Genomic DNA, 288358 nt, shown 5'->3' on the forward strand with positions numbered 1-288358 from the left:
ATTCTTTCTCTCCCTATTGTACCTGTCTTAAAAACAGACTGGTGTAAAATTTTCTGCCCTCTTGCTAGCTAAATGAAGGATTTAGATTCTGAGTTTCTTGGTTGCTTTTTTAAAAATTTTGTATACAAAATAATCCATATAGATGCTGGATTATCGCCTAAGCATTATTCAATCATACCAGCTTGGTACCTCTCCTCCTTATAACGAATTCACTCAGCAAAATTAGCATAAGTATTTACCAGATTAAGCTGACATTTTCCTATATTGCAACATGAAATACATTTATATCCAGCATTTCCCCCACATAGCCTATACCAGTGGAGATACTGACTTCCTCGGCACCTTTTGTAAAACAAGCTACAAGTTCGCTCCTAGTACTATTTATATTTTTACAAGAAAATACATACATAGTCTTTAAGTGAGTTTTCAAGATCTACATGGAGAAATTTAATTCTGCTACATCTTGAAAAAGATACACCAGCAGATTTATGAAGATTCGTGAAGACAGATAAATAGGAAGCAAATATACTCCTGAGGGTCTGAACAATTTTCCTTACCTGATGTATTATGGAAAAATTCAGAATTTACCAGTCTTCCTTCAGTCAGCTACATTTTACACTGACCTGCACTTTGGACTGAAAGGGAAAAAAAAAAGATTAACTGTTGCCAATTAAAAATTTAAAATAATAATCAGAAATCGGACAAACTGAAGGTAAAAATATACAATGGCTAGAATAAAGATAAATATTTATTTAATCAAAGTAGAAGTTGTGTTTGGACTGTAGGAATGTTTCATCCCTCCCTTAAAAAAAAAAAATCAAGAAAGAAAAAAAGCCAGTCTTTGCTGGCTCCTGGAGAGTTCCCATTGTCCAGGGCTATCGAGAGCCCAGAATGGCATTAACTTCACAAAAGACACATTGTGCAGGGGACAAAAAAAAGCCCCTTCTTCTACAATAACTTTTAGCTTTTTTATTTTTAGAAAATGACAAAGGTTTTGCAAGCACTGACTGGTGAAACCTGTAGCAAGCCAGGCTGGACTTGGCTTTATTGATCAACTGTCCCGCATGGAAAAGCAGCCAGGAAAAGTTTGAATGGCAATCCAGATTTGGCTCATAGAGAGGAAACCCCCGATTTTTCTAAATGTATTTTCTTCCCCCCCTCTAAATAAAACAGCATTATTCCCAGAGTGAATTCAGAAGGATTAGATGAGGTAACCTTGCAAAATCCTAAACCGGTTTTCTTTCCCTAGTCTTGACTAAGAAGCTGCAAGCTCTTGAGAGCATTGGAAAATCTCTCAAAATGAAGAATTCCTTTCTAATCAAATAGATCTCCCGATTAATTCTCAAATTCTTTCTAAAATAAATAATCCAGCTAGTCTGGGGCAGAAACATTTTTTTCTAAGAAAAATAAGTTTTAATGTGCGTTCCCTCTCTACCTGATGTTACAGGGTTCACTAATAATGCCTTCAAAAACATAACGTTGTTTTTACATTTGTTTGCAGATCACTTAAAGTGCAAATTGCATTTTTATTCCAGACATTGTAATTTGCAGTGGTACTAGTTCATATTTAGAACTTACATAAATACATACTTGTCATTAAAAAAAAATCTCTTGGCATTAGCAGTGACGCAAAGGCTAGGATTTGAAGGAGGGCAGAAAGAGAGAGGAAGAGAGAAAGAAAGAGAGAGGGAGAGATTGAGACTCTTGTTCTTCCTGCATTTGTTTGCTTGCTTTTTGGAGGTACCGTACACCCGCCTAAGTGATGACTTTGATGTACTGGGAATCGGTACAGTAGCAGGGTCCCTGGCTGCTGTCTTTGATTCCAGGGATCTCCTTTGGGCTCTGGTGGGATGTACTGCTCCTAGTCTTTATCTGAAATTCATCCTCTCATTTCAAGCCCTTTGGCTTCAAGACTCTGCTCCAAACTCTTGGAGGTAGCTATAACATTTTTTTGGCATTAGGGACGGGGTATGTAATTTACCCCCTTTCTCCACCCTAGACCTTTCCTCACTGTTTAAATATATTGGCTTGCTTTCTTATGAATTTAGTCTGAAATTATTTTTCACTGCCTTTATTACATCCCTGCTTTTGATGGCAAAATAGCTTCCTGTGTTTTGAAAACATCTGCTTCCCAGGTTTTACACAAGAAAATTGATTTTACTTTTCTCTTAGGTCCAGAAAGGTAGAAAGTTGGACTTGTTTCCAACTGCAACTTTTCCTTTTCTTGTCTTTTCTTAAGTTACCCCCTTTCAGTTCTGTTTCACTTCCCCCTTTTTATTTCTTCTAATCATCACTCCCTCTCTCCCTCTCCTTCTAAAGAAGCAGAGAAGATAGATTGCATCTTATTTCACAAGACAAAATTAATACATTTTTTCTTGCCTTGTCTATGGTACGTGTTAAAGTTTTTCCCCTGTTTTTTTAAAATTTGTCCTCTGATCTAGGGGGAGGTAATTTTCCTCATTTAAAAATACCTCGGATTTGCAATTTAAAGTGGCCTCTATTCTGAGTCTCTGCTGCTTCCCGGCTCTTTCACTTAAATCTTTGCTTTAAGCTGCCCCACTCCAAGATTGCCCCCCCTTACTCCTCTCTTTTTTGAAGATGCTCTCTTCTATTTCATTTAAACATTGCTGCATTTGCCAAAAAAAAAAAAAAAAGAAAGAAAGAAAAAGAAAGGGAAAGAGAAAAAACAAGAAAGAAAGAAAAGAGAAAAAATTTTTAAAAAGGAAAGAATAGAATCTTAAAAAAAAAATCTTAGCCAGGTTCCTATTGTTGCCTCTCTGCATTTCACTTCTTGGTGTGTATGTGTGTGTGAGTGCGTGTGTGTGTGTCGTGTGTGTGTGTTTTTAATACATGCATAAACTTTTGGTGCCTCTCTCCCTCTTCCTGGGCTCTTCTCCCATCCTCTCTTCCTGCTCTCCTTGCCCTGCTCATCACTTTCCCCTGGTTTTTTTTTTTTTCCTCCCTTCCTCCCCTCTGCCTCCCTCCACCTCCCCCTTTTCTTTTTTGCTGAATCTTATTGATCCAGAAGGTGGCTAATTAGCCCTTCCCGTCGTGCCTGGGTAATGAAGCACATGCGCACTGAATTAATCACAGCCATTTTTTGCAGGAAACTAATTAGCAGAATAAAGATCCAAAGACTTTTTTTTCTTTTCACTCATCAGCTCCCACTTCCAGCGCGTCCCCTCCGACCGCTGCAGCCGCCGCCGCCGCCGCCGCCTCCTCCTCCTCCTCCTCCCGGCCGCAGCCGCCGCCGCCACCGCCTGCTTTGCATCCCAATTACAGCCTAGAGCCGCTGCCGCCGCCGCCGCCGCTTCTCCTCCGTGGCCCCTGCCCGCTCCGGGGGCTGTAAACTCCCCGCCAACCATGCTGCTCGGCGGCAGCGGCGGCGGCGGCTCCGGCTCCCCGGCTGCGGCCGCCTCCCGCCCCGGGCTCCGCCGAGCGCGCTCCAGCCCCGCCGCCGCCGCCGCCGCCGCCGCCAGCAGCGCGTCCTCCGCCGCCGCCGACCCCCGCCAGCCGCCGCTGCTGCCTTGATGGGCTCCGCGGCCCGAGCGCCTCTTTTCGGGATTAAAAGCGCCGCCAGCTCCCGCCGCCGCCGCCGCCGCCAGCAGCGCCGCTGCAGCCGCCGCCGCCGGAGAAGCAACCGCGTAAGTGGCAACTTTTCCCTCTTTTTTTTTTTTTTTTTCCCGCCGCCGCCGCCGCCGCCGCCTGCTCCTCCTCCTCCTCCCGCCGCCGCCGCCGCCGCCCGGACGCGGGGCTCCTCGGGGCGCCCGGGCTGCTTTGCATGGGGCTCGTCCTGCCCCCTCCCGGCTCCCGCGCCCGGCCGCCGCCGCCCGCGCTCCCCGCGCCCGCGCCCTGCTCGCTCGCCGCGTCCCGCTCGCCTTCCCCCTGCGCCAAACTTTCTCTTTCTCTTCTTCCGCCTCCCGCCGCCGCGCCCGGGCCGCCCCCTCCTCCCCGGCTCCCGCGCCGCCGCCGGCGACCCCTGCGAGGGTGGAGGCGCCCGGGGCGAGGGCCGCGCGGCGAGTTCGGAGGCGCCGCGGGGCAGGGCCGGCCGGGGCGCGGGCCGAGGGCGGGAGGGCGGCCGGGGTCCGGGCGCCGAGACAAAGGCGGCGGCCGGCGGGGGCGGGAGGGGGGGTCCGCGGTGCCGAACGCCCCCGCCCCCGCCGGCCGCGGCCCCCAACTTTGCCCCACCCCGAGAGGCGCCGGGGCCCCGGGCTGAGCCGCCGCGCGGGGCGCGCACCCTCCCGGAGCAGGAGCCGCGGCCGCCGCCGCTGCCGCCGCCGCCGCCTTCCGCGCTGGGGCTCCGCTTGCGGGGGACGCGGCGCCGGCCCGGAGCCCCGGGGTCCGAGAGGGGGCGAGGGGACGAGGCGGCCGCCCGACCCTCCACCTGCGCGCTCACCGCCCTGCCCCAGTGGCAGCGCCCCGAGCGCCCAGAGGGGGCTCTGCCCTGGACACTAGGGGCTCCCGGGGGCTCGGGGCTGCGCCGCCGGGCACGGCTGGACCTAGCCTGGCTGGCCTCTCCTTGGACGGCTGCGTTGAGAGACATCGGAGATTCCTTTTTCTCTTCTTTCTCTCTTTTCGTTTTTCTTTCTTTCTTCCCTTTTCTGTTTCCTTTTTTCTTTGCTCACAAGAATCTGGGATTGTTTACTTTCGCTCCCCACTCTCACCCCTTGTCCTGCTCCACTCTTTTCCATGTTTTTTTTTTCCATTAGATGCAAAAACCATGTTCCTGAATTTTATGTTATGCATTTACGTGTAGATCTTTTTGCATATCTCTTGAAGAGTAGGTCTAAGTGTGTTTTATGCAATGTATTTAAATTGTGTGTGGACTAGGTACTCCTAGGCTTCTTGTAGAGCTATTAAACTTTAAAAATACATTTTATTTTGCAAATCTGTTGCTCAGAATTTGACTTTTGCAAAATGTTGTGCAATTCCTTTGACTGTTGCAAATTCTTTGATTAGAAGTGCTTTCAGAAATCACCCACTCTAAACTTTCCCCCCTTGTTGCTTCAAACCAGGGTAAATATGACAATTTTTATTGGTTTCAATTCTTAAAGCTTGACCTAAGGACTAGATGGAAGGAGACTGATTGCCTTTTTTGTGGCCTCCAGTTCTAGGGACTTTTAAAGGGGTTTTTTTTTAAGTACCTTTGAGGAATATGACATACGGTGATCGCTTGGCTGTAATGCAAATTACAGAACATAAATTCACTTCGGAATTAAAAAAAGACTCAAGCCCTTTCAGTGGGGACATTTGAGGATTTATTATGTTTTTTAAAAGATTACTTTTTTCTTCCTACTTTGGGAGAATGGCTAGGTACAGCCCAACTTATTTGGAGGTCTTTGGAAAGAGGCTTGGGAAATGGGAGAGGGGAGAATATTGATCACAATCTGCATAATCAATAGGGCAGCATGCTGCAATCGTGTACCTACATTTACTGTAAATTTCTACAATATCTGTAGCGTGGGTGCTCCAATGTCTCGTTCGGCATCTTAGAGTGGATTTAGAAGCCGTACAAGCAGAATTTGCTGCCCAGCCCTCCAGAAGAATTTAGAGGGAGTCTGCTTGCTAGTGGCTCATTTTAAAATTCCTTCATTTTACTGTACTTTTTCTGGCAAATCTGTTTACATGTGGGGGTTTCAGGTACTGAACCCCCAAAGTGTAGGTATCCTATAGATTGAGGAGAGTGGATAGTATGGGGGGTTTGGGGATATTGAATTACCACTTTGAGGACCCTCTTCTCATCTTATAATGTTAGATATCTTTAACTGGTGCAAGTAATTTAGAGAGATGAATACAAGAGAGTAATACACCAGAGACTGAAGCAGTGTCAAAAGTAAGGCTTGCTGTGTGTGTGTATGTGTGTGTGTGTGTGTGTGTGTGTGTGTGTGTGTGTGTGTGTGTGTGTGTGTGTGTCTGTGTGTGTGTGTGTGAGAGAGAGAGAGAGAGAGATTGAGAGAGAGAATACAGACACTTATCTTCTAGTCAGGCTTGAAAGCTTGGAGGTAGGTGAATCCATATTTGGAGATGATTTTGAAATACTCTAGCAAATGGTGCTCGAACAGGATTTCATGAAAAGTGTACTCGGAGTCAGTTTTGAAAGGATTGCAGTTTGGGGAGAAAAGGTGTGTGTGTAGGAAAACCCACCCTAGGCCTGCAGCCTTCCTGTCCTGATGTCTCTTCTCTTCCCTTCCCCCTCCCCGAGTTTTAGTTTTTAATTACTTAATGCTGAAACACAGGGCTTACATAAATATTTGCAAATGCTCTTTCCTATTGATTTCTCTGAATAAACTGCCCTGCTCAGGTCTAGAGAGGAGGCAATTCAGATCTGTGGACTTTTTAAACATATAAGTCTCTGGAGGAGCGCTTGTGCATGCGTGTATTTATGGGTAGAGTTGTAGACATGAAGATTTTTGGAGGCCAGAGGGAGAGTTCAGGTTCCCAGTAGTGTGACCTAAGAAAGCTAGGCTGGAGCTGGCCCCATGGCCTGGCAGTCCTGACGTGTGTGTGTCTGTGTGTGTGTGTGTGTGTCTACCCCGGGGGAGTCTGAATGCATACACACATACACCCCCCCCTCCAATTAAATATGGAGCATTTTGCTAGGGCTTCGTGACTGTCTTCTCCTCAGGGTCACATTGAGTTTGAATCTGACCCAAGGTGTAGGAATCCTGCAATGGGGAAATAAAAGAATATACAGAATGGGGTCAGGTCAGCTGCTCGGAGGTCAAAACCCCTACAGCTGCTTTGATTTTATTTTTTTTGTGTATATTTTAGGCTCCTCCTGCCATGTTACAAATTGTGCCTCCCCCTCTCAGGTGTTTGCTCTGTAGCTTAAAGGCACCAGAGCCTCTGCCTGCGTAGATGGCTGCTCCCAGCAAGAACAGAAAACCCACAATACCAAATCCAAAACAAAACAAGGGAGGAGGGAGAGAAAAAAAAACCCTATTGAGTTCAGGCAAATAAGGTTGGGTCCCCAGATCCGATTACAAAGCTGCTTTGAATATGCAAGAAAGCACACAAGACCAGTTATTCCAGTTACAACAAACTATTAAAAAAAGAGAGAAAAGAAAAGGCATGTTTAGGTCGTAATTTGTTAGTACAAGGAAAAGAATCCCACACAAAGCTGCCTCCCCCCCCACCCCTCCCTCCACCTCCTTTTGCTGGCTTCACACAGAATTCACTCACCCTTTTCTGATTCGCCTACTATATAGGTTCTTTTATTAAAATCTTTTGGGTTTAGGAAGATCGCTGCAAGCAACACATTTTCTGTATTTTTTTCCCTCCTTTATCTTAGAGGAGAGTTGGCAGGGGTTCTGTGGTTTGCAGTTACACAATATGTTATCATGTTTTTAATCACTAAATCATTGCAGTGGTTATAGATTTACAGTCTTGGGGTATTACAGAGAGGAGCAACGGCAGCTATATATATGCTTTTAAATTACACTAGTGTAAACTGAGTGCAGCAGCTGTGAATATGGTCGGCAGACTCCCACCCCACCATCCCAGGATCTTAGTTCTTTATCCCTCTGTGATTTTTTTTTTCAAATTGTTTGATTTGTTTAAAATAAGCTATATCCCCTCCTGTATTCCTTGTCTCTCTAGCCCCCCACCAACAAAAAAAAATGTTCACTTCAGACCTCTAACCCCAGGTAAGCTAGAATTCAAACTCTTGAAATACAACTTTGGATCAAAGAGCATAATAATAATAGCAATTTACAAAGTAGATTTCTAAGAAATCCTCTTGGTTACTATACTGACCTAAATGGGGCTTGGAGGGCTGATTGCAAATCAGGAGGTGGGGGTGGGCAGAGGGAAGGGAAGGCAGGCTTGCGGTGTGGGCCTGCCTGGAACCTCCAGTGTCCTGTCACCAAGAGCCCACTTTCAGCTTCTGTTTTTCATATTATTATGTAACAGAATCCTTGGCAGCATTAAAAATTCAGTATTACAAGCTGATTGTAATGTTGCCTCATTAGACAGCACTGTCTGGCCTTGTATTAAGTGAAACACAGAGCATGGCTTTTAGATTATAAATACCAATAAATATAAGGATCAGCAGAGGGGAAAAATAGCTGGGGTTTTGGCCCCTTCTGGTTTTATATCCCTTCCCATCTCCTCCCACTCCCTCCCCGAACCCCACCATGGTAACTGTCATCTGTTTTCTGGGGATGCTGATGTGTGGACCCTGGTGACATTTTAGGAGGGCTTTTTATAGAGTTATCTGTGTATACGAAAGGTTTGCAAGTTTGTTTTGTTTTGATCTGCAATAAACAGGTCCTTCACTTTGCTGATGTCATTTCCGTTCATATTTGAGTTGTTTATTGTGCTTCTTCGCAGGGCCCTCTCATCCCTACCCCCACCTCGCCTCCCAGCCAGAGCCTGTGGCTGCCTGAGGAGGGGGTGCGTTCCTAGGCTGCCAGGTCTGGGTTCAAAGGCTGAGGGTTGCATGTCACTGCCTTGTCCTAGGGTTCGCCCACTGGGGAAGATGTTTCCAGCTTTGAATCTGGTTAAACACTCCGTCATCTACTTGCCCTGGTATTTCCATGGCATTCGGTGATTCAGCTCAGCTTCCTTTCTCTAAAGCAGCCCCCACCCCATGCACCTTATCTGTCTTTAATACATCCTTATTGTCCACTTCTCCATGCAAGCCCCCCTTCCCCCAAAAAACAAACAAAAAATACCCCCAAACACCACCAACCTTGTAATGATGACTTTGATTCAGTCGCAAATCTGAAGCTGGCATTAGTGACTTCATGCTGTGGAAAAAAGAAAATGTTTCCAGGCGCTGCCCCATAGCCTCCCCAGTACCAGCTTCTATCCCTATTCAGTGTTTTTTTTTTCTTTCTTTCTTTTGAGTTTAATTTTCTGTTCCTGCCTTTTCGCAGACATAAAGGCAGCTCTGGTGTTACTAAAAATGACCGCAACGTCCAGTGTCTCTTATTTCCATGTGATCTACAATTGGAATACCCCCTCCTCCCAACCCCACCAAAAAAATAGGGTGGGGGAAAGGAGGAGGAAAAACAGACCGCGTAGGCCCCCAAGACTTACGTCTAATAGGATGATAGGTTTTAAGTTTAGAAAAATATTATTGTTTTGTTCTTTTAGGTTGAAAAATAATAGGGAGAGAGGGAAAAGCGGTCATTAGGAAGTTCACTGAGCTGCTTTCCAACTAGGACGGGTGAAAAATGAACCTGCATTGACACATGGCTCCATGTGAGAGCCCCGGTAACCTCTCCCCCCTTCGGTGGCCCTGGCCTTTTGTTCCTGGAGAACGGAGCTAAGGTGCTTTTTCTCCCAGACCAAAGGCAGCAGGCAAGGAGTCCCCTTGTGTGCGCATCGCCTTTAGATGGCCTTCTCATGGTGATTGTCACTGCAGACTCCCCCAGACAATTGCTGCAGGGAGACACAAAAGCAAAAACATTTGTCCTATTTTTTTAACCTCTTTGTTTTAGATTTTTTTTCATCCATTCTTTAAATTTCACAGTTTCTATTTGTCTGCAGAGAGACAAACGGAACAGCATGAAGCACATTTTACCGTAGGCCTCACTGGCGATTGGATCAGCCTCAATAGAAAACCAAATTCTAAAACACTGGCTGACTTGGAGGATATGTGAAATTTCAGCTCTGAGCTCTTAAGTCAGATTAGCAACAGATTTCAGGCAAAAATGCACTGAAATGAAAAGATAAGAAAATGGGATTCTAGATTCATTTGGGGGAAGTGTGAAAAGGGTCATCTTTTGTTTATCTCTTAGTATCCTGCCTTATGAAGTGGCTGCTTGCTAGGAAAGAATTGCAAACACAAATGAAATTCTTCTTTAAAAAAAAAAGTGCTCCTGGTGGTTTTGCCTTGGTATATCAGTTCATTGATTGTTTTAACACATGTGTAGGGGAAACTGTTGTTGCCTACTATGGAATTGACGCTGTGTTGAGAATTTTTTAAAAAACTACCCATTTATATAAAGAGGCCATAACCCCTCCCCTTTTCTTTCCAAGAATGGTGTGCACAAGACTGAGTGCAAAGGGATGTGTCAGTGGGATGGCCTATGAACAGAACAGGAGTGCACCTATTTCCTGGCCCCAAACAAAGCGCCTTTCTTCTGTAATGTATGGACCCTGATTGGGATACTGTCCTTAAGCATGTGTCTGCTCTTTCATTAAAATTCTCAATTTCAAGGTTTAGAAACACAAATGTAAAAATCCCCCTGGGTATAAAAGTCTTGCATGGCAAACACTCTCTGCCCTTTCTGAACTAATGTTTTTATTTTTAAAAAAAGAAAGAGCAAGCTCTTTACCTAATGTTTTAAAGCTGTTTCAAGGCAAGTTATTTTTGCTCTCTTAAAGCTTGGGCTTTGTAACTTAAAATCAATTTGGAAGAGCTCTTCCCAATCATAGCTTTCAAAAAACGGTTACTCATTGGGGTTTCCTACATGTGTCACTGACAGATTTAGGCTCTGAGCTGGGGAGGGTGGGTAAGTAAACTGGATAATATTCCACCCTACACTTTGGGGGTGAATATCTGTGGAATTAGTGTTATAGCAATAGATGGAGGCCTTGAGGTCTGTGTCAGAGAAATGTGAAGCAAAACATCCATGTGTGGGCCTTGGCCCACCAGCCTCCACTGCTTGTGAAGGTGTGAGTGGGCTAGGCTACTCTGGGGAAAGCCTGCACTGCCTCCATACCCAGGAGGGCTAGTCACCCAGTGGGTACCAGGCCCCAAAATATAGCTGCCTGGAAATGAGGGGATGAGTTCAGGACATGGAGTGCACTTAAGCTCCAAATGTTTCCTTATTTATTCAGGGGCTTTGAGTTTGCCCACTTCTGGTTTTTTCTTTGTTAAAGCCTGAAGGTTTATTTGAACACTAATTTTAAAATCAATGTGTATGTATAATTTAGTAAAAATAGCAGGATCTGGAAGAATATACAAATCTGCCAAAACCCAGTTCTGCTGTGAAAATAGAGCCCAGGTTTAGCTAGAAGTCAGAATGCTGACATTCACCGTATGTTAGCTCAGAGATCATATTTACCTTTGCTGAAGCGAAAGGCTAGAGCAGTGGAAGTGAGTGTGTATGTGGGGAGAGAGCCCAGCCAGTTTGGTTTGGTAGGGATCATTGTGATTTACCAGCCAGCAAAGTGCTAGGGGCCTGGCCTCTAGCTTGGAGAGTGGGTAAGGGGCGGAGTAAGGAGAGGTTAGCATTCCCTGGTTCATTTTTAAATATTTATTCTTTTGGCTGTTGCCAATTACGCTTTCCAGATGAGATGAGACTAGTTACGGAGAACTGGAAGTGGGAAGGACTGCCTTTTCTGAGAGTGGGTTTATTTGTCGACAGTGTCCAGGACGGAGGGATGAGAGTGCTGGGTTCTCACTGTGGGGTAGGCCATGTGTTTAAGGGCTAGCAGCTGCCCTCCGAAGAGCCAGGGCCTTTCAGAGCTGGAGGATAGAATTTGCCACATGTATATCTGTTGATTCCACATGTAAGTGCATAAGGTTCAAATCCCCTCTGAAGAGGTATTGTTTTTGTTGATGATAAAAATAAGTTTTGGTAGGGACAGCACCCCAGCTCTGGTATAATCCTTTATATTCGTAATGACACAGAGGACATAGGTTGCCTGCCTGTGGATTACCTGTTAAATCCGTGCGTGTGACAAAGGCAGGCTTGCCCAGACCTCACCGTGTGAGTAGCTGGTGCTGGACTGAGATAAAGGAAAGGGACCCAGGGTCAGTCTCAATTCTGCTTGACAGCCCTCCGCGGTGCAGGAGGCAGCCTGCAGTGTCTGCCGCTTGGGACAGTGGCAGTTTCAGGACAGATCCCCTCAGGGCCTTCTGTCCAGCACCTCTGCATCCTTCCAGATGACTATACTGGTTCTTTGGACTTCCTAGCTTTTGTCTTATTGAAGGTATTTATCTGTCAGCCCACTGGGTTCATGATGTCACCAGATTATGAGGTTGTCCCCTGTTAATAGAAGTGAAGATAAAGGAGCAAAATTAGATTTTCTGGGAGCATAAACCTTTTCTTTTTGTCTTTCATTTATCGCTGGGGCTGTGGGTTGCTTCCAGGTAACACATCAGGGCCTGGAGTCTTCATTTTGCTGAGGGTTTTTACAGAGGCATCTCTGCGTTGTGCGTGCCACGTTACTTGCGTTATTGCTCGCATCATCATCTTCATGTATTATTCATAGTCACTTCTTCAATTAAATTATTAATTGGTTTTCTTTAAGGTAGTCTCAACTTATGTGGCTAACGTGAAAGTGTGTTTTGAGAACACCACCTGTTCTTGGGGCTGAATCAGGCTGTCTGGGGACAGCTCTGCAGTGCTCATACTCCGGTTTGCCAAATCATCCTCCGCTCTGCTTTTTGGCTCTCCACCCCATCCCCCACCCCCGACTCCCCCTCTCCTGCCCCCACTCTCTCATGTGTGACAGAATTTGGCTTGTGCTCTCCTTTGTCCCTAATCGGACATGATTCCCTAGAGGCAGTCTTTTCTCCCAGGGCCCTAGCTGGGAAAAAAAAAAAAAATCTGAGGCTCTTTTCTGGACTGAAATGTAGAGGGGGTTTGTCTGTCCCCAAAAGGTAGGTATTTACGTTAATTTGAACCCAAATTATATTGTGTCAAGTGCTTTATACATGGGAACATGGTAATTTTCAGCCAGGCATCCCCTTTCCTCCTGCACCAGCGTGTGCTTAATGCTAATACGATTCCATACCTACCGCTCTCTGCCTCGTGAGCTTATTATATTTCTAACACTTGCATGGTTCATTATTGTGCAGTCGGAAAGGACTCTCAAGGGTGTAGGGCCAGCCTGGGTGGGTGGCTTTCAGATAGGGTAAAAGCAGGTGCCTTTCAGTACTGAGAGAATTGGGAGTAAATTCGGATTGAGCGTGGATTCTGGCAGGGAGGACAGGGGACTTCCGGTGAGATTTCTATGGTGTTGCCTTTGCGTATCAGAATGGAAAAGGTGAACCTGGGGAGATATAAAAATGTCCAGCAGTTGCTTTGACCAACTACGGTGGCTGCGTTAAATTTGACCCAGCCGTGGAATCTCCCTACGGAGGGCATGATCTATGCCATATCTGAAACGATGTGGCTTTGTAAGGCGAGGCTTGTACAAGAGACTGTAAGCTTAATTGCAAACTGCGACTTCTTTCCTTACTTTTTTCTTCCCTCTTTCTCGCCGTGAAATACTCTATCCTTAAACTCTCAATGGAAAGCAGGGGATGTTTTTATAAGAAGTTTTGCAGCTGAAAAACAGAAGTGCTCAGTAAAGCAGTTAATGGGATGGGTGTGTGTTTCAAATAAATTCCTGTCCACATTGGCTAATGTCCCCATGCTAGAGTGGCCTGGCTGTGACGTGGATGGGGCCCTGAGACCGATGGCTCCGGTTCGGAGGCCCCAGGCTCTTTTCTTGCGGCCGAGGGCGCGTCCCTTTCTTCTCGCCGGCCCTGACTTTTGCTGAGTGAGGGGTCAGCGCCTGGGGAGGACCGGGCTTTGTTCCCGCCGGGCCGGTCCCGGGGCGCGCGGCCCGGCCTGCGCAGAGGCCCGTGCCCGGAGCGCGGCCGAGCGCTGGGGCCTCGCGCGCCCCTGTGTCCCCGTGTCCCCGTGTCCCCGCGGGCGCGGCCACCGCCGAGCACCCGGCCTGCGCCCAGCACGACTGTAGATGTCAGGCTTTGCCCGGGGAGCCGAGCGGCGGCGGGGCTGTGAGTTTCAAATTAACCTTCCGCTTTGTTGCTGTGTAATGTGGATCCCCGAAGGCCCCCCGCCCCGCCCGCCCCCCTTCCCCGGGCGGTGCGCGCTGCGAACTGCGAGTTGAGCTTCATTTACATAAAGCGATTCCGGGCGGCGGGCGGGCGGCCGAGCCCGCGGCGGGCAGGCCGGGCCGGGGACGCGAGCGCCGCGCCCCGTGGGTGAATCCCCGCCGGGCGCCGGGGACCGTCCCTCCCGGGGAGGGGCTACCGCCAGCCCCGGCCACCACCATGAGCCCCCGTCCCCTGTGTGCGGCCCCCCTGCGCCTTGCCAGAGCCACCTCGGAGCCCCGGGGGCGGCGAGAGGGGGGGAGAATGCCGCCTGGGGTGGGTAAGTTCGGGGCTCGGGTGCCGCTGGAATTTCCCGTTGTCGCGCACGCCGCGGCCCCCGGACCTGCGAGAGCCTCCTCCCTCCGGAGGCGTGCGGAGCCTTTGTGTGCCAGGTGAGTGAGCCTCCCTCCCCCCGTCCCGCCCGGTTCGCGCAGCCGGCCTACGGCTGCAGGCAGGTGCTGCGAGTCTTGGCTGAACTTCCCATCCTCTTGGGGCATGTGGGGGAAGGGCAGGCTGGATGCACTTGAACTCCTAGACTTCAGTGGGAACCTACCTGGGGTGAGAACGTCTAAATTCCACTGGGCACAGAGTAAAAGCCTTTCCTCCTTCCCTCCCCTTCCGTTTTTCCTCCCTTCCCTCCCTCCTTCCTTCCTTATTCTGCCTTTGGTTTCTCCCTTGCCTTCTGAATATTTGTAGGGCTAGTGTCACTGAGAAGTTTGGGTTCCTCTGCCTAAAAATGCACCCTTTTCAGCCCAAGAGAAGTCACTGGTCAGTAGGAAACAATGTGAAGAATGCGCTCGCTGTGGAGTAATTAAAGGGAGAATCAGAGTTGGGAACTGGAAGGCACCTTTGGAGATGGACGTGTCCACCCACCCTTTCGTTTTAGTTTGTCGCGCCCTGGAGAAACCAGAGCAGCATTCATTTCCGTGAGGAGGGGCAGTGGAGAGAGAGCTAAGCTAAGCTGTTTGTCCTGTTAAAGGAGGCAGAATACCCAAGTTAGGTCTGTAGCAGAAAGAAAAGAAGGAAAAAAAGCAGTCATTGTAGGCTTACAGAAGGAAAAGAACTTTCTGGAAAATGGTTGTCTCTGCTTTGGACATACCTGTGTTGTAAGGTTGGGAAAACACCTCCAGGGCACAGTGTGTTCCAAGAGTCGCATTGCCTGGCACAGTGGTGCACGGTGTATAAACCATTTTTGATGAAGCCGGCGAGCAGGTGAATCCAGGAGAGCCACCACTTCCCCTACCCTCTATTTGTGGCATTTAATAGGCCTCAAAGACTCTAAAAGCCAGTGACGGATAAGCTTAGAGAGGACAGAGGGCCCCATGTGGGCACAGGGACAGGGCCTCTCCCTCAGGCTGGGGCCTGCTTGGTGGAATGTATTAAGGCAAAGCAAAGAAAACAAACATAAGCTTTGAAGGTAGATAGTGAGAAAGTTCCATGTCATCTCATTTCATCCCATGCTTTGAGATCCTTGGAGACAAGTCACTAAATAAATAGAGTATAATTTAAAGCTCATGCTAGCTGGGGAACTTTGTTTCTTTGCCGTCAAGCAGCAGGTGCGAGTTTGTAGAGCTGGCCTCTGGAGTCCCCTCATTCCTAAATTCAGGAGGTGTCAAACCTTCGTGTTCTTTTAATGGCTGTGGTTTCTGGATAGGTTTCAAGGGGAAACCCTAAAAATCACGAGTTGCAGGAGGCTGGGCTGGAGAGGGAAGCCTGAGTGCTGTGGCAGAGAGCATGTTTGTGAGGAACGTATCCACCTTCCGAGGTAACCTGATCGAGCAAGACTGAGGCTGGAATGTGGGACTGTTCCTTGTTAGCAGGATAGCCACTGGCAGCCTGCGATTCTGAGTCCTTCTAGTTATCCGACCTAAACGTGAAAAGCAATTAGGGAACAGAGGTGGGGTGTGAGAAAAGTCAGGAGTACCTGGTTCTAAGTAATGTAAGGGTTTCAAGAATGGGGGTCAATGGAGAGAGGTACATACCTGGATGCTTGCACACCTGTATTTGTGTTCGTTCTATTTTCCAGAGACCCCACAGGGTGTGTGTGGCTGTGGAGGCCAAGAGAAACTTTTCTTCTTTCTCGTCCTTAAATTACAGGACTAAGGAGATTGTCTGCATTTAGTTTCCAGCATGTTTTCAGAGAGCGTGTAAGTGCCTCTCAGAATGGGCTAGGGTCACACTTGGCTCTTTTATTTAATTACACAAGTGTTATTTAACAACATGGGGCAGATGCAGAAGCAAGCACTTCTACACTTTAGAAACAGTCCTTTTGGAATCACAAGGAGTTAAGTGACTCGGAGACCTTCTGTCTTTATGGCACAGGTCACCTCCCTTTCCCAACGCTCTTTTGAAATGGCTATGCTTCCTACGGGATAGAGCTGCTATTTCCCAGTTCTCCTGAAAACGGTTTTGATGGACAGGGAACTGTTGAGAAACACTGGCTAAGTCTTCCGAAATAAAAAAATCTGAGCTGCCTCCCCAACTACCTGAAACCTTGATTTTGGTTTCTTCCCTTCTGTCTGTTAGTGGCACAAATGAATACTCAGGGAGAGTGAAAAGGACCCAAATAAAACAGTACTGTCTGCAGGCCTCTGTTTGGTTCATCCCACCCTGACAGTGAAGTGCCTGCCTTCTTGCTGCTTTGGGATTGGATTTAACTGTTGTGTAAAGTCTACGCCAATTGGACTGCTCAGTGGCAAGGAGCTAAAGTGAGTGAGATTTCAGTTTTCATCATTATAACTTTAAATGATGATCACTAGACACTCCCAGGACAGGCCTGGCTCACCTTGGGTGACAGGTTGTTAGTTCACTGGAATAAATCTGTGATTGCAGATTATTAGCAAAGTATTACCTGGGGCTGGTGATGATACAGCTTGGTTCCTTCAGTTCAGGTCCCAAGTGGTGCCAGGGAGGGTGTCCTTATTATCACTGGGTGCTTTTGTTCCTTCTGGGCATTGGGGCTTTTAAAAAATATATTTATTTTTTAAAATTTTGCTTCTGTACTGTTAGTCAAGCATCTAGAAATACTGGAGGGCCCAAAGCAGGCCCTTACCTAAGACATTATTTTTATTGCAGAGTTGAAACAGTCTCATGTTAAAAAGTAAATATTTAAGTGACAACATTTTATAGAAGTGTAGGAAATGGCTGCAATTACTAGAAGGGAAAGAAAGTGAGTTGCTGTTACACCCATTTCATAGAGCAGCTAGCTTGCTTCTTAACCCGAAGAGTTTAGTCTCATCTTGAAGTAGTGACTGTGATTCTGGCCTGAAGAAACTTTAAGCCCCATGGATGGTGCACCTTGACACTGTAACCTGCAGAGGCAGAGTAGGTGTTGTAGTTTATGCTTTCATTTGTTGTTAAAATGGTTGCTTGCTCTTAGCCTGGCCTGTGTCCCTAATACAAGGGCCTGTTGGCTGCCTCTAGTTCCCAAGGCTGGTGTAATTAACCAGGATGGGGGCGTTACCATAAAAACACAACAGAAGGCAGATTCCATTAGCGTGAACTTCACAGGGGTGTCCGCATGCCCTAGTATGAGAATTTTGTTGTAATAGTGGTGGTTAGAAGTCACAACGCAACTCAGAACCACCATCCCCTGCTGGGGTTAGAAACTGCAGTCAGGGAAATGGGAGACCCGTTTTAATAGAATCCAGGCAAGGAAAGGCCTTTGCAGGAGCCAGTCTCAGTCACATTTTAAAGGGTGCCTTTTCTGTCCAAAGTACAGTGTCCTGAGTCCTTATGCTACTCAAATTGAGAAACAAACACACAGAAGCTAAGCTTGAGTCAAACTGCCCCGAGGGAGGGACCCGGGCAAAAATCTTGGCTCCTTGGCAAGCCACTTTCAAAATCCAGATTAAGGAGAAAAACTATAAAATCAACAACTGTCAAATTTCTTTTCTACATGACTTGAAGTTGGCTGCCAGATTGTCCCCTCTGAACATGTGCGGAGTGACAATCAAATGGTAGAAGGCTTTCCCCCTGCCCCTGTAATGGTAAATGGCTCCCGTGTGGATGGGAACCCAGAGACTGACAGCAGCATTGGCCTACAGCTGCATAAGCAGTGGGACAGCTCGAATTTTGTTTCTGGTTTTCATTCTTTGGGTAAGGGGACAGGAAGGTAAGGACAAGGCAGTGAGTGGTCTAGCAGTGACGGGCATGTTTCTAGAAGGTTCTTTTCCCAAAGGAGGTGCCTTGTCTCCTTCTTTGTAACTCTTAAAGGTGATTTTTCCTTTGATGTTTTCACTCTTCTTTCACTCTTAATTCCTGGAGTTTCTTGCTTTTGCTAGGATAAGGGTATGAATAAAAAATGGAAAAAGAGACACCGAAAGTTTGCTAAGTGGCAAATTTGGCTCCATTACAGAGTAAGACTTCTGTTTTGTTGGTTTTAACCCCAGACAGGGCCTCTTAGCAAAGTGCCTGGGCTTAATCTGCCTTTTGGGTGAGCCCTTCTTCCTTCCCACGGGCGGGTCACCATGCAGTCTTGTCAACACGGGGATTAATGCCTGAGGGTTTTGATATGCACCCCTCCAGAGAGGACTTAGCTGGCCTCCTGTGTCCTGGTGAGGGTGGGCGGAGGTCTTAGGTGGTTCAGCTGCTCATTCTTTGAATTTTGTGCCACCTCCAAGATTTTTCCATTTTCTTCCTTCCCTGAAGTCAGTGTAAAGGCTTCCACAAAGGGAGGAGCGGGGTGGAAGAACACGTGCCCCCCCATTCCCCAGCCCTGGGCCCTGCTGACTGCCACTGGTTCCACTTGCAGGCTGCTCCCTGTGAAGGTGGGGAGGCACCAGGATCCCTCTCCCCTTCTAGCCTGCTAATCACATAATGGCCTTATAGGCTTCTTAAATGATTATCTTGTCTTTAATTTTAAGTGGGTCTTTTGGGGCAACAGTTCGGACTTTATGGCACGTTTTCAGTCATCTGTAGGAAAACTCTGACCTGGGAAAACTGGCTGCTTTGGATTCTCTGAAAAGGCAGTGGAATTTTCATCTGCTTCTGATTTCACGCACTGTCCTGAAAGTGATTTTGGCCACAGACCTTTGATCTGGGAGTGAGACTTACACGCCTTATATGCTTCTGGAGGCAGGAGTTGGTGACTGCTCAGACCTCCTACTGTGTGTGTGTGTGTGTGTGTGTGTGTGTGTGTGTGTGTGTGTGTGTGTGTGTGTGTGTGTGTGGCAGTGTTAGCTAAACACTTGGGGGTGGTTGGGTGGGGACTTTGAGACCTCCTCAGGCAAGGAGAGCTGCTTAGCTTGGGGGCCTTTGGGCTTGGGCAAAGCAAAAAACCAGGTCCTTTGATGGTTACTTGGTGGTGCCCTATGGACTGGAGGAAAATTCTTCTGAGTCTATTGGTTGAGCTGGAATCTGAATGAGAACTGTTGCTTGTGCGACACCTCAGTTGTAGGCTCTGTATTTTAGTATTAAAAATTCCAGTTCGCAGGCAGCTGTGTGTCTCATCTCTTAAATCTCCTTCGTGAAGAGAGGATGGAGTCAGATTAGCCAAGTGAAGAAAAGACCAAGGGACTTAATTCGATATTTGATTTCAGCCCTGCAAGCCCCCCATCCCCAAAAGTCATATAAGTGCCTGTTCAAATGTGGAAAACTCCCTTCAGTGTATACAAAGCTCTTTTCAAAAGAGTTTTAACTCCTGTAAGTCTATGAAAAGTACATATGTGTAGACATGAACTTACTTGCTTCCCACACTTAGGGTCTCTGAGTGGCCTATTTTGGACAGCATTCCTCGTGCTGACATCTTTGTGCAGTGTGAATATGCTGAGGAACACATGTGCCTTTTTTCTCCTTCTCAGTAGGTTTTCTTTCTTTTTTTCTTTTAACAAATTTTTCTGAACTGCTCAAGAAACAATGCAAACCTCTTCCACCATTTCAGGCTCTGCTTTGTAAAATGCTGTTTGGCTCAGGACCTTGGTTCTTAATGTACATCTGGCTTGTGGGGGAGTGGTTTTTGCTTTCTTTCTAACAGCTAGGTATTTCTCCATGGGACATCTGCATCATGCTAAAGCATCAAGTCAACTTTTGGACACTTTAAGAAGAGATCCAGGGTGGATTCAGTGTCTGTATGAGGAGGTTGATGTCAACCTGCTGAAGCAATTGGTTTTAAATGCCACTTCTCTTCTGCCACGTTCTCAAATGGTGTCACTTTTTTATTCAATACACAATTATGGCTGAAGGGTAGGCATTAAGAAAGACTGACTAGATGAACATGTGCTACTGGGCCTGCCTGGTTTGCTTTTAAAATGTAGTTCCAGGGAAAGAAGGGCAGAAGTGAACATGGTAGGGGCCCCCCTCGTTCTCCAAAGAGGATGTTGAGGCTGGTTTTTCTTCCAACAGGTATAGAATCCAGAGGTAGAGGTGTCTTTAGGGAGAACAAAGCACTTTGACACCTTGTGGGAAGGGACAGTCAGTTTATTTTGTCCTTGCTGGGAAAGCTGTAACAAGTGTCCAGAGTGTGGGGAAGTCGACTGATAGAGGAAGTCCTGGTGCAAACTCCCAAGTGTCTGATTGGAGGGGGGTTGCGGTCTTCCTCATTGGTTGCAGGAATGACATAGTTACAAAATAAAACAGGGTAGGGTCCAGTTTAGGATCAGAGGGCTGGTGATGAATCAGCCCTTGAAATGGGGGTTCTTGTGTTCATACCCAGTTTTGTGGGGGAAGCAGAGATGAATCACAGGAGCTGGTGCTTCAGGAACTGGCTTCTGCGCCCTGCTGCGTCTTAGCCTGTGTCTCTCCCCTGGAATTGCAGGCCTCGGGCCCGCAGCTCCGCTTGGGCCTGTGTGAGTGTAGACCAGTCATTTAACCTCTCTGAGCCTTACTTCTGTCATCTGTAAAGTGGGCATGATACACACCTCACACTTATAGTGGGAATTAAATGCAGTAGAAAATAAGGCTCCACAGCGCTTAACCTGTTGAGTAGCCTCTCTCATGCCAGGTCGCATCCCCATAACCTTTTCTCTTGGGGCTGCCGATGGCCTCTGGTACCCTTTGTTTCCCAGCACCCTGGAAGAAATACACTAAGAGGTCCAGCATTTCTTCGGCTCTTCCTTTATGGGCTGGGAATAAAGCCAACTCTTTTTGACATCCTGCAAATGCGTTCAGGACTGAAAAGGTCTAAAATAGACACAGAGTCCCCATCCTCTCCAGCCCACCCCTCACTGCCCCCCATTCTGCCCCTCCACTCGAGCTGGCAGGCGGCCTTCTAAGTGAGCAGCCCACTCAATGACCCACCTAGAGAGGCCTTCCGGGGCTGGCTTGTATATGCTAATAGGCCTGACTTGTCCTGGCTTGTTTGTAGTGATTTGTGGAGGCATTTATATGCAAATACTAACAACTTGCTGAGTTAATTATCATGTGTCTCTCCCGCGCTCCCCCCCCACCCCCCTCAACTCCTTCCTGCAATGCCTCCCAGCCTGACTCCACGAAAGGGGCTGTTCTCATTCATCCCTGAGCTCTTCCTGTCTTGGCCTCCGCTGTCCCTTCCCTGTCCCCTTCCTGTACCTGCAGGTCTGAGCATAGATAGCTCCTTGCTGCTCTACTGCCCATCACAGGAACCTGTGTGGTCAGAAGTGGGGAACTGGGTACACTGGTGGCTGGCCCAGTTTGAATTCTCCATTAGAGGTGTCACTTGCATGGAGGGGGGAGACTGGCTCACGTTACTCTGAGCTTTAAACCCTGTGTTTTACCTACAAGCTTGAATCACAGAGCTGCCCAGACCTATCAACCCTGGACGTTCAGTCTTCATTCCAGTGAGAAAGTGACTATTGTTTTAACATTACTGTTACTATTTTCATTTGCCCATATTGTTTATCCCATTGCAAGTTGTTACCAGTTGTAAGCCTGCAGAGGGGTTTTGCAGAGGGGTGCCCCGTCTAGCCCCATGCCCCTGGAAAGCTGAGTATTGAAAGTGTGCTTGAGTGAGCCTCACATTTAGTTGTTTCCTGGTTGTGTGTAGACACTGTTGACATTTGGAGTCGAATAATTCTTTGCTGGGGAAGGGGCCATCCTGATTTCTCCTGCCAGATGCTAGTGGCAACCCCCTCACCCCCCTCATGTCAATCAAAAATGTCTCCAGGAATTGCCTAGTGTCTCCAGGGGAGGCAGAATTGCCTGGGATTGAGAACCACTGGGCTAGATTGTGTTTGTTTCTCTGGGATAAAAAGATGGCAGATTCCTACCTCCTCCTCCTCCTCCAAGTTGGACACGTTGAGTAGCCTCTGAGCTTGTGATTTAACCTAGCTGATAACAGATGTTGCCATTTGCTTAATTTTATGGACTTCTAGCTTTTAAAAATTAAGACTCTTTCCTTTTAGGGCATGGTAATGGGCTCATGTACATTTTTATCCTCTAGGGTCTGTCCCGTAGAAATAGAACTCAAGTCCCGTAAGTAGTTGCATGTTTTCAAGCAGTTGTGTTAATAAAAAGTAAAAATAAACAGGTGGAATTAAGTTTAGAATACATTTTGTGCTCCCCACAATATCACCACGACTCTTTGCTTCCACAGCTGGGACTAGGCATGTGTCCAGGGCTCTGGAGCCATATGTGGCCAGTGGCTACCATATTGGACAGCTCAGTAATATCTCGAATCTTTCTGGTCCTTTCCGGCCATGAAATCAAGTCATTTTCTACAGTTACTAAATCTGACAGAGTTTTTTTCTTCTCTCTTAAAAAAAAAAAAAAAGGCTTTGTATTTATACTCTGCAAAGTAGGGCCTTTGCCGCACAGCTGCAGCCGGGCAGTGAGGCCGAGGGTGCAGAGCCTCTAATCTCTGGGGAAGCTCCCCCAGCCTCTATGGGGGAGGCCTCAGGACAGTACTGTGGGCCCAGCCTGGAAGGGAGGGTAAATATTCCGAGGGCTCAGTGTACTCTCACACCGCACAGACTACTGGTTCGGGTTAATTTTGTGTACAAGGTCCCCTTTGTTGGAGAAGGGGGTGAAAGTCCACAGCTGTGACCGGAAACAGGGGAAGGGCCTACTGGGATGACCTTGTTTTGGAAAGTCTAAATGGAACACTAATGGCAGAGATCTAAGACGGGTGATGTATGTGTGTGTTTGACTGGGCCTCAAGATAAGGTGAAGAGTATTTTAAAAGTTACTTTAGCGCAACCTCCCAGATAACCATAGGCCTGGGGCCAGTTAAAATTTATGGCAAGCTGGTAGTCAGGCCTGTGTGTTGGCCTCATTTTATCTTTTGAGCCCAGGCTCTGTAGCTTAACTGGTCGTGCTCTGTTTATTTATTTAATCTTTTTTTTTTGGAGGGCGGCATTGGGGGCTGTTCAGGTTTTCAAGTGAGGGAGCATAGTGGCATTTTATAATGCACCAAGAGCTGGCTGAAATGCTGCTGCTGGGTGCTGTGGGCACTCCATGCTGTCCCTAATAATAACTTACACTGCAGTGTTGCATTGTTAGTTTCCAGCAGCCTGGAGTGTAGGCCCACCCCTCGAACACTGCCACAGGCCTGCCAAAGATGTGCGCTGGGGAGGAGGTGTGGAGCCCTTAATATAGCGCCAAGCCCCAGGTTTCTTTCATCTCTGAGGTCAGCCTTTTCCTGTTACCTCTTCAGTTATTGCAACTGCGTGGCTGGGCTGGCCAGCATCCTTTCCTGCTAAACAGGACTGCGTTAGCCCCTTTTGGATAGCAGGGGAGCACTGGTGTCTTGTCACCCAACGGGGTCCTTTCGTCCTTACCATTCCCTAAATGCTGCCCATCTTAAGAGAGATCCCAAAGTTTACAAAGTTACCATGGATTATTGATGCGTTTCAATAGCTAGTGGTGGTTCTGCTTCTCACCGCCCTGTCCCCAGGAAGAGTCTTCCACCGCAAAATTCTCCCAAGCTTTGTTCTTGGAAAAAGTATGTTCTTGAGCTAGTGGGGACTTTGCGTTTAATAATACATCTTTTTACCGGGTTGCAGCATTTGGCTTGAATCTTGCATGGTTTCTTATTTGCAGTTTGGCAAGGTATAGTTTCGGGGACAGGGAGGCCTTTTCTTGAGGGGCAATAAAGGTCAATTGAGAAGTTCTAACTGTTGGACTTCATCTACAAAAATAAGTTCATTATTGATAGATTGTAGTAGTCTATGGATATCTTTTTTTGAGGCGGGGGGCGGGGCAGATGTGGTCTAAGGGACCTTCAGACTTTTCACTTTACGTATCCCGGAAGCCACTGCCATCTGCCTTAAGAAATTTATTTTTTCATTTTAAATCCTCAAAGACAAAGGGACCTGGAAGCTCAGACCTGTCCTGCCACATTCCTGAGTAATTTGGTTTTGATTAACCCAAGGAGAAAAGTTGGTTTCTCCTAGCGACCGAGGGGATCAAAGCACCAGGAGGGGCAGTTCCCCTAATACCCGCGGTCCCCCCCACCCCCTCTCTCTCACCACTGCCCCCCTCCTCCCTGGCCTTTTCAACCTCCCCCTCTTTAGAAAGCCCAAGCAGGAGTTATTTCCACTTTCTGACTCCCAGAGGAGTGGAAGTGTATCATAGAGCTTTAGATGGACAGACCAGGGAGACATGCCCCCCCCATTCCTTTCTTCCTAAACTCCTTTTCCCCCCACAAAGCTGCGGAGCACATTCCTGTGCTAATCCGGCTGCTGGAGGAATGCAAATGGCTGTAATTGTGTGCCCCAGGACGGGCCTTCCACATCTGTGCAGCTTTTCTTCTTTGAGGGGTGGCTGAAAAGTTCATTTACATGGAGAAATGAGACTGGCTTGTGATCCCTAGTGGCGGGGTGGGTACTTTCTAATAGGAAAGGGGCCGTGTCAGTGTTCTCTGCCCCTGCCCCTTCTTCTCCCCCTTCCCACCTTACAGCCTGTGTGGTGGTGGTGGAGGTAGGGGTTGTGGTGGTAGGGTTACGAGCCTCCTGCTGGGCATATTTTATGGAGAGGGCAGTTAAAAAAGAGAACTCTGCACTTGATAGTAAGAAATAATGCTGGAGTATTAGGCAAGCTGTGTAATAGGTAATCTTTGCATTAAACCACAACAAACTTTTTTTTAAAGTAAACTATTGGTCTCAGAAGTAATTGATGACATTTTGGAAGGGGTGTGCCACTGCGCTGACCTCATCTAGCTTCTGACACCCCACATCTCACCTTCCACCTTTTTTCTTTAACTTACACTTGCAATTTGGCAGTGGGCTATTGGGCTACTGAGAATTTTCAGCCCAATTAGAAGTGTCACTCAGGAGTGGGTACTTCGTAGCTTCAGGGGCATGTTCAAAATAGACAGGAAAATGCTGTCTCAGTCGTACTCAAGACTCCAGGATGAATCTGAAGTTGAAAGACAGGCGAGGTTCTCGAACAGCCCTGTCCAATAGACATACAGTATGAGCCACATGCGTAATATAAAGTTTTCAAGCTGCCACATTAAAAAATTTTTTTAAAAATCAGTGAAATTAAATTTAATAATGTATTTTATTTAGCCCAGTATATCTGTCATGTTGTCATTTTAACATGTGATCAATATTAAAAAAAACATTAATGAGGCATTTTGCATCCTTCTTTTATAAGAATCTTGTGTGTGCTCTATAGTTGCAGCCCACGTCAGTTCAGACTAGCCCCACTTCATTGGCTCATAGCCATAGGGGGCTGGTGGCTGCCTGTCAGGCAGGGCAGGGCTCCCATCAAAGATGCTGCCCCAGGCTCTTCCTAGACATTCACTTGATGGAGCGCGGTCACCCACTGTCTCTTAGGACTAGCGGCTTCCGTTTACAGGGGTTCGGGGCTGCAGGCTGCATCTGCATGCACTTTCTTCAGTAAAATCTGCCTGGATCCCCTGGCATCCTCATGGGGTTATTAGGAGGCTAAATTGTGCTGCTGTGCAAAGGTTTTGTGAACTGCTTTGGTTCCAGCAGTGGCCACAAGATGAGCCAAACCCTTGGGGGAGAGGGTACGTGGCCGGACAGCCCTCATTTGTGTGCATTCTGGGGCATTTTTATTGCAACAGTATTATTGCTTTATATGTCACCCCCTCTTTATTCATGAAATCGCAAACTGGCAGGGCTACAGGGAGCTTCTAGACCCCATCGTTTCTCACCCTGTCCATGGCGGCTTACTAGCTTGTAGCAGTATGGGGTGTAGATCTAGGACCTCAGGTGTGTGGATAACGGGTATACAATCCTCTCTGATGGCACACAGGCTTCTTGGCTGGCCAGCCTGGCCGATGTGCTGTGTGGCGTGGAGGGGCATTTCTTTGGGAGGTCTCAGCACTGCCCAGGTGTTAGACGCAGGAGCCAGTCTCTACCAGAACTCCCTTCTCCTCTTTTCCCGTAGTGTTTATTTACCTTTCTGATTTCTCACATGACCTGAATGCCATGCCATGGAACCCTCTTTCTGTAGTCTAGCGCCAGTGGGCATCACTGGTTGGAGAAGCAGAAAGGGAGGGACGGAGGCCGATAAGGGAAAGTCAGAAATTGCCTTGCATGTGAGGATAAGGGGTCTGATCCAGGCAACAAGTCCCAGCCTAGACTTTTTAAAAAGGCTGTACGTAATTTTCTCTTGTTAACTCATGAAGTGACTTTTTCTCTAAGCTGCAATGACTTAAGCCCTACTAACATTACCACTCTTAAGAGTAAAGAGCCAGGAAGGCCCCCGCCAGCCTCTGCCAGCCGAAAGAGCAGCTGTACACTGTGCCCCATGGAGGATGCGCGCCCTAGCAGAGGCGCGGAGAAGGCCCGGAGTTCTCTCACTATTGATCTTAGCGTCCTTAGTCGATGTGTGTGATAACAACTACTTTGCTTCGCTGTTGCGGCACCCAGGGCGCCCAGCCAGCCCCCACCCACTGGGGGCCTCCTCAGGAGGACAGTGGGGTTTGCGCCCCTGAAGCTGAGAGGCGGGTATGGGGTTGGGGTTTTAGGGAGGGAGGTATCTAATTCCTTCAACAGGCCGGCCTCCTGGGCAAGCAGGAAAAAAAACTGCAAGTGTGAAGTCGAGTGGCCCCCGGCGCCGGCCTCTGCTGGGGACGGGGTAGCGCAGCTGTCTGACCCCTGGTGAAGAGTTCAAATCTGCATTTAAAAGGAGTGCCGGACCCCACCCCCTTCTCCCAGTCAAGTTGAAACCGTTCACATTTTAGAGGCTGTGATCGGGCCTTGTGCTGGGACATCAAACAGCTCCTAGTTCCCTGCTGCCAGGACCCAGTGATGCTGGAAGCCACGAGGGGGAGTGGGGAATCTTCCAAGCTGTAGTTCCTGGGTAGCAGTAGTTGATGAGGACCGGCACCCCCCTCCCTCCCTCCCACCTCCCCCAGGCTCATGGAAGGAGAGGGAAGTTTCTTCCTCAGTCAGACCCAGGGTGTTTAACTCCTTCCCACACACACTGTGGGCAATGCTTTTCCTTTTCCATTGTTCCCCATCTAAGGCCACCGTGGGCCTGGTGGAGGTGCTGGCTGTGGGTTCTGGGGACCCTGGGTGGGGGGTGGGCAAGGTGATGTCTGGTAGTCATGTTTTCCTCGCCATGGAGGCACAGCTCCCCTATCTTGGGCTTGTGATTAAAATGCTTTGCTCTGAAAACGCTTTGGCCAAGTCAGCCAGTATCCCCCACCCCCCGCCCGTGCTCTTCTGTTGTCCTGAGCAAGAGGCATCCTCTGCTTTTCTGGGAACTTTGACAGCCTTGGTGGGCAGAATCAAGATGGGCAAGGAGAGCCCATGCTTGTGGGGGTAGAGTGGGAAGGGGAGCCCGGCCTCCGTCAGTGTTGACAGAGAAGGGACAGCAATACTCTGTGCCTATCCCGCTCTAGCTGCCCTGCACAGAGGGGGGTCTGGCCTCAGCCCTGCCCGGAAACCCAGCCACTAGGGCTCTGATTTGTTTACTTGAACATTAGGTGAATGTAAACAGTTCAACCTCTCTGATTTTATATCCCCAAAGAGTCCGAGTGTGAATGCAAATGGGCATTAGGCCCCTGCAGTTTCCATGACTTTCCCCACCCTCTCCCGTTGCTAACTCTCAGGTCCTTAACCTGCTCGGAGGCAGACGCTGTCCTCTGCGAGCTCCGAGACTCAGGGCTGCCTCCCCTTTTCTTTTGGTTTTGAATTCTGAGATTTAAATAGTGACGTTGGGAGGCCCCCATCTGTAGGATGAGAAGTTTAATAGAACAGAGAGGAAAGATGCTAGTAAGGGGAAGTCTAGTTGTCTTCATCTCTTGTTTGGGGAGGAAGGGAAGTTTTCTATATATGTGTTAGTTGGTCAAATGCACTTAACGAATTTTGACAATTTGGTTAAACAAACTCTATAGCGTACCTTCGTTTAATTGTTTCTGAACCTTTCTTCTTTTTGAAAGGATAATTAGGGCCTTATGCTTTTGGACCCCCCTCCCTGTAAGTGTAGTGTCTAAGGGAAGTGTCCGTGGGGGCAGTGTAATGTGTCTTCTTGCTTTCTCCCTTGCTGGAGTAGGCACGTGCATTTTTGTCTTTTCTTCAGGGGAGCATGGGAACTCAGCCTTGTGGGAACTCACGCCAAGTCACTTTTACCCACGGGGTTCTGGAATGTCCATTCTGTCAGGGAGCTGGCGTTCCCTCGGAATCCCAGTGCCTTCACTCCCTCATCCCCAGCTCCCTCTGCTTCCCCCCAAACCCCCAGTTCCAGTAAGGGGCTCCCTTCTTTGCATCAGAGGGCCATTGTGACCTGCAGAAGGAGGAGCAGAAGGTCCCCCCTCCCCGCCGCCCCGTGCATTTGTGTTCTGGTTCATGCATTCAAGGCCTGGGCGGTTCTGTCCCCTGTGGTGGCTCTGGGTCCAGTCATGCCATCACTGGGACATTTTAATTAGCAGTGCCTTAGTCATTAGTGAGTTATTGTTTTTGTCTGGAAACACTTAAGTACTGTTTACTCGATGTCTCAACGAAATGCAAAACAGCAATTAAACAGAAATTTTTTGTATGAGGCAAAAACCAAAATGGATTGTCAAAAGCAGGCCCGCGGTTCCTCCAAACCAAGTAAAATCACTTTTCCCTCCAGCCTCCTGATAACTGGATTGCTCCAAATCCTGTCTTTCTTCACGACCTGCCCCCTAGAGTTATAGAGTTATCAGGTAGAAATACCGGTCAGCTTCATGTCTTGCTGTGTCCTTCCTTCACTGGGGTGGACATTGGTTTGGTGAAGTGGTAATACTTACTTTTTTCTTCCTTGGCCTTTTTTTTTTTTTTGTCTGCTATCTGGAATATTTCAAAACCCTTTCAAATGAAGATTAATTATTTGTGAAAACTCTTGCACCACCTTGTGTGATGGCCTGTAGAACTTGTGTGCATTTTCTTTACACTTCTTGAGACTCCAGCGCCGTGGTTAATCTGAATGGTTCTTCACTACCTCTTCAGAGTGTTGGGATGCTGGGGTAGATGCCCCTTTTCTTTGGGGAAACCCTTTTTGTATGGACTAGTGGAAGAGAAGCTGAGACTAAGAAAAAACCTGGCTGAGGTGGAAGTGGAGAGGTGCTAGAATGCAGAAAACAAAGGCAGGGCGGGGGGCTGGTGGTGGAGCATGTGAATGGCCCACAGCTTCGACAAGAATCCATAGGAGGGAGTTGGGCCTTGTTGAAACGGAGGCACAAGTGGCTTCCGCTTTGGTGGCGTTCCTGCCCCTCTGAGTCCACGATTTGTGGACAGTGGAATCACATAAGTAGGCAGGGGGCTGTGTAAGGGGATAGGTTCCTCTGAGTTACACCGTGGGGGCCTCCCTAAGAGGCGTATTGGGGGTAAAACTCTTCTTGCACCAAGTCCGTCACTGGGGACCCCTCGGGGCCCGGTTTGTAACTGCTCTGGCTCTTGTCTCATGCTCCCTGTCTCTTCTTTTTTTCTCTCTCTCTCTCTTTTCCCTTCAAACAATATCTTCTGACTTCCAGATTTCTGATAAATTGATAAGAGGCATTGCGTGAGTCAATAGAGCTGTAGACACTTTGCCAATATAACCCTGGCTCTATTGATCTGCCAGTAAATTAAAGTCTTACTTAGAGGCTGCCGATATTTCTAATCTCCTGCCTCACCAATTACATCCTCCCTGCTACCTGGAAAGGAGACTTGAGCCTTCGAACCTCATTTTGTTGTTGCGAGCCTACTGCTCTCCTTCCATGGGGCTGGGGGCAGGTGGGGGGCGCTTGCCTCACTTATCCGGTAGGAAAAGGGGGAGTGTGGAGGGAAATGAACCAGCATAACTCCATGTATGGGGTCTGTTCTCATGCTGCAGATTCATTAATAAAAATTTCTGGATCACGCATTCCATCATGCTCACATACATTTTAGAGCACGTCTGCAGGCCTCACTCTTGGATTTGCTCCAAGCTTGGAGGTAGAGAAAGTAGAGCATGGCTGCTATTGTAGCTTCCCCTGGCATGTTTTATGGCCTTTCACTTTTAAGAAATTGTTGACAGCCTTTTCTGTTGCACGGGGAGACAAATGGGTGCTTGGATCAAAAGCTGGGTTATTAGGGTTTATCACTTTTTAAAAAATGGCCAGGAGTTTGTGAAAAGGAAGAGAGCAGAGGAGGGGTGCCCCAAATAGCAATGGCTGGAGGCACGCCTGGGTGCTCACTGCTTTTCCTGGGTGTTGTTTTGTTGTCGTTTTGTGTTTTCATGGGAGCAGAGGGATGAGGGGGAGAGGATTCATTTCTTTGTCCGTTGTAACTTTTGCCAGTGGTGTCCCTCGGTCACTCCCCCTCTCTGCCCTCTCGCTCACTTGTGTGAAGTCAAGTAACAATAACAACTGCTTGAAGATGTCCTTGCAGGAACAATGGGGCGCACAGAGTTCCCTACCGGGATGCCCACTTTCTGCGATGGCTGGTGGTTTGAGCAGATCATTTGTCCGATAAGCTCCTTTCAAGTCCCATTTATGTGGTTGGCTTTGGGAAGAAATCTCCAGATAAATGCTGTGTTCTCTCTAATACCCCAGAGCAAGAAATCAATGGGAGGGATAATTCCTTCCCTTGTCCAACATACACTTCTCCAGTGTTTCTACCCTGAGCAGCACTCAAGGTATTTCCTAATGAAAAGTCCAGTCCTGGCGTCCTGTCTCTTCCTCAGCGTTCTGAGGAACGAAGCGTTAGGAGGTGCCCGTGTCCCCTTTAGTGGAAAGAACAGCTTGGTCCCTGTGACCTGGGAAAATCTCTGGTCTCCCTCTGCCTTCTCCCACGCCTGACCTCTCAAGCGGGAGAGGTGGTTGGTGAGCCGGGGTCGGGTAATGGGGGAAGCTTGCCAGTGGAGTTCATCAGCTGGCTGCGTTAGGGAGGGCGTGGAAGGGACGCGGGGCCCAGGACTAGGTGGGAGGCACTGAGTGGCATCCCCCTTCTCGGCCAAGGCTGTGCAGAGCTGCCACAGGGCGGCCAAGATGGCAGCCGCCTGAGACGGTGGAGGAAGCGGGCCTCGGGGTTAGCCGGGCCTCCCTGCCCCTGGGCCTGGAGACAGCCTCTCCGCGCTGCCCCTCTGCTCCCTTGGGCTGGGTGAGTGGAGATGTTAGACCAGGAGAAACCCCAGGAGGCTGGGACTGACTTTCCCCTTTGTTTGGATTGCATTGTGTTGTAGGAGGTGTTTAAATCTTGTTCACACCTGTCGAGGCTGAGGCCTGGCTTTGAGAGCAGTTTGTAACAAGACTTCTGTTGTTGCCGAAAAGGTTGTAGCTCACAACAGAGGAACTTTATTGTAGCAACTTGTTAATGTTCAATTAGGCAAAATCTGGGTGCCAGGGGCAATGGAAGGGCATGCTGACTTTTCTCTGGCTGCCTGTGCAGGGATGGGGTGGGAAAAGCAAAAATTTTCTGTGAGCTCCTCCAGGGGCAACAGGCGAGGGTCTTGGTGGAGCTCGGGGGCCCTTCTGAGGTGCTGGAGGTTGGTGAGGGTGAGGGCATGGGTGTGCTGCCTTCAGCCATAACCACCTCCCCTCCCCGTGTTGGCACTGGGTGCCTCTTGGCCCGGTGGGGTGCGGGCTGTGCACAGCTGGTTGGGAGGCTGGAGGGAGGACCCCAGGCCAGCGTGCGACAGCTTCAGCATCGTGCCTCGGAGCCCCGTTACCTTTCGGCATCTGAACCTAACTGGCCACACCTGGGTGTGTCTCTGGCTTCCTCCCTAGCATGATTCTTCTTGAATGACTGTCTGGCACATTGATGGGCAGTGTTTCCCACCTTCTGGTGGACTGAGGTCTCAGGACTGTGGAAAGGAAAAAACAGGAAGCTCATTTCTTTAATAGGAGGTTCAATTTGGACTAAGGTGTTTATATTTTGCCACATGAACGTTGTTGGCTGACAGTTGGCTTTTCACAGTAGAAAGAAGGGGGGACTTGGGGAAACTGGAGCTTCGCTTGAAGCAAAGCAGAAACGAGACTCTCAGAGGGTCCGTGCCCCATCCTACCCCACCCTCCCACCTCCCAGTCAAGGTGCCCTGGGACCTGGCAGTTTGGCAGGAGGTGGAAGGTAGGTGTTCCCTCCCCACTGTCTCAGGGAGTCTTCTGTGCTGGCAGGGCCTGGCTGTAAAATATTGCCCCCCGTGGCAGCCTCACTTCATAGTGTTGAGCGATGAGGAGTGTGGGGCACCCGGCAGTGTATTAAACACTAGTTGAGCACAGGAGGGGCAGTATATCACAGGAGAGAGATAAGCAAAGTTCTCTGATAGTGGATCAATAAAGGTTAGTGACATCATATCTCAAAGTGAGGGAACCTGCTTTCTGCACAGCCATTTATCAGATCACAGCTCCGGAAGGGCATTAACCCCTTTCTGGCCAGATTTCTTTTTACCGAACACAGATAGACCAAAAACTCCTTCGCTGGGGAGGCAATTGTATGGAGGGGGGATGCTCACTCTTCCCAGCACGGTATTTGCATGCTGGGCACGTGCTGGCTTTGGAAATGCCTTCTGCAGCTACATCTCGACCCAGCGGTGGCCTGGGCATGCACCCTGCGTTTATGAGAAGTTTCTTACTTTGAAATTTGTGCACAAGTTCCCGGAAGAAGACAGTGTTACTACTGGAGTCTTAGGACAATGCCAGAGTGTTAGGGGTTGTGCTGCTATACTGCGATCAGACACCTGGGGGCTGGATTACTGTTCAGTGTTTGATGGCCAAGCAGTTTGGGCTAGATTATTGAAATTGCAATAAGCCTGAGAATGATCTGTTGTTTTTTAAATCTTTGCAGCATTTCAGGTATTTTTAAGGCTTGCGGTGCTCTGAGATTGGCAAACTACAGCCCGTAGGCTACATCTGGCCCAATGCCTGTTTTGTATAGTCTGTGAGCTAAGAATGGTTTATCCATTTTTCAGTGGTAGGGGGAAATCAAAAGAGTGATGTTTCATGAAATATGAAGTAATTTCACATGCATGGAAACATGTGAAAATCTTATTTATATCCATTCGTACATAAGGTTTTCTGGGAAAACAGGGACTGTATACATGGCCCACCAAGATGAAAAAATGTACCTGGGTCTTTACTGGAAAAGTTGGCCAACCCCTAATCTAGCTTCCTGTCTCAAGTCTACTGCTAACTAGCTGTGTGACCTTGAGTAAGTCACCTTCCCTGTTTCATTGGTCTCTGTAATCAAATCTCATCCCTTGTCTGTTCAGGGCATTCTGAAAGTCGGATGAAAGATGGGTTTGAAAAACAGCTTGTGTTTGCACAGCATTCATTATTATATTAGAATTAAATGGTTCTAGTATGGAAACCATCTAAGATGGTGAGGGCGTGGGGCCTTTCCTTGTGGAAACCCAGTGCCTGGTGTGGCAGCTCGAGCTTTGGAGAGGTTGTGTGCCTTGTCTCTTTCCTGTGTCTCGTTGGGTGTAGTTTGAGTTTCTTTGTGTGTCTGAAAACTTGAAGGCATGTGTCTTCCCAGAGCGGACATCTTCGGCTCTGCAAGGAACCATCAATTTTCCTCCGTGACTGCTGAGATTTTTATCCTTAAAGAGTTGGATCACTTTTCTTTCCGTCCCACCAGTGATTTATAGATGGAGTGAGCAGGCCTTTTCCTGTAGGTCTCTGGCTGTTTATCTTCTTGGTTGTTCACGATACGCTGGCTGGGGTGTGCACACTGGCCAGGGTGTTTGGGGGCGGAATGCCAGTTCCAGGGCCGGGGTGGGGCAGTCGGGGGAGGAAGAGGCTGGCGGTTCCAGCCCAAAGCTAATGGGCTGAGGTCCAAGTGGAAAGTGTATTTTCATTGAGGAAGTGTAGGTATTAGTGGAGCCTGGATTACTGTGTGATTGCGCTGTCAATACTGTGGCACTGAGTCCGTGAGCGCCCGCACAATACGGGGAAACACTTAGCTCACTGCCGCTGCTTATTGAGAAGCCAATAGCAATTTACTTGCTCACACTTGACATCAAATCCATTCCCAGAGGTGGAGCTCCTGCAAACTCCCACGGAGCTTCCTCCCCTTCTCGGGGCCCTCTCCCACCTTGGGGGTCTGTGCCTGTGCCCAGGGTGGGGGCCAGACTGCCCCCACGTTGGGGGAGGAAGTGGGGCGGGGCAGTAACTGGGGGATGTTCCCTTTTTCTTCTCTGCCTCATCACTCTTGTCCTCGTCTTCTTTCAACAAGTGCTAAATGACCCTCTCTTCATTCCTCCCTGGGGTGTGAGTTTTCTGCATGTGGGAACTTTCTCCTCCTTCCTCCATTAAAAAGTTTGTTCCTTAAAATGGACACAGAAGGATATCCTATGTGGGCGGGAGCTGGCGGGTGGGCGTCTGAAGAGCAGTGAAGGTCAGAATGTGCTGTGCTGGGGAGCACAGCGCCCCCCCGTGGAGCCCCAGATGGGGGAGCGGGGCATCCTGTGCCCACGTTCTGGGGGATGTGGGATGTTGGGGCTGCTGGGTTGGGGCTCCGCTGAACACTGTGTTCGTCTGTGCCTGCTCATGTGGAGTCTATCTGTGGAGCATCTGGCCACTTGATTTACAGCGTTTTCACATGACCAAGTCATGTAGGTGCCTTCAGACCCTGGGTTATTCTCTGAATAATCAGCTTGCAAATCAGGGTGACCCGATTCTGGGAGGCAGAACCTAGCAGGCGTGATTTGGGGGTGACCAGTCCATGGCTCCCGTGGGCTCCTCAGGTCTCACTGAACGCTGCCTCCATTTGAGTTTTGTCTCTGTGTTCCCAGACCTCGGGGCCCAGTCCAAACATTTTTTTAGAGTTTCTTCCATAGGTGTCTGTGCGACCACCACTTGCAGGGTGGATGAAGGGAGAATGAGGCTGGCGTTGAAGTGAAGGCTGGATGGTCTCAAGCCCACTCACCAAGGGCAGTGCCTGTTGCCCGTGGGCGCCAGAGGGAAGGCGGCAGGAGGCGACCTTGACCGGGGGGGTGTCATGAGGCTCCGAGGAGATGGGCCGTCAATTCTCTGGACTCTGCTCCTTCCAGTCTGGAAATTTCTCCCTAGTGGCTGATTGTCCTGCCTCACTCCTTCCTTATCCCTCCTACCCCCAGCCGCCTCCTTCCTCTGCCAGAGACTTGGCTATTTCATATCAAGCAAAGCAGGACCGTGTGGAAGTGAGACTGTGAGGCTCTGACTTTTTTACCTTTGCTCTAGTGATCTTGTTGGACCCAGAATACGAGGCGCACGTGTGAGCGGCAGCCTGCACCTCTGCTGTCGCTGGAGCACCATGCCAGCCAGGGATGGGGCTGTTTAATGATGGTGCTGCTGGAGCTTTGCTGGCGGGACAGCCTTCTCGGGGAAGCTGAAGGGACTCTCAGGAAGTCCTTCTACCCAGCTGGGCAGCGAAAGCAAGCCTGTCCAGAAACAGGGGTGTCACTCAGAGCTCTGCCGCTTTTTGCCACGGTCGAATGTAGATGGGCCCACATTGCCTTTGGGCCAGCACTGTGGGGTGTGTTGGCCCTGGAGGTTCGCCTCCTGGTTTCTCCAGGCTGGGATCAGTGTGGGGGTTTGGCAAGGTGACAAGTGAGCCCCGTGGGCGTGAGGTGGGACTTGAGCTCTGATTCCAGCAGTCTTCGGTGCTTGCTTACCGCTTCCCCAAGCTCCAGTTTTCTCTCACACTAGAGACCCAACTTGAAGGATGCTTGAATGAGGGGTCCTTCTAACGATTATCACGGGAGGGGATCCCGGAGGTGACTGGGCCTGTTTAGAGCAGCAAGAAGTTCTCTTGCTCAGCAAAAATTTGGGGTGGGGAGGGGTCGGTCATGATCTGGCTGCTCCTTGGCTGGTGGTTCGTGTGGACTGAACATCGGGGGGCAGCGCACTTGGGGGGCCGCTGGTCCAGACCAGTGTACAGGTGTGGAGGCCTTGGCTGTGTTCAGGATGGGTTCCAGGCTTCGGCTCATGCAGGTACAGGCTCATACACCTTCTAGAATTAAGCAGAGGACTTCCTGCATTTGTTTTCATCTTCAAGAGACTCCTCAAGGTCTGTGGCTGTTACTTGGACACTTGTGGAAAAGGCTTGTGTTTTAGCAAACTTTGGGGGGTTGTCCTGCTGTGTTTTGTATTGTTTCACCTTAAGTTTCTGGGGTTCAGCCCTCTTGTCTAATCCCTGCTGTCACAGGCCTCATCCAGGGCCTCTGTCCCCTTGTGGCTGACATCCTACAGTTTCCTCTGAAATCCATCCATCCATCCATCCATCCCCTTCTACCTCCAGGCGGCCTCTCTGCCTAAGATGCAAAGTCATGGCCTGTAGGCAAAACCTGCCCTAGAGATGTGTTTTGTTCAGCACATACTAAAATTTAAAATTGGCATATTTCAATGTAAACATTTGGATTGGGACTGTGTCTTGAAAAAATGTGGGGGAATTTGGACTTGAGGGCAAAAGCTGGCTCAAGTAGGATGGTGGGTGCCCCTCTTAGAAGGGGCATGGACTTTAGGTCACAGGGTCGCTGTCACTCCATTACCTATACCTGGCCAGCGCACTCACCTGTGTTACCTGCCTGCCCTCAGTAGGTGTGCGCCCCCTGTGTACGAAACCTATGAAACTCTATTTCAGTTTCCTCAATGGGGCCAAGTTTGCATTCCCCACACCCCGGGGCATCTGGCATGTCTTGAGACACCTGTGGTTGGCACAACTGAGGTGTGAGATGCTAACGACGCCTGGTGGGTGGAGGCTGCGGATGCTGCTAGACTTCCTTCAGTGCCCAGGGCAGCTCTTCCCCCACCGCACAAAAACCTGTCAGGCCCCAAATGTCAATAATACCAAGGTCGAGAGAACCTGCTCTGCTTCCTTCGTCTTCCTCTCCTGCCAGGGGGCCTGCAGTGGCTCCTTGATGCCTAGCATTTTCCACCTGGCTGCAAGGACTTGCAAACCCTGCCACCAGGAGGCCCGGCTCCTCCTGCGGGCCCAGCCACCCCAGTAAGCTCCAGGTATTGGTGGGTATGTTCTCTCTAGTGCTCTTCTTCAGGGCACCAGGCCCCTGAGGACTTCTTGTGTGCCAGGCATGGTTCTCAGCACTGGTGGCATCGCAACAAGGCAAGGGAGACAGGAAAATCCTTGCCTTCATGGGGCTTATGCTCCCCCCCATCCCTGATATACACAATTAGTAAGTGAGGCACAGCATTTTGGCTGGTGCTAAGTGCGGGGAGGAAAAGCCGTGTGCTGTGGGGCAGGTGGCGGGTGGTTTGCAGGTGGAGTGGGTGTGTGAGGCAGGCCTCCTGAGAAGGCAGCTTTGGAGCGAAGGCTGGAGGGAGGGAGGGAGTGACCTGGGCAGTCTGGACAGAGGAGAGACTGCCCGGGAACCCTGTGTGCCACACGCTTGACATGTCCGAGGAGCCGCAGAGGCCGCGTGGTGGTGCGGGTGTGCAGAGGGGAAGGGGCGGATGGCACACGGCTTCAGAGGCTACCAGGAGGGTTGTCCGTCTGATCTGAGGGAGCTGGCTTTGTTGGGGGAATCGGTCTGCGGAGGTGAGGGGCTCTGACGGGTTGGACAGGCACCCTTTGCCAGCTGCACTGGGCCGAGGGCGAAGCAGGGACGCCCGACTGCATGCAGCCTGTGGGCGGGAGGGGCTGTGGCCTGGGCCCTCGCAGTGCAGGGGCCGGAAGTGGTGGGTCAGCTCCTGTGACTGCTGTGGCGCATAGTGTAACCCAGCAGCTTCACTAACTACAGGAATTGCTCTCTCACAGTTCTGCAGGCACACCGTCTGAAGTCTCAGTGCCAGCAGGGCCCTGCCCCCTCTGAAGGCTCTAGGCAAGGATCCTTGCCAGCTCCCTGTGGCTGGCACTCCTTGGCATAAAGCTGGGTGCCTGCTGTCCTGCCTTGGACTTCGTGTGGCCGCCTTGCCTGGGTGCATATGTGTGTCCTCTCCTCTCCTGAGTTCCAGGCATCGGGTCTGGGGCCGGCCCAGGATGACCTCACCTCAACTTAACTGTACCTGCAAAGACCTTATTTCCAAATAAGGTCACATTCTGAGGTTCGGAATGGACATGACATTTAGGGGGCCACTCTTGAACCTTTTGTAAATGGTCACCCTCTGGATGTATTTTGAAGGTAGGGGATGAGGCAAGAGGGAAACAGAGTCAGGGGTGCCTTGAGCAATGGCAAGGATGGGATCCCTGTGACCCCGGCTGAGCTGCCCTCAGTGGCCCCTTCTCTTGCCCCTGAGCCCCAAGCCCCACCTCTTCCACTGTGTGCTTCTGCACTGCTCTGAGCCCCAGTGAGCTGTCATTGAGTAACTGCACGTCTAGTCAGTATCACTATTTAAGCCTCTGAGTTAGCCACTCAAATATTTAACTGTTTAATTCCCAGTAGGAGGGAAGGGTGTCACATCTGTCTGAGGAACATTGTGAAGGAATTTAAGAGGCTTCGATTTTCGAAGCCGTGGAGCCTGTGTTCTGTCAGCTAATCCTCACAGTTGTTCTGTAAGGTATGCAGGGTGGGGACACGTCGTTTTTATAGATGAGAAAAACTAAGGCCAAGAGCCTTAAGAGGATCACCTAGCAGTTGGTTCAGATCTGAAATTTGAACTCCAATGGGCAGGCAGCGCCCCATACAGAAGAGTGTTGGGGGCTAGGGTGGGGTGGATGGTAGGGAGACATCCTCTGCTCACTGACGTCCCCACCCCGTACACCACCGCCGGATGGCACAGAATCCAGGCAGAGGGCGGCCTCAGAGCCACCTGCACACATGTGGGGCATACAGCCTGTGAGGGCCTGTACAGGGACAGAGAGGGCTGTTCTTCCTCCTGACACAAGCAGGCTTTTCCCTAACAGTTTCAAGAGCATGTAGGGAAGAAGGACAAATCGCCACAAGCAAGTTGGCAGGAACTCACCTAAGAACCAGACATTCTGCCATCGATGCTCGTGACTGGCTGGTTGGCCGGTGTGCCACCCTACTGGGAAGAATGTCTACAGGTGCTCCCAAAGGCTCTGCTGACCGAAAAACCAGGGACTGGGTCCTCGTTCTGATACTTGCCAGCAGTGTGACCTTGGCAAAGTTACTTGGACTCTCTGGACCTCGAATTCCTTGTGGGCAAAATAGAACCAATGCTGGTACCCATCTTAAGAGATGTCATCAAGACGACACAGAGTGCAGGTGGAACTTCTACCGCAGTTCCTGGCGTGTGACTGTACAGATGTTCATTGTGCATTTACACTTAGTGCTTTGTAACGTTGCCCCCACTTCAGCTGTATTTGAATAGAACTGAGACAGAAGAGGTCCAATAACTATGCCTGTAACTCCCTGGCCTTACCCCCAAGCCAGTAAATACTGGGATGGAAAAATGTCTGGCACGCGTGGGGCATTGAAGAAATCACTGAGTCAAACTTAACACTAGAGGTCTGAGCTGATCGGTTGCACTTGTCTGCGGTTTTGATAACTATTGCTGAGTCACAGTCAGCAAGCACCACCAGGGTCAGTAGGATGGGTCTGGCTGGGAGCAGCTGGTTTCACAGTGGTTCACCCCGTATGTCCTCCATTTCCCATATTCTGTGTATTTCAGAAGCTGATCCCTATGGTAAGGCCATTTTTGGCCCTTCCAGGTTGTGTTGGGAGGTATTTTTCTTGCATAATTTAAGATGGAGACCTTTTGGGTTGACATTTCTTGCAAGTAGTCAGGACTGTGTCTTTATTTGGTAGCACGATAGCAATGTTAGCCCTTTTGATGGTGTCTCTGGGCAGTCTCCCTTTGGTCTAACCTGAGATTTGGTCTTGATTGTTAAGGACATATTTTTCCAGTGTACAGTGTTCATATGTCATTCATTAAATATATTTTTAAAAAACATAAAATCAAGTGTCCTGGTATCTCTGCAGAGTAACTGGTGTCGGTGCCTTTTATACCAGTGACAGCAGCCTTTCCCACGTCCTGGTGTGTCCTTCCTCTCTCCCTCTCACGTGCTGGGCTCCCAGACCAAGAACGTGAAGGATCCATGTGAGATACTGCAGGCTAAAGTGGGTTTTGTCTTTCAGCAACGATAAGGAATGGTGATAGGCAATTCCCATGGAATGTTCATGGCTCTTTTGAAAGGTTAAAGGGCTCAGTACAGAACCCAAGCAAGCTTGGAACATACATATTTTTTTTAAAAGTGTTTATGCCCTGGCAGGCATGGCAGATGGCTCTCTCATTTTTCTTACCAGTGGACTAAACAAATAAACAGTCCCAGTTCTGGGTAGATAGAAGGAGAGATCTTGAAAAGACTGTAGAAGAGGGGGTGAGGGTGAGTAAGCCTGAGCATGTTACAGGAGATGGGGGTGGTGGGGAGAGACTAGAGAAATCTCTCTAGGAACTGGCTCAAGGTTTGGATGAGAAGTTTCCTCCTGCGAGTAACGATGATTCACACTCTCTGGGTTCATGCCCTTTAGAGCAAGAAGGTCTACATAAGGGAAAATGCCAGTCCAAGGGTTCACGTGCAGGTAGTGTAGAGCGGTCGCCTAGGGGGAACTCTGGTTTGAACAGGGAAGCGTGGCTGGGAGGGCCATGGGGCAGGGTTCCAGGAGAGGCCTCCTGTGCCTTTTTTCTGGGTATAGGAAGGACTAGTGGCTGTTTGCTACTTCAGCTGTTGGCTACTTCCTAAGACGAGCTGGCCACAGGGTCGTTGCCTTGTAGGTATAGCTTTGTAAGGTCAAAAGTGGGTTTAATCCCATATCTGACTGAGACAGGATGAGAAAGTGCCAGACGTATTGCTGTTTGATTCTCACGTCCAAAGGCAGCATTCAGGATGCTGACTTAGTGATGGCAGTGCGATAGAATGCAGCTCCAGGTCTCCTGGTGTGTGTTCTTAGAAAGCGACATCAAAGTGTTTGTGGGACCAGAGACTTTGGCACCAACGCTAGGGCACAAGCAAAGCTGGGTGCTGAGTTCTTTGAGGGTTGGCTTGAGAAGGAGAACCTTTGAATGAGAAGAATTGCAGCTTTTGTGATAAAGTCATGGCAGACAAGGACTGGGGAGATGGTTTGACCACTGAGCTCAACATGGAGAATTTACAGAGCCTTGCTTCAGTCTTCAAGGAAGGGACACGTCAGATTCTTATGTGGAAGAGACTATGACCGCACGTGCCAAGCATGAGCTGATTTAGCTCAGTTTAATTCAAACCTCACTTGAAGAAAATTCTAGCCATTTATTGCCTAAAGTTTATTTTTTTATAAGATCAAAACTCATGGAAATATAGGCTTCTTTCCTGCAAAAAATATCCCACAGTTTTTTAAGACTAAAATAGGGAAATCCTTCCCAGAAAGGAAGGACAGGCGGAGGTCCGCAGCCCTCACGATGGGACAGACCCTTGGATATGAGCAGCTGCCAGGACACGAGCTGTGTGCAGGTGACAGGCGTCCTGGCCCATTCAGCTCACCACTACTCCTATCCCTAGCCCTTAGGCAGTCCCTGCCACACCGTAGCCACTTGGATATTTGCATGCACAGATGTTTAATTCCCTGGACAGACTCCGACTGGGGTGCTAACCTCGCAAGGCTGTTTGTGTGGGGCCATGTTTTCCAGCGCCCTGGAATCAGAGAAGACAGCTGCTAGGTTGTGCTGCAGATCAGAAAGGCTCAGGTCAGTTGTGGAGAAGAGAAAGCAGTGTTCAGATGCCAGGGCAGCGAAGATGGGTGGGGAGCCCAGGGAAGTGCTGTGGAGAACATGTTGGCAAGACTTTGATGGTGTGGTGAGAGCCCATTGGGATGGGAGCTGGAAAATACCAGGAGCACTTCCAGACAGTCCTTTTAAGAATTCCTCTTCCTATGGCTGATGGGGGATATTTTCTGGGACATCTTTCCATACCATCTCCCAAGACCTCCACCCACTCTCCTTAATTTGAGTGTATAGGAAAACCCAAACCATGTCTCAGTATCACAGTTGTTGCCAACCCGGCTGTTGGCATTCCTTTGTCTTTTTTTAAAGGCACATAAAAGCAAAAGGAGTATCGGGCTGCTGCTTCTCCAGGGAGACACAGCTGAACTTGGGTGTAAGGTCCCGAGCAAGCTTACTTGTAGTGGAGGCATTCTACTCAAGACCCACCTTGCTTCCCCCAGGACGTGATCCCACATCCGTAGGAGGCACAGAGAGCATTCTCAGTTCACGTAGAGGTTACAGAGTGGCTGTAAATGGACGTTCGTATAGAAGAGGAGGAAATTACTAGAGTTCAGAGCTCTGGTACAAGGGCTTTAGAGGAAGGCCATAAATTAGTCATAAGCGCTAAAGAAGACGGGGGTTTTATTTGTAGGGCTGGCATGTTTTGAGGGGAGTATCAGAAGAAGCCGAAGAGAAACTGGTCAAGTAGCATAAAGATTTTGAATCTTGGGCAATTAGATGCCAGTTTTGCTAGAATTCACCTCCTCTTGGACTTGGAACATTCAAATGTGTATCTTTGTTAAGCAGGAGGCTGAATGAGAACCTTTTGTAGAAGGTTGGTTATTTTTTTTAAATTTTACTTCACCCTGTTTAAAGTAGCACCTGTACAGGTGTACTGAAATTACATACATATTTAAATCCCAATGAGTAATCCTCATTACCCTGACCCTGAATATCACAACATAATACTTCATGTTAATTAACATAAAGCAAATGAGCTAGACTGCATGAGTGTCAATAAGCTCGTAGAACTGGTAGAGTTGGGTGAACTCAGTTTATAGGTATGGAGTGTTAGATGGATGGAAGGTCTGAACTGGGATTCGAGGAAAGCTGGGAGAGATCAGAGTGGGAAGAATCTTTGCCGGAGGCCGATGTACAGCATAGATGCATTTAACTGCTCTGCACCAGGGCCGCCACCTCTGTCTGGCCCTCTCTGTCTGTGGGATGTTCTTCAGGGCGCCAGGCCTTGCTTTGGTTGACAGTGGCCTGTACCTGTGTGGTTTATAAGACCCAGTCCTGGAAAGCTGGCTCCTGTGGAGGTGTTGGGCAATTTGGGCCGGCTGGCAGCCAGCTTCTGATGTGGTTGGCTGCCTGGCTCACACCTCTCAGGTGCTGGAAAAATGGCAAGATCCCGTGGCCCCAGGCTACCACCGAGGTGGGCAGGATGCCACCACCTTCCAGAGCCTTCCTCCTCTTTGTCTTCAGGAGCCCAGTGGGCACAGGCCCTGGTTTTCCAGTTCTTCAGGCTGGCTGCCTGGCATTGCTGCAGGGCCTCAGGCTGGGCCCACCTGTGGGATCTGTTGGGGGCGGTTGGTTTAGAACAGCTTCTGACATTTGATAAAAGAAACTGTGGATCTGGGGATTCTTTCCTATAGGTCTTTTTAGCCCAATATCTTCCGTTAGATAACATCAAAATGTCATACACCTATATTCTTTGTTTAACCACGGTTTTTCTATTATTCCCATGGCTTGTTGTGGATATTCAGGACTCACAAATGCAGTAGGCTGGTATGGCAGTATTTTTCCATCTGACGCTAAGCCGCCTCACAAGAGTTCCCCCTGTAAGATGCAATCCTTGCTCGTGGCATTAAGGTCCTTTGGCCGCAGCTTCTGGTGATGGGGAAGGAGAGGATTCATCTGGTTCTCAGAGTCTGGAGGGGGAGGTTATGTGGGGCCCGAGGACAGCGACTCACTCTGAAGTTCACATCCCTGCCTCTGTGTGTTCCTTCTGGGCGGACCCCTTTTCTCCAGAAGGGTTGTATGCGTTCCCATTGATGTAACAGATTACCATAAACTTGGTGGCTTAAAACAATATAGAGTGTCTTAGAGTTGTGGAGCCCAGAAGCCGGGAGTCACTTTCACTGGGCTAAGGTCAAGGTGATTGCAGGGCTGGTCCCTTCCGGAGGCTCCGAGGAGAGGATCCGTGTCCTTGCATGTGCCGCATTCCGGAGCCCACACTCATTCCTTGGCCTAGGACGCCTTCCTCGCATCACTCCTCTTGTTAGCAGCATCACACCTAGTTCTGTGTGACTCCAGCTTCTGCATCCTTGTCACAGGGACCCCTGTCATTACATCAGGCCCACCTCGATAATCCAGAATCATCTTTCCTGTATCAAGATTCTTCACCTAATCCCATCTGGAACACACTCACAGGTTTCAGATATTAGGGTGTGGGTAAAGACCTTGAGGGGCTTTATGCAGTCCACCACAGGGGACCGTGGAGGGATCGGTGCATTTGGCAAAGAAGGAAAGCCCCACGTGGCCCTGGAGTGAGGTGGCTGGGGAGGATAACGCTAAACCAGATATCCTCGGGAAAGCGGGAGCAGGTTACCTGTTCCGGCAAAGGATGTTTTCTTGGGAATGAGGGGAAGGCTTTGAGGTGAAATTTGGTATCTTTTCTCCTCCCCAAATGATGTGGTGCTGTTTTGTTAAGTTGTATTGTGGTGAGGTACCAAAACTAGTACCAGAGAGAGAAAGACAGCATTTACAGAATTCCCGAGGAAGAATCCAGGCATTGTAAGAGTGTGAGCAGAGGTTCAGGGGGACCCCAGCAGTGCTTGAGAGGTCAGTCAAAGTACAAACAGGCAGCCTGTGGCCATGGGTGGGATGCCGGCCTCCTCTCTGCACCTCTTGTACGCCTCTTGGTGGGCGCCTCCCCTAGAGGCCAGGTCTGTGGCACATAGTTAGAAATGGTTCCCGTGTGCCTCCCTGGATGTCCGGTTACTGGACTGTGGCTTCTTGGCAGCCTCAGAAGGGAGCATGTTCGTAGAGTGGGGATATGTTTCTAGAAGCCTTGTGGATACATTTTCTACGAGAAGTCATATTGCAAATGTTGCTTCTTTCCTTGACCGTTCCCTGGTAGTTTTAGTTTGAGGAATTGCCCTGTTTGGATTACACCTAGAGTAATTAAATGACATTATAGAGGAATGTGTTGGGTTTTAGGTAAGGACCTTAAAGGCATGATTTTTTGGAACAAGCGTAGGTTTTTGGGTGCCCAAATCATAGACATGTCAGGATCTCAAAACTTGAGATTAAAATGATTTCAATCAGATTCTTCTTTTTTATGTCCAGTTGCCAAGATGAAGAAAACAGCAGTTTCAACCAAATTCCAAGAGGGCTTGTGGGATGGAGGCCAATTGCTGTTGTAGCATGTGGCCACCATCAGGCGCCAGCCACGGGCTTAGGACCCCTGTCATGGTGCCGAGGTGGGCTGAGATGTACCGTGGCTGCGGTGCGGAGTTGAACGGGAGTTTGAGCCTACCCCCCTACTGTTAGTTGTACCTGTTCTGTGAGATGGCATGATGCTGGAGAACTGAGATCATGATCAGTCAGTGGTGGCTGCAAAGTGTAGTTGTGCGGGTGCCTCTAGCCTTAAGTGGCTGTAATGTTTGATTGTAGCTTGAATGTGCTTTGTGCTTGAGCTAATGGCACGCCCCTCTTTAAAGATAGTAATACAGTAGGGATGAAAGAGGCTTCCTCCTTGGGTCTAGGAGGCAGCAGTTGGCTTCTGCTCCTTGATGGAAACTTACCTGGTGGCCCCAGAATTTGCACAAAATATTGAAGGAACACCTTAAAAGGGTGTCTCATCAAATTGAATTGCAGGGCATCTTAATTCTCCTTGCATTATCCCAGCATCATTTTGGGGGTGGGAGGGATTAGTTTAAATCTTAAGAATCCATTGGAGGCCTTGTGACATTAAAATGTTCCGTGTTACCCAGAGAGCAGCGCTTGATTTGAATGCCCCCTTGATCTGAGTAGAGTCCATGTGCCGGGTGGCCCGGCAGTGGAGGGGGATTGGTTTCCGAAGACGGACACGGAGCCTATCAGCCAACTCGAGACTTCTGGCTGCCAGCTCAGATCTTTTACGAGGTGTCTAGAGCCAGCTCCCCTGAGAGGAGACGTCTGAGATGAGGTAACCTGGTTCTGCAGGTCAGCAGGGGAGGTTCTGCCTTGGGGCAGTGTGCCGAGTGCTCTGATAAAGCAGCATTTTCGCTTTAATGCATCTTAAATGTGGATTATACTATTAATTACTGCTGGACACAAAGGGATTAGTGCAGCTGTCCTGCGCTCGCCTCTGCACTTTTACACTTCCCCTTTGCTAGGGAACCGCCAAAGGTCACCAGGTTTTCCTGTCATCCGTCTTTTGTTTCAGCAGCAGCAGTGACTGCTAAAACTCCTGTGTTCAGGAAGGTAGAGGAAGGAATGGGGCACGCACAGTGCAGAGTCTGAACGCGGTTTGGCCCCTAGATAGTCAGTGGAGGTGGGGCTGTTTCCTTGCCATGTTGGGCATTGCTTACCTGGCTCTGAGGGTGTCTGTCTGGATGGCTCTTGCCCAGCCTCTTGTCCTGCAGCCTCTTAGCTATCAGAAGGCCTTGCTAAGCGCTCTTTTCCTGTAGGGCTGGACCTCCGTGGGTGTTGTCAATGGAAGTCTCTCTGTGAGTTTCTCAAGTAAATAAAAAGGATGGCTCTGACTTCCGCTACTGGCTGCCTAGAACGCCAGTGCCAGCGTGGGATTGGGTCGCCAGCAATGAGCTAACACCTCGTATTCTTGAGTTCTGAATTCCTCAGCTTTGGTGCTACCACCTTGTCCTTGCGTACAATGGTATAGATTTGAAGTGATATATTATTACGTTTTATATTTTTCCCCATATTCGGGGTAATGTACTCATCTTTCATCCACATGGAATGAATTTTTTTCCAAACAGTAGAGGCATTAAATAACAACATCTCACTAATAATACTCCCAGGAGTACATAACTTGGTCGGGTTTGCAATTACATGCAGTGTCATCTGTTGTGTGTGCGGCGAGCCTGTGACTTTCTGTTTACTGGCATCCTTCATTACACGGTAACATAATCTATGGATTTTCCCAGTTGTGGGAATTAGAAAGAGGGAAGCAGATTTCTTCAACATAAATTGGAAAACTGATTTCTGGAGTTTGTTTTTTCTTATCTTTTGCAGTTGACATTGCAAAGTTGGTGGGGAGGGTGGGGGTTGACTATGGCATAACACTTAGAATCCCAAGTTAACTGAATGAATTTGGGATCGAAATCCATTTGAAGTTAATAATGGAGAAGTCTACTCCAACCAAAACGCCTGACAAGGGAGCATTGCTACAATGGGAAAGAGTAGAAGAGGACGTGGGTGAAACTGGGAATTCTGCCATCCTTTCAGCGGTATGTTCTTGCATTTCAGGTGTCAGAATGGTAGCTGGTTGAAACTGGATTAAACTTTTTTTGATTATTTCCTTTTCCTTAAGTTCTTAGTTCTTCTGTATTTGGAGGTTGCAGAATTAGAGATCTCTTTTTTTCCTCCTCCTTTCTCCAACCACGGATGTTTATCATCTTGGAGCCAAGTCTTGCTCAATGAAATCGGTCTCCAAAGTTCATCAAGGGAAGTATGGAAATTTACTTGGTGATATACTTAGTATATCTGGGATGGTATTATCGCATGTATTGAGAGATGGCTTGGCTTTTTAAATTAATTTTTAAAGAGGCAATACATGCCCACAATAAAATTTTCAGAAGGTACAGAGGAGCTTTCCTTTTCCCTCTCTTCCTGTGCTCTGTGCCCCAGAATCACTTAGTTCCTCAGAATCACCTGCTGTTAGACCCTTTCTATAAGGCGTATACTTGGGTATGGCTGTCACGGTATTACGTAAGTACTTAAACATGGGTAGTGTTTTCTGCTTCAAAGTTTTTTTCTTTTCCTTTGCAATGGTTTCTTCATGTTCTTTCAGAGATGTTTACGTCCTCTATGGAGTACTTAATATTAAAAACATTAATGAAATCCAGTTACTTGAAAATTAAAAAATATTTTCCTGAATCACGTGGGTTAAAGAGGAGATAAAATTGCTGTTAAAGAGTCATTAGGAAATACTGAGAACTCTCTATATAAATGCATGGGTTATTGCCAAAGTTATAATCAGGGGCACATTCATAGCTTTAAACTGTCTCATTATTAAATAAAGGAAAATGAAAATAAATGAAATTAAGTGTTCCACTCAAGGTTGGAAAGAAGAAAACAGAATTAAGAGATCATTTTTTGGATGCCTAATAATGTACAAGTGATATTAATGAATTAGAAAACAGACAAAAACATTGAAGTGATAAATTTAAGAGCTGTTTATCTGGGTCAAAAAAAATCAAGGAAATAGACCAAAAACCACTGTGTCATATCTAATTAAGAAAAGGAAAAACCCAGACACACAAAACTAAAAATGAGTTGATGTGATGGAAAAAAAAAGAGTAATAAATTATAAGTTATATTTGAAATAATTATTTTTTAATATAAAAATAGAATATGGTAACTTAAAATACAACAACTTTGAAAATCTCAGTTGACATGGCTATTCTAGGAAAGTGACTCATCAGTGTGAAACTAGGGAAGAAACCAAACATGTAAAAAAAATCGTATTTCCAAAAAGGGCTCTGGATGCAAGCGGTTTAATGGATGAGTTCTTTTAAACTTTGGAAGACAAAATAATTGCCTGCTAAATAAACTATTTTGGAGCATAGAAAAAGCAGTAAACCATCGCAGTTAATTTTATAGAGCTAGTACAACTTTGGGAACCAGCATCATTACAAAGATTACACAAAGAGAAGACTGAAGATTGAGCTCAGTCATAAATATAGATGAAAAATGCCAAATAAACAGTTGAAGATTGAATTCAGTATTTTAAAAGAATCATGATCACATAAGGTTTATCCCATAAATGTCAGAAGAGCTAAACATTAGAATGTCTATTCTTCAAATACATCACCTAGGCAGAAAGAAGAAAAAATACATATCAAAAAAAGGCATCTGGTAATTTTCTACTCTTATTCCTAGTTTGTGTAGAATTTTAAAAAACCAGGATGCAAAGAGATTGCATTAATTTGATGGCAAAACAAACAGCCCAATAGCTGGAGCCTTACTGGTGAACCATGAGAGGCAGCATTATGAAATGGGGAATAAAACAAAGATTGCCCGGTGTACCATTTCTTTTTTCTGCCTTATTGAATTGGCCAGAATGTACAAACCAAAGTCAAATAATGGTTAAAAAAATTATTTGCAGGTGTTATTGTCTTCCTACAATACCCAAGACACATTTAAATTGAATTAGGTATAGAGTTCAGTTACAAAGTAAAATTTCAAAAAGTCAGCCTTCTCAAATACTTGGAAAACTGGGTTAGAAAATGCTATAGAGACTACTCAACAGAATGGAATCAAATAGAAATGTGTCAGGTAATGTAGCATTTCAAGTAAGTGCGAGGAGTTAAAATAATAAAAGCTCACTTTTTTCAGTACTTCTAAGTGTCAGGCATTATGCTAAACACTTTCATGTGAATTTATTTAATCCACACACACAAGAACTGTATGAGGTGGCCACTATGAATAGTTCCTTTTACTCATGTTTATAGACTACTTGCCCAAGGTTACCCAGACTTGAGCACTGATCTGATAGACAGCAAAACCAATGATCTCTTTCACTGTGCTTTGCTACCTGTAGTATTTTGCAATATTGCATATTGTGCAGTTATGCAATAAATGGTTGTAAGGTAGATAACCAAGTAGGGGAAAACTTACAGCCATTCCTCATAGAATATATTACCATACATTCCAGATTAGAGAGGTGAAAGTAAAACTGAAGTCACAAAGAGCTAGAAGAAAGTATAGGTTAATGTTAATCTGAATATGGGGCAGGAATGGATATTAGGCCCAGTTCTTATAGTGAAAGAAATCATAGTGGAAATACTGATTTACTACATAAAAAAAAAATTCTGTCTGCTGGGTACTAATCAAGAAATTTAAAGGCATATGACAAACTGGGAAAAGATGTTGACAGTACATGTAATTGATAGAGCTTGTCTTAAATAACCTCAATATATAAAGAGCTCTTAAAATCAATGATAGAAAAAGATAGTAGAAAAGTGAGCAAAGAATATGAATGGGGTATCTACCTACCACTTCAGCATTTTATTAAAAATAATAATAATAGAGAAATGTGGTATCCACATATAAATCAAGTTTAAAAATCAAATCAATAGTCATATTTGAACTGACTGTGTATAGTTCATAATGCATGAACAAAACCGAAAGCTTCTGTGATGACTGCCCTTGCACTGTTCACCATGTAACTTATTCACTATGTAAGAATTTGTACTCCATGTAAGAATTTGTTCATTATGCATCAGAAGATTGGAGACTGACAAAAATTAGGCTTGGGGTGGATTAATGATTGTACATTGAGTATTGACCCTCCTATACAGAAATTTATTGTGGTTAACAACTATTTGATCAATAAATATGAGAGATGCCCTCACAAAAAAAAATATATATATATATATATTTAAACACACTTCCAATTGTAAAATAAATAGGTAACCGGGATGTAATGTATAGCATAAGGAATATAGTCAAAATATTGTAACAACTTGGTATGGTGATACCTGGTACCTAGAATTATCATGTATATAAATGTTGAATCACTGTGTTGTACACCTGAAACTAATGTAATGCAATACTGTTGTCAACTACCCTTCAATAAAAAAATAAAAAAATAAAAAAAAAGAATATGAATGGGCAACTCATATGAAGAATAAATTCACATTGCCTATGTGAAGAGATGAGTGGTAGCCCCTATTTTACCTTATCTAATTACCAGTGAGATTGAGCTTTTTGTGTGTTTTGCAACCAAGATATTATTGTAAAGCAAATACCCAGTTAATGGTGAGAAGGAAGAAAAATTGATGCACCCTTTCTGGGAGTAGTTTGGCCATGTGTGTCAAGAAACTTTAAAATAAGGTTTATTTACATTTGTAGCTTGTCTCACTGCAAGTTGCTGATTCTCCGAACTCTATCCTGCCTTTCCCTTGTTACCATCGCCTGCGTCACCTAATAAAATACTAGATAATTTTAAACTTTATTATCCTTGATTGTCTCCCCTGCTAGAATATAAGCTTCACAAGGGCAGGAATCTTTGTGTTTTCACTGATTTATCTCTAATGTACAGAATCAGGCTAGTGACTCGGCACCTTAATTTATAACCAGAGAAATCATTGGAGTTGTGCAAAAGAAATATGTAAATAAAGATTTCTTTGTAGGCATTTATAATAGTGAAAATGGAAACAATCTAAATCCCTCACAGGGGATTGATTCGAACTGTGGTGCATCCATATGGCAGATTCTTACGTGACTATTTAAAACCTTTGTCTCATGGTTATGGATATGGGAAAACAGTAATGTAAAATTAAATTAAAGGAGGCCGTGCATACCATGGGACTTCAGTTTAATTTTTAAAATATGTGTGAAGGAGAGGCTGAAGGATACATATAATAGAATATTAACTGAGTGGTTTTTTCCAGGGGGTAGAAGTACAAGCTACTTTTAATACTTTGTGTTCTAAACTCTGAATAGTGAATATCTATTGCTTTCATAATAAAAGACACGTATGTCCGAGAGTGAGAATGTACAATCACTTGAATATCACTGGTTTTTGGCTATGTCTGGACGGCTCGGATATTATTCAACCTTACGAATGAGGGCCTAGGTTTTTGTTGTTGTTGTTGTTTTTAAAGCAAAAGTGCCTCAGAAAATGTCCTTAGACTACTTAGTCTTAATTATTTATGAACTTTACTGTAAGTGTCTAGAGTATGTGTTGGTAAAAATATGTATGTCTTAGTCAGTGATGTGCAAGCCTGTGGAATCCTCCTGGAGATCTGAGAACACCTCTGCCAGTTTTAGCTCTCCGGAGGGAAGCATCGCATCATCTTCCTGACGTGTCATAGACCTTAAAAGTAGCTTAAGGCTCTGCCTCAACATAAGCTGAGAATGAGGATTTTCCTTCACAGGTTAACCAAGGGGCAGACTGTCTACCTGTTGCCCCCTGTCCCTGTGTGGAGGGACTTGGGGGCACAGGTGCAGGAGAAAGCTGCCCAGTTAGTGGGTGGACTTACCAAGGCAGGGAATGGCTGCCACGGGACATGAACAGGGTGTGTCAAAGCAGACATCAGAGTGACTGATGGGATTTTCTTGGCCAGCAAATCCGAGGTATGTTCAGCATGTTTGGGCTAAATTTCCAAGATCCCAAAGAGGTTTGTGCCATTTTGGCCAGCATTTGAGTTCTGCCTTTGCTGGGCTGTGACTGTGGGTCTCAGTTTCTTTATCTGTAAAAAGAGAAAGTCAAGCCAGATCATCTCTTTGCCCTACTTTCAGATCTGACATTCTGAAGGAATCCAGTGTCCTTTTATTTTAAGGCACGAGTTTCAGGTTATCTGTGTGTCATCTGTGTTGGTGCAGAGGCCCAGTGAGTATTATAACTTCATGACTTCAGGGACCAAAATGTGAGCTTGATAGCCACACCAGCATGGTGAGGGGAAAGCGGCTATAAAGGATGTGTCTGGCCCAGTAAGAATCTCAGCCCTCCCATTTACTGGCCCAAACCTTCTCTTTCTCCATTTGTAAAGTGGAGGGGCATGTATTAGTTATCTATTGCTGCATAACAAATTATCCCTAAGCTTAGTGTCTTAAAACAGCAAACATTCATTATCTCCTAGTTTCTGCAGGCAAGGAATCTGGGTGTGGCTTCGCAGGGGCCTCTGTCTTGAGGTCTCTCAGGAGGCTGCATGAAGATGTTGGCCAGGGCTGTGTGCTCACCTGATAGCTCTGCTGGGGAAGGTCCTGTGTCTGAGCTCATCATGTTGTTGGCAGGATTCAGTTCCTCCAGGGCTGCTGGATCGAGGGCTTCTGTTCCCCTGTTGGCTGGGGGCTGCCCCCCATTTCTTGACCCGGGGGCCTGTCCTTAGAGTAGCATGCAACCTGGCATTTGGCTTCCACTAGGGAGAGTGCAGGTGACAGAACTATAGTCTCTTTGCAACGTCTTCTCAGAAGTGACCTGTTCTATTTGTAGACTCTTGTTTAGAAGTGAGTCACTGTACACAGCCCACACTGGAGAGGGAGGGGTTACACAAGGGTGTGAGTACCAGGAGGTGGGATCCGAGGGGACTGCCCACCGAGATGGTAAGGATTGAGGCGGGTGATGGTTTTTTGAAGTGTCAGGACCTTCTTAGTTGCTCAGTGTTCGCTCCTGTCCCTGGTTTAAAAACTGCTTTTCTTAAGGACAGTTTGAGGTGTTGCTGAGATTCCAGGAGTGGGCTGGAACGCAGAGGGGGTCTCAGCACTCCTGATGTCCATTCACTGTCCTCTCAGACTTCATGCTTGGAGCGTCTGTTGGCTGTCTGTTAGACCCACGACTCCCCGCCCTGTGTCTGCCGGGTGTGGTATGTCTAGTGTAATTTGAGAGGGAAATGGGTGTTTGACTGAAGAAAACGTCCAGTGTATATTTCTGTGGGTTAGGCAGCTATTCGGGGAAACGCCCAGGAGCTCTCTGGGAGCTTGTGGATTGAAACAGAACAACTTCCCGAAGTTGCCTCCCCACCTTTTTTTTTTGTACCTGAATGGCACCACCTATGAAGTTGAGGAGGTCTGCCTTGTACAGCCTCTGGTTGGGGACACTCCAGTGGATCGAGCTGGGTGCCAGACATTGCCACAACCCTCGGAAATGAGTAAGAAAAAAATCTAAAGCAGAGACCTCCCCCTAGAACAAGCTGAGCTTTGTGCAGAACAGGCTTCAAATATGAAAAGACCATTGTTCCCGGATGGCTTTTTAATTAATGCTCACCACTCACACCCCATCAGCTCGCCAAGAAGAGCCGCCTCCTTCCTTCCTCTCTCATCATCCCCAGCTCCTCCCTCGTCCCGTGGCCTTGGGGGCAGGCTGAGGGTCCCTCCTGGGGGATGGGAGGATGCCAAGAGTAGTGTTGACAGAGAGCGGTTCCCCTCTTTTCTCTTGCCTGGCATACTTTGCTGGGAGCCTCCACCTGTTGGAGATGCGCCCTCCCCATTTCCAGGCTCAGGAGCCAGGCCTGTCCCCTGGGGGCTCCTGGAACAAATCCCGGCCTCAGCCTGTTCAGTCCTTCGTCCCAGGCACTGCACACACCTTCTCTTGCCCAAGCCAGAACAACGAGCCAGAAATGAGCTATTTTCTGCATCTGTCAGTTTCCCTCTGGTTGTACTGCCCTTAGATCTGAGTCTGGATTGATGAGCCTGCAACAGTCCTTAGCTCTCCAGGGTCACTTTCTAGATCATAGCCGATTCTCCTCAGGGTAAGCTGATGCAAATGCAGGGAAAGGGGCTGAGTGGGAACTGCTGCTGGGATGATGTATCTGATGGGCTCAGTGGGACCCCTACCCAGCCTGCCCTGGCACTGGGAGGTGTGCCGTCCCAGACCTGACTTGTATAATGCTCACTATCCCTGAAGAATGGGGGTCCTACCGGGGCTCAGCACTCAAGACAGATGCATCACCTTGCACTGTTGTGTTTGAAGTAACTTTGTGCCCCTCCTGCACAGCGCCTGCAGAGTTTTCTGGCTAGCAGTTGCTGACATCGCCTAAATATGTTATCTTCTGTGGAAAAATCTTTCTTCTGTTTATAGCAATTCCCAAACTTGTAGATTTGTCCTGCATTTCTTTGTGCCTTAGGGTTCCACAGGAGGGACCACAGTCAATTACTCTGTGTACTGTTGTGTACACAGAGTATGGACATCGTGTGTGACCAGGGCAGAAGTATTTCAGCATAATCTTGAATCTGAAATGGAGTCTGTCACGGTTGAGCACGCACCACCCAGGAGACATTGCTGTGGCCATCACATAGTTAACTACACATCATTGTGGAGATGGTGAAATTTCAAGTTACAGGGTTACGAGGATTTTAAATTAAGAAATCCCGAGGGTCTAGTTGAATGGTGGACAAGCCCCGGAGAGAAGATCTGATTGAACAGATAAGTTGTATATGATTTCTTGAAAATCTGTTCACTCCAGACCCAGCCAGCTTAACTTCTTGACATGTCACCCAAATATAATTGTAAATGCCGTGGGAAAGAATCTTGAAGTAGGGGTGAGTTCTGTGAAGTCTGTGAGTGGGAAAAACAAGCATGAATTATTACAGTGAGGCCAGACCCAAGTTAAGTTTAGGTTCTCACCAGCAGCAGAAGCTGATGCTTTTGATCGCTGCCGTTTGGAAGCCACCAGCCACATGTGGCTACTGACCACTTGAAATGTGGCTGGTCTGCGTTGATGTGTGCTATGAGTGGGACACACCTCAAGTGTCCAGGCCTTAGTATGAAAACAAGGGGAAATATCCTAATAGAATTCAAGTGGATTACATTGGAAATATTTTAGCCACATTGGATTAAATAAAGTATATGAACAATTCCATCCGTTGCTTTTTTCCATTTTGTAATGTGGCAATGACTAGGACATTTAAAATTCATTTCGATGAAGGATTTAGAGAAAGGATGGCTACACAAGGGAGACCCCCAGATGTGCTCGCTGTGGTTCTTGGTCAGTGCATGCTGTGGGAAGTCGGGCTTGGTGCCAGGCGGGAGTGCCCTGAATAATGCCACGGGAGACACCCTGTGCGTGCTTTCCGGAGTAAGCTGCTCTAGACAAATTCGCCAGACTGCGTCCCTCTGGCTGTGGTCTGACTGTAAGAGAGGAGACCTTTGCCGGAAGGATGAGTTGCCCCACCTACACGGGGAGGCCTGGGTGTCTTCAGATGCCCTGGGCTGAGGGGCTTTACCGTGGCAAGCCCTCTGGGGAAAGACGATTACTCAAGAGCTCTTGCTCAAACAGACCTCTGGACCCTTTCCATCCAGTCATTCCAGTTACACAGGCCCACGGGCAAGACAGCTCTGTGTAATTCTTCAGTGGTATTAAGTTCTTACCCCACAGTCATCAATGGGAGCAACAGAGCAATTTCGCTCAGAACCTGTTTGTGAAGAAGGTGTGCCTTTTATGTAAAGCAAAGTTAGACTTCTGTGATTTCCCTGCTCAGGTTGGCTTGGGAGAGGCCCTTTCTGAGCAGGACCCGACCAGCTGATCTCGCTCTCCTGCGCAGAGGGCGCTGGGGAGGCTTTCTTGGCAAATGAGTGCCCACCCTCGCTGTTGGCTTTTACCAGCCGAAGGGTCAAAGGTTTACCGTGCCAGTTGTCAGTAGTAACATCTAGAGGGCTAGCAAAACGAGATTGACCGTAAGCGCTGCTTTTACGTTTGTCTTTCTGTGATCCTGCATCCATAGTACTGGTCAAACCAGTCCGTATCTGGCTGATTATTATCAATAAAGTAAACTTCACTCTGCAGCCAGAGACAGTCGCGACCTTCCGGCAGCTTAGGTTTACCGGGTGAAACTGCCATGCTGACTGTGGCTTAAATTTTCATGGAGGGCAGTGCCTCTTAATGCGAGAAGTCCGGGCCATTTTTGCACAGAAGGGAACCCAGACCCCCACTCCTCTTGTAGACTCACAGCCAGTTATGAATCTTATGAGGTTGATCTCTTTTCATAGAGAATTGATGGACACTTGGTAGCATATTGGTACTTGAGAACGAATGGGTATCCACGTGGCTTGTTGATTCCAACCCTTTATCAAGAACAAGAACCTACTTGGAGCTGGTCAGAGGTCTGCACACCCTGGTTTACAGAAGATGGAAGGCCACAGTCCCTGCCATTAGGAAGTCATGTCTAGTTGGACTAGTAATTATCCATGCAAAACTGCCTATGTTTAAGGGCTTAGGAAAAATAGAAGAACCTATGAATAAATATTCACAGTTAAGAGAAAGGTAATGATAGTACAGTACCTCTTGAACAAAATATTGAGAAATTCTGGAGCCTAAGAACTTTGGCGGCCAGAATAATACAAACATTTATTTGCATTTTCCGTTTGCACTGTTCTCGTGTGTGCTCATTTGACCTTTTTAATCTCAGAGGTTGTTTGGCCAGACCAAGACCTTTCCTATGTTCACGGTGAGCTGCAGAAGCCCTGTGAGGTTGTATGATTCACCCAAGGGCAGGCAGCTAGGGAGGGGCCGGACTCAAGGTGGGGTTTGGAATCTGATTCATGTGTTCTTGCTACACGCCACGCTCCCATTTTCTACACACCGTGCCTACAGTGTCTGCAGGAGGTTGGAGAGCTCTGAAGACTGATGGCCTTTGTGTGTTCCATGTTAGGGGGATTTGGGGGTCAGCACTGGGGAGAGAAATATGACAGCTGTAGTTGTGCGTGTGTTTGGAGGGACAAAAAAGGTGTTCATCAGAGAGGTTTGTGCCAGTGGCTTAATTTCCTTTATTTCAGGGCTGGAAGTTATTTAAATTACTTTATAGACTTCCTGCTTCCTTGCAAAAGCTCATTAAGTCCAGGCTGAACTGCTGTGTTGCCCTAATGGACTGCAGCTCCCATTCCGTCCTCTAGGACACCCGGATTGGAGAGCACGTACTGAGAATGGAAGAGTTGGGGCAGCTCGTTTGTGGTACCTCCTCTAATAGACGTCCAGTTACGCCTTGACACTAATGGTCTTCTTCAAAGGTAAAGAATTACCCAGGACTGTGAATCCTAGACTATTTTCTGGACTCATTAATTTCACCATTGTGTGAAGGGGAGGAGGCAGGCACATCCATCTGGCTATAGGAGCGAGGACCTTGCCTGGCTTTCTGGTGCCTAGCTTGCAGCCTTGGACTAGATGTGGTGTGAGAAGCTGACATGCGTGCAGCGAAGGCTGAGGGTTTCCCCGGTGATCGGGAACATGTGGCGATGTGAGTGTGGATTACCTTAACCCTCTCATTTACTTGAAGGGAAGGGATTTCGGAAAGGGGTTCCAGAATTGCACCACAGCTTTTGATCCCTGCCCAAAGGCCACTCTTGTGGATGTGTGTATTTGTCTAGATGGCTTACCTTTAAACTTGCTAAGAAAATAATTTTAGGTGCCCAGGAAACACCCTGCACCTGGAGCATCTATAATTGTTCCATCGGGGGAAGCCTGCCCCTGCGCTCAGGGCTGTTTGTTGCAGAGTGCTAATTAGAAATAATAGTGACAACAAACAGGTGTTAGGAGGGAATATAAACGGTGTCAACATCAAGAAGCTGTCACTGGCTCCCCGTGGGCGTGCGGGCCAGCTGCGATGAAGGGGAGCCAGGCTGCTTGCCTACCACCCACCTGGGAAAGGTAGAGAAGGTAGAAATCAGGTAGACTGATAGATCCAGGCCTTCCTTGACACACTGAACTTTTATTCCTTGGAATTCTGATAAACATCATGTATCTCTTTGGTACTCAGCACATACCCCGTTCCAGCTGGTCCAGAAAAGCCTTGGGGGGAACCCACACCTGGAGCATCATCCCTCACTACTAGGCAGACCAGAATCTTTCTAAAGCTGGAGGGAATACAACAACTTACCCGTAACCTGGGTCAGACTTGCCCATCGAAGACTCGCATGCCAAGTCTTAAATATTCATTTACACCATTAAAGTCCGTAATTTCTTCATAAGGAATTCTGAAATAATAAAGATGACCTGGTTGGCAAAATTCACTTGTATTTTCTGAAAGCTTTTGATAAGGTCCCTCATAAAAGATTAAGCGAGAACAAAACCACAGTGTGGTGTCAAGTCCTTGTGGATTAAGAAATGATTAAGTGATAGGGAACCGAAGGATTCTGGTGGAGACCCACTGCTCCTATCAGGGAGAGGTTAACAGAAGGGTGTCTGAGGAGTCTGTTGTTGGGGGCAGGAGTTACTAAGTGTATTAATTGTTTGGAGAAGGCAATGGAGGGTGAATTAGTGCGATCGGCCGCTGCTGCCCCAGTTTTTGTCACAGATTCAGCCCACAGAGCCTGCCCGGCCTTGAATGCACTGGAGGTGCAGGTGGCGCCGTGGCAGAGGGAATGAAGTTTGAGGAAGCCTAGAGTGTGATTCAGATGGGCAGAAAGTAGTCCATGTGGGAAAGCCCAGCGGCCCCCCAAGCTTGGTGGCCACCTCTCCTGAGGAAAGAGGTTCAGGAGTTATCAAGAGTTAACAGCAGTTCAGTGAAGTGGCTTTTTTAGGACAAAGCAGATAGAAGAAATTGGGTTGGGGTGGGATTGGTATATAAAGGGTTTCCTCAGGGAGGATGAAGCATGCTGTTGGGTGTCTTACTGTCCTGCTGTAGAGGAAAGAGGGACAGTTCTTTAGTCTTTCTGATCATGTTTTCTTTTGTGCAGTTGTATTTATTTTTAAAGTAGTGGAGAGGGCGGTCTGCTGTACAGTGAAATGCTTGCCTCTTTATTTCTCTGTGCGGGCTTTGCACATTACTCTGAAACACGTTACATATGTGTGGAGGCAACTAGTGGAGGCCGCTATAGGACCCCTTTGGATGGGTCTGGCTGAATTACCGAATCATAGCAAACGATCCCACAGCTCCCTTAGAATAGACCAGCTGACCTGGCTTCTTGAATTTTCTGAGTTCAGGGGGTGCATCTAAGCTGTTGCAGGCCAGGGTGAGGGGGACAGTGTTGAGTTGAGCAGGCAGTGGGGGGAGTCCCTGGGGGTAGTGCAGGCTGGCTGGTAGTGGAACTGTCATGGTAAGTCCTGCCTTTTTTGCATTTCTTTTTGCTACAGCTACTTGCTATGTTCCTTCTGTGGCTGGACTGAAGTTTCTTACATGGGGCATTCTGCCTTGAGAGCTCATAGTTTCCTGAATGGGCCTCTCCAGACAAGCCATGGATTTCTTTCTAGCTAGTCTCCTTTATTTACTAATATGCTTTTGTAGCTGGCTGTCCCTTACCCAGGTCCCACTTTAATTAAAACCTGGGAAAGTGCTGGCCTCCCTCAGAAATGTTTCTGAGTCCCTCCTTTTGGCTGTGAGCAGATGCCTCTGTGTGGGTTGGGGTCCCCAGCAGGGCCCCACCACCTCCCTCTGGGAATTTTTGCAGTCCTGGCCCAGCATAGTTAGAAGCTGCAATTACTACTTGGTCGCTAATTACCCAGCCTTACATTAGATCAGTTTACAGAGGGAGCTTGGAGCCTGTCAGCAAAGGTCAGCCTGAGGTCCTCTCTCTAAACAGCCCTCTTGTGATAGCTGTACAAGGAAAAAGACATTAACGCGGGAGGGCTGGGGAGCCAGCCTGGGGGATGGGGGACGACTAAAGGGGCCGTTGATGACTAAAGGGGTTGTGGAGGCTGACCACCCTCTCACAGCCTTTTTCAGAAAGCTGGGAGGAAGGTGAGGCCCTGGGATTGAGAGGCTTTGCTTCAGAAAGGGTGACACAGGTACACAGAGGACACTGGGATGTGCCAGTTGGTGACTTTTAATGGCCAACTCTGTTAGAAAGCTCAGTTCAGCCACAGCCTCTGAGAGGGGAAGCAGAGCCCAAGAGAGTTCACCCAACTTGGGGTGTCCTTTCTGTTACATCTTTTCACCACCTGTACTATATTATTTATTTCAATTTTTCCTAATGGGGGTCCCCCATTATAACCTGCTCTAACATCATCCCTAACAGTGATACCTGAACAATCAAATAAATATTAAATAGATAACAATTCGAGCTTAAAATGTTCACCCATGTATCACCTAGAACCACCTAGCCAGGGGTGTTTGTAGGACACACTCAAAAAATAATGGTGGAAGAGACACTTGACTGAGTGTCTGAGTACTTGTGCGCAAGCCCAGCATTGCTTCTCCTGACATGTGTGATGGTGGGTGAGTGTCCCTGCTTCTCTGAGTCTTAAAAATGAGGATCTGGTGTTTGTTAGATTTCATGCAAATGAAATGAGAATGTTCTCCCTTTTCTCTGCCTGTGCATGTAAATGTGTGCATAAATATCAACAGCTAACACTTATTAAGCATCTACTGTTCCAACTACTTCTCTGTCTCGTTACTCCTTACGACCGTGTGGGGCAGGTGTGATCTCTACACCCATTAAATGTGAGGAACTCGAAGAGGTAGTATATCTGTATATACAGTGGAATATTATTCAGCTATAAAGAAGAGTGAAATCTTGCTATTTGTGACAACATGGATGGACCTAGACAGTATACTCTAAGTGAAAGAAATGAGACAGAGAACGACAAATTCCGTATGATTTCTCTTAATATGTGGAATCTAAAAAATGAAACAGATGAACTAACAAAACAGAAATAGACTCGTAAACACAGAACAGGCTGGTGGTTGCCACAGGGGATGGGGTGGGGGGGATGAGCGAAATAGGTGACGGGGATGAAGAAGAGGGACAAATTTCCAATTATAAAGTAGTCATAGGGATGAAAAGGACAGTATAGGGAATATAGTCAATATCTCCATATGTTAATGATGGTATCTACACTTATGGTAGCATTTAGTAATTGTCAAAGCACTATGTTATATACCTGAAACCAATATAATATCATCTGTCAATTGTATTTCAATTAAAAAAAAAAGAACTTGGAGCTTTTAAATGGCCTCCATGCTGGGATGCCAGGCGGTATCTGCTTGTAGACTGTTCTGTCCTATGCTGTACCATGCAGAGGAGTGTTTTGTTATTGACCCACTTCAGTCCTTCTCTGATAGGGGCCTGTGGGCCACAGTATCAGAAAAAATCATTTATTGTTAGAAGGCCTGGAAAGAGGAGTGTTCAGCTCCTCATGGGTGGATCTCTGACCTTCCTAAGCAGCGGCAGCATGGCTGTAACCACTCGATGCCTGTTGTCTGTCAGGCCTTTCACTGGTTGGGACAGGCCTGGACTTCCCCATAGCTCTCCACCTTCAAATCAAGGCAAGATCGGTATGTGGTGCATGGGGGCCTCGGAGGCAGGGTTATGATGTGTTATGTTGATAAACTTCTCGCAGCCTGAGACATGGGCCTCCGAGCAGTTACAGAACTCCATGTTCTGTCCTGTTGCAGGTACAGTGTGTCCGCCGGTGTCTGACACTGCCAGGACCCCAGGAGGACCCTGGGCCGTCCTCTGAAATGGCCGAGGGACGCCTTAAGTGGAACTGTGTTCCCCATGCTACCGTGGTTAAGGATGTCTGCCCTGCCCCTCTGAAACGGGCATAGATCTCGCATTTTTTAATTTGTATACCAGATGTGCAGAAAGGAAAAGAACCCTGTGTCATTTTGTAAGTTATTAGGAAAGTTTGGCTAGAGGGGGCCCAGTGAATGAGTGACAGGAGCACTTGGCTACATTTGGAGACAGAATCCAAGTCTCTGACTGCTGATTCCTCTTTTCCTAAGCCAGCAGCGGCCCGGGCCTGTGCGTGAAACATGCTTTACAAAACTATTTTACTGAACTTCCACCCCCTGGGTGCTGACTAACACCACTTCTCCTCATCTAGCTTCACATTTGTGTAATTAACATATAACTTGATACCTGGAAATTAATGCTGGATGGAGCTGGAAAGGATTACTCAGTTTTTAGCAATTCAGACTCTTGGCTTATAGAACTCGGTGTGCTGCCGGCTTGTTTTGCTAATGTCCTCGCTTATTTCTTCCTTCTGTCCCGTGAAGATGAGTGATATGATCATACAATATGTTTTTGTCATTTAAACATTAGCCAAAGGGTTGTTGACTTTTTCATGTGAATTGCCTGCTTCTTTGGTATGTGTGTTCTTAGCTTTTTTTCTCCCATCCACTGGTGGAATTTGATGGTACCATAGTTTATTTCACTTCCTGCTGCTTTGTCAAGGTGGTGCCGTCAGTATTAAAAAATGCAGTAAGTAATTATCAGGGAAGAGTAGAGGTGAAAAATTAGGATGATTTTGCAGTTGAAATTTATTTAGAGTGTATGGTGATGGTTGTAAGTTTAGTTGGAGAAATTTATTGTGTTGACATACACCTTAATGTGGTGAGGGTGGATCATAGTTCTTAATGTACCTGCCTATTTAAGATACTAGGGCTGGGTGAACTCGGACCCGGAGTTGAGAATCAGCCTACTTGAAAGCTGATTAGTATATCTTGAAACTACATCTGAATGTCTGCATGCTTTGAAAGAGGACACTTAGAGCCTGCAGATGGGAAACTGCACATGATGTGAACTCAGAGGAAGGGAAGGGATGAATTTCTTAAGCGGCGCTGGTAAATGGCTTCCACGTGCATGCCGACTCTTGACTTTGGATGGCCACAGCTTCCTGGTGCGGTGGTCAAGGAGACCCAGGTCCCATTCCCGGTGAGCATGCTGTCATCAGTCGGCTGGAGGGGACAAGGAGCGTAGCTCAGAGGCTGGCCATTTGTTCCCCGCCATGGATTGTGCTTGTGTGCCTTTCAGGTTTTGAGGACTTGACTTTGGAAAGCTTCTAAATTTGTTCCTAGTGGGTTGATTTATTTTGTTGAGGTCAAATTAGAGCTAATGGCCCTAATGGTTTACAATGCTCCTAAATGGTTCTTAGCACTTAGGCAGGCTTGGCTGGCCATTGTGGGCGGGTTTCCAAGTGTGGACCATATCCTTCTGAGGGTGTATTTTTTTTCTTGAAGCTATTGTTGTGAGTGAGTACAACTTCTGTGTGTCAGTGAGGTTAAAAGGTAACAGCAGAGCTAGTCACACTTAATATCCAACTTTCTCTTGGTAGCAAGTCTTGGGGTGTGTTTGTTAACCTGGGCCCCAGGCATATGGTAAGTGAATAGGGTGCCCAGCCGGGAGTTCAGCAGTTGGTGACTCTGATGCTTTGCATTGTTCATGAAATGCAGTAACAGGGAAGCCTCAGATTTTCTCCGGCTATTCCTGGTTGCCAAGTAGTTCCTGTAAGAGCAGGTAACCAGGTGAAACTAATTTTGGTGCATCCCTTCCAGACATGCTGTGGTATCTGTGAGTTCATGGCAAGGTCTTTGGCAAGGGGATTATACTCTACCTAAAGCTGGCTCCGGTCTCCTGATTTCCGTGTGATTGGGAGTAGGCGGAGCAGATCTGCGAGTCTGCACTGGTCTCCAGAATTAAAACATGCATGTGGATGCACAGACAGGCTCTGTGAACCATGACCTGCTAGGGCCGCTGGACGCAGCAAGAGCGGAGAGAATCTGGAGGGAGGGGGCTTTGCTACCTAAACTGAGGTGGTGGTGCAAGGTAAAGATAGACTTTGGTTAATAATTACTCTATGCTTTCATTGAAAAAAAAAAAGCTACCTCCAAACCATCATTCTTTGGCCCATCAACTCTCCGAGCAGTGCTGCCTAAGTGTCAGTGTGGTTTTGAAGGCCAAGTCCAGTTGCATCCTTGTATGGGTAAAACCCTGTGGGTGGCTATGGATTGAGCTGGAGCTACGGAAAGTTGAGTGACTGGGGCTGTGCCTTCCACCTCCTAATGGAGTGGCTACTGGGTTCTCCGCCAAACTTGGGTTCCCTTTTTCCCTCTTGCACACTCTGAAAACACTTTCAGTACATTCACAAGTTTTGCAGTCTTGAAGCTACCATACTTATTCTTGGGACCCTGTGAGTTTTTTCCCTTGAGCAGTTTGAACAACATAATGCTGCTGCCTCTGAAATGCCTACTTCTACGGAGAAAAATCTCCATCAGGCATCCAGTTCATCCTGAAAATAGCACAGTCATCCTTAATGGCGCTGTTAATCCAAAGAATTGGTTCTCCAGACAGATGGCTGTGTTTGTAATCAAGAAGGAGTTAATTTCCACTGTTAATAAAACTAAGCTGTTGCAATGGGCATGACAGAACTTGAGACACGAGCCCAGAGCAGCAGCCCAAGTCACCACTGAGTTGTGTTAGCGCAGTGCATTCAAGAATCAGCGTTTGACCCTGTGCAGTTAGCTCCATGGCCACCAGGTTCTCCAGAGAAGTTTTAATTACAAACCAAGGTGATGTGGTTTCTTAAATGTGTTACAACAAATGGATGTTAGCCCGTGTAGCCCTGAGTACCCCCTCCATCAATAAAACCCCATAATTAGCACAGGGCGGGCTCAGAGGAGGAAATCTCAACACCCTGGTGTCTAGTCGGCTGTGCTTCCGGCCTCCCTTTCCTGAAGGTGGGGGCAGGGCCACGGGTATTGAAGCCCAGCCCTTTCCTCGGAGGCCCCAAGAGGAATGACAGTGCCCAGGACAGCTAGGATGCTGTCCCAGGGAGGAACCTGTGAACAGTCCCAGGCGGGGGGATGAGGTCTGCTTTTTGGTGGTGGGCCAGGGGTGGGAGTTTGGTGGGCAGGGAGGGTGGTTAAAATGGAAGACCTTGAAATGGCAAATCTTTATTAGTTTTGTAAACAGCTTTAGGAAGCACTGGGAGCATCTTGCAGGGACCCTGCAATTATCATAATAAACAGTTTTATCATCTGTGTGGCAATCAATATTGTGGCTTATGCTGCTTTAGTATCTCAGTGGTATTGATTACCTTAACAACTGTGCTGCGGTCAGCTTCCATTAACCCCTGCTCTGCCGGCAGGGCCTGGGCCTCCCATGGTTGGTTGGAAAACTGCTCTGGTCCCAGCCCAGACAAGTGCCAGAATTTGACAGCTGGCCAGAGAGTCATATGCAGCTTTTATCTCAAGGCGCCCACCAGAAGGCAGGGTTTTAAAGAGGGAATCTGGAAGCTAATGCAACTTTTAAAAGGCATCTTTTTCACTTTTTTGTAGAGGCAGTGTATAAAACAATTATAGCAGTGGGGTTTCAACTGTGACGTGGGAATTTGACTGCTAAGAGAAAATTCTGATTCTTCCCCACCATGGCTCTGAGTTCCTTTCCCTTCCACCTCCATGCCCACTGGGAAGTGGACAGTGTGGCTTCGAACCGAAGGCTGCAGTGCCCGCACCCTTATGCAACAGGCATTCCGGGGGCCCTTTGAGCATTTGCTTTGCGATCCACATTCTACTTTTAGAGAGAAACCACTTAACTTGGCCACTTCTAATTAGAGGATTTAGGTACCTCTGGGACAAGTGAGTGTGTGAAGTGAAATGGCTGATCATGACAGAACGCTGGAGATAGATTTTGGTGCTACTTCAAATGATACCATTCTCACAGGCTGTCTCCTGCCTCTGGTCTGATGAGTGTTTATATTCCCCTTTCCTCCTGATGAAACAGAGGCAACAACGTCACTTTGCTCTAGGGAACAACCGGGATGGAGTCCCCAGACCAAGCCAGTAGTTAGGGATTAGGTAGTCGTAAGTGACAGGCATCTAGAAACTTTTGGGACAAGTTTCTAGCAGTAGTGGGGTGTGTGTGTGTGTGTGTGTGTATGTAGCTGGGGGGTGAGCTTGCACGCTATATCCGGTAGCTTAGCACCTTTGGCCCAGTTTCAGTGAAGATTATCACAGGGTCTTCTGCATTGCAGACCCAGCAACAAAAGTGCTGTTCAGCACTAGTGACACTGACCTCTAATGAGAAGCCAGCTACCACAACTCGGAGGCAGTTTTCAAAGTAGGTTTCATGGTGTCTCTGGGGAGCAGAGGAGGAGCAGGCCATGGTTGGAATTGGAGAGGGTAAATTGCATTGACAGCTGCCACCTTCCTGCCTGTCTGCAGCCTGTGCCTTCTTTATTTTTTGTAACTGCTCAGGAGGAGCCAGGGGAGTGAGTTGATCAGAGAGGGAGAAGGCCAGTAGGTATATGATGAAGGCCAGGGTCATGGACTGATCTTGGAGAAGTGCAGGTGCATGGAAGGGTTCAAGCTCCAACCAGACAAGGGTCCTGTATGAGCAGGTCATGAGACCAGGCTGTGGTGTCTTGGCAGCAAGATGTAAGGTCACAGCTGCTATCTGATGGGGGCCCAGCATAGTGATAGCAAGACTTGACCTTGTTATCAAATAGGCTTGATGAGCAGGGCTGTGCCCACAGATGGCCTGTGCAGGTGAGGGAAGAGCCCCACGGAGTAGTAGTGGGTCTCAGTCCAGAGGGGAAGCTGGTGGGAGTGGTCTTCTGCATGTGGCTGGAGAGTCCGCACCGGGCCACGGCTTACACGAGCATTCCCTTCCCGCCCGAACCCACCCCACCAAGTCACCCGTCTTCCAACTGGTATGTCAGTTTCAATTTCTTGGGTCCACAGATTGAAAGTTTTATTATATACATATGCTCTTCCTAAAAATGTCACTTAGATCAGCCACGTAGGTTCCGAGAGTAGGCAGTGGAAATTACGCTGACCAGAGTCCCATTGTTTTCCATCAGGATAAGAACTGTAGAACTGTAGGGCACAGGGCTCACCGTGAAGGAAGAAGGCAGACAGACTAGACTACTCAGACTCACAGATAAGCAACATTCATAACGAGCATGAAGCCAAATTGGGTAAGTTCCCCAATTTTTGGCTTTATGTAGATTTGTGCACTTTGATTAGGTCATGATGCAATAATGCTGTGGCTACAATCACTGTACGTTACCCACCTGGTCTTAACTTGAACTCTGCATCGATACTAGCTCTTCTACGTTTGACCTCTTTTATGAGTTGGTCCTTAGATGTTGACAGCTTTTTGCTTCTTTTCACACAGCTTTTTGAGCCAAGTGGTCAGACTCTTCTGGATGGTAGTACCGTCCGTGTGGTGTAGAGGGCATTTTGGAGGGAGTCGTGCTTGGCCTGTCCGTGTCATTAATTTTGTTACGGCCAGAGATCCTTGCTTCAGCATTTGGTGCTCTACTAGATGCTTTTCCAGGCCCTACAACGCCCTATCTACGTAAACATTTACGATTTAATGTCTTCCATCAAGGTTCTTGGCTGTGGAGCAACTTCATATTTGTTATTATTTATAACTCTGCTTCTTAGGTGTGAGCAGTGAAATACAGTTGTTGAGTTTTTGGTGTACTCAGATTTTTTTTTTTTCTTATTTAGAAGATGAAATGTGGTTTTGAAGGGTTTGGAAAGATGACTCTGTTCCAGGAAGTGACGTCTTCATAGAAAAAAGAACAGTGGCCTAGAAACCCAGGGCCCTGGTCTGGTTCCTGGTTTGTTACCAACCGGCTGGTGACCTCGGGAAAGACTAACTCATAGTCACTCTAATGTTCGGTAAATCTTTTTAAACCTGTAAAATCGGAATTGATTCCCATTCTGTCTACTTAACAATGCAAGATTGTTGGAGGTCAAAATGAGAAATGAACGTAAGTAAGAGTGTTTAAAAATGTATAAATCACCATTTATGGAAGCAGTGTTATTTGTTTCTGGGGGGCAATGGTGCTGGGTGTGACTGTTTTCTTAGTGAAATACTAATGTTGCTGTGAAAAAGTCCATTAAAAACTCTTTCCCAGAAGCCCACATCACGATGATGGGCGTGTATGGGCCCACATGTGGCAAGATGCCCATTCATCGGTGGGCCGGCCTGCTGGCAGATGCGCACGGGAGAACCAGCCCAGTGGCAAGCAGCTCCCTTCAGACTTTACAAAGCAATTAAGGTGACTTATAAAACATTCATGCCGGATGAAAGACAATGAGCTCAAAAACAATGGTCTGTAAATATTGCCTGATTTTGTAAACTCACTGAAAGTGTGTAAAAGTATATTTTAACCCATTAAGTCAAGAAGTGGAGGCTTTTAACTAATCAGTGGATAGGTTTTTCTCAATCAGAATTTGGCTCTAAGCTCTAAATCAAGCTCTTACATAATCTTAGGTTGTTCTATCAGCTCATTTCTGCTTAGTAATGCTAGTGATAGCACAGACATTGTGCTCGGAACATGATGCATTGTCTCTTCCTGTATTCTTCTTTTTTAAGAAATTAACTATATTCCCAGTGCTACAGTTAATGTCCCTGTGACATATTTTATAACTGGAAGTTTGTACCTCTTTATCATTTTTACCTCTCTCACCCATCCGCCCATCTCCTCTTCTCTTCTGTCAAGTACTAGTTTGTTCTCTATTCTTAAGAATCTGTTTCTGTTTTGTTTTGTTTGTTTTGCTTTTTGAGATTTCACATATAAGTGAAATTCTATGGTATTTTTCTTTGTCTATTTTAACTTCACTAGCATAATTCCCACTAGACCCGTCCATGTTGTCACAAATGGTGGGATTTCATTCTTTCTTGTGGCTGAGTAATAATTAGTTGTATATGTGTACCACATGTTCTTTACCCATTGATCTGTTAGGGGACACTTAGGTTGCTTCCATATCTTGGCTATTGTAAATTGTGCTGCGGTAAACATAGGGGTGCACGTGTCTTTTTTAATTAGTGCTTTCATTTTCTTTGGGTAAGTACCCAGAAGGGGAATTACTGGATCATGTGGTAGTTCTACTTTTAATTTTTTGAGGAACTTCCATTCTGTATTCCGTAGTGACTGTTCCAGTTTACATTCTCACCACCAGTGCCCATCCGTTTTCTCCAAATCCTTGCCCACACTTGTTATCTCTTAACATTTTTGATAGTAGGCATTCTGATTGGTGTGAGGTGATATCTCACTGCGGTTTTGATGTGCATTTCCCTGCATCAAGCACCTTCTCATGTACCAGCAGGCCATCTAAATGACTTCTTTGGAAGAATGTCTGTCTGGTCTTCTGTCCATTTTTTCATTGGATTGCTTGTTGTTTTGATGTTGAGTTGTCTCTATTAATGTTAGCAGTGTGGTGGTACTTGGTACCATCTAAGGGTAGGATTAGGAGTGCGGTTGGCAACTGGTGACTTTTGAAAGTAAGATTTAGAGATAGCTGAGCAAGTCCTTTTTCTCTTTAAAGGAAGGAGAACCCATGTGCCTTTGTGAAAAGGCTTAGCTTGTCGTGAACATGTCAACGCTAAGGCTGAGGAGCTCAGTTCTGGCCAATGCCGCTCCTTTTTTGGATAATGCTCCTGAATTGGGTAATGAGAGAGCTTTCCTTTTTCAAGAAAAAAAAATGTTGTCTAAAAATGAATACTTTTTTAGACTTAACAACAATTCACTTTCTGTTCGATTTGTTTAATCTTTTTGTTCATTGGCTCTGATTTTAAAGCCAGTCAAAGGTACCCTGATGCTTCATTTTCTTGGGTGATAATATTATGTTTATATAACAAAATTAACAAATGAACATCATCAAATCCAAAATCACTCTTCAGATTTACCTGATTGTCCCAGAGTGGCTTTTTGGTTTGTTTGAATTGGTTCCAAAAGAGGTCTGTGCAGTGCATTTCATTGTTTAGTCCTTAGGGCTCTTGTTCTAGAAGAGCCTCCTCCCCACCACTCTCCACCCCACCCCAGCTTCCATGCATGTTCCCTTCGCCTCCCCCAGCATCCCCACCCAAACAACCAGCCCGCCTGTGGATTTTGAAGGATAATAGGGAGTAGCTTCGTGGGACAGAAAGAGCACTGCTGGTGTAGCCTGGAGATACCCAGGTCCTCTTCTTGCTCTGCCCCTGACCAGCTGTCTGGCCTTGGCGAACCACCAGCCCTCTCTGGGGTCATTATTCTTGCCCATCAAAGGAGGCAGTGAGACTGAATGGCCTCAAACCCAAGCACTCGCATCATGACCCCTCCCCTCCGCAGCCCCACCAACAAGATCAGGGACACAGGGTTGCGGGCACCCTTGCTACCCGTCCTTATCCTGAGTTTTGTAATTGAGAATTTACTGGTACTAAATAACCCTGAACAATTGGCCTGTTCTTTTTCTCTTGGACATTGTGAATAGTGTACCTGAAACAAAGTTTCTGAAATTTCCTTCTGGACTTTGAGAAAGCTCAGGGCCAAGTTAATGGATTGATACATTGGCTGTTGCTGTATGCATTTTAAGTTTAGTTTCGAGTCTAATTTTCCTCCACCCCTGCTTCGTTTTTTTCTTTCTTTTGCCCTGGCCTCACTTTATGCGATGATGCTGTATATTCTTGTAAGCAGTATAAAAAAGTGACTGTGTGCTGGGTATTCTCAAATGACTCTCACCCAGCCTGCAGGCTCATTGGGCTGGGGTCCCTGCCTTATGTAGTCTCTACTTTATTGAGCCACACATTAGGTGCTCAATAAAACTTCCTGATAGATTTTGGTTTGACATATTGTCATCGCTTAACCTATTCAAACAATTTTGATTTCAGTGGTGAAGAGTTGTTTGGAGCAGTGTTAATTCTGTGACTGTGGCCAGGTTCTTCTCTGAGTCACAGTTTGTGTGGCAGAATGGCCAGAGGAAGTCTGGCGAGCCTCCTGGCTGGTGATGGTCTTTTTTGTAGAACTTGTCTCCTCACTGTCTTTTGGGTTTTGTTTTCCATTAGGCCTTCAGTGAGTGAAGCAATATTTGCTGGTCAAGCAGTTGTGGGGAGGGATCTTAACAGCCCAACCAGTAGCCATTCTACACATTCTGAAGAGTTCGCCTCTGGTTCCAGCCTCGGACACAAGGAATGCCCTTGTTGGGATGTTTAGGGTGATGGAGGATGAATCAGAATCTGTCATCCGCTCTATCTGGAAAACAGTCGGCTGGACAATCAAATGTGCTTCATCATCTCTTTCAACACAAGCAGGAGCAGGGTGACTCTCACTCAGCCTCCCCTCACTGTTGGAGAATCGGGGCTGACCCCCAGTGTGGCCCTGGGCCCAGCTGGCTCACTCCCTTATGCCCCTGGACCTCTGCCTCCTCAATTGGCCCAGAAAGAAGGCTGTCCATCCTGGAGTGCTGGGAGAGGGCCCAAGCTGGTGCCCGTTGAGCCCCTGGCCCGGTGCCTGGCACACAGTAGGGACTTAGTGAATGGCAGGTGCTTTCGGCGGCTCTAAGTGTGGCTGAGGTCATCTTACAGCACTCGCTTGGTGGCTTCCTCTTTTCTTGTCTGCTGCCGCTTGGAAATGGATCTTTTTTAGCATTGGTTCTCTGAGGGGCTCTGGGGCTTGGTTTCAAGGGCCACTATTTGGGGTCCCTGGAGAATGCCTCTGTGATCCCCAGAGAGGAAGCGAGGTGCCCTGCTCGCTGGTTGAAGGAGCCTGCTGATGTCCCTTTCCCAGGCAGATGCTCTCCCAGGCCAGCAGTGGGGCATTTATCCTCCCACTGCTGTGCTGAGGGTAGTGCTTCTGACCCTCTGCCCTGTGAGGACTTAGTCCAGAGGAAGGTGAGCCCCCCGGGGGGGTCCTGGGTGTGGCAAGGAAGTTGAGGCTCATGGCTTGCAAGTTATCTTCTAATGGAATTTCCCATCACTTACTGCCCTGCTGATTTCTGATCAATGGAAATGAAATTGCATCACCTCCTCAGAGGCTCCACGTATGCCTGCTGCTTCCAGCTGTGTCAGTTCCGGTAAAATAATCTCATCAGGCGTGCGAGAGGGTAATAGGAAATAAAAATAAAAACCCACAATTAGCAAGAGGCCTTGCTGCTGAGTAACACTTTCCATCCCGAACTGGCTGGGTAGTGAAGGCTTAGGAAAGATTCCCTTAAAAAAAGAAAGAAAGAAAGAAAATTCTCAGTCCTCTCTTCTCGTCTTCCTTTCAACTCTCTCCCTCCCACCCATTCTGTGTGGATGGTTTAAAATCGTGCAGTTTTTTTCTGCCCTACTTTGGAAGTCGGTAGGATTGCTGTGTGTTAGGCACACACCAATTTGCTTTCTCTCTCTCAAGTCCCCCTCAGAGAGACACCAACTGAATTATAGAAATTGCAGCTTCTCCCACTGACTTGTGACAGGAACCAGATGGTAGGGGGGGAGGATGGGGGGCAGGGGACTGACTGGAAGCTGGGTTGAGGTTGGTGAATAGAGTTGTCAGAGCAGATTCATTTGAATTCCTAGACTTTGTGCTTCAATTATCAGTCCATTAAGAACTAGACTCTCCCCTCCTTGTTATTCCCTGAAAGTCGCAGAACCACGTCATGAGCATGAGGCTCTGAGGGCATTGTTTGGTCCCGTGGGGTCTGGCCGAGCCACCCTGTGGAGTGTCCTGAGCCAGGGGACACACCAACCCCGGCACTTCTTGGTAAGACTTGGGAGGTTGAACACTGCCTCCAGAACATTCTGCCGCTTAATGTGCATGGAGCCTGGCAAGTCAGTGCATCCGCCTTAAAAGGAACCGAGGCCAAAGAAACCAGGATGGGGAGTCCAAAGTCAGGTGAGGCCGGGGAAGCTGCTGGGTCACCTGAGAGGAGCCTGGAAATGAAATCGTATCGTCTCTTGTCAGCTCGACAACATCAGAGAAGAAATACTTATGTGAAGGCCAGGTCAATGGTCCTGGTAGATTCTCTTGGGTTATTTGCAGGGCAGCATGCCCTTCATCCTGGGGCGGGGGTGGGGGGAATTCCTGGGCTGCCAGGAAATGGGCAATCTCAAACAGCCCTAATGTTGCTTTAATTGGTGACTCTCATGTGGACTGAGGCCCCTGAGAGGACTTAGCAAGGACAGGGATGCAGTGGGGATGAGCCAGTGTTGGGGGCCACAGTGTACCCAGCAGCATAGGGTCTTGGGGCAGTTGCGTCACTTGCCAGACCATGTGTTGCAATAGTCAGACTGTGTTTTTAAATGTAGTAGACGTCGGGGGTCGTCATTAACCACCTGTGGTTAATAGAAGGACACCTCTGGAAGTAGAACAGGAAGACGCTGGAAGTCGGGGGGAGCAGTAACCTAGATAATTATGTTGATACCAGTGAATTCAGGGACCATGTGAAGAGCCAAGTGTGTCCCTACCAGTGCCCTGATTGTCGCTGTCCGGGTTCTGTTTGGCATGTCTGGACTCAAATGGGAGCAAGCTAGTAGGACTCTGTACCTGATAGGAAGGATGCTGTGTGTATTGTAGGCACTCATTAAATATTTGTTGTGTGAATGAAGAAAAATCCTTAGAGCAGCCAGGGAGGATCTGGCTAAGCATTGTGCATAGGGGCTTAAAACTAATAAGACCAACAGGGCCAGAACCCCAGTAGCATCTTTATTATTGTGGCCTAAGGAGCTGGCCAGGTTGGATTCCCCCAGTCTTAGCCTGATTTAGTGTGGGAGTCTTAGAGCTGCAAGAAGTTTCTACACCTTCTCATGCTGGTGTTGTCTGTGGTTAGGACTGCTGGCTGAAAGATTTTGGGGGATGAGCAGAGAGAGGCTCCCACTTCAGAATGGAAGCCAAAGCTCTTGAAGTTAACGTGCATTTTTCATGTTTGTGTGTTTGCACAAGTATGTTTCTCCTCTCTCATCTTAGACCCTTAGCACGGGGTCTTGATCTACATTGATCACATTTTATGACTTGAACTGGCAATTCTCCCCCCGGGATCAGGCCTAACCAGGGTGTCCAGGAAGCCATTAAGGAAAAATATGTAACCACACTCATGCCCAAACTCAATTGTTCGGTCTTAGCAGTGCTTGGATAAGAGACTTTCAAGCATAATTAATCCAAGGGCTATTTAACGTGGATCTTGGTGATTCTTCACAGAAGCTATTGACCCAAAAGTGGTATTTGGAACAGAAAGAGGAGAAAGACTATCTGGGCCATTTTTGCTGAGTTTGAGAGTGTGTGATTATTACCCATAGTCACTTGGTTCTTTGAGGGGCTTCCAGAGGGTTAAGGAAGTGCCAACTCTTGGGTCCTTGCACTTGAAGAAGAAATTTTCCTTTGTTATTTTGCCTAATTCCCAGAGCCACTCTTTAAAGTGACCAGTGGTAAATAAGTTTCGATCTGTTTTTCTTGATTAAAAGTAACAGTGCAAACAATGGGCTTCCTAATTACCGTGTGAGTTGAAGAAGGGGCTGTGAAGCATAGGACATAAATCCAGGCCCCCCTGTACCTCCAGCCACCCCCATGTTGGGTTTTAAGCCAATGGGGATTTGGAGGTCCTTCCAACGCACTCAGAGGGCAGAGTCTGCACCCTCTTCAGTCCTGACTTGAAGCGTCCAGCGTCCTGATGGCTGTTGTCACTGCTGTTTGGCTTTGCCAAAAGGAGGGGACTTGAAAGGTGAAATAAGCCCTTGGGCCTCCGGGATTTCGTACCCCATTATGAAATGAATGTGCCTCTCGAGTCTTCCATTTAGCCGAACGAAGGTGTGGAGGAGGCAGTTCTGTGATGGAGCCCTTGGAACAGGAAGCTGGGGGATGCCTGGTAAGCACAGCTGGGAGGGGTACTGAGGATGCCCAGCCGAGGTGCGCCCTTCCTCAGCACAGGGAAGCCCTGTCCAGTGGTTTTCCTCGGCAGGGCCACCCCTCTTCGTGCCCCTGCAAAGGCTGCACCTCACGACTTCCATTCCAGCTTTATTTAGTGGTTTCTCTGGCTCCCTGCTGCTTGAAAAGCTGTTTATGCTCACTAGCCAGGGAAGATCTGAAGAACTTGCTGTGCCTGCACTGGTGAGAGGCCCTGTGTGTGTGTGTGTTGCCCCATTAATGAGCCTTCCAAGGGCAGTCCTTGTTTGTTTTGTCATGGTGCCAGTTTGGAGTCCTGTGCCAGAGCATGCTGCCGATGGTGAGCCCACCGTGTGGCTCTCTTTCCTGCCGAGGGGAAAACACACCCCCTTTCCAGTCATTTTGGAGACACCATGGAGGGAGACTCTCCTTCCCCGCACCACCCCGCACCTCCCCCAGGCTTCCCCATCACCCTGCGCACAGCAGGTGGCTTATTGGCGAGCACAGATTGCCTCTGTCCAGGAAAGTCGGATGGGGTTTCCCAGGTGCTGCTGCAGACCGGAGGGAAGCAGCTGTAACATGTTACTCATTTGTCCTCACATAGATCGGATCTGTATGAAAGCAAGCGCAGGGCCTGTGGCTGCTGCTCCCTGCATTCCTGACACGGCGAGTGCAAACAGAGGATCTGCCCAGGTTGGGCTTCTCTTGGGTCTTACAGCCTTGAACTACAGCAGTGACTCCTGCTACTCAAATGGAGTGTTCTGCTAAGAACTACCTAATAAGAATTCAGGAACCCCGGAGGTGCATCTTCCTATTAGTGACCATGCCTTTGATAACGCTTTCCGGGAGGCAGAAACCTTGGTGTATATAGTCGGCGCCCGATCCCCTTGGCCCCCAACAGAATTGTCCTTAGGGATTTGTTTGGCTTCCTGGATTTCTGTTTAATTGACTGACTTTGTAAGATGGCTGTTATGAGGGCCACTTCTGTAAATTTTGGAATAGGAAGTAATTAATGCTATAAACCACAAAATACTGAAATACTCGGGTATGGTACCTGAGCCTCTGAACTAGGGTGATTGATCTTTGGAGATTAATTAGGAGTAATGCTGAGATTATCATATTTAAGATGTCTCCTGGAAAGAGAAAGTGTGCTATTAGTCAAGTGTTTTGTCCATATTGGATGTTCAGCACTCTGCCAGGAGATGAACGGAAATACAAGCTGATTTTTGCCCTCCAGCAGCTTGTGGTCAAGTAGTAGAGGTAAAAGTAAACAAGGGGAGACAAGGAGAGGTTGTTCTGGTGATGACTGTCAGAGTGCAGAGGAGAGGGACATTGTGGACTTGAGTGATCGCAGGGGATTTTGTGGCCTACATGGAACTCGAGCTTGTGCTCCTTAAAGGATGGCATCCAAAGGACTTAGGGCTGCAGGAACAGAGGGAAGAATGCAGAAAAATGTGGATATGATGGGGAGGAAACCCTCCTGTGGGAGGGAATTGAGAGAGATGATTGAGTAGTAGTGTGGGGGCAGATTTTAGAATGTTTTAAACCCAGTCTGGAAAGTATAAGCTTGAATATTTTGGCATTTGGCTCTTGCATGGGAAGGGCACCCAATGACTATACTATTGGAAAAACTGATTGCTCTGTTTTCTGGCATCAAAGGTGGTACCAAGGGTTCCATCCAGAGAGACCGGGTGGCCAGTGAGGGGCAATTCCATGTAGGCCATGCCAAGCATCGAGTGATGGAAGGCTGGCCGCTTGCAAACATCTTGCGGTTCTGCTGAAAGCATGAGATGCATCCTCAAGCCATAAGTCAGGAATGGAAATTTTTGTTTTGGAAGTCAACTCATGATTTCGGTAATTGAAACCACAGAAGTAGTTAAGGGTAGTTGATGTACAGAGATAAGAGCAGAGAGCCCAGGGAGAAAAGCGTGATGATGGTCAGACACTATAGGGGAACAGAGAGAAGAGATTTCTGTGGGTTAGAGTACTAGGGGATTTTATCAAAGAAGTTGAAAAATGCATCCATGGAGAGTTGCAGGGATGGGAAGAAGGGTGGCTGATGTAGAGATCAGAGAGGTATAGGAGGAGAGCCAGAAGAGTACAGCAGAAGAGCGAAGGGGGAAGATTTCAAGGTGGGATGGTCAGCATCCTGTGCAGTTTTGAACAGTGCAGGGGAGTTGAAGATCAAAGTAGAAGAGCAAAAGCCACTGGCTCCCATGAGGAAGGCATTGATGACCTTGGGGACCCAGCCGTGGATACGTAGGGCCTTCTAACCGAACTGAAGCTATGTGCAGCCCTCCCCTGCAGAGAGCCTGGTCCTGTGTTTGGGGTGGAGCCCTGCATCTGTGTGTTATCTTCACTGAGCCCCACCTTAAATTCTGCAAACCGTTGCCCAGCAAAGCTTGAGAACTGATGATGCAGAAGAGCTTTCTGTAAGCACATAGGAGGAAGTCACCTCGTTTTGGCAGACAGGTGGGGAAGTGAGGCAGTGGGCAGAGTCACCGTTTGAAGAAGTTCAGATCCAAAGGAAGGACAGAGAGCGTTGTCTGAACTGGCCATGTGAGTGGGTCCGACTCCCCTCCAGGAACTCATGGGGCAGGGCAATACAGCAGGGAGTCGAGCGGGAAGGTGATTGCCAGTAAAATCCTATAAAGCCCTCTTATTGCCCATCGAGGAAAGGACAACACAGCCCAGCCACAGAAATGACAGGCAATTCACGAAAGAAATAGAAATTGTCCATAAGCGTCTACATATGGGTTCCGTCTTACTAGCTCAACATATAAGTGAAAATGAGATGCCGTTTGCTTGCCTGCGAAATTGACATTTAAAAAACAAAAACAATGCCTGCTATTGATGAGGGTACAGGAAAACTGATGCTCCTGTGCCAGTGAGCATGAGTTGGATGAGCTTTCCTAGAGGGCAGTTTGGCAAGCACCAGAGAGCCTGATAGATTCCTAGCTTTTGAGCCAGCAATTCCACTTCCCAGAAATAGGTCCTAAAGAAATAGAAACAGAATGCCCTGGGTAAGAGCCTAGGTTTTAAAGTAGGAAGGAAGGCTTCCTCATTTCAAAGGCTGACTTAGTTTGTATGTGACTTGTGTAAGGTACTTAGCTCACTAAGCCTCAATTTCCTCATCTGTAAAATGGGCTACTACAAGGATCAAATGAAACAAGTATATGTAAAAAGTGCTTAGAACCATACCTGGCCCACCTAAGTAGATGGTACTGGAGCTGCTACTTATTTTTATTAATTATTTTTGTTATTACATATGCACAAACATTTATGAGGGTTTGTCACAGCATCAACAGCAAATTACTAGGAATTGCTAAATGTCCAGTAATAGAATTGAATGAAATTATGCTATGTCCATAAGACACAGTGTCTATGCAGCCACTAATTCTAACTTATGAAGAGTATTTAATATAAGGAGAAAACTTCCTTGTTAACTTTACTTAAAAGGGCAGCCTACATAAGGAGCAGTGCCACCCAAGGTGGGTAGTGATGTGTAACTATAGACACACAGAGAAATCCCTAAAAGTGTCTACCTACCAGGGGTCTTCTGGATGGTGGAATTGTAGGTGATTTTGATTTTAGCTATTCAATGTTCTCACACATATCCAGGGTTTTTTTTTATATAGTGAACTCACACTACTTTAATCAGGAGAAATTATTTAAAATAAATTTAACACCACAAGATGCCAGATTGAAACTGTAATGGGCCAGATGGCATGATTTTATATCCTCTCCTGGCTTCTGCTCACTGCTGCCCAGGAGCAAGAGTAGAGAGCCCAGAAGTGGGATCTTTTGAGAGAGATTTGGAGGAAATTGGGAGGAGCTGAAAAGTTTTGGATGCTGATAACAGAAGCCTCAGAGTGGCTGGTCACAGTTAGTGTAGGAAGGCATCCTGTTTAGCTGGGAATACAACACCATCGGGGTGCAGACAGGGTCTGTGAGCTACACACCTGCCAGGCAGGAGGGGCTGTTGCTGTCTAGGAGTTAGAGCCCCACTGCGGTGGGTGAAAAGAGGTGTAGCTCCAAGTCTGGGAATGGGATCAGTACTGTGTGGTGATGAGGTCCAGGTCAGGAGAGGACCGTTCAGGCCAGTGATGGACAAAGGATGCTGGTCTTCTGTCTTAAGGATATGGTGGAAAGGCCTTGGGGTGGACAGTTACATAAAAACCCAAGGGTTGGGCTGGAAATTTTCGAGTAGCTGGTCAAATTGTCCCAGATCCTTTTTCAGACCAAGGCAGAGTAAAAGTGGTAGCTAGGGCATTTTGCTTTTTATTATTGTATCCCTGCTTTCGGTCGTTGTTACACACTGGGTGTATCTACAAAGATAGTAAAGAAAATTCTGTTCCCCAAAACACCAGCTCATCTCTTCCCACACCTACAGAGTGGGCTCCTAGACCTGGCTCTGATCCCAAGACTCCCTCTTCTTGCCCCCCCCCCAGGACTCCAGTGTCACCAGAATATCGCAGTAGTGTGGATTCCCTGCAGAATGGACTGAGCTAGCAGTTTTTGCAACCAGGCTGATTTATGCTCATGCTGGAAAGAGCATAGATGCATTCATTAGCAAACACGAAGCCCAGGGCCTGGCTGATTCTCTGGGCCTTCCAGCCAGTGGACCTCCTGCAACACAGGGGACCTGTTCAAGCATGTGTATTCTCTGACCTTGCTGTAGTTATGGGATAATTCTTACGGCTACTGGGAAATTGCTACCAAGCAGATGGAAAATCTCACCTATGTATGGTTTATCACTTACTGACTTATTCACAGCAGCGATGTTCAAATATGGTTATTGTGTAAAATGTAGAATGGAACTGAATATGGTTCTTTAGTGGATTCCAAACTAAACAGATGAGGTCTTATTTGTCTGCCCCTTGAATGAGGTTTTTGCTTATCTCAGACTCTGGTTCGCCTTTGGGTTTTATTGTTGTTTTCTTTTTTGAGGCCGTGGGGATAGTTTATTCATTTTCACATAGTTTCCTCTCTAATGTGTTTTGGTCTAGATTCAGCAACGCTCACCCCTCTGTAGGTCGCCAGGGTTCTTCCCTGTTGGGGTGGATGCCCTTGTCCTTGTATTTAGAATTGCTCTCACCGAGTTTAGCAAGTCTGTCCTGAGCGAGGATCAGGGATGTCTCAGGTAAATGTCCTTCAGCATCAAGTTACGTGACGTTCTGCCCCTGTTAGAACGGACATGTTTGTCTTCTCCAGCTGGAGAGCACGGTCTCGAGCCTCTTTGCAGGAGGAAGGGAAGACCAGTTTTCTGTTTTTGTCTGTCTGCACCTCCCTGTGCAGCAAGTGGGTCCCCCCTTTCATGAAGCTGTACCACAGTGAATTTCACATAAAAATAAGGATATGGAGGTCAAGGTGGGTTGGCTATTCATATGTATTTTTGGGGATTCGGTATGTAGCATTCTTACACTGGACAATTTTTTTCTCTTTGTTGTGACATAATTTCAGATGTTGTGGGAGAATTGTAATAATAGGACAGTGAATTCTCTACCCTTCATCTGGACCTGCCATGTTAACATTATTATCTGTATGTATGTGCATACACACACACACACACACACACACACACGCACACCGTACACAGTTTGTTCTAAGCTGTTTGAAAATGGAGACATTGTGCTCCTTCATCTCTAAATACATCAAGGTGTTTTTCCTAAGAAACAAAGACATTCTCTTACATAATTACAGTGCAGTTATCAAAATTAGGAAATGACCATTCATATACTACCATTATCCAACCTGCAAACCTTATTTCACTTTGGTCAATTGTCCCAATTATGCCCTTTATAGGAAAAGAAAATCCCAGGTCATGTGTTATGTCCATTTGTTGAGCCCCTTTAATCTGAAAGAGTTCATCGTTCTGTCTCTGTGTGTCATGACTCTGACGTATCTGAAGAGCGTAGGACATTTTTGTAAACTGTCCTACATGTGGATTTTTCTGGGGTTCCCTCATGATTAGATTCGGGGTTTTGCCTTTTGGGTGGGAATGTCAGGGAAGGGATGTTGTGTTCTCAGTATATCCTCTCAGGAGGCACATGATGTCTATTTGTGTTATTTTTGGTGATGTTATTTTTGGTCATGTGGTGAAGATGGTGTGTGCCAGGTTTCCCCCCACCTCCCCCCATAAAGTTAGCATTTTCCCTTGTAATTAATAAGTATCTGTGGGGAGATACTTTGGTGTGTGTAAATATTCTGTTAATACTCAAACTTTCTTCCACCAGGTTTAGTATCTGTTGATTCTTTCCTGAATGGGTTGATGATAGTTACCAAATAGTGATTTTTTGATTCCGTAATTACGTCTGCATTTGTAAGCTGGATTTCTACTCTAAAGAAGAATTTACCCTAATCCCATATTTATTTTTTTAATTTGTAAAAGTATGGAATTATGGATTCTTATGTCCTACATTGGGCTGTAATCCTTTGCTCTCATGTCATTTTCTCGCTCAGACTGCCTGGGTTTGGGCAGCGGGAGCCCCTGCAGCCTGCTTCTGTGCCCTGCTGGCACGCTCTCATCGTTGTCTTAAAGCCCATGCTCATGTTCTGCCTCACAAAGATGCTCCAGGCCCACCTTGCACTCTCCCTGCCCTGGCCCAAGAATTGGCTATTTCTCCAAGGAGACTTGTTTCCGTTTAGTGTAGAATGGTTACCGCAGACATTTCTTTGACTAAGAGAAAAACAGAACCTGTTCAGGGCTCATCTTTCCCTCTCGAAGTGTTACCGTTTCTCCCAATACCGTAATTTCCTCCATAGTTTTATTAAGCACCTATTACATCCTGGGTGTGGAGGATGCAGAGCTGAACAAGGCACGGAAGCTTCCCTCAAGCTGCCCACAGCCTCTTGGCAGAGTCAGACCAGTCAACAGATAATTACAGCGGCGTCATAACCCCAGAATTGCAAAATGCCGTGGGCTCACGGAGAAGGACGTTAAAGCTGCCTGAGTAACCCCGTTGATAACCCAGGAGTGAGAGGAATCTTCACCTTTCAGAAGACCCGAGAGGCTGCCTCACGGATGCCCCTGGCCACAGCAGAATCCCACCCCATTCATGAAACCAGGAGTGCATATTTCACAGTCAACATGCCATTTGGGAACTCTGAAAATCTTAAGACAGATTTTCATTTACCTTGAAAGGAAGGAACTCTAATTTCTTACAAGCTCCTCTCATTATTCCTAGTTCCTTTGTCCGTACCATGTTATGAGATTCCCTCTGAGTGGATCATAACATTCTTTATGCAGACAGACAACATGATGGGCTGTGAACCTGCTGAGTTTCAACAGGTGTCATGTGCTCCTGTAGGCAAGGATCACATTTACATCTTCGGCTGCCGTGTCAGTTTTGGGCATCTGTTGCACTTGTATCGATGAACTCCCAGGTGCCCAAGTCTCTTCTCTCCTCTGTTGGTTTTGCCAATTGCCAGAACTTTAGGACAGGGCTTCCTATTTATCCTTCCCAAATCTCATTTTGTTCGGGCCTGTAGTTCCAGCTGGTGGAGATCTCTTGTTTAGTCTTGATTCTACCACTTAGCAAATGAGTTAGCCTCTTAGCTTTATGGCCTTGGCAGATTGCTTGGTTGGTCCCTCAAGTTGTTGACTGAAATGAAGGGAACCAGGGACAAGACAGAAAGAACTTTGAGGCATGTCAGTGGACACACTGACCTTTGACTACTTTAGGTTTATGGCATCCACCAAGCTAGAAAATCAGCCAGAATTTGTTACCTGAAGGATACTTTGCTATCCCAGATACAAAGAAATGAAAGTTTGACATATCTTATTAGAATCGGAAAGTACTCTACTGCATTTCTCAGATCATTGCATCTAAGTGAAGCTATTTTTCAATTTATTTTATGTGAATTTTCTTAAATGAACCTACAGCGAATTGATAATTCCTTAGGACTATCTTTTTTTTTTTCTCCACTAGATACTATTCAACAACTGTGGAATCCGTTCTAAAACTATGAGGAGCTTAGAATATGCAGTCTACAGCCTTGCCTTTTAAACACATGATGCCATTACTTTATTCAGAATGATGTACGCACACATCCCTCTTTCCCCTTCTTTTGCTTTATGCTTTTTCTGAGTGCCTTTCACCACTTAACATATTTGATTGCCATCTCTCCCCCACAGGGATATAAGCTGAAATCTGCTTGTCATTGGTTCTCTAGCATCTGATACATAGTAGGTACACAGTAAATATTGAGTGAATGAATACATTTCTTGATTTTATTGTCTCTGGAATCTGGAATTTTTATTTTTAAAGTAAGTCAGGATAATAGGCTTACTATATAGTTCTTTGCAACACTTTCTCCTGCTCCCGTTACCCGCTGTCTCCTGGGTGAAGATATTACAGTGAAGGAGGCCATGTGAACTGTCTTCCCCCAACCACTCCCAAGCTACGAAGGGCGTGCTTTGTATCGGCAGTGTGCTTTTACACAGCAATCCTAGGAGTCCCTGACATTAGCACAGTCTCTAGGTACCTAAAGATTGAGTATGACTGTTGGATGTAGGGGCTTTCTGGAGTTCTCATTAAGAAATAGGTATTAAAGAAAAACATTGTACAGTGGCTGAAAACAGACTCCACATCCAGACTGTGGTTTTGTCACTTAGGCTGTGTAAGTGGGCCACCTCAGTTCTCCCGTCTTTAGAATGGGGATAAAAAGTAGCACCCATCTCCTAGAGTGGTTACGAGGATCAAGGTGGTGCTCTGCCCCACAGGCCTTGAGGGTGATGCCCAATTAAAGAAGTTATGTCTTCCCTTAATGATGGTTTTAATTTTAACAAGCTTTGGGAGATAAAGGCACAAATGAGGAAATGAAGTCACCTATAATCTCACCCCCTAGCCATTCCCATTGTAAACATTTTGATATAAATCTCATGTATTTCCATCTGCCAACCTATGGATGCTTCATTCAGTTAACATCCTGTGTGATTGTTTTCCCATGCCTATAAATAGTTTCTTTTCAAAAATGGTGTTTTATAACATCCTAGGAACTCTAGGCACTGTAATTTATTTAGAGAGTCCCTCGTTTTGCCAGATTATTCCCCCCCTTTGTTTTATCCTGTTAGAAATGCTGTAGTAATCTTACATCCCTCAGCATATAGCGGGCCGTTACCTAGAATTGGGGAATTGCGGAGTCAAAGGGCATCTGCATTTTTGAGGCTTTTGATGCCTACTGACAAATGGCCTTCAGGAAGGTGGTGCTTCCTGACTCTCCCTCCAGCAGGGCCGGGAGCACCCGGAGAAACCGCAAGGCTTGGCCTCTGGTTTGCTCCTCTCTGGTGATGCCGAGTGGGCTATTCACGGGGGCAACAGTTTCTCGCAGCCTGGATTCTCTCTTTGTTTTTCTTTTCTTCCCCTTTGTTTCCTTTCTTGGTTTTCTGCCAAACAGCCTCTTGTGAAAGGCCTGCCTAATTAACCCTGTGCTAATTAACAATTTAAAATTACACAGTACGACTGTTCATGTTTAATTCTCTGGGAGCCGGAGCAACAGCGGGAGCCCCCATCCCCCCCATGACTGCACCGCCCCCTACCCCCAGCTTCCCTGTAACTGTTGCATAGTACCCTGTCCTGTCTCCTTAAAGGAATGTGATAAAGCCGTCCTGTCACATCTTCTCAGTTGAAAGAGGGAAATGGACAATGTTGTTAATGGGGGCCCTAGGGTAACATGGTGGGGTTTTATCATTTTCAATCATCTTTGAAAAATAAAGGTTGCTATTTGCAAAGATGCAGGGGTCTATTACAGGTAGGTTCCAAGGAAACCATAACTTGCGAGAAGAGCGAGGGTGGGGGGCGCTTGATGAAGACATGGGGACTTTTCTTTACAAGATTAGTTCTCAAGTGGCAGGTTTAAGCACCAAGCAGAGAGAAAAAAACAGCAGGAGGAAAGTAGATCGCTCCTCCGTCTTCCCCTCCACCAGCTTGCTAGAGAGAGGTGCTCTGTTGAAATCTAACCGAATTCTTAAAACCACGTGTAAAATAAAACTTACTTGTACAATATTGGGGGTCATGAGTAAAATGCATCTGTGTTTGGAGGGGAATTTGGGGGTCTCATCAGCAGAAGAGAAGCAGGCTGCAGAAGGCTTGAGGGTTTGTGATGTGTGAGCCGGCCCTGGCAGGCCTGAGGGACAGGAAGGGGTGTCGAGACGGGGTGGGGGGCTCTGAGCAGAGGCTGCTGGCGGGGCTGCGTGTGAGAGTGTGGGGATCCGCTGGGTTCCCAGGCTGCCCTCTGTAACTGAAGATCATTGATTTTACGGGAAACCATGTTTACAGACAGAGTGCTGATCGAACTGCCAAGTTGACTTCTGCCTCCTTAAGTAAGAACTACCTTTTTCTTATTGACTGGCTGATAAACACAGCGAGAGGGACAGCCAGCCGGCCGTGGGAGAGAGGTGGACACCTGCTGAGGTCCTTGAGCTGAAGGATGGGCCAGGGTTCAGAGATTTCTTCATCTCTGTGCTCTGGCCCCTTCTTGTCTTCCCCCATCCCTGTGCCTCCCAGAGACCTGTCGGGAGCCCAAGACTGACCTTGTCTGGGTATCTAGCGGTACAGGCCCCAAGCACGGAATGGCTGGCAGCCTGTGAAGATGTTCTGAAGCAGAGGGCGTCTCAAGCTTTAATTCACGTCCCCTGGGGATCATGTTAAAATGGGGATTTTGATCAGGATGGGGTCTGAGAGTCTGCATTGCTCAGTGGCTCCCTGGTGAAGACAGTGCTACCTTTTTCTGAACCGTACTTGGCTTAGCAAGATGGCAAAAGGTTCTGCTTGTTGAGGCCAGCATGCGTGGAAAGGAAGCCTAGAGCGGGCAGCTTAGATCCTAAAGCGGGCTCTTTCTTTCCCACTGGCATCTTGAAAGGCCGTCACTTCTTGTGAATGACAGCCTCCCATGTGTCCCCTCCCTCGGGGCTAATGTTGCCCCTACAGGGGGGCATCTGTCTTCCAGAGGGGGCCACGGTGTCATTTCTTGACACCTTATGCTTGGGAATCAAAAACAAAGTTAAGCAAGTTTTTAAAAGTCCCGACCCCTTAGCTGGATGATTCGTGGAGAATGAGGGAGGAAGAAGAGGAGAGCAGAGCAAGAAAAGCCCACCGATTAATTGGGAAATGTTTGCAGGTTTCTCTGGCTCAGCCCAGACTGGAGAGGAGATTGGCTTTGCCGTCGATACGCAAGTCCCTGGTGAAGCATCAAAGCTGTTCTCCTTTATCAATCGTGGCCTCCCCTTCCCGCATGTTCCTGTAACTTACCAAGCATTTATGACATTGATTTTACAATCGGGCTGTTAACCCTCCCACCCCTTTAGTCCTGCCAACCTTTTTGGCCCGAGCTGTCAATCAGATGCCGTCCAGCCAATCAGGCGTGTCCTTCAGAAGAGCCGCCCTGGATTCTCACCTGCATCCCAGATAAGCCTTGTGAGGCAGACCCATTGCATTTGCTGCATGGTTTGGTTTAGTGTAGTCGTGTTTGTTTAGACTCAGTATGTCTTTTCTAAGGCACACATAACTTTGTTATAATGGAGTTTGGGGCTATAAACTGGGAGAGGGGTGTGTGTGTGTGTGTGTGTGTGTGTGTCTTGTGTGTGAAACAAAACTTGACACATTCTTCCAAAAAGTTATTTCTCTCCTGAGACTTCTGGTAAATGTGCCTTCCCCGTCTTTTCCCGAGGTGGAGCTCTTGGCTCGCTGTGCAGTCAGGAATCAAGAAATGAGAAAAGAATGGGAAGATGGGGGCTGAGTGGGGGAGGAGGGAGACCAAAGCCAGCCAGAACCTTCCTTCGCTGTGTCTGAATGAGACGTTGGGTGAAGAGCAGCCAGGCGTTCTCCAGGAAGGAGGCATGGGGGAGGGGGCCCTGGACCCATCAGGGCTGTGCGAGGCGGAGTTGCCTGTAGGAGCAGGGCCTGGACAGCCAAAATGCCCCATGATGTTGCCACAGGAGCAGAGCAGCGGCGGGTGATTCTCTGCCTACTTCCCCGGAGATGCTAAGTCTCAGAGGGCAAATTCAGCTCAGTGGCACTTTGGAGTCGGAAACGGAAAAGTCCCAGGGCTGACGGACAGCTGCTTGGGTAGCAACTAATAACTAAGAGGCAAGTGTGGAACGGGGGCTGGCCGAGCCTAGCTGCCATCTCTGCTTGCCACTAAGATCCTTGACAGCAAAACCGCCAAGCCAGTGGTGATCTGACTTGGTCACAGCAATAGGGCCCCATCGACATTGCTGGAGGGGGAGCCAGCCAGTTGAGAGTCTGGCCAGGTCTTCCTAGAAAAAGCAAGCTCGTGTTTTGCACCTACATACTTTTAGTGTGAAGCCAGCTGAGACACAAACAAGGGTGTTCTATGGGTTGGGGTGATGGGCGGAGATGGGAATTCAGAGACATGTCTTCTCTGTTTCACAGTGTCTCGGGGGCATTGGGTCTGTGTTTAGTAAAATGCAATGATGTGGAGTGGGTGACTGCAGCCATGGGCCCTCCTGGGGGCTTTGCAGAGTGTGTCCATGCCTGCACACTTGCCCTCTGAGCTGTGCAACCCTCAGACTCCTTTCTTTGAACTTCTGAAACTTGAAATGTGGTCAGTAAAAGCAACTGCAGGAACTTCACCTCTGAATCAGTTCACACAGGTGTACCATCCTTTTTCCGAGGGTGCAAAATCCTCCTCTTCTCGTCCTTCCCTCCCCAGTGTTCTCCGGGCTCACAGAAAATGCAGGCAGCCAAGGGTGACTTTGTGTTGGCTGTCCGTGTGCAGCGGGGCTGTGTGTGCACCATTCTGTGTCCTCGGTGGGGCTGGTGAGATGGTACTGTCCTCCTCTGCTGTGGCTCGTGGCCTGGCCTGTCTCTAATGCTGTGCTTGCAAAGAATGGAAATTCGCATTTGTCTCCAGGGGTAGAGTGGCCAACAATCTGAAGACAAAGAGGGATTCTCCTGGTGTACCCTCTCTGCGCCCCTGCTCTGGCCATGCGGCCCAGGGACGCCGCCGCCCTTTGCACGTTGGATGGCACGGGGCGATCACTGGGGTTCCTGCTGCCTCGCGGTCTCTGTTGTGGGTGTGGACAGAAGCCTGTTGAGTGCTCTGTGCGGGACCTTAGCCTCGGCCCTCCTAACCTCTTTCCTTTCTCTCTCTCTTCCCCCTCTCTCCCTCCTCTCCCCCTTGCCTCCACCCTTCAGGTCCGATCCGTACTGGGTGCAATGACAGCTCCACGCAGGCCTTACCATGGAAGGCTGTGACTCGCCTGTCGTCTCGGGGAAGGACAATGGGTGCGGTATCCCTCAGCACCAGCAATGGACTGAACTCAACAGCACCCACCTCCCCGACAAACCCAGTAGCATGGAGCAGTCCTCGAGCGAGAACCACGGGCCCCTGGACAGCCTGAGGGCCCCCTTCAATGAACGCCTCGTGGAGAGCGCCGCCCCGGCCGGCCCCGCCGCCGAGCCCGCCGGCAAGGAGGTCAGCTGCAACGAGTGCTCGGCCTCCTTCGCCAGCCTGCAGACCTACATGGAGCACCACTGCCCCAGCGCGCGCCCCCCGCTGCCCCTGCACCAGGAGAGTGGGAGCGACAGCAGCGAGGAGGGGGACGAGGAGAGCGACGTGGAGAACCTGGCTGGGGAGATCGTCTACCAGCCCGACGGCTCGGCGTACATCGTCGAGAGCCTGAGCCAGCTGACCCAGAGCGGGGCCGCCTGTGCCAGCGGCAGCGGGCCTCTCCCTCCGCTCTTTCTGAACTCTCTCCCCGGTGCGGGGGGCAAGCAAGGGGACCCTTCTTGTGCTGCACCAGTCTACCCACAGATCATCAACACTTTCCACATAGCCTCATCCTTCGGGAAATGGTTTGAGGGCCCAGACCAGGCTTTCCCGAATACCTCAGCCCTGGCGGGGCTCAGCCCTGTCCTGCACAGCTTCCGCGTTTTCGACGTGCGACACAAAAGCAACAAGGATTACCTGAACAGCGACGGCTCTGCCAAAAGCTCCTGCGTATCCAAAGATGTTCCCAACAATGTGGACCTGTCCAAATTCGATGGCTTTGTGCTCTACGGCAAGAGGAAGCCCATCCTGATGTGTTTCTTGTGCAAACTCTCCTTCGGGTACGTCCGTTCGTTTGTGACCCACGCGGTGCACGACCATCGAATGACCCTGAGCGAAGACGAGCGGAAAATTCTTAGCAATAAGAACATCTCCGCTATCATCCAAGGGATTGGCAAAGACAAGGAACCCCTTGTAAGCTTTCTGGAACCAAAAAACAAAAACTTTCAGCACCCTTTAGTTTCCGCAGCTAACCTCATAGGCCCCGGACACAGTTTTTATGGTAAATTTAGTGGCATTCGAATGGAAGGGGAGGAGGCTCTCCCCGCCGGCTCTGCCGCCAGCCCCGAGCAGCCTCAGGCTAGTATCTTGACCCCCAGCACCCTCTTGAACCTTGGCGGGCTCACCAGCTCGGTCCTGAAGACCCCCATTACCTCAGTCCCCCTGGGGCCTCTGGCGTCCAGTCCTACCAAATCCTCGGAGGGCAAGGACTCTGGGGCGGCAGCGGGAGAGAAGCCAGAAGCAGGCGATCCGGATTGCTTCTCCGAGAAGGCAGAGCCAGCCGAGGAGGAGGTGGAGGAGGAGGAGGAGGAGGAGGAGGAAGAGGTGGAGGAGGAGGACGACGAGGAGGAGGAGGACGAGGAGGAGGAGGACGAGGGGTGCAAAGGACTCTTTCCAAGCGAGCTGGACGACGAGCTGGAGGACAGGCCCCCCGAGGCGCCTGGGGCCGTGGCAGGCAGCAGCAGTGAGAAGGACCTAGCTCTCTCAAACCAAAGCATTTCTAACTCCCCCTTAATGCCTAATGTGCTCCAGACCCTGTCGAGGGGCGCAGCTTCTACTAGCTCTAATTCTGCTTCTTCCTTTGTTGTCTTTGATGGTGCGAACAGGAGGAATCGTTTAAGCTTTAACAGTGAGGGCGTCAGGGCCAGTGTGGCAGAGGGCGGCAGGAGGCTGGACTTTGCTGACGAAAGTGCCAATAGAGACAATGCCACAGCACCAGAACCAAATGAAAGCACAGAGGGTGACGATGGGGGCTTCGTCCCCCATCACCAGCATGCTGGCTCCCTCTGCGAGCTTGGGGTCGGGGAGTGCCCCTCGGGGAGCGGCGTGGAGTGCCCCAAATGCGACACGGTCCTGGGCTCCTCCCGCTCGCTGGGCGGCCACATGACCATGATGCATTCTCGTAACTCGTGTAAGACGCTCAAGTGCCCCAAGTGCAACTGGCACTATAAGTACCAGCAGACACTGGAGGCGCACATGAAGGAGAAGCACCCGGAGCCGGGGGGCTCCTGTGTCTACTGCAAAAGCGGGCAGCCCCACCCTCGGTTGGCACGAGGCGAGAGCTACACGTGTGGTTACAAGCCTTTCCGCTGTGAGGTGTGTAACTACTCCACAACTACCAAAGGCAACCTCAGTATTCATATGCAGTCCGACAAGCATCTCAACAACATGCAGAACCTACAGAATGGGGGCGGGGAGCAGGTCTTCAGCCACACGGCTGGGGCGGCGGCCGCGGCAGCCGCAGCCGCCGCTGCAGCCGCCAACATCGGTAGCTCCTGCGGGGCCCCCTCGCCCACCAAACCAAAAACGAAGCCCACCTGGCGGTGCGAGGTGTGCGATTATGAGACCAACGTGGCCCGGAACCTCCGCATCCACATGACCAGCGAGAAGCACATGCACAACATGATGCTGCTGCAACAGAACGTGACCCAGATCCAGCACAGCCGCCACCTGGGCCTCGGCAGCCTGCCCTCGCCCGCCGAGGCCGAGCTGTACCAGTACTACCTGGCCCAGAACATGAGCCTGCCCAGCCTGAAGGTGGACAGTGCCGCCTCAGACGCCCAGTTCATGATGAGCGGATTCCAGCTGGACCCTGCCGGGCCTGTGGCCGCCATGACGCCCGCTCTAGGTGAGGCTGACTCCGTGTTTGTGTGTTCTGGTGACGAGAGTTCCGCTGGGGAAATGAAATGGGCTGAGGTCCCACTGATTCAGGCGATGCCTCTGAGTCCACTGGATACCGTTGATTTTTGTTTTCTTGACAGTTGTTTTGTGTGAACTTGAGTGTCTGACAATCAAACGTTTCCCTCAAGAACCTTGAACTCTGTGTGTGCATATGGAAGATGGTATCCATCCAACAGAGACAGGATTACGCTCCGGCTCCACGGGCCAAGATTAAAATTTTAAGTGTTTCCTCTGGGTTTTGGCTTCTGGTCAATTTTCCTGTCTATTCCTGCTCTCTCTTTCTCCCTCCCTTTCTCAGTTTGAAAAATCATCGCCATTATCCGCAACTTTTGGGTTCCATTAAATATGTATCAAACCTATAGGAAACAGTAGCTGGTTTGAAACAGGAGCGATCATCTCAATAAGAGGAACTGAAAACAGTAGTGTACCTTATTCAGATAACCAAAGGCTGGTTCCGGGCTGAGTGGGGAGGTACCCAGGTACGTTTCCCCAAGTTCTGCAGTGGATTCACAGGTCCTGATGAAAGAGACACGTCCTTTTTCTTACTGTGCGTGAGTTGTTGGTGATTAGTATAGTTGGGAATTATATTGCCTTGGGGCAGCACAAGGAGTGGAGTGATGGATGAAAAATGGATAAGTTCTAAAATTGTACATCAAAGAAAGCTAAGCTTTAATATCAGTTAGGTCCTAGTTCATGCAGCGTTTGTTGCCACGAAAAAATAACCCGTGGTGGGGAAGGTGGGGTGGCTGTGTCCAGATACCAAATCTTACTGACTGGTTTCATATGGAACTACAAGGGGATCAAGAGGGTAGGATTTGGATGCCAAAAATCCGGAGTCTTTGTGTAAAAAAACACCATGGCCATTTTGTGGGTAGAGGTTCTGTAGCAGGAAAAGGTACAGGAGTTTCGTGAGGACCAGTGTGATCGTTGGGCCACTCCTGCCCACCTGTGCCTCGGACAGGAGCTGCTAGTCTCCTTCTGCTGATCCCACTGACCTCTTGGGACCAGCAGTGATGGCCTGAATTAAGCAATGTCATCTTACACGGGAGTAAGTTATTATTCTAGGCAATAAATTGTGAGAAGTACCTTCATTTGGGCACGGCTTTGGTGAATGCCAGTGGGCCAGACCTCACCAGGTGGCCCATCTTCATTTGTGTTTCTGTGCTAATTGCTGTTGCTGAGTTATATTTCATAGCATTTAATTTGTATTTCTGGCTATGCATTTAAATTTGAATCCTTGGTACTTTAATCTTGTTTTCTGTTTTGGAACATTGACCTGTTGATCCTTCACTTCCAAATGATTTGAAGATATTTTACCAATTGGTTAATCACGGATACATAAGGATCAATCATCTTATCCGTCCTGAGTACACAGGGGGTACACGCCAAGGGAAAGCATTAGTATTCTGAGATTCCTTTTTTTTTAAGGCCTATGGGAATTGGGGTTTTCTTGTCTGGAGATTTAAAATCTTGGGGAGGCAGATGTTGGAGTAAATCAAATGTAATGTAGGTGCAATGAAGTCGCAGAAAATGGATGGGTTCATAATGCGTCTAAGTGAGGTCTTTTTAATGACCTTGAAAACCAGTAATTCTGACTGAGGCTTGAATTGAGAGGTAGAGAAATATGTTGTTTTACAGAACAAGTGTTCTGTGAGTGTGCGGGCCATCATGTATTATGGCATATGGCAGATGCAAGGGATAGAAGAATGGATCCCAGCGTTGTAGATGTACATGGAAGATCTACACTTTATTTCATAAAGAGAATAGAGTCCTGCCTTTACAGACCTTATCTGGGTCAGCCAAGAAGGGCCCTGGAATTTTCAGTGTCACCCCTTGTTGGCTGAGGGACATCTCTGAAAACTTGCGCCTGCCTCAGACTGTGAGAGTTTTGAGGTGGAGCAGAAGCCCGGGTGGGTGTGGGTGTCATAGGACATGTCCGGAGGGAGGCTGGAAGTGTGTGACTTAGTAGAAGCCAAAGTATGCAGATGAGAAGGGCCATAGCTTTCAGTTCTATCTGCAACTCTACCGAATTTTCTTTAGGCAATTTGTGAGAAGGCTGGAGGTTTATTAGATGTTACTGGGCTCTGCACAGGGGAAAAAGTTTTTGTGAAATACATTCCTGCCTACAAAGTTCCTGTTCTCATCCTTCTTTTGACAGAACCTTCTGTTTTGTGACATCAAACAGATCCCGATTCTGGAACTGCTTTCTTACTGGAGGCCTTTAAGGAGGGGGGTCAGCACCCGTGGTTTGGTCTAGTCATATTTGCTCCCATTTGTAGATGAGATATTAGGTGTGAGGCCATCTGAATATCCTTCCAAACATCCCCTTAGACACTGAAGCTTAGCACAGTGCTGAGAAGCAGGTAGCTCAAAGGGCATCTGTGTTTCCTGAGTAGCCAGCCAGCCATAGGGACACCTGCATGGCTTGATAGATGCTCTGCTTCTGCCGTTGTGTCCAGGTGTCTTTTAATCCATGTACCTTTAGGATGGTATGCTGATAGGCAGGTGCATGCATAAGGATGTGATTTGCAGGTTAAAGTTTGGTGCATATGGGGAGATAGGGGCCCACTCCTTTCCAAGACCAACTATCCAGCCTGGCTTAAAAGTAAATACTGCTAAGGCCTCACTCACAGGGGCTCTCCTAACTACCTGTCAGCTGGGGGAGGCTTCTCTACTTCTTGAGCACTGATTGAGTTCCTTCCCGCTCTATACATGTGTCGTATTCTGAATCCTGTGCTTGTTTCTCCAGGGCATATAGTTCTTGCAGGGAGTTTTGGTTCACCCTCATTTCACTGCTTCTGTTTTTGATTTGCATTTCATTTTAAGAGCTTGGAATGGTAACAGGGACTCTGCGTATTCTGACGACTTCCCATTTTCACGAAGACATCCGACAAGTGACACCTGAATTTCTCTTTAGAGTGATCTTGATGTGCTGAGGTTACATTTTAAAAGTGTAGAAGATCGAATGCTTCAGGTGGTCGGTATCAGAAACAAATCCATGTTTGCTCCTTGTCTTACCCTCCAGGCAGTTTCCACTTTGACTAAACACTGAGTGTATTTCATGGACACTGCTTGGCCCTGGTCCCCATTAAGGGCTGGAGCTTTTACACTCCTTTCCCACACCTTGTTTTCTCGCTCATCCTGTAACACCCCTCACCAGGGGAGATGGCAAGAGACGAGAAGCAGAAAGCTTCCTGAGCCTTCTGGAACGCATATACAGAAGGTGTCTGTGGCTTCCTGGGCTGTCCACAGACTTCAGATGCAGCTGGTCTGTTCAATAGAGCCTGTACCAATCTTACCACTCGAGGTGCTGCATGTAACGTAAATAGGAAAATCATTTTTAAAAAATATGTAACTTCTTTTCTTTGATTAGCCACTAACTTGGATTCTAATCAGTCATTTAAAAAAAATAACCTCAGCACAACCACCCATAAAAGGTCAAATTTAAATATCAGTTGGGGTGGGGCAAGGGCAGACATAATAGGTCAAATGTGCATGTGCTCAGAGAGGCAAAAAATAGAAGCCAGTGCTCAGCGTTCTGCTTGGCTGTGCGCTTCTAGGTAATGGAGGGAAGGCTGCTCTTTCCAAGCCTTTCTTGTGATATAAATAAGGGCTTGCAGTATTAATTTGCTGCTGGTGAATGAGAGCTGTCTCTGGGTGATGCGGGGCAGTGATGGACTGAGATCGAACAGGGCTGGAGAGGGAAGAGCAGAGCTTTCTCAGACTCTTCTTTTTGGTGGGGGGGACCACAAGCTGACCTTTGCATTTTATGGTCCATCTCTACCCACTTCCTGGACCTGTAACATTTCAGCTCCTTTTTACAGCAGACATTTGAGCATCTGTACGGGGGCCGGGCACTCTAAGGGTTTGGTGAAGAGAAGCCTGGACTCCTGTTCTAAAGAGGCAGCACCCTGATGGGGACAGTGGCCGGCATGTAGCTCTGTAGGTGGCTGACTTAATGACAAAGGAGAAGGTGATATGTCCCATAGTAGACCTACATTTCACATAGTGCGGGACTCAGAAAAGGGAAAAGATTGCAGGCTTGGGGAAATGTGGGAGTTGCTCGTGCCAATGACGGGCAGGTAGGACATTGACTGATGGGATGTGACAGGGAATAGGGAGATCATTTCCAAAGTCTCAGATTTAGTCCTGTGCATGGTGTTCAGTGACATAGTCAGCTAGCCATGTGTGGCGATCTAAATTTAAATGAATTAAAAATACATTGAAATTCAATTCTTCAGTTGCTCCTTAGCCTTATTTCAAATGTTCAGTAGCCACATGTGGCTACCACGTCAGACAATACAGATGTGAAATATTTCTGTCATCACAGAAAGTTCTGTTGGGCAGTGCCACTTCAGGTATATTCTGGGCCCAATTCTGATTCACCACAAAGGCTTAATATCTTAGATTGCAACTGTACCTCATTTCCCAATTTTTGGGGGTCCAGAGTTTCAGGTTCCATTATGGTTATTACTTCTGTCTTTCTTTGAATCTGAGTGAGAGCTTGCATTGAAATATTCAAGACATAGTGGTTCCTACTTCTCTTTAGGTGTTCTTTTCCAAAAGAATAAAAAAAAGGCCTCCCACAAATTTCAGAATGTCCATAGGAAAGATCCAAACACATCAAGTTCATATTTTTTTGGTGGTGTTTCTAGGTAGTAGCACCTTGCAATACGTGAAATGTGATCTTTTTTTCTCCTTGAACCTGGGTTGAGGGTGGGGGAGGGCAGGGTGGTGCCTCGGTCCCCTCTGCAGCCGCGAGCCTGGCCTGATTCTCTCCCCTCTCCTTCCCTGCAGTGGGCGGTGACGTCCCCCTAGACATGCGGCTCGGGGGCGGGCAGCTGGTGTCCGAGGAGCTGATGAACCTGGGCGAGAGCTTCATCCAGACCAACGACCCGTCGCTGAAGCTTTTCCAGTGTGCCGTCTGCAACAAGTTCACCACGGACAACCTGGACATGCTGGGGCTGCACATGAACGTGGAGCGCAGCCTCCCCGAGGAGGAGTGGAAGGCCGTGATGGGGGACTCGTACCAGTGCAAGCTCTGCCGCTACAACACCCAGCTCAAGGCCAACTTCCAACTGCACTGCAAGACGGACAAGCACGTGCAGAAGTACCAGCTGGTGGCCCACATCAAGGAGGGAGGCAAAGCCAACGAGTGGCGGCTCAAGTGTGTGGCCATCGGCAACCCCGTCCACCTCAAGTGCAATGCCTGTGACTACTACACCAACAGCTTGGAGAAGCTGCGGCTGCACACGGTCAATGCCAGGCACGAGGCCAGCCTGAAGCTGTACAAGGTAAGACCCAGGCTATCTCTGTTAGGCGTGGATTGCAGCCTGGGAGATGGAGGGGCTGGGGAGGGCCGCAGTCCGTGGCGTGGCCGGGTTGGTGGCCTGATGCTAACCAGGTGTTGGAAGGCAAGCGAGCACCAGCTTCCTCGTGAAGCTGCAATGTGGCGGCAGGCTTCAGCTGGTGACTGAAGGTCCTCTTTGTGGGGTGCCCCATTTGGAGCAGCCTGGGACTGTCCCGTTGTTCCCTGTCCCTCCAGTATCTTCACAGTTGACTTTTTTCCTTGCTCACAGTTGCTGGTCCCACTGGTGTTTACCTTTGTCTCCTGTGTTGCCCTTGCTTCTGCATGCTTTCTTTTTTTCTTTTTCCATCTCATTAATCCCTTTTTTAAAAAAAGTCTCTTCTGTCCTGGATGCTGCTGGATGCTTCATTCATTTCCACATTGATTTGTTCATTCATTCATTCAACAGCCCTGCACCGAGCATCTTCTGTATGCCCAGCGCATGCATACATCCATGCACAAAATAGACAAAACCCCTGCCCTCATAGAGCTTCCACTCTTTTGGGGGGAGATGGGTGATAAAGACAATGAATAAACTGGCCAGAAGGCAGTACATGCCAGGAGGGGAATGGGGTCAGCTAAGGGGCTCCTTTGTTCTTTCCCTCTTTGCTTTCCGTGCTCTGTGCCCCCTTCTCCTCCTCATGCTTGTATTTTCCTCCTTTTCTCCGAGCTTCTCCCACTCCCTCCTCTGCCTCTGTCCCCTCTCCCCTTCCTTCCTCTCCAGGCCCCCACCCCGCATCTTTCTCTCAATCCATAGACAGTAACGAGGAGGAGGTGCTCAGATACTGTAAATAGTCCTTTCACTTGCACGGCAGAATTGCTCCAGACGTTTCTATTGATTTTCACTGGACTTAAAGCCTCACCTTTTTCTCTAATCATCCCATAATGGCTTTAGTATGAACAATCAGGTACAAATCGCCATAAATCCGCCCAGCCTCCTTCCACACCCTTACTTTCTCATTCCATTTTCGTTCCTTTTATGACCAATCTCTCCTCTTTGCTCTCACACCATTTCCCAGGCCTTTGGGCCAGTGGGTGCTGAGTTTCTGTTGACCCTGAGCCTGGTTCATTCTCCTCTCTACTTGTGGTGATTTTAAGTGGAGACTCCCAATAAGGAAGGCTTCTTATCCTCTCCCCGTATCAGTCTCCGCAGAGACGGCTCACCGGCATCCAGCTTACACTTGATCATTCTCAGCGTGGTGAGAGGCCTGTGTAACATGGATGAGACACCATTTTAGGGAAAGAAGGAAGCAGGAATGAGATGGTGGGAATGGAGTGTTCTGGAATCGACTGCTGACTCCAGCATAGGTGGGCTGGGGTGGTGCTGTGGGGAAGGTCTGGACAGCAAGCAGCCCACCCGCTGTCCTAGGTGGGCACGAGTTTCACTGGGTAGCTTGGTTTTGTGCCACATGGAAAGAAAAGGTCCCCTGTGGTTACTTTAAATTGGAGGTCTTAACTGGCCACATGGTGGTGCCGATGTGGTCAAGAAAACCCGATGGAAAACCAGTGGAAAATGAGTCTCTAAGGGACCTGACTGGGCAAAATTAATACAGAGGACTCGGTGTGGCCACAGGGGTTGTGTGCAGCTTTGATGAAGGTCATTTAGAGGTGGCATGAAGCTGGCCTCATCCATGCACCGGAAAAATTGCCCTTTAGATGATAAATGGTGTGTGGTGGTGATAAACTCTCCACGCTGATCTTCCAGTAAGAGTACCAGGCCCTTGGCTTTGCTTCCAAGCTGCCTGGAACCTGGAGGGTTTGCTGAGAAGTTCCCCATTTGGTCCCCCAAGCTACGTCCACAGGCCACACCTGGGGCGGCAGATTGAGGCTGTCTCCAGGGTGGATGGAAGGGAAGTGTGCGTGGCTCCCTTTGTGTTTTGGACTAGCTTTAGACGTTCATTCTCCCTGGCCTACATTTTCTCATCTTTTGTTTTTTTTTAAGATGGAGGAAATTCCTGCTCAAAAAAGGCCAGTGCAGGTGGAAGGGACCTAAGTGTTAGGATGTAGGATGGAACACGAAACCTGCCTAAAGGAGAGGGTTCCAAACAGTGCGATGGGCCGGCCCAGCCCCGGGGGCGACCAGCTTTCCACAGTCAGGGCAGAATTCCCCGGGTCAGGAGCTGAAGGTCATTAGTCTGGTCTCATCAGTCCTTGGCTGATGACTGTCCCCCGGCCTGCTGGGGCTCTGCCGGGGCATGGGGAGCTCTCCCACCCACCCTGGATGACCCAGCAGCAGCCTCGTCATTCCACTGCCGGCACCCAGACTTTCCACCCGTCGTGTGACTAAGACGGACTTGACCACCGAGGGGATCCTCCTCACAGGGTTTTGTGAGCCCACGGATTTGGGGTGGGGATTGGAGGTGGTCTGAGAGTCAGTTTTTCTCTAGGCCCTGGTGTGGCCTGTAGTAAATGGAGATTGATTGCATGTTATTTTTCCTCTTGCTAATGTAATCCATTAGCCCAGCACATGCATAATCAGTTTAGAGCACAGTTAACTGGATGTAATCGAGTTCTTTACTGTCTGCTAGAGAAACAGCTCCAGATGCTGCTGACCCGGGGAGGGCACCAGGCTTCCCACACACAGCCCCCCTTCCCCAGCCCTTCCCCACATCCCACCCCGGCCCCCTCCCAGGCCTCTCCGCTCCCCCACCCGGGCTTCCCTGGAAAATCATTCCTTATTGGGCAGGGAGACTCCCAAACTGCTTTCTGCTGCACCTGCTCAAGTGGCCATGACGTGTAGGACTTCCTGCTGGCCCTCCCACCCCTCTCTTCCAGCTGAGGCTTTTATTCTCCTCCTCTTCCTTTTTCACGTTGGAGGAGACAGAGTAGCATCCTCAGGAGATGCAAACAGAGGCGTAGCTTTCCGGTTTGTCATTTGACGCACTTTGGTCCAGAGTCACTTCTCTTGGTGTCACAAAGGCTGGGACGTGCGTTGCTGTGTTAGGACTGAGCTGTCTGGAAATGTGAGATAATTTCTAATCTGGACACAGGAGAGAATTGGTCTAAATCTTCCTCCCCCATAACAGACAAAAACTAACCCCAGACCAAAAAACACAGAAAGCAAAAAAGCTGATGTTATCACCATTGCCTGGAACTGTCTAGTTTTGATTACTGTTTAAAAGGAGTGTTTAAATCGAGGTGGATGCGCCCTGCCTGGTGGAAGTGGAGGGTGTGGCAGGCGCTGGAGAGCCCCAGGCTTCCAGTGGCAGCTTTTCCTTTCCTTCCCGTGTCACTCTTGTGAAGCCCTCGTGATTGAGTTCCCTGAGGAGCTTTTTCGTGTGTGTCTTAAATAGTGGACTGCGGTCCAGCCCCTAGTGGTCGTATGCCCGTATCATCACTCCTGCCATTGCGGGGCACTGTGATGCGTGGACACAGCGGGAAGGCCAGTGACCCCAGTCCCGCTTAGAGGCTGGGCTCTTGGTTTCTGTCCAGCAGGAGGCATCGGAGCCGGAGTGGAAGCATGTTGTGGAAAAGGTGCTTGCCTCCCATTAGGGCTTGAGCTCCAGAACATGAATTCCACACTCTTCCGCTTTCCCGAGTAAATCGCTCCTCGTAGAGGACCCGCACACCCAGGCCCTCCTCACTGACTTCTTCCATCCCCAGAGATGTGGGGTGCCCTTGCTTGTCTTACGTAGGGGAGTGTCAGGCACTGACAGCCACCTGCCTCTGCTCTCTCCTCCCTGCCAGCAGAGATCCTGCATCCGCGGTTCACGCGAGCTCTTCTGGGCTCACCTGAGCTTCCCCACTGTGCAGTGTCCCTGGTGAGCTTGGTGACATTTATAGTTTTTCCTGCTTGTGGGGGGAGGGTGCAGAAAGGGTAAGTGGAGACTGGTGCACACCTGCCAGCCATTAGGTTCTGGTTTTCACTTTGATGTTTCTCTTCACCTGAGAGTCATTGGAGTGGAAGTCCACCGACCTGTGCAGACAGAGTCAGACCCCACCAGAATCCACTACCCAAACAGTTCCCTGCTGAGGCTGCTTTGATTGCGCCCAGCCCGAAGGTTTCATATTAATTTTAAATGATGCACAAAGAAGGTTGTCTACCTTGGAGTTGGGTCTGGACCCCATGTGAGCTGTCTTGGGCCAGTTAGGCAGAGGGCGAGACGCCAACTCAGCTGTCCCTGGCATAAAGAAGGATGTAGAGTATGGCACCCTTGACTGGAAACACACACTCAAATTCTCCACGTAGTGGCCCTTCCCTCTTGCCATCCTGCTAGGGTTATGCATGGTGGAAGGAAGGAAGAAGCCCTCCATCAGACCCAGCAATACTTTAAAATCCACCTTCTCCGTTCTCTCCCTGACACGTAAGAAACTTGTTGGGGCTCAGTCTCCAAGCATGGCCGTAAATGCATCATAGGGTGAATGGACAGACCGGAAGATGTAGAACAAGTCAGACACAGATTGGGTTTGCAGTCAGCGTTCTTCGTGCTCCCTTAAGGGTATATTTGGGGAGGGGCATTTCAGGAAGCCAGCTGCAGGCTTTGTGCCCATAGGTGGTGACTGGGGGTCTTCATCTTGCTTGGAAGGCCAAAAGCATCCGTCCTCTGCTGAGACTCCCCTCCCTCCTCGTCCTGTCTCCCTGGCGTGGCTGCGTGTTTGAAGCACTGGTGCGAGTGTCATGTGGGTTACATCGTCATTCTGGAACCAGTTTCTTCCATCCTCGTTTTCTCATTAGGTCAGCTTTTTATTTTAAGTCCATACTTCTGCCTTCTTCCCATACATTGGTGCCTTCAACCAAAAGTGAACAGAGGGAAATGTTTTCCTGTGGTTGATTTAGAAGGTGTGAAAGGCCAGATGTTTCGGTAAATCTTAGCACATTCAGCCTTCATGCCCTCTGTCTCCCATAGCAGCTGGGGATCTGAAGTTCATTTCCCCCACTTCATGGTGGGGTTCAGGAATGTGGTCTCCAGAAGCTAGGCTGGGAGCCTGCAGCCCCACCGAACCAAGGTTGACTCTGGCAGTGCTTCTAGCCAGCAGTTAACTTCAGAGGGACTCTAGGAAGATCAAAAGATCAAATCTCTTTTGGAGGGCGTGCTTGTGCCACAGCAGAGATAAGCCTTCCCTGCTGCAATCACAGTTATGGCCTATGTACTGCTGGCATATGCCTTGTGAAAGGTTGGCACCTCAGTGCAGAACTTCCATGCCCACCCCTCCTGCTAGAACCGCCCCCCACCTTCATCTGACTCCCCCCATTGGGTATTACTTCATCCAGCACATACATTCATTCAGCCGATTGGCTTTAAAAACAAGCTCTGCCTGGATCTCCCTGGTTATGGGATTTTACACACCTTCATGTCAGGACGGTAGGATCATTGTTATCTTTTGGCTCTGACATACCATATAATAGAACTGAAAACTTCAGATGTGTCTGTTTCTAAAAAGTCCAGTACTATATGCCACTTGTTGAAAAACCGGTTTTACAACCATTCACCATAGCACTTTGTCTTTTTTTCCAAATGCTTTTAGTATTGTGTTTTCTGAAGCCTTTCTGTGGATGGTAAAGAATCAATAAGACCTTTTCAGAATATTGTTGTATTCTTATTTCTTACAAGACTAGCATTCCATATTTTCCTCAAGTATAAGTGAATAATGTGGATTTCTTATTTTTTTATGGTAAAAATAATTAGTATGTGTGATTATGTTCACTGTAGAAAATTTGAAAAATCCTGAGAAGTATAAAGAAAATAAGTATCAGTTAACCTTACCATATGATGTGTTTTTAATTTCCTTTTTTTGCATATAACATAAACATTTTACAAAATTAGATTATGTTGCATGTATACAGTATTATACCTGTATAATGTCTTATAATATCTTTAAGTATTTTTCAATATTTTGAAAAATGAAAGTCCTTTTTCTCCTCTCCAGTGTACTTTCCAGAAGCAAATCACTGTTACGTTTATTTAGCTTATATCATTTTGGGTTTTTTCCTATGCTTATCCTGATTAGGAAGGTGTGTACATGTGTGGACACACATATAAGAAATCTTTATTGACATAAGCTATGCTTTCATGTAACTTTCCATCACAGAAATCATTTCAGGTGAGTGCATGAAGATCTAGTCCTCTCCTAGGGCTGCATAGCATTCCTTTTATTACCTGCCGTGAAAACTTACCCAGCAGAAATCCTCATTCCTTTGCTACTGAATTACCAAGTCTTTTCAGTTTAGGAGTTTCTTGAAATGTATAGTATTTCAGAAAAAAGGAATGAATCAACAGTTGGTCTCATTTACAACAAAGAGACAGAGGCCAGGCTCTTCCTGATGTATGTTGTGGTTATCTTCTGTGTTCTAGGAGTGTGGACAGTGAGGTCAGGGAGAGACGTGTGCATATGTCTCTCGACGCTTGTGCTGTTAACCCCGTGTGGGCTCTCCACGCTCCAGGATGTGCTGCCAGCAGATGACAGTACTTCCTCCTGGCTTTTCAGAGAGAAGGTGACCATCTTATCCCCACCCTAGTAGGCGCTGCTCAAGCCCCCACACAGTAGCCAACACGATGCTTTTTCTCCAGTTGGCAAAATTGTTCTAGTGTGGGTCCCTAATGATCAGACGGGGTGAACATTTATTTCATGTATTTATTGGCTGGTTATATTTCTCCCATGGCTTTCCTGGTCATAGCCTTTGCCCTTTATTTTTCTTGGTTTGTTCCTTTTTCTGACCGACTGACAAGCACTGTGGATGTGGCTACCGTTTCTCCCAGTCTCTTGTTCGTCTTTAAGTTAGCTTATGGTGCATTTTAACGTAGAGAAACCTTTCATTCGTATGCTGTCCAATCCGTACTTCTTTTTCTTTACGTTTCAAACTTTTCTCTTTACCCAGGGAGGCTTTGTCTTTGCAGTGCCATAAAAGAATAAAAATACGAGCTAACACCTATACAGCATTATTACAAGCCAGATACTGTTATGCCAGCTATATACATGTTGATTTAATCATTGTTAATTTGCCGATTTTTGAATGGGGAAACCGAGGCAGACTGGTGACAAGTCAGAAGCTGGTGTCAGTGTTTAAGCCCAGGTAGGCAGGTTCTACGATCGATATTTTCTTCAATATTTTCCCACTCTAAGTCTTTAATCTGTGAGGAATATGTTGTGTGTATGGTGCACTGTAAGACTATTTTGCTGTATTGTGTGAGTTAGGACTGTGTTTTCTTTCAAATTGGATTGTGATCACCCAATAATTTCTTAAATAACCATCCCTTCCTAGCTGATGTAAAAAGCCATGATTATTGTCCCATGTTCTCTAAATCTTATGAACACCTCTCAAATACTCTGCAGATTTAGATTGGTCTGAACACATTGAGAGACCATTGTTTCTTGAAAGAACTAAGGAGCAGAGAGAGACAGGTATCTTTTCGAGCATGTGAAAGTTCTGTGGGTGAAATGTCTTCCCCCATCTTTTCCTGTTTCACTCCAGCATATTCCCCAGGGTGACATTTCCTGGATTAATTACCTTCATCAAATTCACTGGGATAAGAGAGTCACCAGGAGAGACAGCGGCTTGGGAAAGGGGCCAAGTTTCTTTCTGTTCCCTTATGGAGACTGTGGGACTCACCATTTATCTTTAAAAAAAAAAAAGGGACAGAGAACAAATACTGAAAGTCCTACAAGTTCCCTTTTCTGCAGTTCTTATTTGGGTCGCATGGAGATAGCAGGACTATGTCTGCATATTTCCAGTAGGAACTGTTTTCAACTACTGGTGATAAGTCTCCCTTTGGATTCCATAGAAGGGTGTGTCTGCCCGACTCAGGCTGAGAAGCAAGAAGGCCTAATTTCAGAAAATCTAATAACTACCACTTTGTCAAAGTACTTAAAGACACTCCCTGCTCCCCTGCACACACCCCACCGAATCCTTAAGCTAAAAAAAAACTCAAGATCTTCTTGTGAGAGAAAAGTCTCCAACTACCAGTCTAGTCTCTTCCAGTCTTCCCCCATGTAGAAGAATTAAGTTATACTTGGGAAATTCTTTGCCCAAATGCCATCTGTCATCTTCAGAGTGGCCTGTAACCTTTAGGAGAATTTTGTTTCAAGTATTCTATGTCCTCTGCCTTCCAGAATAATCCACGTGTTACTGTTGTTCTAGGTAAACCCAGGTCTGGCAGGAAAGCGGTGCCGTACAACGGGGCAGAGGCAGGAACCCAATTTTCAGTCCTTCCAATTTGCTGAAGACTTGGATTAAAAGGACTTGGTCTAAAAGGGCAAATTTGAATATGTTTAGTCCCAACAGGTGTTTCTGGTGTTTTGTTTTGAAAGGGAAATTATAAGGGAACAATTAAGCATTGTCAGGAACAGGCAGGGGTTTTAAAGTAATTACATAATACAACTGAACCATAGTCTTTATTCTGTTTTCAACATAACTTGACACTATAAATACTATTTAAGTATAGGGTGGGAGAGGCTGTTACCCTGAAAACCATTTGGGTAGCCCTGAGTCATGTCATATTTAATATTTAATAATATTAGGTTTCCAGCAACCTTTTTTTAAGAGACCAGGACCTAGGGAAAAGTTTCAAAAGTTTTGTGACAGAAGATCTATTGCTGACAGAAATGTCAGAGGTCATTGAGACCAGTGACACTAGTGCTGAGTCTTGGTGTTGTGAAAACATCACAGCAGAGACCAGAGACCTCTAGGCTGAGTCACCACACTTAGCAGATAAAAACACAGATATTTGAATACCTAGTTAAATGTAAATTTCAAACAACAAATAATTTTGCACTGTAAGTATGTCCCATAAAATACAATTACATGTACTCATCTGAAATTCCCATTTAACTGGGCATCCTGTCTTTTATCTGGCAACCCTGCTGCTGGGTCCTGCAGAAATTCTTCCATGGTGTCCTGCCAGCAGGCTCAGGAGGAGCAGAAGGAGCCGGAAGTGGCTTTCTTGTTGGTAAGGCCTCTCTTTTTGTTTTTTTCAGTGGTTCTCAACAAAAGAGGAAAATGACAAATGCCTCTAATGATGATTTCCAATTTTTTGTTACAGAAAACTGTCATATCAGATTTTCACATTTTTCTCCATTAAATAAAGTGCTTTTCCTCTTATGAAATCTGAAATTTTCTCCAGAGCTATTTGTTAAAATCTGTTTTCCCATGATGCCTTTCCTTTGTTTCCTTTTCCTGAAGTGCCTTGACGCCACACGGTGAGATGGGCATCTGATGCCCCCCCTGGGGTCTGCCGCGGCTTTGCCACATGCTTCAGCAGTCTGTGCTCACAATGGCCTTGGTGGGCTTCTGACCGCAGCTGGTGTTGATATGTAGGTGGCAGAGATTCGCGACACTTGTGCACTGGCTGCTGTACATAGAAAACCCCAAGTGCCTACCGTATATAGGGCACTAATAGGAAATGCCCAAAGTAGATTTGAATTGGGGCTAATCATCAAGAATGATTAGAGAACTTTCTCTAGGGCCTACGTTCTCATCCTGTAAAAAGCAAACTAGTTGAGAAGGTTAGAAATGTTTATCTACCGGTCGTGTTTGATTTACAGCCTGTTAATTAGCAGGGCAGGTACCCAGGCCCAGGACGAGGGCCTCCAAAGCATATCTGGTCTCTGATGTCAACATTTGTAACCACCGTTTTGTTTGCTGGGCGGCCTGTACGCTGGAATTGCAGAAGGGCTTTCTCATGCCCTTGCTGTCCCTGCTGAGTCATGCTCGCCGCTGCTCTCTCTGGTGCAGCCTCCTCCTTCAGGATGCTCGGGCCTTTGTCGCCACTTCTGAGCTGCCCTGTGGACTTCCTGGGTGCCTGTCATACCAGGAGGTCCTTGTTCCCCTGTCCCTGAGAATTAGGCAGGAGACCGGGCACAGGGGATGGTTCTGTGGTGGGAGGCACCTCTGTACCTGTCAACCTTCAGACCCTGGCACGTAGGAGGCCATTCCCACTTGTCGTCTCTGGGACACAGACACATGGGAAGGAATTGTCTCCCTCCAGGTCAACAGTATTTATTGAGTGCTGATTTTGTGCTGAGCCCTGCAGTGGGATTTTATGTGGACTTAGGCAAACGTATCTCTAACATGTTTTTTAAGACCCTGTTCTGTGTAGGGAGCTCTTAGCAACACGTGCCGGGAGCACGTTGTACCCCCGGTATCCATGTTCTGTGATGGGAACCCCCCACCCCTCACTCCAGTCTCTGCATGTTTCTGTTCACCTTCCACGTTACTCTTTCTTCAGAGCCTCTGTCCCATCTAAAGAGTGCCCTTGACCAAGCAGGGGGCGATGAGCAGATACCAGGGAAGGTTCCAATTTTTAGGGGATTATTCTCCCCAAAATGCGGGGCAAACAGGTCATACCTGGGTGGGGCTGGAACTTTTTTTCTGGTGTACCCTGACTTCCTTTATATCTTCTTCCAGCGAAAAAGCTGGAAAGACCACACAGCCCACCACAGCCTGCTTGATACCTCTACTCCTTTGATGGCTGTGGAGGGCAGAATCCCAAAGGAGCTCAAGAGCTTCCCAACGGGACCGCGCGCCCCTGTCAGAGGGGCGCCGGCCTACCAGACTGCTGCTTGCTTGTGTGGTCCTGGCGCACGTGCCGATTTTATTCAGTTTGTTTTGGCTTTGACACAGATGCACCTTAGGGCCTTTTGGACGGTGTGGGAACTTACTGTCGGGGTTTGGTGTTCGCTCCCCGGTTCCCTGTGGCCCTCCCGAGGGTGTTAGGAGCACGTGTCGCTGTGGGGTTCTGCAGTTGAGATGCTGGTGCTCCTCCAGATCCAGGAAGGCTCTGATTTTATTTACGGCGGAGGCTGTCCTGACGGAGTGACCACGTCTAGCTTCAGATCTTGTCTTGCTGATTTAAAATAGGGCTCATCTGAGTTGAGTGCTTCCTGTTGCAGACTCAGTATGGACCGTTGACTCTCATGGGCCAGGAAGGTTCTCTGAGCACCACCACACATTTTTCCTCCTCCATTTGGGGCGCTCTGTGTGTGTGTGTCGGGAGATAAAGTGCCGCCCCGTGGGCTCGCCTCCAGCTCTGCAGCCCCCAATTCCAAGGTGGTCCCCAGCCCCATCTTCCCACTTCCATGGTGCCCGCATGTGTCTGTGTTTCTTTCCCTTCTCCCATGCCCTCTCTCATTTCTGAAATAATTAAAGGTAGAGGGAGTTTGGGGAGCGTTCCTAGGCTTTTCCAGTCAGCCATGCCAAGAGGCATGGACCAGGACTGTGGTTTCCTCAGTGTCCCAGACATTAGTCGGTGACATGACTCTGCGGCCAGCTGTGGTAGGGGACGCGCTGCAGGGAGAGATGCGGCTGGAGGCCTCTGCCCGTGTGTTTGTTCACTTTCTGGTTCTCAGACTAGGATCCGACCATTTTTATTATTATTATTTTTTGGCCCAGGCTGGGTTCCCATTATCGATGCCGCAGATGCCAGGGTAGGAAGGCCAGTTTTGACCGGGACGAGACTCCTGGGCTTCGTCCGGGCTCCTCGTGTCCAGTGTCGGATCCATTTCCCACCCTTTCCATCTCCATTTCTTGTCTGTGACCATTCGTGTCCCCAGGCCTTTGGTGCTTTGAGGTGATCCAGAGTTCGGGCGCGGGCGTCTGCGGGTTTGTCCCGAGGTGTTGCGTTCTTGAGGTACTGTTCTGGTGATGATTTTCCCTCTCTGACGGCCCAGGTCCCGGAGGACCCCCAGGGCCCCTGGATGCCCCTCCTGCATTGGCACTGCCCCACCCAAACACCATCACATGCTTTTCTTCTTTCCCTGGCCTGTTCTTTATTCCTTCGGAACGTGCCGTTTGGAATAACATCTCACCTGGGAAGTCTCAGTGACAAAGCCCAGCTCCACCGAGGGGGACTAATTACACAGCTAATTAATCCAGCAGATGTCGTAAGTGCTCATTTCTTTGTAATTTGAAGGTACACGTCCCGCTTTGCTGAGATTGGCCTTGGGCCTGTTGCAAAATGTCTTTTTTTTTAAAATCAGACTTTAAGGACTTAGTACATTTCCTGTCCAGCCTTTATGCTCTAATGACACATCCCTGGTTTTCCAGAAAGCTCTCTCACGCCCCTGCAGCTTCAGGTGGTCTCTGTGCCAAGTGTATGTCACACCATTCGGCACCAAGGTGATCTCTGTGTCCTGTGTCAGTTTGTGAACTTCAGAATATGGGCTGCCTTACCCTTTTGGTAGCTAAAGACTGCAGCACGAGACAAGCAAACACCGGTAGATGGTCACTGATTTCTTTCCCCTCACTTGTGATCTTTCCTGGGAGCAAGTTTGTTTTCAGTCGAAGCAACTGAGGAGAGTATGAAAGGTGCCTTTTTGATACCAGATGGTTAGAAAGTAGCCTGCAACTCAGCGGTGAGATGGAGCAACTCGTGTGGAACGTTAAAGGGTTCTTGGAGGTGGAAAAGGAGTGTCAGGAAGCAACGGGGAGATGGGGTTTTGTTCTGTCCGCATTCAGTGGCAGGAACGGGACAGACGGGATGGAAGGAGGCGGGTGGCCGGGGTGGCGGTGGCTGTTGCTGGTGACTGTGGACCTCAGGCTGGCAGCCTGTGCCCGCACAAGCTGGCTGGTTCCTAGAGACGGCGCCTGCCCAGGGCCACACTGACCGAGTTCTCTCTGCTAACGACCGCTTGCCCTCAGTCATTCCCACCTGGTGAGGAAAGTCACAGTGTCCCCTCCTGATCACTGGATTGGGAAGTGGGAAATTTCACCACCAATGTCACCGGTTAGCAATCCATGTGGCCAGACCCATCATCTGTGTCCTACCCTCTGTATCTTTCTCCTTTGCCACCCTCTCTCCTCCTTCTCCTCCTCCTCCTCCCTCCTCTTGCCGTGGTGACATCAGGCTTGCAGTTTATCTAGGCCCTCACTGGCCCTTCTCCTTAGCCGCCTTGCTGGCTTCTCACCTGTTAACTTAACAGTAAACTTTGGAGTTTCCAGGGCACAGCCCGGGCCCCCTTCTGTTTTCTATGCGACTTCCTAAGTGTCTTGTTTGATCCAGTGCTTTTAGACCTTGTCTGCCCTCTGATGACACTCGGATCTGTATATGGAGGACTGAGCCCTCCCTTTTTCTTCCTCCCTACTGGACACTTCCATTCAAATATCTTATCATTAACTCCTCAGACTTTGCACGGCCTAGAGAGAATTCTTGGTGGCCATAACCTCCAAACCCCTTCTCCTCTAGGCTCCCCCATCTTGGTCAAGGCCACTGCCATTCTGCCGTTTGCTTACACCAATAAGCTGGGGATTGTTTGTGGGCCAAACCATCAATAAGTCCTGGTGGTCCACCTTCAGAACTTGTTCCCGCCACCCTGGGCATTTTATCTCACAGCGTCAACTCTCCCTGCTTGCAGTTCACTCTCCATCAGTGAGTTTATGAAGAGGAAAACCAGGTCATATCAATTCCCTGCAAAGGCCCAGCAATGGCTTTCCTTCCCATGCAAAATGAAAGCCACACTTTTTACCCTGGCTTACAAATTCCTTTGTGATCTGGACTCCAGCCACCACACCAACCTCATCTTGTAACCCTCCTCTTTGCCTACTACACTTAGCCACCCTGGCCTTCTTACTGTTCATTCAGCATGCCAAGCTTGGAGCTGCCACAGGGCCTTTGCACTTGCTGTTCCACTGCCTGGAATGTACATCCCTGGACTTGACATTCAGCTCTCATTAGATGTCTGGTCTTCAGAGAGTCTTTCCCTGACCACCCATTCTCAAGTAGCTCTACTGTCATTCCACCTAAATTTACTGCTCAGCATTGACAGTTATTATCTATTTTTCTTGTTTTGTTCATTTTTTCTTTGTGTCCCAAAAGGTGGGAGACCTTGGTTGTTGTCTTAATGGCTGTATCCCTGGTGTTTAGAACAGTGTGTGACACCAACCTAATAAGTATCTGTTGAATGACAAAGGTACTAACAGAATGCATCCGTGGCTTCTCCCCAACCCCAGAGTCTGGCATAGCAGCCCCATGTGAACACTTGGCTTTTCATAATTTAGAGTCCAAAAGCATATGTTGGAGTAACCTGGATGTCCCGTGTGGACTGGGTGTTCCAGAGCTGTTTATAGCCATGGCATTTACCATCAGTTTTGCTCATAGCTTATTTCTGTATTGATCCACGGAGAAAAAGTCCTGGTATGATCGTACAGTTTGTGTCCAAGTATCTTGAAAATTCCTTTGTGCAGCTACCCTTGGCCTTGTATCCCGAGATTCTACTGACCAGCCTCAAAACTCTTTCTGTTCGACGGTCATAGAGACTGATGTTGTGGGAGAAAAATGAAGGGGGCTTTGCCCCTTTTACTTTGTATTATAGCCCATTTTTATAGGGTCCTCCTCCTCTATTCAGTTTAAGATCCTCAACAGCAGGAGCTGTTTATTCTTATCCAACTTTGTATCCTTGCCAGTGTTTTGAAGATAGTAGGTAGACTATGAGTGTCAACCAAAGATTGGGTATCTAAAGACAGAAACTTGAATGTAGAAATTAAAAAGTCAGGTTCAGCCCCAAAAAGCTTACTCCGTGTTTCCTTAGAATCTCCTCTGCTGTGCTCACTCCCCTTTTCCCTGGGCAAGTGTCTGTGTCTAAATAATGCTAATTAGTCCCAGATCTGGTTGTCCTGGGGACAGCCACGTACCTAGTGGCCAAATATATTCCCAGTAAGAGAGGTGTTCCGATCTGCTTCTCTTCTCCTGCCCTGTATTCAAGTCACACCTCCTTGGGTACATTCTGTGGGCAGGATGGTGCCCTGGCTTCTTTCCGACTTTCACCCTCAACTTTGTACATTTTTTTTATTGTGGTCCAAACAGAGGTTCATTTTACATTGGCTTTCAACACATATGTAACTGAAACAAACATTTTACAAAATAAGTTTATCCTCAAGACATGTGCTATATTCTGATACTTTGACTTCTATCCTAATTCTGTTTGCTTTACACAGTGCTGGTTGTATTCATGTTATTGGTTTCAAGATCCACTAATGTGATGACTCAACCCAAGGAGCTTTGAAAAAAAGTGCACGCCTGAACCTCAGAGGTTCAGACTCAGTTTACGGTGGGACCCCACCCTGCAGCCCCAGGTTGAAAACCATTGCTGTAATGGATCATGGACTGTAGTTTGAAAAATGTGGCCATGCAGGATTCAAAGAGGAGTTGATCATTCAGTAAGAGGGTCAGGTGTATGCCCAAGAGCTAGCCAAGTCCAGAGGAAGGAGGAGAGAGGAAGAAATCACATCCATTTGGTTCAATCAGACATGACTTCCTGAGAAAGAGGGAAGCTGGAGTTTGGGCATGATTTGAAAAGGGAGTAACCACACAGATGGGCAGGCTGGACAAAGGCAGATTCTTCTCTTCTGCTTACCAAACCTGAGGCCATATTGCTAAGCTGATACTAGTTAACTAGAGCTTCCTTTCATGTACTTGTGGTTACTATAACTTTTCAAGGAAATCAGTTGTGAGCTAAACATTTCATACTAATAATGCACTGGAATTGGGGCCTTTCTATGTGTTCTGCTAGTAAGGAGGTTTGCTTAAATGATTTGTTAAAATAATAAAAATACAAAGGAAAAAACTGCAGATATCTGTATATTGGACCTGCCTCCTCCCCCAGGGACTTCAGCATACACAGCATTAACTACGGTTCAGTATTTGCTTATGGAGTGATCTGCAGTTTACTTTGAAATGTATCAAAGATGTAAGCTGCACTGCTAGGTGGACAAGAGGATGTGATGGGTAGATAAACAGTGAAGTATTAGTCTTAGTCTATGGATGGTGGTTACCTGAGTGTCTATGATATGATTTTTCAACTTTTCTCTATAACTGAAAATTTTTGCAATACAATGTGGGGGTAAAACACTAAAAGCCAGTGGTGAGGTGTTCTTTTCTTTCTGAACTCTACCACATAGAAGGTGTGCGTTCGCAGTGAGGTCTCATCTTCACCCCCGTCCTCTGCTCTGCCTTCCCATGACACGGAAAGAGGGATACAGATATCCTATTATGTGTCTGAAGACAGGGTCCAGATGAGTGATTTCTGTTCTTTCAGACAAGGGTGTACATTTAACTGGAGCAGCAACATGCCCAATTTAGAGCTTTCTAGCCATTGCAGGAGGGGTAGTGGGAGTCCAGCAGGCTCTTGGTCATTCTAGAAGTTTTAGATGCTCACTAGATGCCAGACACTAGGAAACTTCAACATGGGATGCTCAACTGTCTTAAGAGAAACCGGGTAGTTCTTGGGATTTTAAAGAGAGGCTCCCTGATGTCAGACTGCCTGGATTTGAATCCCAGCTCCTGTCCTTCACAGCCGTGTGGCATTGGATGTGGAACTCAATCCATCTCTCTTCTTCAGCTGTAAAATGGGTACTAAAGTGACCTGCCTGATAGGACTATTGAGCAAGTTAAAGGAGGTGATACATAGGGATGTGCCTACGGTGTAATTGGCATGTGACCCCAAACAGTGTGTTACTCTTTGAGAATACCACTTTTCTGCATTAGATTTCCAGTTGTCCTATGTAGACCCCATCACTGGAGGTCTTTTATAGTTTCATTTTCATTAGCTTTGACCCTGACACGCTTTTGGTTTGGAGGACCCAAAGGCTGGGTGGGTTTCTTTTGGTTTCAAGGAGGGAGAAAGAATTTCCCTGAGAGAAATGGGACCGGCAGAGAGTGAAATGACTTTGCAAGTAATTTAACCTTGGCCAGTGGTCCCATCTCAAGGATGAGGGGCTTGAAGAGATCACTAAGCTTCCCTTCAAGCCCTGACAATGTGTCTGCAGGGCGGTTTTAAAAGGAATACTTCAGTTTCTTCTCAGCAGTGAACCAAGAAGTGCTCTAGTGTAGTACTTAGGGAAGTTAGAAGGTAATCCAACCCCAGCTTTATTTTTGCTACTTTGACCCCTTCTCTGAGAAGTACCTAAGAGGACTTCAGTTGTGAAAGGAATAAACAGTGAATTTACTTCTACTGACATAATTTTATCACATTGTCCTGTCTCACCTGGAGAATTTTTTTTTTTTTTTTGCAGGCAGGTCTTCCCCACAAGCAGCAGCACAACCATATTTCCCTTATGTGACCGAAATTAGATGGAACTAAGAATTGAGGCTTGGAAATTGGTTCAGAGTACACTGCACAACCAGAGAGAACTACATTCTTTCTTTTTTTTTTTTAAACCATATATATGTATTTTTTCTGATTGAAATCCCTCTTTAAAAAAAAGTATAATCTAGGGAGGCACAGCATGGAGGGCCAAGACTGGACAGTGAAAGTCACATTCTAGTTAAACTAGAATACATTTGGCTTCGGTGCCTCTTTCTGTTTGGTATTTGTGTCTGTTTACATGCCGTAACCTTGGTAATCCGACAGCATGTCAGAAACGGGGAACAGCCGCTCAACACAAGTGAAGTGTTAGCGAGCCCCGCAAAGCTACCAGACCCACCTTGCCTAAGTGAGTTCATGCATACTGAAAACCCGTGGTGGTGGCATGGATGACTTAACACTGTCCTGGGAGTCTTCCTTCAGTGTTTACATTTGTGTCCCTGCCTGTGGCTGTACCATCCCAGTCTCCATGCGCTGCTGCGAACACCTGCCGTCAAGTATGCAAAACTGTTTCCGTGGCAACCCTTTGTTATCCATTAATTTAGAATATTCCAAAATTTGTCTAAAGCTGAAACTTTTTTTTTTAATTGTGCATTCCTTCCCTTCCCTTATTTATACACTGGAAGTTAATCTCTTTGACTACTCAAATGGGTTTTCCCTCTACCCGACCTCTTCTGAAAGCTGATTTTTTGTTTTGTTTTGTTTTAATGAAATAAATGGCTAAACTGGGGATCTCTGATTACAGCTCTGAGTCAATAAGTGGGAGGAGATGCCTCTCTCCTTGATTTGAGAGAAGGAAAACTTAATGCGAAATGATCTTTAACATCTAAAACGATGTGCAAAGTATGTGCAACAGAGGAAAAATCTCACCAAGTTCATTGCCTGCCTGATGATTACATCAGCATGAGCAGACCTGGAAAGTATACTTGAGAAATAGAATAGCTCTTTGTCACTTGAATGGTGAATTTAATGGCTACTAGGAGGACTTGAGTTTTGGCAACGTAAGTTTCACGCTTGTATCAAGAGGTGTGTAAGGAACCTGTCCATGGCTCATGTTCGGAAACACCCGTGAAGTGAAGTGCAAATCACTGGCAATAATATGCTAAGGTTGCAAATTTGAACACAAAAGAGGACATGCAAAAGTTTTGCCTAGTAACACTCACTTCACATGTGGTAATCATTGTCAAATATGATATTCTCATGTCCAGGATATGGGACATTGTGCCCCACAATTATTACTCCTTGGGTGAAATTTTACATTTTATAATTATCATATGCAAGTCTTTTTCATTTCTTTCACACTTTGATGTGGGTAATGACTCTGTCCTTTGTTGTTAGTATAATCATAATCCTTATTTTAGATACGTACAGATACTATCTTTGTTTTCTTCCTTCATAGGCTTTATGGGTATTTCTAAATGTACCAATTCTGAGCTGTTATTTACAGTAGGCAATGGTGGGTGAAGACCAATGCTAGTTTTGTTTCGTTGCTGTATAGCTTGAATTACTATTGTCTTCCTTGCTACTTAATTTTCGAAACACTCTTGCTATCCCACGAGCAGCTGTGTCCTGGTCATTTTGGGTGTTAGGATGTAGGGCCTTTGTTGGCCTCGAGGTACTCTGTACTTGGAAAACCTGTCTGTAAAAGTAGGCCGCACAGAATTCCTACCTTCTCCCGCCCCCGCCATTTTTTGGAAGAGTTTACTATCCTAGTCCTTTTTTTCCCTCCAATTCTAGTTTGTGTGGCAACAATTTTTACATGCAGAAGAATCTTAAAGGAGGATTTCATCAGATGCTACCCCTCTCCTTTGGGGTGATATAAGGAAAAGGAACCTATTTTTAAGGGCAGTACAGGTGAACAATGTTATATGTATATATTTTAAAGTGAAAGTTCCTTTTCCCCCTTCTCATGTTGGGGGTCTGGGAGCAAGTGCATCTCTCTGACTGCAGTTGATGCAGCGTAATTGATGTGGTCTCATTTCCCACAGCTGATGAGGATTATATCAGCTCGGTTTAACAGTCTCATTTTCTGCTCCCAGTGCACACTTGTTTTAATGTGTTTCAGTTAATGAGGTAGAAGAGAGAACGGGGTGTTAGTGTTTATACACAGACAGTGAGCTTGTGCAGAGAGCCCTGCCACAGCCCATGTGGCCCCCAGGGGCCAAGCCACCTTTTCGGAACATGGTTTCTCATGGCTAATGCAGGTAATGATTATTACCCATAAGCTTTGGCAGATGGTCTTATTAATACCATTTCTCTTTTCTAGATGTGTCTTTCATATGTTGTGATGAAAAGATTATAGGGTGGCTCAGAGCTTGGGGTGCAGTTGGTGGAGTTGACCAGCCCACCACCGTAAGCCTCTTTCCAGACTCTGCCCGCAGCCCTAGATATCCTTTTCCCAAGTAAAGGGCAGTTCAATTGAAATAATGCAAGTGAAAACAATTTCAGCCGTCCAAGAGGAATCATACCTCTGTGCAGGGAATATTGAGAGTCTGAAACAGGCACTTGCAATTTGCATTTTCATGTTCCGAGGGTCAGCCCAGTACTCCTGGTAGGGATGGTAGAAGAGGCGGAAGAAACTCCCCAGGGTGATTTTCTATGAAGGGGGGTCTTTGCTTTTCTTTGGGGAGATGGGGCCCTTGAGGGTAGAGGCCATCATAATCGAGGTGCAGATCTCCCATCCCCTGTTAGAACTTCTTGGGCAGCAGGCTGCAAAGGAAACCAAGGCTGGCTGGGCCTTTTGCATGTATTCGAATCTCTAATTTCTGGACACATGGAAAATAAAGAGAGTCCAAGGGATACTACTGCAAAGGAAACCTTCCCCTCTTGGGACCAGCCTGAGCCATTTTGTCAGCCACGCACACATGCACGTGCAAGGACATGCTCTGTACCTTCCACCGCCTCTCCTGCCACGTTTCACTTCAGCCCCTTCCTTCCCTTTATCCTTCTCCCTCTCTCTCAATGCGGAGGGCCCTAAATGGTTAAACCTGCTGCCTGGTCATGGCTCTGTGCCAGCCCCATGGGGTGCTGCGCAGGCTGGAGGCCCCTGGTGCGTCCCACCTTCCCAAAGGCCCAGCACTCCGTGGGTTTCAGCAGGAATTAAACGATTACTAAGTCTTAGTCCTCCCCACCTTCCGTGGATTGGCTCTATAAATTGTCAGCCTGTTGACATTTTAATGCGAATTATGTCATGTGGTATCCCCTTTGATTTCGACATGCCTCAGTTTGTAAATACATGAGCCACTCAAAGGCTTGTGGTTAGCGTGCACTCCGGAGGCCTCGGGGTTTTTGGTGGGGGAGAGAGCGCGCGCCGGAGAGTGCACAATGCTGGGAGTGTGCCTGGCACGGAAAGCCTTTTACAGTTAGCAGGGTAGCTCCGGGGGCTGGGCAGGCCATGCAGAAGGGGCCGGCAGTGAGCCCCAGTACCAGGCTGTTCACCTTCCAGTCCTTCCTGGGACTGGAAACGCCATTGCCTTTGCGACCCAGTTACAGGACATTTTTTATTGAATGCCTCGATGGCTGAGCATTTATTTCCCCAGAGCCGCTGTGCAGCTCATTTCCTCCTTTCATAAAGCATGATGTCACTGCCCCCATCACCAGCACCCAGAGCTGAACTCTAGGGTCCACAGCAAACCAGGAGGCCAATGGCACATTACCTGGAACAAGTGTTTCCCTCAAAAGGGCTTGGCTGCCGCTATGGGAAATGAGGAAATGGGGCTGGCGATGGAGAAGTTGAACAGGAAGACAGGGCAGCAGGGTAAGGACTGTGAAGGTGAGCGGGGGAGAGGGGAAGGCCCGATAGTCACGTGGGAGAGGAAGAGAGTGGAATGTTGAAGAGTCGGAATGTCCAGGTTCTAAAAGTGAAATTGAAGGGAGGAGATTTTGAAATAGACGCTCTGAGGTGATTCTCCAGCTAGAACAGTCGGGAAGTTTCCTGTGGTGGGACCCTGATCCAGCGCCCTGTTCCTCCTCCCTGTTTTCTAGCTTCTGATCTCTGTGAGACTTTCTTTTAAAACAAATAACCCTGGAGGAGCTGGCTTCTTGGCTATCCTTTGGGTGTAGAATGCCAATGCTCAGTAAAAGTTAGAATTAACCATTTTGAGATTTGATGTGCTGTGCCTGGAAGAGGTTGGCTGGGTTGATGTCATGCGTAGACCCTTAGGAACAGACCCCAAGTAGGAAAGTGGTGCCTGCTTTGCACAGAGGGGGCGTGTAGCCTCCCCTCTGCAGAACACGGCAGCTGCCGGGCCTGCCGTCTGTGTTGGGTTGGCCGACTGACAGAAATGTCATGGGATCTTTCATGGCCATGGGTGGTCGGGCCCTATTTCCCACGTGCTGAGTAATTCCAGTTTCATGTGTGAATAATGCCCATATTAAAGCAATTAGGGCTACACATAATCTGAAAAGGAGGAAGGGACCCTAATTCCCATTGATCACAGACACTTCCAGCTCCTTGAATTCTCTAGTAACTTCCATGAGTGCTTAAACGAGTTTTTCTATGGATTCTGTATCTTAATTTGCTTTAAAATGTTGTGATGCGAACAAGTGTTTGAAAAGTGGAGTTGCTACAGATATTCCTTCTTTTGCCTCTTCTTTATCACTTGGAGAAAGAAGTGAGTAGGAGGATGGGATGCAATGAGTGAGTGAGTGTATGTGTGTGTGTGTGTGAGAGTGAGAGAGAGCAAGAACACATTCCTTAGCAGTACTGTTGAGTTGGTTACTATGAGAAATAATATTTGGTGCCTCTCCAACATCTAGTTAGAGTTTAGCTGTAAGAGTATATGTGAGATAAAATGATAAGCTTTATAATAGTCATGACCCATTAGACCACTGCTCTTGGCTAATTAAAAAAAGTTCCAATTGATGTTTTTCCAAATGAAGGCAAACAGTAACTTCCAAGGTATAAATGAGCCCTGGGCTTTGGGAAAAGGTCATAAAATGTTGTTTGCAACATTTGCATAGGTCTCTATTACCTCCTTCTTCATTGTAGTGGACATACACTTAACCCTCTCAATACATTGATATGCGTTCTGTAACTTGCCAAGGAATGGGGGCAGGGGGCAGCCGTGCCTCTTTTCCTTTCATTCATGTCTTCCAAAGGATGTAAAATTTGTGGCCACTGCCCGCCCTTGGCTGGTGCCCATTCCAGTCCCCTGGACAATTGCCCAGGGATGGAGGAGGGCAGAAGGTGACACTTGGTTTCTCAGTCCCACACACGAGAAGGATTCTGGATGACTGTAGAGTTGGAGGTGGAGGCGAGGGATCCGTGAATGTGCTTTCACTCCTTTCATCCTCCTTCAGTCTTACTCCTTCAAAAATAAAGGCAACTCATGGTGTAATGGAAAGACACACGAATGGGATAAGTGGATACAGGGTGAGCTACATTTTAGCACAGCTGGGGAATGCCACCATCAGAATCACTCATTCTTTTTCCTTTTTCCATTTAATTATTTGTTTGTTTGATTTTTAAATTAAAGTATCATCGATACACGATCTTATGTTGGTTTCAGTTGTAGAGCACAGTGGTTCAGCAGTTACCCACATTATTAAATCCTCACCCCTTCTAGTATGGTCCTTATCTATCAACATAGTAAGATGTGACAGGATCATTGACCGTATTCCCTGTGCCGTACTACTGTCCCCATGACCAACTTATATTGTGATTGTGAATCATTGTGCCCCTTTATCCTCGTCCCCTTCCTCCCCACCCTCCCCAACCCTTCCCCTTTGGTAACCACTAGTCACTTCTCAGTGTCTATGAGTCTGCTGCCATTTTGCAGAATCACCCACTCCTGACAGTGACCTGTGCAGTCCACATTGCTGCTGTGATGGGGAATGTGTAATCTGACCTGTGACATGTCACACCCCCTGAAATTTTCTGACACTCAGGGAGCTCTGGAATGCTCTTGCCCTTTATAGTTAGGAGGCCTCAAGATTCTTTTTATTGGACTTTATTAAAATAAAAAAAGCAGAGCTAGCTAGCTAGGTAATGGGATAATTGGCAGAGTAAAAATGCACCGGACTCACAATGGGCAAGCTGAACACGGAGCTGCATCCGTGGTGGCCGAGGCTCGTTCAGAAGAAAGAAGCCAGCCAGCCAATGGGCAGCAGGGGAAAACAGGCAGCCAACTGACCCATTTCTATAGCACAGCAATGGCTTTGTGTTAACTCCACATTCCAGCTTGTTCCGGCCCCACAGGTTATTTGCATAGCACACAAACAGTGGATTGTACAATGCATCCAGGTATCACCGGCATTGCCCAAGGACCAGGCACATGAACGGGACCTGTGTGTCTCTGCTGCAAGAGCTTCCCAAGCCACCCGTGCGACTGCCCAGACCGAGTTCTGACTTGCCAATGGGGGCGGGCCTGACCGGTCTGAATTCTCACTTCTTGGATCTGAAAATGGATTCATATAAAGGGGAGGAGGAGATGGGATTACAATCCCATAGGAAAAAAATGCCCCAAGGAAGAAAACCCAAGAGGTTAGTTTAATAAGAAGAGAAAAATGGGGGAAGTTAGAGGGAGGCGGGGGATGGATGAGAGAGTGAATGAGAAGGGTTTCTGACAATTAACTAATTCTCCTTGCTCTAACCCATGACAGAATTAATCACACATTAACACACTGACAGCAAAATTAATGTCATATGCAAATTAATAGCGCAGGCTTGGTGTTCAGCAGCCTGTGGGCTCTTTAAGTCTGGCGCTGTAGTCACACCTCCCCGCGCCAGCCCACAGGCTGCTGCATTGGTGCCTCCCCGCCTGCTTCCTGCCTGAGAATGCCCTGCACAACTCTGGAACTGAAGCGGCATCCCCACGGCTGGCTGGAAACAACTTGCATCAAAAACCATAAGTTGCTGAAGCTATTTCCTTTTCATGATAGGGGCAGAGTCGCGAACAAGAAGCATTGGTTAGGAACCCTTCTGGCTGGAATGCTTTCTTACCTGCCCCGCAGTTTCCCAATCAGTGGCCATTCTTGTAGGAAAGCAGTGGCTATTCGCTTGAAATAGCCCAAGGAAGCTGCTGTTCCCAAGATGCCGTCCTTAAGAGAGGCATCAGGTTGGAGGGGAGGCATGTTAAGCGTGTATAGCTCGGTCAAATCTAAAGTCATTCTAGTTTTCGCTATGAACTACAAAGTGAAAATTGTTTTATGTGGCTTCCAAGAGGTTTAACCTCTTGAAACCAACTCTAAAGGAGAAAATGTAAGCCTCTCCTTGATGTTAAAAAATAAATAAATAACCAGAAGAAAGGACTGTCTGTTTCAGAACATTTCGATGGCTGAACTTCAGTGCCCGGGGCAAGTGTGAGCTAGTCCCATTACAGCAGATGACTAACCCACTGTGAATTCACCATCTGGGATAATTATTATTTTGACACTTAATGAGTAATAGCTTTGTGAAGCGGGCGTTATACAGGACGTAGAGACATGATCCTGCCCAGGAGGCACTTTGGGAAGGATGTCGCAATTCAAAGTAGGATAAAAACGGTGAACTGTTTATGTTGATTTCGAATGACTATTGGCATTTTCTTAGTGGTGCTGATATCCTTAGCTCTTTCATTAGCTCCCACTTCATCTACTACCAAGCAGAGACTTGAGATTGATGAGGTCAGGACAGAGCTCTGGGGAGCAGTGTTGCAGCTGTGGACTAGTCTGAATTCCTGGGGGCACTGGTGCATCTTTTCACTGCGAGTCTAAAATGGCTTGGAGAACAACTGCCTGGCCTGAGTTAGGGCCATAGAAATTGGGACCCTCGAAAATCATTAATGTAATACTTTGGTTTATAAAAGAAGTGAGGAGTCTGGATGTATCGAGGATATAAGTATGTATGTCTGTATCTTTTATCCTTGATATCCAGAGGATGAATGCCAACTTACATGTATGTACACAGTATACACAGATGCACATATACATGTAAATATACCTACACACGTGTGTGCATATGTATTTGCTGTAATTTTTATGTATGGCATAGTGCCTTAAATACTAATTTCATCACTCCTTCTGGGGGCCTTACCACATTTGTACGTAATACTCTATGTGAGAAACAGAGCAGAGGGCTGGGTTGGGGTGGGATTCTGCTCTGTTCCTAGCTCTGACATGTATCAGCACCAGACCCCGGGGAGAAGCCTTAATGCCATCTGTAAAATGGAGCTGTTTGCCTCTCAGAATTAATAGGATTCGATATCCTGCTAGAGGTGAAGGAATTCTAGAACAGTACAGCACACGGTAGTCCAAGTGAGTATTTTACGATTACTGGTATCTGATCGCACAAGACAATTTCATGGACAAAAACCAGTAATGCATGAACACCTAGAGTAACAGTGGTGAGGTCAGAACAGATGTGGCCACACCTGTGCCTCTCAGGCACCCGTTTGTACTCCAGCCCCTGTGCTGACTGTGACGAGCGGGTGGGTCTCCTGGCTGTGACACTGAGACTGGCCTTGATCTTGGCCCTTTCCTATAGGGGCTGAAGGGTAAGGAAAGGCCTTCTTCTCAGTAGTCATGCCTCCCACTTGGCATCCGTTGGCCTAATGAATTGAATAGAAGATGGTGAATTTCGGCTGACCGAGAAGTAACAAGTGACAGTGGCCAAAGGGAGGGTCATTTGTCTGGACAGGTGGAGTGAGCTTCACAGTCTTACTGGAGTGGTTGGGAGATGATGGGAGTGAACGCCCACTGAGCAGAGGATGAAACTGAGCTGGCGTGGGCTTGTCGACTTAACTGGGAGTTGAAAGATTGGGTGCAGGGGGAACAGTCAAGATGAAACGCTCTGGGAGTCGTAGCCTTGGGTTCAAGTTCTGAGAAGGACCCAGTCTGGTGTGCATTTTGGTCATTGCACCTGCGATGCGGAAGCTAGTCTGCTGTTTCTGCTCCGTGGTGGCAGCACGTGAGTTCACAGGCATTGCTGTGTTCTGCAGATGCCGCATGGCTGAGAGGGAAGAGAAGCCACCTCCAGTAGCTAGTACCCAAAATGCCTTTCAGGAGAGCCTGGTTTTGGAGCCGGCTGGCAGGGGCCTCCCGTGTACCTCCGTGGGAGGTACTGGGAGCTGGGCCCGCTTTAGTTTTGCATCCAAGCATGTGGCCATTTTAACTCTTCCCTGGGTGGCCTTACCTCAGATACTGCCTCTGTGGGTTGCTAGGAAACGGGCACAGGCCTGTCCTCTCCTTGCTCAGAACAAGGCCGCGGCCAGCTTCCTGGGGCCTGGAACCAGCAAGCGTCACAAGAACACAAGAGCCGAGTCAAATGCGCCGGCCCCCTTCCCCTTTGCTGTCTGCCCTGATCCGTTCCCTCCAGACACTTCGACTCCTTTCTGTACGTTCAGTGGCCAGTTGTCACATGGAGTCATGCAGGTGGCGTCTCCTGTCTCAGCCAGGCCTGTCGTGACGGTAGGCAGATGCCTTAATAAGGGAATGAGGGTAGCCTAAGATCCAATTGAAATAACGATTCCCTCTCATTTTTTTGCAAGGGCCTCTCCCAGGTCACACCTGAGCAGACCAAACCCCATCCCTGTTCTCCTTCCTTCTCCCTCTGCTACCTGTGTGTCCCCGCTAGAGCCCCGTGTGTCTCCAGCTTTCCCAGCAGTGCCTCAGGCCTTTTGAAGAAAAGCAAAGCTGGGTGCATTTTTGGTCATTGGGCCCTGGAAGGAAGTAACCACGGTCACGTTTCTACAGAAGAACTTGTCCCAGTTCATAGAAGCTTTGTCGATCCCTGCCTGAGCACGGTGGCAGCGTGTGGTGGGTGAAGGAACAGCAAGGACTGGGACTGGGAGCTGGGCTCTGGGGTTAAGAGGCAGGAGAATGCCCGTGCCATCTGCAAGGAAGCTTGTTCTGAATTTTGTTGGGTTTGCTCTGAAACCTAAGAAAGTTGTCTTCCCCTTGGGGAAAACTGCTCTTCAGGTCACACTCAGACTGACACATCCCCCCGTCCCCAAGTGCTTATTTTCAGTTGGTTTTATTACCAGTCATGAAGGAATCCAGGGGCTCACGTGCTGCTGTTGAGCATGTGGGTAAGTGTAGTTTTTCTGCCACCTCCTATCCCAGTGGAGAGAGGGGCTCCTTCTGGGAGGAGGCGCTCTGACTTCTGGGCGCTGGCGTGTCTGATGCTCTTCATCTCAGCGTTGTTGATTTCAGTTGTGTTGTGTTTTTTTAAGTTGGTAAACTGGCCAGTTGGTTGAAATCATTACAGGGAGTGCTTGTGAATTACTGTGCTTCTGTTACAAATGGTGGTGTGTATGTATTTAGTCGGAAAAGCTTCAACATAGTATTAAGATGTTACCTATCCAGATTATTCTGTTTATGTAAAATTGTACTATCTTCTATGTATAAGATCAGAGATGCCAAGATGGGTATTGGCCCAAAATGTTCTTCTTTGTTTTAGAATTTGATTTTCACTTTCTTTGTTCCTTTGTCTATTGCCTTAAAAAAAAAACAAACAGATAACCATTTCTTAAAATCTGTTAAAGATGTCACCGTTTCAAGGGTTTCCGAACCTGAGTGTATATCAGGATCAGCTGCAGAACCCTTTTAAAGTGCAGATTCTGGGATTCTGCCCAAGAGTGTGAGTCTGTGAATCCAGGCTGGGAAACTACAAAGGATCTGGGCTCAAATTCCTGATGTACCTGGCCCTTGAATAGCATTTAGGAAGTACTCACCCTGATGCGGGCACATCCTGTAGAAATATCTCTGTAAACAGCGGTCGAGTTTCTCTGACTGCATCCACTCTCTTTCATAAGTGAGTCCAGGGGCACCTCTGATTGTTAGAACCCTTTCTGTTGAGCTTTCTTACCTACAAAGGTAGAGACACTTGTTTCCTGTTCCTCTTTCACAAGAGAATGTTCCTTGTGATATTATTATTTTAAGGAATATAAATGATTCTGTATTTTGTACCTGACTTCTGTAAACGTCGTGTGCTTTTTTGATGTCACTACATATTTTTCCACCCTGTGGTATTTAATAGCCACACAGCACACCCTGGTGCAGGGGGATAGTGTGTTTAGGAAAAGGCCCCCTTTCCTTTTTTGTAATTTGTCCCTTGGCATGTATCTCCATTCTGCCGAATACCCAGTTCTCGTGTTTGTAACTCATTCTTTGTATGAAGTGGTTTCCAAGCTCCTTACCATCCCTGTCACCTGCTTCTGACCTGTTTGCTTGTTGATGTGTCTCCTAGGTGACAATGCTCATTATGGGATGTGGTGTTCTGGGTGAGACCTCACACTGGTTGATTACAGGGAGTCCCTCTCCTTCCCTGATAGAAACAGAATCGTTAGCTTTCTACTCTCATTAAACAGCCAGATCAAACCCTGGGCTCCCATGGAACATGTGGTTCCCTGACATGAATAGGGAACTTGTTGTTGCTTTGTTTTTATGGAACTGACAATCACCCAGGTCTCTCTGTCCCCTGAACCCGAGGTTATGGCTGTCCCCTGGACAGGGTGGTCACTGCTGTTTTCTCCCTTCGTCCAGTTTATTCAGTTGTGTCAGTGACTTCTCTGGCTGCCCTCTCAGAGGTGGAATGCCTGGAAACATCACGGTAAAGTTATCCTCTTTACATATCTACATATAGTTTTTCATTTATTTTTTTATTTTTGAAGTCAAAATATTTCTTGTCTGTTGTAAAAATAAAAATAAAAGCTTCCAGAAATGCAGAGAAACACACACACACAAAGAAAGTTTTCCACAATCTCATCAACCAAGCATGGTTTTGATTTTAAACATTTTGGCATATGTAAGGCTTTCTGTACAGATGCAATATTTTCTTGTAGAATGTAAATGATACTCTGTGCATATTACATAACTAGCTTTTAAAACATGTCACTAAATATTTTTCTGTACTGCATTATTTTTAATATCTACATAGTGCCCCGCTGTATGGAGAGGCCATGATTTATGCAGTTACGCCCTCAATTTGACATTCAGATTGTATCTAGTTTTTCACTAACATAAATATAATTTTAATAAATACATAATATAAGCAAATTAAAAGAGCTCTTGATATCAAAGATGTCAAATCTGCATTTGTGCCCTTAGAGTTACAGCGCCCTGCCCGATTCATCACTATCTTTTCCTGTTTATGATATGTCCTGAGATTCCAAAGTCTAAAATTTTTATACAGTGAGATCTTCTCATTTCTGCTTCCTTTCCCTTTATTAATCTTCCCCTTAGAAATCCCTTTCACCTGCCAAGATCATGTTCACTTACATCACCGTTTAGTTCTGTATGGTTTCATGTTTTGACACTAAACTCCATAATCCATCTGGAGTTTATTTGCGTATATGTTGTGAGGCAAGGATCCCTCCCTGTTTTATTTTTTTCTCATTCAGTCGTCTGTCCCAGCCCCATGTACAGAGCAATCCACCCATCCTGTCCTGCAGGGCTTAGAACGCTGCCGTATCACACACTAAATTCCTGTTTGGCTCCCGTCCTCAGCTTTTCTTGTTTCATGAATCTGCCTTAACTTGGGCCCATATAGAACTCTTCTTGTTTTTTTAGTTTTGCACTGCCTGGGATTAAAGTGTAATAATTCTTGTCAGTTTTCTTTTAAGAATGTTCTAAATTTCGCTGGTTTATTCCTCTCTGTGGCTTTTACACTCTTTTCTCTCTCTCTCTTTTTTTGGCATTGATGGCACAACTCCTGTCTCTATTCAGATCTTGTTAGAGATGTTATGCAAGAGAGGTCCAATTTGATGATGAGCGACTGTAGACACTTTCCTCCGGGTTGACTTTGATCTGTGATCAGTGTTTTTTGGGTCAACATTCCCAGGTACAGTGACCCGTTACCATACCTGATTCAGATCCTCCTGTTTACCGATTGGTTGCGAAGGATGTAGTGAGAGAGAAAAATCACGTGTCACTAAGTCTCCTGGAGCAGTCCTCTAACCTCCCAGCTCAGTATTAGTAGTAACAGCAGTAGTGACATTTAACGGGGAAAAACAGGGGCAGAGTTAAGAAAAAAGATCAGTTAATCTCTCGTTCTGTACTTGGTGAACTTACATTTACTTCTATAAGGCATTGCTTTTCTAAGGGCCTGCAGGTATCTGCTTCAATGACTTCTAGATTTTTCTATATATAATGCTCCACTCTGTAATTTTCAGGTTCTGGTGCCATTAAAAATCAGGAAACATGCCTCTTGAATGCTATCTTATTTCTCTGGGTGAGGTTAAAACATTGAGATGCATGGGAAAGTGGGAAAGTATACATTGAAATGTTAAACAGTGACCCCTAGGGTGGTTGGTGTTGAATCCAGTTATTTTTATAACAGCCCTTAGGACCATGGGTAGTGCATAGTAAGCACTCAGATGCCCGCTGCTGTTAACACTCCTCTGCATTGAATAAAATCAGCATTTATGCTTTTAAAATTTACACCAAGACTCTGTGTTGAGAGAAGGCGTATCTGTTTTCTCTCAAGACTTAGCACGGCGGATGTGTTTAAACAGAGGCTGACCATGCTGATCTAGGAAACTCCCATTAAATAGATGAGAGCCACGGGCCGTCCATTCTGTTCCCACTGGCCTCTGATTCTAGGTGTTTATGGAGGATCTGCTCTCTGCCCCCCTGTGAGATGGGTCATGGTGGTGGTAGAATTTGTGTGATGTGGCTCTTTATTGTCATTTTTAGGCCAATATTTGCAGTTGGAACAGTTAGAGAACAGTGCAAGGTAGGAGAAATGGATGCCGAATATTTGGAGAAGACAGCATGGGCTGGGCATCCAGGAAGGGGTTTTACTGCTTCACTTCATCATCTTTCCTCTTTAGCAAAGAATAATGGTGAAGATCAGGGTAGGAAGTTAATGATGGAGGTTATTTGGGGGAAAACAGCTCTTATCCACACTTCCTAGTTCCTTTCTTGTTTTCCTAGAAGCAACTCATTTCTTTGTTCCTGTTTGATGTCTGAGTATCAAATAGTTAACAGTTGGGTTAAATAAGCCCATGCTGTAGATCTTGGGGGTAACAGGCAAGTATCTCCCCTCTGTCTAGGCTGTTAGTCTTCTCTCTTGGCATCCTCTCTCTCCACAGCCAGACAGACTTACTCTAACCCCTATGTCTCTGCTTTATTGCTGTCTCTGCTGCAGTGAACCCTCAGAAAAGTAGAAAAGGTAAATGCTCTTGGGGGCAACAACTGCAGGCTTGTCTCTGGGAGAAATAGGGGCTGAGCTGTGAGTAAGCGTAGTTGCCCCTGGATATTGACATCTTCCTGCCTGTTGATGGGGAGTGCCTTTGGCCAACTCAGGTGTTCTGTATTCCTTCCCACACTGTAAAGTTCAAAGAGGACCATCTTCTTCTGAAAACCCCCCAGAGCATCTAGGTGTTTTGACCCTCTGAATGCCACCATGGGTACGCTTCTCTCTTATATTTCCCTGCTCTGCTGGACTGTTTTGAAATTCTGGAGTTGATAAAAGAATCAGGATAACAGAGAGTCCTCTAGGTAGCATGATCTTCAGAGTCAGGAGGCCTGAGTTTGAATTCTGCACCTGTCACCTAAGAACTGTATTAACATGAACAAGACATGTAACCTCTTTGTGCCAACACGTCTCATCTGTGACTGGGAGTTGATCACGGTAAGGTCGCCACATCACCTCCATCAGGCTGTTGGGAGGATTAGATGAGTTAATACGTGTAGACGTGCAGGACCCTGCCTTCCATATAGGAAGGACTCTGTAGCTGTTGGGCATTTATTCATCTAGGTGGCTGGGAATCCAAGTATTGAAAACAAAGACAACATCTTCCTGATTTCCTAAATAGACATTTTCATTTGATGTTTCTGTTTGCATGAAGAGAAGCTGATCTCGTTTATAGGATATTTTTATTCATGTAACAATATAATAACCAGAAGGTGGAGCTTCCTTCCCCCCTCTTGACTGTGGGCTGGACTTAGCAACTCACTTCTAAGGAATAAAATATGGAGAGGCACCACATATAAATCAAGTATAAAAACCAAATGAGTATTCATATTTGAACTGACTGTTTATAGTTCATAATGCATGAGCAAAACCGAAAGTTTCTGTGATGACTGCCCTTGTACTGTTCACTATGTAACTTATTCATTATGTAAGAATTTGTTCTACATGTAAAAACTTGTTTGTTATGCCTCAGAAGATTGGAGACTGACAAAAATTAGGCTTGGGGTGGAATAATGATTGTGCATTGAGCATTGACTCCCCTATACAGAATTTTATTGTCGTTAACAACCATTTGATCAATAAATATGAGAGATGCCCTCACAAAAAAAAAAAAAAAGGACAGACTTCCAATGGTAAAATAAATTAGTAACCGGGATGTAAGGTATAGCATAAGGAATATAGTCAAGATATTGTAACAGCCTGGTAGGGTGATAGCTGGAACCTAGAATTATGTATATAAATGTTCTACCACTGTGTTGTACACTTGAAACTCATGTAATGTAATACTGTGTGTCAACTACCCTTCAATAAAAAATAATAATTAAAAAAAAAAAAAATATGGAGAGGCAAAAGGTATAATTTGCCCGTGGAGGACCCTGCTGGGCACCACATTCACTGAGTGATGGACGTTGACAGGACCAGTGATAAGTCATGCTGAATCATGTACTTCTGACATGATGCCACAGGAAAGGTGCTTTCCAGAAATCCACAGCCTCAGTCTAATCATGAGAAAACGTCCAACAAGCCTAAAGTGAGGGATGCTCTACAGATACCCGACCGGCATTCTTCAAAAGTTCTGCATCACAAAAGATGGTCCCCAAATGTCACAGATTGGAGGAGGTGCAAGAACTAAGTACAGTACAGGCTCCTGGAATAGAAAAGCGCATGAGTGGAAAAGATGGGTGAAATCCGAATAAATCTGTCCCTTGGTAATAGTACTGGACCGGTGTCAATTTCTTAGTTTTGACAAATGTCCCAGATGTTAAGATGTAAGATGTCAGCAGCTGAGTGGGAACTCTGCTCTCTTTGTTGCTCTTTTGTACGTCTAAAAATTGTTTCAAACTAGGAAGCTTAAAGAAGCAAACAAAAAACAACTCAAAATCCCACAATACGTGCTTGTTTGAAAATGTTTCATCAAAAGAACATGAAGTAAAACGTGGAAGCCCCACCCCTGCATCCCACGTGTGACCTGGCTCTCCAGGGCAACGGCTGTTAACAGTTGGGGCACCTTCCAGACCTTTTCTAAGTGCACGTGGACATTTTTATTCAAAATCTTAAAAGGCCTTTTTCTACTCCCATTCTGATTACATGCCTTAGACGTTGCAAACCTCTTCATTTTAGTAAAACTATTTTCCAAATAAATTCTTTTTTGGACATATTTTGGCTCTTCCATAAGACTTACTTAAAGTGGTGTTTGTTTAGCCAGTGCTTAATTTTATTTTCCACTCATATTTCTAAGCCCTCCAGGTCCCATTTATATTGCCTCTGTCCTTGCCAGTCTTTCGAAAGCCTCCCAAATTAGCATCATCTGAGAATTTAATTAACTTGCTGTTTACTAACCCTCTCCTTTCAAGATAATTAATGAGGATGTGAAGTGACACCAGGCCTGACACTGCTCCCAGTGGCACCTGCGCAGGCACCTACCCCAGCGGGCCCTGCAGGGTTGCCATCTCTCCCTTGTGTACCCTCGGCTGGCGCCCAGGCTCCGTAACCACGCTAGGCTCAGGTCCCCGTAGCAAATGCTTGCTTCAGATCAGGCTTTCTGGCCTTGCTTTTTATCCACTCTTCCTGCTTTGTTAATTAAAGAGCTTCATTTTACTTAGAATGGAATGCTTATTTTTTGTGTTATTCCCAAGACAGAGCCTACATTACCGGGCTTGAAATTAAACCAGCGGAGAGAGTCGGGTTTTACAATTTCCTTTTACTTCTGTAAAAGTGGCAGGGAAGCATCTCTTCCCCACCTTCTACTTTGTTCGGGAAACTAGAGGTTATCATTGACCTTGAATTCAGGGCTGTCCACTAGAACTTTGTGCAAAGAAGGAAATGTTCTGTACCTGTGCTGTCCAACACGGGGGCCACCAGCCACACGTGGCTGTTGAGCACTTGAAATGTGGCTTGTGAGGAACTTCTAATTTTATTAAACATTATTTTATTCTAGTGCACATTACTTTAAATGTAAATAGTCATGTGTGGCTAATGGCTGCCATGTTGGACAGCCACTGCAAGTTATCTTTTATCTGCCTTGGGTCATCCGTGGCAGGTCTGAAACCCCTGGCTGTTCCAGTGCCCTCCCGAGCAGCTTCCTTCTCAGGCAGAGAAGGTAAACTGATTTCACCATCACATCCGGCAAGCTGTAATTAGGAAGGTAAGTTTTCCGAAGGAAAAAGATGTTACTTTCTAAATCCAAATGTAAATGACTTGGATTATCCGTGCCACTGAGCACTTCATTCATGCAGATAATTGAGAATTGACAGTGTCCTTTTCCCTCAATTACTTCCTGATAGTTCCGTGTGTTACAATGGGAGAAACATGGAGCTGTTTTTAAATAGCTATGTTAATGTCCTCATTAATTTTACCTTTTTCTGCCAATTAACAAATATTAACTCCTTGGCAGAATTAAGTCGGCCTCCCTTATGAAGCCACATGCATCCTGAATTCCGTTACTGCCTGAGCCTGGTAGGGCTCAGGTTCTTGCCCTCCATTTCGCAGTATGCATCTCAAACACGGGCACCGTTTTTTGGGGGAGTTTTCCTACTGGGTTATTCACAGTGCAGCACAATGGGGCATGACCAACACTGAACCAGGACTAGAAGACCTGCGGTCAGTTTCCACAGCCCCCTTACAACCCACATTCTCTTTTACACATGGCACAACCCAGGGGCGACATGCCCAAGTGCCTCGGGAGCCATGCAGGTTTCATAAACGGATGTTGGTGCTACAGAGCACCTGCCCCTTCTTGTCTAGATCATTGTTGACACAAGGGAATGTGGGGCCAGCACAGCCCGATCTTCCTTTAAAAAAATAAATGGGGTCAGAAAACCTCAGTTGCATGGGAAATTCACAGATCTTAAAGTGTTAATCACTAATGAATTTTTTAGAACTCTTGAGTTGCACAGTGCACACCGCCAGCTCCCCAGTTGCTGCCAGTTTACCATCTCTGACTTAACTCCTCTGTCCACTAGACATGGAAGAAAGGCATCTGCTTCCCCTTATTCACAAGGTGCTTGAGAGAATCAGCTGATTAATGAAGGGCCCAACCCTTTGGAATCTATATAGGGCTAGATACACGCAGATAGTGTTCCTGAGAGAACATTTAAATATTTTATTTTTCTAAATCCAGACTTGCTGACCACTCATTGTTTGTTGGATGTCAAGATCGTTGCCAGCCTTCTCCTTTTAAGAGGTGCTTAGGAAGTAAGAGCATGGCATGTTGGAAGCTGCACAGGGGTGATAGTGGTCTAATTTTTCACCTTTTCAGTTTGCGCCTACTCTTCTGTTATTAGTAATTCCATCATTAGTTAGTTAAAAGTTGAATCAGTTACAGGCATTGTTTAGTTCTGAATAAATGTATAACCTTAACTTATTCACATGGCATCCTTCACCATGGTTAGAGAATGAGATGCAGAGTTTGGGAACGAGTGCCACGGGCTGGAGAACATACACGCAAGTGCTTACGTTCGAGAGAGTGAAAACAAGGGATGAAGTTTAATTGTTTGGGAGTTGTTTTGTAATTCCTAGTTAAATGGTACTTGAGTGACTATTGCCTTCAGTTTGAAACTTGATTATTTTTTTATCAGGTTTGCAAAACTGGCTCTGAGTTTTGACAAGTTCGAAGGAACTTTCTTGCTTAACAAAATATGTATGTGTATATGTGTTTTCTCCCCTCTTCATTAATTTCCTGAATCGGTACATTTTATCGGGAGTCGGCATACCACTTCTGGGGGTGGGGGTTGAGGGGGGATCCAGCCAGTCACTTGTTTGTATAAATAAAATTTTATTGGAACACAGCCGTGCCTGTTATCTTACATATTGTCCATCACCACTTCTTTGCTGTGATGGCCGAGTTGAGCGGTCGGAACAAAGACTGTATTTACTGTCCAGATACTTTCAGAAAAATTGACCAGTCATTGGCTTAGATGACAGAAACATGTCTTTTAAGAGGTATTTTTATGAATTCTGGGGAAACTGTGGCCTCAGAAATCGTTCTATCCAAAATTATCCTTTAAAATGCAATTCTTGTCAGCTCGGTTGGCTCTGGTTTACTTCTATGATCTTCAGAATTTGCTAATTAGATGTTGAATGCAATGACCCTGGGTTTCAGGGTAACGAAGCCCGCATCAGCTTCTCGCTAATGCCCTGCTAGTCTTTTTATTCAGTAGACTGACTAGCTGAGTAGCTTTCCGTGTTTCCATGGGAAGGACACTGCTCATTAGTGGATGTGTCCAGGCTTCAGTTTAGCTAAAACCGAACATGTTTGCAACCTGAAAACAGTGGGCATTATTCTAAATGTTAAGTAACACAGCTCTACAAAGACAAAGTGCTTCCCGGTCATTATTAGCTGTGTGCCATCGTCATTCCTCATGATAATGCCATGAAGCAGGTTCTTAGTATTGCCATCCAGATTTTATCACTGAAGCGGGAAAGAAGGTTGACTTGCTGAAGGTCACGTGATAACAAAGCCCACCGGCAGTGTGCGTCATCTCATGAGTCACGCTGGCGCTGGGGAATGCAGCCGGCACCAGCGAGACTCACACCCAGAGGCAAGGCCTCCTAACAGGTTCTTCCCCGGCAAAACCCAAGATTTCATTAGCGAGGTAAGTGGAAGGGCGATCAACTAATTTGTCTTTGTGTAGCCTTAGGACCCCATTGAAATCAGATGGTGGGGAAGGTTTCCTGAGTCTTCACGTACCCCTTCCCACCAATTCTCATCACCTGACAGTGGTTTTCTTTTAAATTTGCCCGACCATTTATAAAGTTTGCTCATATTGATTGACTCACTGTGAAGCGGTGATTCCATTTTGCAGTTGAGGAGAGAGCTTCTTGTCGGAGGCCCTCTCCTCTGCATGGTTCCAAACTCTCATCATGCCTGTGCTCTGGCTGCAGAATGGCCTGACTCGGCATGTCTGGTAGGAGGGCACTTGGTCCCTGCCTTCAGGAGCCTTCCAGTCTCATCAGGGAATATGCCACATACACAAAACTGATAAGCAACGCTCAGAGCATCTGTGGGAAAAGACATGCGGAGGGATGAAGTCTTTGAGCTTGGAAGAGAAAGAATCAGTTTGGACGGAAATAGGGTGAGAAATGGGATGCTCAGAAAGGGGAGCAAAACTTGGCTGAGCTGGAATGGAAGTGCACAGAGGATGGAACAGCATGAACCAACCCCACCCCCACCCCTTCTCTCCACCCGCGACACACATACATACAGGAGCCCATGGAGGCACTGAGAACCAGATGAGCTGGCTGGAGACAAGGGTGATACGGGGCAGGGGGCCACAGATGATAAGACAGTAAAGTGGAGGACCTTTCTCACATGCCAAGAATGGTGAAAATAATGTCTGGAGATGAATTATCATCCCTTTGTTGTTGTGCGAGGAAACAAGACATAGGAACATGGATAGATAGGGAACGAGCCCAGAGCTGGAAGGAAGACCACTATAAAAACAGGTGTTACCAGAAACTGGGACTGGCTGTTTTTGTTCCCTTGGCCTTACATTTTTCAGAGAGTAATCTGAAAAGCCATAGAAAATTTTGTATTTTAAGATTTTAGCCTTTCAAATACCTACAGTCTATGTTAATGCTTGCAGAGCAGGCTACCAGATTTGAGATTCCAGAGAGACATCACCTGTCACTGTGTGATAGTGAACGTTTGGCTGCATCTTAGTACTATGGCCCCAGAAAGAAAGCAAAGGCAGATGTGTCCCATGTCACCAGGCATCAGTAACAGTTAACATGCATGATGCATGCATAGCATCCCAGTGCCCTAGAGCTGACACCAGGATCTTAGAGGCCCTCTCTCTATTCCTGTCTTTCCCCAACCTCCCCTAAGCCCCACCATTTTGCTCAATGAAATTTTCCCAGTTGCCAATTTTTTAGATGCAGTTTTCTGGACCTTGGATTTCACTGAAGAGAATGCCTCATGGTTCCCTAGCAGGATTTATAAGCCATCAACTTTCTAGAACAAGATGGACTATGCCCCCCTGCAGATCTTCTACTGCCTTCCCCTCTCCTCATGGTTCTTGGAGAGAACTCCTGGAGCATAATGGACTTGTGGAGTATATGGAGAGGATGTTTTGGTCAATGTGGACTAGCTGGTGAAAAGCCTCCCTGTATTTCACCATTTAAGTTTTAAAAAATCTCACTGACTGGCCTCACAGTCGCATCCCATCGAGAGCTTGAGAACAGAGCCAGGAGTGGTGTCTTTGGACTGAGCTGCTTGGAAATCCCTGGGGAGGGTCTGTTGCAAGCAGCGCTGGCCGGTCGGCAGGCTGCGGAGCCCAGAGCTTGGACGTTCCCTGGAAAGGGAAAGAGGCAGATCTAAGCGCTCAACTTCTGAGCCCATGTAGAGAATGGTCTCTTCCTCCCGGGTCCCAGAATTTGGCCTCAGATGAGAGTGAAAGATGTAGCCAGCCCTCTGGGGAGTGAGAAAAGTCAGGAGCCCGCACAGCAGCTCTCAGCAGCAGTTAGTCGCAGAAGAGGACAGGAAACTCAGGAAGAAAATATGTGTGTGTATGTTTGGAAAAAAAAAGTCCTCATCTTGACTTTTCAAGCCTTGAGGTAGGCTGCTTAGCCGTCGGCCCTGGGAAGGCCCATTCTGCCACCCCTTCAGGTGTCCGAGCAGGGCCACACCACTCCGTTGGCTCTTGATTTTATGTTTAGGACTAACATATGCACTCAAATGTTTTTATCTAGAAAGGTATGGTGGACACGGCTGGCTCACCTTCAGAGTCCTGACAGCCTGAGGTGTACTCCCCCTGAGAGGCACCTGTGGAGTATGCTCTCTGTCATCTGCGATCTAGATGTTCTAGATGTTTCTCAGTATATCTGAGTCTTGCGGTTGTCAGTTTAATGGTAAAAGAGCTCTCATGAAAAAGCCTAGTGATATTAAATGTAGCAAAGTATGCAAATGAAATGCAAGGACAGAGTGGCCGTGACCAACTGAGATGTCCTCTGGCTGGGGGACATTTTGGCTGATTTGGAGCAGGGAAGGAGAAGTACTTTTTGTGGTCCATACATTAAAATCTAAAGTCACTAAGTACAGCCATTTATAGCAATTATCTCCTGCCATAAAATTTTATTTAAACAAGCAGTGAATATTAGCAGGCATATTTATTCTCTCACTTCCAACCTCCTGTCGCGGTCATCAAGGGATGGAGAGCTGGTGTGGAAGCCGCGTGAAGGCAGTGCCCGGGAGAGTGGTGGGGGGCACGGGTGGGGCCCTCCTCGTGCTGTGGGACCCTGGAGCTGAGGACCCCAGTCTAGCTCAGGTGGGAGGGGCAAAGGTGCCCAGGTGGAGGTGCCGTCCACCTGCCCTGGGAGTTGTAGTGTTTAGCAGGTAGAGGGGGTATTCAGGAAAGTTGCCAAGCAGCAGAAGGTGCTGAGACCAGAAAGATTAGCGGTTGTGGGTAAGGGCGGAATCTACCAGGAACTCTTAATTTTATGTCAACTGCGGAATGGAGCAGAGGACTGAAATCTGAGGTGGTGGAAGGGAATTTGAACTAGATTAGGCAGGTCTTGAACTACAAGCTAAAGACCAAGAGTGACAGTGAAGCGTCACATCTTCCTCGTTTGTTCAGACTTTGAGCCAACAATCTAAGAGCCTGCCTTGGACCAGGAGCTGTGCTGAGTACTGATCCAGAAAGACTCAGTGTGGCCTCGCAGCCTCATGTGCCGCTCATGGTGTGGCAGAGAAGCAAGAGGTGGTCTGTGACATCACTACAGCCTGGGACCTGCTGCTGGTGGGCAGCGGGGCCCAAGAAGGGGGCGGCTTCAGAGAAGGACTGGCCTGTGGGCTGGGCCTCTGCACGAAGGAGGATCTGACTCTCTAACTTCATGTTTATTCTATTCTGCTCATCCCAATACCTTTAAAAAGACCCAGTTGCTCTCATTTTAATTCATTTATCATAAGAGACCATTAGCTTTTGAGATTCAGTAGTTTGACCTACTCTGACCTTCCCAACCAATAAAACGGAGTTTTCCCACGGCCTCCTCTCTCTGGCTCCTGATTCCCAGAGGCCTTGCATTCTGGAGCAGGTGGGTGGTGGGCTCTGATCCAGACCTCAGTGAAAATACAAGTTCCTGATAGACCTCGGGCACTGAACTATCCCTAGTACAGAAAGGACCAGCTTGCGAACTGTGGAACTTAGCTGAAGTCAGCCCTGCTGGAAGCTGCCTCACCCACCTCACCCCCGAAGACGGTGATCATCCAATGGGCTGGAAGCAGAATCACCTGGAGAGCTTGTCAGACCCAGATTGCCGGGCCCTCTGCCAGAGTCCCTGCAGGTCTGGCTGGGGCTGACGGGGCGGGGCCCTCAGGAGCGCTGATGCTGCTGGTCCAGGGACCACACTTTGAGAACCCCTGCTCTAAGCCTTGCAGCCGCTGGGAGAAGGAAGTGCCGTCTTCTTGCTGGGACCATCCTTTTGGCTGTCCCTTTCTCAAGGACTCCCACAGAGGATGCCCTGCCCAGCCCATCGGCAGGCACAGAGGTGGAGGTGCACAGGGGCCCCCGAGGGAGGGAGGATGGCTCTCCGGGCCCCCAGGCGACCTCCAGGTTATCCTTCTGAGGATTCGGGCTCCTGCAGTGCCTGTGCCGCCTGCCAAGGTGCTGAACCGTGTGAAACGGGGTTCTAGCCTCTGGACCTTCCACCTCGTCATCTGTGAGGGAGCACCCATTCCCAAGGCCAAGACTTGATTTCAGAGCAGACCCCAGCCGTGAGGAGCAGCAGTTTTGTTCTTGTTGGTGTCCAGCCCCCGGCCCCCCAGTGTAGCTGTCGGACTTCAAGACTTGGCCTCATCTTCGTTCTGCTGCTGCCTGGGGGCTGGGACCCTTCCGTGAGGGGCGCCCTGCTTGTGATCTGGAAACGGTGTTGAGATGAGGGCACTGCTCTTCAGTGACAGTCTAGGGAGACTAGCAGACACCCAGAGATCCTCCAGCCCAACCCCAGCGGGTGCCCCTGTCTTTGAGCTCATGCCCATTGGAATGGTTAATTGATGTCCTTCACTCTGCTGGACAATTAAGGAAAGCCGGGGAAGGAGGGAAAAGTCTTCAGTTAGACCTAATTTGGCACCATATTGTTTTCTGTTAATCTATTTTGTTTTCCGTCTGTCTGTCCCAAGGGACAGGTGCCTTGCTGCTTACTGAAGCATGCATAACTAATGTCCTCATTAAGGGCTGATCTGTTTATCAGGGCCATGCGAGGAAGCCGGCCTGCCAAACCTAGCAAGCTGGGGGCTGTTACCTCCCTCTGGGCCCTAGCCCCACCTCATTAAGCTGGTCGGGGCTATTGATTGGAAGCCTGTGTTTGGAAGAGTCTTACTTACTCCATGCATTATCTTGACAGATTGATCAGACCTGATTGAGAACCTCTTAAAGGAACGAACAGCTGTAATGGGAAAGTTGGACTCTGTCATCCGTTAGGATGATTCTGGGAGCAAGAAGAACAAGGCTGACATCTTGGAGCAATTGTATTTACAATTAACATGGCTGAAAACGATTGCCTCTATTGATCCCCCCTTCCTGCAATTACAGCCCCATTGTTTACATTCCAGCACTTCAGTTATAAAAAGGAAATTCAATAATTATTGCATTATTTAAAGTTAAAGTGCCACAGAGTTTGCTGGCTACGCTTGCTGGTTGATTTAACGTTCAGTAAAATCCATGCTGAGCTCTCCATCTTGAGGCCGAACAGTATCGGCTTTTAATGAGACTTAAAAAGTGGGGGAAGGAGAGCAAAACCCAGTGCACAGGGTGTTTGTCTGCGTTATTTATGGGGGGAGCCCGAAAGCAGGGCAGAGGAACTAACCGTGTCGGCATCATTCGCGAAACTGTGTCCCCTCTCGCCACGTGCCTGTCCACCGCACTTCCTCAGAGAAGCCTTTCCTCTCTTCATTCTCTGCGTCCCCTGTCCGCTCACTTGAGTGTAGCCATTTCTCCGACCTTTAACACAATCCCTGGAATTTAAGGGGAGAAGGTGAGATGTCTTAGCAGCCAGAATGAGTGAGGTCAGAGGCCTGTGTTCAGAAGGAATTTGTGTCTCCTGCCTCAGCACTTGTCCATTTTCTCTTTCAAGGGGAAAATGGAAAAAAAAAGTCTCTCTTACTAGGAAGAAGTCTGTCTTGTGCATGCTCACTGTCCCCATCTGCTCCCCCCCGGCTGCCATGTCTTCTGTCACCATGAAGGGAGTGAAGGTATTGGTCAGCAACTCATGGGAGCTCCAGAGAAGCCTCTGGGTTCTAGCGCCAAATTTATGCTCTCAGCAGCAGGAACCAGAAAGTTTAAGAGCCTGTGAGGAATGTTAAAGACCATTTTATTTTTCTTGTATTTGATTGAAATTTTTCCATGGGCACCATTCCAGCAAGGCGTCTGGGCAGGTGCCCCCGGCAGGAGGCAGAGCCAGAGAGGAAAAGGTGACGTGCCATGCCTCGCCGTCAGGAGTCACGCTGTCAGTGGCAGCCCCAGGAAATGCTGGCCCGCAGGTGTGAAAGGGGAGAGGAAGATAAATAGAGCCAATTCTGACTTTTATGAAGTATCTGGAGCAGACCAGTAGCGGGTAGCTGCTTCCATGTGACTTTTTCATTGAAGAGGTGAATTCTTGGGTGCAGGCACTGCGTGATTTATCTAGTGCAGCTCGCTACATTCAGAAATACTTTCGGGGAAAAGGAGGGTACAGAGATTTTAGGCCTTGGTACTTTTTCTCCTTCTACAGAAATATCTCCGTGGATTCTGATGTGGTCTCTGGTCTGTGGCAGTTGCTGTCCAGACCGGCAGCATCGGCATCTCCAGAGGGGATCGTTACACATGTACATTCTCAGCCCCCATCCCAGACCAGGTGAATCAGACCCCCCTGGGGTGGACCCCACAATCTGTGGCATAATGCGCTCCCCCAGTGTTTGTGATGCACGCTCACGTTGGAGAACCGCTGAGCTGAAACACTGTCTGCATCAGTAACAGCCAAGCCCACGGTCTCAAGGTAGAAAGACATTGACTGTGTCAGATATTTTCACATTTGTTTTCTCGTGGGGCTCTTAAAATTGCCTCTGAGGAAGACAGGGCTAGCTAGTATGAGCACATCTTCATCTTACAGATGGAGTGACGCATGTGTTTTGACTACCAGGCAAGTGTTTTTTTTTCTGCTTCATAGACTTGGGCTTGGAGATACAAATAAGCAAATCCTTCACTGTGCATTTGGGAAGCCAGGGAGGTGTCTCCCAGCTGCTCAGGCTGGGGCTGTCCTTTCCTTCCCGGTCTTCACCTGAGATGTTGGCAGATGGGATAAGGGACAGTCCCCTTGATTTTCCTTATTTGGCACCCTGGTGGGCAAAGAGATCCAGTAAACAGATATGGCTCCTGTGGACAAGGACATTTGTTTGCAGTGTGGGCCCCAGCTTCACTGGCGGCACGACTGCAGGCAACTGACTTAAGGTAAAATAAAAATGGAGCACCTCTTATAAGGAAGAAGTTGGCCCTGTACCTGCCCAAGATCTGCTCTGTGTCATAATTCCTGTACATTGTAGTTTCTTTACTGTCAACCAGGGATTCCTCAGTTTTGGCGGTGGGGGTGCGGCATCCCGAGGAGTCCTGGGGGTCCCAGCATAGGTTGGTTGTAAGGTTAGTTGTAAAACAGCCATATTTGTTATAAAGGTTAACCATGCATCAGGCAGTATATTAAGCACTTTATATGAATTATCCCTTCGAATCCTCCAGTGGTGCTATGAGGAGGTTCTGTTATTGTCCCAGTGTTGCAGATGAGGAAACCGAGGCCCAACAGTGTATATAACTTGCACAACGTAGCACAGAGCGAGGGTTTTCCACCAGGCTTATCCAGAGTGCACTGTAGACCACCAGTGTTGGCAGCAGTCTGACATGGACTTGAATGAGGACAAGCTGGAGAGTCATGTGTATGGCAGCCTTTAATTTTGAATGGGGGATTATACCTGCAAGAGTTGGAAGGTAGCACCGGAGAAGAAGTACATTGTAAAAAATGAAGAGAGCTACTGTAACCTGTACACGATCCTAGGGAAGGGGTTGTGTTCAGATCCTAGGACTTCAGGTAGTTTCTGGAACGCACTCAGTTGGTGTTAACTTTGTGGGACCCGCCTGGTTGTTTTACCCACTGCCGACCTCCCTTGACTTCCAAGCTCTGTAGGTGCTCATTTAACTGTCATGGAAACTAATTCTCTTGCTTATGACCTCGTGCTCTGATGGGTGGGCCCCTTTCTCAGAGAGAGGAATCCTACATACCTGATAAGCTTTCTCTCCTTTCTGAAGTTTTCCTAACAGAGGGAAATGAAATCTATTATGTGAAGGCATCAACATTCCACAGGAGTCTGTATTTGGAATTTTTGATGTTATTTTCCTTCTAGAACTTACTTCTCTCAAGGGGATGATCATTTGGAGACTTTTGAGTCAGGAGGTGTCATTCAGGTAAAGGAAAAGATGCAGCAGTGGGAAGTGTGGACTTCAGCCTTGCAGCTCAGCTACTGAGCAAACAGTCATGGCTTGTTCCAGGGCATAAAGAGTCCGGCCTAGAAACTAAAAAATAGGTCAGAGTAACACAGATGGATTGATCTAAGGGAACATTTTTACTTCCTTTCACTTTCTCTTATAAATCATGGTTGGGGCTTGTATCTTACAGTATCTGCAGGGCTCCTACAGTGAAATAGAACTAAATTAGCATGTGCCAAGGATGAGGGCATGAGTGGGTGAAAAGCCAACCTTAAACAGAAAATAAATATATATTTAGGTTGACCTTCTGGAAGCCCTCCTAAAGATTGTGACATTAAATTTGAAACTGTAACATAACCACTGATTAAGAAATTAACTACCCCCCATTCCTGGTTGTAATACACCTGAAATGATTTCCTTTTTAGGCATTCAAGGTGAATACCTGGGCCTGGGGAGTCTCATGTTGCAGAATCCCCTGCCGTCAGTGCAGTGTAGCTGATGGCTGTGGGCTTGCCATCAAGTCCCAGGTTCCAGCCTGTTTCTTCCACGCTTTGTAAGACCTTGGGTTGGGGGAAGAGTGTCATATGACCTCTCTTGAGCTTTGGGTTTCCCCAAAGACAGGAAGCAGATGCACCCACCTCACGGGACTGTCATGAGAATGAATGTCACTGTAGGGGCTTCCTCAGTGGGGAAAGCTATGTATGGGTGACAGTGAATTGGCACCCACTTCCATCTTCCCTATATTCATCTTGTGGTGTGGGGAATTAGCCTCACTCTGGACCCTCAGCTTCCCATTCCTTCTCACTGGAAGTGTTACTGATTTTCACACTGCTCACCCCCAGGGGAGAAGCCAGGGCTGGCAGGCTATGCTTAGCGGTTTTCCCTCGCGGAGGCATGATGCAACGGTGGCCTTCCCCACCGCAGACTGTTCTGTGGACTGAGAGGCCCTCCCACCTGCCTTTTCCTTTAATGTGCTTTAGAGGCACCCAGACAGGTATTCCAGGGTCTTATCTGGACTCCCACTGTGGGGCTACTTACCTGCTCAGCAGGAAGTGTCTGGTGTCCCCCCGGGGGAACCCATTGGCTTGGAGGGATGCCTGGCAGCTGCCTTACCCCATCAGGGAGTTTCACCATCCTGTTTGCTCTCAGAATGGAGTTGTGTTGTGTGCATGGAAGAGTGTGGCGTGTGTGTGTGTGTGTGTGTGTGTGTGTGTGTGTGTAGTAACAGGTGTTACTCCCCCAGGAAGCTTCAGAGCGAGTCCTGTGTGTTTTCATTTGTGAGTGTGCATGTATGTCAGAATATACTTTGTCCATTTCTGCTTTAAAGGGGAGGCTTTGACAAAACCTGATCAATATTTTGCATTCCATGCATGAAGGACCAGATGTTAGAAGTTTCCTATCGTTGGGGAGGAGGGAGCCAGGGCCCCCTCCAGATTTATAGAAATCGATGTTCTCTGACAGAAGTTGGTTAGTTTTCCTGGGAAACAAGTAACAGGAACACGTTTTTTTTATTTTCACGATGAATTATTTTCTAACAAGAGTCCTCTTTCGTGTCTCTGACACCCAGTCTTGGCCGCGGCAAACAAGCGCAACATATTAATGGGGTGGAATCCCGCAAAGTAGCTGGAGCTGACTGCTTTCCTTTCCTTTCTTTTTTAATTATTAATTTGCTTTTTGCACTTGGCGTTATGTGCCGGGCTCGCGACTGCCGGCGCCTCTTGTTGCAGCAAGGGCTTTTCTTTGCTGAGTTCTTCCCCCGAACCAGGCCCAGAAAGGAAGATACGAGACATGACATGCTTCCACCTCAGGGCACAGGAGGGTCACCTTCCCACTAAAGCAAGATGGGACAAGCATTTTAAAAGAAAATAGCCCCAGCAAGCTCAGAAGGAAGTATAGGAAAAGGTCTCTGACCAATGTGAGTGAGGCCATGCTCACTCCCTTCCAGTCCAAGGTGCTCACGTAATGTTGAAAGTCCCCTTCCTAATTGCTCACGGTGAGGACAGTCCACTGTCTGTGGTCGTTTGGAGAACCCGGAAATTGTCGAGCTCTTTTTCCGCCTTCTATTCTGGTCAAGCTGGACACTTCGATCCTTCTTACGGGTCATTGTACAACTTTGAGTTTCAGAAAGTAAATCCCATTTCCAAGTGCATAAATTCCTTCCAGTGGAACAAGTGTATGTTTGCTGTTCAGATAACCCAGTGTTTTGTAGGCACGTTTTAAACCAGCTGGTGAGATGGGGAAAAACCCTTTGGTGCGTTCAAGGTTGTAGGGAAGGCTGGTTGAAACAAGTGAGTTTGGGTGGACTTTGTTGCCCCTTCTCTTTAGGGAGGTTCTGTCTTTCTTGATTTACTAGTTGGTCAAGCTGCTCCCTCATTATTAGTTTGTGAGTAGATGCCAGTTCTTGTTGAGTGAGCCAGGGGTCTTCATGGCCCAGCTGGTATATTCTGACCGTGGTGTTCAAGCTGAAGGGCTGGCCTTCTCGTATCCTCTGGCATGTCCTCCAGGTCACCACTGTCAATCATCCGCAGGTCAAGGCCCTAAGCTAAGGCATATCCAATGTGTGTGGGTGTTTGCATAGAGTCTCATGTGCTGTAGACACTTGGAATTGAACCCAAACCAAACCCTGCGCGATGGGCTCAGCAGGCATCTTTGGGCCCACGGGTAGCGCCATCTCTGGGAGCACACTCACCGCACTTGAACTTGCTGTTTTATTTTCTTTTTTAAACCATCCACCTGACCTGATAGAGGTGAGCAGTGAAGAATCCTGAGTACAGAGTAGAGAAGAATGGAAAAAGCAAACAAAACCTGGGTCCCCCTTCCCAAGGCCGGGAGAGCTCTGTGACAGAGGGGCAAGGGGCCGCGGAGTCGAGGACTCGCGCGGGAGAAAATGTTCCTGCCTGGCGAGGAGGACAGGATCTCTGAAAGGAGTCAGCGCCTTTATTGAGTGCTCCACTGGGATTTGTGCCGTGGTGGATTCTTCATATATTACAGTGAATTTAATTAAATACATTGAGATCCCCAATGAGGGTATTCTAATTAGCTGGGTCAGGAACAAATTATTCTCCCTCCTCCAAATGAAAACATCTCCTCTCTTCTGCAGGGAAAGCGTGTCCTTGGCTGACAGGCCTGCCCTGGTGGAGTCCTCCTGGGCCTCTCCAGCCCATCGCCTCCTGCTGCTGCTTGTTAGGCAGTTGCAAGGGTGGGATTCTGGGGATGGGCCCAGTGCCACCTGGGAGCGGGTGGTTGTCTTGCCAACAGGCTCAGGGCATTGACCCGCTCACAGCCTGGGAAATGACCAGACAGTGTGGGGAAGGTCAGAGGTCAGGCCCCTGCTGCTGGCTCTGGGTCCCTGTTTGCTCCAAGCTGGACTGCCTGAGAACTTAACAAAAACTTGGTGAGAAAAGGATCTGTCACGTGCAGAGACGTCAGGAGACTCGGGCTGTGAGCAGAAGTTTGGGTTGGGATACAACCTTTATAAGCAGGTGTTTCCTAGCAACTGAGAAGTAGTTTATTCTGGATTTGTTTGTGTGCATCTTGGAGCATGAACTTGGAATGCAAAAGTGAGCTTGGAACTTGGAAGTAAGCTTTTGTGTGGGTCTCCAAGAGAAGACCCTGAAAGTTCCCTAGACCAGCTCGGTGGGAGAGGCTGTGGCTCTGTTCACTTTGTTGCCTTCTGCCCTTCACTCCATCATGTGTCATGTGTGTGCCCATTTTCCTTCTAAAATGGCTCTCAAATGACAGACAAAAGAATTCCTGGTGGCACAAGAGATTGTCGTTTACTACCATGGGATCAAGTGTAGAGCGGTGTTGGGACATCTTCATCATATCAGGTATTTGTAAGCAGGACCCCCGGTTTGATGTGTATTTGGATTCAGACTCAGACAGCCCCTGTCACCCAGGAGCCCGTGGACACGAGGACAAAAGACATTTGACATCTCAACTCCCATCCCACTCCTTTTGGCCGTGTTACCCTCTCCTCGGGCTCAGAGACGGGAAACCCCAACCATTTGGAAAAGAACCTTCACATCCAAGTTAAATTTTATGTTTACGAGTCAGTGCTTGCACTACGAGGACATCCATTTCCTGGGAAGGAAATGGGAATTTGGGGGCAAGGCTCTCATAATTCCTGCTCTGACTTCATCGTTTATGGAAGCTCCAGAATCCCTCAGTAGAACTTACTGCTTTGCCCTCCATGGTTGTTTTTCCTGTTATCTTTTATTCAGTCAGTTTTGTTGAAACTTTAATAAATGGAATTCTTTTGCTCATAGTGACCCAAGACAGTAGTTCCTGGCTCTTGTACAAGCTTCCTGCTCCTCAGTCCCAAGTCAAGTCCTTGCTCCCAGGAGTATCCCGGTCCAGTTTTTGGCATTTGGGGGGCCTCGCAGAGAGGTTGGGGAGAAGGAAGGTGGGTGGGCTCATTCTTTTCTTTTGCATCTAACATGTCAGATGCTCCTTCTCCCAAGAGTTTCAGCCTCTAGAAAACATGGCTGTGGTGCATTCCATCCTCCTCTGCAAGGAGCCTTCTATCAGAGGGGGCAAACTGTAGATAAACCATTAAAAAATCAGCTCAAATTTATTTCAAGAAAAGTAGCTTTTTATTGTCAGTCATTGTAATTTCTTTAACATTTTGTTCACTGATTCTTCTAACTCCTTCTGGTTGTGGGGAAAGTTCGAACTTCCTATTGCTGGTGGGGATACTCTTTTGGTCCAAAGCTTTGCATTAGAGTGTGTTCAGTCGCCCATTTGGGGGAAAGCAAGGATTGTTCTCTGTTGGTGACTCTGAAGGCCCTAACATTCTTATCTGCAAGTTGGCTCAAAAATAAGACTTATTATTAATAAATCTTATTAATAGTTGAGCCAGTTTCCATGTTTGAGAGCCTGAGCCTCTCCCCCACAATGATTTTTCTACAACACTCCGTTGGTGCATTTGTATTTCCTCTTCCAGTAAGGCGCAAACATGCTTCTAGAATTTTCATACATTTTCAGTGAACAAAGGATATGCGCATGTGCACATGAGCCTCAGAGTGTGTCATCTGCTAGGAAGTGCTAAAAGGCCACTCTGGCATTTTTAATACTGGCCAAAGTGCAAGGGATTCTAACTGCTCTGCTTTCTCAGTGTCTCACATTATAATCTGGACAGGAAAGATATCCAGGCAGGATCAGAAACAGTTATCAAGGAGTGGGTGTGGAATGGGCCGAGTGCAGGTCAGAAAGGGGCAGCGCGAAGCAGGTGCGAGGCATTTGTTGTGTCCTCCCTAGGGACTGGGGGAGGGTGCAGGAGCCAGGAGAAAGAGGGAAGGACAGGTAATAACATGAGCACATAAAACACATGATCTGCATTTCCTCCACCAGAAGGATGCTGGGGAATAAGGACTCAGGTTCTAGTTCTGTCTCTCCCATTAACTAGCTGGGTTACCTTGGGTCAGTCACTTAAGCTTCTTGGACTTGTTTCCCCTGTTTTATGAAAAATTCCCTCTTCCCCTAAAATGGGTCATGTGAAATACAGGAGACTCATTTTTCTACACCAGGAGACTATCAGTTCCCAGCTGGTTAGTAAAAAGGACCCAGAGCTTTTATTATATTCTCAAAGAGGCACAAAAAGGTGAATTTGGTCCTTGGATAATCTTTAAGTCTTCTGCTAGACACCCAAGTCTGTTAACTGTTTCTATGACCTCTACTGTTCTTGCACCCTGAACTTTATAGTCCTGTGTATGCCTGCTTCCTGCCGGCTCTTGGGCTTCCTTGTTCTGCAATCAGAATACTCTTCTACTGAAACACAATAGAGAGGGTAGTTTTGACCATCTGACGTAACAAGCCAAATGACCTTGAGATGTTGACAAGGAACTAGTCTGGAGAAACTTACCTTTCTCTCATTTTTTTAATTCAGGGGAAAACCTAGTTTTAGGTTCTCCTAATACTGTAGTTCTAAATACAGAAACTTGGCTTGTCATTCTTATGAAAAAGCCATTCTTAGGAAAAAGACAGCAGCTTTGGCTGTGTGTTACTGACCTAGGTAGGATTCTGTGTAAGTCGGGTGACCATAAAGGTGGTCACCCAAGGCGGGAGTTGGCTAACCCTTTCTGTAAAGGGGCAGATAGTAATATTTGAGGCTCTGCAGAACATAATCTCTTTTGCAGTTGTTCAACTCTAGTGTTTTGAAAGCAGCCATAGACAATGCACAGACTCATGGGCGTGGCTGTGTTCCATTCACACTTGACTTATAAAAACAGGCAGCAGGGTGAAGTTGGTCTGTAGGCCATAGTTGCCAATCCCTGATCTAAGTAAAAGCAGGACACTTCAGAGAGGGAAAGGAGGGACCTTTAGTTATGGTGACAGGAAAACCGGTGTTCCACTGCGAGGGTCCGGTCCATCGCATCATTATCAGCCCCGGGAAAAGCCACAGGGGAAGGGGGCGTCTGGGGGACGTGGGAGCGACGGTCAGCTTGCTGCCGATCCTCAGAGAGCTGCTGGAGAAGGGCGCAGGGGTAAACGAAGCCCCCCTCTAAGGACCCCAGTGCCAGGCTGCCCAGGACAGGGTGGGCTTCTGGTGGCCGAGGGCTTCGAGTGGCTTACCCCAGGCGTGTCCCTCTCCCCCCGCAGCACCTGCAGCAGCACGAGAGTGGCGTGGAGGGCGAGGGCTGCTACTACCACTGCGCCCTGTGCAGCTACTCCACCAAGGCCAAGCTGAACCTCATCCAGCACGTGCGCTCCATGAAGCACCAGCGCAGCGAGAGCCTGCGCAAGCTGCAGCGGCTGCAGAAGGGCCTTCCCGAGGAGGACGAGGACCTGGGGCAGATCTTCACCATCCGCAGGTGCCCCCCCGCCGACCCAGGTGAGTGTCGCGTGGGCCCGGGGGTGGACCTCAGGGCTTCGGAGGTGCGGCCGGTCCTCATGTCTGCTGCTGGCCTCGCAGGTCACCCCTTTCCGTGCCTCTCCTCCTCCTCTTGAGGACGCCCCTTCCTACCTCTTGGTAAAACCACCCCATCTCCTGTTTTTTCAGCTTTCCAGTCCCTTTCTCTCAACTTGGAAGCACAGGACAGTCACTTGCCTCTTTAGGAACAATAAAGCCAAAGCTCCCCCTTAGTCTTGTGTCCTGCCCCGTCTCTACAACACAATCTCAGGGTGCTCGGAAGAGCAGTCTGGACTGGTCATCTCCAGTCTGTGCCCCAGCGTCCGATAGCCTCTCCTCCCGTCATTGAACTGGCCTCACAGGCCATGTTGATCTTGGATCCACCCGACCCAGAGGCCTTATTCTTCCTGTGCTCTCTGAAATTGTTGCCTGGTCCCCTCTGAAGCTCCCTTTCCTGGGCCTCTGGGAGGAGGACCGGGGGTGGGGGGAGGGCACGGGCTTCTCCTGTGTCTTCCTGCCTCTCTAGCCAGTCCTCCCTGCCTGGCCCTGGCTCACGGTCCCAGCCTGCCCTGCCTGCCGTTGTCCCCTGGGCATGAAGCCCTGCCCTGGGCTCCCAGCCTCCCCAACCTTGGTTCCCCCCACCCCCAGCTCTCCCAGATGCGCTTCAGACAGCTCCCTGGAAGTGCCGTTGGTGCTGCTGCCTGTCGCCGAGCTCCCCACCGCCCCTCCAGACTTCTCCGTCCTGGTTGCACGTTATTGAGTGACCTGGTCAAGCAAGAGACCAGGGACCATTCCTCATCTATGCGTCGCCTGCCGAGCCCTCAGCCACTGAGCCGTGTGGGATATTTAATCTAAATGTTATCAAATTTCACATTTTTACAGTTTTTAAAGGCAACAAGTTATATCAACCTGTGAGAAATGGCATGAACTTTTAGTTGTTTCTTTCTTTACTAATTTCCATGTGTCTCATTGTTTCTACTAATAGTTTTTTATTTTTTTAATTTTTTTTTTAGTTTTAGACATTATATATTGGCTTTCTGCTCTGGAAGGTGCGATTTCACCAGTTTGTCATTCTGCAAAGCCACGTACCTGTACCCACTCACATACACCCCATCCACAAACTGAGAGACAGGCAGACACACACACACACACACACACACACACGCACGCACACACGCACGCACACATGCACGCACGTACCCTGTACCCTCCCCCACCTCCGCCCCTGCTGCCCGCCGATCCCCTTGCACATTCAGTCTTCCTCTCCCTCCACCCTCCATTATGATTAAATAATAATTGGGGGTTCTATTAATATTCAGTGTTTTCATTATTCTAACTCTATAAATATTAATCACAGCTGAGCCATGTAGAGTTTTATAATTTCATTTACCTTCTTGTACAACTTTTATTTTCCCTGGTTTTCTAGGTACCTATGATTAATTCACGGCCACCCTCTGCCAGAGTAGACATTTCCTAATCTCCGAAGGCCCTGCTACATCAGTTTTCCTGTCACTTCGTTTCCTCCTGGAGGAAACCCCTCTGCCCACCTTTTCCCATGTGGACCGCCTGGCTGCTCCTCCGCTCTCTTTCCCCATATGAACAAAACTGGATTCTCAAAAGGCAGGATGTCCCCATGTCTGCGCATCCGTCCTCCCCCCGGGAGCGTGGCGGTGAGGGGCCAGTCCGCCCGGCAGGCCGCGTGGTCATTTCTTCAGGGTCCAGGGTAATTTTTGTCATCTCTGGGTCGCAGCAAGACTGTCCCTTCCCATGTGGTTTCAGATGCCTCTTTAGTTAAATGCAAAGGTGTTCACATCCGGGCCCCTCTGTGTGGGGGTGTGCGCAGGAGTGAGGGCCTCGACCCGGCTCCCACACAGTCATCGAGGCCTGAAGACTTTGTCAGGCAGTCTGGCTGTGGGGGTCCCCACTCCCCATGCTCCTGCGATCCCCAGCACCCTGCCCTTGAATCGCTTTACCGGAATCTTACTTCCTCTACCGATATATGCAGACCCGTTTGTTTCAGGGCTGGGTTTTTGTGTTGTTGTTGCTTTTTTTTGCCACCTCTGTATATACATCATTGTTTTAATCTTCCATTAAAAGCTGGTCCCTTTTGCCCCTCAATTCTTTCTTTCAACTCTACTCAGAATTCCCTTTTTATTAATGAGGTGCCCCAAACTAAATAGTGTACAGCTGCCATTTCACCCGGAGTCTATGGACTGGAACAAACAGTTCCCTGTTTTATAATGTAATACTTCTATTTATGCAGTCCGCTCTGGAATTGCTTTCTTACACCATTGCCTTCTGGGTTTCTCTCATTTAATGCGTATTAGGATTTTTTTTCTTTCCCCCTGAAGTATATGAGCAACTCTAGTCTAGAGGATAGACTTCCTTTCTGTATTTCAAAATCCTTTTGTATTGTCTTTGGCCTGGAGTCATGGTTTTGCTCCCCGCCCTCCTCCCGCCCCGACCCTGCACCCCGCCTTCCACTCAGTCACTCTGAGTTTATGCTCTTTGCTAGTGACAAAAGGGGCAAATGATTAGGTAAGATTCATATGGCATTAGCAGTTAACTTGGTGCTGTTTGAGAAATCCCTGGGAGGAAACGCATCTGAGAATACATCTGCCTCCTGTGGGGATGGGCTCTTCCAAACTTCTTGAAAGAGTATCTGCAAGAAAAAGGACTTTGTGGGCCTGGTAGAAAAAGGACATTGAAAGTCATCAATTTCAGACTTTGTAAGATATTTCCAATTTTCTTTTATCTAATGTAAGGATTGGGGTACTGATCTCCAGCTGGAAACGTCACTCATGCAGCATCAGGAGCCCCAGGGGAGGCCAAGCACCTCAAGCGCCCGGCCTTTGCTCACTGTCAGCTGCGTGCAGATGGACGTGCCCCCTGGGGGGCTTGGCACTGTGTTCTGTCAGCATCTAGTGCAGTGATGGTGTTCTTTTCCTTCTCTTCCTTTCCCTCCTTTACTTTCCTCCTCTGTTGTGCACATACCAGAAAATTCTACACAAAAGCCATTGGAAATGACATCCTTTCCTTCTCGGAGCTCAGGACCTCATACCCCTGTTTTATACCACCTTCCACAGGTGTCAAAACTTTCCCTTGTGGAGGCTGGTGAAGCGACCTCTAGAATAGTTCTTTCTCCTAGGGATGACAAAAGTATCATCACTTTAAATGCTACCTGTTAACATGAGCCAGCATATTTTGCAGGAAGCTGAGTTCACCACGTAGCCTTCCAGCTTACGAGTGGGTGTGAAGGAGGAACTCTGAAGGTGTCCTCTGCCCTTTGCAACTTTGTGACGATGGCCAGGATTTACACCTGCCACCTTGACAGGCCTCACGGCTGGACATAAACATCTAGGTCCTGATCTGCACCAAAGGGCTAAAAGTCCTGGCTGCCGGCGATGAGCTAATAATCAGGCCACCATCCCCTGTGTGTCCTGCTCGTGGTCAAGCTTTACCCTGATGTCAGTGGGCAGGTCAAGTCATGTATTGTGTGTGGTGGTCTTTGTGGTTAGGCTTGCCACTCCCGCTTGCACACTAGACACACACATACATATATACCCATAAACACACACACACACACACACACATGGTAGGCCTTCCCATTCAAAAAAATGGGTTGCTTGGAAATACACAGCTCAGAGAAAAGAAAATAATCAGATGACGTTTCCCCTACCCCAGTGTTTTTTTGTGTGTGGCCTGGTCTTTGGATTATTGGCTTGAGTGTGTTTTCCGCACGACCCAGCCATCTCTTGGCTCTGTTGGGATTTGGTCTTTTCCTTTCACCCCCACACACAGGTAGAGGGAGGGCAGCCCATTGTGGCTGCCACACTGGGGTATAGCTCTCTGTTGCCAGTCTTAGGCTTTTCCTTCTCCCGAGTTGACCAGAAGCTCTTGAAAGATGGAAAGCTTTCATAGGTGGGTCATGTGTAGGATCAGCTTCCCTGTTTGCTTATTAAAAAGGCATTTTTGGCTCCTGGGTGAAACTGTAGTTATCAGTGCCCAGGGCTTCAGGAACACAAGAGGCCTTTTGTGTTTCTGCTGTTGGCCTGCCTGCTTCTCTTCCTCCTGTGTTCTCTCTTGCCCTTGCTTTAACTGCTTCTTTCTTTCGTGCAGACATAGATCTCCAAACTTTGCACAGGTGTTCTTCATTGAGTGCCTACTAAATGTCAAATATGAGTTGGGGACACAGCTCCTGATGTAGATACACTGGTTGATAGACCAGCCCTGGCCTTCAAGGCAGTCGGACAGTGACTCGGTTTATACAGGGCACAGTCATTCGGAGTGTAAGACGGTATTTGGCTCGGAGTGGAAGACAGCAACCCCCTTTACTGACACATCTTTGGTGCTCAAGGTAGTGCCTTCCTGGGGACAGGGAGGTAGAAGCTGCTTGCCAGGTGATAATGTGGTTTGGGTGACAACCTGTAATGAAACAGTCACCGGCTTTACTTGACAGATCATTTTTTTGAACCAAGCTTCAGAGAATTCTGCTTAACTCCTACAGCTTAAGAGAAGGAGAAGATGTAATGTTTTCAACTTTCTCATTTGGTTTTGTTTTTAGTTTTCAGAATTGGCATAAAGCTGCCTTCTAAATCTGAAGTGCATCGTGTGTGTGTGTGTGTGTGTAAAAAGCTAAATTATATGCAATTTCAGTGTAATTTTCCTCATAGCTCTAAAATATGTTGCGGCTAGTTCTGTTAATTCTGAAGCATTGTTTGTGTAAAACCAAACAGCTATATTCTTTCTTTTCTCCTTTTTACTGTATGTGTTGTCAGCAGGGCTTGGGGAAACCACAGGGATAGTGTATTTCTAACCAGAGAGGTTAAATATAAAAGCACATCAAGATTGGGGGGGACTGAAATTTTAAGCACTTATAAAGGAATGGAGAAAATATGACTTCATCTGTTTCACATACATTCCTTGATAAGGACCATTTAAGGGCGTGTCAACTTCAGTGTGCTTTCTTAGAAAGATGTTTTACAATGCAAGGATAAAGAGAGACGTGCATTGACGTGAAACAGAATGTAATATTGTTAAATGAAAAATGCAGTTTACAGAATAACATTTAGTTTTAGTCTATTCTTTAAAAAGCGTTTTTCTTAGAGCTTTTAAAAAAAGTAACCTTTCTAATAAGCCAAGTTTGTAATTGGCATTTCTGGCATTTCATTGGTGGGATCTATTTATGTGGAATCTACTAGAGCGTCACACTCTTTCCAAGAGCTCAGATATTGGTAGTGGTTGTAGATAGAGATGTAGCAAAATTACAGACAATATACCAAGGAGTAGATCTTGGTGGCCTTTATTCATGGAGAGAGTTTCCTGTGTATCAATAGAAAGCATTCATCGTTTGATTACTATCTGATTCTCTTGCATTTTGCATCTACATGACGAGGACAGGAGTGGTTCTTAGGGTATATACTGTCTTGTTTTTCTGTTGAAACAGAGTTCCTGATTTGCCTTAATTAGTCCTCTAACAATCTACAAAGGTCAGCGCCAATTGCCTGCTCATTTACATTTGTAATTGTGACGGCTTCTGATTACATATTCCTTGTCTTAGTCCTTCCCTAAGTCTGTGCTGGTGAGCCCTCTCCTCCCCCTCCCCCCACGCCGCAGACGCACACCTGTGCATGGGCACCAGATCCAGGTCAAAGCCAAGGACCTGACTCTTCATACAAGAAACCTTTGTAGTGACGGTACAGCCTTCCCTGGGACTTGAGCATCTGTTATGGAAAGGCGTCTTGGAGAGGCTGTTGCTTCTAAGGGATATAATGAAGCCAGAGTCAGGGAAATTGTGTCAATGCCAAGCAAGAAATCTGAGAGCCATTATCTAGAAGCCTTCTTGAACCAGGTAATTAAGGGCAATTAAACTTTCTGCTGCTCTCTCTGCAAAATATGCTAATGATCTGGTCTTTTGGAAGATGGACACATGCCCTGCTGTCTCACACTCCTGGTCCGGAAGGGTCCCTCTGGAGAGGATGTGGCATCACCAAGAGTTGCTTAGGCAGTGGGTCCTGAGTCTGTAGCCTCCCACCTACTCTGCTTCCTGTCTGTCTCCTCCAGGACAGACAAGTATCCACACCAAGTCGTTGCACTTTTTAGAAATTATCTGAGACCCAGATGCCTTAGCCTGAGTTGCAAATGATTTGTATTCATTCACTTTTTTGTATCCTCCACCTGCCATTTACTAGTTGCTTTATTTTTACAGGATAATCAAAGCCACCAGGGTTTTTCATTTTATTTCAGGATATAAAACTGGAACATACATCACCTTATATGTTGGGTTGTACATACGGCTGTCCTCTGCCAGACCAGTTAGCCTCGTTCTTGGTTGGGCCTCAGGGTTGTCTTCCACACTCTGCCTTGAGTAGGTGGTAGAGTGCCTTCGCAGCCACCTGGAGTGGGCCACTGCCTCCTGCGGAGGGGTGCCAAGTGGCACAGCCACAAAAAAAAAGGAAACAGGCACCTGTTGGTAGTTACTGGAATGAAAAGAGACTGACTGTGTGTGTGTTGGGAATGAGTGTTGGGGGTCCCCTTTTTGAGGCTGTGAGCTTGCCAGGGAGCCCAGAAACTCAGTAATCCCCAAGGGAGACACAGAATGTCACTCCACACCAGAGTTATTATTCAGTCAAACCTTTATGCCAAGTCACCTTTGAAAGGGGTATTCAAGGAACTGGAAAGTTTGAAACTTGATCCTCAAGAGAATATGGATCGCTAGCCAGAGTGGCTGTTTCTGCTGGGTGGCGGCTTGGAGTTCTGTGCCTGGGTTTTATTAGAGGGAGAGGCCTTATGATGATGCCACAGCGGTCACCGGCTAGTGCCCCCTGTCCTGGGTACAGATCCCTCATCCCAGCCTCTTTACATAGCCCCTCTTTTATTGCCCAAATGTATTTTTTATGAGAAATAATGATTTGTACTTGTTTGCCTTTAGGAATATGCAAAGAATCCATTTCTTGGGCTACTTACGTTCTATATTAAACTGGCTTCTGCCCATGGTAGGGGGCCAGGGAGGAAAATAGAACATACATCTCTTTACTTACAGAAATAGCTCAAAGGCTGCTTCTCAGACTTACAGATGTTAAGGAACCCCACTTCAAACTGTGACCCAATTATGAGAATTACATTCCTACATGAATTTTTTTAAACATCGACTAGCAGGTGGAAAGTTCTGTGGCCTTCCAAATAAGTACAGCATTATCTAAAGTTCCCTGGCTCTTGGGGTTCCAGACTCCTGGAGTACAACAAGGAAGCTTCTCCAGATTCTTTGCCTACCTGTCCAGAACATGAGCCCCCTGTGCCTGTTTAACTTAAAGTCAGCTAAAAATTTTAAATTCAGTTTCTCTGTCATTCTAGCCAAATTTCAAATTATTAATAGTGGCATGTGGCTCCTGGCTACCTCGCTGGACAGGACAAATATATAGAATGGTTCAGAAAATACTGCTGGCTGGCACTGGGTTCCTCGCTGGGAGCCCTGAGATTCCTGGCAGGCCCAGGCTGGGTCTGGGCTGCTTTCTCCAGCACGGTGTTTGGCTTCCATTCTAAAGAATAAGGTACCTATGCTGTCACCTGCTTTCTGTCCCCCTGAATAGGGTGTATTCTCTATTGCTTCCCCATCTCTCTCCTTTCTTTTCTAAAACATTTATTCCATTAGCAGTTTCGAGGACATTTGAAAGGACTTTGTAAGGATGTATCTTTCAGAGTGGATGTTAAAGGCTTTTTATAGTTTCATACCTCAAGACTGTCTTGAGACCCTTTGTGTATATGTTAGTAAAAGGAGCTATTTGTTGCCTTTAAAGAGTGCTTGACCTCTAATTAGAATATTTAAAATTGAACAGTATGTGATTCTTTTTTTTTCTTGGAACAGGCCGGTCTATTCTTTTAACTCAAAATTGTGTCCAAAACTGTCATCTTCTTATGAAGTCAAAAAGGAAACTGTGTGCCTTCCTCTGTCCGGTGTCACGGGTTTGAAAGTCTGTGCTCAGGGCCGAGTTCCCTTCCGGACTGCCTTAGTTTGCTTAGGGCCGCCATACAAAATGCCATAGACGGAGCGGCTTAACTAACAAAATTTATTTTCTCACTGGTTCTGGAGGCTGGAAGTCCAAGATCTAGGTGCTGGCCGGTTCGGTTTCTCCTGAGGCCTCCCTCCTGGGCTCATAGATGGCCGCATTCTCCTGTTCTCACTGGGCTGGTCAGAGTGGATTAGCGCCCACCCTCAGGGCTTCCTTTTAACTTAATCACCTCTTTAAAGGCCTGTCTCCAAACACACTTGCATCTGAGGAAATGGGGATTAGGGCTTCCACGAAGGCTCTCTGGGGGACGTAATTCAGTCCACAACATGGGCTTCCCGACACGTGAGGCCAGTTTCTTGATTCTTTTCCATGGTCCTTTTGGATGTGGGGGCTGAAGGCAGGTGAGGGACCCCTGGACCTGGCCTGCCTACAGTGTTGCCAGGAAATGCTTTCTTTCCCACTCCTTTCTTCAAAGCCTGGCCCTCCCCAGCGTCCCTCCTGGGCTTCCTGCTCTCAGTCCTCAAGGAGGGTCTTGGCTTTGAAGAAAGGAACGGGCTCCCTGGAAGGGGACTCCAAAGGAAGGCAGAGCATCCAGGGAAACGTGTTAGGACAGGAGTGGGGTCAGAGCGCGGCGTCCGCTGAGTCCCCTTAACCTGGAGTTTTTTCTCAACTGTCCAGACACAGCCCCCACTCAGACCTCCTACTGGGAAACCCGGGGGGATCAGCACGCACCCCATTCTTGTGCCTGGGGACCTGGACCACTGGGACAGCAGTGCAGCTACACAGCCTCCTCTTGCTGAGGGCGTGCCAGCTAGCTGGCTGCTGTGTGTGAGGGTTCGTAGAAACCGTGTTGCCTTTCTGTTGCCCACCGGTGCTTTCAGGGACATGCAGGGCTCACTGGATTTGTGGGTGGTGTTTGGAAGCCCTGGTGTTTTTGCTCTGGTTGGGGTGAGTGCCCCCAGAGCGTCGGCAGGCACATTCCGTGACCTGTTAGGGTGTAGAATTCTCTGGTGGAAATTGACTGGGCCTCTGTCCTGGGTTTGGGTTGCTGAATGCCCCTAAGGACTTGTTACTCCTTGGTTTTACCTCCCCTTGTGTAGAACTCTCCGGACTGGACATTATATGAGGGTCCCAGTCTGGAAGTTTTCACCCTTAGTAAGTTTCATTCAGAGCCCATCCCTCACAGTAGGGCAGATGCATCCTCATCCCAACCCTGGTCTTGCCCAGATGTGAGCCTGGGACGCAGGCTTCAGGGCGGACCTCCATGAGGGCCTTCCTTTACTGCAGGAGCATCAAGCAGAGGTGTGCTCAGCCTTCACCGCCAGGCGGAGGTGTCTCACCGTTTCCAGGCTCCCACCGTTCCAGCCCGTGCTCAGTGCCACGTGGGACTAGTGGCTGCCATCCAGGGCAGGTAGAGGACATTGCCTTCCCTGCAGGAAGTTCTCTCGGCCAGGGCTACTCGACACAGCAGCAAAGCTGGAACTCGGAGTAGAGCTCAGGGCAGCGCTCTTCTCCCTCTGCCACCAACTTGCTGTGGGCTAACCCATCCAAGGGGCAAACGGTGCTTTGCCCCAGGGATGGGGTTCTTCATGCCTAGAAAGGACTGTGATCCATTGCTGGGTTCTCTCAGGATAGAAATGAAGAAACCCAAAAAACTGAGGTGGGGAAAGGGGCAGCGGTTAGCTGTGACCCTGCATAACTCAGAGCGCAAGCCCTGGTCCCCTCTGAGAAGTGGAAATGGTGTGTGTGGTTTTCCTAACATTCAAAGCCATTTTGTGCTTTTCTGGTATGAGTCAATTCCAGAGGCACTGAGGAACCCCGTAGAGTGGACAGGGAGCGCTCACTGCGTCGGCTCAGGCAGGGGCCTTTACCTGAGTGGTTCACGGCCCGTCAGCAGCACTGGACTTGTGAGACGCGTATGTGATGAGGCTGTGGCCTGGCCACTCGCCGTGCAGACTGGTGTCCACCCGGGCATTTTAATGGGAACAACAGGGCTTTTATAGTGGACGTTTGCTGGAATTTGAGCTGATGGGTCTTGAATTGTTAACAAAGCAACATCAAAAGCCTGTATAAGCATAACAATCCAAACAAAATAAAAACTGGGGCCATGATTTTTGAAAAAGGGTCGGAAGATAAGGTACAGGAAGGATGGGCACATGCTGAAGAGTGTGGAAGTGAAAAGGTAAAGATAAGGCCTAAGTAGGGAAAAGACAAAATTTGACTTCTTGCTTTGAGAGAAGAAGCAGGGCTGGGAAGATGTGACTCATTTGGTCCAGAAGGGAGTTCTTTTAACCCTGCAAACATGGTCGCGTCCCTCGTGTGGCGAGGCACCACTCTAGGCTCTGGAGATACGCCGGCAGGAAGAGAACACAAAGTCTGGCCTTTTTCCTCGAGTCGGGACACAGACAGCAAATAAATAAATAGAGCAGGTCAGGTGTGCAAGGAGGCTGTAAAAATAGAGGCAGGCAGGGTGGGTTAAGATGGTGGAGCAACAGTCTCTGTGGAGAGGGGACAGAGGCCGAGTGCAAGGACAGTGAGCAGGAGCAGGCCTGGCAGAGGGCCCAGCACAAACAAAGCCCCTGGGCTGGCTGGAGGAGCAAACAGGTGGGCAGGGTGCTGGCAAGGAGACAGTGTGCTGGGAGAGGGGTTCTAGCAGCCTGATCCTTGGGGTCCTGGCAAGGCATGGGGGGATTTGAATTCTGCACCCATCAAGATGGGAAGTCGCTGGGAAGGTCTGAGCAAGGGAGGTGGTAGTGTGACTTCCAAGTTCAGGTCTCTACATGTTCAGCGGAGCACAGGTTGTCCCAACGCGTTGAACACGCCCATGCTAGTGCAGATGCCAGTTGTCTCCCTCCCCATCATCCCCTAAATAAGGGAGGCCCTCCTGGCAGCATGCAGTCTCTGCAGGATCCTTGTGGGCAAGACGAAAGCCCGGCTCCTCTGCCCCTGAACTGTGGAAGCCACACCCTGGGATCAGGATAGCACTTCGGAGTTCTCTGCTTTAGCCCAGGGGTCAGCAGGGTTTTAAAACAAAAAACAGAAAACAAATCTTTTCCTGATGACTCATTGCCCAAGTGTGAAGCACAGGAAGGTTGTCCGTCCTTCAGACTTGAGGATGTGTCGTCTCTACGACACTGTAAACTGGTACCAAACACAAAGAATGAGAACCAGCTGTGGTCGGGGCCCGAGTTCTGGCGCCTAAAGCCTGGGAAGAACCTTTCATCTTCCTGGTCCCGTCCACTTCAGCTGCACACTTCTCAGTGTAGGGGATCGAGAGGTGCGTTCCCAGGACAAGCATTCCATTCCACTATTTGCTTTTGTAATTCAAAATGAGCTCAGTGACCTGACGCCTTTGTTCTCCTTGTGTCACCGGCTCTGTGTGTCCAGAGGTCATTATCTCACGTGGGAAGGGCTGATGGCCCAGCTCTGGTTTGCATGTCTAGCCAGCCTTTGACAGACAAGCCTGATCTAATTCAGCAGCCATTTTATTCTCCACAGACATGTGCCCAGACCCCAGGCAGATCCGAAGACTTCCTTAGAACACATGAGACCAGGGAGATTTGTGTCGTTCTGTCCTGTTTTCTCTGGCCTTTGCTGTAATCCGGAGTGTAGACTGGTGTGCGTGTGTTTCCATTGGGTGCGGCGCAAACATGCAGACTTCTAGTCCCTCTTTAAGGCAGTATTACACAGCTGGTTGGGAAGCAGTGATCCTTTTTCCAAGAACTGTTTAGGGGCCCTCCCCCCCTGCTCAGGGTCTGTGTCCCCTCAGGATTGTCAGGCTCACATTGGCAGACCCCTAGAGGGAAAGATGTTGGTATATATCACAGACACTCGGGAAGAATGTTTTAGCCACACCTGGCTACCGTGTGTGAGGACCAATTTCATTTATTTTTAAAAATCTGTCCATAGGCAGCCTTTTTTGTTTGTTTCCTTGGCCTGGGGTGAAGGGGGGTGGATTTGAAGAGCCGGGCAAGCTATGGTTCCCATTTGCTTTCTTCCGGATTTGACCAGCCGGTAGATGAAACATTATCTCTAAAGGATATGAAAGGTTTAATCCTTTTAGTTTTGTTTTTATTAAAGTTTATCATAACTTTTTTTTTTTTCCAACGTACCCTGGTGGAACAGAAGAGAGAGAAGAGGAGGTAATACACATAGACACAAACCCCAAACATTTGGTTACTAAAGCTCCCTGATGGGTGGCGCCACGGGGAGAGGAAGTGGTTGGACAGCTGCAGACAGCAGGCTGACCAGTGTGGCTGGCATCCTGCTTGCTTCCTGTCCACCTCCAGGGGACATGTGTCTTTGGTGAGTGCATTAAACAGAAAGGCGCCAACTGTTGCCTCATTCCCTCATGGTTCTCAAGTGGACTGGGTCCCTAAGCCATGTCTAGCTAAAGAAGTCTACATTTACAGAGGACAGAATTCGATTCTGCTAGATTCTTGCACCCCTTGTCCTAACAATGCGATATTTGACCCTGGCTATGCTGAAGACTTGCTTTAGGCCAAAACCTCTGAGGTTGTCTGCCTGTGTTTTATGAAATAGCCAAGTTGGGATAAAAATAGTGTTTGGTGTTTGGTTAGAGAAACTGGCCTATAAAATTATGGTGAAATGGAGGAGGTAGGATCCTAGACTACCAGGTCTTTCAGCTCATTATCCCTTTAGGGGAGGAAAATAAGCTTATTTCAAAATAAACGCAGTTGTCTAGAATCTGTGTGGACTGGGGTCTCCTCCGGCTCGGGGCAGTCTGGTCTCCCCTCCATGGCTGGAGAACTCTGCAGAGGCCTGGCGGTTTGGGGTTCCGGGGCCGAGCTGGGCGGGATGTCTCCTCACATCCTCCTGAGAAGGATGACGCTGTTCTCTCCTTTCTGTTCTCACAAAGGCTGGAAACTTGACTTGTGCACTTAAGCCATTTCTTTCTGAGCTCTAGGATTAAAGCACTGTCCTCTCATTAAGCCTGACGTAAGCAGGTAGTTCACTTAGGCCTGTTATATACCAGTCTTGAGGTTCTGGTTCTGTCCGTACTTGGCCGTTTTTCTGAGGGAAATGGTCTGTTCATCGAAGGAGAAGTGACTTTTCTAGTGGCAGCTGTGACTCCAATTCCTAGAATCGAGCAGAAACTGTCGTGAGACTGTGACCCAGCTGCTTGTGTGAGTGAACGACCTGACTCCTGGCAGGCCGTGTGGACAGTCACCTGCTCCGTAGAGGTCTGCTTGAGGTCTGGGGAAACGCTGGACTCTTCTGGGCTTGGTCTGGTAGTGCTGGTGGCTTCCACAAGAAGCTGTGTTGGGTGAAAAGCTTTCATGCCGGGCTGGGTTGAGACCAGACCAGGTCCCAGAGGCTGCCCCAAGTTGGCAGGCATCTGCTACTCCCAGCTGGCTGTGTTCCAGGTGAAAGAGTGCCACGGAACCCAGCAGCCTGTGATTTGGGAATTCTTTCACGGGAGTTACTTGAGCCAGTGAGAAGCAGCTTTCTCAGTCGCTGTCAGCTGGCGTTGTATGAACGGTAGGAATGAGCAAACGCAGGCCTGTATCATTGCCTGCGGGCTTCTCCACGGGGGCCTCTTACCCACCCTTAGGCAGGCCTTGGTGCCCCTCCCCTCTGCCAGACTTCTGTCTCACGTTGGACTGATGACCCCCAGAAATTCTGGTTTGTAGATGCGGTCTCGAGCCCATATTGTTTACAGCTGTATAGACGATAGAGCTAGAAGGTGGGGAAACAAACAAAAACATTCTTTTCTCAAATAGCATTCAGCTGCAACAGAGACACCCCACGAGTGGCTTAAACGAGTCAGGGGTTTCCTGTTCCCTCACATGAGCAGACTTGGGAGGAGAGTGGGCAAGTGAGGGAGTAAAGGCCCCGTGGGGTCAGCAGGTACCCAGCTTTCTTCCATCTTCCCACATGCTGTGCCCATGGTCTCAAGAAGGCTGCTCCATCTGTGCTCCATGCCGGAGGCGGGAAGGGGAAGGCGCATGCGCCACCTGAGCGTGCCTCTTCAAAGCGCTCCCCCCAAAGCCCCACCCAGCTACTACTTCTTGCATCTTATTGGCTGGAACTTGGTCACATGGCGCTCCGTTGGTACAGCAGATGCTGGGAGATGCGGTTTGTTAACTGGGGGTATTGTCCGGAATAACGTGGGTGTTCTTTTCGTAAGGAGAACAGTTATTAGGAAGGCATTTAGGGGTCTCTACCACACATCTTTTAAAAGATAAGGAGGGGAGTAAGTAACTGTGTTACGATTATGTGGTGGAAATCTGGGTAGCCATTAGGCATAATGTTCTTGATTAATATTTAAGGATATGAAGGAAAACTTAATAGAAAGGGACGCAAGACACAAAATCATATGTAATTGTCCTAGTTTCCTTTAAAATATATACGTGTGTAAATATACTAAGATGTTACCACTGATTATGAGCGATTTTTATTTCCTTCATGCTTTTTTGTATTTTCAAGATGTTCAACAATAGGCACTTACCGCTTTTATGATCAAGGGAGAAAATGGCAAACTTTAAGGAGTAGAGAACTTGGTAATTACTACCTCAGATATGAAATACACTTGATGGAAAAAAATAAAATGAGTAATAAAGGAGAAAATCTATAAGTATGTAGTGATAATGGAATGATGATTAGTAACTGTAGGGCTATGGATTCATCAAGAACAAATCCCATCATGCTAATAAGATAAAATGAAATAATGTATGTGAATTCTCATTGAAAGGTAAGTGTTACTGTACAGATGCAAGCTTATATTCTCGGGGGCTCTAGATGTACTTCAGAAACAGTCACCATTTTTTCTAAGCATTTTTTTTTTCAGGGTCACCCCGTAACAATTCTTTCCCCCATTCTTGCATTGGAAACACTGGGGCATGTTGAGCTTTGCACCTGTTTGTTAAGCATCTGTTTATTATAAACACTAGTTTGTGTGAGAGACTGTAAAAAAGTAGAAGAAATGACCCCCCACCGTGATCTTTTTTGGGGATATGATACATACACACACACACACACACACACACGCACAAGATTAACAGGGTTCAAGATGATCCATTGTAATTACCAGCTAGTAGGGCTGGGTGGCAACTATCCTGTGCCTTCCAAAGTGTGAGGGATTCTTGGGTTGAATGACTGGGGAAGCTCCAAGGAGCCAGTGAAGCTGTTCTAGAAGGATGGATGGGTAGAAGCAGGTGGAAGAAGAGGAACTGCAGGGGTATTGAGGAAGTTCAGGACCATTAGGTGTTGGGCAGGGGTGAGTGGGCAGACCATTCTAGCTAACGGAAGAGAGTCGGGCAAAAACCAGCAGTGGCAGTCCCATTTCCTTCCATCTTTGTATCTAGTTCCCTCCATTTCCCCCTCCAGCACACTAATCTGCCCTTCTGAAAAACAAATGGGTTCACAAGGATGAATGTCAGAGATTTATTAAAAACAAATCACATAAAAACTCCTTTCCTATAATCTCATAATAAAGTTCAGAGCCTAATGAGAAATGTTCACATGTGTTGAACCCTGACTAAAAAAAAGAAAGACTAATAAGCAGGAATAATATATTGATTTCTGGGCTATTTGTGTTGAGGGGAACTGCAAGTGATGGTGAGAGCTCCATTTTTATTTAACATTTTCATTAGTTAACTTGAAAACAATAAATAGGATATGAAATTTGCATACAATCTAAAATATTTATGCAGTAATGTGTATAATTGCAAATACTTAAAGAATAGAAAAATTATATAATTGAACTAGTGATGTTGGGAATCTTCGTGTATTTCATTTTCAATTTGTACCTCTTAAGGTTTTATTTTGATAGAATTTTAGGCTTACAGAAAAGGAATGAATGAGTGAAAAGAATTGTCATTATGCCTTTTCCCAGTCTCCCCAAATGCCAGTGTACATTTGCTTTATTGAGCTCTCTCTCTCTCTCACGGTCTTACTCTACATTGTGTAGAATACAGAAAAATAGATGCACATACTGTGATTTTTAACTGAACCATTCCAGAGTACATTTCAGATATGGTGCCCTTTGATTTCTAAACACCTTTGTGTGTATTTCCCAAGAACAAAGACATTATCTTACATAACCACTGAAAAATCATCAAAATCAGAAAATTAACACTGGTACAGACCTACTAGGTAATCGAGGTCTTACTTAGATTTTGCTAATTTTCCCAATAGTGCCTGATACTATTTTTATGACAAGAATCAGTTACATGAAAAATATCCCAGGTCACAAGTTGTATTCAGCTGTCCTCTCTAATGTCCTTTAATCTAGAATGGTTCCTTAGCCTCTCCCTTGTCTTTCGCAACCTCACAGTACTTGGTAAGTACAGGTAAGTTATTTTGTAGAATGTCCTTCAGCTTGGGTTTGCCTGCTATTTCCTTAGGGTTAGCCTCAGGCTCTGCACTTGGGCAGGAATTCCAAAAAAGCAATATTGTGCTCTTCTTAGTGCATCCTGTCAGGAGGGACAGGAAACTTATTTTCCTCTTTATGGAAGATGTCAGTTTTGATCACAGTCATAGTGATGGTTGATAGGTGAAGGTGAAGCTCTTGGAAGGTGAAAGATGAGGCAGGGTCTGGGCCAGTGGAATGGGGGAGTGATAAGGTTGAGGCACTCAGGGCTGCTCATGTGGTTCCAGCTGGGAGAAGTGGGGGAAAGCATTGTGAGGTATCTGGCTGGGACCCCGAGGTGGGCATTGCCGACCTCAGTGGGAGAGAATGGGGCAAGGAAAGGGGTCTTCCCGAAATCACACGTCTCTCCTGCCTTGCCCGCATTTCTTAGTGAATATACCATTTAATCTGTACCACAGTCTTCCACATCGTTGCAGTTATCTCCTGTTTATTTATCTCACATTGTTCCAAAAAGATTTGACAGCTTTGTTTGGCTGATTAGTTACTATCTGCGTATTCTTCATCCCTAACCTTGTAAACCTGTGGGGAGTGGGGGCCACATGTTCTGCTCCCGTCACGCCTGATCCAGGATCTGTCCTGCGGATGAGGGGCTCACCTAATGCTGTGTTTCCTGGGTGCCACTTGCTGGGTTCCTGTGGGTTCCGCGGGGACTCTGGGCATGCCCAGTCCCACATACGTACTTTGGTGTGTCCTCATTGCTTTTGTCTTTTTCCTGCCTCCACAAACACTCACCACCATTTGATGATTAGCGAGAGCTAACCAGAAAAACCACCTCAGCAGGTTTGTGCATGACCAGGGGTATTATCAGAGGAGAAAAGTTGCCACCTTGAGAAAAAAGTGCCTGGTCACATACAATGACACTTCTTCTTTGTTTCTACAAAAGATCATACTCTCCCTGGGCCCATGACTTTTCACTTTGGCCAGAAATTTGGCAGGGCATGACTCCATGAGCAAAAACAGATGATCCAACCAAACTCAATGTTGAATGGTTTAAACCGATGTCAGCAATAAATGGAAGTTTAACTACTCATTGGCTCCAGAGGGCACTAGCTCATAGGATTTCAATGTTGCTCCTGATGACCTTCAGATGGGGGCATGTTTTGTCTTCTGAGAGCTAGTTTCTATGTCTTTCCATCCTCTAGACAGGGGCAGGGGGTAGGGGCTGCATTTAAGAAAAAGCGCTTGTCTTCCTCCTCAGGACAACACAAGGGGCACCTCTCCATTTGGTGACCGAATCCTAGAAATGTGTGCCTTATCTGGGTCATGCTATTCTGGCATCTGCCATTCCAATCACATAACATGCTACTCTGCCATCATTTGCTTTGCAGAGTAGGCTTAAGGGTGACAACAGGTGTCTGGCTCACTTAGAACTGGTGCTGAGGATGCCGACTGGACGGTCTCATGCTGCTAGTGAGACTTGACGCTGGTCCCGCCACATCATTTTTGCTCAGCCTGTAGCTGGGAGCTATTCATGTCAGTGAGATGTCCTCTTAATTAGCATTTATGCAGCTCCCCTTCCAAAATCAGAAAAGCAGTATGTACTTATTATTTTTAAATGAATCAGTGTGTATCTGGGTGGTTGGGAGATTGCACAGTCCCCCAAGGATGAGACTTGCCCCTCCCCAAAGAGAATGACTATTCGTATTTTGCAAAATATCCTTCCAGAAAGGTTGTCGTTTAGGAAATCTGGGTATTTGTCACTTACTGTGTTATTTCTAGGCCATTTTTTTTTTGACTCCAGGTAAAGCCGAGACTGCCGGGTTGGTGGGTTTGTGCCTGTGTCCACACTGGAGATGGGGGCGTGCAGTTGGGTTCCATGAAAAAATGTCACTCCTGCACATGAAGTGTGTTCCGAGAGGTGAAGTGGCTTTGAAGATGCTCAGCGATAGAGTGCAAGGGTCCTGGGCATGTCCTCAGACCTCCTGCCGTGACCTCCTTCCACGTGGCCTGCCCTGTGGGAAACCCTTCTGTGGCTCTTTGCCTTTCTCATGCATGCACCCTGGGCACATTCCATGAGACCTGGTTGTGAGAGCTTTAAAAGCCACCCAGAAGCTTCCATCCCAGCTTTCCCAACCGAGCTGGCTGACCTTGGCCACATTAGGTGACGTTGGCCTTTTCAGGTGATTTGATCAATGAAATGATCCCTCGCCCAGAAAAAGGCTATAAAACTTCTTGCATGTTTATTTCAGGAGCTCGCAACTGCACACCTTTAAAACATCAAGCTTTTTATCTGGAAAAGGGATGGTCAGGCACATTGTGGGGAGGGGTCTGCCTCACTAATTCTCATATGACAACTAAGAAGCTACACGAAGGGTCACACCTAGCATGACGCCCAGCACGTGGCAGATGTGCCCTCTTTCCTTCTGACTTTCTCCTTCCTGTTCTCCCTCTCTTCCAAACAGCCTCCAGTATATTTGCCAAGGGAGAAAAGTCTCATTTCATTTTTGGATCATTGGTTAGGACAGAGCCCTGCCAGATTTTCATTTTATCTGTCCACAGTGATTTCTTTGTTTCTTTTGTGCCTCCCCCCGCTTCGGGCATCGCGAGGCCGGAAGCGTCGTGTTATCTTTCTGGCCTGCAGCTTCCCTGCGCCCGTTTCCTTCCTGTGGGAGGGTCCGGGGGTGGCTGTGCTCGGAGAATCTTGAAGGTGGCATGTCCTCTACCCTCGAGGGCACGGGAAGCCCTGCTCCACATTTCGTGCTGCAGGCAAACCCGTGTGTCACAGCCATGTGCTCGGCCTGCAGCGCACACGGCTCCGCAGAGGGCCTCCCTGGGGCTGCTCGGTGGGCACACTAGGAAGAGCTTGAAGGCTGGTGCGTTGCAGGTTGGAGGTGACCCCACCACAGGAGTGACTCACTTCCTTGGCCGGCTGTGGGCAGTGGGCGGCCCCCTGCATCTCAGCAGCAAAAAGCCTGCCCCTCTTCCTGCTCCCTGTTTCCCCCCTCCTAGACTGTGGGTCTTGATTCCCGTCCTCGGATTGGCACCTCGAGTGGGATGGGGTGTGAGTTCATTCTCAACGCTCACCAGAGAGCAAGCTGAGCACAAGCGCTGGTGCTAACGGGTTGGTCACAGCCGGGGGGGCTGGACGTGGCCCAGCACAGAGCCACCTTCCAGGGGAGGGTTCACCTGAAGCACCCACAGCCTAACTTAGGACCCAGTGGGCTTGTTTGTAAAATGAGAGCCCCCCTGGCCTATCGGGTGGAACCTGGGAGAGATCCTGCCACAGACACCTTCTCCATCGGCTCCCTCCCCTTGCAGCCTGCCCGGTCCTGAGCTCTCGTTTGGTTCCCAGTTCTGTCTGCATGCATGGGGGTCACCCACAGATACGTGGCGGTGGGCCTCCCTCATGTCACAGGTTCATTTCTAGAATGTGAAGACTCTCCTAGGCTCTTTTGCTAATGTTTCCTCTTCTGTTTAAAATAGTCCGTTGAGGTGGTTCAGCTGGCAGTCACTAGACTGAGGGTAGGAAGGAATGCAGAATCTGCTTCTTAAAAATTCGAGTGGGTAGACAAATGCTTGCCTCACCGGACACCTGCTCAGACTCCCCCAGGGAGAACCGCACTGACCCGTCTCCTCATTCACACCCCCACGTATCTGTCAGTTTCTCAGTCAGCAGCATCACAACTCATACCTGGAGCACCACTTCTGCTGGAGTGCCCTCGGCTCCGTCTTCAAAACTGTAACATCTAGGTGTTTCCAAACAGCTGGCCATGTGGATGATTGACAGCTTTCCTTCTTGGTTCTGATTTAGGCCACAGTTGTTGGAACTGGAGCTGATAGTCCTGTTGTGCAGTGTGACTCGGTAACATTGGTGGCCATGAGGGGAGGCCCCCGGGGAACATGGGCCACTTGAGAGGTCAGCTGCCTCACTGCCAACACGATTTGGCACTTCATTCACAAGTCCGTGGAAAGGTTTCAAAGCTCTATGCATGTGTCCTTTGATATTTGAGAATCTGTTGCCAAGATATAATGCTTCAACTATTGGAAAGGCATGGGAATACTTTCGCATCTTTCTAAGACATGGGGCAAACATCCTCCCAAAACTAGGTACAAATACTTGGGAGCATAGTACTTTGAGCTGCTACGAAATGCTTGATGGGGCCATGTTTGTGCATGTGCCTATATGTTCTCTAGTGTGTATTTAGTGAAGCTTCCTCTGTGTGAGGCATCTTCAAAGCCTTCTAGACACGGTGATCACATGGGCTGGCAGGCTGAGGACCCAGCTGGTGCAAAAGCCTGGGAGCAGAAGGAAGGCCGTGTCCTGGGGAAGGGGGAGGCAGATCACCAGACTCAGCTTTGTAAGCAAGGCCCTGAGTTTGGGGTTTGAGTTGCTGTGGGAAGAGTTTAAAAGTGGCCTGACGTGAGCAGACTTCCCTGCAGGTTGCATAGTATACAATTTGTCATGTGTTCCTGTTTTCACAGAGTTTAGTGTCTCAGGGAGTGGAAGTCACAGGAAATTAGAAAATAGTTACATCAATTCCTGTGCAAAATTGTAAAGTGATGTGGACTTTTGTGTTCTTGCAACTTTTGCATCTTGGTGGTTTCCCGTTTATCAGATAGAATTTTTCTCTGATGTATTCTCCCACTCCTGGGCTCTGGTTTGCAGGGGGTATTTGGGGCTTCCAGAAGGATGTCAGGTGTCTCACTTGCCCTAAGACCAGAATTCCTGTGGATATACAGATTCATTCATGAAGTGTATGCATGAGTGGGGAAATACTCTCTTCTACAGACTTTGAGGACATACTGGAGATCCAGGTAGGACTTGTAACTCTGCCTGCAGCTGTAAGGGTGCCCACATGGTGGGGCTGGTGCTCACCCCAACTGGGGTGACTTGTCTGTGTCCAAACTGCTGTCTTTCCTTGTCCCAGGGGTTAGGTTCACTTTGTAGGTTAACTAATGTGCGGGTTTCCACCACATGCTTAGAGGAAAGAGTTAATGCCCCTTTGTCTTTGCTCATACTACTCTTCATACAGGGATTTAACTCTGCAGAAGGAGGCTATGCTGTGTGACAGTCTGCCACAAGACAGCCCTTTGGGTACAGGGAACAATGTTTCCAGAAGAGCAGCATAGACATAACCAACACAGAGGACTGCCCGCTGGACAGCTGGTGGCCTAGCAAGTCATTTGAATGGGAAGTGAGAGAAAGGTGTACTCTCATTAGTTGCTGTTGGCCATGTAAGAGAAGATGAAGAAAGGGGTAAACATTTGTAACTTGGGACCCCCCTGAGAGGCTCCCCCAAAAATCATGATTTTTAGTCATTAGACAAAGGTGAATTTTTGAGAGATGACAGGACAGCCAGGCTTGAGTAAAGACCTGGAAAGGAGGGGCAGTTGAGGCTTTAGCCAAATCCTGCCCTGCGTGCACCCTTAGGAAGGCGGCTTGAAAGACAACTTAAATGTTTGAAAGAGGCAGAGGGGGACAAGGTTTTGATACTGGCTAAATGATGAAAAGGGGGAAAAGTGAACTCGGCAAGTTTTTTATAGTTGATAAGTATGTGGATTTGCAACTTCCCAGGGGAAAACGGAGACACTCAGATTGACGCCGGATGAAACAGGATAGCGATGTCCACCCCGTCCCCAGACCTGCCGCTAGGATGGGCTCCGTGTTCCCCTCCTTGCTCTCAACAGAAAGTCACTTTTCTGGATGGGAGTCTGAATCTGTTAAAAATAATCGGTGACAACCCCAGTATTATTTATTTAAGAATGGAATGCTGAGAGACTCAGCTTGGAAGGAAGGGAATGAAATACTTCAGCTGCTGAAGAATGTTCTTCCCAGCCACGCAAGGAGCCACAAACATCGCTGTCCGATGGAGAGGCATGGAAATAAGAACCCTCTACCCCTTCAGAGACGCCCAAGTTAGTGTCCTTTAAAATGAGCTTCTCTACTTCTTGTTTTATCATCCATTTCTGTAAACAGACCTCTGAGTCTCTGGTGGCCTGGGGGCGGAGCTTCTGTCAGTGACTTCGTTGGGGTTGGGTCCCCCCCTAAGTAAGCTCTCCTGACTTCAGGAACATGAGCTAGGAGCAGCCAGACAGATGTGTTCTTCTGCCTGTAACCAGGAGCAGCTGCAACCAAGCTTCCATTTTGTGTTGCCTGCATCCTGCTGCGTTCTTACATAGCCGGGCAACTCTTTGTAGACCAAAGAGTGTCAGTAACTCGTTCCTGCCCTCAACTCTGCCTGAAATTCTAGTGAAGGCAGTGCTCCTGGGCCTGTGGTTTCTTCCATTGTAATTTATATGACGTGGAAGCTGTATTTTAAGTTTCCGGATGTCTTTTTTTCCCCCTTTGTGGGAGACAGAAATAAGTGAGGCATTGTAGATGGACCACCAGCTTTCCGGAGATTTTTGCCACAACTGTAAAAGGGAGTTGGGAAGAGAAAGCGGAGGTGGTGACGGGGGTGGGGGGGTGGGTGGGATTTTGTCTCTTGCCCCCATGTGGCCTCACTGAGATGATAATGGTTGTCATAGAAATCCACACCCCCAGACGGCCCTTTGCCCCATTTCCACCCACAAAGAATGGAATCCAGAGAACTCTCCTGCCTCCTGACCGCGAAGAGAATGGCTGAGAAGGAACATAAAGGGGATTGGTCCAACTGTTTATTTATCTGAGCTGGCTATTTCTGGAGAGAGTAAGCCAGAGTCATCTTTTGGTAGAAATGCCCTTCTGTGGGTTGCTTAAAAAAAGGAAAACAAAGATGAAAGTCCTGTTCTCCTTTTGGAAACACAAAGTTACATTGTCTAGTTGGAGGAGGCCAGTGAACCGTGGGGAGGGTTTGCAGAGACACAGATAGAAGCCGGCAGGGAGACATGTGGAGGCCGCCCAGGGGTGCCCCTGCAGTGGCCAGCCCGGCCGTCTGCCAGCTCGGCGGACTCAGGAGCTCTGTGTGCAAAGCACACAAGCTAAAGTTGAGCTGGGCGTAATGTCCTCGATTAGCCCCCTGAAACTGCCCTGTTTGGGTTGGCATGAGGCTGATGAGGAGGCCCAGCAGCCTTCCGGAAGGGAGGCCAGCCTGCCAGTCAGTGCCCTGCCCTCTGCCTCGCCCAGGTTGTGTGCATAAGTGGGGCAGCATGTCTACATCGCTCCTTCCCTCTGCACAAATTGGAAACGACTAACCTTGCCATATTTAGTGCAGCGCTAACGGCCACTCGCCTCTAAGGGGTAATCATGCAGACATAAATTCGGAAAGTTGCTAAGCTATGAGCAGTCTTATGAGCATTAAAAGTGTCCTCTTTGCCAGAAAGGTCATTCATAACTTGGCTACCCTGCTGATGTACAGTCAGTGATATTGATTGATTAATGTATAAAAGCACCAGATCCATTTGCTTCTATGAAAGAGAATAAAGTGCAGTCGACTCTCTCTTTATTTTCACCTCATCCTTTTGTTTGAAGGACATTTTTTTCCCTTCTTTTTGTTTTGCCGGCTAGGTTTAAGGGGGTTACAAAAAGCCAGTTTCTGCCAAGTAATGTGTTCACAAAGGGAACATTGATTCACATCAGTGTCGCTTGAATTACCCTTAAAGGTTTGCCAAGGAGTTGCTCTTATATCAACCTTCTGTTCATGAAGGAGGAAATAAATAAATAAGTCATCATAAAGTCAAAGTCGTCAATTTGGATTCAGTTTGGGGCTTAATCTAAAATAATTTCTTCATGGCTGACTGTGCTGGAAATCATTGCCCAGAAAGTCTGTCGTTAATTTTGGGGGTGTGGGGCAGGGGGTTATGCGCCAAGGGAGGCAAGCCCACCCCCCTGCTGCCTGAGCCATCCTGGGTACCAGATCCCGGGACAGACGCTGAATTTACTTCCACTGCAGAGATTAGTTCTGATCGGCTGCCTCACATTCAGGCTGAGGAGCTGGGATCTCCTTTCCTTGCTCTCTTAGGCAGTTCACACAGTCAGGTGGTGGAAAGGGCAAGAAAAGCCTTCCTTTGTCAGGAAGATGAAGGGTTCTGGTGGGGAAGGCGACTTTGCTTTTCAGCTCCAACGGGATGAATTCATTCATACAGTCTTCAGAGTCATCCTTCAGGTTTTCTGTTCTTTACAAACATAGCAGGGCAGAAGCCTGAAGCTGGGGCAAAAGAACAACTCTGCTTTTTCTAATCTCAGATTAAGTTTGTTTAGTAGTTGTTGTTTTAATTTTTCCATGATCTAGGTAGTCTAAAGAATTTCCCATTCTTGGAAAACCAAAATGGTGTTGGTGGTCTGTGAAACCTAGAGCATATTGATTACCCTGTAATTTGTGAGCCTTCGGTATTCCTTGGGATAGAGCATTTTGCCAACTAATGAAATCTTTCACTAAGGTTTTTTTTTAATTGGGGACTTGATTAGAAATGCCTAGGAAGACAGCCCAGTGCTAGGCACGTATGAGGCCGTCGGTCAGCTGACTGGCTATCTTGGATTCCTCAGCATTATGAGATGGCCATTTTCAGAGCTGGAAGCATTTCAGAACAGTGTTCCAAGCAGGCTGGAAGGAAGCTAAGGGACGTGGAATTACGAAACGGAAGGCTGCCCTTAGCTCCCGGGAGCTGCAGTCTGAAGCATCGCCTGCAGGTGTCAGTGTGGAGTTCTCCATATTGGTTGTCCCAGGGGTGGAGTGGACTTGGGAGCCATGGAATGAAATCCGGTCAGTCTGCCTGTCTGTTCTTATAAGCCAGGCTCCATTCACTTAACCAGGGGGTGAAGAAGGCCCAAGCTGTGCATCCAGCAGGCAGGGGCTGCCGCCTTTCTATCAAGGCTGATACAGATGCTGGATGTGGAAGCTACCCAGTCAGTTCACAGTTCTGGAACCTGGAGAGTGTTGGTGACTGAGAGAGTTACAAAGTTCTCTGCGCTTAGGAAGAATTGACATCCATTCTTCCCTTGGAATCTAGGCCCTTGGACCCATGTGCACCATCTGTTAGCCTTGGGCAACCACGATGTGGATGGTGTAAAACCGGTAGGAGAACAAGTAGATTGTTTTATTCCTCTCCCAGAGATGGTTGGGAGTTGGAAGGTGCCTAATTTTCTGTGAGTCCCTCCTAGTTAGAAGAGACTTTTCAGTGAGCAAACTGCACCTTGCCTGCAGTTTGATAGAGAAGCCGTTCTTTGCTTGGGGACGTAGGAAGCCCCCTCTGCCAAGTCCCTCAGGTTTTGCAGGACACTTCGAATAATCTCTCCTGTTCAGTCACGAGTAGCACAGTGTTACTGATGGCTTCTGGTCTGACCACAGTGCAAGGGCTCGTGTCAGTCTCATCGGCTGCTGCTTCCTTCTGGGACATGACGGGAACCACAGACAGACTGGTACAGTGCCTGGCTTTATAGTTACGTGTACACGCTGTGTCATCAGCTCTTCCCCAGCATTTCAGCAGGAGCTCTCAAAGCTCATTGCCAAGCTAACCCCGAGACGCTGGTGAAGTGTTGGCCCTTATGGGGAGCCAAGCTAACTTTATCTAATTGTTTAATTAAAACCTTAGTTCTCTAATTGCAGTCTAAACATAGGCACCTTTTGTTAATGAAAGACAGCCTCTGCTTGGTGCTCTTGTGCACAGCATTTCTTTTCCATTTTTTCCACCTTGAAAATCAGCATTTCCGTTCCCACCTTAGGGAGGTTGGCAGGTAGTGTTTCTTGCCATTGGGGCAGGTGCTCCACAATTCCTTTTGTCAGTCCTTGTCAGCAGTCTTATCTCGGGTGTGGTTGCCTTTCTGATTTCATATTGCAGTGAATCAAATTTGTAAGCCCCTTCATCTGCTGCAGTATCAAAGAGCCAGAGAATACCCCCCAAGTTTCTCTGCTATAAGCATTATTTTCCTTTTCCTGGTGCAGGATTTGAAATAAATACGCTTTGTGTTTTAAAGGGGAAACTTTCCCTTCATTTCCACATGAAGCTTGGCACCTTTTTCCCCTCCTTCCTCTACTGAGGCGATAGGAGCTCGCTCAGATGAATCCATTTTCTTCCCTCTCTCTGCAGAATAAATTAGAATTTGCCTGATTTAATAAAATGGCTTCATCTCCCTGCCATCTTGCCCATCTCCAGAGTATTCCTTCCATAGTGGCCCGCTCCTCTGTAATGGATCTCAGCGCCGTATCTCCTTAGTACAGGCTGGTGGTTTCACATGTAATGCGTTCACTTGCACTCCACGTACACACTGGTTCACACATGTGCGTACACACCAGCTTTGGCGGGATCCTGATGGCTGAAGGTGTAGAAATTTGTCACCAGATCTCATTTTCCCCGTTGTCAGGCATGGTGGTTATAATTGATGTAGAGGTCGGTGCAATTTGCTGTCGTCTGCCATTAACCCAGCCTCCTGGAGTTGATGTGACCACAACGTAGAATATATTTGGGGGGGAAGGAGGAGAGGTTGAAGATGGGGAATTGCAGCATAAATCTCACTCTGCCCAGCCCTTTCTCTGTGTAATTGGAACATATTTATCTCTGGCTATGTTGGAGTTTCTGCTCTCTCCCCATGCTCTCAGATGGACTGATGGGCGTTTGTTGTTTGAATTTGGAATGGTTTTTCCATTTGACCCCTCCCCTCCCTAGACACACACAAATTTGTGTTTTAATTTCTATTTCCTAGGTTGATTTTTTTTTTCCCCTTTCCATTCTGACACTAATTATGCCAGCCGCATTGGGAGCCCTCACTGCTGGGAGGTACCCAGATAAGTGTTAAAAAGGGTTTTAAAAACAGGCTGAACTCTTTCTTAATGAGGCTCAATCGGGCTCTCCTCCGGGTGGTTTTGTTTTGCTGATCTGTCAGTTTTTCAAGGATTTAATTGCACTTTTTTCGTATTAGTCTTTGAAATTGGCCTATACAATCTTGCTCTAAAATAACCTCTTTTTTTACCAAAAAAAAAAACAGCAAAAAGTTAGTGGCTTTTGTTTTTTTTCCCCCACTTCTACTGTTGTTTGGGAATTTTGTTTTTCACTTTTTCTCTCCAGGACCCTCTTCTTCTAGCCATTCTTGGGAACTGATAAGAATGAAGAGCCCAGAATGGGAATGCCAAGAGGGATCCTGAAAAGCCTAAATCTCTGGGTCTCACAGGCGATTTCCCCATTCCTTAAGCCTTCCATCTTCGGGACTTCGATAATGCAGCTCAGCTTACGTCTCTTCTAGGCCAGGGGCAGGGAGAGACTCTTGTACAAACACAGTTGCTTTAGGTATGGAAGCGACAGAGTCCATCAAGTGATGCCAGGCCAGCTCACCAGCATCTTGAGCCCTCGACCATAGGAGGTAAAGAAAAGAAAGTCTTAAGAGACAGGAGGCAGAAGTTGCCAGGCAGGGGAGGGAGAGAGAAGCAAGGCCATATCCTTTATGCTATTATCTTTATGGCATAGAAAAACATGCTCGAAGCAATCAGCATGAAATTCTTAATTGCTTCGCTTACTTCTGTTCTCCTCCTGGGACAGATTGTGCAAATGCTGGAGCTGCCAGGACCCTCATGTTAGCACACTGTCCCTGCTGCACACACTATTTTTAACTAGTGCTTTGTTTTGCAAAGATGCACAAAGCTTTTTCTTTTTTTTTTTTCCTTCCCAAGGATGCTAATAAACAGCAGAGGCAATAAAGAGCCTCTCTAGCCGCTCTGACAGCCGCTATACTTTATTAGGCTGTGCCCCTAGCTCTCTCCCCGTGCTGCCCTGCCTTTTGCTTCCTCTCTCTGGATTTCTTCGTTCCTTCCCCTTTCCACACAAGTTTTGGCTTTAAGTTTTTTGTCACTGAATCTACCCTGTGAACAAACCAACTTTCCTTCCTCCCTTACCCACTCTGGAATCTGATTTGCATCCCTCTGCTCCATTCTTTTCTGATGTGTATCTTCCTCTTTGAGATTTCCATTCCCCTCTCACGAGGATGTAAAATCCAAGCAGCAGATCTCGGAGATTTCAAAATAAAATAAAAGTAAACTCTGCTTAAAAAACACTTTAGCAGGAAAGCCAGGCTAATTGTAAATCAATGGGTCTTAAAATGCAGCATCGATCTCCAGTTAGAAGTTTGAAGGGGAAAGTAGTAATTACTGCACTGGAGGTAGTTTTCCTCTTAGTAAGTTCTGGGCAGAAAGAAGGCTCATTAGGGCAGCAGTTCGGAATCGGAGTAATTAGTTTAAAAAGTACTTTTGTGGTGTTATTCCCTTGGCTAGAAATTATTGGAGTCTTCACAGATTTATAGTTCTGTTCTGATAAGATTTGATTTATTACTGTATTTGGTGTAGAAGAACCTTGATACATAATCACCCAGGTGAAGATGCAGGGAAGCGTGGACCAGAGTCTCGGCAATGAGTCTTGCAGAGCGGGCGGGGTTTGATTCTGTAATGGTTCCTGCTGTTCACTCATGGTATTGAGTGCGGCCAGCTCGGAACCGGGGCACCCCCAAGACCCACCTTGTCATTCCTCAGATGAGCAATCAGACCTAGTGAGAGAGGGGATTTTCTTGTCCAAGCGGACGCTCGCATGATGGCTCAGTGACAAGGCTGGATGTGACACAGCTATCCTATGCCACCCAAGGTGTGCCTGCTGGAGGATAAGCCCCACAAGGGCAGGGATGGGATGGGCCCTCCTTGTCCAGTTGGAGCCACGTGCCTACCTAGAACCTCGTAGGCATTCGTGGATGTTTGATGAATTGGTGAATAAACAACAGACAACTCTCCCCTGTCTTGGGGAGAGAGCTTCTAAGCTCTTGTCTTTGGGAGAGAAAACCGCCACGGGAGCTTTCCGCCTGGTGAGATGATCAGAGCAGAGACAGGTGCCGTGCTGAGCGTTCACCTTCGCAGAGGAATCAGGCAGCCCTTTCCTAAAGGTACTTCGCTTTTGCTTCTGTGGCAAGTCATCAAGAGGTCATTCCTCCTCCTTCCCTGTCTATTGTAGAGCAAATACACAACAGGAAACAATACTGTTAAGTCTGCTGTCATCTTACCACCACGGCACGGTGCTTTCCATCGTGGCCTCTTATCTCTCCGGGGCCCGTGTCATGTTGATAGCAGGTTAAATGTGTGTGAGTGTACCTGGTCACCTTAGAGCTGTGAGGTCTTAAATTCTTACTTGAAACTTTACATTATCCATGTTGTTTCTAAAAGAGGCTCTCCAGAGCATGCCTCCCGCTTTAATCTAGACTTGTACATCACATGGGACCGCACTTTGTAACCGTTCACGAATGTGGCTCTCTTCTTCCAAATGCAAGCTGATTTGAACCCATATATAATTTTTTTTAAAGGATTCATGACTATAATTATTTTAGGAGTTCAGATTTGTGAGATTTTCATATCAAAAAGTGGGAATAAAGTAGAGTTGATCAACATTTTGATCAAAAGTAAGAGTTACAGAATGTCGTTAATTGTATCCACCAAGCTTCTGTTTTGTTTCTGTATTTGGTTTCGGTCCCATTAGCATACAAACCCTCATGTCAGTGGGAGTGGTTCCAAATAGTACCAGTGATTTATAGCAGTGTGCTTTGCAGTCTCAGAAGCATCTTCAGTGAATCAGAAATGGCAGAAGTTTGACTTTGAGGTCTACATGAACACTGGTTAATTTTGGCATATACCACATTCGAGTATTCTCTATTGTTATAATATTTAGAAATAACAACCAATGTTTAATAAGCAGTTTAAGATGAAATTGGAATCAGATTCCCCAGAGAGCAGTTCGGACTCCATTGTTCTATAAGAACTCTGCCCTAGAAATCCACCGGGACTCTAGCCGTAGGAAGAACCTGAGGCTGCTCTTGCTGGAAAAATCACTGTGGTGTTGAGTGGCTGATGAAGGGCCCCTTGTCTGGGTACATCCTTGTCGCTAGCAGCGGACGATCACTGTGTTACGGCTTTTGTTCGTGTAAAGAGTGCCTCCACAGGCTGAGGAGTTCTTGGCCTCCCCTCCGAGGCCCTCTTGCCCCTCGTCTCCCTGCTGTCTGTCAGCCTCGGCCAGGCCATCTCTCTCCGGCCCCTGCCTTGAGGACTCGCCTCTGTCCTGTGAATATGGAAGAACTGATGGTCCATGTAGGATAATGTCACTTTCTGTTTATATGTGAGAGGAAATATTTCTCCTGGTGATCCTACAAGCCCCCCAAGCTGTGCTTTCAGATGCCGAGAACTGCGCCCCTGAGCCCTGCGCGGCCGCAGTCACTGCCTGCGCTGTCACCGCTCTACCAGAGCCGCGTTCTTTCCCACCCCCACCTGCTTTCCACCAGTTCTTGTTGCTTGCACTCTCTCTCCTCCAGTTCAGTGTTTGTGCTTGCAAAGTTTATTAATAGCACGAGCACTGCCGAGTGGAGTAGTGATTTTCTTCCCTTTTCAAATTTAATTTATTTTTGGCTTTTAGAAACAGATCTGGAATAATTTTTCAAGCTGCTCCCTTTTTGGGGCAAGCTCCAGTCAATCCATGTGTGGGGCTCGGACATTCCCTGCCTACCCTCCCGAAGCCACAGGTCCAACAGTTCGTCCCCTGTGCTGTAGGGTTGATGCCCTGGTGTTTGTGAGTCATTGGCAGGGTCCAGCCTCTAAATACATGATTCTGTGGGCCCTCCCACACCCCCAGTCCCTAAGCCTTTCCCAAAGCAGCCTACCTAAAGACACAGCACTGCCCAGAGAAAATGTTTTCCCAGCTGTGCCTTTACAATGAAAGAAGTGCTGTTGAACCAGTTTATTGCATGTGTTTCAGCAAATACCTGCATGCTGCTTGTATGCGTCGATTTACTGGGCAGGTGGTAATGGTAATGAGGTGGAGGTCCCTAGTGTGACAAGTTCTTTCCCATACCGGAGGTGGGGCTTGAAGATGGGCAGGTGATGTTTTTCTGCAGGGCGACTGGTTGGAGGCACTGAGTTAGGTGTGGTCAGCAGATGTGACTGTGGACCAGGGAAGCTGGGGCCTGGAAGGCTTCCCTGGGTGGGCAGAGAGTTGATGACTATGGTTTGTGTTTTCAGGCGGGTCTCCTCATTGCCTGAAATTTGGCCAGAGGCCAGTCAGGACAGAATCGTTTCCATCAGTGCCTAGGCTAGACTCATCTCCCAATGCCCCCAATCCTGTTTGCTGTCACAGTCCCCAGAACTCCCGCTTTTCCTTATAGCTTATGTATCCTGATGGAGTGTAACACTTTTACCCCCAATAGAACACAGAAAGGTGGTTTACAAATGGAAAAGTAGGTGTGAATTTTTTTTTTTTTTTGATGGATGAGCCCCAAGTGACAGAGACACCACCTGGAAATCAGGTGAGAACTGGGAGCTCTAAGTAAAGGCACGCTTAACATGCCCCTGCTCCCACCCCTGAACAACCAGGAACACGAATGGCAGCCGCTGGCTAGGAATTGATTGCATTAATTGATATGCCAATAAGAGAGCTTGTTATATCCGCCATTGGTTAGGAGGCCAGCTAACAAGTCGGCTGATCAATGGCACCAATAAAGATTTCATCCATTAATGAGCAACATAGTAATTAATGTTATCCATAAACCAATTAGCCTGGGTGGCTAATGCGCAGGTTTGCGCCATGAATGGCAGTGCCAAAAGTGGGCAGGCAACCGCCCCGTCTGGTGAGGAGCTGGGTCTTCAAGCAGGATCACGGGATCTGAGAGAGCCTGAGACTCCGTTGAGGGGTTATTCCAGGTGGAGACAGTGAAGAACACACGTTGCATTCCGAGCCCCTGGCAGAGCGAGGGAGCAGATGGAGTCCCTGCTGGGCCCTGCTCATCCGCCCCCATACCTGCCTGGGGGAGAGCGGGCGGTGCCACTCTCTGCCCACTCCTTTGGCGGCACAGCTTTCCCACGCGGGTCTCTCAGGGCCTGTTAGGGGCTGTAATGGAACGGCTGAGTTCCCGGGTCACTGCAGTCCCAGCTGGGCACGCTGTCCCCAGGGACACCCCCGCAGTGGCTCCCATGCACTGCCCTGTGCTCCTGGAGGGGGCCGAGGCCTCTGCTGGGAACCGCGAGTGAGTGGTGAAGTGATTAACTACCCCTCCCCAGCCCCCCAGCCCGTGTTTCATTAGGAAGAAAAATTTTGCTAGAAGAAAGAAGGAGAAACAGATGATTTGAAGCTGTGCCTTTTTCCTCCCCCCGTTGGTTTTTTGAAATGACATCAGTGGGGTGTTTGCCAAGCATAACCTGGCAGCCGGGGCGGCTCTGCCTGACTGCCTGAGATTTCTGGGGACCGTGCAGCTCGCCAGCTCCAGCTGTGGCAGCGTGCCAAGGTGACGTTCCATGACTAAGCAGAAACGAGGGCGAGGGAGAGAGGGAGGAAAAAGGTATGTGTGGTTGGGGAGCTGGGGGACAGAGTGGTCCTGGGTCTGGGTGTGGCACGGGGAGGCGTGGAGGCACGTCCTGGTGCATCGGTCCGAGCGGGTGTCCAGACGCAGGGGCAGGCCAGGGAGTGTGCCTGTGGCACTGGCTGGGGAGGGGGCCCCGGGGAGGGAGTCACAGGGCGGCAGCCGCAGACCCAGCCTGGGAGGCAGCGGAAGGAGCCGGGGCGAAGGTGACAGCCCCCAGGACCTGGGACCACTGAGAAGGAGGCTTAGGGAGCTGTTATCAGCGGCAGGCCCGATACTCCTCAGTGGAGTTTCCTTTGCATTGTTAGGTATTGACCCTCAGAGACCCCTTGTGGATTCCCTAATTGAAAATTAATACTAGATCAATGCCATGGGCAATTTGCATATTGATCATAAACAACTTTGAAGGCACCGAGTGTGCGGCAGATCAATAGGGCTCCTGAATAGGCTGCAGAGGGAGCACCTCCCAGCACAATGCACTCCGAGAAAGGTTAATGATTTGGGAAGTTCCGAACTGCTCAGCACTGGGAGTGGCCCCCTCACCGCACACCATCCACAGGAGCGATTAGTACAGGCCTGGGTCGCCGCCCCCCCACGAGTGGAGGGGAGGGTGGCTGCCGGGGCGGGACTGGCCCTGAGTGTCTTTACAGCTGCCTTTTTTGGTGATGGATGAAGTCTTGGTGCAGTTTGCTCTGGGAAGCGTACTGTAAAAGGCAGCAGCCAAGTTAAGGCTCCAGTGGTTGTTCCTGTCCCTTCCCCAAAAACGCAGTCCTCCTGCTGACCTGAATGGAATGAAAGGGCAAACGAGGGACGGTTCCCTTTACCCAGCCTCCTCCTCAGGCTTGCGATCCCCGTGGAGACCTGCAGGAATAGTTCCTTGAGGCTGGGATGGGTTTGGCCCATTTCGGGTCCTGGTGCATTCATTCCCATTTCCTGGCCTTTGCCCCCTCGCCCACCACCTATATCCCCTGCTTCACACCTTCCTGCCCCTGCCACCTGGCCCTGGGCCTCACCTCCCTGAGCCAGTCCTGGGTGCCCCCACGGATCCCCAGCAGGCCTGGAAGGGGCCCCCTCCCTCTCTCCCTCCCAGCTCAGATCCAGCTCCTCTCGTCTCCTGGCCACGGAAATGGGCGATGGGCCAGCTGCCCTGTTGGTGCTCCAGGTTCACCCATGAATGTGTAATAACAAAACCCAGGACACTTGGGGATTTGCCCATTTTCTCTGTCCCGGGGACCCCAGGGATTTTGAGGTAACTGGTCTGAGGACTGGGGCCAAATGCTGTCTGAAGAGGCAGGTGATGCCTGTCCGCCTGTCCCGAGCTACCTGCCTGCAGTTCCCAGACGGTGGAGGGCGGTGGTGCGAGCAGCAGGAAGGTGTGGGTGTCGCTAGGGGGAGACACGTCGTACGTAGTGTCAAGTGGAACAGTCTTTCCACAACAGTCCATTTAAGAAAAATAAAGCCCCCTCCCCCACACTCCAAATTCATCTTGTACCAGGAAGAGTGAACATTAAAGTAGCAACCCTGCCCAGGTCATGTAGCCCTATAGTTTGCAAACTGTGTTGAAATTCGTGTATGTGAAAGGGCAGTACAGTTCCAGAGAAGGGACGTGCAGAACAGCCAGGGACAGAATTCTGGGTTGGAGCTGTGGCCCTTCTGAGCCCAGGGTCCTTCAGCCCAGCCCTGGTGGTGCCGCGCAGCTTCACGGGGAGATGCTTTGGACCGTGATGGTCAGAGGGGTCCTGCTGGTGCCTGGGTGTCGGAACCGCCAACACGCTGCAGTGTACCCCTCCCCTCTTTACATCTCTTCACCTGGAGGTCTGCTCCCCCTGACACACCCAGAAAAGGGGAAAGGTCAGGGAGATTTGATCTATACCTGGATTTATATACTGCACACACACGTTAGAGAACTTAAGCACCTTTCTGTGGGAAGCCCCACCTGGGCAGCTGTGTCAGGCTGTGCAGGTGTCCCCCAAGCCCCGCGCCCTGTCAGGAGGGGACCACAGTTCATCACATGTTCTGCTTACCAGGCAACGTGGGGCGGCCGGGCCACGTCTGACCAGATGAAGGGGTACCAATGAGGAGCCTTGCTCTGATCGCAGAAGACCCTCGTGTGTCACAGTGCCTCTGGCCTGACAGGTCCTTGCTTCCCAAGACCTGCCAGCCCCCCTTCTCTCCCTGCACCTCCTGTTCCTCCAGCAGGCCAGCCCGCTCCCCCTTTGGGCCTTTGCGTGTCCCATCCCTCTCTGCTTGCAAGGCCTCTGGTGGCTCATACCCTCACATCTGCCCCTGGCAGTGAAGGATCACTCAGGCAGGAGGAAAGGGGAGCAGTCAGTGTTTTGTACTGGTCAGTCCTACTTTGCCAGTCGCTTCCTTCTTTTTGCATCAGGGCATTTGTGATTGGGTCAGAGGAGATGCCACCCCGGCCTCAGGCTCCTGCTGCTGGACAGGGATGACCTGACATGGGGCTCGGGGGTCAGAGAGCCAGTGTGGCCCCACTCCAGGCTGGTCGGCCGTGGCCCAGTGGGCAGGTGCCAGCCACCCCCGTGCATGTGATTACTTCATTAAGGAGCCTTTCATTGACTTGGTTGTGCTGTGCTGATGGACTGAGACTGGGGCCTGGAGCACCTAATTGAGGGAAATAAATTCCTATCACAGGCCTGGCTGTGGCCAGGAGCAAGTGCCCACCTCCTCTGGGCATGGGGTGGGGCCAGAGGACATACGTCCGTTCCCCCCCACCGGTGCATCTTCGCTTTTCTCCTTCCCTTCCAGAACCTCATGGGCACTGGCTGTCAGCCCACTAAGCAGCATCTTTCCAGACCTGCCTCTTTCCTCTGCTCAGAGCAGCTTTTCCAGAAATAGGCAGGCCTCTCTCATTTTGATGTCCTCTCTGTTGGTCCCCTCTGAGGGACAGGAACAGCTGGCTCCTCGCCCCCTTCACCCGCCTGTCTCGCTGTCTGTCGAGCCCTCTCCCTTTGTCCATTTGTTTGCTCGCCTTACATCAGGAAGACCGAGAAGGGACCCACTGGTGCTGCCCTTCTGAATTGAAATCCCATTTCATTCATGTGGGTGGGAGACAGCAGAGGAGGGGGTGGGGCCGAGCTCTCCGGAGCAGGTCCACCGCTGCTGATTCGGCAGAAGCCACGCTTGACGTTAGCAACGCCATGAATACGTAGCAAGATCTTAAGAATTTAGGAAACAAAGTCATTTGCGTAAAACTAAACCCAAAACCACACAAGCAGCCACACAGTTTAACCACCACGCAAAAAAGAATGCCGACTGCAATGCATTTTCTCCAAACCGGGAAATTAGTGGCTCAGGCCGCCAGAGCATCTGATGCTGGTCATTACCAATCAGTTGTTTGCAGCGAAGAGATTTTTTTTTCCCTCCCCCAGTGTTTTCTGGGCCTTAAACATTTCCTGGAATCCTGGCTGGAGTCGGCGAGAGCAGTGGGCTGGCAATGCACATAATGGCCAGGCTGGGGAGGCAGGCTGCCTCGGTTACAAAGAAGCACGGGTGGCGTGAAGGCAGAGTAGAAAGGAGATGGAGAGCCCTCACTTGACACCCTCTGACCCCAGCCGGTGGTGCTGAATGCTGGAGAGCCAGGACTGAAATTGCAGTCACTTTAGATTATTTGGAGCGAGGAGAGGCAGGGAAAAAAGGGCCTGTTGACTACAGGAAGCTGAATTCTTCCTCTGCTGAAAAGCTTATTAGTGGAAGGGGAAAAAGCAATTACTTGGCTTTTGCTAGTTCCCTGTGGCAGAGATTCCGGGCTGCGGCAGCCCCGTGGTCCTCACCCTGGATCTAGAATATGTATGACAGGCACTGCCTCGAGAGCCATTTGGAAGCAGTGCTTCTAGGAGCCCCCTTCCAGAAAGAGCATGAAGTTGGGGGAGAGGGAGGGAGGGAGAGAGAGAGAGAGAGAGAGAGAGAGAGTGTGTGTGTGTGTGTGTGTGTGTGTGTGTGTGTGTGTGTGTGTGTAGGTGGGAGGGAGGGAGGGAGAGAGAGAGAGAGTATGTGTGTGTGTGTGTGTGTGTGTGTGTGTAGGTGGTTTTATTTTGGGTACCACGTTGCCACTGAGCAGGAAGCTAGCAGGGTACTGTTAGCCTGGAAACATGGTGTCTGGGTTCCTGGGGGCCGGTTTCTGAGCTATCCTGGTCTTGGTGAGCCCATTTTTATCCATGCCATGCCTTTTGTCTCAAAATGCAAAGAAAACTAGGTATTGGCTCTGAACAACTCTGGTACCACTGTTGGAATGTGCTTGCCTCTGTAGCACAGCTTCACCCTCCAGACGGCCCATTCCTTCCTCCCCGGCTTGTCACATCGCACTAAGTGACCACTTGTTCCCCCCATGGCCACTGCCCCTCATTCTCCTTCCAAGACCCTTATTTGGGTCACCTTACCCTAGGTGCAGTGTGCATATACAGAAGAATTTAAACATCCAAACATTTTTTCTTTAAAGTGTAAGTGTGTGCTACAAATTCCTATAGATCCCTTACCTCCAGCTGTCCAGCACCAATGCCGTGTCTCTGAATCGCACTTCCTGCCCAGATAGATCCTTGGTGACTTTCTCTTCTCGTGGCAGCATTTTCTTGCTCTGTAGTTTCATGTATTCGTTGTTTTCAAATGTTCCCCCTGTTAAGGAACATGGGTGTGAGTGGAGAATTTAAGTTCTTAGATCTCAGAAACACCTTACAGGAGGAAAAGAGAAGTAGGTGCCGACAATGCTGAGGTTAAAATACAGCCTGTAGCTCTGGGACATGTAAACCTGTGCTGCTGTACCTAGAATCACTGTGCAAGGGTGGGGGGAGTGCAGATAATGGGGGGGGGGGTGATAAGGGTAGGGGTGGTGATGGCATTTTTGTTATATCCTTGAAAAAGAACATTTCATCATACAGGATCTGAATTTTAAAAATACAGAGGCTTTGTATTCAACCACTGGCATGATTTTGGAAATTTCAAAAATGGAGGAAGAAGGCCCAGTAATTTTTGTTCTCCCACTGGGCTCCCTTTGTACAGAGGAGCTATAGAAGGTGCATGTTGAAAATGGCAGCAACATAGCAGCTCTATCTGCTTTTTCTTCCATTAATACAGGAAAGCTCTTGAACATAAACCTTTGGATTTTCTCTGGACCTCAACTTCTGGCCTCACTTTCTTTGCAATTTCCTAGGCAATGTTAACTAAAATACATTGCTTCAGCTGCCTGGTTATTCCAGACTGAAGCGTATTTGGGGACTTGGTGAATTTGGAGAATGGCTCAGCTTTTGACTTTCCCCATGTAGATGCACCCTTAAATGTAACTGTAAATGCTCCCAGCAGAAGCTTCTCTGCTTGTGCCAGGCAATGAATGTATGGTATGCACCCGGAGACTCCCCAGTGGGCTTGGAGATGTCAGACTGTGTTCGAGGCCACATCCCAGGTTCACGTGTGTCCAGCGTTGCGTCTTGGAATGTGCAGCTCCATTGCCTATGCAGTGGCCTTTGTGCACACTTCAGTCCAGCCAAGGGAGAACCGGGTTAGCCAGTACTTTTCTGGGTGCAGCATCGCCTCAAGTTGGCCTGATGTCTGTTTCCCCGGATTTGGTTTAGAAAATATAAGCCTTTGTTTGTGCTTTGTTTTTATGAATCAGCTTGTTTTACCAGCTGTGCATATAAGTGGCTTGTGATCATGTAAAATGAAGCTCATTGACAGTCGGCCCCTCACTGTGCTGTACACTGGTGAGAGTAGACTAATACCTGCGTGCATTCTGAGCTTCTCGGGGTAAAGCTGTTTCCCTAATAGTCTAGGGACCCTTCAGACCCTGTGAGCATAAGTGCAGTGCAACTGGAGATTCAAGTCCCTCATAGGTGTCATCGTGTGAGTCAGACCCCAGGAGTCATGGGTTTACTTTTCTCAGTTGTGTGCTGTTCATTTCAATGGCCTGAAACAAAATGTTCGCCTCTTACTCTTTTCATTTTTTTTATTTTTATTTTTTTTGCACATCCTCACTCCAAATAATTCCATCATCCCATTGGGCATCGTCAAACCGTTTCTCCCCAGCACTGTAAAGGGCTCAGGTCCTCCTGGCTTCCTCTGCCTTTCCTTCCCTTGGTGTCGTTCCCGTACAGATGCATCCGCCAGCGCGTGTTCCCGTTACGAGAGCCACCCCACAAGGTTTCACTCATACCCATTAGGGTCTAATCACCATCCAGGAATATCGCTTCCGGTCATCCTGTTCATTCTCCATACCCCTTCATTTGTAGAGAAAAGCTGAAGTACACTCACAGCCCCTTCCTTGACTTTTTTTCATCCGTGTATTTTCAGTACTTTCTGGTTAAAAATAAATAAATTAGGAAGCACATCATAGATTTCTTTTTTTTTTTTTTCATTAAGCCCCAAATCTCTCAAGTCAGTGTTGACTCAGAAGGTGATACCAGTCGTCTTTAATGGAAACTGTTAATTTTTTTTCCTTATTTACACTCTTTCTATCACTCATGTGTGTTTATCTGTCTTGTCTTCTCTCCTCCAACCATAGAGGCCTGGCAGTGTTTATTTCAAACTGAGTGTTATTGAAAGACAGATGCTTGTAGGGACTGCTCAGGCCTCACACCTGGAATGCTAAAAAGCTTTCAGGCAGCTCTGTTTGGTTGAAATATGTCCCTTTCTATTGTGGAGGGGGCCCTCGGAGGGGAGTGGGACCCCGCCAGTGAGGCTTCCCTTCCTCACCACCCCCGTGTGGGCCTGAACCCCAGGTCATGCACATCCTGATACCTTAGGGGATGCTTCCAGGTCCTCAAAGTGGTTTGCTCTGAGGAGCAAGCAGATGAGGCCCCTTCTTAATCCATCAAGACCCTCCTCCTCCTCCTCCTAACCGGCTTTTGTCACTTTGCCTATCAATATGCTGTTAAGACATTTCTGTTTACTCTCTCCCCTCCTCTTCTCTCTCTCTCAGTAGCTTCTGAGTTAGAATCATTATTTTTTCTCCACTGCTTTGTTTTCTACAGAGGGGGAAAGACACCACCATTCTGGGTCTCAAGGACCTTCTGTTTTGCATGCTGCTTCTTTCCAGAACATTCCAATGTGGTGTGATGTTAAACTGTGCAAACTACCTTTTGAAAGAACAGAGAAAGAGAGAAAGGATCTTGTCAAAATGCATTTGTTAGATCACATTTTACATGAAGTACAATTGAAGGTAGTTTCTGTCCAAAGGAAGGAAAAACCCCTGCAGACCCTCTGAGCTCCCAGAGAGCATGCCTCCTTTGTCGTCGCCCTGACATCGAAGTGTAATTTTTCATGGTTATTTGGACTGGAAAATGGGGGGGAAGGGGAGAGATGGGCCTGCGATTATTTCCCATAAATGACAACACAATCACATCACGCTCTGCTACAGACATGCATGGGGAATTTGCCTTTTTTACCTCTCCCGTGTGAATGTATCAGCACCAGTCCAGGCCCTGCGGGGCTCCGAGCGGAGCAGCCCCCAGTGAAGCTGGTTTACTTCAGAGCTCCGGGACTTAGCTGGGTTTCTTGTTCAGTGTGGATTCCGGAACCCCTTCAGGGTTGGGTTTGTATTTTACAAACTGGAAAACACATCTTCCATTTATTTAAAAATAAAAATCTTCCTGTGGCCACTGGGCGAGTCAGCGACATAGTTGGTCCCATCGTGCGTTGCCACCGTACACCCGCTTTTATCCTTTCTGCACCTCTGCAGGGGGCAACCAGGTGCCTCTGCTAAGAACACAGATAAATGAAACTTGTTGCAATACTGGCTCCGGGCATTTCCTCCCTTTCTCTCCTCTCTTGACCCCCATCCACCCCCTTAATTCTAGCGTGGTTTTGACACACTGTTCAAATGCCCGAGCAGCCTTGCCCCTGGGACGAAACGTGGCAGGGCCCATCCCTCGCCACATAACGACAGCATTTTTCACTTCTGTGCTGTTGTCCCAGGATGACAGCTCAGAGTGGGGACATTTCTCTGGGAGGCCTAAGCGGGCTGCAGCTGCTTCAGACCCATAACATGCTCTTACCTGTCTGCGCTCAGGTGGGAGGCGAAGTCAAGTAAAAAGCAAACGGAGAGGCTCCCCAGCCTTGCATGCTTGTCCAGCAGCCCCCACTTTACCCAGCAGGGCTGAACACGCGGGCTGCAGCCCGGCCCGGCCTGCCCAGGCTCCTCTGTGCTGCACAATCCCCATTTTTCTCGTTTCTGTAAACAGTGGCAAGATCTTCAAATATACAAAAGCATAAATGGTCTCTATTCTCCAATTAGTCATTTTAATAATACCCACAGTTGCCTTCAGAGTGTTGATTCTTTTAGCCTGGTGCCAAAAGGCAGGGCCTGTGGGGTGGGGGCAGCGGGAGGCCAAGTCCCTTCCACGAGGCCTTCCCTGCAGAGCCTTCCCTGGCGGCCCTTGGAAGGCGGGCAGGCCTCCACCCCTTTCAGGCTCCGTCTAGAAACACGGGTGCTGTGGCCCCAGGGGGTATTTGTAAATGAACACCTCCTGGTAAAAAGAATCCTTGTGGTTAAATGATGACTTACAGGGTCCACATGCGGAAGAGCTTGTCCCTGGACGTGGAGGGTGGGCTGGTACCCCCCTTACACTCGCATCTTCTTACCTCTCAGAGGACTGAAATCTGTTCTCATAGGCGTCATTCTCAAGAAGGCAGACGTGTTTAAAACAACTGGTTAGCAGTTTGGCCACATTTTGAACAAAATGACGCCAGGGCAGGGAATTCCACGTTGGAGCACCAGGCTGCCCGAACTGTCCACTCCAGCTGGTGGGGAAGCACCCTGGCCGAGGGGACCCAGCCTGGCAGACAGCTGAGCCTGGTGAAAACACAGAAAATGCCGAGGACAAGGGCAACCTGGAGGAGGAAACCTGCCTCTGCCTTTCCATCCCTTAAACCCAGAGTGAGGGGTCCTACTGTAGAGAGAGATTTTAGAGGGGTCGGGCAGGTGGTGGGGATAGGGGGCCGTTTCTCCTGTCAACCATGTGGAGAGCATACTTTTTGCACAGCACCCTGGGCTCTGTCAACACATGGGGTTCCCATATCCATTGGAAACACATGGCATCCTGTCCTAAGAAAGCAGGGAAATACTACCCTTCAGACAAATGAATGCTCCAGGCTTGGGGGCCCTGCCCACCCTCCACCCCAACTCCACACACCCCCTGCCCTCATTCTTCACCCCTTAAGGTTTCCTGCCCAGACTCTGATAGTTGTATCTCAGAATGTTCCACTCACCAGTGTTGATGGGGATCCTGGGACCCTCATCTTGTGATTTCATCATTTTCCTCAATGAATCTATACCCTGTTAATAAGTGGAAAAAGTGGAATGGATAAACTTTGCTCACAATTAAAAATAACAGATGACTACCCAGGAAGAACTTCCACACAGATTTGTAAGTTCCTTCTTCCATGTTTAATAAGCATGAGAATATGCAGTCACCTTTACTAACATGCTAAGCATAAGGGGCGTTGAGAGAACAATTTGCATTTGTGGGGAGCAAACCCACCTCGATTGAAGGGAAATTTCTGGGGCTGTGGTATGGCCACCCAGAAAACCTAACCACTCCAAGCAACATGTCAGGCAGTTTCCAGCCACACTGTCAGGGCTGGGAAGACACTATGGACTAAATGTTTGAGAAAGTGTATTCAGGAATGTTGCAAAGTAGAGTATTGCATCCCGGGTCTGGGTGTCACTGTCAGGGCACATGTAAAGTCACCCACTGGTAGACTAGTGGTCACCATTCAGTGAGATTGTTGTGCCAGGACGTCACAGAGGGAGAATGGCACAATTAGTGGCCCACCCACATGGGTGCAGCCACAGTGTCGCCACCATTCACCTCATCCTTCCTGGCCTGGAGAGGGAAGATCAGACTAGGGGTGTTAGGCTTGGATCAACAGGATTGTCTGTCCGTCCACATCACAGATCATATACTGTTACACATTTTTATTGTAGCAGAATTGTAATGCACTGGATCATATTCTAAGTAAGTGGTCTAGACTTTAGCAGTCATCTTTTATATTGTGAGATTTGATGTGACCTCTATTTGCAAAATAAAACATGCATATTCTATTGAAGAAGTATAGCCATTACAGGTTTCCTGTGGATAACAAAACGCCACAAGGATTGGGCACGCTAGAGTGTTCCGCCCTCATTTCCCAGTTGAGCCACCCAGTGCTTTGAGAGGACAGTGGGTTGGTCAGGGTGTCCTACAATGAGTCTGAAGCCACAGAGTCCAGCACCTACGCAGGAGTTATGGGAACCAGAGGGGACAAGACACAGTCATGGAGTCCCTCCTCCCCACCAAAGACCCAAGCAAAAGTGGCCACCACCCTCCTTGTCATTCCTGCTGGTCAGAGTGTGCCCGGCCTTTCCTGCCTGCTTGGGCGGTGGTAGTCCTGGGTTAATTCGGCTAAAAATGGAGAAAGCAAAAGCTTTAACCCTATCTTCAAAGTAAGCAGATTGGTTATTTTGTTTTTCAAAGAAGAGGTCCTACATACAATTAAAACTTGTTTCTGGTAAACCTCATTCCAGGAAAGATGAGCTTTTAACAAAAGGCTTTTGACAGCTGCAGGCTATTTCATTTTTTTAATGCCGAATGAAAAATCAATACATTTTTCTGGGTTATACATATTCAGAGCAGGCCTGATATTTCCATTATAATGGAAAGTGGGTGTCTGCGCAGCTTGCCTGTCAGAGCTGCACCACCGCATTTTCCAAGCCACTGCTAAATATTTCAAACCTGATTTGATTGTGGTTCATGACAGCTAATGTTTCTCAGCTCTTGAGCCTGCCGACAGGCAAACGCACTTTATTTCACCCCCACCCTCAAACATTGCTCCCCCCAAAGAAAAAGGAAAGAACCGTTTCATTCTTCAGGGATCTCGGATTGGTGTATTATTTAAGTAACAATCGCCTGAGATCCTTGAATACAGACACCCTGCTTCTTAGGAGAATTTCCAAATTTCTATCACATCTAGCACTGTGGGGGCTTTGTCAGGTTTGGGGGAAGGTTTGAATTAATCTACATTATCCTCTTAAGAGTTAGGAACAGAGGGACTAGTCTTAATTATTGATTGACTCCCCTTCCTTCAAGTCTGTAAGCGATTTGTAAAAGACACCCAATGGACACGACGCTCCGCTCCAGTTACTGGGTGAACAGTATCCTCTTTTAGCAACTGGTAGGTTTCTCGGGGAACATGCTGGGGGAGTGTACGTGGCCGCGCTGAGTGCTGACTTCATGAAGCTGCCGCCCCTGTTTTTGCTGCTGCCTGGTGCTCTTTGCACAAACCAATTTCCAAGTTGTTCATACAAGTGTTGCAAATCCCCAGGAGTGTGTCAGTTGGCACATGCACCTCCTCTGGGAGCAGACTCCACCACAGATTGGGAAATCATGCCGCCACCTTCGCCAACATGGTGCGTATATGGTGTTAAGAGAACAATTGCATTTGTGGTAAACAAAATCACCTTGGTTGAAGGGAAATTTTCTGGATCTGTGGTATGGTCACCCCGCAACCGTAAGCTACCCTATGAATCCCTCCCTTTTAGAATATATTTACCTGCTGAGGTTCTTACACCTGAGGGCCCTGCCCTTAACCTGCTACAATGAGTGACATAAGCAGGTTGGCTTTGGCCCGAGTGCCAGTAGGTGCTGCCTGAAGGAGGCATTTTGCACGAAGGAGGTGGTTGGTGATGGAAATAGATGTTCAAAGGCTCTCAGCCACTTTACGTGGAAGATGAAGGCAGAGGAGACACTGGGAAGATCTCAGTTATTCAGCCTTGGCTTCCACTTACCTCACCTTTTGACATGAAAATACCTCCTAACAGGGCAGAGGGGTGCCCTCGTTTGAGGGCTACTGTGGAACCTATTCTGGAAGTGGGTTTCTGCAAGAGTGTTAGAGGCCCTTTATCTGCAGTCTTCTAAACAGCAGGCCTGCTGTCTGGGATGCAGCAAACCTGCAGCCTCCTGCCCAGAGCTGGCAGCCCAGGGGACCCAGGGGACTCAGCCAGATCCTGGCTGTGCCCTGCAAAGGTGTTTCTGAGTGTTCTGGTTGGGTTCTGAAATAGAACTAGACTTCTTTGGGGAGAAGATGGTGGTGATTTGTCTGTTTGGGCCTTCAGAATGGTGTCATGTGTCTTGAAAGAAAGCTACCTCGGCATCTGAGGGACAGACAGGGTTTTACAGGTAAACCCAGATTTTCAGTCCGTCACATTCTCTTGTTCCATCTGTCAGCAGTTGATACTATATGAGGGGAAACCAGCTTCTGTGATGACCCCAGCCAGTCACCATTGACTTCATGGGGGGAAATGCAATCTGTGATCTACAGGGAAAACACCTCCCCTCCTCTGTGTGTTCCATCAGCACGTGGATATCAGATCTGCATCGCTAAAAGGAGCTAGGGCTAGATGAGCAGCCCAGGAGCTCAGAGTGCGGATGCAGCTCTCCGGTCCAGAGCTGGGTGCCATCGTACCCCTGGTCCCCGCACATCTGCAGTGCGGGGAGACCAGGCCCTGGTCTTAGTGAAGGGTGTTGCTCTGTGGGCTTCTAGGACCAGTGACACATAACCCACCTGCAAAGCATTGTGGGCTGAGCTGTCCAGGCAAATTCATAGTTGGTATGTCTGTTTTTTAATCATTTCTCTACCTTTATTGGTATTCAGAGCTCACAGTTTTCTGGTTACTGTCAGCCTGGGCTTTCATCCATTTTAAAGAGCTGTTTTTCCTCTTGCTGTTGATGATGATGGTATAAAGACAGATGGTGTAACTGCTTATGAATGTCCTATTTTATTTCCCGAGGACCAGACAGTTCACTTGAAGACGTATATTATTTCCACATGCTCAGGTTAGGCAGCCCAGACAGTGTCTGCCTCCAGCAGCTAGCTGCCCTTCTAGGCCTCGCCATGCAGAGGGCGACACCTGTAGGTCACAGGTGGAACTGCAGGGAAGTGCCTGCTGGGGTTGACCAGGCACCTACTTTTTAGCCAGGGGTGAAGGACCCCGATCTGCTTGTGAAGGAAGCTGGCTTGTCCAGGAGTTTCTTAATAATTTCATCTTCCTCCCAGCACATGGCAGCTTTTTAGTGAATGAGTGACAAATGACAATATTAAGCCTACCGAACTAAAAAAGGACTCAATTTTTAAATCTTAAAAATAAGAGAGAAGCAAAATAAGTTCCCGAATTAAACTTTATTGCCTAGCCTCTTGTTGGCACGCAATTGACTTCATTTTTCTGCTTGTAGTCGGCAGGAAGGGAGGAAACACAGAATGCATAGGCTCATAGAATGCAGTTTCCAGGAATATTCACAAAGCATGTAGAGTTCCGTTGCTCCGGGCACCAGTGATGCGCTTAGTCCTCGGTTCCGCAGTCTCTACCTTCTGTTTGGACAGAAGCTCAAAGAATTGAGTCAGTGCCAGAGTGACTGAGTTCTTAACTGCTGGGTGGATAGCTATGGCCCACATGATGCACAGGAGAGAGGGGCTGGTCTTGGAGATGCCTCCCAGTGAGTAAATCCCTTCCCTCCTCTGCAGAGAAGCACCTTCAGACACTGTTCCTCACCACATCAGGGTGCCCTCTTTTGTGGGTGTCAGACTGTCCCCATCTAAGGTGATAATGTATGTGTGTGCCGGAGAGGAGGGGCGAGGGGCTGTTGCCCATCTTTTTGCATGATCAAATTTGATTAATGTAATAGTACTGTAGATATTTTGTATCACCGCATGTACTGGAGCAAATGAGTGTATTTTAAGAGACCTAGCTGCTTTGGGTAGACCCAATTTAATACTATTGACTGAATGCTGGTATCACCATTCAGAGATGGATTTTATAATTACAGTGTTGAACAATTTTATCAAAAGCCTAAAAATGTGCATTGAAATCCTGCCTGGACTTAATTAAGATGGGACATATATCATACTGTGTAACTTGCTTGTTATTGCTCCACTAACACTTGTATATAAATTTTTTCTTCCTCTTCTGAATGATGTATAGTATTAATATGGCGCTGTTTATCTGATTGCCTTCAGACCATGGTCGCCTGATTTTTCTCTGTTTGAACTACGGTGGGTGTGGGGAGACATGACGTTAACTTTGCCATGCAATGAGGCGAAAAGGAGACATAGAAATTCTATGTGGAAGCCTCTTAGTTGAAGATGAAAATAAGCACTCTCTTATTTCATCCGTGTGCCCCGCGACTGCCTCATAAATTCCCTCTTGGTGATAATGAAGAATGTTCCCTGACCCCTAGTTCAGTTTTCCGGTCCTTGGACTTCCATTGTCTTTCGGAAAGGATTGGGAAAATCTGACTCTAAATAGATGCTTTCTTGCTCAAGTGTTTTATAAATGCTCTGAGGTCAACTTGCTTTGAGCTCCTTTTACATCCTTTGTAAGATGAAATTCAGAAGCGATTTTTCTGGCGGCTTGGAGGATATCACACCTTGAAATATACAAATGTGGAGCTGCAGTTGGAGGGACCGAGGGTGACCCTGGACACACACACAGCTCACATCCGTGGTCGCAGACTGGACCCTGATACCTGGTCCCTGGGGATGTGGTCTGGTGCTGGCCTCCGGTGATAAATGTGGGCAGCTGGGCTCTCATGTTCCCACACCCAGGAAGGTGTGCTCTTCATGGTCTAATAATTTCCTCATTAACCCACCTTGCATTGCCTGCCTTATTCATTCATTTCACCTGTTCTTAATGGATCTTTGGATAATGACCCAAAGGGCCAGAAAAACAAGAGAACAGTTTCTCTTGCATCCAGAGTGTCTTTGCCCTCTCCTTCCCCACTTGGGCAGTTGGCTTTTCACCTCACGGTAAACCTACTGTTGGAAATGACCATTCCTATACTTTGACCAGAGCGTTGTGTGTTGAGCTGGAGAGGATTTCCCTGGTTAGTTTTAAACCAGTGGTGGCTAAAGAATGGAATGACTTCATAATAAAAGCATATGATTCTGTACCATTCTTTCCCCCTTCTCTACAGTTGTTCTAGCTTCTAGCCACTGACTGGGCAGGTCCACACGTGTCATTTGTTTTCTAGAACTTTCACATTGATGAAATCATATCACTGATATTCTGGGACTCCTGAGACTGTGAATGACTGTAAAAAAAACTCTGCTGCAGGCTGGCATGTGTGCAGGGCATTGTAAGGCCTCTGAGGGGTCAACGACTGCGTCTAGTCTAGGTCAGTGCCAGGATGCACTGGGGTTGAAACTGGGCAAGAAGCAAACATGTGGATCCTCTTGTGCATTTTCAAGTGTAAAAGACTTGCATGTAACTTCAGGAAGTCAGAGGAAGTTATTTCTTCAACACAATTGGCTTTTCAATAAGACAAGCTCAAATGAAGCATTCAGAACCCATCTGGAAATGTGCACGTCTCATAGCAATGAGTAGGGAAGGGAAGTCCCCCGTGCTTCCCCAGACCCTGGCGTATGCATGGTGCAGTCAGCCTCTCGGGGGCCACTGGGAAGAGGAGAGCCCGGCGTCCATGTTGTGTGGCTGGTCATTGTCTGGAGTAGGAGCCAAGAGCCCCTCATCGTCTCTTTACTTGGAATCCTTGACGTTTTGTTTCTTTTCTGTTTCAGAAGAAGCCATTGAAGATGTTGAAGGGCCCAGTGAAGCAGCTGCTGACCCGGAGGAGCTTGCTAAAGACCAAGAGAGTGGAGGCGAGAAGGACCAGGGCAAGTGGACAGGTAGTGTGTGCGGCCGCCCCAGGCCCCCGATGCTCCTCCCCTGGAGCGAGGTCACAGCGAGCAGACGCGTCCTCTGTCTACGCCAAGAAACTCCACACTGGCTCTGTGCCAGGGGGAGAGGGATTTTGTTTTTGCTTTTTAGAATGGTCACCTTCATTCTTCTCTTATTATATTCAATTGTTTTTAAAGTTTTTTTCTCAAATGGCCCAAAAGCCATGTTGCTTATCGAGCATCCAGGTGTCTGGCCCTGTGCTTCCGGGTCTCTGCAGTCACGTTGCTTCAGCGGCCCTTACCTGCTTTCGCCTTGTTTGTGATGCTTCCTCTGTTGAAGGTCCAAGTCCCTGTCCCACCTGCTTCCAAGCCCTGGGGAGGGATTCGCCATGTGGAACTTGACCAGGGTCACCCCTGGCCTAAGGAGTCAGCAGTGAAGGGGGGGCTTCACCTGTGTTTGGGGGCCTGGGTGGGCTCTGCGTGTTCCTGTGCCCTCCTCCGCCACCCGGGTGAGTGCCCACACCCGGACACACACTCAGAGGTGGGCAACCGTTCAGCCAGGCAGGAGGACGTCTTACCAAAAGCAGAAGAAAGTGAGAAAGTCCGGAAAGGAAGCGATATTTCTGAAAAGGCTAGTGTTGAGAGGAAGAGAATGGCCATTTCTCATGATGATAGGATTCTATAAGGGGACTAGGAAGAAAAGCAGAGGCTGTTTTGGAGAGGAGCAAAGTCATTTCTAAGAGGACCTATTGGGACAGATGAGTCTCCCAGAAACAACCCTAACAATTAGAGGAGGTGATATGACAAGCAACAAATAATTTTTTGGTCAACCTAATTCTCACTCCCTTCCATGATTGATATTATAATACTTTGATTTTTTTTTTTTTTTGAGAAAATATTTACCTTCTGGAGTCTGTATTGGTGGGGCCTTTGTTACTTTTCCAGGCACAACTGTTCCTAAATTATGTTCAGCATTGGCTTCATCATTTAAACAAGATACAGAATCTTGGAGTAAGGCCAGAGGAGAGCAGTGAAAATGACTGAAGGCTGAGAAATATTGCCTCTGAGAAGAGGCTGAAGAAATTGGGGCAATTCGGCCTGGAAAAGAGACATTGGAGAGGCAGCATTAACAGTTCCCAAATATGGGGCGGGATATGGCAGAGTAGGTTATGTGCCCCTGTTCAGGGTGTCCTAGGAGACGGACAGAGCATCAGTGCAGCTGAATGGATGGACAGGCACACTGGGGGCTTTTCCTGTCCGTGCCTCTTATCATCCCCTTTCAACCTGGGCTCTGTGATGTCAGAGGTGTGTGCTTGAAATAATGCTGTGGGGATGTGGCCGAGCACCCTAGGAAGAAGGTAGGGCCAGAGAATAGGGGATAGACACCCAGACCCAAAGGCCGTGAGTGTTGGGGGAGGATCGTCCTGTGTTGCTTTGCATGGACCAAGATCCCAGTGTTTGCTGTACGTAGGTAGGGGCTACACAAATTTAGAACAGTACCTGGCATACGGTTAAGTTCTGTGTTAGGAAGGTTTTGCTGTTATTACTTTTAATAAGTTAATTAAGGAAGATGAGGACAGCTAGTTGCATTTCCTCTTGGGGTCCTCATGTATGAATGCAGAACTGTTGCCGGGCAGCATGTAGTGGCTTCTGGGAATTTTGAGAGGCTGAGAGGGAACAACATAAAGGATTTATTGGGATCGTGCAAATATTTGGCACGTATGTTCCCTGCATTCTACGTGCTAGAACACTAAGAAAACAAAGTAACTGCCATTCACGGAGCTCCTACTGGGTGCCAGGCACTTTATATGTGCTTCTCTAATACTTTTGGTGGTTTCAGGCAAGCTGTGTTGAGGGCGGTTAAACCAAGTCACACTGGAAGTGTTCGCCACGCAGCGGGGCGTGTCTGTGGCGTGCTCGGCGGCCTGCTAGACCATCAGGAGCCCACTGAAAGACTTAAAACGAGCGCCATAAAAACGAATGTCTTTGATAAGACTCTACTTTCTCTTTTTCATTCATTTAAGCAACAGGCCATACTTAATCTTTATCTCCAAAAGGCAGAGACAAGACGGACACAGAGAGAATGAATGAATAAGTCAAGAGGTGCACCTTGCCATTTGCACAGTAGTAAAGACAGAAGCAAAAATTCTTTCCTAATGCCTGCAAGTGATCCTCTTAAGACCCAAAGCATAATTTTGTCTATATTGTCTGAGTGTGTAATGACAGGTTTTATCAAGGTACTTGGGCCAATTTGATCTTGGAATCGATACAGGTGCTGGCAGCCTCTTGTGAACCAGCTTTAGGATCCTTAGTATTTCATTTAAGGGGAAAAAAAGTGCATTTGTTCCATTTACTCCCTAAATTGAGCTGTTCCTGTCTGATTAAATGTGATGGGGAGTGCTTCCTTCCAGCAAATAAATAAATAGTGATTTCACAATTTGTACTGTTGATTAGTGGCTGCTCAGGATGCAGATTAATAATATTTCAAATGGGCCTGGATAATTGGCATTTTCTCGGCTATTGATTATGTAGTTTGGAGGTTTGTGCAGGAATGGATAATCTTTACTAAAACTTTTTAGTTATTTATTTTTATTAGAATGGGAACTCCAGATTTCCTTTTTGGTGTCCGTTGGTAACCCTCACTGAGCTTCTTTTATTTAGATGTCAGGTCTTTTACCTCGAGTGGCAGCAAGAAAGGAAGATAATGATTTGAATCGTGGCAGTAGCAGTCCCACAGTCAGGGGCTGGGTCCCTACCACATGCAAGGCACTAGGCCGTGTTCCTCTGCTCCCAAGTTCCATGAGATTATAGGTCTCGCCTTCAGGGGAGGTAACAGTCCACGGGGATTTCAGCAACTCCCACAGCCATCAGAACAGTATTACTGCGGATCAGTGCCGTCCCATGGGAACTTCCTGTGCCGATAAAAGTGTTCGGTATCTACGCTGTTCAGTAGAGTCGCCACCAGCCACATATGGCTATTGAGCACTTGAAATGTGGCTGTACCACTGAGGAACTGAATAAAAGTTAAATTTAATTTTAATGAATTTTTAAAATAGCTACATGTGGCTATTTAAATACTAGACGGTGCAGCTATAGAAACTCAAAAGATGCAAAACTAACCCTGAAAGGATGCATCCCAGATGTAATAACTTGCCAGATAGTAAGGCTACATTAAGCTCTAACTCTGTGCTCGGCATTGTTCTAGCAGGTCGCACCTGTTCACAGGTGCACAGGTACTGACCTCCAGCCACCGTGTTGGCCCAGTGGAGCTGGGGGCTGCTGAAGCCAAATCAGTTCCAACTTGCTGTGTTTTTATGAACTTGCCATCGTTTTCTGTGTCCATCAAGACATGGAAAGAGTTGGGCAGCGCTGCTTTATACATATTTCATTTGATCCTCACCCTCCCTCCTCCCACTATTTTTCAGATAAATAAACTGACCCCAGGAGAGCTGGTACAAGTTGCCAGAAGACATACAGATGGACTTAGATTTGCATGCTGGCTGTACCACTAACTCTAACTGAGGGCAGAGCCCCAGCTCTTGCCAGTATGCTGTGCCATCTCTGCACAATGGGACTTTTTCAGTGGAATCATCTGCTCTAGTTTCCATCTCTGTTCTGAGTATAGACTCTTGCACAGGGGTCGCACTAATGTGACAGCCACCTCTGTGTTCAAGATGATTGGGGTTGTCAGCCATGAATAGGCCTCACAGTGAGTCAGCATCATGCACAGTCTGAAGGCAGGTTGGTGAAGTGGGAAGCGCTCTCCTGATTTGGGGTTAGGAAGCCCACCAGTTAGCAGATGACCGTGGCCTCCTGGAGCCTTGGTGTCTCATCTGTAAAACCGGGACCAGTGTCACACACCAGCCCCCAGCCTGGGTTCCATGATGGCAGGTACTGGCACATACACAAGCCTTTGGTAAACACTTTGGGGCCCCATTTACTCAAGGCACATGTAAAGCACTCTTGTGGGCCAAGAGAGGATACAGGAAGGTTCTTTCAAGCCAAGCCTCTGCCCTAATGCACAGACGTTTCTACCATCCAACTCGGTGCTTTTTCTCTTTTGAAATGTGAAAGTGATCTCTTGTTCTCTTGCAGCAATGTGGATTTGAAAGTGTGTGTTCTAGATTGAAGAGCCCCCAGTGTCAGCAGCTGAACAATAATTAATGCAATGATTATCCAATCACCCATTAATTGCTATAAATTAAGCGATATACAATTAATGTGATGCTTTATCACCAATAATTAGGGGGAAAAAATGGAACTCTTGGCAAAGAATCATAGCAAAATGGTTATTTAAATCCTGTAACCGCCATGGTTTCCAGCCACAGAGCAGTAAGCTGGGTCTAGTTAAGCTAATTTGAGACAAGATGACTGGGTGGGGGTGGAGGGGTACTGGTGCTTTAAAAGACAAACAAAGAAAAAAAGATGGGGCAGTAGCTCAACTTAACATGACAGTGTGATCATGCTTCAGAAGTCGCTGACGGCCATGTTTATAGTTTCATAAAATTTTGAGTTAGAATTGTAGTTTGAGTGTTGTTTTTCCAGGGGAATGGCCTGAAGGGATTTTATTTTATTAATTTTTTTAAATCCATGATGCTCACCTAACACAGAGCAATTAGTGCAGTGGAGCGTCCCTGATTTGAATCTGTGGAAGATTGCTGTTAGAGGAGGTATTAATGGGCTGGCAAGGGCTGGGCAACTGTTAGGGAAAGAGTGTTTATGGAATACGGTGCTGGCAGGCATGATTTCAATCGGATTTGACATGTTTAACATAAATGTGTAGTGTATGGCTGTTGCATATGAATAATTCCTACAGACCCACAGCCTTTCTAATTACTGAGTCTGAATAAAAGCAGGTCAGGCACACCCTGGTGGAGGTCCAGTGCCAGCCCTCCCCCTGTTCTCCCTGTTCACAGCTTTGTATAAATAGGGATGCCATTGTATGGGGAACTTAGTGCCTGAAATGTAATCTGTGACATAGAATGGAAAGGGACTAAAGAAATCCTTTTTCTGTTTTAATTGAGTCTATTAAGACAAAATGAGGTATGTGCTGAGAGGAAGCAATATTTGTTAGGAAAATCACAGGGCTACTAGGAGTCAGAAGCCCAGGGCTCGAGGCCTGATTCTGCTACAAAGATTGGCTGCATGACCTCAGGTCTCTGGGCCTCAGTTTCAAAATCTGTAAAATGACAGGATTGAACTAAATGGGTTCTTGCAGTTCTGGAACTCGTTAAAAATGTAAATGGAGGAGGGACGGTTGTACAGTAGTGTAGAATCTTGGAGAATATTAATTTCTAAAGTCAGGATTCAGGAGACTGCCAAGGGTTTCCCCTCCGACTGGTTGAGGCAGCATAGACCCAGAACGTGGATAAAGAGTTCAGATAGGTCCCCGCAGGCTTCTCCCGTGGTTGGACAGTACAGAGCCGCCTTACTTGCTGGGGCATCAGAGGACCACGTGCTGTCACGTAGACCTGTGCTGCAGGGACACATCGCACTGTTGTCAGACCCCCATGCGATGGGGATGTTAAAGGAGGAGTCCCTGGAGACTCAGTGGGTGCCTCTGAGTGGCTGCCTACGTCCCAAGCCTGTTGTTGTCTAGAAACCAAGCTCTTTACCACCACCCTGCCAACACAGCAGTCATTCTGTCCTAACTCTGTGTCCTGGTACTCGGTTCCCCAGAGTAGATGTGTCTGTGCAGCTGGGTGCGTGTGAGGGAATGCTGGGAGCCCGCTTACATGGCCTCTTTGTGGTTCACAGTCTTGCCAGCAGAAGTCGTTTGGGGTTTTACATCTTCACACACGGGTGGGAACTGTGGGGCTGTGTTAGCTTTTCCAGAGTCTGCTGTTCCCCTCCCCCACCTCCACTCCCCCCTCCTTTTTTTTCCAGGCCACTTTCAGGATAACTTGGCTGCTTCAAGTCACTGCAGGCAGAATTCCGTCTCACAATTGAAAACAAACCATTTGAACTATTTTTATGTTGGCCAGCAAAAATAGATATAGGGTGTGGTGTATATCTGGTCTCACCTGAATTTCAGTAATTCAGAGGTCTTGGCTTTGGGAATTTATACTGTAGGACATGAGAGAGAGAGACCACGCCAACTGAGCAAGTATCTTCTGTCCAGGTATCTAAGGCGGATACAGGGAAAGCAAAAAAAAAGAACTCACTGTTTAGAAAGGATGTCATTGTGATCACATAACTAAGGTACAGTGCAATGAGAATTATCCAAGTATAAATAAAAGGCAGGGAAAATACAGATTAAAAAGCAATCCTTTCCATCACTATAGAAAATACCTTATACATTTGCCTTTTATTCTTGCAAAGAATCTTTGCACATTAATCTTCCTTACTTTGTTTCCATTCCTGAATTTTGTACCAAATGACGAAGCACCTTTGTTTTTAGAATCATGATCATGATTTTTAAAACAATGCCCCAGTGCCTTTCTCATGGGATATCAGAGCACTTTAATTAGACTTTCATATTCTTCCTGGGTCCAGTATTATCTCTACTTTGCAAACTAGAGAGCTCATACTCGCAGATGGGCCATTCCTGCGGGTCAGCTTTGTAGTCGAACCCCAATTTGCCTTCTGGGTCAGAGATATAGTCCCCAGATTATAAAGCTAAAGAACACCTCCCTCAGTAGCTTTCTCTTACAATATGAAGATTGGAGGAGACTTGAAAATTTTACATTTTTCTAGTTGTCAGACAGAATTAGCTCTTTATGTTTGGGGCTATGTGACATTCATTCATTTTTGTGCACTTTTTTTTTAATAAGACTTTTTTTTTTTAAAGAGCTGTTGATGTTTACAACAAAATTGAGAGGGAGGTAGAGAGATTTACCATGTGCCCTCTGCCCCCATGCATGCATAGCTTCCCCCATTAGCAGCATCACTCTCCATAATGGTAGTTCTTTTTTAACCAGTGATGACCCTATTTCGACACATCATAATTACCCAAAAATCCATAGTTTACCTAAAGATTCACTCTTAGTGTTATACATTCTGTGTGTTTCAACAAATATGTAATGACATTCATCCATCATTACAGAATCAGTGTTGTCACTCCCCTAAGAATTTTCTGTGTTCTGCCTTGCCCCCCGCCAACCCCACATTTCATTCATTTCTTTAATCTGCAGCACCTAGTAAGCGCTTAATACTGTTTCAGTGTTTTAGTTGGTAAAACAGCATGACCGTAAACATTCTCAATACAAGTTATTCTCTGGCTGCTTTTTAGACATCAAACCCATGGATTGGCAGGATTGTTCCTTGTTAATACATGGAAAGGCAAATTCAGGGGTCTGTGCTTGTCTTTGAAACCAGGCCCCTCCCCTCTCATATGACTATGGCTGTATGGCTACACATGGACCCCCTCCACATACTTCTAAAAATGAAACCATAGCAAAAAATGTTTGACTCTCACTTGAGGCCGGTTTTATATGCCGCATCTCTTGCCAGCCACACGGAACCGCTGTGAGTAGATACTGTTACTCCGTTGACGGATGAGAAAACCAAAAGCTCCATGTAGTGGACTGCAGTGCTGAGGTCTCACAGCTGGGCTCTGAACCACGGTGTGGCGGGCCCTGCCCACCCCGTGCTCTGTTACCCAGCAGGGGGCCTCATCCCTGTGTACAGGGAACTTGGCCATAGGAAGAGAGTGCATGGAAAACATCAGTTGTGGACGTGTCCCTGCAGGTGCGCCAGAACCCGGGCCCCTTCACACAGGTGTTTGTCTAGGCCTCCGAGGTGCTGTGAGTGAACTTAGTGTGGGGACTGCAAGGCTCCTGAGAGAAACATTGGTGTAAATACTGCCCAGGGTGGAGTTGCCCCCTCTCTCTACTGTACAAAATACACATTTCCAGTCTTCCTGATACTTTAAACCTACATGAGAAAGTGGACGATCATTCCCATTTTTCAGCCTCAGAGGGGACCTGAGCGATGTCTGTCTTCCCCACATGCAGGTTCACACACTCTCCTCTTGAACCTGGACAAGCAAAAAAGAAGCCCTTGGTGGACGATGGAGAAAGCTGATGCAAAAGGGTGCTGAGCAGTTCAGTTCAGAGCTCTTGGTGTCTGTCACCTTGCTGGGCCCAGATTTTATGTGTTTATTTTCACAAGTTCACTTTTTCTTTTAAAATTTAGTAAGTGTCTTAGTGAGATGGATTTGGAATATAGAAAAAAACTGGAAGAGCGTTGTTATATTCCAGTCTCTGGGAGTCTGTGCTGCTGTGCTGGGGCTCCAGGACCCCAGCTAACCTGATATTTGAGTCAGTGGGACCGGGGGAGCCTCTGTTAATCACCTCTGACCTGCCTCCTGAATGACCCACATCACCGTCTTGTTTGGACCCACATGTTGCCCCTCTGGACTTTTTCCCTGCCTTAGTTCAAGGGTCTCTAAGGCCCTTCCACTCTGGTTTTCTCCAAGTCCGTGGTCATCACCATTCTGTAATTAAGCCAGAGTACCTCCTGCCTGGGCCACCGTCCTCCCAGGACACTGTGACCGTGGGTGCAGTTAGTGCCTATGCACAGCTCAGGAGGCTCTGCCAGGGGGAGACAGGACGCTGCGGGGGAGCTGACACGAGGCCAAAGGCAGGCAGGCTGGCTCAGTACCTGCAGCAGGGAGTCAGGTCTTGGCCCTCAGGTCCCCAGCTCCTGACACAAGCCAGGCTCGTGGTGGCAGCCCAGTGTCTACAAGTTACTAAATAGACCCACAGCTGATGCTGGTCTACATGAGGTGGTGGCTGGCGCCGCGCCTCTGACTGGTGGTTCGTTCACAAACCTCACACAGAAAGAGCAAGGTATCTTGAAACTGAATTGTAGGACGGCCTTTGGGGAGCTCAAATCAGTGTAGTTAAGCAGTTTTACACATATTTCAACAAGGAATTAGTGGAACCGATTGATGCTCAGCCTCTGACAGGGAGCTGAGCACCATTTCCTCCCAAAGTACAGAACAAGCAGCCTCTCCCAGTTAGCATGGGCCCACCATTCCGCCGTGAGGCTGCTTACTGGGAAAGCAGAGGTCCCCACCCCGGCGTGCCACCCCCCACCCCCCGACAGATTGCTGACTTGTGCACACAGATGCCGGTGTGGATCTCGGCATCCTTCCCAGGGCCGAAGCAGAGGGGCCCTTGGCCTGCAGGTGTGCAGAACAGGGAAGCCCGCCCTGAAGAGAATGCTTCCTCCTCCTGCAAAGGGGCAGGAGCCGTGGGTATTTGCCCTCTTTTCACAGAGGGTCTCCAGGGCATGGGGAAAGAATGAGACACCCATAAGCAAGGCCGCCTGTCTGTTCTGGATTATACTGCTAACAGAAAACGTGGAGGTTATTCCCTCTGAATTTCTGGCTTTGAAAATGAGCCTGCGTTTGTTTCAGAGTGATCGTGTTCCCTGAGGGAGAGCCATATTTAATCTTTCACCTTTGGCCTGAGGGGGAAAACATCTAGCTTTGAGACCATGCCTGGCTTTCGTATGTGATAAGAGGCTCTTGTCGGAAGAGTCCTCCGAAAGTGGACTGGCAGATCTGCCCATGCCTGCTGGGCCCCCTTATCTAATTTCTAGTCCGACCGCAGAGCAGTATGGTTCCTACCAATTACAGAAAGACTTGTCTCTGACAGCGATTCTCAAACTGTGGTCCCTGGGCCATGAGCATCACCTGGAAAATTATCAGAACTGCACATTCTTTGAATCAGACCCGTTCTAGGGCATGGGGCCTGTGGTCTGTATTTCAGCAAGCTTTCCAGGGGATTTCTGACTCACACCTGGGTTTGAGAACCTTGGGGATGTGATGTCGGTGATATGCATGAGGTTTCAAGACCTATTTCTCCTTTAACTGGATGGCAAGTCCTGAGCCCCTGTTGGGTGAGAGAGGTACTGAGTTTTCCTAAAAGATAGAAAAGCCCCTGGAGGGGGCATAAGTCCTGAGTCTTGGCAGATGTAAACCCTGGTTGTAGGATTGGCAGTGGGAAAAAGCTTTGGTCAGAAAGACAGGATCACAATGAACAGTGACTTGAAGGCCTAGAAATCTTGATATAAGCATTGGTAAAAAAGTAACACCTGGGTAGGGGGACATGGGACCTCTGTACTACTCTTGCAACCTCCTATGAATCTACAATTATTTCAAATTAAAAGCGAAACAATAATAACACCTAAGAGCTTCTGGGTTTTCAAAGTGCTGGTCTATCTAGTACATTTATTTGGCTTGGAGGAGAAAAATAATCAGCTGTTCCCTAACTACTAGTCACACCCTTCAGTTGTGTTATTCAAGTTTTCCTTGAAATCCTTTATAGAAACAAAGTCATCTGATAAGTTGATGAGATCTGGATGCCCTGCCCTACCTACGTAGGCATATTCTGCTTTGTGAGTAGGGGCTTGAACTTCCCTAAAATGCTTTCCTGAACATGGTGTCCATGAGCAGCACCGCTCACCGTTACTAAGAAGGAGACTGCTCTGAATAGAAGGGTCCTTCACCTCTCCACTGAGCTGGACTTGAAACAGACTCCACACTTTTGGGCGGGGAAGGGAGAAACCCCAACTTAGTTTTACCTGGGGCACAAAGACCCCCCTCTGCTCAGTGTACCAGTGCCTGCCTCTCCTTCACACAAGTTCTTCTCGGTTCCTCTTTGAAACAATCTTAAGTGCTTGGCTGGAGGCAGAATGAGGCCATGCATGTTTAAAGACCACGTTGGCAGTAAGGCAGACCCTTTAAAGGAACTGTTGTTCTCTGTATTAGGGGAAGAAGAGAATTGAGCCCAATCTCTGGCCACTTACCAAGTGCAGTAGCTCCACAGGAAATGCAAATACGAAACCCTAGCCTGTCTTCTGAGGAAAGAATCACAAACAAATGCAAGAGAGCTCCGCTTTCAATGACAGTGTGAAGATCACAAAGTCCAGGAGCACAGGTTCCTCTAGGGGAACATTGCATTTTTGCTGTCTAGTGGGAGCGTGAGTAGCGGAGGGAGTCGGGCTATGGAAAGAGCACACTGCACCTTGCGTTTCATTGTAATTATGAGCTGAATGACTACTTTCAGATCTGGGGAAGCATCTGGGTCTGGTGTGCAAAGGTAGTTATCCCAGCTCAAACACTGAGTGTGGAGTTGTGTGAATCTTTTTCCTCTGGTCAATGGAGATGGATAAAAGATTGCTGTAAATTTCTGGGGCAGGTGGCAAGCTGGTTTACGGAACACAAGGCGATGAGAACCTCTGGCTTACGGAAAGCAGCATGAATTAATAATCATTTAATTGGCTCCTCCATTATGTTGCTGGTTTGGGAGATGGAAGTTTAGATGGAGGGGCTGTCAGTGATACTTTAGCTAAGAGTCTGATGGTTGAGAAGTGGGGGTGGTGGCTGCCTTTGGCCTCTCCACAAGGAGTAAAGGTCAGGCAGCATCCCAGGCCCTCCCTGGGCTCACCTTGGGCCCCTGAAAGGAAGAGGATCGGCACTTTGGTGAGTACCACTCCAAACGCCACTCCGCCACAAAGAGAGGAAATGCAGAAGAAACTTCCCAGCAACACGAACAGCTCAATGCGTTCCCAGAGGGAAGTCTCTGGCCGGAGGGAGGCTGGCCTGCAGCACAGAATATCCACCTTGCCAAGAGTCCCGTTGGTGTGTTGAGTGATGACAAGATGAATTTTTCTCATGAAACATAGAAATAAATTCTGCCAATACTTTGGTTTCTTGGAGGGCAAGTCAATGTCTTGGCTGATGATTAGAGGAAGCCAGAAACTGGGTACCTTCAGGTTCTGCTGCTACTTCATTTCCAATTTTTCTTCAGGTATCTCTTTTGTAAGGCAGCAACTCCCTGCCTTACCTGGCTTCCGAGTCAGCCGGACCACGTCACCAGGTGAGAAATGAGGCACCTGTTTGCATTAGGTGCCCTGGAAGTCTGTGTGGTATTGCGAGTTTTATCTCTTAAGTTTTCTGTGGCCAGAATTACAGTGATTTAGATTTTAATTTGTTTGTGAGGATTAGAATTGAGTGAGAATTTTGTTCTAGGAAGAGTGGTTTTATCAGGTGAAGTTACAGGGGTGTGTTTTATAAGCCCCCTAAATTATACCTCTTCTTTGAAGTAAGTTACTACCTACATGAAGCTTTAGTAGGCTTGTCCTAACTATTTTACGTGCTTAGAACATAATAAAACCATTTTCTTGAAAACTGCAAACAAAACTTGCATGAGTTCTGATGGACTCTCTTCCCTACTGCCTCTAATTAGTATGACAACACGGGTAACCTTTTACATAATTGTTTTGAGAGATTAAATTCTTCTCAGAAAAACACATTAAAAACAAAGGATATCTGGAAATTGATATCTCCATGTATAAATGATTTTCTTTTCCCCCCTAAGAAAACCCTCCTTTGACTTCTGTGTTTCCCTTTGAAATGAAACTCTTGTGCCTAGAAGGTAGGAGAACCCACGAGAATAAAATGGAGAGCCACGTGTCAGATCTGTCTTCTCAGTGTTTGTCCTTGTCAGCTGTAGTGGCCAACCCATCGCAGCTGCAGGGGGAAATGGTGACTTTCAGCTAAAAGCCGACTTTGAATTTTCTGCACTCCATACCAAGGACATACCAGTCTTTTTTTTTGGTCTCATCATTGAGTCTGGGAGGACAGCTATAACTCCTAACAAAATGAACAAGTGCTTTTTCACTCTTAGAAAGTTTGTGGTACAAGGAATCCACAGCTCGCATCCTGCCAGGTTGTGGTAGGGGTTTGACCTGGTGTTTTGTTTTCACAGTATCTTATTTGTCTAGCTTTGTGGAGGATGTAACCTATACTTCGTGCGCTCACATGATTGCTTGCCATGTTTTTACCCCCTGTCAAGCACTGAGAGCCTAGCACATAGCCTGCAGAAGATGTGTTGAGATTTAACACGTCTTTTCACATAACATAGCTGCCAAAGTGAGAAAAATTACTTTAACCAGCAAAGTAAAAAATACCACCTGATGTTTTACACAGTGTGGATCCAAATATCAACTTTTTCATGGACAGTTGAGTTTAAATGCTCAAGTATTTAATTGTGATACTAAAAATATGTGTAATTACAAGACACACTTAGAAAATGGTCTATGATGCCATCACCTAAATACAACAATAATTTTCTTCTAGTCTTTTTCTAATTCTGTTTTTCACATAGCTGAATCATGGAATAATGCATTTTATCTTTGTCTTCCCCTGATTAACATTCTCAAGGACTTTTCCATATTGCTTCATGGCTGTCATTTTTGACATCTTCTAATACCCAACAGAGTGGCTGTACCGTTGTTTACTTAACCATGCCCTGTTGTAAGAGATCTAGATTGTTTCCAGATTCATTCTGTCACTAATGTAAAAACCACTACAGGTAGTAATAACCCTTCAAGTGGTTTGGCTTTTTGTTGCCAATATAAACCAAAGATTCCAGGCACTGTTTAAACTATGGTTTGTCTCTCGGGCACATCTATTTCCATTTCACTGCTATGATGTCATAGTGGCCTTAATGTGACCAGTAATAATTGATTCTTTAACTTATGTTTTCTAGACTATGACATCTCCCCTAGAATTTAAGTTGAAGTTCAGAACATTCTTCAAAGCAGGAAACCACAGTGCTCGCTCGCTCTCTCGGTATTCCTACAACCTCATTTACTTATGCCTACAATGTATGCTAGTGACAACTGAGACAGAAATTGATTTTGAGACTCTGGTGCTTTTGAAGATGTTCAGAGAGAAGCTTGAGAAAACCTCAGACTGTCTGTGGCCTGTAGTAAAGCCTCATCCAGCATACGGATGGAGAACTTGTACAACTGTTTGCCCATTTATAGAAACTGTTAGACTTTGCTGCCTTGTCTGGATAGGGATTGACATTTTTATGTCTGGGGTCAAACTAGGAGGGGTCTGTCAACCTAGTTAACCTAACTCATAGGAGCCTTCCCCACATCACCCAGGGAAACACAGTGGGATTGTAACTCAGTTTTAAAAGAGTCTGTTATGAGAATGCCATAGTTTTATCTTTAGAGAAGGAACAAGTGAGCTGTGGGTGGCTGGTGTCCACTTCTAGACAAATCTGATCAAATAAAAATGCAGGTTGTTTGTGGGGAGAAGGGAGGTGAGCCCTAGAAGTTTTTACAGTGGTGGTGCAGCATTTCGAATTATAGCAGGGCTGTTTGTGTTCCTGGGGCGAAAGAGGAATGAGTCAGCAAGGGATGATTTTATTTTTTAAAACACTTTATAAGGACTGCTCAGCTCAAGCTCACAAAGGAAGCTTTAGAATTCCAGAGCAGTTTGACAGTTTGAGAGAGAGGGAAAAAAAAGGGCAATAAAAGTCCCCCTCTCCATACAGCGGGAAAGAATAGTGGCTTCTGAAACCAGAATTCTCACCTCTGCAACCTCGTCACAATTCATCATGTGCTCGGCATTGAAGGAAGAGGATGGACTCTTTGGTCCTATGAGGAAGCTGATGCGGCACCAGGTTGCGCTGTGCTTGCTTTGCAGCTCCGAGTGGGTGAGAGGAGTTGGGTGGTCTCAGCCTCAGAGCGCACGCATTCACACTGCCGGCAGCTGCACGGCTGGCAGTCCTTCCAGAGGGGGCGAGCGGGCAGGTTGAGGGTGTCTACAAGGTAGTGTCATGGTCTTGTAAAAGCAAGTGTTGTTTTAGGTCAGGCAGACCAACAGAAAGACAGGGACGAGTGGTTGGATGGGTGTTTGGAATCAGTCCGTGTCTTGGTTTGTGTCTAGTGGAAGGAGGAGCAGATAGCGGCTCTTTCCAAACTGTAAGTCATGAGCCTAACCTAATACCTCCAGGCTGGAGGTGGAAATAGGGAAGGTGAAGAGATGGCTATAAAAAATAAAGACCTAAAGTATCATCTAGTGTGTCTCCCCCCGATCTTTAGAAAGCATCTGAGGATTTAATGTATAGAAGATAACCAGCATGCAAAAATGAAAGATGATGGAGAATAAGGAACCTATTGGGGGCTTGGGCAGCTTAAGTCCCTGAAACATTAATTAAAGATTCCTGTCGTGGGAGTGTTCAGGCAGGGGGGCCCATCACACTGTGAGGTCTAAAGCCCATGACACAAGGTTCTTCGGGATCAGGTCTGCAGGGAGCCAGGAGACGGGAAGTGGGCCATGGGGGAACCGGTCTAGAATGTTACAGCACCTAGTTAATCAGCAGCCAGTCCATCACATTAAATATCCAGCCGTCATGTATTACCTTTCATGTGAAAATGAATAACTCCCATTAAGAGCAAAATGGGTTTGAAGTCGATTCGAGACAGATTAAAGTACGGTTATGAATGTGTGTGTTGGGAGGAGGAGGGGTCTGTGTGTAAAATGCTTGTCCTTGTACTTTTTAAATAATAGATGTCCTACAAACTTATGTAGACCAGGTTACCGAGATACTGGGGTTTAAGGGTCACGAGATGTGCATTCTGGGAAGAGCATCAACTTCCTGGAATATTTCCTGCATATAGCAATTTTTTTTTTCAAGATTATTTTGTGGTCTTATGATTTTAATGAATAAAATTGATTTTCTAAAATTGTTTAATAAAGCATATGCCTGTAATGATAGCATCTTGGTATCCACGTCAACAAATTTCAAAGCTGAGTAAAGGGGAAGCATATGCTAGGTAAGAAGACTGGGTGAGACAGAAAGCAGTTTGACCAAAGCGTAAAAAAGAAGGCTTGCTAAACCAGTGGCTTCAATGCCAAGTCAAATTATTTTTCAACGAGGGCAGAGTGTTTATTTTCTCAGAATTTTAGCAAAATTCTGAAAAATGAAGTTCCATATCCAAAGCATGTGAGGCGCCAACTCTCGATACTGACCGGGTTTTCGAATGACCCAGTCCAGCCGTGCTGGGATCTGTGCTTGCGCTGGAGGCGCCCTGCTTATCCTGGTTACCCTTCAGCCAGCTGTTTCCTCATCCAAGTCTTCCAGTTGCTGTCCATGCTGCAAAGAACTCCTTCCACCAACACTCCATACCCACTGTTTTTGACCTAAGCCTCCCATGACCATTAATATTTTGGGTTTTGGTGGACTGGGGTATGGAGGGCACAGTCTGGGCAAGCAGACAGCAAACTGTCCCTCTTGCCCCACCCCCACCGCCATCTGTATAAACTCCTGTGCCTGGAGCATTGGCTCGATTTCTAACTTGGATTCACACTCCGTTCTATTCCTCCCTGAAAGCAATTTATTGAACCCAAGCTTGATTTTTTTGTGCCACGTATTTGTATGCAAATACCCATGTGAGCCTGTCTCAGGTCACGTTTACCATGTGTGCTGTGCTGTGGTTCTAAGAGCTGGGCCAGTGAAGTTGGGAACACGTAGTTCACTACATCTACGAAAGCAGAGTGTGTCTGAGTCTCAGGTTGACTGGTGATTGGTGAAGCAGTTGGCCAGACTCCCCCCACCCTCCCTCAGCCCTGCTGCCCCCTGCAAGCCAGCGGACTGTGTCTTGACTGGGGGAGGTCAGAATAAACTGAATTTAGCATAGGGTAACTCAGAGCCTTTTAGTCCATTTCTTTATCTTTTTTCCCCTAGTGTTCAGTTGTTAAAAGTAGTGGCAGAAATTCATGGGGAAAATAGAGATACTTGCTTCTTCTCCAGTGTGCTTGATAAATCTGGGCGCTTGTCATACTTGCATTTCAGTGTTTCAAGAAAATCAAGTGCTATAAATGACTGTTGATTTTCACCCAATGCAAACCCTCTGGGAGCTAGCCTGGTCAGGCTGCTGTATTGTGTCTTCTGTCTTTTCTTCAGCATCGTCCAGCCAAGCAGAGAAGGAGCTCACAGATTCTCCAGCCACCTCAAAACGCATCTCCTTCCCCAGTAGCTCAGAATCTCCTCTCCCTTCGAAGCGACCAAAAACAGCCGAGGAGACCAAAGCAGAGCAGGTGAGGCCAGAATGGGCTCTGCAGGTGGGGGGGAGCGTTTCAGAAACCAGTGGGAATGAACTCTGGGGCGGGCGGGCCTGGGGCAGGCACAGCTGCTGGGGGGAACTGGAGATTCAGCTGGTGGGGTGGCTTGTGTTCCCCGCAGATGTACCAGTGTCCCTACTGCAAGTACAGCAATGCTGACGTCAACCGGCTGCGGGTGCATGCCATGACACAGCACTCCGTGCAGCCCATGCTTCGCTGCCCCCTGTGCCAGGACATGCTCAACAACAAGATCCACCTCCAGCTGCACCTCACCCACCTCCACAGCGTGGCACCCGACTGCGTGGAGAAACTCATTATGACGGTAAGGCAGCCAGGAGCCAGGACCCTGTGGCTTTTCTTTCCCCAGGGGTCAAGGTGGTGTGATGGCACAGACAAGATACTGTGTTGCTGAGTGACAAAGCCAGTGTAGAGTTGGCACAGGTCCAAATGGTCCTTGTTCTGTGATCTCTGTTTCACTGTACCTGTCTTGGACTTGGCACGACTGTGACCCGAAGGGCTAACCCTCACCTTACCCTGCTCTCTCCCCGCAGGACACAAGGCCTAGGCTTGCTAACTATTTATAGGGAGAAATTGTTATGCACATCCTCCAGACCTTTAATGAGCAGATCATGTTCTAATTTGCTTGTAGTCTCATTTCGTCCTCACAACATCCCTATTTCAAGAAGAGAACAAGTCTGACCTGTTTATGTTAAGGGCTTAGGAAGCTGTGGCCCAGAAAAGTTAACTTTAGGTCACTTGTAAGTGGCAGAGTTGAGATGAATCCATGTTTCCCATCCCTAGCCGTGTAGCCCTGTAATGTGGGAGTTTCTCAAGGGGATAATTGTATTCTCAAAAGAGGCAAATGCTCCGTTGGATAGCACGTATTGATTCTTGGGCCAGGCTGTGCATTTTGAATATGATGTTGCTACACCTGCAGGTTTTGAAAGCATGGCTCCAAGTGGCCACTGTAAGCGTGGCCCAAAAGGTTAGCATAAGACTTAAACCTAATTCTCAAAATACTCAAGATGATACTAATGTTCTGCTTTCTCTCTGTGCTGGGGCTGCTGTGCAAACCTTTTTCTGATCATTAGAGGAAAACCACCAAAGAGAATTATTCTCACTTCTAACTTATTTCAACAGTGGAATAATAAGAAGTTAATTCGATTGCCTTTTCCTGTGAAGATTCCCAGAGAGGTAGTCTGTTCAGAATTCCACGTTATCACGTGCAGGTCACAGACGTCTAACCTCTAGGCATTTCCCACTCCATTTGGTTATGCAAAGTTAATGAATAACATTGTAAGTGACGTTTAGTCATAAGGAACGTGTAATTGATGATGCATCAAAAGAACTTTAGCAGCCAACGGGAAACTCAGGGGTGACCTAGGACGAGTTTCATTTTGGAGGTCTTTCAAGTATAAATTCACACAGGGGCATTTTCCAGTAGACTTGCGAGCATTGTTGAAATATTTTCTGAGTGGAAACCTTCTGTGAATGGGTGGGCTTCTGTGTTACAGGTTTCCTTGGCATCCTCACCAGCCTTGGAAATAACAAGGGGGTTTTCTCAGGCCTCATCGCACTTCCCTTGATGGCCTAGAACCATGGGAGCCTGAAGGAACAGAAAAAGATAGGAGGAGGGAAGCATTTTGCATTCTTAATGACATTTTTCTTTGCTCAGATGATTGTTTTTTCTGTTTAATATAAATCTGGTCTAGGAAGTGTGAGCCTATTGTAATCTGTATGCCTGGTTTACATTAGACAGAAAGTTTCATTTATACATCCCTAGGGACTAGAGTATAAATTATGCTTTAAATATCCATTGTTTGTTATACTTTTATAACAGCAATAGGAAGTTACATTCCAAGTAGTGAGTCTGGCAGTCATTATGAATCTTCTTCATTTACCAACACCATCTTCAAGGGCAGAAGGTCACTGCTGTGTTTGCATGGGTACCAATCCTTAAGATATTTCCGAGTGTTGCCTACCAACTAGCACCTCCTCAAGCACTGATTCTCAGCCTTTCTGGAGACTCTGATGAAAACAATCCAGTAGCCTTGTTGGGTTCTTTTATACACACTAAAATTTGACAGCTATTGTTAAGACTGCCATCAAGTACTCTGCTTACACAAAATTGTATGTACAGTGCCAGGGAGCATAAGGATACCCTAAGATTCATCCATGGAGCCAGGTTAATAAACCTGGTTCTAGAAGAATGCCTGACATGGTAATTCTACAGGAGAAACATGTTCTCTGAATGGGCTGTGCTTGGCACCTTGTACACACAAACCCCAGTGCACCTCATTTTCCACAATAGACAATGGGGATGGATGTTTTCTAGACATTTCTGAAAAGTGTGCAAATTGTGGGAAATGTGCTAATTATAGAAAGTCGGTTTGCTAGCAACAAGAGAAAGTTTATGGATTCAGAAATAAAGTTGAAAGTTGTGGGAAATGTAACCATACATATCTTTACTTAAAGATATATGTAATGGTGACCTGGTACTCTCTCTTTGCCTGAGAAGATGGAGTTATTGCATGGCTGTCAGTATTGAATTGTTTTTTGAAGTCATGAGGATGGTTTGCGTTAGGCTAAATGAAGCATCCTTTAGCCCAGTAGCCTTGATCCTTTAGGGCAGCAGGAAAAGAACAGCAACCAGGGTTAAGAGGGGAATCTGTGGCCATACCTCAGAGTGAACCCAGAATCCTGTTTGAGGACTGGACTGCTGATCATGGTCTCTGCCTTGACAAATCAAAGCAGCTGCCAGTGTCCTTCCCCTGAAAAGTTTGGTGCTAAAACAAAATTTGCAATTGTTTTACATCTAAGTGATTGTAATGAACCTGTGGTTAAGATAGGTCCCTGGTGGCTATTTCACTGTAATTTTATTAGAAAATTGGCTATTGGAAAGTATTGGTTAGGCTTTCCGGCTGTATATCTCTGTTCCTGGGCAACTGGAGCAAGAAACTCTGAAAACAGAATAATGAGAAATGCCCCTCAAATCAGAGCTCCATTTCTAAACCAAAGGACTGGCCAGCACACAGTCACATGTCCTCCAAGAGGAGAAAGTTACATCTGCCTGGTTCCTGAGAGGCTGGGGTGAATGGCAGTGAGAAGTTTCCTTTCTTGCCAAATGGTTTGACGGAGTTAGCTGCCACTGGCTGCAGAATGGGAAAACCTGGCAAAATCCCCAAATAGACAATTCCGGGCAGAGATGGGGTGTGTCCAGGGTATCTAAAGCTATAAATTCTGATAAATACTTTTTTTTGCTGTCTGGGTTCAAGGTCTCAGGATCTGGCTTGAATTGGGTTTCAGTCCCTCAAAAAGTAAATTCCACCCTGATAAATGGAAATAGATTACTTTCTACACAATGTCTTTCCGTTCAGTTGTAAATGGAGAGTGTTTTGAGGAGGCTTCATTTAATAATACCTTATCAGACAGCTTTCAGGAACCTGCAGTGTCTAATATGTCTGTTGCTATGGTAACAGCTGCTTGCTTATGCTCTGCATCTCATATCTACGTCTTCCATTGGCCCCCTTCTTTTTACCGATGAAGGGGCTTGAAAAATATTCTCCACTGGGAACAATTGCAGCTCTGGCCCTGCACTGTGGAAGCCGCACCTCCAGCACTTCATTCCGCTTGGCCTGTTGGAAACACATCTCCGAAGGTGTCTTAACGCACATCGTACAAGGAGGGAATCTCTAAAGCTGAAGGGTGATGAGACAGCCAAGTGCCCCTCCAGACCTGACCGCGTAGCCTGCCCCCAGTGTCAGTTCCACCAAACTTCACCTATTTACAACGAAATGAGCTTTCACATGGGTGGTGGGGCTGTTGGAGCTGCTGCTCTGTGCTCTCGTTGTCTCCACTCTTTGGGGGAACGAGGGTTGAGGGCCTAAGGGCCGTGTTTCTGGCCCCTAAACGAGAATGGGAAAGACAACCTACCGTGTATTTCAATACTGTTGCATTATTCTAATTGATCACTGCCCTTCTAAGTGACAGGACACACCACTGGCATCCTGGAGCACTAATATGGGGTATTGTCTTTGTTCCTCCATCACCTGACAAAATATGACCTCGCAGTGGAGATGGGAATTGGCTCCTGAGCAGCCCAGGGACACCTTTTTCCGTAGCCCTTCATCATTTCTCCCTTTGGTAGTTCTCAATTATTCTTTATTTTTGTACATGCCCAGACTTCCCTTATGTGCTCCTGGCCCTGCACCGCCTGTAGTTTTCGCTCCATCTTTGTAGGAGCAATAGTTTGTCTCTCTGTGCGTGTTGTGCTCCTCTGCATCCCTGAGTCTCCGGGACAGGCCGGCTGCCTTTGCCCCACTACTCTGGGGTGTCAGGTGGCCTGGGGCTTTTGCACCCTCCTGGGTACTACTCTCTCACTTTGTCTCCATCTCAGAGGAAGGTAATGAAAATAATCGGGCTTCATTAATTCCAAGCCCTGTGAGATGATAGCCATTTGGAGCCTGTTTGCCAATTAGATGGTCTAAATTAGAAGTGACCTTGGTCTACTGCCACTGCTTGCCTCTGAGTCTAATGAAGCTTTTCTCTCCAATTCATTCTCCTTTTCAGCTCCTTTCTCCCTCTCTCACTGTATGCACGTGCACGCGTGTGTGCGTGCATGTGTGTGTGTGTATGTGTGTGTGTGTGTGTGTTAGCTGTTTGTGTGCCTCCTCTTCCAACCCACCTCCTTTTTCAGTCTGTCATTCTTAGTTTTTAAAATCTGGCTCAGGGCACAGAACCAGATTTTAGCAGAACGGTTCTGGTTCAGAAATGTCTGTTTCTAGCTCACATGAATGTTAACATGGCCCTGTGGACTTTCTTCACGGATTTTAATTTTGAAAAAAAAAAAGGGTAGACAGCCACAAAGAAGACATTTTAGAAAGGAAACAAAACAAAGAAACAAGGCCTTCTAGACTCGTGGTCCAGTGGCACATTTGGAAGGTAGCAGAGGAGGGGGGAAGAAACCCGGAAGCTCTGCTGCCAAGAAGTGGCCTGGTGTGCGGGCTGCAGAAGCCCAGAGAACCCAGTGGCTGTCTCAGTACAAGAGAGGAAGTGAGGCGCTGGCCCCTGACCGGAGCTGTTGGCGTAGACACACCACTGGCTAGAATGCTCAGCTCCAAAACAGTTGGGCTTTAACTTCATGCTTTCATTTTTTGAGCAGATCCAGCACCTCACTCACAGGATTCAAGACTAGCCAGGTCTACGCCAGGAAGGTCTTTGTCTGAGGCTTTCTCTCTTTTTTCCCTCCATCCGAGGTTCTTCATTCCATTAATTTTTCACTGAAAAGGGAGGGATTGGAGCCTTCCTTGGAAACCTAGGTTTTGGCAAATCTGTACTTTCATTTGGAATAGTGAACCTTCCAGAAAGACACCCTACTTAGTTGAGCAATGCCAAGGTTATGAAGATGAGGGTCTCAGAGAAACTACGTTCAATACTTTTTCCAAGAAAATATCTTTGCTTTCCAGCAGTTGGTTGCATTGACTTATCTCAGACAGGGTGACCTTGAGAGGTGGATTTGTATGAATAATCCCATAAGAATTTAGCAAAGACTATCCATTGGCTGCTCAGAATGTTGTATTTGACCATCCCATATCCATGACCTGGAGAAAGAACGGAGTGGGGAGGGCTCCTTACAATTCTAGAATTCACATCAGTGGCCATTCCTAAATGTCATAATGGGGACCAGACCCACATCTAAGCCTCTGGGTTTTATAAGGTATGTCCTGGGGTTTTAAGGTTCCCCTCGCCTCATAGAAACTTGAAAGGCAGTAAATCATAATTCAAAATAATGATAAACCAAACAAGAGGTAGGAACTAGTATTTGTGAACTCATGTCTTCTAGGAGTTCAAGGGTAGTTAACTCGAGTCCATGGATTTCCCTGTAGGGAGCCTGTAATTTCCTGAAGTCATCTGCAATAGTGTGTGTGTCAAAAGTATTTTTTTAGGCATTTACAACTTTCATCGGATTTTCTGAGTAGTTGATTTCTGAAAGGTTAACAATTCTGGATTGTGAGCTTCTCGGGCATGGGGACCTTGTCTTTCTCTCTCCTAAGCTTGCAGTGCGGACGCCCTGTGTGATGTTTAGTGGATAATGGCCAAATGAATGAAAAAGCAGAGGCACTCGAGGCCCTTCCTTTTCAACAACTATGTTGTTGTGGAATTGTGTAAGCTTCAGATTTTTAGTATCATTCTGGAACTCTTCTTTTCCTGTCATTATATATGAAAATTGCTTAAACTTGAAGAATTTCAGCATCAGAGCAGAACTCTGTATTTCTCTTGTTATATGTGAGGCCTGTTGGCTTGTTAGGAAGATGTTAGAGCTGCCGTTTGTTTTCAGTCTTTCAGCAGCTCAGCTCTGAGGATGATGGGCTTCTTCCAATATTCCAAGCCAGCTTGGCTCAGGAGGGAGGGAGGGACCCCTGTGGTCAGTATCTAGAAGATTACCATGGAACTGCCCTTTGGCCAGGTGGCCAAATTGGAGAGACCCATATTCCAGGGAAGTAATGGCTCTAATGAATTGAATTTTCATACCAGAAAATTGTTTTACTTTTGGTTAAAAGTCTATTTTAATAGTCCCAGGTCTCTTCTGTACATCAGTGAGTAGAATGTGGGTTACGTAATATAAAATGTAGTCAATGTCAAGGTGATTCATAAAATACAGATGACAAAGTGAAACTGTTAAAAAAAATAGTGTCTCTAGTGTCTAAAGAAATACTTTTGGAAATATTTGGAAATAATTTGTGCATATGTATATTCAATTGGCACAAATAAATGAGGGCTTTTTTTTTTACTACTCACATAGTAGTAGACTTTTAACCAAAATTGCTACAAAAATATCTCTGGTATTTAAGCAACGTGAAAAGGGGAATCCCAATGACAAAGAAACCTTGCATTATAAATTTATTAAGAAGTGCCTATCATTTAACTGAATATGGGAAAAATTAGGATGGGAAAAATTCTTACTAGTATTTCAAAAAGACTTGGTAAAACTGAAAGCTCTGAAGATGTAGTGCTAGTTGGATGGGAGATGTTGAGGAAGGAAAAAATAGGAAAGTAATGGGGGCTGAAGGAGCCACTATCCAATAAGGGGCTTATATTCACAATATGTAAAGAATTATTACAATCCAATAATAAAAAAGATTTTTTAATTTAAAAAAAAAGTAGTCAATGTTTATAGTTATACAAATTATTAGAAGGGTCAATCTGCATGGATGGTATAGTGAATGTAGAAAACGTAGGTGTTGAAACCAATGTGTACTGTCATCTGGCCAAACCTAAAACTCTGTTTGGCCTTTGAATCTGTGAATGGAGTGGGATAGCAGGCAGAGGGAGAGGAGAGGGAAGGGTGAGAGAGTGAGTGTGTGCATGGTGTGTGTGCGCATGGTGTGTGTGTGTGCATGCACACATTGTCTTTGCAGGGGAGCTGGCTGGGAGAGCCATTTATTTGAGGGCCTCTGAGGTTCGGGCACATGTGGATGGCTCTGGTTCTGCTGTGGCCTGGCTTCGTCCTCTCACCTACGTGCTTCAATGCTCCTGGCAAAGCGGGAGGACTTTCCACAATGGCACTCAGCAGAGTTGAGTGATTGCCTGTCACACAGACTTTGAACTGCCCATCAGAGACTGTGACTGGGGCGGTCTGAACCTTCCACACGGCTTGGTAACCAGATAGGCCTGGAAAACAAGGTGGGTGCCAAGGCAGGTGTTGAAGGAACTCTGCCTTTGCCAACTCTCCTGTTCCTCAGTGAGCAGAACTGCTCAGTGAGCTGACAGGACTCTGTTCATGGCTCTTCATGAAAAAAAGCATGCAAATTTTGAATGAAAATCTTCAGAAGCTGGTAGGACAGGTAGGAATGGACACAGGCAGCAGAACATTAGCATCTGAGAGTTACTGTGGGGCCTTCCGGGATCCTGTGCAGGAAAGAGGCTCTGTTCAGACACACATGCAGGTAAATCCCACCAGAATTTCTAGATCCTTAGGATTCCCTTTAGGGATCTTCCTCTGCCTCCTGGGAATACCTTGCCCATTAAAATTTTACACACCAAATCTTTTTTCCCCCAGAGACACGTTGGGTATACTTAGATGAGAAGATGCGAGTAGATGAAAGTAATTACTTAAACACATATGGGGCAAGACTTACAGGTTTGGAGGCCCAGATTAAGATGCAGAGGAGCACGTGAGGTTGATGATGATATTTCGGGGAGAGTTAATTGATGGAAGGTGAACGCAGACAAAGAAACGCCGCTTACTGCCTTCGTGAATCCCAATCAGGAATTATGATTAAAGTCGCAGCGCGACAACAGAGGGCTGATGAATTGGTGTCTTTTTTTTTCTCTTTTTTGCCGTCATTCACACTTGATTGACTTCAACCTTTCAAGTGCAAAAGTCTCTCTTTTCCATTATTATTCATAGCCATCTGAGTTTTTCTAATTAAAGTGTATGAAAACAATTACTGATCCGTCGTACCGAGTCTGTTAGAGGGGATGTCTGCCTTACTGTAATGCGTATAAAAAGCCCACAGTTTTCTATAATGATGTGCAGCTGAGGTGTTAGATAATTTTATTCTTTTTTACTCTGTAGGGTTTTTTTTTTATTTCTCATGATTCATTTTTCATAATTCCTAAAGATCCCAGGAAAGGACTGGTCCTGCAGCTACAACCGTGCAAGGACGTGGGGGGGAGTCTTTTTTCCTTTCCCTTTCTCTCTCTCTCTTGCCCCCAACCTCGTGCTCCCCCTCAGCTGAGGACTATAAATTAATCGGTGACCTTTCACTTCTTGGATTCCCGCTGGACTCCCAACCACCCTGGTCAGAAATGCTTTCTATTAAAAAGAAAATAGACGGAATGAGTTTGGCAATCTCTGCGCCATTCCTAACGATTCATCAACAGCTAGCCTTAGCCAGCTGCCAGCGAGCTGTGTGTGAGGGTACAGATGTCTGCGAGCAGAAATTCTATGTCACACGCATTCACCTGCCATGCACCTGCTCTTTGGAAACATGGGGCTTCTCAGAACACTTTTCCATAGTGCCTGTTGCTTAATTTTTACACCTATTGGCATCTAGGTTGCTGAAATTATTCTAATACCCTAAGTGTACTGAGGAGTTTTGGTGTGTATGGGGACAGTTGTCTGGGTTTTCTCTAGGACCGGAGCCTATCTGTGATGATGGTGAACATGCCAGCAGCTATTTTGATCAAGGCCAGGGTCTTCAAACCATGAAAAATTAATAGTAATTCACTTAAAATATTTTCAACAGTAATCGAGGTGTTCCAGTCTTTGCAACAACAAGTAAAGATATCACAGTTGTGTTTAATGGGAAAATAATGCTTCCAGGTGGGGCTGGGTGCCATGTAGAAAGGTTAGTGGTGACTGTAGTGTCTGTTCCTATTACCTCAAGATAGTTCATTTCTCAGGCTGTCCGCAAACAGGAGATGATTCTAAGTCATCTGGAGTATCATTGCCAAGTACCTTTCCACCCTGTAGCAGGCAAAGAGACACTGCTTCTTTGTAAATGAAGAAACTCCCATTATTGCACTGGATATTGAGGGCTGCTTGTCACATTAACATAGAGCAAATGATAAGTTGGACAAGCTTCTGGTCAGATAGTAGGGAGGCCTGGAGAAACGTTTGAGGATCTTACCTAAAACTTTAACTCTTGTGATCCAGGCTAATTATGGAATTGTTGTCTTAGGCAACAATAACCATGGTCAGGGTGGGGCTGCCCCATTGTAGAATGCCGTGTGGGATGTCCTCTGTGGCTGGGACACTGGCCGGAGGTTCCCTCTGATACTGTGCCACTCAGGAAGTCTCCAGAAGAAATCTAGGCCAAAGTGATTCATAAGAAATGCTCATGTGCACTTGATCTCAGCTTGTAAAGGGTTACAAAATATTGTTTCCTGGAAAATCTGCCAATGCTTCTGCGTGTCCTTAGCCTTCCCTTTGTTCTCTCCTCTTCTTACCCTTTCCTTTGCTCCTGTTCCCCGCCTCTTCTTGCCTGAATACATTTTGAAAACAGTACTACAATGCTCCCTGCTTCAAGATTACAGTGTACTTTACTAGGTATGATTTAATTAGGGCCCTTATTATGTTTTCAGCAGCTTAAGGTGGGCCTTTCAACTTATCTACCTAATTGGTTGCACAAGAAGTTTCACAGCCCATGACAAAACATTGTCAGTGATCAAAGTCAAAATTCTGCATAAAGGAAAAATATTAATAATAAGATTATTCTTCAAGTGTGCACTGCTAATTATGTCCAGAATGTAACCGTAGAAACACTTTTGACTGATGTGAGCTTTGTCTAATAAACATGAATCTTCAGTGAGCTATGAAAAGTGACACGTCCTGCTTTCCACTGGCGAAGGCTAATTTTGCTTATTAAATAATTTTTACACATTTGCCTTATTTTATGTCTCTTTCCTCTGCATTTTGACTCTCGTCCTTCCTCTGGCTCTTGCTTCTCAGGTGACCACCCCTGAGATGGTGATGCCCAGCAGCATGTTCCTCCCAGCAGTGGCTCCAGATCGAGATGGGAGCTCCAGTTTGGAGGAGGCAGGAAAGCAGCCTGGTTAGTGTCATTATTCTTGACCCTTGGGAATGGGAACAAAATGAGACCTTGGGTAGAATTTTCAGAGAGCAAGAGGTGCCAAGAGCCCTCTGCAGCCCTCCTGAGCTGAAGGTGACTGATTGAGGGGCAGTGCTGTCATCTGCCCTGTACTCGGGTTGTCATGTATGTGTGTACTTATTCATATGGTTTACAGCAAGAGAAAATCAGGTGAGAAAACCAGTGGGGTTTGGGGGGATATACGTCCCCTTAGATTATATATTTAGGGAGTGACTAACCGGAGACTCAGTCAATACAGCCACGGCTCCCTGTCCTAAGCCATTAAACATCCAATCTCTGAGGACTTAATTATTAGGACTTGTGGAACACATGGGTGATTTCAGGGCACTGGATTAGCTGTCTTCCAAGGAGCTGCCTTTGCACAGAGCTCTTCTCAGAGTCGCTGGGTTGCCCTAAGACCCAGCATAGTGCATTTGGAAAGAGCCCTGTGGTAGACATGGACGCTGCTGGTGGTGTCCCTCAGGGGTTCTAAGCTAGTATGGGTCATTAGCCCTTGGTTTGTGAGGCCCTCCTAGTTCCTTCCCCTCTCGTCAGCAGCTAAGATTTAAGTTGGGAAGAGTTCAGCCACACGACTGCCCCACATCTCACTTGTGGTTTTTTCCATATTAGGCAGTGGACAGCTGACCTGAAAAAGGGTTAGAATATTTATGGGTGTGATGATCTCACTGTAGAAAAAATTTTTAATGTATTTTAATAATTGGCCCCTTGAACGTTTACTGCTAATTGAATAGAGAAGACAGTCAAAAGTCACATTATCACAAGAAATTAAATGTCAAAAAAAAAGTCCAAAATGTCTTATATAATAACTGCTGTTCTCGTAAGTTCCCCACAACTGAGGACAGCATTAATTTCACATATGCTACAAATCAGATCCATGTAAAACCAGTTTAAGAAATTGAGGATTCTGAATCTGACAATTAAATGTTCAAAAGACAGATCTGTGATATGACACAGGCCTGTTAGGAGTTGAAACGTTTTGTATTCCCTTTTATTCCTCTCTGTTCATGGTGTGTACTACTTAAATGTATTCTTTTTTTTTTTTTTTTGCGGGATTTGGGGAGAAAGTGGGAGGCTGTGTGGAGAGAATCTGTGTTCGTGAAGCCTTGCTTGGGTCGACAGCTCTGGGTACCATCCTTGAAACAAAGCCTTCTTTATCATTGGGCTTGATGATTTTTTTTACAGAAACCACAGAGGACCTGGGGAAGAACATCTTGCCCTCCATGAGCACAGAGCACAGTGGGGATCTGAGACCCTCCCCTGGTGAGCCTGGCTCTATGAGAGAAGATTCCGGCTTCCTGTGCTGGAAGAAGGGGTGCAATCAGGTCTTCAAAACTTCGGCAGCTCTTCAGACGCACTTCAATGAGGTTCATGCCAAGAGGCCTCAGCTGCCAGTGTCAGATCGCCACGTGTACAAGTACCGCTGCAATCAGTGCAGCCTGGCTTTCAAGACCATTGAAAAGCTGCAGCTCCATTCTCAATACCACGTGATCAGAGCCGCCACTATGTGCTGTCTTTGTCAGCGCAGTTTCCGAACTTTCCAGGCTCTGAAGAAACACCTTGAGACGAGCCACCTGGAGTTGAGTGAGGCCGACATCCAGCAGCTTTACGGAGGCCTTCTGGCCAATGGGGACCTCCTGGCAATGGGAGACCCCACCCTGGCTGAGGACCACACCATAATCGTTGAGGAGGACAAGGAGGAAGAGAGTGACTTGGAAGATAAACAGAGCCCAACGGGCAGCGACTCTGGGTCGGTACAAGAGGACTCAGGCTCAGAGCCAAAAAGAGCTCTACCTTTCAGAAAAGGTCCCAACTTCACCATGGAAAAATTTCTAGACCCTTCTCGCCCTTACAAGTGTACCGTCTGCAAGGAATCTTTCACTCAGAAGAACATCCTGCTGGTGCACTACAATTCCGTCTCCCACCTGCATAAATTAAAGAGAGCCCTTCAAGAATCGGCGACGGGTCAGCCAGAACCCACCAGCAGCCCAGACAACAAGCCGTTCAAGTGTAACACCTGTAATGTGGCCTACAGCCAGAGTTCTACTCTAGAGATCCACATGAGGTCCGTGCTGCATCAGACCAAGGCCCGAGCAGCCAAGCTGGAGGCTGCAGGCAGCGGCAGCAGCAGTGGGCCTGGCCCCAGCGGCGTTCCCCTGAGCTCCTGCGCCCCAAGTCCCGTAAGCACCAGCGGCAATAACACTTTTACCACCGCCAACTCCAGCAGTTCAGGCTGTGCCCCAAGCGCCGGCTTGCTGAGCCAGGTGCCCGCGGAAAGCGCCGGGCCACCGCCCCCCGGGACCCCTGTCGGGGGCGGCATCGCTCCCCCTTCAGAGCCCAAGGAGGCCAACCGGAAGAAGCTGGCGGACATGATCGCGTCCAGGCAACAGCAGGCGCAGGCGCAGACGCTGGCACAGGCACAGGCGCAGGCACAGGCGCACCTGCAGCAGGAGCTGCAGCAGCAGGCCGCGCTGATCCAGTCGCAGCTGTTCAGCCCCACACTCCTGCCTCCCTTCCCCATGACCACAGAGACGCTGCTGCAGCTCCAGCAGCAGCATCTGCTCTTCCCCTTCTACATCCCTAGCGCCGACTTCCAGCTCAACCCCGAGGCGAGCCTGCCAGTGAGCGGCGGTGCCCTGGCACTGGCCGGGACGGGTCCAGGCCTGCTGGAGGAGCTGAAGGCCCAGGTTCAGGTCCCGCCACAGGGCCACCAGCAGATCCTGCAGCAGCCGCCACACCAAAGCCAGCTGTCACTGCCCCAGAACCACCCCGCCCTCCTGCAGCCAAGCCAGCACCCCGAGAAGAAGAACAAACTGGCCGTCAAAGAGAAGGAGAAGGAAGGCCAGAGAGAGAGGGACGGCGCCGAGGCAGGGGAGGGCAGCGCAGCGCCGAAGGAGCCGCCGGCAGACGCCCCGAAGGCCAAGGAAAGGAAGGAGCCGGCGCCTGGAGGCGGCCCCGAGCCGGCCATGCCGCCTCCGCGCATCGCCTCGGACGCCAGGGGGAACGCCACCAAGGCCCTGCTGGAGAACTTCGGCTTTGAGCTGGTCATCCAGTACAACGAGAACAAGCAGAAGGTGCAGAAGAAGAACGGGAGGGCCGAGCAGGGAGAAAACCTGGAGAAGCTCGAGTGTGACTCCTGCGGCAAATTGTTCTCCAACATCTTGATCTTAAAGAGTCACCAGGAGCATGTCCATCAAAATTACTTTCCCTTTAAGCAGCTGGAGAGGTTTGCCAAACAGTACAGAGAGCACTACGACAAACTGTACCCGCTACGGCCCCAGACCCCGGAGCCCGCGCCGCCGCCGCCACCGCCGCCACCGCCCCTGCCCGTGGCGCCCCCGCAGCCAGCTTCCGCGCCTGCAGTCCCGGCGGCAGCCCCGCCCATCACGTCGCCCCCAATCGCACCGGCCCAGCCGTCTGTGCCACTCACGCAGCTCTCCATGCCCATGGAGCTGCCCATCTTCTCACCGCTGATGATGCAGACGATGCCGCTGCAAACCCTACCGGCTCAGCTACCCCCGCAGCTTGGGCCAGTGGAACCGCTGCCCACAGACCTGGCCCAGCTGTACCAGCATCAGCTCAATCCCAGCCTGCTGCAGCAGCAGAGCAAGAGGCCTCGCACCAGGATCACGGATGACCAGCTCCGAGTCCTGCGGCAGTACTTTGACATTAACAACTCCCCCAGTGAGGAGCAGATCAAAGAAATGGCGGACAAGTCGGGGCTGCCCCAGAAGGTGATCAAGCACTGGTTCAGAAACACCCTCTTCAAAGAGCGGCAGCGTAATAAGGACTCCCCTTACAACTTCAGCAATCCTCCCATCACCAGCCTGGAGGAGCTCAAGATTGACTCGCGGCCCCCGTCGCCGGAGCCACAGAAGCAGGAGTACTGGGGAAGCAAGAGGTCTTCAAGGACAAGGTTTACTGACTACCAGCTGAGGGTCCTACAGGACTTCTTCGATGCCAATGCTTACCCAAAGGATGATGAATTTGAGCAACTCTCTAATTTACTAAACCTTCCAACCCGAGTCATAGTGGTGTGGTTCCAAAATGCCCGACAGAAGGCCCGGAAAAATTACGAGAATCAGGGAGAGGGCAAAGATGGAGAACGGCGTGAGCTTACGAATGACAGGTATATTCGAACAAGCAACTTGAACTACCAGTGCAAAAAATGTAGCCTGGTGTTTCAGCGCATCTTTGATCTTATCAAACACCAGAAGAAGCTGTGTTACAAGGATGAGGACGAGGAGGGGCAGGAAGACAGCCAAAATGAAGATTCCATGGACGCCATGGAAATCCTGACGCCCACCAGCTCCTCCTGCAGCACCCCGATGCCTTCACAGGCTTACAGCACCCCAGCACCGTCGGCCAATTCGGCTTCCTCCGCTTTTTTACAGCTCACCGCGGAGGCCGATGAACTGGCCACCTTCAGTTCAAAAACAGAGGTGAGTGATGAGAAACCAAAGCAGGCTGAACCTCCCAGTGCACAGCCAAACCAAACCCAAGAAAAGCAAGGACAACCAAAGGCAGAGCTACAACAGCAAGACCCGCCTGAGCAGAAGACAAATGCAGCCCAGCAAAAGCTCCCACCACTGACATGCCCCCCTTCCTTACCACAGCCTCCTCCACAAGCCCCGCCGCCTCAGTGCCCCATGCCCCAGTCGAGCCCCAGTCCTTCCCAGCTCTCCCACCTGCCCCTCAAGCCCCTCCACACCTCAACCCCTCAGCAGTTGGCGAACCTACCTCCTCAGCTAATCCCCTACCAGTGTGACCAGTGTAAATTGGCGTTCCCATCGTTTGAGCACTGGCAGGAGCATCAGCAGCTTCATTTCCTGAGTGCACAGAACCAGTTCATCCACCCACAGTTTTTGGATAGGTCACTGGATATGCCTTTCATGCTGTTTGACCCTAGTAACCCACTCCTGGCAAGCCAGCTGCTCTCTGGGGCCATACCACAGATTCCGGTGAGCTCAGCCACTTCTCCTTCAACCCCAACTTCCACAATGAACACTCTGAAGAGGAAGCTGGAGGAAAAGGCCAGTGCAAGCCCTGGGGAAAATGACAGTGGGACTGGGGGAGAAGAGCCTCAGAGAGACAAGCGTTTGAGGACAACCATTACACCTGAGCAGCTAGAAATTCTCTACCAAAAGTATCTTTTAGACTCTAATCCAACTCGGAAGATGTTGGATCACATTGCGCATGAGGTGGGCTTGAAGAAACGTGTGGTACAAGTCTGGTTTCAGAACACCCGAGCCCGGGAAAGGAAAGGACAGTTCCGGGCTGTGGGCCCAGCCCAGGCCCACAGGAGGTGCCCCTTTTGCAGAGCACTCTTCAAAGCCAAGACTGCCCTGGAGGCTCACATCCGGTCCCGTCACTGGCACGAAGCCAAGCGAGCTGGCTACAACCTAACTCTGTCTGCAATGCTCTTAGACTGTGACGGGGGACTCCAGATGAAAGGAGATATTTTTGATGGAACAGGCTTCTCCCACCTACCCCCAAGCAGTAGTGATGGCCAAGGTGTTCCCCTTTCACCTGTGAGTAAAACCATGGAGTTGTCTCCCAGAACTCTTCTTAGCCCTTCTTCCATCAAAGTGGAAGGGATTGAAGACTTTGAAAGCCCCTCTATGTCCTCAGTTAATCTAAATTTTGACCAAACCAAGCTGGACAACGATGACTGTTCCTCTGTCAACACGGCAATCACAGATACCACTACCGGAGATGAGGGCAATGCAGATAATGACAGCGCAACGGGAATAGCAACTGAAACCAAATCCTCTTCCGCGCCCAGTGAAGGGTTGACCAAAGCAGCCATGATGGCAATGTCCGAGTATGAAGATCGCTTGTCGTCTGGTCTGGTCAGCCCAGCCCCGAGCTTTTACAGCAAGGAATATGACAATGAAGGTACAGTGGACTACAGTGAAACCTCAAGCCTTGCAGACCCCTGTTCCCCAAGTCCTGGTGCAAGCGGGTCAGCAGGCAAATCTGGAGAGAGCGGGGATCGGCCTGGGCAGAAACGTTTTCGCACTCAGATGACCAATCTGCAACTGAAGGTCCTTAAGTCATGCTTTAATGACTACAGGACACCCACCATGCTAGAGTGTGAGGTCCTGGGCAATGACATTGGACTGCCAAAGAGAGTTGTTCAGGTCTGGTTCCAGAATGCCCGGGCAAAAGAAAAGAAGTCCAAGCTAAGCATGGCCAAGCATTTTGGTATAAACCAAACCAGTTATGAGGGACCCAAAACAGAGTGCACTTTGTGTGGCATCAAGTACAGCGCTCGGCTGTCTGTACGTGACCATATCTTTTCCCAACAGCATATCTCCAAAGTTAAAGACACCATTGGAAGCCAGTTGGACAAGGAGAAAGAATACTTTGACCCAGCCACTGTACGTCAGTTGATGGCTCAGCAAGAGTTAGACCGGATTAAAAAAGCCAATGAGGTCCTTGGGCTGGCAGCCCAGCAGCAAGGGATGTTTGACAGCACCCCTCTCCAAGCTCTTAACCTTCCTGCGGCTTATCCGGCGCTCCAGGGCATCCCGCCGGTGTTGCTTCCAGGCCTCAACAGCCCCTCCTTGCCGGGCTTTACTCCATCTAACACAGGTGGGTTCTGCTCTGGGGGCTTCCTTCAGCAGTAAGGAGCCACCCGACTAGCATTTTGTTCTGTAGCTACCACCCAAGCCCTCTGGAGTTGTTGGGCAGATAGGAAGCTTCCCTTTTTAGTTCTTGAACAGCAACAAAACTCCCGATCCTTGCTGCTCAACCTCCGTAGCGCTGTGGTGTACGTGGTTCTTTGACTCCCCGGTTCAGGGATGGGAACCTCCTGGCTGGAGCAGTCTCTGCTGAAACCCTTCTCATGCCCTGTGTTTAGTATCACAAACAGGGTGTGTGCTATAGGGAAGAACTTGAGGGTGCTGACATATTAGACCTGGGATATTTTCCAGAAAGAGCTTTCCATCGTGGACCCTTCCTTTCAGTCCTTGTGGAAGTGCCAACCCCATCTAGGTATGTGTTGAAGATGTGAGACGTCTGAATCTCCCAGCTAGTTCTGGATGGTGCCCTATGGAAACTGGTTCCAGAACATTTTAATCAATCCCTTGCCCTCCCCTGTGGCCCTTGCCCCCACCTTTTCAGGGAGCTGCTCCAGCAGGGGTGCTCTTCTCAGGAAGACGCTCCCGGGTGGCAGATACTTACTCCTGGGGTTCCCATCTGGCCTGAGTAACGGTGGCTGTGTTCATTTCCTGTGAGACTGCCTTTGTACTTAAGTGTGCTCACCAGGAAGCTTGGATTAGACAATGTGGTTCTAAATTTTGACATGTTGGTTGTGTTAGTCTTCCAGCCAGACAAAAAAATGTTAATGGTCATTTTGGGGCATCTTCAGTCATGGCTTCATTTCCTTTTGCCCATCTCCCTCTCTTTCCTCCTCCAAATCCCTACTACAGAGTCATATACTTGGTATTCTTACCACCTAAGAGGGAGTTTCCTGGTTCTTCCTCTTGTTTCTCCTCCTCTGTCCTCACCCATCTTCTCTGGTCCCAGCTGCCTTCCCTAAACTGGACCTTCAGCCCTAGGACCATCTGAGACCTAGGCACAAGTCAGCAGGTGCCCTCCATGGCCCGCACTGGCCAGCGTGCACGCGCCAGAGGAGAGCCCCCTCAGAGGAGCTCCCTGCCTTCCCATGTCCCTGCTCCCAGGGACTGAAGTGGTTCTGCTTCCCAGAGCACTCCTGGTTTCTGGTTGAATTAAATCCAAGTTTTACTGCTTTGGCTGAGTTGCACTCAACATGAGGCTACTTGTTCCTGGTCCCTGCTTCTTATCCAAAGAGAAGAACAAGAAAAGAAAGCATCAAGATGTAGAAGTTGTTGCTCATATGTGTTGGCCAGTAATGTCCCAGAATGATGCTAAAGCCAGCTAGACATAAGCCGAGAGCCAAGCTATAGAAAGTGACCGAGCACTGATTTGCCCTTGCGGCCCAGGCCCTTGGCAGAGGGGCTTGGGAAGGCCCGATATTTCACAATGTGAAAAAATTAGAATCAGAATGTCTGATCTATTGCCCTTGTTTTACAGATGAGAAAACTGAGGCCCAGAGAGGTCAAGACCATTCAGCAAGCTAGGGTAGGAGCCACAGCTCCCGCCCAGGCCTCCGGGCTCCCAGTGCTATGTGCTCCTTCCACAACACCCAATATGAGCCAGTCAGTCAACAGGTATATGTTTAGTGCTACTCAGGTTCTGACCACTTAGAGTGGACTCGAGATAGAAAGATATGCTCTTAATTATTTAAGGCAGCCAGGCTTGCCCCTTTTACCACCACCTGACTATACCACAGCTCATGGGAGCACTGGATCTGGAATGGGAGGGAAGGAACTTAATGTGTAATGTGGTGGCCCCAATGGTAAGCTCTTTCCAAAGGACCTTTCATTTATCCCTACAACCATCTATTGTGGAAAGCTGAGGTTCTGAGCAGTCATTAGGCTCAAGGTCACACGGCAGATGTGTGTCAGCCACAATCCACACCTCATCAGTCTGACTCTAAGAGGTGCACAACTAAGTCTCAGGGGCGTGAAGTGCCTTGCTGGGTTCTGATCTTACAGTTGAGAAAACTGTGGCCACAGAATTACTGCAAAAATGTACTGAGCTACCATATCAAATTTGACTTTGTGCAGAGAGAACTTGGTAAGTAGCAGGGGTTCTGTAAATGTTTCTTAAAATCTCAGAAAGCCAGTTTAATGCCTTCTGACCTGGATCCTACTCCTGAAAGCCTGATGCCATAGAAATGGGGAAATCTCTGGGTGTTGCTTCCTCGCCCACTGATTTTTTTTTGGCTTTGACTCCAACCTAAAATGTGCAGCAAGCCTGTGCCTAGAGGTGGACAGGAAGAGCCACATCCTGAGTTTAGAGCCCATGAGGCTTTCTGTCATCACCTCATTTATGCCAGTTTAACCAATGAGCCTTTACTGAGTTTTTCTGAATCAGACACATCTCCTCCTCTGGTTTCAGTCACTTATGTGCATTGAGGAAATTAGGTGACTTCATCTCAGCAGACCCTTTCTGCTGTTTTGGGAGAGTAAATTAATGATCCTATGCAATGCTGAGGGAAGTGTTGGCTGACCAAACGGCAGTAGGTATTTTTGGTAACTTGAACCATCTTTTTCTCTTCATCTGAAATTTGAGGGTTTTTTAATGCAGTGTGGTAGTCCAGTAGACAGGGACCACTGTAGCCGGAAGCCGACATTGTCTTCTCTAGGCTTCCAGTGTCTCTTCTCACAAGGACAGTGTCATGTTATGGAATCCCCAATCCCAGCCTTCTGGCAGAAGGTGGTCTACACGAAATAGTGAGAGGCTATAGGATATTTGACTTTACATTTTGCTATTCTCTGAAGTGAGGGGATGTGTGCTGTCTGGTTTCTTGGTTGTGGTGAATGTAAAGGTGATTGGAGGGCTGCTGCTGCCTGTGAACTCTTCTCAACTCCTGTCTTTTCTCAGCATTTTACCATCCAGTGCACCATGTGTCCCGGCCCCATGGTGCTGTCCTTCCCTCCACCTTGCTAGTCCTAATGCACCTGCAGTGTACTGTTGTTTCCTGTCACCTTGGAACAGACGACTCAACCCAGGAGCTGGCCAGGGGGAATATTAGGCCATGGGCTGAGCAAAGGCTTTACAGGTAGTGGTAGATTAGGCCTGAGAGTGATTGCAGATGGGCCTGTACCCCGTGTGGGCTGGGTGGTGTGGTCTAAGGCCTTCACTCCCCATAAGCACTAATGCCTGGGGGAGGCTGTGGTGTCTTAGGAACTGGTGGTGCCAGAACTTTGAGCTGTTCCATTTCTGACACTGCTTTTCTCCTTACTCCGTGGCTGAGTTCTCAAACCTCTGCAGTCCTAGCTCTCCTGTATGTCCTTCAAAGAGGGGCAGGAGGAGAATGCTCAGTTCTCCAGCAGACTCCAGAATCCTTTCCTAGAAAAATTTTTTAACAGGCTTGTTAAAGCAGATTGGCTGAGCCAAAGCAGTGAAACAGTTTGCTGGAACAGTTTTCCCTGAATGAATTGTTTTTATTTCTTCCCACTCCTCACAGATCCACTTGACTGCAGCAGTGGAGACCAGAGGGGCACACATCACGTAGAGTCTGTTGTGTTTGTTCATGTGGCCTTCATGCCTGGCCAGGCTTCTTGCTTTTGCTTTCTTCTCCTGTTACCTCTGTCCTCCAGACAACTTCCAGTGGAGCCTCTTGGCTGTACTATTCCTGTGGAGCTTTGATAAAGACCTTTGATTCAGTGGGTCCCAGCAGGAGACAGCTAGTTTGGGGACCTCCAGACTAACTGCCTTGGGTGGAATGACTGGTAGCTGAGAGCACGGCAAAGAAAATGTGAACTAGCGGGTGTGGAAGGTGTTTAGCTGAAAGGGGAAGCATGGAAGCTGACTCAGGACTGGGTCCTGGTAAGAATTCAAGGCTATCCAGACCTCAAGCCCAGCAGGGTACCTTTGTTGAAAACGCTGGTTTTGAGAGGATCCTTCAAGGGTAAACCTTGAGCTCTCAGACTGCGCCAGTGACACAGGTCAGATGTCTTGAGCTTCAGCCTCACCACCCCAAACTGACGCATGATTTCTCTGTCTCCATTCGTTTCAGCTTTAACATCTCCTAAACCGAACTTGATGGGTCTGCCCAGCACAACATTTCCTTCCCCTGGCCTCCCCACATCTGGATTACCAAATAAACCGTCCTCAGCATCGCTGAGCTCCCCGACCCCAGCACAAGCCACCATGGCGATGGCCCCTCAGCAACCCCCCCAGCCCCAGCCGCAGCCACCGCAGGTGCAGCCGCCGCCTGCAGCCCAGCCGCCACCTGTGCCACAGCTCCCACCACAACAGCAGCTACAGCCACGCAAGGACAAAGACGGTGAGAAGGTAAAAGAGAAGGAAAAGGCACACAAAGGGAAAGGGGAGACCCTTCCTGTCCCCAAGAAGGAGAAAGGAGAGGCCCCCACGGCGGCCGCAGCCCCGCTCACAGCCCCGCTGCCCACCATGGAGTATGCAGTGGACCCTGCCCAGCTGCAGGCGCTGCAGGCGGCCTTGACTTCGGACCCCACAGCGCTGCTCACGAGCCAGTTCCTTCCTTACTTCGTACCAGGCTTCTCCCCTTACTACGCCCCCCAGATCCCCGGCGCCCTGCAGAGCGGTTACCTGCAGCCCATGTACGGCATGGAAGGCCTGTTCCCCTACAGCCCCGCGCTGTCGCAGGCCCTGATGGGGCTGTCCCCGGGCTCCCTCCTGCAGCAGTACCAGCAATACCAGCAGAGCCTGCAGGAGGCGCTCCAGCAGCAGCGACTCCAGCAGCAGAAAGCGCAGCCGCCCAAAGCAAGCCAGACCCCGGCCCCCCAGGGGGCTGCCTCCCCGGACAAAGACCCTGCCAAAGAATCCCCCAAACCAGAAGAGCAGAAAAATGCACCCCGCGAGGTGTCCCCCCTCCTGCCGAAACCCCCCGAAGAGCCAGAAGCAGAAAGCAAAAGTGCGGACTCCCTCTACGACCCCTTCATTGTTCCAAAGGTGCAGTACAAGTTGGTCTGCCGCAAGTGCCAGGCGGGCTTCAGCGACGAGGAGGCGGCGAGGAGCCACCTGAAGTCCCTCTGCTTCTTCGGCCAGTCTGTGGTGAACCTGCAAGAGATGGTGCTTCACGTCCCCATGGGCGGGGGCAGTGGCGGCGGCGGCGGCGGGAGTGGCGGCGGCTCGTACCACTGCCTGGCGTGCGAGAGCGCGCTCTGTGGGGAGGAAGCTCTGAGTCAACATCTCGAGTCGGCCTTGCACAAACACAGAACAATCACGAGAGCAGCAAGAAACGCCAAAGAGCACCCTAGTTTATTACCTCACTCTGCCTGCTTCCCCGATCCTAGCACCGCATCTACCTCGCAGTCTGCCGCTCACTCAAACGACAGCCCCCCTCCCCCGTCGGCCGCCGCCCCCTCCTCCTCCTCCGCTTCCCCCCACACCTCCAGGAAGTCTTGGCCGCAAGTGGTCTCCCGGGCTTCGGCCGCGAAGCCCCCTTCTTTTCCTCCTCTCTCCTCATCTTCAACGGTTACCTCAAGTTCATGCAGCACCTCAGGGGTTCAGCCCTCGATGCCAACAGACGACTATTCGGAGGAGTCTGACACGGATCTCAGCCAGAAGTCCGACGGACCGGCGAGCCCGGTGGAGGGTCCCAGAGACCCCAGCTGCCCCAAGGACAGTGGTCTGACCAGTGTAGGAACGGACACCTTCAGATTGTAAGCTTTGAAGATGAACAATACAAACAATTGAATTTAAATAAAAAAAAATTAATAACAAACCAATTTCAAAAATAGACTAACTGCAATTCCAAAGCTTCTAACCAAAAAAAAAAAAAAAAAAAAAAAAAGGAAAAAAAAGAAAAAGCGTGGGTTGTTTTCCCATATACCTATCTATGCCGGTGATTTTACATTCTTCTTTTTTTCTTTTAATATATTAAAAAAATGAAATAAAACAACTGAACCCTCTTACATTGTGTCCTTTTGAAGGTACTATTGGTCTGGGAAACAGAAGTCCACAGGGCCTCCCTAATGTCTTTGGAGCTTAAACCCCTTGTATATTTGCCCCTTTTCAATAAACACCCCCTTGATAGCACAGAGGAGCCCGGCATGCACTGTATGGGAAAGCAGTCCACCTTGTTACAGTTTTAAATTTCTTGCTATCTTAGCATTCAGATACCAATGGCTTGCTAAAAGAAAAAAAAGAAATGTAATGTCTTTTTATTCTCAGGTCAATCGCTCACACTTTGTTCTGTTTTCAGAAGCATTGTTTTTATATATATTATTTTTTCAGTTTTTTTTTTTTCTTTTTTGTTCCAGAAAAGATTTTTTTTTGTTTTGTTAATTTAAAAATGGGCAGAAAGTATTCGAGAAAAACAATGTGAACTGCTTTAGCTTTCTGGGGATTCTTAAGGATAGCTTTTCTGCTGAAGCCAATATCAAGGGGAAAAAAGTTAAGCACTCCCACTTCCAGAAAAGAAAAAAAAAAAACAAAAACCCACACACACAAAGAGTGTTGAGGACTTGTAGCTTAAAAAAGTTTTAAAAACTGACTTTCTGTATTTATGATAGATATGACCATTTTTGGTGTTGAGTAGATTGTTGCATTGGAAATGAACTGAAGCAGTATGGTAGATTTAAAAGGAAAAAAAAAAACCTTTTGTGTACATTTAGCTTTTTGTATGGTCCAGCTGACAGCTCCTCATTTGATGTTGTCTTGTTCATTCCTAGCAGATAGATTGCAATCCGTTGATTCGCCTAAGCTTTTCTCCCCTTTGTCCCGTAATTCCACTTTCTCTTGCCTCTTCCCACTTCCCATCCTATAATCTCCCACTTACGGTAGCTGCCTTCATTTCTTAGAGGGTAGCCGCAGAATTATTTTATAACGCTAAAGAAAGAATTTTAAAGGGTTCTAGGGGTCGTTAGGATCCTCAAAGATTATTTTCGGTTGGGGAGTTGAAACTTTTTAAAGGCATATAATTCTAGTTACCTATGTCTCTTCTTATTAGCCTTGTGCATTTATTTTTTATTTATCCTTTCTTTGGCTTTTCTTTTCACCCCTCTTTTCCTCCTTGTTTGGTAGTTGCTTCAAATATTATTTTCCTAAAACTAAAGCATTTGTTTCGGTTTAATTGGGCTGTGTGCTTTTCTTTTCTAAAAAAGTTTTTTGTTAGGGGTTTGGTTTTTGTTTTCATTTTGTTTTCTTCTCAGAAAAAGAAATTTCATGCTTTAAATAAAATCCAAAGACATACCCTTTCACTGCTGATGCAGAAAAAAAGGGAAAGGGTTCTTGTTACTTGAGAATTTGTTTCTGATTTAAACATACAAGACTTAGTTTAATAAAAGAAAGAGTAAAACAGAAGATTCCCAGGTTGTTATATGCTTCTTCTGCAAGCAGAGAGGCAGCTGTTAATGACAATTCCATATACCAAAAGACACATTTTTTTACTTCAAAGTTTTGTCCTTGTGTTAGGCAGTCTGAGCGGCGAGGGATCCACAGCGCAGCCAACAAAGAAGCAGATAGCAATGCACAGAGAGCAAAAAGGAATCGAATGCGAGGCACTTGTGTTTATGTTAATATCCATATCCTGGTAACACACAACACAACGCAATATACACCTTCCTCATCTTTAAAAAAAAAAAGTCTGAACTTTGAAAGGAAAACTTTGTGCTGCTAAAACATATATTCGGGGGACAAATAGATGCTTTGCTGTTTTACTTTCTAGCCAAACATCAACAGAAACAATCTCCCCTTGCCCCGAAAGTGTGAAATCCTTCTCCCCTTCATTCTCTTCCTTATGTTTCAAAAGGGAACTTTGAAGACTGTGAATGCAGGTTCCATTGGTCACCTTTCAGGCTTCCTTCCCCAGTGCTGAAGCCACTCATCGACTTTGCAAAAGACTGGAGCATTCCAAGATCTGAAAATGGATTTCTTGTTGTTTTTTTCCTCTCTTTCTCCTTTTTTTAGCCGGGATTGTTTTATTTTTATGAATCTCTTTTTAGTTTAATGAAAGAGTAGATCCTGAACTGTTGTACATATTTCTAACTAGGCTGATGCACAGTGCAAATTCCTTTTCTAATTGCTTTTTTAAAAAGTAGAAATACTAAAGAATACCATCTAACTATTCATACCAGTATCCAGTTGTAGCATAAGGTGTCAAAAACAAGTATACAAAACATTTGCTGTTTTAACAAAGCTATTTTCTTTTAATGAGAATTCTATTTCTCCCCGTGTTTGAGATGAACATTTTTAAATTTTAAAGTTGTACAGTTTTCTGTTTTTCATTATTTTATCTTGTTTGTAACTCTATGAAATATATATATATTTTTTGCCATTTAACTGTTGTATGTTACTCTGTGTCTGTATCATATAGAAAAAAATCATTTGTTTTTGTTTTCGGCTCTCTATGTGATCCCAATTAACAGTTCAACACTAGCTTTACCTGTCAAATTCTGCTAGGTCTTTTCAGAAAACTTTGTTTTTAAAAATGATATTGCTTGGTAATAGTGCAATTTCTCCTTTCCCTTCCCCGTCAACTTTAAGTTCATTTCCTTGTAATTTTGCCACCCCCTGCCCCCTTTTTTTGAGCTACTATGCCCTCCTCCCTCTGTGAGGCACAGTGACTGTCAGCGTTTAGTTCCATGCCTTGACCCGTGGGTATGTTTGGCAACAGCAAGGTGATGGGGTAGATTGCCGAAGCATGCTTCCACCCGCCAGTGTTCCTCAGAGGGGTTATGTGATCGCTTCAACCTGGAGTGGGTTGCACACGTAATGCTTTCCTCTACAACTCTACTGCCCACATATATATCCACTCAAAAAAAGAGAGATTTCTCAGCATTAACCCAGAAGTAGCAGAGCAGTCGGTGATGGTGAAAATGAGAGGTCAGACATGAGCCAGTTAGGTGTTTGTGGGCTGACTTCCAGCATGGCTGTGACTGGTATCATTAACAAAGCATGAGTTCACTACAGTGCTCAACTGTTTAGATTGTTCTCACTTGGAGAATTTACTCCTGTCTGCTGCTTAGCAGGTAGATGAAAAGAATATCTCAACTTACTTTTTAAATGAGTTCTTCACTTCCATCGACACCTCATTGTTTCGTTTTTTTGTTTTTGTTTTTTTCCGAATACTCCTGTGTGCATTGGTGCTAGACGCCATTCAGTCATAGCACCATATGGACTCACAGAATGGGAGTTGGTTCATCCATCCTTCCTTTCAAAAAGAAATGTAAGAAGGAAACATACACACACACACTGAAAAGTTTAGGAAGTTTTTCTTTTTTTTTTTAATTAAAAGCTATTTAAAGAGATGAATGTGGCCAAAGTTTTACACAATTGAAAATAAAGTAAAACAGACGGCATGTGTTTAAACCTGAGTTTATCAGGCATGGCAGGAAGTTGCAGGAGAGAGAGAGGCAGTGACCCAAGCCAGTGCACTTGATGTTCATGGACATATATTTTTTTTAATAATAAATTAAATTAAAACATTTTAAATAGAAGCATAAATTGAGTTGGTTGGTTGTTGGCGCTGAGATACTGCCCACTGTGAAACAAAGCTTTGACTAGTTTCTTTTGTTTGTTTACTTTCTTCGGGGGGGAGGGGGGCAAGGTTGGGTAGGAAAGAAAGCATAAATGAACATGACCCTGAGGTGAAGAGGTATATGAACAGCCTTTGCAATGTACAAAAAAACAAAGTACAAAAACAAAAAAAAAAACAAAAAAAAATAGAGCAAGTGAAACCAAAAATGATGTTCTTGGTGTTTTTCTATAATGTAGTCTTGTTAGCTTTTTTGTTACTGTAACGATGCTGATCTCGAACTGTACCAAAATACATGGAGACTAACAAACAGAACCACATGGAACTTTCAAACTGAAAAAAAAAAATTTGTCACAAAAACTTTGTTGTCATAGTTAAGTTGATTGTAGATGGTAATTGAATATACTCCTTTGAAAATATTTCATCAAGTATGTTTCCTGCTCATTGTGATACATTAAAAAATATGAGCAAAAGTTCTTGTCTCTGCAACCAGATTTGTGTGCATGCATGTGTGAGAGAGGAAGATGGATACCTGGTGAGGTGCAGGTTTGAACAGTGTCTGTGGCTGTGTGTGCTGGGACACTTAAGAGGCACACAAGCCGTTTGGTATTTCTAAGTGTCCTTGTGTTTCCTGTCTCCAGGCACTCATCAAAGTGCAGGAAGTTTTGGCCGTTTCACAGCTTATTTCACTGAGATGGGTAAACCTGAGATCCTGGAGAGCCCTGTATTTTTAATTAAAGTGTTTGGGAATTTTAGATGCTGGACACAACTACGAGCAAAGCAGTTTTGCTGGTGGCCCGTAGAGAGGTAAGTTCAACTTCTCTGAAGAATTGGATCCAGTGTTCATGACAGAAGGATATGAACTGTAAGTTGAATTAAATGGCTGATTGACTACATTTACCTTTCCTAGCAAATAACTTTTCTAAAACCCTGAGAGAGCTGAATTGGAGATAAGAACCGTATGCAAAACAGTAAGAACATTAGTAATTCCTACAAACCAAAGAATACTGGTCCTCTTATCAAAAACCCTCCTCTACAGAAGAAAATGCCTCAAAGTCTTTAATAAGAAGTACATCCAAGATCAGGCCCACAGGTCTCCTATTCATCTCTAATTTATAACCCCAGCTGATAAATAATTTACAAAACTCTAGCAGCTGGGTTTGGACAGCATTGCAGGCTAGCTGTGTCCTTGCAAGGTCTGCAGCATCTGCCCTGGGCCAACAGGTATTTTCTACCCCAAGAGTTAAGCTATGAAATCCTCTATTGGCTAAGCCAGCCATTTACAAGTCTCTTAGTTCCTGCAGCAGAGATTCAAGAAGAAGCAATGATCTTATTAATTCAAAATTGCAAAGAAGTCTACAACTGGCACAGGCATTACTAGGTCTCAGAAAGGGAAAGTTGGTTCCCTTGCCAATGCTGGAACCTCTATGCCAAGTAAGTAGTGTCACCATCCCTAATGAAATCCTGATCTTTCCCCAGGCCTTACACCTTTCTTTTGGGTGTTCTGAACAGGCACACAGCTCCTATCTCAGTGTTATCCTGGCATATAGTTATGTCACTGAACTTTCTTGTGACCTGACCCCATAAAAAAAATAGGATGATAAAAATTGATTAAATTTTTGTAGGATAAAAACTGTTCAGACCCAAAGCCACATCTGCCTTTCTAAGCTATAATTATTTTAGGATCTGGCAGGATCACACTGAAATGCTTTAAATGGAACTATTTTGCAGAGAGGTTTTGCTGCCTCAGCTCTTTGGAGGAAGGTGACTATGATTCAAATTCTTCTAAAGATAAATTTTTAACAAGAAAATAAGAACCTTCCTTAGTGATGGGTGAGCCCTTTGTACCAGAAAATCTCTAAGCACCTAAATTACATTGAGAGAGGGTTGGGTAAGCAACTCTTACTGGAAACGCTTCTTTGTTAAGGGAAAAGAAGTTTTCCAGTCTGGCTTCAATATCATGCTCGTGGATGTTAACTCGCCTTAGAATTAATAGTTTTTCCTCCTCCTGGAAAATGTGAAACAGCAACATCTTAAAATGGCTGATACGTGTTAGTCAGGTTGCTGTTTTTAATTTTGCTTTAAAGAAATGTCCGTAGTGCCTAGCTCCTGTTATAGACTAATGACCTTCCAAATCTCACTTTGAACAAGTTTAGACTTTAAGTTACAAGAGCACAAGTAGTTTGAGAGTCAAGTTGAAGGATGAGATACTTGCACATGGTGCTCTGCTCTACAGCCGTAATTACGGCAGGACAAATGTGCTCATTCAGTCTCTGCACCTTACTGCTAGGAAGGCTCTGGAAAAAGCTGCAAAATTAGTGCTCTGGGGGCCATTAAAGTAGAGGCAGCTTTCTGTTAACATTTTACTTAAGGACAGGAATGGGTATTTTCCTCCCCTCCTCTTTCTCCTTTCCTCTCTTCCTTCCTCTCTCCCTCCCTCCATTCCTCTTTCATCCTTTTTTTTTTTCAACTAGGGGCATATGTTGTTAAGATGTCTTAGCCAATCAGTTTAGATTCTCCACTATCTTCTAGAGTTTTTTAATTACAGGTGCAAAAATAAATTTGTTCTTGATCTTTATGACTACTTCATTTCTCATCCCATGTGGAACAAAGAGACGACTTAATCCAATTTACGAATCCTTTAACACGGGAATGGAAACTTTCAGATGAACTATTTCACTCTTAGGTCAATATCCTTTGGCCTGGGAAAATGAGTGTTAAGTAACAGCTAAGAGTAGCAAGGGAGAAAGGCATGAGTAGATACTCTCTGCCTCTGTAATACCAAAAGTTTCTTTCTAACTCTTTCTCTTCCTTGGCCTTCCTACTCTCCATATACCACTCTTCCCTAGGCATTGCTACTGTGTTTTAGATCCTCTGTAATGCCTTATAAGTTGCATGACACTTGAAAAGTATTTCGTAAAATGATTTCTTGCTTCTTCCTCAAAATGATCCAGAAGGTAGGCAAAGTGGGTGGCATTTATTTTAGGTGCTCAGGATAGTAAGCAAAGGAGAGAAAGCACTAATCACGTGTTTAGCCTTGGTCCATAGCTCCCCACCGCCACCACACACACATTTCCTAGATACACTGAAGAAGAATGGTTAAGAGTGTGGGCTTAGGAGTCTGACAGTTCACATTTTGACTCCACCACTGTGACCTTGATTGTATTACTTATTTCCTACTGCAAAATGAGGGTTCATAGGGTCAGCATCATAGGGTTGCTGCAAAAATTAAGTTAATAGAGGTAAAATATTTCAAACGCTACCTGGTACTTAGTGCTAAATACCCATTGCTACTATTTGTAACTCTCTGCTTCTTTGCTGTAGGTCCCTTGAGATTGCGCCTTTTAACTCGTGCTTTACTTCACAGAGGATTTGGGGCTGCAGTTGTATAAATCGGTTCCATCAAGCCTTTGCCCAGTGTTCATATCTGATGTTCCCTTGTGTGTATATAGCTCAGACGGTCCAGAGGTCCTTCAAGGAGTTTCTTCTTGTAAGTTGTACAGGAGTACAGTACAGGAATTTGCATTTCAATCTTTCAATACCCAACTTCTAGTGATTAATTTGGCCAGAGGAAAGGATGGCTTGTAGTTTGCTTTTGTTTGCCTTACCTTGATGGGCAAGAAGCTTAAATGTAAACAGAATAGAGAAGGTGGAATAGGTTCCACAATTTGCCCACTGCCGTTGCCTGTTTTTTGAAGTGGTTCCGATACCCAGGCTGGGAACTGTAGCATCTAAAATGAGAATGTGAGAGTGAATGAACTGTATGTGAAACAAAATTGAAAAGAATACACACAAAGGAATGCAGAAAGAGGATCTTTCTACCTCACAACACAGGAAAAGTTTTTAGAAATACTAGCCTGCAAAATAGACATCTGGAAGAGGCATGGGAGCCAGTGAGTAAAAAGTAAACTCCCACAGAGAAAAGATTTGAGTAGTGTTGCCGTGATAGCTTCTGCATGTAAGAACCCACCAGTGATACAGGCTTTGGAAGGCTGTGACTGTATCCAAGAGCATTCCCCAATTTTAATCAGAAGCAGTGATGGAAATAAAGTTGCTAATACTGGTATAAAAGGGCTAGTAAAGGCTGTGGAGGATGACTGGCGGGATTTTCCTTTTCTCTGAGGATCATAACCTATAAATGTAGCTTTGGAATATTGCCTATAGTTAGGATATTATCATATGGTGTCTACATTTGATTCTTTTGATATATGGCTCTAAGTTTGATTCTGTTTGAATAGTTTTCAGTCTGATTTGTATTCAGCTGGATGTGTCAGTACTGTACGTAGAGTGCTCCACTGTTGCCTCATTTTACTTGTTTCCAATAAGAAATCTGCAGTCACCATTATTTTTTAATGTATTTTTTCTCTAGTTGTTTTTAAGATTTTTCTCTTTATTGCTAATTTTATCACATGTTTTGAATATGATGTGCCTTCATGCACTTTTATTTATGGTTCTTGTGCTTGGTGTCCGTTGAGCTTCTTGGATCTGTAGGATATTATTTTTCATTAAAATCATAAATTCTTAAGTCATTATTTCTTCTAATTTATTTTTTCTGTACCCTCCCCCTTCCCATCTTCCCCAATTGTATATGTATTAGGCCATTTGAAATTAATGCACAGTTTACTGATGCTGTGGTTTTGTGATGTTTTGTTTTGAGGGAGGAGGGTTTACTTTCTTCTCTGTGTTTCATTGTTGATAATTTCCAATGCTGTGTTTTCAAGTCTACTAATCTTTTCTTCTACTCTGCCATTAATCCCATCCATTGTATTTATTCAACTCAGACATTATAGTTTATATCTCTAGAAGTTTGATCTGGGTCTTTTTTTATATCTCCTACATCTCTGCCTAATTTTTGAACATAAAAAATATGGTTATAATTGCTTTACTGTCATCCTCTGCTTATCCATATTAACATGTACATAAGTTCTGAGTTAGTTTCAGTTGAGTGATTTATTCTCCCCATTATGAGCTGTTGTCCTGCCTCTTAGCATGTCTGGTAATCTTTAGTTGGATGCTAGTCATTGTGAATTTTGCCTCACTAGCTGCTGGATATTTTTCTAATTCCACAAACATCCAGTTTGTTCTGGGATGCACTTAAGTTACTTGGAAACAGTTTGATCCATTTGAGTCTTGTTTTTAAGTTTTCTTGGGCAGGATCAGGACACTATTTACTCAAAAGCTAATTATTTCCCATTACTAAAAAGGACTCTCAGAATGCTACTCAGATGTCCCATGAAATTATCCTTACCCTGTGTGAGCATCAGGTGCTGTTCCCTCTTATCCTTTGAACTAGTTATTTCCAGCCTCATGTAGTTTCCTAACGTGCATGCACTGGTCAGAGCTATTCTGGATACTTCTGGAAGTCTCTGTGAAGATCTCCAGAGGTCTCTCTTCTCTGGAAATTCTTGTTGTCATGATCTCCCCATACTGAGCTTTATCTCCTCAACTTGGGAGTCTGCTGGGTTCCATCTAGGTTCCACAACCTGTGCTGTGACCTGGAAACTCTTTCAAGACAGTAAGGTGGCATAATATAAGGCTCACCTTGTTTGTTTATCATCTCTCGTGGGGGGGGGGGGGCAGGAATCACTGTCCTTCACTGTGTAATGTCCTGGGCCTTGAGAACCATTCTTCCATATATTTTGTCTTATCTTTTTAGTTGTTTCAGCTGGGAAGGGTATGTCTTAGTCTCTATAACTCCATCTTAGCTAGAAGAAAAAGTCAAATTTAGTTATTAAATGTATACAGTGAGAATCCTGCATGCCTTTCTAAAGTGCTACTTATCCTTGTGGAATGTCCCAAAAGGTTTGAATTCACATAGGAGTCTTTATCCCCAGCAGATTTCTCTGGACATGACATGGTACTGACTCACTCTTAGGATCAAGAATGGTAACTAACTCATGCTTTTGCTTAACCACAGTAATCACAAGTGGAAGAAAGGTAGGTAAATGCATAAGTTCTAGCCAGTTTTTGCCATGCCATAATGCCAAATAGCATGGGAAAACCATTTCTTAGGTTTTAAAGTTGTAAGTGCATAGAAGACAGAGATAAGACTGATGGTAAAACACTATTTTAGCTCTTCCTTCTTAACTATAAGAGCTATCACTATTTATAAAGTTTTTCAAGTCCTTTTTTAAAAATTAATTTCAGAGATACCACCTCACACCAGTTAGGATGACCAACATCTAAAAGACAAGAAACAAATGCTGGTGAGGATGCAGAGAAAGGGGAACCCTCCTATTGTGTTGGTGGGAATGTAAATTAATTCAACCATTGTGGAAAGCAATATGGAGGTTCCTCAAAAAACTAAAAATAGAAATACCTTTTAACCCAGGAATTCCACTTCTAGGAATTTACCTGAAGAAAACAAGATCCCAGATTTAAAAAGACATATGCATCCCCATGTTTATTGCAGCACTATTTACAATAGCCAAGATATGGAGGCAACCTAAGTGTCCATCAGTAGATGAATGGATAAAGAAGATGTGGTACACATCTGGAATACACTGTGGAATATTATTCAGCCATAAGAGGAAAACAAATCCTACCATTTGCAACAACATGGTTGTAGCTAGAGGCTATTGTGCTCAGTGAAATAAGCCAGGCAGAGAAAGACAAGTACCAAATGATTTCCCTCATTTGTGGAGTATAACATCGAAGCAAAACTGAAGGAACAAAACAAAAGCAGATTCACAGGCTCCAAAAATGGACTAGCAGTTAACAAAGAGAAGGGGGTGGGGAAGGTGGGTGGAGAGGGAGAGAGAAGGTATTAAGGGGCATTATGATTGTTAGCACACGTAATGTAGGGGGGGTTTAGGGAAGGCAGTATAGCACAGAGAAGACAAGTAGCGATTCTGTAGCATCTTACTATGCTGATGGACAGTGACTAAATAGGGTGTGGAGGGAGGGACTTGATAATATGGGTGAATGTAATAACTACAGTGTTGATCATGTGAGACCTTCATAAGATTGTACATCAATGATACCTTAATAAATATAAATAATTTCACAAGTCTTCCTTCACACAGATCATTTTTCAAGCCAACTAAATGTGGCTCAAACATATCCATTAATTTGAAAGTGTGACTCTCACTTGAGTTCATGGCACTAATACAGAGAAATGTTACAAATCAGGTCCAGCATACACTAGTCATTCTCACTAAACTCAAATCATGTTTTCATTGTTTGTATGTTTGTTATTTTGGCAGAAATTTATTCCTACATAAATTGGACATAGAATACATCCATAATAAGTGAAATTCTTTACCTACTCTCAAAATTCTCAAGATTTGTTCCAGGGTGCCTTACTATACTTTTCTGAAGATAATCTGCTCCACTAAAATCAGCCTCCCTTCCAAACACACCCTATAAATTCCCTTCATTTAAAGGCTTAACTGTCATTTACTCCATATCTCATCACATTGACTCAGTCCCTTTTCTGACCCCTTATAGCAGCATACATATAATGCCTTGTTTGGCAGTCATTCATGTATGTGTCTCATTCTTAGCCTGCTACCCTACATTTACATTTACTGTTTGAATGACTGAGTAAATAAAGAATGAAGAAAATGGTATTCACCCTCATCTTTATGCTTTTTATGGGAAGAGAGGTCTTAAATGGGTTAGTACTAAAAATTGTATATAATTAGGATGGAACACTTAAAAAAAATTTCAGTCCCCAAACATTCTGTAAAGGGAGGGAGATACTTTGCAGCCAAAAGTAAAGGCAAATAGAAATCAATGAAAAAAATTACACTGGACAGAATAAGAACTATTCTAGGTAAATACTTTCTCTTTAGGAGACAAAATAATTGTAAAAAAAAAAAATCCTAGGAATTTGGCAGTAGCAGTTAAAAACCTTTGTAGTTGTCCCCAAGTTGAAAGGTGGTATTAAGTAGTTATTTGAAAGGAGTTATATGGTTATGTTTTTCTAATAAAAATGGAAACATTTGTAGAATATTTGAAAGCTAGTCCTCACCCAAAACCTAGAAAGAACTTCAGAATAATACCCTAATAGAGATAATTATGAAGTCTGAAATTTGCCTTCAGTTTATACTACCTGGTTTCTTCAGCTGGCTCATGAGAAAAAAAGTCACATGCAATATTTTAATGATTTTTCTCTCTGTAAAATCTCAAACAACATGGATGTTTGTAGAAATACAATAGAAAGAAGTGGCATATAGAAGAAATAGTTGCAGACTTCTACAGCTCCATTTAACAGGAGCTGATTTTATAGGTCTGAGCTATAGGGCATCCCTTCTAATTTAAAACATTTTTTTCTCTCAAAGAGATAGATGTACAAGGAAATATCCTCCTTCCCCAAGAAAAGCTGCATTCCCAGAATTGTCATGGGTAACTCTTACCAAGCCTTTAAGGCCAAGCAGAGGCAGTTCAAAGCCACTAGAGAAGGATAGGTGAATATAAAAAGATGTGAGGGGAGAAAAACCTCCACTTAAGACCCAAATTAAAATTCCAAACACACAAAAAAATTTTACCAAGAGAGCAAAAAACCCAATGGCCTATGATCTGATGGCCTATGATCCACTAACAACTACTAATTATGAAATAAAAGCCAACAGGTATGACTGTTGGAAGGAAATAATCAGATCAAATTTAAAATCCTATATATGAAAAATATACTGAGTTAAATTTAAGAAGTGATAACCAGGGAGATAATGACTTGGCCATTTTCCAGAATGTAAAAGAACTTTCCAGACTAAAAGTATATACGACATAACAAGAAGGATTAAATGAAGTAAGTCTACACTGAGACACACCCCAGTGCAATTACAACTGTAAAATATTTTTGTCCTTGGTAGCATTTATGATTTTTCTCTTTATGCTTAATAATTGGAAAAGAAAACTGTGAGACTTTTTACCAGCAAGAACATACATGAGACAGTGGAATAACAGCCATAGGTACTGAGAGAAAAAAAAAAAACAATGTAGATTTCTATATCCAGCTAAACTATCATTCAGGAGTGCTGATAAAGACATTGTAGGAAAATTGTAATAGAAACTAACTTTTCAATCTCTCATAATCACCCCTTGGAAACAGAATGACTAGAATAATGAAACCAAAATCCACACACAAGATCTACCAAGAAAAAAAAAAAACCCTAGGTGGTATCTTCATAAACCCCAAAATCTAAGTGGAAAGGGACACACCAAAACTGCATTGGCTGCATGGCATGAACAAATGTCTAAGAAGAGGTAACAGATGATCTTGAGTACAGAGAAACCCTTAAGATAACCAACAGGTACTCATGAGAACAGTTGGATTGATAAAAGGTTTTGCATGCTTTAACTATAGGGTCATGGAGATGGGAAGCAAGGCAAAATAAAATATCAAAGGGGTGGAACTGAAGTTCCTCTTTAGGACAAAATACCCTAATGAGGAGAAACTGTAATCAAGAGAATTCAAATTCAGCAAGATATGGAAAATAAGAGCAGGAAAAAGAAAGCCAGCTTCAAAGTGAGAAAGAGCACCAGACAAAACTGAGGGGAACACACAATTCTCAGTATGAGACCATATTTTTAAAACCTTCATATAAATAACGTAAGAAGGATCACCAGATGCAGGTCACTCGGCCAGCTGCACCAGGGGACCACGCCTGCTCAACAGTACACCCACAGTAGTGGCTGGTCATTGCAGCCAGCCACGCTAGGGGCCAGCTGCACTGGGGGTAGACCCTGCTCACCAGTGTGTCTGTCTTAGTTGTATCCAGTCATTGCTGACAGCCAGGCTGAGGGCCAAACCTGCCTGCCCACCAGCCCGCCTACATCAGTCATAGCCCCATCGCAACAGGCAGGCACATGCAGCCCATACAAGAGACACATCCTGAGACACACTGATTCTGGTGACTGAACTACTGAGCCCCACTAGAGTCCTTCTACATGATGCCACCTCTTTGAAGACCAGTAGATGTAGCTGACCTACCTAATACACAGAAGACAAAAAAAACAAAAAAGATCATATGATGATACAGAGAAATAGGTTCCAAATGAAAGAACAAGACAAAACCTCAGAAAAAGAACTAAATGAAATGGAAATAAACAATCTAACTGATAAAGAATTCAAAGAAATGGACATAAAGATACTCATCAGAATTGAGGGAAGAATGGATGAACTCAGAACTTCAACAAAGAGATAGAAAATATAAACAAGAACCAATCAGAGATACAATACAATAACTGAAATGACAAATGCACTAGAGGGAATCAATAGCAGATTAGAGATTAGAACAGTGATCTGACTTTGAACAGCACATTAGACCAGATAAATTTAACAGATATGTACAGACCACTCCATCAAAGAAAAGAATACATGTTCATTTCAAGTGCAAATGGAACATTCTCCAGGATAGATCACATGTTAGGCCACAACACATGTCTCAATAAATTTAAGTCATGGGAAGCACCCAACCTGAACAGCAAAAAGAAAAAAGAATTTTAAAAAATGAGAATAAGTTAAGGGACTTCTAGAACATCAAGTGTACTAATATTCACATTGTAGGTGTCCCAGAAGAAGAGAAAAAGAGGCAGAAAACTTATTTGAAGAAATAATAGCTGAAAAACCTCCCTTACCTGTTTGAACTTTATACCAACTGTATCACTTTCATAAAATGTGTCTTAAATGTTATTCAAAACATAATGAACCTTAGAACAAAAATTGCATGTTATACCATATGAGCCTACTATTACAGTGGGCCAAAAAAGAGGATCCGTCTCAGGTTTATTCCAGTGAAGAAGAGATTTAGATAAAAATGTTGCTTCCAATAGGCACAACTTACCTCTTTGGACAAAGTTTGGTCCCTGGTGACAGTCTGGGTCTAGGCATTTTGGTATAGTAATGCCACAGGAGAGTCTTACACACTGGTAATAAAAAAGTCACTTCGGTTCTGGGAACAAGAGAACCAAACAGGAGACGATGAGACTTAAAAGTGTGTCACTTGGGGATGAAGGCATTTCTCTGCCATAAACCTGGAGATTTACTCCCCACCATATCATTTGAATATAATGGCAAAGAAAATACACTAAAGCAAATGCCCAGAATCCTGGGGTGGTAAGGACACCTATGAGCTTAAACAGTTCTAAGATTTTCTAAAAATGGTTTGTTCTTTTGGATTGCTGGAAGTGAATTACTAGGTATTTTTATGTACTCCAAAACACTTTTCAGGAGAGCAATACTCACAGGAGGAAAAGTTGAGACAATCAGAAGGAAGTTCTTTTTGTTTATAAATTTAGTAAAACTTTAGTAAATTCAGTAATGTTTTAATGCTAAGAATATGAAAGAAAGAAAATTCCATACAGTAGTTAAAACTGATTCAGCTAAGAATACTTCACTGAATCCTCTTTTCTAAAGACACATTATGTCTATCTTTCGTTTCTATCAGTTTTAGTCTCTTGCCTACTCCTCAGCTTGCTGCCTCAAACCCTGTTTTGAATGGGGACAAAATATGCACATTCCCGAGCTTGCTGGCTTGCTTTTTCTTTTCTCCACATGTAGCATACCTGACTGCCTCCTCCCTTTTTCCTTCCTTCCTTCCTTGTCTGTGGCTTGGGATCCCATTTCCAAGGACTGACTATTAATGCCCTTTCTTACAGTGCACTGAGGAAATCACAGGACATCTTTTCCTCTTCTGTGTATTTTCATAATCGAAAATTCAAGTAAAATAGTCATGTTGCTCAAGCCTCTTTTACCTTGCTGAAATGTTCCTTTGGTAAAACACTGTAACAGTATGAAGAAACATCATAACAGTATGATAAAGATAAAAGCAAGAAGGAAATATTTTCTGAAATGTCACTTCTTCACTTTCTTTTTAAAGAATAATATATGTCAGGGTTTTTTTTTAATTTAAAGTTCCATTATATATAAAGACTGGTTATATTAACACACAATAAATTGTAATTATCAAGAATTTACAAGTGATATTCTACATTTTGATATCTAAATGCAACCATTACAGCTAACATTTTTAAATGTAAGCGCTCAATATCAAAGCATCCTAGTTTATTCAGTTTTAGTTTTGGACTCAGCACTTTAAAGCCCTGATTCCTCATTTATAGACAAGCAAGAGTCAAAGGCCAAGTGTATTTTTGAAAGTAGCCACCTAGTTCTTGTCTGTTCTACCATAACTATGAGAAATTATAAACAGTGCCAATCTAGAATATGGCCTCCTCTGACTACCCAAGAAGACCAGAATGTAAACCCTGGTATAAATAAGATATTCTAATCTGTAAAGGAATGAGCTTTCAGGACTCTAGGAAAGAGAGTTGAAGGGATGGCAATAGACGCACCAAACCCAGGCAACAGTCTCGTCTGGGAAGTCGGATATCCATTCTGGATTAATCTGATAGCTCTCTTAATAAGAGAAAACATCAAAAAAAGAAGAAGGAAAACAAGCTGGCAGATACACTATAGATAATGGAGTATCGTGGCTAATTATGTGAGAGTTTTGCTAGCCATATCTAGTGGTTCCCTTTCTTCAGACAAAAACCTCCTTGACTTCTTAATGTGCCTTGACAGGACACCTGTCTGCAGTCTTGCAGGACATCACTCAAAAGGATCTCCTTGGTCCTTCTTAACAAAAGACTTTAATACTTGCTGAACACAGACAGAGAATGACAAGCTTAGACTGCTGCTGCCTCTTACTTACGTTTTGTTTGGGTCATTTCTGAGCCTTTTCTAGGATCTGTCCACTGTTCAACACCTTCCAGTTTGTGTGAAGATGAAACTGAGGCAGTGGCGAACCTTATAAAACATATTTTGATTTCAAAGAAGTCTGTGTTTCTGTATGCTTACAGTTGTAGGCAAAGAAGCTTTGAATTTGAGAGATTGTAAAACCTGACAAGAAGATTCTGCCACATTCTGGTGCTTGAGGCTCCCAAAGAAGCCCCGTGTAGAACATCTGACTATCCTCCAACAAGGACTGTCCTCTAAGGCGTCAGAAGGAAAGGTGACAATCACATTCAGACTCTTCATGGACTGGCCCTCTATCCAGACAACTGCATGATATCTAGGTCTTTGACACCCTGAGGACAACATTTTGTCAGTTGTACAGGAACCAGGTTATCTTGCAATGCAGTGAGTTGTACCATAAGCATTTATTTCTGTTTACCAGGCAGAGCAATAATAGGAGCAGATGCTCCTTTAAATCCTACTTGTTTCTCTTTTCTCTCACCAGACCAGCTCTTCAACCTGGCTCTCCAACCTGGGGCTGGAACTGACTGGGACTTTGGACTTTAAAAGGCTTAGTTACTGTTTGTTCTTTTTTCTAATAATCACAATGGTTTACTCCCTTTTGAGGCAGGGGCCTGGTGTAATGAGTCGATGCTTCTGTTAACTCTTAAGATTCCTTAATTATTTCCACCATTTTCTCCATGTGTGTTTCCCTCACTGACCGTGTGAATTGGAGGCAGGCTGCTGGTTGTCAGAGACTGGTGAAGTCACTGGCCTTCCTTGTTGGCAAATAACTGAATTCTGTAGTATCTGTAGTATTGGACAGAATATCCCGTCTCGGAGTTTGTGCAGCACCTTCTGTTTTTAGTTTACTGGTGATCGGGGCACATCACAAGAACTTGGGAGTGCAGCTAAAGCCAAATCAGACTTGACAGAAAATTATTAGCAGGGTACAGAAGGAAAAAAGATCCCCCTTCCTTTCTGTAATCAGGTTAATATGTGCATGGAATGTTTCACTTAAAAAGGTAGTGTGTTTTGGCAAAGCTGGTTTCTTAAGTAGAATTTCAGTTCCCATTATGCGAGGCTATCCATTGCTGCTCTGGCAGGGCCTTTGATCAGTGAACTCGGTGGGGGAGAAGGGCATAGGCATATTAATAACTTCAACATGTGGCCCTTCGGCCCAGCTGTACCCTTGACTTGGAAAAAGGCCAACGGGAAAGGGTTTTCTTAACATGACCTATGTATGCATATTTTGGAATCGGGTAAAGGGAAGATAGGGGTTCAAAGAAGGAAATAAAATCTGGTTTTATAGTAGTCCTTTCTCTTGTCCCTGTTCCCTGTTTGGGGCATTCTGCTACTACATATTTGGATCCTGTGGATTCTGGCTCCATTCTCAACTTTTACTATCTTCATTCCTTCTGCTATAATGTTATAAAGATTAAAGCTGCTGGTTTAATTTACATACCAGCTCAGGACAAGGTTAGGGAAAAGCAGGGGGCTCTGTAAGAGTCTATAGGGATGAGAGATTAATGGGAACCAGGTGCATGAAATAAGAGCCCAGGGTCCATTTTGCCAGGACTGTATCTTTTGCCCTTTCCCCCTCTGCATTGGTATTTTGACTGTTTTATTTTAACAATCACAGGCTTTAGACCTCATTAAATTACTGCCAAAGACTAGAGCCCAGCTTGCTCTTTTCTTATGTTTTTTTGTATTATTTCATACCAGTCTCCTTTCATTTTCTTTTTCTGGGATGTTCATTTGCCATGTATCCCCGTCTGGTCCTGAAAAGGTTCCTGAGTGACTCTACATTATAGTCATGGAGACCAGGCTTAACTCATCACAAGTGGCTTTTTAATGGTGACCTCAGTTGGCATTCATCTCTTGTTCTCAATCTCTCCTCCTCCTCCTCCTCCTTTGATTTTATGATACTGTTATCATTTCCTTGATCCTTCCTTCTATGAGTCTAATTCCCTAACTGCCTAATACCAACTTGTAACAAAGGATTAGCAGGGAATGATCCCAGGGGTGGGACGTGATACCCAGGGGTACTATATGAGGATATAGATTTGACGTCTGTAACAAAGGCCAAAATAACAATGGTTTAAACAAGACAGCAGTTGATCTTTTGTCAAGCATGAGTCAAGCATGAGCACTTTGGAGCTAAAACATAACTCCGTCATTTCAGGAACCCTGACTCCCGCCCTGTTCCTTTCTTAGTCCTAGCACATGACTTCTATCATATGGTCTAGGATTACTTCTCTAGCTCCTGTCCCCATATTCCCTTCCCATTCCTGCCAGTAGAAAAGGAGAAAGTGGGAGGAGGCATGTTCCTTCCATTTTTAAAGGTGTTAAGTCGTACTTACTACTTCTTATATTCCATTGTGCAGAACCTAATCACTTGGCCACATTTAGCTGTCAGGTTGACTGGGACCTAAATTCTTTAGCTGCTGGTCTTTCTTTGCCACACAAACCCACTCAACATTTTGTTGCAGACAACTATGGGGGTTATGAAATTGTAAAATAGTTATAAACTGAATGAGCACAGTTATGTTATCTTTTTGGAAAAGGTGAGAATTAGAAGAAAAGAATGGGTAACAGTGTGATGGCCATGGGTATCTTGTTTGTTTTTGAGCTACTGTTCTCTGATCACAGCATTTATCATTCAACAGAGCAAGCATGCCAGGTACTGTAGAAGGCTCTGAGCCTACAAAAGCATCTTCAACACAGGCCTTACCTTTATGTCCCACAGACATAAGAAAAAGTCAGACAGCAATGCTGATGTGCATGGACATGTGACTTCATTGGGACTCTCATGAGGAGTTTGTAGAATAGATGAAAGGACTAAGTAGGAATGAGATAATAAAAGGCCTTATATGTCAGGGTAAGATTTAAATTCATCCTGTAAAAGTCCACTGTGAGATACGAAAGACAAATTAGCAAGAAATAACATGAATAGATCTAATCTTAAGGGTATAATTTCTCTATAAAAGAAATACTTGATGAATTTGACATGAAAAATTTTTTTAATCTCAGTTCAAACATCATAAACAAAATCAAAAGACAAATGACAAAGTGAGAAAAATATTAACCACACATGACAGACAAGAAGCTAATTTCCTCACATAATACCAAAAAAAAAAATTCTAAAGATCAATAATACAAGAAAAAAGTACCCAAAGATATGACCAGATACTTCACAGAAAAAAGAAATTACTGACTTTCAAATACAGAAAATATGCTCAACTTCTCTTAAAAGAAATTAAAAACTTGACATATTAAATCCAAAATCTGATAATATACCTAACTGGTAAAGTTCATGGGAAACAGGCACTTGGGGCAAAGAGCGTTAATCCAAAGTAAAAGGAGTTATTTATCATAAAAAGTGGTATACCCCACTGTGGGAAACAGGCTCTAAAATAGCTCCCAATGATCCCTGCTTCCTGGTATGGAAGCCCTTGTGTAATCTTATCCCCTTGAGTATGGGCTGCACGTAGTGACTCTCTTTTCACTAGAAGAATGTGGCAAAAGTGATAAGATTCTATTTCCACGATTTAGGTACAAAAGAACTCTGGCTTCCATCTTGCTCACAATCCTGCTTTCTCCCTCACTCACTCTGAGGGCACCAACTGCTACATTGTAAGCTGCTCTTTGGAGAGGCCCATGTGGCAGGGAACAGGTATTACAGCCAATAGCCAGTAAAGACCGGAGATCTCCCAACAGCAGATGAGTGAATTTGGAAGTGTTATCTACCCACAACTGAGCCTTAAGATGACTGCAGCCCTGGCCAACAATTTGCAACCTTATGTCAAACTTGAGGACTGTAACTCTGGAGGGAAAATAAGTTCCCAGTCCAGGGCAAATTACCTTTGAAGCCGAAATCATTCAAAGAGAGAAATAAAGTGGGAGAAACCCATTTATTGCTTACAAGCAGTGGTCCACTTCTGCTCGCCTGTGTCTCTTGTGACCCTGCTGTAAAAAGGGACCCCAGCAAACCTCTCTGATCCAGATATTCCCTCACTGCCCCCACCTTGTAATCACCTATTGATGTGGAAATGGACTACTTCTCTCCACCCCTTGGAAACACCTATTGATATGGAGATGCACTAGGCCAGGAGAGAGATTCTGGAAATATTTTATTTACAAGGACCTAGGTCAGCTGTACCTGATTCCCAAGCCACAAAAACTGGGATAATAAATATTTGTTGTTTGAAGTCACTAAGCTTTGGGAAAAATCTGCTACACAGCAATAGATAACTAATACATATTTTCATACATGTAAGTGGAGGGCTGCCTTGGCTTTGGAAACAGGTAGTTGGCAGAGCCTGGAAGGATTTTGAGGAATACGTAGAGAAAGCTTAAATTGCCTTGAACACACTATTAGCAGAAATTTGGACTTTGAGGATGCTGCCATTAAGGGCACAAAAGGAAGTGAAGAACATGTCACTGGAAAGGACAAGAAGGAGCCTTGTTATATAGTGGCAGAAATCTTAATATTGCCTTAGGTTACATGGAAAGCATGATATATGTTGAATGAACTAGGTGACGTGCTTCCCAAACTGGTAAAGTTAATGCTTAATTTTTTCTTGATGATTATAATAAAATGAGAAGAGGAGATATATACAGAAGGAAGAATGGTAAAGCAAAAAGGAATCAGAACTGAGAAGTATGTTAATATGAGGGAGTAGGAAGCACAAAGAATTCATCTCCCTAACTATACATTGGTCCTGGCCAAATCTATCTGATATAACTATTTTGGAATTCAGGAGTCTATTTAAAGGCTTGCAACTTCTAGGGGAAGACTTGGACAGTAAATCAATTTAGGTCTATTTCAACTCCTAGTCCATTGCCCACTCACTAGACCAGTAGCCAGCATCCATGTATGTGTTCTAGGAGCAGCTTGCATGCAGTTTGCCAGAGTCAGGATAGTCAATAAGGACTCTGTGCTCCAAATATTGGGGATCTATGCTCTCATTGCTGATTGCTCCTTCTGACTGCAGAGAAATAGACATGGAGATGGGCCACCATTACTGGAAGCACAATCCCTCCTGCTGAAATGACTTAGATAAGATTTAAAGGGTGGTCACATTTCCCACCCCTTCATTTTTCTTTTTCCCCTTGTGTGAATCAGACATTTAAAGTCTAGGATATTCAAAAGAACTGTATATACAGGGGAATTTAGAAATCCCTGCATATGCCTAGGGAAAGGTGCAGGCTCAGAAAGCACTCAAAAGACCTTAAGTTTAACATCCCAGGCTGATTGTTGGCACAGATAGCCTATAACTAAAAAAAAAAAAGAGAGAGAGAGAGAGAGAAAATCTGTTTAATTAAATCAACAGAACTGTCCACTGAATCAATAAAAACACTCTAGCAAAGTGACAAATATCAGATGGCAGATTATCAAGACAAAAATTTTAAAACATCTATCTTTAAGATAGGTACAGGATATCTACAGGAAGACATGGAGAAACCCAATAAAATGAGGTAGGAACAGTGGAAATAGCAATGAAGAGTCAGAAAACATAAAAAGAAAGATAAAAAAGAAATACTAAGTTGCAAAGTACATTAACTCAAATGAAAAATCCTCTACAGGGATGTCAAAAGCATATTTGAATAGGCAAAACAAAGAATCAGCAAGCATGAAGATAGGATAATTGAAATTATTGGCTCTGAAAAGAAAAGGAAAAAGGATTGAAGAAAAGTGAGCAGGGCCTAAGGTACTTGTGGGACACATCAGATGGAAAGACATACACATCATAGTAGCCCCAGAAGGAGCAATACAGAGAAAGGGGCACAGAAATTATTTGAAGAAGTAATGGTTGGAATTTTTCCACATTTGATGAAAAAAATGATTATAAACATCCAAAAAGCTCAACCAACTCCAAGTAGGATGAACTCAAAGAAGCCCACACCAAGCTACACTGTAATCAAATGGTCAAGATCCAAAGACAAAGACAAAATCTTGAAAGTAGCAAAAGAGAAGCAACTCATCCCACATAAAGGATCCTCAGTAAGATTATAAGCAGATTTCACATCAGAAATCTTGGAGGCCAGAGGACTGATACATCTAAAGTGCTGAGTGAAAAAACCATCAACCAGGAATCCCATATCCAGCAAATCAAAGTGAGAGAAAAATTCAAACATCCCCTGATAAACAAAAGAAAGTTTATTACCACTAGATTTAGCCTGCAAGAAATGCTAAAGTGAGAAGGACAGGGAAGATGGCAGCGTGAGTAGAGCAGCGGAAATCTCCTCCCAAAACCACATATATCTATGAAAATATAACAAAGACAACCCTTCCTAGAATAAAGACCAGAGGACACAGGACAATATCCAGACCACATCCGCACCTGAGAGAACCCAGCGCCTCACGAAGGGGGTAAGATACAAGCCCCGGCCCCGCGGGAGCCGAGCGTCCCTCCCCCCAGCTCCCGGAGGGAGAAGAGCAGGAAGAGCGGGAGGGAGACGGAGCGCAGGACTGCTGAACACCCAGCCCCCGCCATCCAGACCAGAGTGCAGACACAGTACATGCCCAGGGGACCCTGGGTGCTAGGAAAACAGGGCAGCAAGAACAGTGAGCAGGTACCGGAGGCCAGGCGCCGGAGGACATAAGAAAAGCGCGTGACCAATTTTTTTTTCTTTTTTCTTTTTTCTGCTTTGTTTTGGCGAGCACTTTTTGGAAGTCTTAAAGGGATAGGGACCCCAATACTAGGGAAACAGGGCAGCAAGAACAGTGAGCGGGCACTGGTGGCCTGGCGCAGGAGGACACCAGAAAAGAGAGCGCCCATTTTGTTTTATTTTGGGGTTTTTTTGCTGTTTTGTTTTGGCAAGCGTTTTTTTTGGAAGTCTTAAAGGGATAGGGACCCCAATACTAGGGAAACAGGGCAGCAAGACCGGTGAGCAGAGGCCTGAGGCTGGCGCTGGAGAAAAAAGAAAAACGAGCGGCCACCTTTTTTTTTAATTAAAAAAGTTTTTTGTTTTTTGTTTTTTTTTAATTTAAAATTTTTTTTCTTTTTCTTTTTTTTTTTTTTGGTGGTCGTTGTTTTGTTTTGGCGGGTGCTTTTTGGAAGTCTTAAAGGGGCAGGGCGGGACACTTAATCCAGAGGTAGGGAATCCGGGGATCTCTGGGCACCCTAACCCCTGGGCTGCAGGGAGCAGGGAGGCCCCTTACGGAGATAAATAGCCTCCCAGCCGCTCCTGCTCCAACGCGACTCCACCATTTTGGAGTAGCTGCCCGAGCCAGGCCACGCCCACAGCAACAGCGGAGATTAACTCCATAGCAGCCGGGCAGGAAGCAGAAACCCTGTCTGCGCGCAGCTGCCCAGCACAAGCCACTAGAGGCCGCTGTTCTCCCAGGAGAGGAGGGCCACAAACCAACAAGAAAGGAAGTCCTTCCAGTCGTCACTCGTCCCAGCTCTGCAAACTATTCGTATCACCATGAAAAGGCAAAGCTACAGGCAGACAAAGATCACAGAGACAACACCAGAGAAGGAGACAGACCTAACCACTCTTCCTGAAAAAGAATTCAAAATAAGAATCATAAATATGCTGACAGAGATGCAGAGAAATACGCAAGAGAAATGGGATGAAGTCCGGAGGGAGATCACAGATGCCAGAAAGGAGATCGCAGAAATGAAACAAACTCTGGAAGGGTTTATAAGCAGAATGGATAGGATGCAAGAGGCCATTGATGGAATTGAAATCAGAGAACAGGAACGCATAGAAGCTGACATAGAGAGAGACAAAAGGATCTCCAGGAATGAAACAATATTAAGAGAACTGTGTGACCAATCCAAAAGGAACAATATCCATATTATAGGGGTCCCAGAAGAAGAAGAGAGAGGAAAAGAGATGGAAAGTAGCTTAGAAGAAATAATTGCTGAAAACTTCCCCACACTGGGGGAGGAAATAATCGAACAGACCACGGAAATACACAGAACCCCCAACAGAAAGGATCCAAGGAGGACAACACCAAGACACATAATAATTAAAATGGCAAAGATCAAGGACAAGGAAAGAGTTTTAAAGGCAGCTAGAGAGAAAAAGGTCACCTATAAAGGGAAACCCATCAGGCTAACATCAGATTTCTCAACAGAAACCCTACAGGCCAGAAGAGAATGGCATGATATATTTAATACAATGAAACAGAAGGGCCTTGAACCAAGGATACTGTATCCAGCACGACTATCATTCAAATATGACGGTGGGATTAAACAATTCCCAGACAAGCAAAAGCTGAGGGAATTTGCTTTCCACAAACCACCTCTACAGAACATCTTACAGGGACTGCTCTAGATGGGAGCACTCCTAGAAAGAGCACAGCACAAAACACCCAACATATGAAGAATCGAGGAGGAGGAACAAGAAGGGAGAGAAGAAAAGAATCTCCAGACAGTGTATATAACAGCTCAATAAGTGACCTAAGTTAGGCAGTAAGATACTAAAGAGGCTAACCTTGAACCTTTGGTAACCACGACTTTAAAGCTTGCAATGGCAATAAGTACATATCTTTCAATAGTCACCCTAAATGTTAATGGGCTGAATGCACCAATCAAAAGACACAGAGTAATAGAATGGATAAAAAAGCAAGACCCATCTATATGCTGCTTACAAGAAACTCACCTCAAACCCAAAGACATGTACAGACTAAAAGTCAAGGGATGGAAAAACATATTTCAAGCAAACAACAGCGAGAAGAAAGCAGGGGTTGCAGTACTAATATCAGACAAAATAGACTTCAAAACAAAGAAAGTAACAAGAGATAAAGAAGGACACTACATAATGATAAACGGCTCAGTCCAACAAGAGGATATAACCATTCTAAATATATATGCACCCAACACAGGAGCACCAGCATATGTGAAACAAATACTAACAGAACTAAAGGGGGATATAGACTGCAATGCATTCATTCTAGGAGACTTCAACACACCACTCACCCCAAAGGATAGATCCACTGGGCAGAAAATAAGTAAGGACACGGAAGCACTGAACAACACAGTAGAGCAGATGGACCTAATAAACATCTATAGAACTCTACATCCAAAAGCAACAGGATATACATTCTTCTCAAGTGCACATGGAACATTCTCCAGAATAGACCACATACTAGGCCACAAAAAGAGCCTCAGAAAATTCCAAAAGATTGAAATCCTACCAAACAACTTTTCAGACCACAAAGGCATAAAACTAGAAATAAACTGTACAAAGAAGGCAAAGAGGCTCACAAACACATGGAGGCTTAACAACACGCTCCTAAATAATCAATGGATCAATGACCAAATCAAAATGGAGATCCAGCAATATATGGAAACAAATGACAACAACAACACTAAGCCCCAACTTCTGTGGGACACAGCAAAAGCAGTCTTAAGAGGAAAGTATATAGCAATCCAAGCATATTTAAAAAAGGAAGAGCAATCCCAAATGAATGGTCTAATGTCATAATTATCGAAATTGGAAAAAGAAGAACAGATGAGGCCTAAGGTCAGCAGAAGGAGGGACATAATAAAGATCAGAGAAGAAATAAATAAAATTGAGAAGAATAAAACAATAGCAAAAATCAATGAAACCAAGAGCTGGTTCTTCGAGAAAATAAAAAAAATAGATAAGCCTCTAGCCAGACTTATTAAGAAGAAAAGAGAGTCAACACAAATCAACAGTATCAGAAATGAGAAAGGAAAAATCACGACGGACCCCACAGAAATACAAAGAATTATTAGAGAATACTATGAAAACCTATATGCTAACAAGCTGGGAAACCTAGGAGAAATGGACAACTTCCTAGAAAAATACAACCTTCCCAGATTGACCCAGAAAGAAACAGAAAATCTAAACAGACCAATTACCAGCAACGAAATTGAAGAGGTAATCATAAAACTACCAAAGAACAAAACCCCTGGGCCAGATGGATTTACCTCGGAATTTTATCAGACATACAGGGAAGACATAATACCCATTCTCCTTAAAGTTTTCCAAAAAATAGAGGAGGAGGGGATACTCCCAAACTCATTCTATGAAGCTAACATCACCCTAATACCAAAACCAGGCAAAAACCCCACCAAAAAAGAAAACTACAGACCAATATCCCTGATGAACGTAGATGCAAAAATACACAACAAAATATTAGCAAACCGAATTCAAAAATACATCAAAAGAATCATACACCATGACCAAGTGGGATTCATCCCAGGGATGCAAGGATGGTACAACATTCGAAAGTCCATCAACATCATCCACCACATCAACAAAAAGAAAGACAAAAACCACATGATCATCTCCATAGATGCTGAAAAAGCATTTGACAAAGTTCAACATTCATTCATGATAAAAACTCTCAGCAAAATGGGAATAGAGGGCAAGTACCTCAACATAATAAAGGCCATTTATGATAAACCCACAGCCAACATTATTTTGAACAGCGAGAAGCTGAAAGCATTTCCTCTGAGATCGGGAACCAGACAGGGATGCCCACTCTCTCCACTGTTATTTAACTTAGTACTGGAGGCCCTAGCCACGGCAATCAGACAAAACAAAGAAATACAAGGAATCCAGATTGGTAAAGAAGAAGTTAAACTGTCACTATTTGTAGATGACATGATACTGTACATAAAAAACCCTAAAGACTCCACCCCAAAACTACTAGAACTGATATCGGAATACAGCAAAGTTGCAGGATACAAAATCAACACACAGAAATCTGTGGCTTTCCTATATACTAACAATGAACCAACAGAGAGAGAAATCAGGAAAACAACTCCATTCACAATTGCATCAAAAAAAATAAAATACCTAGGAATAAACCTAACCAAGGAAGTGAAAGACTTATACTCTGAAAACTACAAGTCACTCTTAAGAGAAATTAAAGGGGACACTAACAGATGGAAACTCATCCCATGCTCGTGGCTAGGAAGAATTAATATCGTTAAAATGGCCATCCTGCCCAAAGCAATATACAGATTTGATGCAATCCCTATGAAACTACCAGCAACATTCTTCAATGAACTGGAACAAATAATTCAAAAATTCATATGGAAACACCAAAGACCCCGAATAGCCAAAGCAATCCTGAGAAAGAAGAATAAAGTAGGGGGGATCTCACTCCCCAACTTCAAGCTCTACTATAAAGCCATAGTAATCAAGACAATTTGGTACTGGCACAAGAGCAGAGCCACAGACCAATGGAACAGACTAGAGAATCCAGACATTAACCCAGACATATATGGTCAATTAATATTTGATAAAGGAGCCATGGACATACAATGGCGAAATGACAGTCTCTTCAACAGATGGTGCTGGCAAAACTGGACAGCTACATGTAGGAGAATGAAACAGGACCATTGTCTAACCCCATATACAAAAGTAAAGTCAAAATGGATCAAAGACCTGAATGTAAGTCATGAAACCATTAAACTCTTGGAAGAAAACATAGGCACAAACCTCTTAGACATAAACATGAGTGACCTCTTCTTGAACATATCTCCCCGGGCAAGGAAAACAACAGCAAAAATGAGTAAGTGGGACTATATTAAGCTCAAAAGCTTCTGCACAGCAAAAGACACCATCAATAGAACAAGAAGGATCCCTACAGTATGGGAGAATATATTTGAAAATGACACATCCGATAAAGGCTTGACGTCCAGAATATATAAAGAGCTCACACGCCTCAACAAACAAAAAACAAATAACCCAATTAAAAAATGGGCAGAGGAACTGAACAGACAGTTCTCCAAAAAAGAAATACAGATGGCCAACAGACACATGAAAAGATGCTCCACATCGCTAATTATCAGAGAAATGCAAATTAAAACTACAATGAGGTATCACCTCACACCAGTAAGGATGGCTGCCATCCAAAAGACAAACAACAACAAATGTTGGCGAGGCTGTGGAGAAAGGGGAACCCTCCTACACTGCTGGTGGGAATGTAAGTTAGTTCAACCATTGTGGAAAGCAGTATGGAGGTACATCAAAATGCTCAAAACAGACTTACCATTTGACCCAGGAATTGCACTCCTAGGAATTTACCCTAAGAATGCAGCAATCAAGTATGAGAAAGATCAGTGCACCCCTATGTTTATTGCAGCACTATTTACAATAGCCAAGAATTGGAAGCAACCTAAATGTCCATCGATAGATGAATGGATAAAGAAGAAGTGGTACATATACACAATGGAATACTACTCAGCCATAAGAAAAGGGAAAATCCAACCATTTGCAGCAACATGGATAGAGCTGGAGGGTATTATGCTCAGTGAAACAAGCCAAGCGGAGAAAGAGAAATACCAAATGATTTCACTTATCTGTGGAATATAAGAACAAAGGAAAAACTGAAGGAACAAAACAGCAGCAGAATCACAGAACTCAAGAATGGACTAACAGGTACCAAAGGGAAAGGGACTGTGGAGGATGGGTGGGTAGGGAGGGATAAGGGGGGGGAGAAGTAGGGGGGTATTAAGATTATCATGTATGGAGGTGTAGGAGAAAAGGGAGGGCTGTACAACACAGAGAAGGCAAGTAGTGATTCTACAACATTTTGCTATGCTGATGGACAGTGACTGTAAAGGGGTTTATAGGGGAGACCTGGTATAGGGGAGAGCCTAGTAAACATAATATTCGTCATGTAAGTGTAGATTAGTGATACCAAAAACAAAAAAAAACAAAAAAAAACAAAAAAAAAAGGGCAGTTCCTGTGTGGCAACCTCCAATGAGTTCTACCCAAGGGTATAAAGGGCATATAAAAGTGTAGGCAAAGGGTCTGTTTGTGTTTATACAGAGGATCAAAGCCTAATTGGGCTACCCCGAAAATGAACTAAGATACGATATGAAAGAGAACTTCCAACATCAGCACTCTCTGGAAGACTCATGCCAGAAGATGATCATCAAAAAACCCCAACAAAGATCCACGCACTGCTACAGCTGTAGATGCACTCATCCCACCAATTCCTGGACTTGCCATGGGAATGAAGGAGATATCTAAGCTGGCCTGTGCATACAGTAAAACAACAAATTTGACTGGATCTATACTGTTGGAACTCAATCAAGAATTAGGAGAAGTGCAAATTGTAGCGCTCCAAAATCTTACAACTACAGACTATTTACTGTTAAAAGAACATAAGGGATGTGAACATTCCCCAGGAATGGGTTGTTTTAATTTGTCTGATTTCTCTAAGACTGTTCAAGTTCAGTTGGACAATATCCACCATATCATAGATAAGTTTTCACAAATGCCTAAGGTGCCTAACTGGTTTTCTTGGTTTCACTGGAGATGGCTGGTAATTACAGATATGCTTAGGTTATGTAACTATACTCCTATTATGTTAATGTGTGTGTGCAATTTAAGTAGTAGCTTAAAACCTATACATGCTGAAGTTACTCTACAAGAAGATATGTCAAAGAAATAATCAATCTCCCCATGTTTTCTTCCGCCTGCTACTTCTATAGCTTTTCTTCTTCCTTCCTAATTACAACCCTTAAATAGAATTCGTGCCTCATATCAAATTTACCGAGTATCATAATTCTTCCAAGTGGTAAAGATACCTCAAGACAAATGCTGGGCATAGAAGCTACAGGGCATAAATATGCAAAGAAATAAAAAGCTAACCCTTTCAAACAATAAGGCTTCTCTCTCACTTACCAACTTTACATTTCCCTGTATGGCCCCGGAAGATGACTGGTTAGCCAGAGACGGGTAAGATTCCTCAAGGGAGGAACAACCTAAGACAGGCACAGTCGCAGGGGGGTCATCAGGTGAGAAATTGGGGATCAACAGAGTTGAGGCTTAGAACCTCACCCCCCTGTTCTGAGAGAAATCTTCTGCATACGTGGATGTTTTATTGCCCTGGTCTAGCTTGGATTAACACATAGTCTACAGGCACACACCTGATCATCTACATTTGCTCTCTTACAACACTAAACTATGTTTTCTACCTTTATCTTGTATCTACCTACCACTTCAGCATTTTATTAAAAATAATAATAATAAAGAGAGAAATGTGGTATCCACATATAAATCAAGTATATAAACCAAATGAGTATTCATATTTGAACTGACTGTTTAGAGTTCATAATGCATGAGCAAAACCGAAAGTTTCTGTGATGACTGCCCTTGTACTGTTCACTATGTAACTTATTCATTATGTAAGAATTTGTTCTCCATGTAAGAACTTGTTTGTTATGCCTCAGAAGATTGGAGACTGACGAAAATTAGGCTTGGGGTGGATTAACGATTGTGCATTGAGCATTGACTCCCCTATACAGAATTTTATTTTTGTTAACAACCATTTGATCAATAAATATGAGAGATGCCCTCACACACACACAAAAAAAAGTACAGACTTCCAATGGTAAAATAAATAAGTAACCGGGATGTAATGTATAGCATAAGGAATATAGTCAAGATATTGTAACAGCTTGGTAGGGTGATAGCTGGAACCTAGAATTGTCATGTATATAAATGTTTTATCACTGTGTTGTACACCTGAAACTAATGTAATATAATACTGTGCATCAACTACCCTTCAATAAAAAATAATTATCTAAAAAAAAAGAAGTGCTAAAGTGAGAACTTCAGGTTGAAATGAAAGGACACTGGAGAAACATGAAGCAGTATGAAAAAATAGAGATCTCTATAAAAGTGAACATATGGGTAATTACAAAAACTATTATTTTAACTTTGGTTTGAAACTTTATTTTCCACATGATTTAAGAGACTAATACATTTTTACACTTATTTTTTAATTCAATTTATTTAAACTAAAAAAAGTTCATCTATTTTTTTAAATGTTATTCTACAGCTTAGTATTACTGTAATTTCAGTTTGTAAATACACTTTTTTGTTTTCTACAAGATTTAAGAAACTAACATGTAAAAAAGTATTAGTCTCTGTTTTTGACAGAATGTATAAAGATATAATATTGTAATATTAGTAAATAAAAAGGGTAGGGACCAAGCTGTTTAGGAGCTGACTTTCTGTGTATTTTTGAAGTTAAGCAGGTATATATAAATTCAAATTAGTGTTATAAACTTTAGGATGTTAAACATAACTCCCATGGTAACCACAAAGAAAATAGCTATAGAAATAACACAAAAAATAAATGAGAAAGGAATTTAAACATTTCACTACAAAACAAAATAAACACAGAAAAAGGCAGTAATGAAGGACATGAGGGACAACAAAGCTACAAAGCATATTGACAACAAAATAACAGAAGTGTCTCTATATAAGTAATTACTTTAAATGAAATTGATTAAATACACCAATCAAATACTGGCAGAGTGGTTAAAAAAAATCCAACTATATGCTGTCGACAAGAGATTTATTTTAGATCCAAAGACACAAAAGGTTGAAAGTAAAAGGATGGGAAAAGGCATCCAATGCAGATAGTAAGTAACCAAAATAGAGTAGGGGGACAATACTAATATCACACAAAATAGATTCTAAACCAAAAAAGTTTACAAAAGACATTATGTATTAAGAAAAGGTTTAACACAGTAAGAAGACAGACATATGCAGCAAATAACAGACTATTAAAATATATGAAGCAAAAGTGGACAGAGTTGAAGCAAGAAATATTTCTACAATATTTGGAAACATCAAGTACTCTACTCTCAATAAAAGATAAAGTAGAAGGTGAGTAAGAAAATGGAGGACTTGAACAACAAAATAAACCAACAAGATCTAATAGACATATACAGAACAATTTACCCAACAACAGAACACATACCTTCTCACATGCACAGGGGACATTCTCCAGGATAGGTCATATATTAAGCCACAAATTAAGTAGCAACAGATTTTAAAAGATAGATGTCATATAAAGTATCTTTTCCATCCTGATGATAACAACAGGATGATGTTAGAAATCAACACAGGAAGAAAACTGGAAAATTCACAAATTTGTGGAAATTAAAAAGATACTCTTAAACAACCAAAGAATTAAAGAAGAAATTACAAGAGACATTAGAAAATACTTAAAGATAAATGAAAACATGAACACAACTTACTGAAATTGATGGTACACAGTGAAAACAGTGCTAATGGTAGAAATTTATTGCTGTAAATGTTCACATTAAAAAAGAAGAAAGATCTCAGATCAATAACTTAACATTACAATTTAAAGAACTAGTAAAAGAAGAATAAACTATACCCAAGCTAGCAGGAAGAGGGAAATAATAAAAATTAGAGCAGAGATAAATAGGGTAGAAAAACAATAGAGAAAATCAATAAACCAAAAGCAGGTTCTTTGAAAAGATTCACAAAATTGACCAAGCTTTTTGATGGAATAAAAAAAAAATCACTGAAATCAGACTCATGTTAGACTCAAATGACTAAAATCAGATATATAAGCAGGCACATCACTGCCAATTCTACAGGAGCAAAAAGGATTATAAGAGAGTACTATGAACACTTGGATGCTAACAAATAGGATAATCCAGATGAAATGGACAAATTCCTAAAAACACAAAACCTACTAAGACTGAATCATGAATAAATAGAACATTTCAATAGACCTATAACTGGTAAGGAGATTCAAGTAGTAATCAAAACCTCCTGATGAAGAAAATCCCTAGAACTGATTACTTCACCAATGAATTCTTACAAACATTTAAAGAAGAACTAACACCAATCTTTCTCAAACCTTTCCAAAAAATTGAAGACAAACATATGCTAACACATTCTATGAAGCCCACTTTGCCCTGATACCAAAGATAGACAAAAGCATTACAAGAAAAGAAAACTACAAACCAATATCCCATATGAACATTTGGTACAAAACTCTAAATTTTGTACCAGCAAATCAAATTCAGCATATTAAAATGATTATACCCCTTAACCAAGTGGAATTTATTCCTGGAATCTAATCTAATGAGAAAATTGATAATGTAATATATCACATTAATGGAATAAAGGAAAAAAAATCCACATGAACATCTCAACTGATACAGAAAAAGCATTTGGCAAAATTCAAAAACCTTTAATGTTAAAAAAATACTCAACAAACTAGGAGCAGAGGGAAACTACATCAACAAAATAAAAGCTACGTATGCAAAATGCATAGCAAATATCAGACTCAATGGTTAAAGACTATAAGATTTTTCTCTAAAATCAGGAACAAAGAAAGAAATGCCTGCTTTTGGCACCTCTATTCAATGGAGTATTAGAAGTTCTGACCAGAACAATTAGACAAGAAAAATAAATAAAAGGCATTCAAATCGCAAAGGCAAAAGTAAAAGTATCTCTGTTCACAGGAGACATAATCTTATATGTTAAAAACCCAAAAGATTCCACACACAAAAAAAACCTGTTAGAATAAATTCAGCGAAATAGCAGGATACAAAATCAGCACTCAAAAATCAGTTGTTTCTATGGACTAACAATGAAGAATCTGCAAAAGAAATTAAGAAACGGATTCCATTTTCAATAGCATCAAAAAGAATAAAATAGTTAAAAGTTAAGTTAACAAAGAGGTAAAAGACTTGTGCAATGAAAACTACAGAACAGTAAAGAAAGTAAATAATTCCCTGAAAACTGTGACACATAGATGAAAGGAACTGAAGAAAACACAAATAAATGGAAATATATTCCATGTTCATGGATAGGAAGAATTAATATTTTTAAAAGTCCATACTGCCCAAAGCCACCTATAGATCCTATGCAATCCCTATCAAAATCCCAATGGTATTTTTCAAAATAGAAATACAAAATTCTAAACAAAATAGAAAATAAAGTCCTAAAATTCATATGGAATTATAAAAGACCCCAAATAGCCAAAGCAATCTTGAGAAAGAACAAAGCTACAGGCATTACACTTCTTACTATATAAAACTCTCAGTAAGTGAAACAGTATGGTACTGGCATAAAAACAAACACATAGACCAGTGAAACAGAATTGCCATCCCAGAAATAAACCCACACATGTACAGTCAACTAATATTTGGCAAAGGAACCAATAATATACAACACAAAAGGGGTAATTTCTTCAATAAATGGTGCTGGGAAAGCTGGATATTTACATGAAAAAGAATGAAATTAGACTACTATCTTAAACAGCTCACAAAAATTAACTCGAAGTGGATTAAGGACATAAATGTAGGACCTGAAATCATAAAACCCCTGGAAGAAAACAGAGGGAAAAATCTCCTTGATATGGGTCTTAGAAATCATTTTTTTGACCTAACACCAAAAACACAAGCAACAAAAGCAAAAATAAGTATGTGGGACTACATCAAACTAAAAAGTCTCCACACAGCAAAAGAAACATCAACAAAATGAAAAAGAAACCTACTGAATGGGAGAAAATATTTTCAAACCATATATCTCATCAGGAGATAATACCAAAATATATAAGGAACTCCTACAACTCAAAAGCAAAGTAACAATCTGATTTTAAAAGGGGCTAAGGACCTAAGTAGACATTTTTCCAAAGGAAATATACAAATGGCCAACAGGTAGATGAAAAGATACTTAATATCACTAATCATCAGAGAAATACAAATCAAAACACAATGAGATATCATCTCTCACCTGTTAGAATGGCTATTATGAAAAAGATAAGAGCCAAGTATTGGTGAGGGTGTGAAGAAAAGGGAAACCTTGTGCACAGTTGGAGGAAATGCTAACTGGTGCAGCCACTATAGAAAACAATATGGAGTTTCCTCCAAAAAAAAAAAAATAGGACTACCATATGATCCAGCAATTCCCTTCTGGGTATTTACCTGAAGAAATGAAATCAGTATCTCAAAAAAATATTTGTACTACCAGTTGCAGTGCAGCATTATTTATAACAGCCAAGACATGGAAACAACCTAAGTGTCCATTGACAAATGAATGGATAAAGAAAATGTATGTGTATATATACATAAGTATATCAAATAGTCAAAAATCAATATATACATTGTGTGCATGTGTGTGAACACACATGTACAATAGAATATTATTCAGTCATAAAAAAAGAAGAAAATATTGTCATGCAACAACACGGATGAATTTTGAGGGCATTATGCTAAGTGAAATAAGTCAGACAGAGAAAGACAAATACTGTATAATTTCACTTATATGTGGAATCTTAAAAAACCAAACTCACGGAAACAGAGTGATAGTTGCTAGGGGTGAGGTAAATGGGTGAAGGTGGTCAAAGGGTACAAACTTCTAGCTATAAGATAAATAAGTTCTTGAGTTCTAGTACATCATGGTGACTATAATGCACAATACTGTATTGCATAATTGCTATGAAAGTAAATCTTCAAAGTTCTCACTACACACACACAAAATGCTAACTATGTGGTGTGATGGGTATGTTAACAACCTTATTTGTGTGATAATCATTTTGCAGTATATCAAATCATCATACTGTATACCTTAAACTTACACAATATTATATGTCAATTTTATCTGGAAAAATGTATAAATTAAAGAAGACACAGATAAATGGAAACACATCTCATGCTCATGGATTGGAAGACACTGTTGTTAAGATGTCAATACTATCCAAAGTGACTTTCATATTCAATGCACCAAAATCTCAGTGACATTTTACAGGAAAAAAAAATCCATCTTAAAATTCACATGGAATCTCATGCAACCCAGAATAGCCAAAAATATCTTGAAAAAGTAGAATAAGGTTGGAGGATTCATGCTTATGATTTCAAAATTTACTACAAAGCTACTACAAAGTTAATAATAGTGTGATACAGACACAAAGACAGGAATATAGACCAATGCAATAGAATAGAGAGCCCAGAAATAAACCTTCATGTATATGGTTGCCATGGACTGAATTGTGACCCCCTAAAATCCATATGTTGAAGCCCTAACCATCCAGGGATTGTATTGCAAATAGGGCCTTTAAGGAGGCAATTAAGGTTAAATGAGGTCATTAAGGTGGCACTCTGATCAAATAGAACCATTACTCCTGAAAGAAGAGGAAGAGACGCCTGAGTTCACTCTCTCTGCCATGTGAGGACAGACAGAGCAAGAGAGAGAGTCTTTTAAGCCCTGAAGAGAGCTCTCATTAGAACCTGACTATGCAGGACCCTGAGCTTAGATCTCCAGCCTTCAAAACCATGAGAAAACAAATCTCTTATTGTTTAAGCTACCCAGTCTATAGTGTTTTGTTAAGTATTTTACTATAATTTAAAAAAAAGTTTTAAGGAATCAGAACTTGTTGGTTTTTAAAATGTGTAGCCTCTCTAGATTTAAAAGACACTAACATTACCAAATAGCTTCCAAGAAAAGTTCATACTGCAGCACTACCAGGAGAACTCTAGTCTAAAAGTGACGTCAAGGGTGTGACTAAAAATTTTTGTTAGATCATGAAATATAAAAGGCGGTACTCTTGGAGTACTATGCAGAGTCACACAAAGGGCCTTTTTAAAAGATTAAGGGTGGGCTTCACAGATCCTCTCAAACAACAGGGTTTCTAGGAAGTTTAAGATGTCTAGGAGCCTGAGGTAGAAAAGGACTTATCTAGAAGAGCTGGGCAATGGAGTGAATCCTAATTAGAGTCACAGGGGGCCCACAAATTTTTTTCAAGAATTATATTAGCAAGAACTCTGCCAGCTTGAACTGAAAAAAAAACAAATGAAAAACATGAAAAGTACAGTCAAAAAGTAAAAAGAGACCGTTAGTGTCTCCGAATTCTACTGGCAGGAAAAGCAGGCTGAAACAACTTCTTGACTGGAACATGCACTACTTTTCTTGAAAAAAAGAAGGGGGACTTGAGGGTGAAATCAGGGGCCTAGATAGCTGAGCCAAAACTGTATGGAGAATCATTCCTAGGTCTTGAGACCTAATCAAGGAACTTCCAACACTGGCCCAACTGGATTTCAGAATTACAATGGATGAGAGACTCTTTTTTTGTCTCCCATATCCCCCCCCTTTTTTTTTTTTTTTTTAATAATTATTTTTTATTGAAGGGTAGTTGACACACAGTATTACATTACATGAGTTTCAAGTGTACAACACAGTGGTAGAACATTTATATACATAATTCTAGGTTCCAGCTATCACCCTACCAGGCTGTTACAATATCTTGACTATATTCCTTATGCTATACATTACATCCCGGTTACTAATTTATTTTACCATTGGAAGTCTGTCCTTTTTTTTTTTTTTTTTTTTTTTGTGAGGGCATCTCTCATATTTATTGATCAAATGGTTGTTAACAACAATAAAATTCTGTATAGGGGAGTCAATGCTCAATGCACAATCATTATTCCACCCCAAGCCTAATTTTTGTCAGTCTCCAATCTTCTGAGGCATAACAAACAAGTTTTTACATGTAGAACAAATTCTTACATAATGAATAAGTTACATAGTGAACAGTACAAGGACAGTCATCACAGAAACTTTCGGTTTTGCTCATGCATTATGAACTATAAACAGTCAGTTCAAATATGAATACTCATTTGGTTTTTATACTTGATTTATATGTGGATACCACATTTCTCTCTTTATTATTATTATTTTTAATAAAATGCTGAAGTGGTAGGTAGATACAAGATAAAGGTAGAAAACATAGTTTAGTGTTGTAAGAGAGCACATGTAGATGATCAGGTGTGTGCCTGTAGACTATGTGTTAATCCAAGCTAGACCAGGGCAATAAAACATCCAAGTATGCAGAAGATTTCTCTCAGAACGGGGGGGTGAGGTTCTAAGCCTCACCTCTGTTGATCCCCAATTTCTCACCTGATGGCCCCCCTGCGACTGTGCCTGTCTTAGGTTGTTCCTCCCTTGAGGAATCTTACCCGTCTCTGGCTAACCAGTCATCTTCCGGGGCCATACAGGGAAATGTGAAGTTGGTAAGTGAGAGAGAAGCCTTATTGTTTGAAAAAGTTAGCTTTTTACTTCTTTGCATATTTATGCCCTGTGGCTTCTATGCCCAGCATTTGTCTTGAGGTATCTTTACCACTTGGAAGAATTATGATACTCGGTAAATTTGATATGAGGCACGAATTCTATTTAAGGGTTGTAATTAGGAAGGAAGAAGAAAAGCTATAGAAGTAGCAGGCGGAAGAAAACATGGGAAGATTGATTATTTCTTTGATATATCTTCTTGTAGAGTAACTTCAGCATGTATAGGTTTTAAGCTACTACTTAAATTGCACACACACATTAACATAATAGGAGTATAGTTACATAACCAAAGCATATCTGTAATTACCAGCCATCTGCAGTGAAACCAAGAAAACCAGTTAGGCACCTTAGGCATTTGTGAAAACTTATCTATGATATGGTGGATATTGTCCAAATGAACTTGAACAGTCTGAGAGAAATCAGACAAATTAAAACAACCCATTCCTGGGGACTGTTCACATGCCATATGTTCTTTTAACAATAAATAGTTTGTAGTTGTAAGACTTTGGAGCGCTACAATTTGCACTTCTCCAAATTCTTGGTTGAGTTCCAACAGTATAGATCCAGTCCAATTTTGTTGTTTTACTGTATGCACAGGCCAGCTTCGATATCTCCTTCCTCATTCCCATGGCAGGTCCAGGAACTGGTGGGATGAGTGCATCTACAGCTGTAGCAGTGCGTGGATCTTTGTTGGGGTTTTTTGATGATCATCTTCTGGCATGAGTCTTCCAGAGGGTGCAGATGTTGGAAGTTCTTTTTCATATCGTATCTTAGTTCATTTTCGGGGTAGCCCAATTAGGCTTTGATCCTCTGTATAAACACAAACAGACCCTTTGCCTACACTTTTATATGCCCTTTATACCCTTGTGTAGAACTCGTTGGAGGTCACCACACAGGAACTGCCCTTTTTTTTTTTTTTTTCTATCACTAATCTACACTTACATGACGAATATTATGTTTACTAGGCTCTCCCCTATACCAGGTCTCCCCTATAAACCCCTTTACAGTCACTGTCCATCAGCATAGCAAAATGTTGTAGAATCACTACTTGCCTTCTCTGTGTTGTACAGCCCTCCCTTTTCTCCTACCTCCCCATGCATGTTAATCTTAATACCCCCCTACTTCTCCCCCCCTTATCCCTCCCTACCCACCCATCCTCCCCAGTCCCTTTCCCTTTGGTACCTGTTAGTCCATTCTTGAGTTCTGTGATTCTGCTGCTGTTTTGTTCCTTCAGTTTTTCCTTTGTTCTTATATTCCACAGATAAGTGAAATCATTTGGTATTTCTCTTTCTCCGCTTGGCTTGTTTCACTGAGCATAATACCCTCCAGCTCCATCCATGTTGCTGCAAATGATTGGATTTGCCCTTTTCTTATAGCTGAGTAGTATTCCATTGTGTATATGTACCACATCTTCTTTATCCATTCATCTATTGATGGACATTTAGGTTGCTTCCAATTCTTGGCTATTGTAAATAGTGCTGCAATAAACATAGGGGTGCATCTGTCTTTCTCAAACTTGATTGCTGCATTCTTAGGGTAAATTCCTAGGAGTGCAATTCCTGGGTCAAATGGTAAGTCTGTTTTGAGCATTTTGATGTACCTCCATACTGCTTTCCACAATGGTTGAACTAACTTACATTCCCACCAGCAGTGTAGGAGGGTTCCCCTTTCTCCACAGCCTCGCCAACATTTGTTGTTGTTTGTCTTTTGGATGGCAGCCATCCTTACTGGTGTGAGGTGATACCTCATTGTAGTTTTAATTTGCATTTCTCTGATGATTAGCGATGTGGAGCATCTTTTCATGTGTCTGTTGGCCCTCTGTATTTCTTTTTTGGAGAACTGTCTGTTCAGTTCCTCTGCCCATTTTTTAATTGGGTTATTTGTTTTTTGTTTGTTGAGGCGTGTGAGCTCCTTATATATTCTGGACGTCAAGCCTTTATCGGATGTGTCATTTTCAAATATATTCTCCCATACTGTAGGGATCCTTCTTGTTCTATTGATGGTGTCTTTTGCTGTACAGAAGCTTTTCAGCTTAATATAGTCCCACTTACTCATTTTTGCTGTTGTTTTCCTTGCCCGGGGAGATATGTTCAAGAAGAGGTCACTCATGTTTATGTCTAAGAGGTTTTCGCCTATGTTTTCTTCCAGGAGTTTAATGGTTTCATGGCTTACATTCAGGTCTTTGATCCATTTTGAGTTTACTTTTGTATATGGGGTTAGACAATGGTCCAGTTTCATTCTCCTACATGTAGCTGTCCAGTTTTGCCAGCACCACCTGTTGAAGAGACTGTCATTTCGCCATTGTATGTCCATGGCTCCTTTATCAAATATTAATTGACCATATATGTCTGGGTTAATGTCTGGATTCTCTAGTCTGTTCCATTGGTCTGTGGCTCTGCTCTTGTGCCAGTACCAAATTGTCTTGATTACTATGGCTTTATAGTAGAGCTTGAAGTTGGGGAGTGAGATCCCCCCTACTTTATTCTTCTTTCTCAGGATTGCTTTGGCTATTCGGGGTCTTTGGTGTTTCCATATGAATTTTTGAATTATTTGTTCCAGTTCATTGAAGAATTTTGCTGGTAGTTTCATAGGGATTGCATCAAATCTGTATATTGCTTTGGGCAGGATGGCCATTTTAACGATATTAATTCTTCCTAGCCACGAGCATGGGATGAGTTTCCATCTGTTAGTGTCCCCTTTAATTTCTCTTAAGAGTGACTTGTAGTTTTCAGAGTATAAGTCTTTCACTTCCTTGGTTAGGTTTATTCCTAGGTATTTTATTTTTTTTGATGCAATTGTGAATGGAGTTGTTTTCCTGATTTCTCTCTCTGTTGGTTCATTGTTAGTATATAGGAAAGCCACAGATTTCTGTGTGTTGATTTTGTATCCTGCAACTTTGCTGTATTCCGATATCAGTTCTAGTAGTTTTGGGGTGGAGTCTTTAGGGTTTTTTATGTACAGTATCATGTCATCTACAAATAGTGACAGTTTAACTTCTTCTTTACCAATCTGGATTCCTTGTATTTCTTTATTCTGTCTGATTGCCGTGGCTAGGACCTCCAGCACTATGTTAAACAACAGTGGAGAGAGTGGGCATCCCTGTCTAGTTCCCGATCTCAGAGGAAATGCTTTCAGCTTCTCGCTGTTCAATATAATGTTGGCTGTGGGTTTATCATAGATGGCCTTTATTATGTTGAGGTACTTGCCCTCTATTCCCATTTTGCTGAGAGTTTTTAACATGAATGGATGTTGAACTTTGTCAAATGCTTTTTCAGCATCTATGGAGATGATCATGTGGTTTTTGTCTTTCTTTTTGTTGATGTGGTGGATGATGTTGATGGACTTTCGAATGTTGTACCATCCTTGCATCCCTGGGATGAACCCCACTTGGTCATGGTGTATGATCCTTTTGATGTATTTTTGAATTCGGTTTGCTAATATTTTGTTGAGTATTTTTGCATCTACGTTCATCAGGGATATTGGTCTGTAGTTTTCTTTTTTGGTGGGGTCTTTGCCTGGTTTTGGTATTAGGGTGATGTTAGCTTCATAGAATGAGTTTGGGAGTATCCCCTCCTCCTCTATTTTTTGGAAGACTTTAAGGAGAATGGGTATTATGTCTTCCCTGTATGTCTGATAAAATTCCGAGGTAAATCCATCTGGCCCGGGGGTTTTGTTCTTTGGTAGTTTTTTGATTACCTCTTCAATTTCGTTGCTGGTAATTGGTCTGTTTAGATTTTCTGTTTCTTCCTGGGTCAATCTTGGAAGGTTATATTTTTCTAGGAAGTTGTCCATTTCTCCTAGGTTTCCCAGCTTGTTAGCATATAGGTTTTCATAGTATTCTCCAATAATTCTTTGCATTTCTGTGGGGTCCGTCGTGATTTTTCCTTTCTCGTTTCTGATACTGCTGATTTGTGTTGACTCTCTTTTCTTCTTAATAAGTCTGGCTAGAGGCTTATCTATTTTGTTTATTTTCTCGAAGAACCAGCTCTTGGTTTCATTGATTTTTGCTATTGTTTTATTCTTCTCAATTTTATTTATTTCTTCTCTGATCTTTATTATGTCCCTCCTTCTGCTGACCTTAGGCCTCATCTGTTCTTCTTTTTCCAATTTCGCTAATTGTGACATTAGACCATTCATTTGGGATTGCTCTTCCTTTTTTAAATATGCTTGGATTGCTATATACTTTCCTCTTAAGACTGCTTTTGCTGTGTCCCACAGAAGTTGGGGCTTAGTGTTGTTGTTGTCATTTGTTTCCATATATTGCTGTATCTCCATTTTGATTTGGTCATTGATCCATTGATTATTTAGGAGCGTGTTGTTAAGCCTCCATGTGTTCGTGAGCCTCTTTGCTTTCTTTGTACAGTTTATTTCTAGTTTTATGCCTTTGTGGTCTGAAAAGTTGGTTGGTAGGATTTCAATCTTTTGGAATTTTCTGAGGCTCTTTTTGTGGCCTAGTATGTGGGCATATCCCCCCTTTTTGAATAAAAATGTCTATGATGGTTAACCTACACCTGCCTCACTGTTGTATGTTGTGTATGGGTGGGAAGGCGTTTTACAGATTAAGAAGAACTCACTTTTACACCTGAGGAGCCTCATCTACACACCTGGAAGATTTAGATGATGAGGTACTGAACTGTGAGCTGATGCGGTTCTAGATGAAACTCAGGGGTCCCTGTGGAGGAGAGGAGTGTGCCAGGGACATCAGTCATTGGGGACTCATAAACAGCCTCTAAAATAGTCCCCAAATGATCCCTGCATTCTTGTATTTATGCCCCTGTGTGATCCTCTCCAAGTGTGGGCTGCACCTAGTGACTCTCTTTCAACTGAAAGAATATGGCAAAGTGATAAGGTATCATTTCCAAGATTAAGTTACAAAAGACTGGCTTCCACCTTGATCACTCTCTTGCTTTCTCCTTCACTCACTCTGAGGGACCCCTACTACCTTGTGTAATTTGCCCTTTGAAGAGGCATGCGTGGCAAGGAGCTGACATCTCTAGACAATAGCCAGATGAGTAAAGATGGAAGCAGATCCTCACCCAGTTGAGCCTTAAGGTCACTGCAGTCCTGGCTGGCACCTTAACCGCAGCCTTGTGAGAGACCCTGACCCAGAGGACACAACTAAATTGCCTGGATTCCTGATCCACAGAAACTGAGAAATAATAAATGCTTGTTAATTCTGCTAAATTCTGTGGTAACTTGATTGGTAACTGTTGGTAACAACAATATACCAACATACTAATATACCAATAATGAAGAGCTAACAATTGATCATATTTATGTTCGATATGTATCTAATATACATATTATAGTCACACTATATATATATTCTTTTTAAGAACGTTGGGACATTCACAAAGATTAACCATCTATTAAGCCCTCAAAAGAAGTAATAAATTCCAATATGTAGAAAAAGTACAGATAAAATTCTCTAATCAGATGGGGAAAAACACCCTGGAAATATTTTTACAACTTTCTTAACAACTCTTCAAACAAAAAGGAAATAAAAACCAAAATTACATAAATTCCTTTAAAAAAAGGACAACAGAACAGCATATTATCAGACAACACAGGATCACCACAGTGCTCAAAGAAAAATATATAGCCTTTAATATTTAGTTAATTTATAAGTTATTCAGATAAGAATTAAAGTTTAAGTACCCAGTTTTGAGAAATTAGAGGGCACCAAAACCATTTAGCTAAAAAGCAGTCTAAGGAAGAAAAAGGGTAGAAAACAAATAATATTTAATAAGTCAGAATGGGAAAGTAACATTTCATAATCTTAAAAGTCAAGTCATTATGTGTACACCTTAAACTAATACAGTGCTGTTTGTCAATTATATCTCAATAAAATTGAAAGAAAAAGAGTGGGAAAAACCTCAGAAATATAAAACAAATTATAACAAATTTAAGTCTCTCTATATTTGAAAATACTGAAATGGGTGGATTTTTAAGAAAATATAAATCACAAAAATATAAATCTCTCTCCAGAAGAGAGAGAAAATGTAAATGGATTAAGTACCTGTAACTCCAGGGAGAGGGGATAATCCTGAGGAAAAATACCTTTGAAACAGAAATCAGTCAAAGCAAGAAATAAAGTGGGAGAAACCGGTTTATTTCATACAAGCAGTCATCCCGCATGTCTGTCTCGACCCAGATGCAGAAGAGAGAGCTCCACCCAGCCCTTCGGGTCCAGATGAGCCCTGCTCACCATGTAATTACCTATTGACATGGAGAGGGACTACTTCTCTCCACCCCTTGGAAACACCTATTGATACAGAGATGTACTAAAGCCAGGTGAGAGATTCTGGAAATACTGGAATTTTAGCCATAGTAGCATAGAAAAAGAATTTTAAATTACCCTTACCCCTCAAAATGCACCAAGCTATACATGGGTCCAGCAGCATTAATTGGGCTCTCATTAACCAGTCTGATCTAGCTACTATTGTCTCTAAATGTCCAACGTGGCAGCTACAGACAACAGTGCTGAGCCTCCAATACACAATCAGTCATTTGATGGAAAGTTGATTACTCTGGGTTTCTTTCATCCTGGAAGGGGCAACAGGTTTTTTTCCCCACAGGGATTGATACCCATTCCAGACACAGGTTTACCTTTCCTTCTCGCAGGTCCTCACCAGCATACTGTCTAGAGGCTTAAGGAATGCCTGATTTACAAGGCTGGAATCCCATACTACATAGCATCCAACTAGGGAACCCACTTTACAGTAAAGGAAGTATAGAAGTGGGCCCATGGGATCCACCGGTTGTACCATCTAGAAACTGCCAGTCTATTAAAGCACGGGAATGGACTGCTGAAGGTACAGCTAAAATACCAGCTCAGAGGCAAGACTCTTCAAGAATGAAGAGCTACAGGTCATGGTATACACACTGAAACAGAGTGAAACAGTTGAAATATGTGGTCCTTATGTGGACACGGCATCCAGGAACCAATGAGTGGAAGCAGGAGAGGCTCTCACTTACCACCACTTCCGATGACCTACCAGGTGATTTTGTTTCCTAGTCCGTAATTCTGAGCTCTACAGAGTTAGAGGTCCTGGTCCTCAAAGAATGAACACTGTCACCAGCAGATAACAGCAAGACTTCCTTGAAATTGGTATTTTTGGGTTACAAGCTACAGCTGCCACATGAGCACTCTGGGCTCCTTGTAAGAAGGCTCACTGCTTTGTCAGGGGGTAGTGACCTCAAACAGCAGAGGAACTAGGGCTTCTGATACACAATGGAGCAAAAAGGAGTATGTTGCGAAATTCAGGTGACATAATTGGGCAACTCTTGGTGTCTTCTTGACCAACTGTGACTGAATTGTCAAGGTAAATCCTCAGCCCAAGAAGAATATGGTTCTCCCTTCATACAATGTTTTTAACTCATATCCAGAATATATATTTTTTAACATACAGGCCCCTCAGTAAGGAGGTTTTAGTCATGCGACAAGGTAATTCACTGAGACCAACAGAGGTGTTATCTAAGAGTGAGGGGAATTTAGAATGACAGTGGAAGATGGAGACAATGAGTACCCATTGTAGTCCTGAGACCAACTTGCAAGGGTGAGGTTGCAATTCATTCTGCTAATTTCCCTATTCTGTGTCCCTCAGGAATAGAGGCTCACCAGAGTCCTGGAGGAGCTGCTGCCATCATGGGTAGGAGGGAGTAAATCTGAATACAGGGGGAAAACTGTAGCAGATGTGGAGATACACTGCTCAGATCCCCCCTTTATGAAAGGATTTGCTGCCCAGCCCTAAGCAATGTGGTTTGTTAATGATCTCTAGTTGTTAGTTTCAGCAAGGGTCTTCCTGAGCTTTTGAATCAAGGTCATGTTTTCCTTAGTACAGTGTCCAAGGGATGGCTGACCCAAACAGTGGTCACTGGAAGCACATTCTTCTCAGTGCAGTTCCAGCAATGACTGAACTAGGTGGTGGTTCCAGGGCCTCACTAATGCATGACAAATGCAGGAGTCCTCTAATAGGAGGTTGTTGCTTTGGTGCCCCTCACTGGGCTAACAGACAATGGGTCAGGTGAGAACTGTCCACTAATCTCTTACCCTGCCCAATTGACCTTCTTTCTCTTCCTTTCAAAGGTATTTGCACTCCTAACTCCATCTCACCAGTTACTTCTCAGAACCCAGTGCAAGTCACTGGATAAAAACCTGAACATTTTTCTCCTTCTAAGACTTAATCTTTTTACCTGAAGAATTCATTCATTCATTCATTCATTCATTCATGTTTGGAATCTTGTAATTTTACTAGGATAAAATTTGTTTTGATTATTTTGGGTCACTTTTGTTCAACATACAGTGCTGACTCTTTCCATATGTCAGATTCATTACTTTCATTTTGAGAATGTTCCTTGAAGTATATCTTTACTTATTTATTTCATTTTCTTTTTGCTTTCTTCTTGGACTACAGTTTTACATGTGTTAAAACTTCTTTGTCTTGTATATATTTTTCATCCTCAAACTCTTTTAAGCTAATTCTTCATTTTCATTTAATATTGTTCAGTTTTTCTCAGTTCTATTCTCTATTTGCTTTTATGAATATTAACTGACTCTGTGTTCCTTCAATTTTATTATCACGCAATGTTTTTTTTTCTACTTTTTGTAGAGTAATTATAGTCAATGTTTTGTTTCTTCCTACTGTTTCACCATCACTTCAACATTCTATGGTCTTCATTCTAGAAGTGATTGCTTCATTCTTCATCTTCTTTTTTATTGAGGTTATTCCTTATTTATCTCCTTGAGCAATTTAAATATAAAGTTCCAAGAAATCAATTCTGCCTGGAGTATATTCATATTCTGATTGTTAATTTGGTTGGCTTCTCTCAGATGAGTAGATTTGTTTCTCTGGAATTTTGACCTATTTTGAGGCTTATTTCCCCTCTCCCCTCTCTTCCTCCAGAGTTCAACCCAATACTTAGGTAGTTTCATGTTTACCGCCACCCAAATCCTGATCTCCCAATCAAGAATGAGGTCTCATAATGTCATGTTAGGATTCCTGTCGAATCTTGAGATGGGCGATATCTCTGATGCTGTCACAAAGTTCACAGGCAATTTGGTTCTGTTCTGGTTATATGAATATATATTCCTTCAAATATATCCTTAAGTCACAACCCAACATAGTGACCAGAATTTTTTTTCCACAGCCTTCTTTCATAGGAAGAAGATGCCTTACCCCAGTCCCTGGATTCATGTGATAATCTAGGATTCGCACCCCTGGTTCATACGGAGAATGTCAAGTACTCCATCTTTCAGGAGCTAAGCTCCTGGCAAATATTGCCTTGTGTTTTTTTAAACTCAAACATAGAAGGCCATTAACTTAGCTCCACTCAGTATTTTGCTTTTCTGTTCTTTATTTCATCCACAGAGATATATTTATCTGTTTCTGAGTTTACCTATGTGTTTTTGTATTTTAATATTTATTGAACATTTCTAAGTGTTAGAATATTTCACATCATAAATTTATGGAGTCATTGTGATTGTAAATTTCAAAAGAGGTGGCATTGAAAACATGAATTATTGAAGAAAAGTTTTGGGGACAACAGATAGACCATTTAGAAAAAGTTAATTTGGATCCCTACCTCATATCTCTTACTGAAATTAATTCTTGATGGGTTAAAGATACAAACTTTAAAATGAAGCCACTAAAGTATTAGAAAATATTTTTTTAATAGGCCACAGAAAGCACTAAACATAAAGGGAAAAAATGGACAAATCTGACTACATTAAAATCAAGAACTTAAGTTCATGAAAGACTCCATTAAGAGAGTGAAATAGCAAGCTCCAGAGTGGGAGAAGATATCTGCATACCCAATAATGGGCTCATATCCAGACTACATATTTTTTAACTACAGATCAGTAAAGAAAAAAAATTCCCATTTTAAAAAATAGACAAGAGATTGGAACAGACACGACACTTCAACAAAATAGGATATCCAAGAGTCTGATAAACATATGAAAAGGTGCTAAATATCATTAGCCATCAGAGAAATGCAAGCAAAAATCACAATGAGAAACCTCCATACACTCACCAGAATGTTGGTGAGGTTGTGGAGAAACTGGGACTCTAAAACATTGCTGGTGGGGGTGCAAGATAATAAAACCACTTTAGAAAACTGGCAATATCTACTAAAGCTAACTGTAGGCCTATCAAAAGTCATATAGGTTAAATCATAACCCCACCAAAGTCACATAGAAAGGAAATGGGGGAAATGACGTCCATCTGATATCCGAACCTTTGACCTTTACCACCACCCTGCTCTTTCGCCATAACCCAGGTCTCCTATAAACACACCAATGCCTTAAATAGATTTCATTTCTTTGTCTGGCTCAATGTTATTTGAGTTTGTTTAAAATGGAAACCCTTATCGCAGCCTGGCCCTTGGCTGATTGTTGGGGTTTACTAACTACCTGAATAGAAACCTAGAACGGAAATCCTGGATCAGGATCAGGAGAAGCAACAAATAAAATCCTAGAGGTTGTTATTTTCTATTTCAAGTTCAATAAAGTCCCTCCCATCACAATTATTTTTTAAAACTGGTCTGCCTTCCTACTATTTCTCTTGATTGTAATCCTTACTGTTTAGAATGTCCTTACTTCCTGCCCAAGATCAAACCTCAAGGCCATGATCTTACCCAGAATTTTTTTGTTTGGGATGTCATCTGTCTATTATCTTAGACAGGCGATCTGTGCAGCCTAATATTTGTGAGTGTCCTAAACCTGCTGATATTTTATTACTTTAGGATCTTTTCTAAAATCAGTTACCTGACATTTATCACTGGTTTTTTTCCTCTAGAAAATTATTTTCATTCCTGTTGCTTACCATGATCCAGTAAATCTTCATCATTAGACTAATATCTGTAATCCTTTAGATCTGTAGTCAAAACTAAAGCTTTTCCGAATCTTGATCTTTTAGACAATGCTACATGCTGCTTTCACTGCCAGTCCACGGGGATCCAGTCATATAGAGACACCAAGCCTATACATCTAAACAGTCTTGTGATCATTAATATTGTCACATTGATCTGTTGAGTTTACATGTCTTATTAATATCATATTGGAGCCTAAAATGTATGCAAGAAATGTTCCATTAAAAAGCAGCAGCTCAGAAATGAGGAAGTTTAATTTGTGTTAATAATAGTAATATTCATCCTGGAGGTCCCTCAACTAATTAGGAATCCTTTTTGTAACATTTTAGGAATCCTTTTTAAAACATCAAAATTTTTAGACAGTACCTAAGAAAGAAAAAGAAGTCTCTCAAATTTCAATAAAAAGCCTGAATATTTCAAGCACTTTGCCGGAACCTAGTGAAACAAAGAAATCTCCCCAGATGTCAATCTTTTTCCCTGGAGATCAAGAAGCTTGGGCATGGACAGGAGCAAGGAGGAGTGTACTTCTAAGCTCTGAATCTGCAGGAGAGCTTTTTCTTGATTGATTAAAGAAGCAAAAAAAAAAAGGCTAAGAATTAAAGCAATCTGCCCAAATGAGAGAACAGGTTCGTAAAGACTTTTTCTTCCTCAAGACATTTTATGATGACTCTGCACATGTGGAGATGTATAGGCTCTTCAGCAGAATTTTCATTTTAGACTTTGAAACTGAAAAAACAACAAGCAATGAATACTAAAAATTTTAAACAGAAGTTATTATCCTATTTGGTTAAGTCACAGCTACTTCTAAATCTTTAATATATGTATTTTTATATGCATATTATAACAGGTTGCTTTTTATCATAATTTGGTTCTCATTGAGCTATATGCCCTATGCACATATTTATTTTAAAAAACTAAGTCCCAATTTTCTTTGTTCTTTTTTGTACTTGTCTTAGTTTGCTCAGACAGCTATAATAAAATACCACAGGCTGAGTGGCTTATAAACAACAGATATTTATTTATTGCCATTCTGAAGGCTAGTAAGTCCAAGATCAAGCCACCGCCAGATTCGATATTTTGTGAGAGCCCACTTCTTGACCCATAGATGGTAATCTTTTCTTCGCATGGCAGGAGGGGTGAGGGAGCTCTCTGGAATCTCATTTATAAGAGCACTAATCCCACTCATGAAGGCTCTGCTTTCATGACCTAATCATCTCCCAAAGGCCCCACCTCCAAACAGCATCACACTGGGGATTATGTATCAACAAATGAATTTGGGGGACATAAAACATGGCAGTTAAAAAAAAATTATCCTGAATCTCAAGCTCCTTGCATTTTCCTATATTTCTGAGACTGCTCTGCCTCTTCTGAGGGTTCTACATTTTGGCTCCAAAACTGGGTATTAAAAGTGTTCTCAACAATAAATTCTGAGTCAGGGGCTGCAGAATGGGACCAGCCAGAAGGGTCTGAGTGAACACAGTAGATACCAGGTTCTAACCCAGGGATACCCCAGAACCCACCGGCATCTACCTTTGGAGAAGAAACTTCCAGTTGGACCACTGTTAGTTTTGTCCTCACTCATTCTTAAGAGATGTTAGATCTGTTTTCTTCTAAAAAGAGAAGGAAGAAAACGATATTTGCTAGAAGCACTGCTTGTGCTGTATGTTACTCCCATTGTTCTCTTGATGCTCATCACAGTCAGAATTCATTCCTAGCCTTCCATGACCAGTAATTTCCTGCAGAACCTTCTCATACCTTCCTGAAATTGCATTTGCCCCAAGAAGTAATTAGGTCACCTCCTTTTCACAAAACAAGTAGAATAGAGAATGCCAAATATTCATAAGAATCACTAGATAATTATTAAAAAATACAAAATGTCAGTTTCCACTTCTCACCTACTGAATTAGAATCCATGGAGGGGCACATGAATCTTTACTTTTAATAGGAACTCTAAGTGAGATTTTCATTAGATAACTTGAAGATACACTGTAGAAAAGTCATTGTACTTCTGGTTACATAAATATGATGACCATATAGTTTATCATCTAAGCAGGACATTTTTAAAAGTGAGAGTGGGGCTTTTAATAATTCATTGCCCCAACTGGCAAGAGCTGGAACAGTTCTGGACAAATCAGGACATACGGTCATCCTGGTTATAGATCACCATCTTTGCCTCCACCTAAGTCCTTTATTTTTATAACAGTTTTATGAAGACATAATTCATATACCATGTAATTCATCCATTTAAAATGTCCAATTCAATGGTTTTTTCTTAGTATATTTAGAAAGTCTGTAACCATAACTACAATTTTTGGAATATTTCATCATCCTCTAAAGACACCCTGTATCCTGTAGCAGTCATCCTCATCTTCTTTGTGCCCTTTCCTAGTCATAAGCAACCACTCATCTATTTTCTGTCTCTGTCAGTTCTAGAAATTTCCTATAAATAGAATCATACCATATGTGGTCTTTTATGACCCATTTCTTTCATTTAGCATGTTTTCAAGGTTCTTCCATGTTGTAGCATGTATCAGTACTTCATCTTTTTTATTGCCAAATAATATTCCATTGTATGATTATGCCACATTATATTTATCCATTCACCAATCAGTGGGCATTTGGATTGCTTTTGGCTATTATTAATAATGTTACTATGGACATTTGTGTATAAGTTTTTGTGTGGACGTGTGTTTTGTGTGGACACATTTGGCTATTATGAATAATGCTGCTATTAACATTTGTGTACAAGTTTTGTATGGACACATATACCTATGCTACCCCCTGATTTTTTTTTTTTTTGTCACTCTTACCTTGGAAGATCTAATAAAGTGTCTTCACAACCCTTGTAGAAAAACAAGAAATCATCAAGGATTAAAAGACAGAAAATTATGTTACTTATATTAGGAGAAATAGCTATTTTGCTTTTAAAATACATTTATACTCTTTTCAGCAATTACCCAAATACTTGTTCAGAAATTGGAGTGACTGAGTGGATACAGAGGGAACATACCTCAACATAATGAAGGTCATATATGACAAAATCACAGTTGACATCATAAGCAATGGCAAAAAGTTGAAGGCTTTTCCTCTAAGATCAGGAACAAGACAAGGATGTCCATTCTCACTACTTTCATGCAACCTAGTACTGAAAATCCTAGCCATAGCAATTAGGCAAGAAAAAGAAATAAAAGGCATCCTAACTGGCAGGGAAGAAGTAAAACAGTCATTATTTGCAGATGGCATACAGTATACCTTATTCATAGTATTCATAGACATATCCTATAGTATATATAGAAAACCCTAAAGACTCCACCAAAAAACTACTAGAATTAATAAATGAATTCAGTAAAGTGGACAGATACAAAATCAATATACAGAAATCTGATGTTTCTATATACAAATAATGCACTAACAGAAAGAGAAATTAAGAAATCAATCCCATCTACAATTGCATCAAAAAGAATAAATACCTAAGAATAAACTTAACCAAAGAGGTGAAAGATCTTTACTCTGAAAAGTATAAGACACTGATGAAAGAAATTAAAGAAGACACAAATAAATGGAAAGCTATTCAATACTTATGGTTTAGAGCAATTAATATTGTTAAAATGGCCACACTGCTCAAAGCAATCTATAGATTCAATACAATCCTATCAAAATACCAATGGCACTTTTCACTGAATTAGAGGAAACAATCCTAAAATTTGTATGAAACCACAAAAATCCCTGAATATCCCAAGCAATCTTGAGAAAGAA

The 288358-nt window shown here is 45.9% G+C and overlaps 1 protein-coding gene and 1 long non-coding RNA gene across 7 annotated transcripts; one reads left to right on the forward strand and one right to left on the reverse strand.

The window, feature by feature from the left end:
• The first annotated feature begins 3508 nt into the window (after positions 1-3508).
• ZFHX3 (zinc finger homeobox 3) lies at positions 3509-239355 on the forward strand. 6 transcript variants are annotated; one of them, XR_005027249.2, is made up of 11 exons: positions 13155-14175; positions 87787-90548; positions 95399-95895; positions 147120-147351; positions 195551-195658; positions 212368-212501; positions 212647-212847; positions 222982-223084; positions 224324-229735; positions 231200-231336; positions 233754-233887. XR_005027249.2 is itself a non-coding variant. In XM_036897929.2 (10 exons), exons 2-10 carry the CDS (start codon positions 87833-87835, stop codon positions 235385-235387), a joined length of 11037 nt encoding a protein of 3678 aa, XP_036753824.2. In that variant the 5' UTR covers positions 3509-3644; positions 87787-87832; the 3' UTR covers positions 235388-239355. The 6 variants fall into 6 exon arrangements, 5 of the variants coding, with proteins under 5 accessions (XP_036753824.2, XP_036753828.2, XP_036753823.2 ...); XM_036897929.2 differs by lacking the exons at positions 13155-14175; positions 231200-231336 and adding an exon at positions 3509-3644 and having other exon boundaries at positions 233754-239355; XM_036897928.2 differs by lacking the exon at positions 231200-231336 and having other exon boundaries at positions 13169-14175; positions 233754-239355.
• On the reverse strand, positions 46643-54041 carry LOC130681054 (uncharacterized). The gene is made up of 3 exons (XR_008994109.1): positions 52587-54041; positions 50519-52096; positions 46643-49887 (listed from the first exon to the last, which is right to left on the reverse strand). It is a non-coding gene; the product is annotated as an uncharacterized LOC130681054 (long non-coding RNA).
• Positions 239356-288358: the final 49003 nt, after the last annotated feature.

Source organism: Manis pentadactyla, chromosome 15, assembly GCF_030020395.1.
Source record: "Manis pentadactyla isolate mManPen7 chromosome 15, mManPen7.hap1, whole genome shotgun sequence".
Classification (NCBI taxonomy): Eukaryota; Metazoa; Chordata; class Mammalia; order Pholidota; family Manidae; genus Manis; species Manis pentadactyla.

Bases quoted from the DNA above. Each gene is read 5' to 3' on its own strand.
- ZFHX3 (XM_036897929.2), top strand. From the start codon at position 87,833: ATGGAAGGCTGTGACTCGCCTGTCGTCTCGGGGAAGGACAATGGGTGC. The intron at 195,659-212,367 runs GTAGTGTGTGCG...TCTTTTCTTCAG, and splicing joins GGACCAGGGCAAGTGGACAG to CATCGTCCAGCCAAGCAGAG. The intron at 229,736-233,753 runs GTGGGTTCTGCT...CATTCGTTTCAG, and splicing joins CTTTACTCCATCTAACACAG to CTTTAACATCTCCTAAACCG.